Below are 282,831 nucleotides of genomic sequence, written 5' to 3'. Positions count from 1 at the left end.
GTACCCTGTTTATGCATCATTCCCCACCCTTCTCTGTGTTATGGGCCCATGGGTAAGGTTATGCTGAATGGTGCTAATGGCTGTCAACCAATGCATTTTTGATCCAAAGACAATTGTGGACCTCGTTAATATCAATGGCAGCTCATTCAGACTCATCAGAAGGAGAAACCAAGCCCCTTTATGTACAATGGAGGAACTGCCCAAGGGACATGGCAAGTCTGAGCTAGGTGCGGGCTCAAGGGTTTCCCAGATTGCAAATGCAAGGGCTAGACTGGAGATCAGTTTTGCAGCCTGATGTGTTGTTGGAACAGGAAGCCAGGAGAAGCAGTTCTGAGTGTGACCCTGGGAGGAAGCAGAGAGACAGAGCTACTTGGGAGCAGAGCTTGCTGGAGGGGTGGACGTGCGGGTTTCCGAGCTAGGAAGCTGCCAGCTGCTGTTTGTTTCCACTGCACTCCGGGGAACAGGACTTTGGGCGCATTTTTGTAAATGAACAAAAGCATCCCTGACTCATAGCGTTAATTTCTCCTCCTAACAGAAACAACCCTGCAAGGCCAGGGGCAGAGGCAAACCACTCAGGCCAAAGGAGCAACTGTAGCAAGGGGTTCTGCGCACCTTGAAGGAAGATGCCCCACTTCTTAGAAACAAGCCCCACCTGATGGCAGACATTTCCGTGGGAGCAAGAGACCACGTTAATTACCAGCAAAGAGCGAGCCCCCTTCAGAGCCATTAAACGGCAGAAAGAGGGACTGTTTTTAATGTGAAGTCATGTGAGATTTTTTTTATTCCCAAGGTCATTGGATTTAATGCCTGAACTTGCTTGTTACCAGGCACAACCAAAGAACAATGATAGATATTTCTGTTTGCTTTACAGCATCCTTCTACGGTTATTAAGGTCTCTTAAAATGTTTTCTTTGAACGAAAGAATGAAAGAAACATCAATAGGATCCTGGCAAATGACGGATTGCAGGAGATAATCCATCTTGTCAGCACAGGACTACATAACCTTGATTTCACTATATATTTTTCCATGCCAAAATTCGTGATTCACCAGACAGCAAGCTGGAGGTTCTGCAGGACCCCACGAGGGGCTGACTCTCTGCTGTCTGGACAAACAGTAAATCTGACCTTCTTTAAATGTGCTATAGTTCGGGATTTCTCGTTTCTCAGCTGAGATGTAAAAAACAAGGTCTTGTAAGAGAGGGAGAGTCTAATCCTGGAGTCCTGGCCAAATTCCAACTCAGAGAATGACATTCTGGGTAAAATTTTCAAAAGGATCTAAGTAATTTTGGACCCTAAATCCTCTTTGACTTGCAACAGGACTTGGGCTTGGTCGAGACCAGGGGTTCTCAAACTTCATTGTCCCGTGACTTCATTCTTACAACAAAAATTACTGACGGCTCCACGAGCGGGGACCGAAGGCTGAGCCTGCCCGAGCCCCACTGCTCTGGGTGGCGGGGCCAAAGTCAAAGCCCGAGGTGGGGGGACCAAAGCCTCAAGGGTTTCAGCCCCAGGCAGGGGGCCTGTAACCTGAGCCCTGCCACCCAGGGTTGAAGCCCTTAGGCTTCAGCTTTGGCCCTAGGTGGTGGGGCTCGGGTTTTGGCTTCAGCCCCAGGCCCCAGCAAGTCTACGCCAGCCCTGGCAATCCTTTAAAATGGGGTCACAACCCACTTTGGGGTCCCAAACCACAGTTTGAGAACCGCTGGTCTACACTGAAAGGTTATCTCAGCATAGCTACATGGGTCAGGGGTGTGAAACCACACCCCAGGCTGCTGCAGCAATACCAAAAAAACCCTCAGGGTAGACACAGCTTTGCCAAGGGAAGCTGGCGTTTGTTGACGTCGCTCATGGAGATAGTGTTCCTGCCCTGACAGAAACATTTGTTCTGTTTGGTGAGGGCTGCATCACTAGGTCAGTATTGGTTCCAGCATGTAGACACTGCCTGAAGCCAGCTCTCCACTAAAAATCTCAGTCAACTCAGCTACATTGCGCGGGGTGTGAAAAATCCACCACCCTGAGCAACCTCGTTGCTGTCATGAGTGTCTACACTGGAGCGGTTTAAGAGTAGACGGAGTCTAAGTCACCAACGTACTGCTGAAAATTTTAACCTCTGCCTCCCTAAAATCTCCCTGCAGATTCAACGTTCTTCTTCGCTTCCTATCCTGATGGACTGGGCACCATTAAGCAGCTGCCACATCCCACCCCAAAAGTGGCTGCATTGCAGTTATGGTGAATTGATCACCATACATATAGGACCATAGCATATCCCTGCTAGTCATGCTGGGGGAAGGGGTATGAAAGAAGATGGGATCCCTTCCTGCTGGCTCTAAACCTGTCAGAGGAGGACGTTATGCAGCCAACATGACATCAGCCCCCCCGCCCTTTACTCCCAGCCCATGAAGCCTCCTGGAATTGGGATGTCCCCCTGGGGTGAAGGGAGGTATGGCATGGGAGGTCACAGCATCACCCCCTGTGGGAGATAATACTGACCCGTTCAACTCCTGCAGTGACAGGACTCAAGTGGACCCCACTGAGATTCCTTGACCTGCCAGTTAAAGGGACAGCGCCATCCTTCAATGGGTCCCGCCCTTCCCTTGCATGGCCAACCAGTTGAATCTCATGCCCTGAACAGCAGACTCCATGGATATGTCTGTGGGGCCGAGTCCCACGTGAGATTCCCTGAGATGGTGTCAGAGCAAATTCATCACAACACAAATGCCACACTATGCTGAGCTGGCAATACTGCTGGCCCAGGGGCTGGTGGGGCTCGGCCATGGAACCTCTAGCCCTAAACTCCCTGAAGCTTGAGATCAGGTCACCCAGCAGAGCTAAGACCAAAACCCAAACCTCATACTGCCCAGTCCTCAACCCACTAAACCACACTGCCTGTCAGGGTGCTACTGCTGTTTGGCTGTCATCAGAGGGCAGGGTAAGGACCCCCAGGGTTGTGGTGCAGGGATTTCTTCACCCGGAGCCAATGGGAGTTCCTTTTTGCTTGCTGGAGGGTGAGTCGTGCTTGGGTATAGGTACTGGAACTAGGGGTGCTGGAAGTAGGGGTGCTGCAGCACCTCCTGGCTTGAAGTGGTTCCATTATATACAGGGTTCATAGTTTGGTTGAATTGGCTCTCAGCACCCCCGCTATAAACATTGTTCCAGCCCCCCTGTGCTCAGCTCACAGGGGCAGCAGAGGGGAAAAAAAGCAAAACCTCCTCAAAACCATCTCTCTGTCAGTGGCCATTTGACAGGCCTTTCCCTTCCCTCCCTCATTCCCCTTTTACATCAACATTCAGTCGGGGGTTTTTTTGTCCTCCTGTGAGCTATTCTCTGCATCGCTTCCATTTTTGTCTAACACCGGCCGTGAAAATTGGTGTGAAATAAAAAGGCATCTCTGCCCACAGATGTAATCAATTGATCTGGCAGGTCGCCCATGGACACCAACAAGAAGGCAGTCCAATTTGCAGACGGGTCGTTTGCTGCATACATTTCTTTTCCCTTCCTTTCCATTCATTGCTTCCCTCCTCCCGTCTCCCTCTCCCCAGTTCTTCTTTCTTTCTTTCTTTGGGGGTGTCTTTTTTTTCCCAGCTTCACTTTGATGTTGTTATTTTCCGCTTTGCATTTAATGGAAATCAACCTGGGGTTTTTTTTGTGTTCTTTGATTCAAGGCCATTTGGATGCTTGAATGGGCTGCAAACACCTCGGATTGATGTGCTCCTGCTATCGGGGCTAATTTCTTTGTGTTCTGTTAACCCCATTGATGGTGGCATCAAGGAGCCTTTTAAATTCCTTGGTCTTGCTCTGAGCCCAGAAAGAGCATCGCTTTCAATGGAGACTTCTGCACAGAGGTGTTTATACTGGAACATAAAGCTAATAGTGGCAAGAGTTCTCCAGCTTCATGCTCCAGCACATGAATTGATCGCTAGCTGGGGGTCAGGAAGGAACTGCACCCTCCAGTATAGTACTGCCCCGTGAGCTGCATTATGCCCTCCTCTGAAACCTCCAGCAATGAGCACCATTGTCAGACAGAGGCAGTGGCAGCTTGCCTTGAATTGGTTTGGGGGTGTGCGCCAAGCAGCCCAGGGTGCAGACGGAGCTTCGGTTGTGCCCAGGACTCTGGCCGTGGTGGGGGTGGGCAGTGGGGCAAGCACTCACCTGGGCCTCAGAGACCCATAGCCAGCTGAGGAAGTGGTGTGGTCAGGAAGGCTGAGGTGGTGTGGTGTCCCACTCCCCTGCCCAGCTCCCTGCCCCGGCTGTTGCTTTTGCACAATTGGCAGTGACTCCTGCCCTGGAGGGGAACCAGCCCCATGCCCAAATGGACATGGCTTGCTGGCCACCACTTCCCTGCCCAACCTGGTTGCACCCCTCCACATCAATCAGCCCCCATCATATTTCCATTGAGGGGAGGGGAGGACCTAGCTCCACTGCCTCCAGGTTCTGCCCCCCCTGCTGTTGGAGCCAGGGTGTTTAATGGACTAAAGGAGCCCACAATGCGACCTGGTGCAGCCCAAGAGGTGGATACCAAACTGGATTGGCTGCTGAACTTGAGCAGGCAGGCAGGGAATGGGGACTCCAGACACTAATGTGACACTGTAACAAATAGTAATGGTTTTGCAGATCTGGCCTGTGTTATATAGACAGAGAATCCACATTTCACCTGCAAGCCCCGGCTCCCTTCTCCTTTCCCGCTCCGTGCCACGTCTATATTATAGAAACAAAGACGGAGAGAGGGGATCCTGAATTCTTGCCCAAGTAACTGCACTGGTAGCGTAAGCCCAAACCTCAAGTGGTCACCACAAAAGTAAAGCCAAGAGCAGCTTGTCAGGGGAAGGGATAGCTCCGTGGTCTGAGCATTGGCCTGCTAAACTAAACCCAGGGTTGTGAGTTTAATCCTTGAGGGGGCCATTTAGGGATCTGGGGCAAAAACTGGGGATTGGTCCTGCTTTGAGCAGGGGGTTGGACTAGATGACCTCCTGAGGTCCCTCCCAACCCTGATATTCTATGATTTCTATGAACCCTGAGACATGTGCCCGTGTGTGCCCGTAGCAGGAGTCCTAGCTATCCTGTGCTGGGATTTATCTGTCTGAAGCATCACAGCAGAGAAAGGAGTGGCCCAGAGATTAGAGCACTGGGCTGGGAGCCAGGAGATCTTTGTGCTAGTCCTGACTGTGCCACCGATTAGCTGTGTGACCTCACAACTTTTGTCTGTCTTGTCTATTTCGATTGCGAACTCTTCAAAATGGGGACTAGCTCTGGCTGGGTTTGGCCAATGCCTCGCACAATGGTGGACAGATCCACCAGTATGGCCTAGTGGACAGAGCACTGGATTGAGACTCAGGAGACTTGGTTTCTACTCTGGGCTCTGTCACTGATTTGCTGGGTGATCCTGGCCAAGTCACTTCACTGTTCCATGCCTCAGTTTCCCCACCTGTTAAATTGGGAAACAATACTAACCTCCTTTATAGATCTACTGATGAAAAGTCCCAGGCAATATCATTGTCCCAGCAAGAGCCTCTAGGTGCTACTGAATGCAAAGAATAATGATAATAACAAGAAGCAATTATTAATATATGGAAATCATACCCAGAATATCCCCATGCTCACAGCCCTCCTGACAACTCACTTTCCCTTTGCACGGCAGGACCAGTAATAATAATTATGGGGAGAGAAAACATGTACGTTATTATTCCAACCTATGATTCCAAACCACTTCATTAGAAACTGTTCATTGGTTGGCCAGTGACTTAACGATATCTGAAGTAACTCCACCGAGGATTGCAAGGTTGATTTGAGTCATTTGCATACTGCCATCCGCTTGGTTACGATGCTGTGAAAGAGGCCTCAGGTCCCCCTCCCCACCACCACACTGCTAGGATGTCACAGGCCCGAAAATGCTGCCCCTGGTGGTAATACAGCTATGAGCTATGGCTGCTGGTGACAGAGCTGTGCCATGCCTCTCCACTTCATAATTATATAATGTTCGTTTTCATTCAGAGGGCACGGAAAGCTCACTCCAGGCATCTCCTGGGCTCTTGCTGCTTCCTAAAGAGGTGAGTTGCTGCAGCAATGGATATGGTTTTCATTTTCCAGTGGGACTGCAAAACAGATAGATTAGCTAGAGAGATTAGAGCGAGAGATCAGAGCGAGAGATGCTGGAGAATAAGAAACACAAAAGTAAGATGGGTGTAACCCTGCACCCTTGCACTGGGGGGAACAGACTTTTCAAAAGACCATTTGACAAGGACTCCAACAGGCCTGTTTGATTTACTGCACACACAGAACCTGTGGACAAATCTGCAACCATCCATCACTGAGAATGACAGCCCTGCCTCCAATTCCCAGCACCCAAAAGAGAAGGCTGGAGAGGACTACGTGCTATGAGAGGGAGTGGGAATGTGTGTGACTTTTTTACAGATAAAAATCTTTGTGTTACTGTATCCCAGTTGGAAGGGTGATTGCTGCTCCAGGGATGCAATTCCAACAAAGGAGTTCAGAAGCTGCTCCCCCTAGGCACTGCCACAGACATAGGTCCAGATTTTGCACAGCCCAGCATTTGAGGGTGTGGGATTTTGCCCATTGCAAAAAAAACACCAAGGCTGCGGTGCAGTCAGCAGCCTCTTTCCACACCTGCTACATCGAGACCAGGGTTTAGGAGACCCTATGTGGTTATACGCTATGTTTGCATTGTTATTGCAACCCTGTTGGTCCCATGATAAGAGGGAGATAAGGTGGGGAAGATAACGGCTTTTACCAGACCAACTTCTGTTGGTGGAAGCACCAAGCTTTGAAGCTTCACAGAGCTCTACCTCAGGCCAGGTGGTGCCAGGAACCAGAGTGTCTGATACTCCAGATCTGAAGCAGAGCTCTGTGCTGGCTCCTTCGAATGCTTGTCGCTTTCACCTGAGCCCTCAACGCTTTTTGTGAAGCAGAATTCTTATTTTTCCAGCCAGCCCTAGTTACTGGCCCCTCGTCCAACAGTGTGGAAGATTCACGGTGGCTGCCTGGGTTGGTCCAAGTCCCTTCCAACAGGATTCATTCCTCTTGTGCAAAGGACCTACAGAGGTTTATAACATCAGTGAGAGGCAACAAAACACGCAGGCAGGAGTGTCAACGTTTTCAAACCCCCTTTTCTTGCTCCACTCCCTAATTGGCATCAGGTGAGAGCCACAAAACACAACACAGACAACGAAGCACTGAGCAAGTGGAGTGGAAACAGCTTCTAGCTCATGTCAGTAAAGAGGAGTTTTTAAAGGCTTTGCAGAATGTGCCATGATCAGTCACACACAGCTCCAAGCATTTATTGCCTCCTGAAAAGAAGACCCTTATTATTTGCAACTTCAGATAGACTTGGGGGACTGAGATCCAGAGGTGAAAAGCACTTTCTAAAACCCAGGTATTATTATTATTGTTATTTACTGAGCGACGTGTCTATTATTTCTTCCAAATGGCCTCAGTTCCACAAACCATCCTGATTCAACGCAGTGCAGCGCACAGAACCTGTTGCCATTAATAGGACGGTAAGCATGTATTTAAGTGCTGTGTCGAATCAAAGCCCTAGAGAGAGGCTCCAAGACCTGGGTCTTGGGACAAAGGCCAGCTCTACAATAGAAAGTTGTATGGGTAAAGCTTGCCTTCGGTCAGCACAGCTTTGCTCCATTTGGAGTCCTGCTGAGAAAACCCTGGATGTCGGCCAGTCAAGTTAAACCACCTCTGAGAGTGGCATGAGCCCTCTGCCAGCTGTACAGTGCCTGCGGGCATGCTGCATTACCTGTCCCAGTAGAAAGAGTCCTCCAGCATCAATCCCACCATGCCTCTGTCTCCACATCAGGGGCCACATTGGTTGAATTTTTAAACTCGGCTGTCACAATGATTGGTAGCCTGCCTGCCCTCACCCCCTTTAATAGCTCCAGCCTCTTCCTGCAATACCGCCTTTGCAATCCCACCGGTATGGCTCCCCACAATGCTGCAGCAACACCTCTAGCTACTGCCTGGTCCAGGGATGAAGCCCTGGATTCCTACTCTTGTGGTGGGAAGGGGCAGAGCAAGCCCCACTGTGGAATTGCCCCAGGAATAAAGATGTTAATTGGACATTGCAAAGGAGAGGTAGGCCCTGAGGTATGGCTGGGATGAGCAGCAATGCCAGGTGAAGAGGAAGAAGCTATGGCAGTCCTACCAGAAGGTAAAGGAGCCTAATGATGCTACATCCGGTGCTGACGCCCCTCCCCCCGCCCCAACTGAGCTGCTGCTACTATATGGAGCTGGATGCTGTATTGAGCAGGGACTCCAGCACCACCCCACGAGTGACAATGCAGAGGAGGGGACCTCAGAACGGCAGTGAGGAAGTTCTCATTAAGCTGGGGAGGGTGGAGGATGCAGAGCCCACTGACAGCCAAGACCTCTTCAAGACCCAGCCAAACCCAAAGAGATCCCACTAGGTGTATTCAGGCATATTCTCAGTTCTCTGTTTGTATTTTGTGTTTTATCTTTCTGGAAGGCTGCAGTGTAACACTACTTTATTTCTTCAAATCCGGAACCTTAACACACAAGAAACCAAAAACAGGGAGAGAGAGAAAACAGGCTGCTTCATAAGGCAGAGAACTCATCCCACCTTGCTCTACACTGGCTCTTTGCTGATGGACTGCTGAAGACTCAGATCACATCCTTGATGCTTCCGTACAGAGACCCCTAGCCTGTAAGCAGGATCAGGAAAACCCCAGAGAATTTAAAGTGATGGCTTATAACTGTAACAATTTTCAATACACTACACCACAAAGAAAAGGGAAAAGGGGCTCAGGTAGGTGTAATTTCATCCCCTCACTAACACACACTTTTTTTAAAAAAACCTTTCTTTGTGGTCTCCAACACTGACCCTTTTCGCTCCATGTCCCCTTCCCCACAATGGTGGCTGACCATGTGCAAGCAAGGAACAAAGTAATTCTCTTTTAAAGTACTTCGGTTATTTTAAGAGCCTGCACTGGCAGTAATAGGCAAAAAAAAACCAACAGAAAGAATACTATAAACAACCCCAAAGCATTCCCAAATCCATACGTTAGCAGAAACCTTTGATAAATTCAAAGTAAAAACTTTTGCAGGCAGAAAAAAAATCTACTCAGATAAAACCAATACTAATATAATCCAATATATTCAAAACTGAAAACAAAATACACACAAAGCAATAACTGAGCAGTCAAATTAAATACATCAGAATACAGAAGAATGCTTGCAAGCAATCAGTATCTGGGAATTCAGATGACATGATTTTGCAGAAATACTATGGTAAACGGATTGGCTGCAAGATTTCTAGTCCAAAACACAATATTTTGGTTTTCAAGTCCCAGCGTCCAAGTCTAAAGCGAGTTACTTTCCTGCTGTGCATAGATTCAGGAACGAGGTAGAAGTTGTTGCTGGCTCCAGTGCTGGGCTTGAACTAGCTCACAGAACTAGCTGGTGATCACAGACTCTTCTCTGCTCATGGAATTTCTGGTCTGTCTTGGTCCGGACACCCGTTTTGTCCTCTGGCACAATTCCACTGACACTTTCAAGCAAATATCGTTTGATCTTTGCCTGCACATTTCTAGGCAGAGTGGCCTCATTTCTCCCACCGTGATACAACCTCTCCCCACACCATGCTGCCAGGTTCCATTGCTGTGAAGAGGTCAGCAGCATATGACCCATTTCAAGTAGCTTCCTTCTGTGGACCTTTGGCACCCTCCTGAGAGTTATATCTGCCAGGATCCCCCCTGCCTGCAAAATGCTGAGCAGTGTACCAAACTCTCCCTGCACTTACCCAGAACACCCATCCCGGCCCTACTCCTTGTGTCTAGAGGGTTTGAAATGCACCCCTGTGTACTCATCATCGCGTGTGCTGTCACATGGTCCTGAAACCAGCAGGTGTGAGTGTGCCCCATTCATATATTTATGCAGATCTATATGGGAAACGTTTTAGTCACTTATCTTTTGCTGTCTGGTATCCTCTTAAATCTAACAATGGCTGGTTGGGTGGATGTTTATCTGTGACCTAGGATGGGGTACCCTGGACACCCCCACTCCTCTTCCATGCCTGCTGAAAGCCTGACAGGAAGAAGGAGGAAAAAGAAACACACAAGGGAGGACATGTCGTCTGAGCCACTCAGCAATTCTGAGTCTGGAACCTGTGAGCTCAGGGAATACTTGGTGGAGGACAGGCAGAAGAACCAAGAAAACCAAGGTTCATCAAGAAGCTCCTCAAGACATCATCCAGCTCCTCAGACAGATTTAGACACCCCCCCCCAAAGTATTATGGCACAAAGGCCTATGCTTAGGGCCCTGCCAAATTCAGGGTCCATTTTGATCAATTTCATGGCCAGAGGGTTTTTTAATTGGTCAATTTCACATTTTCAGCTCTTTACATCTGAAATTTCAGAGTGTTGTAACCATGGGGGTCCCAACCCAAAAGGTACCCGGAAGTAGGTCTGACCTCCCCGCCTCCCTCCCCCAGAGCTGCCATGCAAGGAAAGGGCAAGTCCTATCTCTCTTCAGCCCAGCAGGGACTCACAGTTAGGAGCTCCCTGGCTAGGCGCTTCCAGGAGCAGGGGGATATCCAACCCACCTCCACAAGTCTCCTCCAGCTGCAGAACTGCCCCCCTTCCCCGCCCTTGGCCGCACAGATCTTATCTAAAACACAACATAAAGCAGTGACAGCAAGGAGCATTGGGCTCACTTGGATCCAGCCTTGTCCTGAGACATCTCCATTGGCCCTTTAATCCACCAAAGACACTCCACTCACTCGGGCAATTGTTAACTCTTTCCCTGCTGCTGTCCCTGGCTTCAAAACCCAGGGAAACAAAGGGGAGGCTGGACCATTTCAACCAGTGTGAATGTGCCCAGCTGGGAAGAATGTCCCTGCTTGCACCTTGTCACAAAAGTCCTGGATTCCTAAAGATGTGAGCATTGTGCCCCTTCCCCAGCCGTCCAACGTCAGCGTCACATCCAGGATGAGTCACCAATTGCTGCATAACCATGGAGAAGTTCCCCTGTTCTGCTTATGCCTTTGGAGGCAAGGGGGACAGGCTTGGGATATGTCCCAGCCATCTCCCCATACAGTTAGGGAAGCCTGTTGCATCCAATCCAGCTTTTATTTCCTGTGCAGCGGGACACATTGAATGTCCTTGGATGACAACAACCCCCACCAACCAACAGCCATCTGGGGTGGCGAACTTCCCGAGCACGATTGCCACCCATTTCTCCACAGCCAAAGCAGCTCTCCTTCTAGGGTATCTGCACTGGAGGGCTGTGGTGACTTGGCGTGCAGATCCAGGAATGTGGCAGCCTGCATGTGAAATTTGTGCAGTCACTGTGGGGCATCCCAGCTCTGCATTATCATCTGATGCCACCACTCAGAGCTCGTTTCACACCGTGCCAGTCCATGATGTGCAGCTGGTCAATGAACGCCTGCAGCAGCTGGTGACTTTCATTCACGGTCTGCATCATCCACTCGTTGCCTCCTCAGTTCTCTCATGCCCACTGCTGTGCGCCCAGCCACTGGGGGAGTTGTGGTTCCGCAAACACAGAAGAATCAGTCGCCCTAAACAGACCAGACAGCGCTTCTGATCTGGTTAGCCTCCATGCTTCTGGCAGCGAGACAATGGAGAGATTGAAAACCAGCATAAGGAAGGGCAAATTGTGGGATGGAACAGAGGGAAGTGTGGGAACTTGATCTCAAACTCCAGAGAAGAGCTCTGGTATCCTGCAATGCACTGCAAAAAACCCCAAAAGGCAATGCACCAGACGGTGGTATGCAGGCCATGCAGCCAGCTGTAAACTGGACAGTCCCACTTTTGTAATGTTTGTCCCTGTCCGGTATTGAGACAAAACTGGATGTGATTTTGTCATGCTGGGACGGGGGAATGCCATAATGAAAAGCGCACTGCTCCATTCAGTTAGCATGACTTTGCACGCCAGCAAGGTCACGCTGGCAGGAGTGGGACCATGGCACTCCTGGGAGCATCAGAATGTCCGGTATTCTGGGAACGTGTGAGTGACACCCCCCTCTCGCTCCCCGATGCCCAGCCAGGGTGCAGACTGTCTTAGACTGATCTCACCTGTCACAGTGAGGATGTGCTAACTGGCAAAGGCAGGGACCCTGTGATGTCAGCAGCAGAAAGTCATTGTAGGAATAGGCCAAACCACTTATGAGTCACTGCAAACTTTGGGGATTGGGCAAATGGAAGCCCTGGTTTCGCCCATTTATAATTCCCTATAATACTATAATCCAGCAGGGGCAGAGAATCATCCTCTTATCTTTTTAGCAACATGTTAATTAAATAAACAGCTCCCCAGCAGTGGGCACTTTTCTGTGAAAAGTGTCATATAACGGATTATTACATAACATTGCTCAGAGTGGTGTATGATCCTCGGACAGGAGGACCAACAAAAACAGATGCGCCTCTCTCTCGTTTCATCCCAATGTGATCTGAAATGCCTAGGGCAGTAGAAACCATCTTCCAGAGACACAGGTCAGAAGCCCCCAGATCTCATCTATCTTCTTTATTCTTTTCTGTCATGCAGCCTTTGAGATTCTTGAGAACTTATGTGGTTTGCTCTTGCTTTTAGGTTATTTCTCAGTGCTGTTTTTATTTAAACAGAATTCCAGGATCCCAGGGCATATGAGCTACCCTACAACAACCCAGCTGGAGCAGTCTGGAGCTTGCAAGCTACCCTATAACAACAAACCAGCTGGAGCAGACCAGAGCTCACGAGCAACCCTGCAAATAAACACAGCTAGTGTTCAATATAAGCAGCAATGCAGGGGGGAAATAATGAGAGTGACCCGTGCCATGCAACACTGTAGGCAGTGTGCTGCCTTCTTGGCATCCATTTAATACAGACCAATTATTCCATAGAAGTTGAATATTATAAAATTTCACTTCATTAGCGCCTCAAGGCAGATGTGACGTTAATCACAAAAACCTTGATATTCTGCAGGAGGCTTAAGCCCTGGAAGGAAAAACACTTTCTTTCAAATGCTTTCATTTTACTTTGAGGTTAATAGAAGGCTAATTTGAAAGCATTTGGTTAATGAGAAAGCTAAAAATACTCCTCCCATACAAACCCTTCCTCCATAGTAATGCCTGTCTCAACAGCGCCAGCTGCGAGCATCTGTAGCAGCTGATGGTCCTCAGAGGGGAGAGCAGTTATAAATCATTCCTGGTCAGGAGATGATCCCGATGTAGCTGTCCCCCCATGCGTGGCGAGGGCTGGGGGACAGTGCACCGAGAACAAGGAGGGGTAATTATATATTTTATTTCAGGGATCTCCAGGGTGCCCAGAGGCCTGGGAACTGCTCTGCGACACAGCTTTGCCACTCATGTGCTCTGTGACCTTGGGCAAGTCACCGCCACTCTCTCTACCTCAGCTTCCCCTCCTGCCTTTTGTCTATCTGATCTAGTGAGACTGGAAGCTCTTTTGGGGTGGGGCTGTCTCACTCTATGTGTCTAGAACAAAGGGGTCTGGATCTCAGCTGGGACCTCCAGGTACCTCCATAAAACAAACAGACGAGATGCCAGCTCATACCAAAGCTCCCCGTGCCTCCACTGGATCCTGACAAACATGCTGCTGCAATCAGTCCGGCTCACCTGGGTGTTCGTAGAGTTGGAATGATAAGACTGTGTTTAGTGTTTCGATTTTATTGAATGTTTGTGAGCTGCTGCCGGCATTAATCTCACTTATAGGGTCCGTATCCCACATTGGAAGGTAATATTTGAGCAGTTGCGTTGTAAGCCTTTGTAACTGTGTAAATCACCAGGCAGGAGAGAGACAGTAACAGCTGGTTGAAATGCTGGTCTACAACAAACGCCCCCCCTCCAAGGCCCATGGACACCAGATGACTAGAGTGGAACAATACAGAGGACAAAAGACTTTATTGCCCCCCCCCCGCAAGATGAGTCATGCAAGTGAATTCCTCCCATCTGCTGATTTTGCAGCTCAAAGCAGAAATGGGGAAGGAAATCAAAACCCCTAGCAAGGAGGAACTGTATCTTTCTGCCGCTTGGACTGGAGGGGGGACGACGACAAAGATCCCCAGTACTTAGCCTGGGTTAGCCCTAAAGGACAGAGAGAGCTTGCTTATCCTAGAAGCATCTATTACTTTTTGAAATTTAAGATTGGAACTCATGTGTGTGTACCCGTGTTTACCTGCTTTCACCTTGTAAATAATTCTCTGGTTTCTTTTGCCTACTTTATAAATCTTTAAATAGTTAATTATAGCTCTGGCTACAAGCGATGACTGTAGTGTGAGATCTAAGGCACAACTGACCTGGGGTAAGTGACTGCTCCTTTGGGACTGGGAGGAACCTGAATATTGCTGTGATCCTTGGTGTAAGGAACCATCTTTTTGGCAGGCTCACCTGGATGGTGAGACAGATCGTGTATCCCAGGGGACTGTCTGCAACTCCATGTTACGGCTGTTATAGTGCCTGAAGAGTTTGCACTTGGTAATTGGTTGGTGAACTCACAGCCAATCTGGGGTGTGCACCCTTGTTAATAACAGTCGGCCCTGATTGTGGTATGTTTGGTTGCCCCCAAGGATATGTCACTGACGTTGGTACCCAGTCCCATGCTCTTGAGCTGCCGCAGAACAGCTTGACAGTCATGATACCCTCTTGCTTTCGTGAGCACCAACAGGCTAGATCCCAGGGAGGTGTTTCAGTGACCAGGGATGCCTTTGTCCCAAGATCTGCCCCTGCTCTTCCTGCACAACTCCAGCTCAGGACTGTGAGCTGGGTGAGGTTAGAGGGATCCCGGGGACAATCTGGGATGAAATGGCACATGTGTTCAGGTGGAGAACGGTCCATCTTTAGCTTGAGGTCTTTTTATAAGGGTTTTATGGGGTTTTTCATAGATCCACAGGTTCAGTTCCAGAAGGGACCATTGTGATCACCTAGTCAGACCTCCTGCCTATAATGGGCTAGAGACCCTTCCTCAATAACTCCTGCCGCCAGCCCAACACTACCCTGTTCTTCATGCCCCTCCCCACTTTTACAGCACCCCATAGCTGTTTGCGATTTTCCCAGCGGCACAGCTGACATTTCCCCATCAGATTGAGCACAGCCGTCACCTGTCAGCCCGAATGACACGGAAGGTGCCTTTCGTCTCGTCTCTCGCTGCTGTCAGCGACATGCATATTTCACGTCATGCCAGTCGTTGCCTGTTTGCAGGAATGCCATTAGCAGCGGCTTTGAGTGTCAGAAACACATGCATGGAATCAAGCTCATTTTTCCCCTTCTCACAGCAACCGAGGCAAGACAGAAGAGGAGATGCATTGCAGGCGTCCGTGGAGAGAGCAGCGGAATGTGAATGAGCTGGCACATGGTCTGGGGGAGGGGGAGAGCTGGAAGGGGGGTGGCACTCCACCTTTCCCCTCCGGAGACCTGGACTGGGTCCCAAGTGAGAATGACTTTGATTCTCTCCCAGCTTCAGTTCCCAGTGGATGGCACAAAAACCACACCACAATTTGGCATAATGGGTCATCTGTACTCAGCCAGAGGGGCCAAGGCCCAGTTTGAGGGGTACCAGCAGAGCTATGTCAGGGGAGCCCAGGGCTAGAATAGCAAGGGGGCTGTGGGTCAGGGTTGAGGGGCATTGGCAGAGCTGTAGGGGTAGGGCATGCTGCACGAAACGGGGTCTCTTTCTCCTTTCTCAGCCAAGCAGGACTGTGTAATACCAGACTTCCCAGCACCCCCGCCCCCAATTCCCCACTTTGTCACCTGCTCCTGATCTTTCTGTCTTCAGGGCCAAATCCCCCAAGTGCCACCGGGTCCAGAGTATATAACCATGTACATTCCTCAATGAGCCCTAGGAATATGGCTCGCCGCCTGGCTAGGATCTGAGTCCATCACAACCATTAATGAAGCACTCTTATCAGCTTGGTGATGCAGATTGGGAACAGAGACAGATTCAGTGACTGGCCCAAGACACCCAGGGCTCTGGTAGCACTGAGAACTGAACCTAGTTCCCCCTCCTAGCCACCCACACCTTAACCGTAAGGCCAGCCTTCCTCATCAGATCTAGTGCCAGCTAGTTCCTGAGGCTTCAGACCTCTGCTGGAACTACTCGCATCTTTATTTGTTTGCCAGATGCCATGTGCCCTGGACAGTGCCATGTGGATAGTGATGAATTATGTGGGGGAGATTGTGAGGCTTGCTGTGGGGGAGATTGTGAGGCTTAATGAACGTCCATAAAGCGCTTTGTGATCCTTGGATTTCAGGAGCTAAGACAAGGGCAAACCACTGGCTGAGAAACAAGCCTCCTGCGCCCCATCCAGTGAGAAGAGAAGATAATCACCCTGAGGAGAAGTGTCTTGCTAGGGAGGCGTCTTTCTGCTAGGAAGGTGTCACTTGTTTGTGGGACAGAAGCTGGAACCGCCAGGCTTCTCTTTCCCAGCCCACGCTGCTCACAACTAGACACACAGGCACTAACTCCCCCCTCCCCCAATCTCCGACATGCATGTCATTTATAAAATACTGTCGTCAAGGGAATGCATTGTTTTATGGTACATAACTTTGTAATGTGGAGCTAATGTTCTGTGGCCAGTTACACTGCCGCTTTGGAGACTCCAGGATAAGGGGAGGAACTAGGACTTCTTCCGTGCACTTCTCCAGCCTCCTGCTATATCCCCTACTGGGCGCCACTGGACCCCAAGCCTTGTTATTAACCCTTTGTAACCCTGGGGCCAAGAAATCAACAGCCAGCCCCTTTCCAGCAGTCTTAGGTGTCTCCTCTTTATCACATGGCTTTGGAAGAAGATGGAATCTTTGGCCAGACGGAAGTGAAGGAAGCTGCCTGGAAAGGAAGCTGGCACAGAAGCGGAGGAGGGGGGTTGCAAATTTCTAGATTTTCCCAGAAGCAGGTGGTTTTGCAGAGAAATCGGTGAGGGTGAAGATCCTCTACGCAGCTGCATGTTGCAGAGGCCTTGGGAATCCACAGTATGCTCCCGCGGGAGGGTGAAGGGGCCTGCAAGCTCAGCTGCCAGCCAGTCATCCTGAATTGTTGAAACCGGCGTGATTCACACAAGAATGTAACTTCAGAAAGACACATTTTCTTTACAAGGAAGCAGCTGCCAGGTGAGCCCATTGACCACTCAGTGACAGATTTACACAATGACACCAAGTGACAAGCATCTGAACAGCCAGCAGACGGACTAATTGGAAACCGGGTTATTTGTGATAGAACTGAGAAGCAGGCTGAAGTCAGGTTCTTGCAAGACATGGATCTGACTTTGCAGAGAACTGTGGACACATGCAAGCTAGCAAAAACTGGCCGGGGAAAGAGAGCCCTGCAGCAATTTCCATCTGAGTCTGTGTTGCCCTCACAAGCTGAGCTAGCCTGCTGGCTTAGTTCCAAGGAGACACCAGGTCCTGGCTGGAAAGAGGGGAGCGGGAAACTGCAAATGGCCTGGATTAAGGAGGCTCAGAGAGTCAGTTCTGGATTGCCCTCCCATCTCCTCAACCAATTCACTGCAAGACTTTGGGAGATTCTCTCCCACGTGCCATGCCTCAGTTTTCCCCGTAGAACATCACTGACAGTCCTTCCCCAACTCACCTGATGGGTGGCTTGGACCAGGCTTACCCCTCTGGGTGCTTTCAGATCCTTGCTGTGGCTGTGCAGCTTATTGCTGCAGTTATTTTGATGCCACGTCCTCCTGAGAGACCATTTGCCAACTGCTCCTTAGAAGCGTGATGAAGAAAGACATAATGAGCCTATAAAACGTGGGCCCCAGGGCTCGTCACACTCAGGCTGGTTCGTTTTTACTTATTGGTCCAAATATATTTGTAGCAAAGCCGGTTAGAATCCAGGTGTTCTGAAAGCAGTGGAGGAATAGCCAGCTGCCGTCCAATTTCCCCTTTTTATTCGGTGGAGGCAGTGATCTGCTAGCCACAGGACTTCCCCCTTCTGAAGTCCAAGCTCCTGCTGGCCTTCTTTGGCCAGGGCAAATAGGAGGGGTTTGCGCAAGGGCAGCCTGTGCCACTCCTGCCCCGTCACCTGCTGCTGCCTTAGTCTCATCCCTGTTTGGGCTGCCTCCCCCTTCTTCCTCACCCTAAATGGCTGTGCCTTCCGAAGGCCCCATCTAGCAGCACAGGGATGGCATATAGTGCACAGTATGGCACGTGCTGCCCCCATTCTGTCTGTCTGATGCTTCAGAGACAAGGAACCGCGGGTCAGCTCCCTGCTGGAGACAGCGGCGTCTCCGAGAGGGTGTCGTTGCTTTTGGCTGGCACTAACAAAGAAATGGCATATTTATGAACAGAGCTAGCCACCTGTGTGCAGCATCCATCCCCGGGAGGTGCTGCAGCTCAGCACTGGGCATAGAGAAGGTCCCCAACACCTGGGTGGGACACAGCCCACTTCCTCCCGGTGCGAAGCAGCCCCTGCTCCTCCAACATCATGCCCCAAGCACTGCTGCCAGGTGCCTTCCCCAAATACCAGGCTTCCTCCCCTCACCACTCCTTTAATTATATGTGCCACGCCCCCTGGCATGCTGGCCACACCCATGGCCATGCTGCTGACCCCTTCCTTCCCCCATGCATACCACCCTGATGCATGGGAGCAGCCTAAAATGCAACCTTGGTCTCTCTCTCCTCCCCTTTTCCATTATCTCATTCCATATAGGCTCCTCCTCCGTGCCCTCCGCGCCTAATGCTGTGTCCCATGACTGCAGCATTAGAAATCTCTTGTCCTCACACCCGTTTCCCTGCATGCATCTGTCACCCAGTCCCACATGCCCAGATGCCCAGGAGGCCGTCTCAGCAAGGGACGGCGCTGCAGGAAGGGAACTGAGACTTCACTGCCGGAGCCAAGGAGGGATGGAGGGAGCCGGCACAGAGGGGCTGAATCATATTGTGCTTTATGGACCTGGCAGGAGCTTTATGAGTCACCGGCTCTCTCTCCTGCCTGCCCTTGAAGGCCGCCCTGTGCTGTCAGCTGGCACTCACTGTCAATTAGGCCCGTCGCTGTTTTATGGTTCTGGGAAAGAGGGGCCAGCTGCTGCGTGGGCCAGAAAGGATCTGAGGGACCCTTGTAGGAGCTCTGAGCCCCTGCCTTTGAGACGGGGCTCAAGAGACTCTCCCTTGCTCTGCCCGAGCCAGCCTGCATGGATGCACTGCAACGCAGCAGACCTGGGTTTACTTCCCAGAGGCAGGGGAGTGTGACAGGGGCAAGCAGCCCTTGAGTGGGAGGGCACGGCCTCCTGTGTGTCCTTCAGCAGACATTCCTCTGGCTGACAGTGGGCTATTGGCAAAGGCTCCTGTCTGGCAGGTCCCTTCCTTGGCTGGATGTCAGGGGAGTGCTGCACAGAGCCTCATCCAGGGAGGGTGCAGCAGGGAACATTGCAGAGCAGTGGGAGCTGCTGCAGTCAGTCCTGAAGACATATCAAGGGAATGCAGCATCAAAGGCCTAATGGATAGGGCACTGACCTGGACTCAGGAGACCTGCCACGGACCTGCTGTGTGACCCTGAGCAAGTCTCTTCCCCTCACTGTGACTCAGTTTCTCTCCCCACCCTTTGTCCAGTGAGACTGCAAACTCTCTGGGACAGGGACGAGCTCTCACTGCAGTGCCTAGCACAACAGGGGCCCGACCTTGGTGGAGGTGTGTGGGTGATACAGACAATGAGGAGGTCAAAGGGAGGGCTCAAACAAAACTCAGCGTATTCATCACAAAATAGGACCCGGGCAACAGAAGGTTAAAGCAGCACAGGTCATGCCAATCAACATGCGTGTGTGGGAAATCGTTCTTGCCAGAGCAAGCTGATAGTTTTGGATGAGATGACAAGTTTGATTAAGAAAGGGAACGGTGTTGACAAGGGCTAACTTAGACTCCGTTGGGCATAGGACCTAGTTCTGCGTGCATCAAAACCAGAGATCTGCTCTTGGCCTGACGCTATTCAGTGCCCTGGAAGAAAACATAAAATTGCTGCTGATAAAGTCGGTGGATGACACAAAAATTGGTGGAGTGGTAAATAATGATGGGGACAGGTCTGTTCCACAGGCCGGTCAAGATTGGTGGGCTCATGTGAAGAACGTGTTTTAATAGAGCCAAATGCAAATCTCTTGGAACGAAGACTGTTGGTCACACACACAAGGCAGGGGTGTGTGTTCTGGAAGAGGATAACGTTGAGAAAGACTTTGGGGTCAGAGCAGGTGCCTGTAAACATGAATGCTCAGTGGGGTGCTGTCTCTAAGCGGGGGGATGCTCTTAGCTGGGAGCAGCATGTGTCAGCAGTGGACTCATAGGCGGCGGGGACTCCCATATTTGGGGAGGCTGGGCATGAGTGCTGGAAGCTCCCTAGATGTCGGGGGGGTCACCAGCACCCGGACCGTGGCCCTGCCCCCGCTTTGCCCCGAGGCCCTCCCCTGCTCAGCCTCCTCCCTGACACCCTGCCCATGCTCTGCCCCCACTCCCATGCCATGGCTCCCCACTTTTAGACAGCTTCTGTCACTCCTGGCAAGTCCTCTCACTTTCCCCATCTGTGAAATGACATTACCTGCCTCACCGGTGTGTTTGTAAAGACTGATATATGTTTGTGGGGGTCTCGGCATTATTATATTATGATACAAGTTGCCTCCTGCATGAATAACAATTCCTCAATAGCAGGACCCTTCTGGGGCTATTATATCACACGCCACACAGCCGAAAAGAAATGGCCACAGATAATGGGCACTTGAAACCAGCTGTATTGCTTGGGTTTAGTTTATTAATCCTTTGCACGGAATGGGCTCAGGCTAGAGTATAGAACCAGCGGGCCGTGATTGTTAGCTGGAAAAGGTTTTTCTAACTTCATTGTATCATCAGAGCTTGGGAGGAGACGCATCTCGTGAGGAGAATTCACCTTCCCTTCTGTATGGTCCGGGGATTTATTAAACTGACAAACGGGAAGGTGGTCCATGATTTCCCATCACATGTCCTGCATCTCTTCCAGATTTCATATGGAGATTTCGAGAAGCCATGCTGGGTGGGTGTTAAGACACAGACCACTGGACTGATAGCAAACCCTAGGATTTTGCATTTTTCTGGCTCCTCTTCTCAGGTCTTGCACATATTTTCTTCCATTCTGTTTTGCACCCCCCAAAAATAGCATGTTTGCAAAATACACCGACCAAAAAATACCCCATCAATTTGGCCCCAGAGTCTGTATGCACCACAGGGACATTACTTATCAATAATTTCACTGGGAAATGGTCTTTCTGCAAAGTTTTCATTAAAGTGTCTTGAAAAAAGACTGATTTTTTTTAATATGCAACAAAAAGGGAACATGCCTACATTTGGGACGCTGAAAATTCCTTGGGAGTCTTTCTGATTTGCTTGCAGAGCCCGGCAACTTAAAGAATGGGACGCTGGCCATTCGGTCCATCATGTACCGTTCTCTGAGAAGAGTCTAAGGGCTAGGCTGTAATTCTCATATTCCAGTTGACTGTACCCTACCCAGTGGATAGACCAACTGAAAGCACTGAATTCTGTGACAAAAAACAGGATTGGACTCTTATAGGGAAACATCTGTAAGACCTGTCCTGGATGTTATATAAGTTTGGAGCAATCTGGCCATTCCATGTAGGGAACCAGAAATTAACCGCAGCATTTACTGGCGCTGCATATTGCTCGATTGTCACGTGATCATGGCGTGTGTCAGACTCTGCCCAAGGTAATTAGGGATTTTAGTCTATTTTAGCAATGGAAGGAAGAGGCTTTCTGGGAGCTTTAGATGCCGATGTGGTGGATTCCTTGCACCAGCATCCCATGCTCGGTGTCCTTTGCTCAGATCTGGTTTCAGTCCAAAGTGAAGACATGGTGGTTGGTTTCAGCCCAAACCCCAGTGGACAGATCCACATCACGCAACCTGCCCTTATTTCGCTCTGGCTGGCACTCTCTTGGGAAAGTCTGGAAGAACAAGGGGAGGGAGCTGGTCGGGTTGGGATTGAGGTACGCAGGTCAGATTTGTGCAGGGTCCCATGCTGGGAAGAAGGGAGGCCCTGCCGGGCAAGATCAAGGGGCAGGGCTCATGAGCGGAGGGCAGCTAGCACACTTCCTGCTTGCATTACACCTGAATCTTGTCTGTGTTAATAGTGCTTCCCTTTCAAAGGTGCCACACAGACCCCAAAACACTCAGAACCAAGCGGAAACAGTTATTTTCTAAGCCTTCATGGAGGCCAAAGCTAAATTGCTTCCTTGGAGTAAGAGAAAGAGAGTTCTTTAATTCCCTTTACACAACAGGTTAAATAGCTCTTTTGTTGTTGATTAAGAAATGCAGCTCCTTAAACCCCCCACCACACGCACACACCCCCGTTCCCTCTGTTCCACCTGTCTCTAATGACAGCTTTACAAGTGTTTCTCTAATGCACTTTTCAGAGGGGTTTTCAATGCCCTTAACCTCCATTTTTCCAAACAATTAAGATGCTTTATTTCAGGTGATGATGTAACAAGCAAAATAAAGGGCTGAGGAGATGAGGGAAACACTTCATTGATGGGGGAAAACATGTACACAAATGCCTGGATTGTTGCTAATGCTACATTCATCCCATCTCGGTGCACAGCTCCTGTGGATGGCTTAAATTTTCTGGGGGGGAAAAATAAAGCACAAAAGTGGTAGATAATGTAGTGGAATGGAATGATAAGTTATGTTTGGTATCTTTTTTACAACCATTCCCTGGGGGCCCATTATGGTAATTTTTCTTCTATAACTGGCAAATTGTATAACGAGTCAGATGATAAACTAGCAAGCAAGGCAGAAATTTGCATTTTAATACAACTGTCTAAATCATTTTTCCACATCAGGGCTGGACGGGACACTTCGGCAGCTCTCGCCACATTCAGAGTTTCTGAGGGGTCAGGGCACAGTGTTGATGAGCTTCTGTGCGCCGCGCAGTGTCTGTACTTTTGGCTGGCTTTTCCCCACTCCGTGGGGCTAGCCTCCTGAAACGCTGAGCAGCTGGTGGACGGGAGCTGAAGAGGAGTCTGGGGGGCTGTTTCAAAGCCACAAATTCATTTAATGGGTGTTTTATTCCTACTTCTCTCTGGCTCCAGGGCACGAATGCTACATGAATATTACTTAATGCAGTATAGCCAGGTTCTCTCTGCTCACATGGGAGCACTGAAACACCCCAGGCCAAATCCTGCTGTGGTTACATACTAATCCCACATATTACATGATCATTACACATAATGGGTCAGGCAGTGATTGCCCTGGGACCTGGATTCTGTTTAAAGGAAGCAGAAATAACCGTGTGTTTGCTCTTTAGTTGCAGAGGGCCTCGGTAGCCAGAGACAGCAAGTACCCGCCAATTCCCCCAGCGAGGATGTGTTTGTACAGCCTTAATCACACTTGCTCACCCAAGTAGTAGCAACTGGCTTCCCATTGATGTCTGGCCACTGCCTGCTGCCCATTCTCAGCTTTTGCAAGGAACTAAACTCCCCTCGTTCTCAACCGGTGCATGGTACGGGGCATGCAGCTAAGCACCGTGCATCAACTTGCTAGCTCTGCGCTAGGTAATCAGCAGCTGCTCTCCTCTCTCTTGTGGCATTTTATTGTCCGAGCCTGCTCCTTGTTGACCTTCCGTTAGTTTCAATTGTATGAAGCATGAAGCTCATCCAGATGGGACCTTATCACTGGGGCAGCGTAAAAGAATCACACATACGTTATACCAAAAAAAAAGCAATTTATTTTGCCAGTCGCCCGCTCTCTTCCCCTTTCTCGATTGTTGTGCAGTTATTATAACCATGTGCAGCAGAAGATGAGTTTTCTCCTTCTCAATCCAGGTTTCCCTCCCGTCTCTCTGATGCTGCATTTAAGGCAGAATTCTAAGGCCATGACATCAAACGTCATCATGATCAATTTAGGTCAGAGGAGGAGACCAGTCTAGTGGCTCAGCCCAGGAATGGGAGTCAGGACACCTGGGTTCTATCCCCACCTCTGCAACTAATTTGACCACAGCAAGTCACTTAGCTTCTCTGGGCCTCAGGTTCCTTAATATAGGGTCAATATCCTGGGATTTTACAACCATAGAAAGGTTGTATGGCTTTATTCATTCCTCGTCCTGGGGCACAGAGTTCTCAGAGGGCAAGTGCTAATATAGGATTATGTCAGACTCGTTATTGTTGTGACGGGTTGTGGGAAGGGGAGGAATCATTTGGTTTAAGCTACCACAACAGACCATTTGCTGAGGTCACAGGTGGGAGAACTCAGGGCAGGAAACTGGGATCCCTTAAAATAATACCAATATGTTAATCACACTAATAAGAGCTCAGACTTTCTTGCTGAGATTACAGCATCACACACATGGTCTTTCTTGCTGCAGCTCAGCAACAGGGCAACGAACAGCTCGTGTAATATTAAAATCAAGTATAAAATTCGTCAAAGATCCATGGTGTGGGACTGGTTTCAGAGTAGCAGCCGTGTTAGTCTGTATTCGCGTATTCATCGTATGCATCCGATGAAGTGAGCTGTAGCTCACGAAAGCTTATGCTCTAATAAATTTGTTAGTCTCTAAGGTGCCACAAGTACTCCTTTTCTTCTTGGTGTGGGACTGGAAGGCAGTGCCTGGGGGTGGGCTGAGAAATGCCAGTGGCTTCTGTTAACAGGCTGGGATGCTAACGAGCCAGAACTGGAACTGTGCAAACTGTTCCCATGCAAAGCTCAGAGCCATGAAGAATTTCACAGGGGTTTGAGTCTCTTTACAAACCAGAACTAACCCCGGGTTCCTTTCCAGCAAAACTGAGCCAACTTGCAAAAAACTCTTCTCACTCTCCAGGGCTCCTGGGGCGGGCTCATGGCTCAGCTCCAACACCCCGCAGCACTTAGTGGGCGCGGCTGTTTTGAGTGTCAGGTCACAGCACACTGGGCATGAATCCCACACAAAGTAGAACCAAGAGGAAAGGGAGCAGAGCAGAGAGAACCATGCAGGGATGGACAAACCAAACAATGGCTTCCCTGAAGGGTCAGGACCGTTATCGTATCAGATCTCGTTTGTCCATCCTGCCCCCAAAATAACTGTTTCATCCCACCTCTACCACCTGTAAGTTTCACTGGCACTGTCTGAGGACCTCCTGGAATTTAGGAGGAACATTTGTAGAGACACTTGGTGAACACCTAAGGTGATGCCATCAACCCATCCTCTGACTGTGTTTTCATGACTTGTGAAGAGGACGGATAGGGACTCTGAAAATCAAAGGCCTTAGCTTCATGAGAAAGTTTTTCCAACATAACCTAAGGTGTGAATTTAAACCGATCTAGCTGTATCAATATAACCCCCAGGTGGCTCCCCTTGTTCCAGTGTAAAGGTGGCCTTCTGCCCCCCACCAATTTAGCTTCGGTCACTTGAGAAGGGATCTAACTTTAAGAGTTAAGGTTGTCTGGCATTTCCAGACCATAGCATATTTGGATTTCTTTTAAAATTACAGTTAATTCTGACTCTCCAAGGTTTATAATGCTGGGTTTGGGGATCATTGCAACATCACTGTAATGGTACGTGCTAAAGTACTGATATGTACACTCAACATTAACTCCAGCTGAACATGGCTTTTGCTCAGCCTATAGTGTCTTTTCCGCTGTACAGCCACTGAGCAGCCTAGAGCTGAGTTCTCAGTTATCCAACGCACAAGCTTGTATTGGGATTACAAACCTAGGTGGGGCTACCCTTTGCCATCGCTCCATTTTAAGCGGGACTTGCAAACAGTTTGTGCAAAGCTGGGGGGAGCTGGAAGTTGAGGCTTTAGGGAGCAGACAGGCCCCATGCTTTATTCCAGGCACAAAGGGGCTTTGCTGGGTTCCCCATTGCATTGCTCGTGGGATAAAACTCGTCAGTTCTCCCAGCTGCCCAGACAATTTGGGAAGCAAACCTGTAAGGAGAACCAGCCTACACGCAGTTAGCCCCCCGCTAGCCTTTCAGAACAGGAGCAAACTGCCTGTGGTGGAGGTGTAAGGAGACAGGGATGCTCCCAGGGTGCAGTTAATAGTTTATTGAGCGAGGTATTTTCTCTTGTCGGCCATTCAGGCAGAAGCTGCGTGCAAGCTGCCCAACCCCCTTGGGGAGATGGAGGTACCAGCTCGTGGCAGTTGTGCGCTTGGCTATTTCAGACCAGCTGCTGTTTAATTTTGGTCTCCGAAATCCACTCACCCAGTAGATTGTTTGTCTTAAAGGCTGCAGGAGCTATCATTTCACCTGCTGGCGGCTGGGGCAAGCTCGTTCAAATGATGGTGCCCCAAATGTGGTGGGAATGGGATCTACCGGTCAGAGATGCGTGCAGGGGAATGCTCCTCCATGGCCATCAAAGGCCACTTTCAGCATTCATGTGTCCTGCTGGCTTTGCCCCTCACTTTGCTGGGGAGACACAAGGCTGATGGAGTGGAGTCGGAAACGGGTGGCATCGATCTGCTGCTGATTTCCTTTTTCAAACAGAAGAGAATCTCAGCCCCTTCTGTCTCCCACCTGGAGGCTGCTGGGAGCTACTGGTCTATAGAGCCTACCCTGGGGAGGGTTAGGATCAGGGCCTGCGTCATAGACCAGGGACTCCTTGTGTGGGGAGCAGTCCACACACATAATGGAAAGATGCTCCCTGACCCAAAGAGCTTATGAACAAAGTCTAAAACAAAAGACACCACACAGATGGGAGAAGCACATGGAGACAATGCAATGACTGGCTCTTCCCCCAGGGTCTCTGCTCATGGGCAGGCTCCTGACTTCTTAACAACTCTGTCTTCAGACCCATCCTCAGTGCTATAGCCACTCCCCCCCCCACCCCAAGCCTTAGCGCCTCTTGAGGGTCACTGTAGCACCAGGCCAGGGATGAACTGTCTGAGGTGCGAAGCTTGTCTCTGTAGGATCTCAGGGCATAATGCTGCAAGGCAGCTGAAGAGTTAAGGGGTGCTTTGAGCTGGGACCCTTGCAGGGGAGGGCTAGCGCTGGGCCAACTGTCCCTCCTGAGCCACGTCGAGGGCAAATTGGCTTCACCTCCAGCTTTCAGCCTGAGACTTGCCATTCTGAGGAGTTTTGCCTCCAAACTCTCAGGGCGCATGCTGGTGCCCCCAGGTGAGCTTTGCAGCCACCACCACCACAGCTACCTCAGCCCTGGAGCAGGACATCCCATAGAATAAATGGGCTTTGCCCAGAAAGGCCACCAAGAAAGCTGCCCCTGAGTTCCCGATTCACCAACGGGGGCAACACACCCAGGTGATTCCCCTACATAGATGACAGTTGTGCCAAATCCTTGCAAATGGTGGAGAGAGAAACCCAACCGCTCCCTTCCGCTGGGTCAAGGAGTAGGCCATGCAACAGGCCTTCAAGGTCAGCAGACCAGGGGCTCTGGAGGACCCAATGGGGGGATGTGACTTATTGAGCACGGCCTGCCTCGAAAGTGTGATCCAGAGGCCCCCTAACGGCTCAGACACCAGAAGGCAAATGGAAAGAAGCAGAATTTATTTTTACTTTTTTAAAATCTCACTATTTTTAAACCAAATCTCGTGATTTCCAGGAGAAGGGGAGATGCCTTCCTGACATTTGAACGTATGGAGTGGGCTGTACTGTGTTTTACTTGTCAGTTACTGATACACTCAACCATTGTTCCTTCTTCATGGGTTTTCCTCTGGGAGCACATGTAAGGCTGGGATTCCCAAAGGAACCCAGTTAGGTACCAGATTCATTGGGATTCAGGTGCTCAGCTCCATTAGGAGTCTTTGGGGGGGGGGAAAGCAGCCTTAAATTTCACCCAGCAGCATCACAAGCAACTCTTGGTGGGTGGGGAGAGCCCTCTCTGACTGCCACACACCATCTTGTCCCTGGGGGAACCTCCTGGCTACCACCCCCACCTAGCTCCCTTTTCTATGCCCCTACTTACCTGCCACAGTACAAGGATGTTAGAAATTCATTCAATAGAAATTTGATAGTGAAATGCCAGCTTCTCCTGACAGGTTATAAATAGCTGCTTTGAGTCCAATTTGAGGTTTAGATTAAAAAAAAAATAAATGACAGCCCGAAAGCTATCAGCCATCCATCTGTGACTGAAACAGAGCTCTCCCCACTCCGCTCTCCACCCCATCCCCATACCATCTTGTGCACGGGGGCCTCAACAGCCTAGGGGACAGCAGTCCATTAAGGCAAAGGCTTATATCAGTCTCCCTTCCAAATGTGAAACCTAATTAAGATTTTATAAACACTCGCCCAGGAAACCGCTCCCAAATCAGCATGGCCAATACAGCCCAAATTAAGTTATTTTCTTGCCTTGTTGTAGTCCGGTTTCTAATTAGGCAGCCCCGTCACTCCATGTATCTGTGTCACGGTGATTCATTAGGGCTTTTGGCTGCAGTTATTGTTCGGCTGCCTTCAATCTTTTCGTTTTCTCCATCTTCCACCAGCGACCTCACCAACTTTCTCTTTAAAGTCATTACAGTTAACGGCATGCATTATTTATCTAATGGGGAGGGGCAGGAGGGAGAAGTCGGTTTCCCCAGGTGGGGTTTATGGTCCAAGAGATGGTACTTTAAAAAAAACAAACAAACAAAAAAAAACATTCTTTCATCAGAACCAACCCCAGGGTAGGGCTTCTGCAGATGGACAGGAGACCTTGGGGGACTGATGATAGGGGTTGAACCCTTTCTTCAACAGTTCAATTCCAACCTCCATCAGCAGTAAGGTGCTTCTTGCCAGCTGAAGCAAACTGCTCTTGGTTCAATCCCCAGCAGACAGGCCCACTGATAAATCGCAGCCACTGGCAACTTGGTGGTGGTCCCCGCAGAGAATCCAGGGCTGCCCGCAGAGAATCCACGGCTGTAGATGAAGAGCAGCTGGCTAGAGCTAGACCCAGGCAAGAGTAAGGTAAAGGGGGTAGGAGGAAGAGTCACCTCAGAGATCCTGCCTCCTCCAGGACAGCTCCCAGCCCTCACATTGTTAAACTGCTCCACTTCCTTGGTGCCATTTTGGGCCATCAGTCAGTCCAAAGCTCTGGTGACAGGAAGTGACGGGGCAGACAGCTGAGCCCGTCCTGTCAGATACTAACCTGACCAGTGATCTCCCAGCTAGATTGCAGCAGCTCCTCTGGGACTAAAGCTGCACACCCTGGAAAAGCTCCAGAGGGTACAGATCGCTATGAATACATCCCAGCACCCACAGAGTCCAGATTAGGGTCTCAGCCTGATATTCAACACCCTGCATGGGACTGGCCAGAGCCACCACGATCTCCTCACAACAACTATATGCCACTGGATCAACGAAACTATGAACCCCGAGGGGTGCTCATGAACACAAGAGAGCCCTTCCCTGAGCTGGCTGCAGCTCCTCGTTCCTGCAGGAGGGAAGAATGACTCATATGACATCCCACATTCCCACAGTGAGTTCTTCCTCTCCCCCCCCGCAACCCACCTATTCCTCCTACAGCCTGGAAATGGAGAGCCACCACTGGTATGTCTCAGGAGCTGCTCAGACCCATGGTGGTGGGTGCTCTATAAATAGCCAGAAGGGAGGCAGGCTGGCTGGGCCAGGTGGAAGATGAGCCAGGGGACAAGTCCCTTCCAAAGAGGGCTGGGACACATAGGGCAACCTTCCCCTGTGCGCCATTCTGCCTATGCTCTAGGGATACACAGACAGACAATTTCCCTCTTCAGGGGTCTGTGTCCACCGCCTTTCACCAGTTGGAAAATACCCTGCAGGTGGCCCTGTCTGGTAACACCACACTGCTGTACCAGGGAACAGCAGCCATCTCCTAAATATGCGCAGCACACATGGTCATCCTGGGCATTACTGGGATTTGAACTGGGCACCCCACTGTCCAGAGGCAGTAGCACGACCTGCTGAGCCAAAGGGACCTTCTCCACTCTACCTGAGCCCCTGGCAGCTGCTCCTCGCAGTGCCATTTACCAATTCAGCTTCAGTGGCTCTTTCTGTCCCCTAGGGCAGATCCTCTGAGCCACCAAGATTTTTTTTTCACGCCTGCTCCCACCACCCCTCCAGCTGCTCCCTTCTTCCCCCATCACCTCCCTCCCAAAGGGGCTGAGAGAATCTTTACCTGCTGCATACACCTCACAGGGTGCCCCTCTGCCATCTGGGGCACGAAGGATGGAGAGTAAGACTGCCCCCTCAGCCCAGCCCACCTGTGACAGCTGCCTTTCATATCAGCCCTCGGAGGAAGGAATAATCCAGACACTGGGTTCTTTGTAGGTAGTGGGAATTTAATTGTGGTTTTGTGGTTCTGTCTCTCTCCCTCCCTCCCTAGGGAAAACATCAATTTTTGAGGCTTTGTTCAAAACCCTTTTCATTGTTAAGAGTTGAGATACAGACTCTATTCAGTTCCTTGTGGGGTTTTTGGGGTTTTTTTACGGGTATTTTTTTTAATCACTATTCTTACTCTATGGTAGCAAACACCATGCTGCTGAAATGCGCTAGGAGGACAATCCTGGGGACTGAACATCCCTGTCCATCTACCGAGCTCATTCAGGGTGGGCAGCAACTGGGCAAGACCCAGCTTGCCACTCCACCAGCATGCCCATGACCTACAAGTGCCAGCGTTTCCAGGGAGGATCATCTCCCTATGACGCATTCAGCCCTTGCTCTCTCTGGGTAGCAATGAACACTTATTGAATCCATTGCAGGGGAGGCTTTTGTAACATGGACACTTGCCCATTGGGAACTGGGCTGAGACCCTCAAAACTCATTTAACACAGGCCTCCAAACAGCCATTAGACAGCAACACCTTTGGGGCTGGAATTGAACTGGTGACCTTGAGTGTAAAGGCTCTGTAGCATATTACCAATGCACGCTTCCCCTCCCTTCTTTGTATCTGTAGACACATGATTGCTGTGTGAGGCTGTCTTGTCTCCCCCCATTGTTTCCTGGTCCATTGGAGGGGGGCAGGGGGAAGAAACCCTCTTTATGGGGGTGAGGGGTCCCAATGCTGCCAGCCCACTCTGGTGGGTGAAGGGATTTTATGGAATCACTTCAAGGGGCATATAATTAGCTGCCACCATTTCCCTGAATTAGCATAAGTGACACTCACTTTGTATCCACATGTTTACAATCAGGAGCAGATGGCCAGGCTATGGATCCATTTCAGCACCACTCCGCTGCATTTAACTGAGCCAGGGATTGAACAAGGCACAACAACAACAAGAAGCCGTATTCCCCCTTGATCTGCAGGGATATTTATTAGCTCTCAGTTAAAAGGCAGAAGGGGCTTTGCCAGCTGTCAGCATTTTTATCAAATCTCCTGAATTCTACACAAAATACCTACCAGCACTTAGATATCTCATGGGCTGGTTTTGTTTTTTTAAGGTTTATGGAATACCCAGATAATTAACAATGACAATATTTATGTTGCCAAATTCTTTATAACAGAGGAAGGGAAATATCCCCCTGAACGCTGATCAAATGGAGGGATATTTACCAAACCATTAAGACATCTTTATATAACAAACTGGAGCATAACTGACAGGGAGCCAGGTTTAAAATAAAAAAACAACCAGGCAACGCTTGTGCATGTTTTTAAATAAGTCCCTTCTTTGTAAATCCACAGCATGGAAATGAGATCAGCTGGCCAGAGATGTGGGTTGGAAAGTCAGGAGTGCTTGGACTAAAACGCAGTGACTCTTTGTCACCATGATGTATATTCTGTTTAGTCTCCAAAGGGAAACAGAGATTGTGTGTGTGTAGAAGTAACATATGAAGAGGATGAGAAAAAGCCAGTGGAATGGATCCAGCAACAGCAAAAATCTTTGAGCCAGCAGGTTTTGCTCCCCAATGGTTTTTACTTTGAGGTCTAAAAGAGGCCAGCTTACACTAAATGGAACCCAAAGCGTTTATCTATAAACAGGAAAGCAAATAGCAAGAACTCGGCCAAGGCTCCAATCCAGCCCTCTAACAGTGCTCTGCCGTCTCTGAGATCTCTCTCCTTCTGCCTCTTGAGAAACATTCCCTGGCTTGTCCCTGAGTGCCTCATGGCCCTTCTGTCTAACTAGCCAGGCTCTCCTATGGCCCCCATTCCTGTAGTATCTATGGGACCTTCAATCCCCAGCCCCACTATACTACCCCACCAGGAACACCTGTGGGAGACCGAAGCCAGGTGCTGACTCCCTGTCTGTGGCTGATCACAGAGAAGGCTGGACATGCCCACCGAGCAGCACACAAGTGTTCAGTCTCCAAACATGTCACCTTCAGACAGAAACTTGTGCATGCCACTTTGGAACATAGGAACTGTCGGGCTTGATCTCCGGGGCCCATGGTCCTAACGCAGTGTCCCGTCTCCAGCAGTGGCCAGCAGCACCAGACGCAGCAGAGAAGGGCTGGTGACTTGATTGATTGTACATGCACAAACTGCACCCGGCCAACTGGGCAGGAGCTGGCCTCCTGCCAGGATAATGAACTCCAGCTAGGAAGGCAGAGGGTGAGAGCAGCTATTAGGGACATTATCAAGGTGTGGCGGGGTGCCCAAGGGAAGGGTCTGCTGCTGCAAGCACTGGGCAGTTGAAGGCTGCAAAGTCAGTCTATAGGTACAGGTGCCAGAAGATCATGCCAAGAAGCAGGGCAAGGCTGGATTATGGGGGTCTTTCCATTCAAATATCTTCTCTGCCCCACACACTGCCTCCCAAGGGGCAATGCAGCTATTAACATGATCATGATCTAGACCCACCTACATGCTTCCATGCAATGCTACCTTAGCCTAACCGCAGTCAGTGCCCACCCCAAAGCCTGTCATGGAGTTACCTTTATCTTAGGCTGCATAACGACAAAGGTTACTTATTGTTACAGTGCAATACACAGACAGCATTTAACTGAAAAGGAAACACTTGCCCTCAGATGAGCCAACCTGTTAGCCACAATGGTTAACACAATTGCCTCCTGCAGCAGTGAGTTCCAGAAGTTGACTTCACACTATATAACAGTATATTCTTTTATTTGCTCAGTATATTTCATTGCATCAAAGTACAGAAAATGATTTTCTCATACTTCAGGACAGGGTAGGAAGGATGCCATAAAGGATATGGAGGCTTCTGGTCTCTCAAGTCCTTTTAGAAGGATTGCTGGGGCAGTTCCACATAAGTATATAAAACATGCAGGTGCTCTAGAAAGCTGGGATAAAGAGGAGAAAACCCTGGCTGCAGCTCAGCTAAACTCTGTTTAATCTGGGAGTTCACACACTGCAAGGCTTTAGTTTTCTGTGTAGTGAGAGGGATAAACACGGTTCTAACACTGTGCACTGTAGTCTCTCAGCTCCTGGGTGAAGTGCGATGTAGTTAGTGCTGGAAATAAGGAATGAGTCTGCAGCTGTCAATGTATTTATTTCCTAGCACCAGAGCGACTTCACTAGAGAAGGTGAAGCCTGAGGATATTGGAACTGCCTGCCTCTCTCTTGAAGAATAATAGCTTGTGTCAGTCATTCCCCTTCACTAAGGAAAGGCTGGGAGACAGGTGAGAGTCATCTCACTCTAACTCCTTCTACGCAGAAGGTTACCAGGTTCTCATGTTATGCTGTTTTGAGTGCAGAAGCCTATTACTTGGTTCTTCCTAACACAGAACTACTCCTCTCCCCCTCAGAGCAGAGGCTCCTTTCATTGAGAAGAGTCAGACACAGGAAAGCCCTTTATCCCCCAAGCTGAAAGGTTGGGGGCGGGGTGGGGAAGACAAGTCTAAGCTTTCAATCTCCTACCCACCCCCTTACAGCTTACTGGCAGGCCTGGTAAAATAGAGCTACCCCCTAGCCACGTCTTCCTACAAGCCTTTCCAACATTCCCCCTACGCTGAAGCACCTACTCAGTGAGGGAGGGCATGTAGGGGGAGACCAGAGGGCTCTGCAGCTGGCCTTTTATCCTCCACTCCAGGAAGAGGCGGGGTTTAGGTGTGCATGGGCGGAGCTCTGCCTAGGCAACTCCCTATGTAAGGGACCTTCTTTTGCCAAGTTCCTGTTTATAGACAGGGAGTTGCTCAGGGTTCTTTGAGTCAGTTGTGGGGCTACCTGCCAAAGAGACTGTTTCCAATTGCTCTCTGTTAGGTCTGACTCTCATCTTACCCTCCAGTAAAACATCAGTAACTCAGTAACGGTTAGAAGAATGACAATAGTGTGACACTGGTGTGAGAAGCTCAGAGTTAACCCTTTATGGAACAGTGTGAGCATGAGCTTTCTCTGCTCCTTTGAGTCTCCCAGGCATGACAGCTGTAGTTTTCATTCTCAAGGAAGTGAAGTGAGTTGCTCTTGAGGAACGTCCTCTGATAATTGAATTCCCTTTCTCCTACTCCCTTGTCTCTCCATCTGTCTGAGCCATTATTATTTAGGGCAGTTCCTAGAACCACTATTCTTGTGTATTTCAGAGTCTGGGCTTATTTCATTTCCTTGCATTCTCCTGCACTTTGCTTTCCTCCTTTGTCTTTTTTAAATAGCAGCAGAGAGAGTAAATAGGGACGTGGGGAGGGAGAGTGTTAAGACTCCTCCCTCCCCCATGTGTAATCACTCCTGTAAGAAATTCACCTTCACATTTATTAAATGAGGTCCACTGGAAAAACCCATTGACCTGCAGAAAGATGACTTACTTGCCTTTCTCTAATCCCTCTATCTGGGTTAACCCTTTTGGCCTCTGGAGCATTGGCAGCACCTGCACTATGCAGATTGCTGCTGAGTTAAAAAGTCCTGCGTCCATCTCAGGAGAAGCAGCCCTGCTCCAGCTGTCACCTTACCTTTATTTATATAGAACCACAACTGTGCTTGGCACCTAAGATCAAGAACTGCTCTCTGTAAATCTGGAGTCACTCCTCTGAAATCAGTACGGGGGAGGGTGATGGGGGCACCCGGCACCTTTTGACTCATGTGGGTGAGCCGTTAGTTTGATCTGCTCTCCTTTGCCTAGTGGGAACAGCCAGCAAGCACCCCCTGACCTGCCATGGGGAGTGGAGGCTGAATTACTGTAGGGAGCATATTGCAGCATGTTCGGCCTGATGTCTGTTCACAAAGTCCTTTCTGCCTGCACCGTGCTGCCCGCTCTAACTCTATCAGCAAGTTACAAAGCACTCGTCAGACGCTTTTGTGCCAGAATCAATCGCTAGCAATGGGGTCCACCCGCGCTGCCTGCAGCATATCAAATGCCAGTGGGAATGAAGTGTCCTCACTTAATAAAGTTACAGCTGCCCCACGGCGCTCTGGTCATCTTCCTTGGGGCCGTCATCAAGGTGCCATGTGCAGGCCTGCCACTGCTGCCCTCCCAGGAACTTTGGGCTATTGCAAACACTCCCTGCCCACTAGAGGTCAGCGTTGTGAATGCAAATGCAAATGCAAAGCCATCTACAGGAGTTTTAACATTCAGCCCCCAATCTCTCTCATTGCTTGGGGGGTGCCTGCCCCACTGGGAGACCTTCCCTAGGGGCCATTGTCTTTGGTTTTCTGGTCTGTCAGGACTTCTCTTTAAAGAGCATAAGGGAGTGTCTCAGATGGGCAGAGTTAGATGCCCAATCCCATGTACTCAAAGGCAAGGGCATCCCATAATCTTCCCTGCCTACCTCATCACCAGACACATTTGTATGGAAGATAAGGAGACACCCAGTTCATCTCCTCTACATTATCTGAACCCTGCCCCAAAAGAAATTCAGTGATTTCGCCAGTAAGCACAAAACATAAACCCAACACGAAACCCTTTGGAAAAAGAAAGGTGCCAATTGCGTAGGTTCAAATGAATGACACGCACTGCCACGAGTCAACAGGTTTTGGTGTGAAAGTTTTACTGGTCTGGCAGGTGTTCCTGAGTACATGGATAAGAAATAGCTCTCAAGTCAAGAAAATCGTTGAACTAGAAGAAATATTTGAATGCCTCAAATGCAAGTCCCTATGCATATACAATTTAACCAGTGGTTGATATAATGTTATAATACTTTCCTATTAAATTACATGTGCCCCATTATTCTCAAGAAAGAGCCATTTAAAGTACTTTACCCTCCCAAAAAATCTGTCAATTAAATATACTCGCAAACGATACTCCCCATTCAGTGATAACCCTTCTAAGAAAATATTTAGAAACTGAAATCAAGATAAATACAATACATTAAAAAAACAGCCACCATGCACAGGTCAGAATTAAGGTGATTCTGATGAACTACACATTTTTGATAAAACCAGTGGGCTATGTAGGCAGCACAAGATTTATGATGTCCTTAAGCTATACAATTCCTTGCTTTCTTAAGTGCTGGGGTTTTGTAAACGATACAATGAATTACTGCAGTGTTGCCACTTAGCAACCAGAGTCAGTTTTCTTAGTGGAAGGTGGTTTTCTTTTTCCCCTTTGGAATGTAATAAAATTGATGGTGGGGAAAATAATCAGTCCTTAGCAGAGCAAACCAGCAGCCCCATTGAGCTCAGTAAATTTCATCTTGACTACCTGGGACAGATCCTCCAGTCCACCAAGTTCACACAGAGTCACTTGCAGGGTGATGTAAAGTCATAGAATCATAGAATATCAGGGTTGGAAGGGACCTCAGGAGGTATCTAGTCCAACCCCCTGCTCAAAGCAGGACCAATCCCCAACTAACTCATCCCAGCCAGGGCTTGTAAAAACCTCTAAGGAAGGAGATTCCACCACCTCCCTAGGTAACCCATTCCAGTGCTTCACCACCCTCCTAGTGAAAATGTTTTTCCTAATACCCAATCTAAACCTCCCCCACTGCAACTTGAGACCATTACTCCTCATTCTGTCATCTGCTACCACTGAGAACAGTCTAGAGAACAAATCCATCCTCTTTGGAACCCCCTTTCAGGTAGTTGAAAGCAGCTATCAAATCCCCCCTTATTCTTCTCTTCCGCAGACTAAATAATCCCAGTTCCCTCAGCCTCTCCTCATAAATCATGTGCTCCAGCCCTTAATAATTTTTGTTGCCCTCTGCTGGACTCTTTCCAATTTTTCCACATCCTTCTTGTAGTGGGTGGCCCAATACTCCAGATGAGGCCTTACCAGTGCCGAATAGAGGGGAATAATCACATCCCTTGATCTGCTGTCAATGTTCCTACTTTTATACAGCCCAAAATGCCGCTTGCCTTCTTGGCAACAAAGGCACATTGTTGACTCATATCCAGCTTCTTGTCCACTGTAACCCCTAGTCCTTTTCTGCAGAACTGCTGCCTAGCTGCTCGGTCCCTAGTCTGTAGCAGTGCATGGGATTCTTCCGTCCTAAATGCAGGACTCTGCACTTGTCCTTGTTGAACCTCATCAGATTTCTTTTGGCCCAATCCTCTAATTTGTCTAGGTCCCTCTGTATCCTATCCCTACCCTCCAGCGTATCTACCTCTCCTCCCAGTTTAGTGTCATCTGCAAACTTGCTGAGGGTGCAATCCACACCATCCTCCAGATCATTAATGAAGACATTGAACAAAACCGGCCCCAGGACCGACCCTTGGGGCACTCCACTTGATACCGGCTACCAACTAGACATGGAGCCATTGATCACTACCCTTTGAGCTCGACGATCTAGACAGCTTTCTATCCACCTTATAGTCCAATTTAAAGTGGCTGGAAATTTACACTGGAGTAATGCTGCTTCATAGGGGAAACTTCCGCTAGCATAAAGGTAGCAAACACAGCATCGCCATCTTCTGTGCTGGAAATCCCTGCTCCGGGAATGGCCCAGCACAGGGGTGCAATGCCCCAGCCACTGGTCGCTCAAATGAGAGTCTTTTCATTGATTCCAGTGGGCTTTGAATCAGGCCTTCTGTCCTTTGGGCTGCAGCACATTCTGCTTCCACTCCTTGGCCCACCCATGACAAGGACTCTCCCCACTAGAGGCCCGACACCATCTCTGAGCTGCATTCGCCCCATGAGGCTGCTGCATGCCCCGAGCGACGTGCAGCTTTGGTACGGTTCACGCTGTGAATAAAACCGCCGGAGCGTGGACGAAGGTCTCTCCGCATCTCAGAATGTGCAGTCCCCGCAGTCCTAAATGCCACTTGGTTGGAGGCAGGTTTGAGCAGCGTAAAGGTTATAGCACCATGTGCTTCCTAATAAACAGTCCCCATTAACTCAGCAATGATTCTGTAACAAACTGCTTCCCATGGCCGCAGGCAAACAGGGAGACCCATGAAACACGGCACTAAAAGAGCCAGAAACAGCTAGGACATCACCCGTGAATGCGCTTGCCTTCTGCATGAGCTGTTCCTGCTCGATGGGAGACTCAGGAGGCTGCAGGCCACAGTGGGCATCACAGAGAAATGGCCAGGGAAAGAACATTTGTTTATAGCCCTCAAAGTGTCCTGCATTGCTGGCAGGTCCCAGTCACTGGCGAGTTTCTCCCCTCCTGTCCCACCATCCACCTCCCTCAAATCCGACATGCCCCTCAATCACCTGCTTTCTCCGCCTAACCCGGTGCCTCTTCAGTGCTCCAGGACAGGTTTAGCTGGCAACTCAATGGGGTTACGCTGCTGCCCATACCCACGCCTCTGGCTGGATGTCTGCAGACTCAGTAAGACAGCAGGGCCCGGCAGCATGCTCGCGAGTTTTCTTCCCCTCCAAGAAGGACACAAACTATTCTTTGGGTTGTTAATGAAACTTGAATTCTCCAGGGCCAGCAAGAAGGATGCCCAATGCATCGACCTATCATAGACGAACTGGCCCCTCGTTCCACCCAATCCAATTCCTGGTCGTTACCCAGAATGCTCTGCAGCCGATGTAGGTTTCAGAGCAGTACAGGGGGGCATGGGAGCATACAGGGAATCACACAGTGGTTTGTTTCTGGAGACACTCCCCTAAATAAAAAATCCTCCCGCATGCAGTAATTATGCAAAGCACAGCAGCTGGCCACAACGTTCCTGCTGCACGCTAAGCCATCCCTGCAGGATATTTAGACCGCTACAGAGTGGAAACATGCACCCTCCAACTTAGATGGAATTAGCCTGCTTCACTTCCGAGTGGAACGAGGGCGTGTGAGAATGGAAACATCCATGTCTTTGAGAGTCAGTGAAAAGAGGCCGGTTCTGCCAGCTTGTAATTAACATAATCAATCCCGAATCTTGCCTGCTGCTCTGTGACTTTATTTCTATTGTTGGACTAACTTTTTGATCATTCCCTGCGCTGCTTTGAAATGGAGATAAACCAAGATGGCCCTAGGGTCTCCTTTGAAAGATGACAACGAAGGAACTTGCAATAAGCAGTGTCCCTGACATGCCGAGACTGTAAAATTAAGCTAGTTCCAGGCTTGAAGAGGAGTTAGATCCGTGGCAAGATTTTTTGTTTTTTATTTCCATGTCTATTGTTGGTAACTGCACAAAACAAACACACTTGAAAGGATGGATTTTTCTCTCCCTGCTGTGGTTAAACTTGCCCTTTTTTCTCCTTTCTGGTTATTTGTTTTGAAGCTCAGAAGAGGAACAAAGCCTCAGCTGGAGGAGTAGACACAGTAGCACAGCGGCAAAGCAGGACTGGGCAAAGCTTGTGAGCTCTGCAGAAAGAGGCTCCTAACTGCGATGCTGTGCTGGCTCATCTCGGGGGAGGCTCATCAGAGAGACATTGCACATGAGTTACAAGGATTCTGGTTTGAGTCTGTTACAGGACAAGGATGATCTTGTGAACAGGGACTTTGGAGATCTAGATTCACTCCTTGACCCTGCCATAAGCCTTCCTGGGGGAGTCACATAAACTCTGTGTGGGGCCAATGCCTCACTAGGAGAAATTTGCTAATGTCACTACTGGAGATCAGAGAAGTACATGGAGAGACAGGATGTCCCATCGGATGAGGCTGATTGGGTACATCTCCTTGATAGACACCCTCAAACAACGTGTGACTATTGCCAGCTCTACAATTATCAGTCGGTACATGGGAGCCCACTGATCACCGCATCAGTCTATGGGGTGGAGGGAACAGCCTGTTCTCAGCAGCAGGACCCCAGCTAGGAGAAGAATTAAACTGACCATGCTCAGATGGTTCCTCCCCTCAGGACTGGTGCCAAGGGCACTCAACCTTACTCCACCCCAGCCCCTGTTACCAGTGAAACACTTGCATTTGGGATGGACTCTGACATCTCTTAATTACACTTGATACTTGTACAAGGGAAAGTGGAACAGGAGAAAGAAGGTCAGCTTTCAGGAGGGACCCATTTTGGTGAAGGAAGAACCCTTCGTTCCAGAAATACCTCTGGTATGGCACATCCTTGCCTCCTCCTGGATAAAATGTACTCCAGCTTCTATAGCCTGAGCAGGGAGACCGACCGGGGTCTCCATAGCCCCTGTCACACTCAAGGTACATGTGGTTAGACAGACCCCAGTGCTGCAGCCATTGTGTGACTCTGGAGGTCCCCAAACAAGTCTGGAGCACTTGGGACTGGGTGCTCTGCAAAGAGCTGGCTGCTCACCTGATGCTCTTTCTTTATTCCCGACTGCTGAAAAGAGGCTGAAAGGACACTGAGCCCTTGCCCGGCGTTTCTGATCGGTACAAGCAATTGGTATCATTCATGGAGTCATAGATTGCAAGGTCAGAAGGACCATTATGAACATCTAGTCTGACTTCCTGCATAACGCAGGGCAGAGAACCTCACCCAGTGATTCCTGATCAAGCCCATAACTTCTGTGTGAGCTCTAGCGTATCTGAGAGAAAGACATTCAGTCTTCACTTGAAGACCCCAAACGATGGAAAAACCAGTGATCACCACACCCCTCCCTAGGCTTGTCCAATTGGTAATTAGTCTCACCGTTAAAAATGTGCACCTTATTTCCAGTCTGAATTTGCCTAACTTCAGCCTTCACCCACTGGATCTTGTTAGGTCATTTTTGGTTAGATTAAAGAACCTTCGACTATCAGAAGGTGCTTGTAGATTGTGATTAAGTCACCTCGTAACTTTCTTCAGACTGAATGAAATAGAATGAGCTTTGTTAGTCTCTCAATATGAGGCAGGTTTTCCAGACTGCAGATCATTTTTGTGTCATGACCACAGGTATGTTATGGGACAGTGTAGGGCCAGGAAAGGGAACGCTGGGTCACCTATGGGAGAAGAGCCTTCATGAGACAATCTCTGTATTAAAATGTGGTCTGAGCCTTGAAGAAGTTTTGAGGACTACTGGTGTGGGGCAAAAAGCAGCAGGCAGCCTGCACTTGGCAATGGGTTCCTGGCCACCTGGAGCTTTAGAGCCTGTTCTAGTATCAGAGGAAGCTGGGGATATCTCTGAATCAGTTCAAAACAGGCCTCAGGATGTGGGTGGAACTAGAAAAGAGCTTGAATTTAACTTCCCACCAAGGGTATACAGCAGCTCTGACCTCACAGCCCTTGTCCTGCTGCATTGCAGCGTCTCATCTGAAACCCCTTCCTGTCATGGGACTTGAACCTCTGGCCTTCCACTTCAGCAACTAGACTGCCACCCATTGCGCCATAACAATGGGGGTGAACATCTCCTCCATGTGTAATGCCGGAGACTCCAGTGCTATTACACTGGGGATGAGTTCAGTCCCAGATGCTTGATCTCTTTATAGCAAACCAGCCTAGAGACAGAGCACCTACAAGACAAGAAAGCAATATCATGGCAGCGGGGGTGGGGGGGGCAAAAGTAATGAAAGTCGAATCCATAAGTAATTACTTTTTAATTAATTAGGAATGATGACTGGAGACAACAGCGTGTCTCCATGAGAGTCACACCAGCTTTCGAGGCCTTGTTCCGACAATGTTCAAAGTGATTTGCAGAAGGGGAAAAAACACAGAACCATGGAGAGGAAAAGTCACAGCTGGGCTGGAGCTGGTTGACAGATGAGTGTCAAGCGGCCCACCCCACCACAGATGGCTTGGTTTGGGGGCCAGGGAGTGGTGCTGATTTTAAAGCTGTCTCAGGCATTACTGCTAGCGTGGCCCAGGCGTGCACAGTGCGTGGTGAGAGTAAACCACAGTTCGGTGCGTGTCACGTGTCCTGATCCACAGAGAAGGTGAGTGGGCTAGAGAACCCCACTGAGTCCGTTAACCAGGCTTCCCTCCCCTAACCCCCACGTTGGCAGCCACTGCACAATTACAGGGTGAGCCATGGGGGCCAGAAGGGAGTTGTGTGGCTGATTCCCCTTCAGAGGCAGGGGGCCCTCTGTTCATTTGCAGGCTCTCATTCTTCTAATGATCTAGATCTGAAATGGCGCCGTTTCAAGACCACAGCATCCTGGCTTGCCATTCAGCCTGACAGCCAGAACTCTTACAAGGGCTCTTCGGTGAGCTGGTGCTGCAATTAATTAGCATTCTGTCTTATTAGCACCTTTCTCTGCTCAGCCTCACACAATGCAAGTGGGAGACAGCTCCCAAGCCAAGTTCTACGTGACTGAATTTGGCAACACAGCCAAGCCGAGTGCTTTCTCTGGCTCGCACTGAGAACCCATGGAGCTGCATCACGAAGAGCCATGGAGGAGCAGCTCATCATAACGTGCCTGATGCTGCCATGCAGAGGGCACAGGGCTCCCTCCCCGTCACTCCAGTATCTCCGTGGGAGTAGCAGGGAGGGGGGAAGATGCTAGTCGGCACACCCTGTGGAATCCTGGGCTAAGGAAAAGGCAGACGTTTCTGGCCGCAGGGCTCGGTTTTTGCTGGTGCCTAGCCGGGCTGCTTGTCAGACTCCCTTGAAGAGTCCTGTCTGGCACAGGAAATTTCTAGTGCAAATATAACTAGACACCATAGAAAGGGTCTGGGGGCACATGCTAACAGGCACAAAGGAAGAATGACTTCTGTTTATCCCTGGGCACTTACCACAGCCCTATGGCTCTCTTGGGTGAATGGACACTGTTGGTTTCCAGCAGCGTGGTACATGCCACCAGAAACCTTGAGCTATCTCCTAAGTGTGCCGGGGATGGTGGTGCTCAGTGCAGCTGGCTGCTTTGCTGCTCCTCTTAGCTCTTCACGTCTATTTGTACCCAAACCCAGGACAGCTCTGGAGGCTAAACGTGGCCCTGGACGCATGCCAAGCCTGGATGGACCCTGCCCTTTGCCACACACACAGCTTCTGACATCAGCTGGGATCTGACACTTTCCTGTCTGCACACCCCTGCTCAGAGAGCCTTTGCCTCTTTATGGTTTCCAAACATGGCCAGAGACTGAACTGTGGGATCAGAGAGGTCAGGGCCCGGCTTGAGAACATGTTGCATTCTTCCCCCTACATCTCATCCCAAATGGGTGCTGAGGTCTCCTCTCTCTGGCAACAAGAGTATCTCATCCTGGCTCTGCAGTTATTTTTTTTCAAATCCCTATGGATGGGCTACCAATCCCCCACCTTGCCCTCTCTAGCATGTCCACCCTAAAGGAGCCACAGCTGCAACTCTGGTCCTCCTCTCCCTCCAGTCCTGCTCTCTAATGCCAACAAAGTTGCACCCGTTTACAGAAAGGGGTGAAACTGGCACTCTCTGATCAGGAAGCCAGTGCCCACCTGGTGTCTCCAAGAGTGTGTGCCTCTAGCATGTGCCTTTTTTTTTCCACCAAATGCATCTGATGAAGTGAGCTGTAGCTCACAAAAGCTTATGCTCTAATAAATTTGTTAGTCTCTAAGGTGCCACAAGTACTCCTTTTCTTTTTGCGAATACAGATTAACACGGCTGCTACTCTGAAATGTGCCTCTAGAGTGACACTTCTACCTCCTGCACCTGCTTTGACTCCTTTTCAAAGTCTTCCTTGCAGTGTGTTTTAGAGCTGCTCCACTTGCCAGGAATCAGTGATGCCTACATGCCTTTCCTTGTGAAGTGGGCTTTTGTTATATTACCTTGGAGACTAATTAAAGCTGCATATGAGAGCTGGAACACCTTGACACTGAGAAGGTTAATGGCCCAAGCCTATCCGCCGCTCAGCGAGAGGAGTTAGGTACTGAAGTCAACTTTGTGACATTAATTGCAATATTGAACAGCCTGGAGTGAATGGTTCTGGGATCCTTCCTTGCCATTACATTAATGGTGTTGCCGTGACTATATTCTTTAAGTAATTGGCAGCTTTTGCTAGGTCTCGTCCTCCATTTACTTTCACAGGAGATTAGAAGCCATTGTGTACACTATCTTTGCAAACTCTTATTCATCTATTAAGTAGACTCATATAGAAAAACCTAATATAATGAGATGCCAGTACAAAAGGAGGGGACCGCAATGGTAGTGAATGTCGTGGAATCTGCTTCTTCTCCCTTTGGCTTCCGGGTGGGCAATAGCTCAACGAGAGCCAGGCCTGACAGCTGATTTTCGTTGTCTGTGGAGCAATTGACACAATTCACCAAAAGTGTTTGTTTTTCAACTAAATCTAGCTTGTTTCATGCACAAGGTAGCGGAAGCTCAGTGCTGGATTCATGGTTTGTATTCTTATTGCTGTTGTTGAAGCTACTTGGATTTTGTTCACAAAGCCCGGGCCCCCCTCCACTGGCACATGAACTGGTCCTTTGGACTTTTTCTGACTGGCACCCTGTTGTCTCCTCTCATGAGGAGACATGAACATCTGTGTGCCCAGTAAACCGGCTGGGCACAGCCTACTCTGGGATGGCGTTTATGCTGTTCCAAGCCTATCCTGTGTGGAGAATCCCACTCTGTATGGCAGGTTCAGGCTTACACCACTGAATGGGAGGTGGTGAGGGCTATGTGGGTGGTTTAGCGAAAATCTTAGCCTGGTAAAAACCGACACCAACCCAGTAACTGGCCTGAATGGTTTTGGATCAACTGGGTTACAGGATAAATATTATCACAGCTGGCAGAAGCCAGGCAGGTCAGGTCTGTGGAGAGGGAAAGAATATTGTGTAGAGACCAATAAGGAGGCACACTTAGTATCATAGAGACCAGCGGCTGAAAAGCTCTATTAGGTAACCTCGTTCCACATCCTTCCCTCTCCTGCCACTGAATTCTCTACTGTATATAGTAATAGTACTGTAGTGCCTGGATGGAATCAGGACTCCGTCGTGCTAGGAGCTATACATACATATAGGAGGAGACAGTCCCTGCCATGAAGAGCTCAGTCTGAATAGACCAGACAGACAAAGGGTGGGAGGGGAAACTGAGGTACAGGGAGGGGGGATGACTTGCCCAAGTTTACACAGCAGGTCAGTGTTTGTCCAGTCTATGAACAGCCCACCCATGCGTTCCAGTCCCATGAGGCTGTATCTTTCATGGAGGATGATCTGTGCATGCTTGCTTACAGCCTGCAGCCACGTCTCTCATGGGAGGAGAGCGGCTCAGATTTTCTCTCCTCCTTGGATTTGTCTCATAGCCGTTGTAACTACGTGGTGGATTTGTTTTCCCCGCTTCTTGGGTCTCTGGAAACTTCACACTCCAAGGAATTGTTGAAACCACACACTGAGGTCATTAGTAATTACAGGGGAGCTGCCAGGAGACGTATCAGTACATTAAAAGAGTGGAAAAGGGAAAACATCCCGTGGCACCATGCGCCATATTCTTCATAGAGATATGCTTATGACATGAATACGGCATAACTAAGATGTGTTTTATGCCAGATGGGTCATGTGAGGTATCATTGGAAAGGTTATGATTTGATGAAAATGATTATCATATTTATATGAATGTATCATTTCTGTACCTAAACTTAGGAACATGCACTATGTATCAATTGCAAAAGTGTTTGCACCTGGGGAACGCCCACCAGACAGCAGGCAATCAGCCTGGATGGGCCATTAGGAAGGACAACAAGATTTTGAAGATGCTAATTGCCTACCTTCCTGAGAAGCTTCCTAGGATGCAGCTGGACCCCATCTTGGCCCGCTAGTATTTTCCACAAAAGGGATGGAGACCAAATTGGGAAACAAAGAATTCCCACCATATGTAAATCCTATTTAAGGCTGGGGAATGAGTTAATCAGGGTTGGTTCTTCACTGAATCCCTGCCCAAGATGACTGCTAAAATACCTAAGACTGAACTGGGGAAGAGCTGGACCCAGGCTAGAAGGTGTCTGGCCTGTGAAGGGAATATCTGGAATTCTAAGCTGAATGCAGAAGAAGTTTGTCTTCAAGAATCTCTGCAGCCTGTTTAAAACAACATTGAGGGTCAGAAATTACTACTTGTAGCCAGTTTCTTTAGTGTAGTAAGCTTAGTCTGCGTGTGTGCTTTATTTGCTCAGTAATCTACCTTGATCTGTTTGCTATCCTTTATAATCACTTAAAATCTGTCCTTTGTAGTTAATAAACTTGTTTTTGTTTTCTATAAACTAGTTTGTGGAATTCGTGACTGGGGGGGGGCAAAAAGTTGTGCATATCTTTCTCCACATTGAGGGAGAGGGCGATTTTCATGAGCTTACACTGTACAGATTTCTGTGCAGCACAAGACAATACAATTTTGGGTTTACACTCCAGAGGGGATGTGCACTTGAGAACTGGGCAATCCCTGAGCTGAGTCTTCTCACACAGAGCTGATCTCAGTGTCTGTGTCCTTTTGCAGCTAGGTGTGGCCTTACCTGTGTGTGTACTGGAGGAGGCTTGAGGGCCTGGCATTGCAGGTCAGGGTGAGGGAGCCCAGGCTGGTGGAAGAACAGGTGGGTTCAGTGGGACCCCAGTATGTCAGGTGGCACCCTGGAGTGGGGGGGAACCCGTCACACATCCAATCTGAGCCCCTACATCGCTCTTGAATATTTATGACTGTTATTGTTTATTAGTAGCATTAGGGCAGTGCCTAATGATGCTGATTATCTGAGTAGGAGACCATCCCTGCCCCAAAGAATTCAGAGTGTAAATTGACTATCTGCAGTAGAGGGTTTTCCTCCAGCTCCTGTGATTCCATCTCACAATCTCTCCTGCTCATAGAAACTTTTTTCTTAACCTCCAGTTGACATTTTCCTACACTGGCCGTGACTCCTCATCCTCCCACATCCTGGGGCTATGACTCATTCCATTTCTGTGAAGGCATTGATAGACCCAATTGCACATGTAAGCATGGCACCTGTGCACCCAAAGAGATGTACATGCACATTTTGGACACACTTGAAAAGGAGATTCTCTGAGAAGTGGTGCCTACCCTACACAGACATGGAAAGGGTTAGCTGTGCTCTGTCCCGGAAGGAGAAGGGAAGGCAAGTCCTCCGAGTGGCCCAGAGAGGCTGCATGGGAAGCAACCAATCAGGGAGAGGCCACAAGGAGCAGCCCGTCAGGGCCCAGGGGGCTCACATAAAAAGAGCTGCAGGGCCAGAGTGGGTCAGTTGCTGCTGAGAGCTCAGGGATAAGGAATGTGGCCCTGGAGGGCTGAGAGAACGATGAACCTTGGACAGAGCAACTGCTGGCAGGCACTAGGGGAGTAAGAGGGAGCTCCTGGCTGGCTGTGGGACTGAGCAGCTGAGTGTCCGGAGGTGAGGGTGAAGAAGGTGCTGGGGCCCTGGGGAAGTGGCCTAGGGAAATAGAGCAGTATCAAAAGAAGTTAAATAGATGCTGCAGTACAGGAGGCTGCTATTTACAGCATCCCTGGGCTAATCCCCAGAGCGACCAGGAGGAGGCGCCAGTCCACCAGTGAGCCCCATGACAGTCCTATAAATTCATCAGTCTCATGCTCCAATCCTGCTCTCAGGCCTTTCATGGGATTTTTGGTTTGTTTTTCTGTGGCCTTTTTATACTGCAGGACATCCCTAAGGCTATCCCTTAGCACAGAATTCCAGGTGTGGTCACACCTGGGCTACCAGCACTATCACCCATGTAGCATGAAATGCTGGCGTGTGAATAAAAGGAACTGTAATTAAGTGGAAAGGATAATATGCCATATATCAGTTGAAGCCACTGGCTAATTACAGCATTCACAGGCACTAAACAAGATCGGCAAAACCTGTAGGCATGAAAGCACATTTTAAATTTTTCTCTAATCAGCATTTTACCTCTCGGTTTGTTGGTTGAATAATGCAGTTAGTCAAATATGGGCTCTCAGCACGGTCCCAGCCCTCGTTTACAATGGAAATAGGGAGAGTGGCAAAAGGCAGCAATCTGGAATCGGTTTAAAAGAAGGAGACAATTGAATTAGATTTGGCAGCTCTGATACTCAACACCAGGAGGAGACAATCCATCCGTGATTTCAACATGTATAATGAAGAGCAAAGCTTTCAGAATGGTTCCCTTTGGCGGCCGCTGGCCTCAGGACTCAGGTTGGCATACAAAGCAATTTGGTTCTGAAACGTGCAGAATTTATGCACGCAGTCGCTTTTCAAATTCAATGGCTCTGGGTCGCCAAGCAAGAAACCGGCACTGAACAGCAATCCACTTAGGGCTGGACAAACTAGTGCAGAGGGAATACAACACAAAGGTTTGTCAAGATTTTCCAAAGGGACTAGTGATTTTGTGTGTCTCGATTCTGGGGTGTCCAACCTAAGACACTGTGAAGGGGCCTGATTTGCAGAGAGCAGGTGTTTGGCACTTTAAGGCCCCTCTGAGGTGTCAGATTGTACAGCCAAGACCAGAGGCTGTGTTGGAAAAGGCAGTTAAAAGGCTCCAGATGAGATGGAAACATTTACTGGAGGGATTTTGTTTTGTTTTCTTTGTTCGGGTGGCAGGTTTTTACATTGATTTGCCGTGTGGATTCCCAACTCTTCAGGGCAGGGACTGTGTCTGGCAGCACCTTGCACAATGGGTCCTGGAGCTTCGTTGGAGCCCTAGGTGCTACTGAGATAGAAGTAATTTATTCATTGGTGTGTCGTGCAAGCTGCATTGCTTAGTTGTAGCTGGTCACATGACTCACATGGTGCCTTTTCTGTTCTCAGACTGGATGAGGGTCTGTCATATTAGAGACCCGGCTTCTATTCCCAGCTCTATTTGAACTGACCCAGGGGTCACCCGATGACATTAATAGGCAGAAGGTTTAAAACAAACTAAAGGAAGTATTTCTTCACACAATGCACAGTCAACCTGTGGAACTCCTTGCCAAGGGATGCCTGTGAAGGCCAAAACAATAACAGCATTCAAAAAAGAACTAGATAAGTTAGTGGAGGATAGGTTCATCAATGGCTATTAGCTAGAATGGGCAGGGACACAACCTCATGCTCTGAGTGTCCCTTGCCTCTGTTTGCCAGAAGCTGGGATTGGACGGCAGGGGATGGATCACTTGATTGTCCATTCTGTTCATTCCCTCTGACGCATCTGGCATGGGCCACTGTCGGAAGACAGGACACTGGGCTAGATGGACCCTTGGTCTGACTGAGTATGACCATTCTAATAACCTTGCACTAGCTCTCAGTTCACAGGTTTCTGTTAGGCATAGTCGCAGGCAGCCAATCCAAATTTGTTCATCACAAGTCTGCACTCACAAGCCTGGATTTCTCACAAGCATTTGTACTAGTACAACACCATTGGTAGGTGCTAGGGCTGTGTGTGTCCTGATCACAAATGGATGTCGCTGGGGTTGGAAGATACATGCCTGGAAATCCTTTGGAGCCCTTTGCATGTGGCGAGTCATTCGCATTGCTGTCCATCGCTGTGGAGGGTGGTGATGTCTGGGTGCTTGAAGATGACGTGTAAAAGTGCAATCAGCAGAACCAATGTACAGCAGCAGTGTAGTGGGGTGGCTGCCCCACTCCTATCCTAGATGGGGCTTTAGCAGGCCAGGGAGGTGGTACTGGTGGGCGGCCAATCAGAGAAGGCCTGCTAGGGAGCCAATCAGAGGCTGCGTTAGAGACAACCAATCAGAGCCAGACTTAGCCATATATAAAGGCTGTCCAGAAAGGGAGTGGACAGTCTCTCCCTGGTGGTTAAGGGAGGAGGACTGGTTCCTGGGCTGGAAGGTAGCACCTTGGACAGAGCTGTGCTGGGGAAGGCCAGAAGGAGCTGGGGAGCTCCAGCCAAGGAAAACCCCAGGCTGCCAGGCAGGTGCATAGGGCCGAAGGGGAAGTGGCCCAGGGACAATAGCAGGGCAAGGGGAGAGAAGGAGGGCAGAGAGGCTGCCACTAGAGGGTCCCTGGGTTGGGACCCAGAGTAGTGGGTGGCCTGGGTCACTCCCCTACCCCTTGTGCTATACTGGGCTGAAGAGGAGCGTGGCCCGATCCAGGCTGTGGCTGGGCCCTGCGATAAGGGGCTAGACTTAGAGGCTGCAGCCAGCCACTACAACAGGTGCAGATTGTGGACTGCTAATAACACCAAACCCCTGGAAGGGGATGAGACTGGAGCAGTGGGCATGCTGGAGGGCAGCGTCCTGAAGAGGATGCTGCCAAGCGGGGAGCAACAAGGGTCCCTGAAGCAGCAGAGCAGATGAAGGGCAAGGCACCATGTGAAAAAGGAGCTCCATGACTGGACAGAGCTAATTCCTGGAGCAACCAGCGGGAGGCGCCAGCAGTGGTGAGTCCTAACCCCATCACAAGCAGGTACAGAGGGCAACAGAGCTGATTCCAGACAGGGTGTTATCCAGTCTGCTCAGAGGGGCATGTGCTGGTCAGCAAGAACCCAGAGCCTTTGTTTTCCCTATAAAGCAGAGCTGGGGTCGGAGAAACCAGGCAATGGTTCAGAATGTGGAAAGTCTTATAGTCAGTGTGAATTGCATCTGAGAAGGGAATGATGGTCCTGGGGGAGTAGATGAGGAGGGTGCAGAGGAGAAGTGGAAAGGGAGCTGAGGTGGACAAGAGGAGAAAGGGAGGGAGAAAAGCAGGAGAGTGCGCCACTGATAATGATAAACAGCAATCTCCAAGGCTCATCCCCCACACTCTCAAATTGTTTCCATGCCTAAGCACCTCCTCTACTTCATTTCCAGCCCTGGATTTCAATAATAAGATAATGATGAGTCATTTAACTGTGAATTTTGAGAGCAGAGCAAATTACCTGTGTATGCATTGGTTAATGGCAGAGATGCTAACAAGACCTTTTGCTGCTTGCATGAACTGGAATTGACCTATTGGAAGATGTAATACCACATTCCCAAACTTGGAATTTGACTGAATAATCAGACACTTAATTCCCCAGCAGATGAAGACTAAGTGGGCAAAATGTCAGTGTCCACATGGACACAGCACGCTACAAGCTCTGGCTTTGTCATTCCAGCTTTCTACCATCTGGATCCCTATGGGTCAGGTGGATTTTTTTTGTGCTCCATGGGTGTAGAAGGGAGGAAACCGGACCAGCAGTGGGTTATGAATTAGGAGAAGATGTGGGAATTACCAGGATCAAATCGGAGTTAACTAAGCAGTGTCTGAAGCCTGAGCAGGGCTGTTTGTGGGTATGGGAAGGGAGTGAATATTAGTCCAGGAGTGGTCTGAACACTGAGGGTGGGTTGCCCAGGTGAGCAAACAGGAAGTCCTCTGCTTTGATCCAGTTCTGCCCAGTACTTGGCTTGTTCCTGGGTTTCTTTGCCTCTCCTCCGAAGCTCTCAAATAACAAGGTGTGGAAGAATGACTCACCCCTGGAGCGTCCCCTCCTGCCTGAGAGTGGCACAGCCAGCTTTCCTCTCTAATGTCCCATGCTGTTGGTTGCTCCAGGCCCTGCAGTGGGCAGCCTCTTCTCCAGACTCAGCCAAGTCGCTTTTAAGTCTCTCCCCTTCCGGGGTAACAAAAGTGCAAAAACATCCCAACATGCAAGATCCGTCTGCTTCCTGTTGGGCTATTCCTTGGCCCATCCTCCAGGGTCAGTCTACATGACTCATGACTACATGCCCGGGCCCACCCTCAGCTCTGGGCTGCAGCCCAGGGTCCCTGGATTGAGCAGCAAGGCTTGCTCCCTCAGACGCTGCTGTTTCCTTGGGCTGCTTCTTAGCCCCGTATCTCCTGTGCTACTCCCCCGCAGCCTGTGCTTACCACAGCCTGTGCTCTGGTCCCCAGACATCTGGCTTCTCCTGGGGTCCTCCCAGCTCCTCCTTTCTCTGCTGGGACGCTGACCCCTCAGGGCAGCCTCTCTGTGCACCACCCCCTATCCAGGGCTGACACGTTTCTGTACGTCAGACATCCCCTTACTAACTCCCACCCTGAAGAAGCCTTTGATGGCTTGGCTTTTAGGCAGATGCAGAAGCGTGGGCATCAAATCCATAAACTTGGGACAAAATCTCTGTTCAGGGTTGTGGTTTGGTTTGTTAAATCCCAATTAACATAAGTGATTGCCTTTAAATGTTGGTTTGCGTGCTGTCTCGCTCGTGTTCTCGCTCACACACAGCATCTGAGTCCATTGCGCACAAGAGACGCTTCGTCGCAATGGGAGTCATCGCTCTGGTTAGCAGCACACGGAGCAAACGAAGCTGAATGATTGGACACTAGCAAGACCATACCGCAGATGCACTGGTCTCAGCACCGAATCTCTGGACACCAGCATGTCAGCATCCCAGCCAGAGATGAGTGTACAGCAGGGGGCAAAATAGCAGTGACTCTTCCTTCTCTGGCATTGTATGATAACCGCAGCTTGGCTGTGCAGCTCCCAAGAAGGCCTCATGCCCTCAGCCGACGTGCATGTCAGTCAGGCAGCATGGAGGAGACCTGATTTCGTTCAATCTGTCATCTAGGAAAGGCTGGGGTTCCTTCCTGAGCTATCAGGGCTGGTCCCCAGAGGGCCCTGGCATCAGTCCAACACTGATGTCAGTACAAATTAGTTGCTGGAGGGCTGATTGTCCAGGAAAGTCAGAACAATTATCCTGATGGCCTCTGAAAAAGTTGGGGGGAGGGGCAGAATGGGGAGAGAAGAGTGTGATGTGGGGGACCCCCCAACCAGTTCTGGAGGAAGGTCACTCCATGGGGAGGGATGTCCTCTGTTGTTTAGCAGTCGATGCTTGGTACTATCTATCTCTGCTGTATGTGGAAGGATGTGATGGAGCCGACTGTCCCTATCCCAGAGAGATGGCCACGCTGTTCTCCCAATAAGCACAGCAAGTAATTACTGCCAGATTACAATTGTAAGAAAAGGTGATCCTTCTTCCACACCACCCTGGGCATAGACGTGTGACCTGTCACTTAACCGGGATTAGGGCACCAAAGTTCTCTTTAGCATTAGCTGCCGTGAGAGAGGCACAATGGGTGCCCTTCAAAGATCCATGTTTTTTAGGGCTAGAAGGGAACACTATCATCTAGTCTGACCTCCTGCGTAACACAGGCCAGACCATTTCACCAAGCAGTTCTTGCATCAAGCCCAAAACTTCTGTCTGAATTACAGAAACTCTTTGAGAAAGACACCGAGTCTTGACTTAGACTTCAGGTGACAGAGAACCCACCATGTCCCTTGGTAAATTGCTCCTCGGTTAGTTGCCCTTGCTGTAAAAAACAATGTTTCTTGTTCCTGGTCTGAATTTGTCTAGCTCCAGCTTCCACTTGTAGCCCTGTGTTCTGCGATTGAGAAACTTGCTGCCTGCCTTCCGGTGGTCATTAGCCACACCTTTTGTCCTGTATTCTGTTCTGTGTAGTTAGCATGGGAGATGTTGACGTGGGTGTATCTACTGTGAAGAGTGAATGCCAAGTTCCTGATGGTGCCCAATGCAAATGGCCTTTAACGGTTTGTTCACTGTAGGGTTTGCAAGAGATGTGTATTGTAGACAACAGACACAGTTGCTAAATAAATCATGTACCCAGGGGACTAGAACCCACATCTTCCAGCTGAAAGAGAGCTCTAAATTACTAATAGCTGAAGGTGCCCTGCCCTTTCTATGAGGAACCATAGATACTTACATTCCAACAGATAATTCTCAAGGATGTTCCATGATAGCTTAGCCCAAACTTTGAACATCTATCTGGTGGTCTCCCTGTTAGGTCAAACTCGACCCAAAATTTCAACTACTTAAAAGCAAGTTCTTATACCCACAAAGATGTTTCCTTCACTTTTTGTTTAATCCCAGAGGCAACAGTTCCACCCTCCCATAAAAATAACCATTCCCCTAAAGTGGTTGTGACCGAAGCATAGCAACCTGGACTAGTGCAGGAGACCTTGAAAGTGAAATTGACTTGACAATGACCATAACCAAAAGCGAAACAGACTAGACAGCTTTCATGATCTGAGCTTAGAGAAATGCAAAAAGCGAATGAATTTTTGTCACTTCCTAGCCTCTGTTTTATTTTTATTTTCTCTATTTAAGGCCCAGTGCTGCTCCCTTTTCTCGTGTGAGTATTCCTTATGCATGCGACTAAACCCATTGAAATAGATAGCAGTAATATTATTATTACTAATTATATGTATCACGGAAGCACCTAAAAGCCAAACCCCATTGTGCTAGGCGCTGGACAGCAGCCATTTGAGAATAACGTGAAAGCACGAAAAAATTGTGAGCTCTTTGGGGCAGGGAGCAATCCAAGTAAACTTCATGAGTACTCGGAGTAAGGATTGCTAGATAAGGCTGTTAGATTATAACTTCTTTGAGGCTGAGATCTTGTTTGCAAATCTGTCTCTAAAGCATTTAGCGTGCTCCAGAATGTATCCAAATAAATGAGAATAGTAGCACATATAGTATGTTTGATGTTCATTCACTTTTAATAATCTAAGGTGCTATTAGCAACATAGGGAAGATTTGTTCTTTAAAAGAACTGTTTTTTTTAACTGACAGCATCCCTTTAATTAAGCAATAAGATGAGTTAGAGCATGAATAACAGTGCGCTAATTCATCCCCAAGAAGTTAAGCACAATGCCAAGAAGAAACTCTTGCTGCAATTATAAAATTTCATTACAAAATGTTTAACTTTTTTTTTTTTGCTCATTAATTTAGTGAAGTGGCTAATAAGTTACGAGCAGGAAAACTACTGTTCTATTACTCTCCCAGCTTGGTGATCTGGCGCACCAGTCAAAGGGCTTTGTTTCTTCTTTCTGCTAGGCGATAATTCATTATGCCATTAGTTAGACAAAGGAGAAAGGGATTAAAATGGCAGCCCAGGGTGGTTTGGTTTGAGAGGCCAGGGAAAACAACCCCAAACATTTGATCCATGACTTCACTTTGCCATTTCTATATTTTAATCCGAAATTATCGCCCTCAGGGAAAAAAAAGAGCCTAAGTAGCCATTTATTAACAGTGGTAAGTATCATTAAGCAGAGAAATGTGGTAAAATATAGATTACTTAGGGAAGAGCCGAGTATCAAAATGTCATTACATGTTCCATGGTGGCATATTACCGAGATGATTAGTGGCATCAAATGACTTCTGAAAAATGATTATGTGCCATTAAAACCATTAGTCTGTCTGAAGCCAGCCCAAACACATTGCTGTGCTTCGGATGAGTCATTAGTTTTAGAGGCTGGGTGGTGTGATAGGAGTCGCGGGGAATATCCAGCAAATTAGCACATAGAACACGTTGGGGGATGCGATGAGAGGCCATTTGCAGGCGGATGCGGAAGCTTGTTTCACTCTCTGAACTCCTTAGGTGCAAATGAGGGGAGAGGCAAATCACGGAAATCGTTACAGCCGTGGCAGGTTTCCCGGCAGGGAGAATATGGCCGTGCTCGCAGATCTCGAGAGCAGTGCGTGTGCAGCAGGGAACGAGGAGCTCAGTGGCCTAGCAGCAGGAGAACTCTCAGGACGGGATCTGGGCCTGGAAAGTGACACTGGATCTGGGACATGGTTGTGCCGAAGCAGAAGGAGGTGAAAGGGGATGATCTTGGATTACTGCCGTCCCAAAACCCAGTGCAGCTCTGGGATTTTTTTTGCGGCTGTCACGCCGATGGTTTGGAGCTTCCCCCAACTGTTGGGGAAACATTTTCTTTCAACAGTTAAATACAAATCTGTTTCCAAAGCACTGAGTGCTTCCCAAGCAACATACAGCCAGCATCAATGGCTCCCAGGTTTCAATGCAATGAAAGGCCTGCGCTGCCCTCCAGGGTATGCTGCCCTCAGCTGAGCCATTCTGAGTTCCACCTGCAGTCTCGCTTGCAGGGGCCTGGAAGCTGAAGCTGGGAGCGAGTGGAAGAGGGAGCAGGCACCAGGACCAACCTGCAGCGCCACTATGGGTTGGGAGAGGAACGGTCGGCCAAGGATCCTGGGAGACACAATCTCCTCTGACAGAATTGCCATGAGCTCCTTCGTTCCCCAGCAGAGTAATAGGATCTTGCTTTGTATAAGGGCTAGTACCCAGGCCCTCTGGAGAGTCAACTGCTGGGCACCTCCGCGATCTACTTCCAAAGGATTCTGGTGAGATTAAAACCTGCGTGTATCCAGCAGCCCGACCGGCTGGGTCTTATTCACTGCAGTTCAGGAGTATAAAAGGATTGACAGGTTTCAGAGTAGCAGCCGTGTTAGTCTGTATTCGCAAAAAGAAAAGGGGTACTTGTGGCACCTTAGAGACTAACCAATTTATTTGAGCATAAGCTTTCGTGAGCTACAGCTCACTTCATCGGATGATCTAGGCTGCAGTATATGAGGGGTTGACTTTGCAGCTTCCAACCTTAGCCCTCATCCAGGGTGGATCACAGGAAAGGGTGTTCACAGCAGGCAGAATGTTTACTTGGCCCCAGAGTCTGTCATCACCAGCAGGTTACTCGCCTGCCAGCTGCTCCTGGCAGAGGTGTGTTGCTGTACTCCAGTTTACTTTTTTCTTCTTTTCCAAACAAACCTCCTTTGGGTCACCAGGCAGTGGGAGGGGTGGAATTTGGGTGGCAGATGGAGCAGCAGGTGCAGCTAGCTGAGTGGCAGCTAAGATCTGATTTGACATTTATTCAGCTACTCGATCTGTCTGTCTAGGGAGTATATCCTGCTTGGTGCATGGTGTTTTTTTGTTTTTCTTTTTCTTCTTTAAGATACCATAGCAGGACTGGACTGTATGTGGCCTCCAAGCCACTGCCAAGTATGCTTTTTTTGCCTCTGTTTTCACTAACAAGGTCAGCTCCCAGACTGCTGTGCTGGGCAACACAAAACGGGGAAGAGATGGCCAGCCCTCTGTAGAGATAGAGGTGGTTAGGGACTATTTAGAAAAGCTGGACGTGCACAAGTCCATGGGGCCGGACGAATTGCATCCGAGAGTGCTGAAGGAATTGGCGGCTGTGATTGCAGAGCCCTTGGCCATTATCTTTGAAAACTCGTGGCGAACGGGGGAAGTCCCGGATGACTGGAAAAAGGCTAATGTAGTGCCCATCTTTAAAAAAGGGAAGAAGGAGGATCCTGGGAACTACAGGCCGGTCAGCCTCACCTCAGTCCCTGGAAAAATCATGGAGCAGGTCCTCAAAGAATCAATCCTGAAGCACTTAGAGGAGAGGAAAGTGATCAGGAACAGTCAGCATGGATTCACCAAGGGAAGGTCATGCCTGACTAATCTAATCGCCTTTTATGATGAGATTACTGGTTCTGTGGATGAAGGGAAAGCAGTGGATGTATTGTTTCTTGACTGTAGCAAAGCTTTTGACACGGTCTCCCACAGCATTCTTGTCAGCAAGTTAAGGAAGTATGGGCTGGATGAATGCACTATAAGGTGGGTAGAAAGCTGGCTAGATTGTCGGGCTCAACGGGTAGTGATCAATGGCTCCATGTCTAGTTGGCAGCCGGTGTCAAGTGGAGTGCCCCAGGGGTCGGTCCTGGGGCCCGTTTTGTTCAATATCTTCATAAATGATCTGGAGGATGGTGTGGATTGCACTCTCAGCAAATTTGCGGATGATACTAAACTGGGAGGAGTGGTAGATACGCTGGAGGGGAGGGATAGGATACAGAAGGACCTAGACAAATTGGAAGATTGGGCCAAAAGAAATCTAATGAGGTTCAGTAAGGATAAGTGCAGGGTCCTGCACTTAGGATGGAAGAATCCAATGCACCGCTACAGACTAGGGACCGAATGGCTCGGCAGCAGTTCTGCGGAAAAGGACCTAGGGGTGACAGTGGACAAGAAGCTGGATATGAGTCAGCAGTGTGCCCTTGTTGCCAAGAAGGCCAATGGCATTTTGGGATGTATAAGTAGGGGCATAGCGAGCAGATCGAGGGACGTGATCGTTCCCCTCTATTCGACACTGGTGAGGCCTCATCTGGAGTACTGTGTCCAGTTTTGGGCCCCACACTACAAGAAGGATGTGGATAAATTGGAAAGAGTACAGCGAAGGGCAACAAAAATGATTAGGGGTCTAGAGCACATGACTTATGAGGAGAGGCTGAGGGAGCTGGGATTGTTTAGTCTGCAGAAGAGAAGAATGAGGGGGGATTTGATAGCTGCTTTCAACTACCTGAAAGGGGGTTTCAAAGAGGATGGCTCTAGACTGTTCTCAATGGTAGCAGATGACAGAACGAGGAGTAATGGTCTCAAGTTGCAATGGGGGAGGTTTAGATTGGATATTAGGAAAAACTTTTTCACTAAGAGGGTGGTGAAACACTGGAATGCGTTACCTAGGGAGGTGGTAGAATCTCCTTCCTTAGAGGTTTTTAAGGTCAGGCTTGACAAAGCCCTGGCTGGGATGATTTAACTGGGACTTGGTCCTGCTTTGAGCAGGGGGTTGGACTAGATGACCTTCTGGGGTCCCTTCCAACCCTGATATTCTATGATTCTAAGTAAAAGGATGCTCAGGAATTTAAGTGTCCTTCTGGATAAGGACCTAAAAGGGTGCCTAGAAAGAGCACAATTAGAAAAAACATCGTCACTTTCTTGCAATTTTTAGTTTGACTGCAAAGAGTTTTCTCTTTGTTCTTTATTAGCAACGCCTGCACCAAAGCTTTCCTTGTTGATTGGGTCCTTTAGCATTTGATAAAGGTTGGTTTCTTGTTAACCCTTTGACTCCACTGGCGCCCAAGCCAAATCCATGGCTTGCTTTGGTTGGCTTTGTTGTTCATGTACCAACCTCAGCCATGTTGGGCCTCATCCTTCCCAGTTCAGACACAGCACCTGGAGGTGCTGAGTGCACTCAGTTCCCACTGATGTCCACTCCCAGAGTCGCTCAGAGCCCAGCAAGATCAAGCCCCATGCACTCAGCTCTGTAAGCAGTGCCTGCCAGTTAACAACTGGAGAGAAAGGAGGTGGGAATATAATGGTCAAAAGCAAAATAGCATTTGTGTAGCTCCTCCAAGAAGATTGATGTTGTTACCAGAGAGAGGGTTTAAAATTAAGAGTCATTTAAAAGGCTGAGGTGTTCTTGACCTTGCCAACCCTGAGCATTCAAAAACCAGTAGTTGGACCCCAAAATCATGAGACTAGCTTAAAATGTGTGTGTGTGGGGGGGGGGGGGGGGGGTTCTTTGCCATCCCAGTGCTGAACTGGGGGGGCTGCCCTCAGGCCACATTTTCAAGCTTTCCTCTGAAAACACGCAGGTAGGAACTTTGTTAGTTTGTTTTCCAAGCAGGGCACTGGAGAAAGATGCCACAGCATGGCATTCTTGAGGAAGCAGGCTCAGATGCAATGCTATTCCATCAGCAACATCACAGTTGGGCATAGATGGGGTATCTTGCTCAGAGAATCCCTAAATCATGCCCCAGTCCTTGCTACTCCCTCCTGCCTCTGTGCTCCCTGGCGCTGTGCCATTGTAGCTTTACCAGCCCCTCGAGGCTCACGCACTGGGCTGCCAGGTCCAGGCAGCTACTGGAGTCCAGGTTTGGTCTTGCATGTAATTACCTCTCTCTCTCTCCCTTTCACATAGAAATAGGAAGAGCCCCCCCTGAACTCACTGAACTGCTTTCTGCCAGCTAACCCCCCCCCCCACTCTTCTTTATGATCCTAATTGATGGAAATGGCCCAAGGAGCTAATCACAGCTCTGTTCTTTGCTCTGCCATGGGAACAGGCTGCATGCACAGACACTAGCTAGAGAACTAAGAGCCGGGGAGGATGATAGTGGTCATGAGGGAGACATGCCCAACCCCCAGGCTAAAGGTTGAGACATTTACCTCTCCCTACCCAACCCAGAAATCTTAAGCAGGGTCCAAAGCCACTAGCTTGGACAACCACTATGTGCCAGGAAAAGGTTAATCTCTTTGTGGGACTGGCCTCGCCTGCCAGCCCCATGCAAGAGCCAGATGGCTCTGCCCGCACTGAGCACTCGAGCTGTGGTTAATCTGACTTTGACCCTCCTGGGGAATGAGTGATGGGAAGGGATGGCAGGCCAGGTTCTCTGCCTGCCCGCTTGGATGTAATGAAGTTGTGAATGCCTGCTGCCCCTCCCCTCACACGCTGCTCCTAGCCCAAAAGAAGCAGCTACTCTGCATGTTTTCCGGTCTGTCTCCTCCCTGGTTGGCAGGAACCCCCACGAAATCCTGCTCCAGCAGCCAGGAGATGACTTTGCTGGTACAACCCACAACTCTGAGATACGGCCTTCACTGTGGTTGTCCCATTGTCACCCTGCCCTCCTGCCATTTGCGGTGTTGTGCCTGCCTGCTGCCTCCATCTTATCCTGAGCCGGCAAGTTCTCCGGGGCAGGGATTGTCACGGAACACACTTATGCTCCCATCAGACTCGAGTTCCAGGAGTTGTTCTGGGAACATGCTCAACCTAGTGGCCGAGGAGCCAGGCAGCTGTTCTGAGGAGCAGACAGACAGGCACTCACCGAGTTCTTCTGTAGACAGCATGGGTGACCAGTGGGGGCAAGCTATCCTAATTTCGGTTAAAAGTAGGGCTGCATGGGTTCTTTACAGGGCCCCTCTTTTCATGCTGGGTGTGCGGCACCTAGAGCAACGGGCCCCGATCCCTGCTTGGGCCTCGAGGTGTAACTACATCACCAGCGATGGTAATACAGCATCCACACACTGTGTGCCGTTCCTCCAAATGCCCCACCCCTCCAACCAGGCAGACCCAGAGACAGTGCAATAAGCTGCCTTCTCTTTGGCTTGGTCTTTTCAAAAGCAACCTCTCGCTCCCCCAGCCTCACTGGACAACCAGATCTGCCTGAGGTTCGTATCTCTCCCCTTGAGCTCCTTGCTATCGTCACTGTGTCTTTGCCCTCTCCATGAGGATGATACCCTGTCCCCTCTCTGCCTGAGATATCAAGGAACTGAGATGGGGACTGTAGTGAAGTCCAGGCCAGGATTGAAGTAGATCCTGAATGGTTTTACCAGACAGCACAGCTCGTGATAGCCACTTTGGGAGCTAGGGAGAACCACAGGGCCTGTCTGTGTCTAGCAGCCTCAACAATAAAGAATCACTTAATGATGCATGTAGGTCTTTCATGTTTGACCAGCTAGCTGTATCTTTTCCAGGGGATGGTGCCAAATTGTCTCGCTCTTTAAGCCCGTCATCCTATGAGGGAGAAGAATCCTGTTTCCATCCTCTTAGAATCACCCTTTTGGTCATTAGAACAGAGGTTGCGAGCCTTTTCTTGCTGCAACTCGGGCACCTCACTCAGCTCCCCACCGAGGTGTGTGCAAACACTGGGGACCTGCTCTGGTCACGTTGCCTCCATAATGGTGCAGCTTCCGCCCAGTGTCCAGAGCAGTAGAGAGGCTGGCACATCTGACATTTGCTAGGTTTGAAAAGAGCAGCCTGCCATAGGCATCCTCGGGGGAACTAGTACAGGGCGAGAGTCTGAGATTTTACTGTGATCATGTTGTCTGCCTTTCTGCTGAGTGACCCTCACCCAGTGATTCCTGCAGCCAGCCATAACTTCTGTGTGCACTACCCCTGGACATCCAGTCCCAATTTAAAGCCTTCAGGTGGGAGAGAAGCCCCCTTGTTCCTTGGTTAGCTAGTCCAGTGGTTAATTCCCTTCCCTGTGAAAAGCATACACCTCCTTTCCAGTCCAAATTTCTCTAGCTTCCTGTCCTGTCCTCTCCCACCTCAACCTGTGCTGGTGCTCTCTGGAGATTTCCAGAGCAATGGGCTTTTGGATCAGAGCCTGATCTGAAGGGAACCCAACTGTACAATCTTTTCAGCTGTGCCCCACACTCGTGGTGTGTACAGGGTGGTGTGTGTGTGTGTGTGTGTGTGTGTGTGTGGGGACTGTATTTGCACAACATCCCGAACAAAGGGAACCTGATCCTGATTGGGGGCCCCTCTGCATGTCTGTCTTCAAATAATTAATCGTTCTAATTACAGGCAAAATCCAAATCCCAGTGTGCCTGAGTTCATCACTAATCTGTGCTTCCTGCTGGACCAAATAACTGGGTCAGATCCTCAGCTGGTACAGGTCCATGGAAGCCAATGGAGTTACGCTGATTTACAACAGCCAGGGGTCTGGCCCAATATTCTCAGGTACGTGGAGGAGAGCTCCAGCAAAGTCACCGCACTGGAGTGCGTCACTTGTGTAAGCGACAGCAGAATTTGGCCCTTTAGCCTCACTTGCTTCTGCTACAAAAGAAACCCCCCCCCCCCCTTGCCATCAGTGCTTCCCAAGGGGTTATCCTGGACTCCGATGCCACTTTGAGCCCATAATCTCAAAACTGTCTCCCTCTCCTGCTCTGCTCTCACAGATGAGTGGGCTTCCTCCTGGCTGCCTCAGCAACAGGGCTGCCCCATGGATATGTAGATGGGGGGTTGGATTCATCAACCAGTTAACATGTACATGCATTTCCACTTTGTCTGCCCTGTACCGTTGTTCAGAATGGCTTCACATGGGCCAGTTGGTGTCTCTCCCAATCCCTGCTGTTTCCACTTTAAGAAGGCATAAATCCAGTTAATAGGTCCAAAGAAGAAAAATCAAAATGTCACATCTGTAGAGACGGTTCAGTTGAAGGGATATTGATTGTCACAGAGAATATTCTCACTTTATTCACCTACTTAGTCTCTTCCCCTAGGCACATATGAATTCATCAAATATTGTCACACCACATCATGATGCTTGTTCCCAGGTGGTGTTGCAATGGTTCAGCCTTTGTCCCGGTTCCCTGGGCGTGTGTGGATTTAGGGAAGTAAGGAGATCCTGGTGGAATGAATGCATTAGAGGCAGATTCCTGCAGAGTCCCAAATTAACCCCTCCATTACTGTCCAGTTTGGGTTTGCTGGGCTGTGCCCATTTCCAGTTCAACAGCAACCAAGAGTTAAATGTTTAGATTTGTTTCCAAGGGAAAGGCTTGTTTTTTGGATGGAAAATAGCTTTTTGAATGGAATAAAAATGTTTGCATGAAAAATTGTTTCATTCCAAATATGTCCAGGTTGTCAGTGAACAATTGAAAAGCAAATTCTTTGCTTTCCCCCCTTATTAATTATTATTGTACTGTACGAATGCCTAGGAGCCCCCATCCTGGACCCACCATGCAAAGTGCTGTACAAACACAGATCAAAGAGATGTCCCTGCCCCAACAAGCTTGCAGTGTTTCGTTTTGCCCTGACCCCCTTTTCCAGTGGAGGAAAAACAAAACATGAAAAATGTATGCAGGAATTTAAAACAAAAAAAATTGCAAACTTTCCTATGGGAACAAAATGACCTTGTTTGACCTGCCCCTCCCCTCATTGGATATAGCTGTAAGTGTCTTATATCAGGTACTGTCGCAGCGCCAAGTTAGACAGAACAGCATGGTAACAGGTGGTGAAAGGCAATGGATGCTGAATCACCCAATAATACGGCACCACTGGGATTACACTCGCCCTTCAGTATCGACTCACCAGTCTGAACTTGCACCAACCGGCTGCTCAGGACAGCTTTAAAGGGCTCTGCTTTTCAGACACACCAGCCTGAGAGTGTGAAGTGAGGAATTCAGTTCAGGTCTCCTGGGGGACTTTTAGCAGGACATGTTCCCAATGGAACCTCAAAGCCCTGCGGTTACTTACTGCGTCCGTCTATCGCCGGGAGCTGTGTAGCGAAATCATATTCGGGTGTCATAGCTAAGGGGTGATTAATTCCACTTAGGCAAAATGTTACTAGTAATTAAATTGACTAAGTGAGAAAAATGGGACCAAACAATGCAATCTACACTTACAGCAGCTTATGGAAGCGATCTCATATCGCCAATTAGAACAGCGCCCAGCTGAGATGAACTCTGCACAGACTCCGGCTGGCTCAGACAGCAGGCAGGAGCTCGGGTTTTCGCTGCAGAAACCCCTGGGATACAAAAGGCCGACCTGGGGAAACCGGGCAGTTGTTGCTGCAGGTCCCCTTTGGCTCCCATAAGGAATCGCAACTGCAGATGGGCCTGTGAGGGAACAGGACGGCCCAGTGGTTAAGGCACACGAGGCTAGGAATTTGGAGACCCCGCTTCACATCTCAATTCCATCCACTGTCACTTGGATTTTGGCTCCTAACTCCCTTTTGCAACAAGAATTCAGGATCCTAAATCAGTTGTGTTGATACACTGAGTACCTACCTACCTCTGAAAATGTGGGCCCCAGTCGCTCTGGGCCTTATTCCCCATCTGTACACGGGGGCTAGCAGCCTTGCTCTGCCTCGGGGTATAAGGAGGGTAAATATATTCGAGGTGGTGAGGTGCTCAGACCCTGTGCCAACAGTGGTCAGATAAGCCCGATAGATGGTAGCACCTAGGCATCCACCCATCTCTGTGTTAGCAGAGATGTTTGCCTATGAGTTAGCGAATTGCCCGTGCAAACAGGTAGGCTGAGCTAGCGCCTCGAAGAGAGGCATGAGTTCTAATCCTGCCACCATCTCACTGTGTGGCCTTGCCCAAGTCCCTTCACTCTCTCCATGGGGACAATCAGGCCTGCCTCTCAGGGAATCATGAGGCCACCCTAGCTGCTGTCTGTAAAGCATGGGTAAGTGCTTCCTCTGGGCAGCATGGGCTGGGGGAAGGGCTAGCTGTTTCTTTGGTGAAAAAAAGTAAATTGAAAGCACAAGAGCTGGGGCCTCTGAGAAGCATTAGTTTCACATTTTTCTGCATTAATCTGATGCCCTGTAATGTTTTAATCTGTTAATGGCCCCTGAGTCAATCTGCTCCTCTCTGATTTAATCTTCCTTTGTCATTTGCAACTGATTTGCCGATTTATCTGACTGCGTTTTGTCAGCTACTTGACTGGTTCCTGGTTCTGGCGACACCATCCTTCAGCACAGACATCCGGAATCTCCCCATCGTGTCCTATAACTCGAACGCTTCCAGCCCGTTCTGGGTCAGGAGAGGACACGCTGTACCCAGAGGGGCTTTGCTGTCTCTTATTGCCTGTGGGCTGTCTTGAAACCAATGGGAGTGGCAGGTGCTCAGCACCTCTTTGGATCTGGTCCTGGGAGTCTGTGGATGTTTGTCTCATTCGGATGTGAGAAGGAAGAATGGAGCATTTGCAGTGTGCAGGTGGGAAGGGTACACACACAGGTAATGCTGCACGCCACCCATGCTGCAACTCACGTGTGAACATGTTAGAACTACAACGTTCCTCTACTGGCCTTTTTCCAGTATCCCATCCCAGGAGACCAAAACTACCCCAGACCTTTGGGTTGGCATCAAAGGAGCTGAAGGAAGAGAGCTCAATGCAACAAGGCTAAGATCTGGTACCTGAAGAGGTCTCAAGACACCATAATTTTTATTAGAAACAGGGTTCTTCTCTTGGGGAAGGTTTGGAGGCCCTACAATACAGAGCAGCCGCTTTTGGTTTGTAAACTCTAAATTTTCTCCATGAGTGCTCCAGCCCCAGAGCACCCACCCCGGAGTCTGCCCTATGACTGGGACAGCAGGTAAGAGCAGGTCGGCTCCCGCACACCCAACAAGTTCTACAGTCTCCTTACTAGGCAGAAGGCAAGGGCCATATTCACAGAGCTGAATGCACTAGCATAGGTGCACCAGTTGCGCCAGCATAGAGCCCCATAAATCCTAAGGATGGCCCTGACAACAGCTTTTCCCGTTGCGGGGAAATGAGTTTTCGGTGGCTGTTCCAAGGCGGGTGGCAGCTGGAGAGGTTGAGCCTGTGGAAGGCTGATGCCAGTCGGCCTGTGTGGTGCAGCTCGGGCGTAGACTTATTGAATTTGTGCAGGTGCTTTGCATCGTGCCTGATTTACAATTCATAACCTGGATTATACCATGAGTGCAGCCTGCTGGGGTCGGTGTAATTTAGATCAAGGAAATATCTGCAGTGCTTTCAATTCCCTTGACATCTGAGGGCGTGAAAATGGATTCATTCCCTGAAGCATGCACCAACCTCACAAACTAGACCGGGGAGTGAGGGAACCGGGCTGGGGGGCATAGCAGAGAGCGCAAAACATAGTGTCAGGAGGTGACCTTGATATACACAGGGGCAAGAAACCCCGGCCGGTGTCCTGCCCAGTTCACACTGGCCGTTTTCTAGATACCCGACTAATACATGCATAGTCTGGCCAGTGGAGGTGAGGAGCTAGAGATAGCCGCAGAGAGGCAATGGAACGTTGGCAAGGTATCATGCAGACAGACAGAGACAAGGGACGGACCGGCCACCCATGCTCCCCGGGCAGACTCAAACCTGGAGCGTTGGGCGTTTTCCTCACAAACAATCCGGATTATGGCAATCAGGACCCAAGAGGAACTGCAACATCCCCTCCACATCCCCACCCATGGCCTGGCTCAGCCCCTGTGGTGTGGCCCTGATCCCCACCACCTGAACTAAGAGGGCCACCGCTTCCTCTCCCAGAGATGCCAGGGCCCTTCTTCCTCCTGGAAAGGCAGGAATAGCAGCAGGGGGTGGGGCACCTTTATACCTCCCCCAGCAGCATGAGGGGACCTGCTTGGGGTGGGGCTTCTGGCCTGCTGAGTTCTTGCCCACCTGCCATGCCCAGCCCCCTGCTGGGGTGGTGTGCAGGCACCCCGCAGAGCCGTCGCTCTTGGCATGAACCTGTGCGATAGGGTGCCAGCTGCAGCTCCCTGGTCACTGAGGTTGCTGCCTCAGTGGGAAGATTGCAGGCTTAATTGATGCGAATTAGCCACTTCCTGTCCGAGATGAGTGACACTTGGGTGGCAGTTGCAGGACTAATGAGGCAGCTGGCTCAGTAATTGGGAGGATGTATCTGTGGGAGGAAGAAGGAGTAAAGGGGAGCTCAGCAGATGAGTCCGGGAGAGGTGAGTTAGTTGTGTGGATGCCTCCACCTGCTGTAAACCTGTGTGACAGCCTGTGACACTTTGAAACGGAAGCTTAAAAGCACAAGAGGTGACAAAGAAGCAGCCTGCGGATGTTTGTGGCTGGGACACCCCAAGGTCCGCCTGCGCAGCGGGAGTCATGGGGTAGGTGAAGGGGTGCCCTGTGACAAACTCCCCGTTGAGATGCTCTGAGCAGTTCCCCCCGCGAAGCTATTGCTTCAGGCTCTCGGCACACTCAGGCAGATGTCACTGCGCCACGGTCACTCTGCCCACATTTTCATGCTTTTCTTCACAACCATAAGGGCTAGAATTGTACTTTTTTTTTTTTTTGTAGAAAAATGGGTGCTGAGATTCTCTGTAATCACATGACCCTAGGAGCTAGGGTCCAAGCACATATCATTGCCTTAATCCAGTCCTCTCCACCAAGGTGAATTCTCTTTAGGGGGCAGGAGCTTGTCTCAGGAGTCAATTTAAAACAAAAGTCCAGGGAAAGGTGTTGGGGTGACAATCCCTGGGGGATGGACTCTTCTTTCAGTCCTTCAGGACACGTGTCTGTCTAGTTATGACCCATTTCATAGTGGAGCCCATCATGGCAGAACCCAGTACCGTATTGACAAGGCATCATAGAGACAGATGGAGACAAGCCCCATACACACTGTTCTCTGCCTTGACTGTCCTCACCACCACTGGGCTGCGACACTGCTCCCCAGTCTTTGAGACACTGTGGGTGCTTTTACCCACCATTTAGTGCAGCCAAGGAGGACTGGACCTGTCTGCGAATGCACCCCTGACACCCTGCTAGGAAGACCTGGTTATGACTGTACCTGAGAGCACCATCTGGCCATTGTCTTGGGAGAACCTTGCTGAGGGACATTGTGGAGAGGCAGGAAGTGGGCAGTGGTGATGCCCTGGGAAAACTGTTACGGCATTTTGCTGGTTGATGAAATCACAGAGGACTGGAGTCAGAGAGACCAGCCTGGAATGACATGCCAGGTCTGGGGGTCTCACATGGCAGCTTTGCTTACTAAGCCATACCCTTCATACATTGCGGCCCTGAACACACAAAGACCAGCCAAACCTTTCAACACCAAAGAAAGAAGGGGGAGGAAACTGCCCTGTCCTAGTACAAGAGCCATAGGAACGTAGAACTGCCCGATGGGATCAGACCAGCAGCCCATCTAGCCTAGTATCTTGGACAGTGGCCAGCACAAGTTGCTTCAGAGTAAGGTGCGAGAAACTGCACTAGGCAGATGTGGGATAATCAGCCCCCTAAGGAAGTCTCCTAGGTTTTATATCCCTTCCAAAACGTGTGGATGTCCCTGGGGGATAAACCAGACCAAGGGAATGAGGTGTTGCTCTTCTCACTCCCACTCAGGGAGCATTTGGCCCTGGAAGTGTATTAAGTATTTGGAGAGATCCTATTGCAATAGCATGGACCATCCCAAAATGGTCCCTGTTGCCTTGTTGGCGGCCATCTTGGGACTGACCATGCAACGGTTCCTTGGTCGCACAGGGTTCCCCTTCCATCTTGTGTCTCCCTGAAATAGATCTCAGCTGCTTAGGACTTCCAAAAGGAGTGTTTTAACGATGGTCATGCTAATGGCAGAGCCAGAGGGATACCCGCCAGTTCTGTCTGTCTGTAACCAAGGCTAGTTTGGAGGTCTGTATGTTGTTTCCGTCCCCTCCTGACTCCTTGCTCCGTGACGGGAGCATGGCTCTCCACATGCTGCCCATCTTATTTCTTACTGCGACCAGTAATAGACACGTTCAGAACCTGCACGGTACAAGCTGATTGGCTGGACAGCCATGGTCTAGCCTCATAGAAAAAGGGATGATGGTATAGAAATTTGCATAATGCAAGCTGATTGGTTGGACAGCTGTCTTACAACTGCATCAAAAAGGGGTTGGAATCCTTTTTTTTAATGTCTCCCTCCCAAGCCCCTCCCTGCTGGTTGCATAACAAACACTTCGCTGTGATGGAAAATGTCCCATTTCCTTAGAGTTTGGGCAAATCTCCCTCTAAACGAGTCACAACATTGCCATTAAACGGAAGTGGCAGTTACCTGAGCCGCTGGGTTCTGCAGCTGCACTTTTGCTTAAAAGCTTTATTTCAGCTTTAATATTCTTGGCACCTTTAACAGGGGAAACCAGATAAGACCAGTAGAGGGGGCAGTGGTGGATTAGCCACTATGCCAACAGGCCCCATGCCCAGAGGCCTGGCCAATTGGGGGCCCCCAGAGAAATGGGCACCCCTTTTCCTGCCTGGCACTCCTGCCAGGGAACAGGCTTGGGTAGCGGGCGCTTCCCCCACTACTCAGCACCAGGCAAGTGGAGCAGGACTAGCCCCCACTCCCCAACCCCACTCCCTGGCAGGAGCACCAGGTGGGTGGGGGGAAGCCCCTGCGCCCCAACTACATTTCCCCAGCAGGAGTGCTGGGTGGGAAGGGGCCCCCACTTGCTCTGATCCAGAGCCTGACAAAACCATAATCCACCTCTGAGAGTGGGACAGAGCATTGGGATTGGGGAGAAAACAAATTAAAAAAGCTGTCAGCTGGCAAAAGTCTTTGTGTCCAATGAGCACCACCTCCAGATAAAACAATGCATTGCCTCCGGGCTGCAACGAGGAGACCCCCACGCTCCACAGGGCATCTCTCCAAGAAAGCCACGCTGCCATTCATGAGTGGCTGCACCCCTTGCTCTGACACCCCTGGAGATGAGCTGAGTGCAAACCTCTCTCCAGAGAGTGCAAACCTCTCTCATGAAAGCTGCTTGCAGGGATGGGGATTCCCAGGACCTGCAGGTCCAGGGCATAAAGCTGCTCTGCTTAGAGTTAGCATGGCCTAGTGGCTCACACACTGGTCTGGGATTCAGGAAACCTAGGTTCTAGTCCAAGGTGACATTGGGGTGTGATGTCCTGCCTCAGTTTTCCCATTTGCAAAATGGGAGTAATGCTGCTGACCTCCTTTGTAAAGAGCTTTGAGTGCTGTTGATGAAAAGTATTGTATGCAGAGGTTGTAAATATTATTCTTTGGCTTTGAATGTTACTTTGATTCCCATCTATTGTAACCCAGTGATCTAAAACTGTGTGAAAAGGAAATCAAGCCCCTTGACTCCATGGCTTAATTCTTCCATTGAATTTCTGGACCTGGGAGCCTGGCAGTGCGTGAGAACTGTGACCTCACCTATATTCTGCCTCTGACCCAAGCTGGAAGCGGGGGGTGACAGGAGCTTTGGGACACTTTTAGGCCATGTGATTTCTCAGTGCCTCCAAAATCTCCAACAGATGGAAATCTATGAGCCCCGGCTTGTGCTAAGGCAGTGGAACTTCAGTGCGGGGAGAATGCGATGCACTTCTTCCCACCAAGGAGTGGTGTCTGGAGAGAGCTTCTGAGGACACTCAGAACGACACATAATTAATGGTGAAATGACAAATGTCAAGCCCTCGCAGACAGAGTTTATTCATCTTATTAAAGCAATGCCAGATATATCCATGGGGAAGACAGAGGATGGGGGTAGATGGGCAGCAGGCTGCGCTCTCTTGCAAAACAGCAGAGTGGAATCATCCCAGTATTTATGCATGACCCCTAGATTTGTTTCACCTCAATGGATCAGGAACATTTCCAAGGTTCGTCATGCTCCACAAAGAGACTCAAGTGGACAAAGTCCATTTTCCTCTGGTATAGACCACACAATAGTTCCAGACAAACAAATGAAGCACAGAAACCCTCAGGGCAGCCTGCTCTAACAGTGCTGGCACTCACTTCCAAAAAGAAACACCTTTAAATGAGAGAATGGGAACCCTTTTCTCACCCAGTGCACCAGTGGACTGTGGAACTCATTGCCACAAGAGTGCATCAAGGCCAAGAACTTAACAGGATTCCAAAAAGATGTGGACTTTGATGTGGATGGGGAGACTATACAGAGCTATTATTGTAACTACAAAAAAGCTAACCAACAGTTTGGGAGGGGGAATAAACCCTCATGTCAAGGCATGAGCCATACTCTAACGAGTGGAGATAAGCACAAAACTTTCTCTAGGGGCAATTTACCCACAACTCCCTAGTCCTGCCCACTGTCCAAGAGGAGATCCAGGTCTGATTTAGTCTGGCAATGTCGATGTTCCCAGCTGAGCTACACAGCTGTATAACTATAGCTGTATTCAAAGTCCTGTCCTTGGTGGTGCCCCGGTGCCTGGGAGTGACCCAGCCATCCTCGCTGGGCAGGTCTGAGGTGCCACCCAGCAGAGGGCGGTCGCACTCACACACACGGTAGGTATCACTAATACAGACTAGAATGCTCCTTCCTCCAGCAGCGACATCCATGTCGATTTCATCTCCCCAGCTCCTTCTCATGCAGCAGTGCGGATGAAAAACAAACAGCCCCTCCCCAAACACACACACACACACACCAACCTAATATAAGAGCGCCGAGACAATCACAGCAAATAATCGGATTTGTCACCAGTTTCTGAAACCCCCCCGTTTCCATTCCCCTCCCAAACAGCTCCAGGCGACCTGCATTTACCAGCCTTGATCCTAAGCCTCCGAGCATGGAATCATAATTACCAGGTTTCATTTGGTCTCTCTTCTCGCTCCTGACTTGAAATGATTTTTGGAGGCAGTTGGCAGCAAGGGAGTACAGCTGCTGCTAAGTTATCCAAATGATTTATCTTAAGATTCATACAGAATTCATTGTGTGGGGAGCCTGGGCAATGCGGCCTTTTAATATTCATGCAGATTTGGAAGCCGTGTTAATCACAGGTTTCGATAATTTGAACTTCGCTTAATTGTCCTTACAGAAGGTTCCGTTTGGCCTCTCCCCACCCCCAGCCCCACCCTCTGTGATTGTTCCGCCACATGGGAGATTTGCAGCTCAATAGATTGGCAAGCTCCCTTTGCTTTGTTTGGATTTTTTTTTTAATTGATGCATATTCATCGGATCGATGGCAGGAGCCAGGCACCAGCCAAACCAGCCCCTTTGATGGTTGAGGTAATGAGAAGTGAGTGACGGGGGGTGCAGGGGCTACAGCAAGACGAGTTCAAAGTCATGTTAACAAAGTGCTGATCACTGGAACATGGGTCCTGATCCTGCCTCTCGAACTCAAGCCAAACTCCCTATGCCTGCATCTACACCAGACTATTCCTTAAAATTGTCCATCAGGCGAGCACTAGGCCGTACAGCAGAAGATCAGCTGTGAACAGGACCTCAGTTTCCTGGTCTACTTCCTCAGCCATTAGGCCATACTGTCTCTCTTGTGTAGAACAGGAAAGAAGGGTCCTTCACAGCCCCAAACCTCCACCCTGTACAGCCCTTCCCTTCTCCAAAATTGTTGTGGAGGGGCTAATGTGCCTACAGTCAGAGCATACATGCTTCCAGCCTTGTCTTTATTAGCAGCATCTTCCTGCTTGCCAGGATGGCAAATCCGTAAGCCCTGGAACGCCATGAGTGGAAGCTCCTTGCAGAGTGTATTTACAGATATGTTTTGTTCATGCATAGAGACAACAGCACTGCGATCCACTGCACGGCTGATCCGGTATCTCTCCACTCAGCTAGCATGCTCCAGGAAAGAACACACTGCCATTCCCCAGTTGCCCTGGAGCCAGGGAACCCATGCGGTGTCTTGACAGCAGCCTGCAACCCTTTTGGCCAGCAAACCACTAGCCTGCTGTGTCCCTGTTCATGCCACTCATCACAGCGAAGAGCCGACAGGTGCCCGTGCTAGAAAGCTGCTCTTGGTATCCCAGGCCAGGGCTTTGGACAAATGCAGCAGCAAGCTCCGGGTCTGACACAAAGCTCAGTGCATGCGGGGACAGATAACTTTGGGAGTTTAGTTTTGTGCAGACAAGCAGCTATACCAGCTGTAGCCAATAAAACTGCATGTTCTTTTGCTTCAGTGAGGCGGAGTGACACAGGCATTAATTAAAGGCTCCCACTGAGTGGTCAGGGACGCAGCAATAATATTCATGGAGTCATAGCAGGCACACCCCCCCCTCCCGAAATTGAAAGGAATTCTGCTACCGCCGCCAGAGGTGCCTCTCGGAGCTCTTCCAGCCCTCTCTCTTCAGTTGGGTTGCACCAGCTCTGTGCTTCCCCTCTCCCCTTGCAATCCCAGTTCTGTCCTCGCTGTAATTTACTCATGTTCAAAGCACAGAGAACACTCTCTTTGTATGATCAGCACAGCCTGTCTTAGAAGCAGTCAGTTCTGAGCATGGGACCATCAGGAAACGCACATGGCTGTGAGGCATTCCTAAGGACAAGCATGTTTTACTCCTTACTTCGGAGGGCCTCGGAGTCTGGCAAGCCTTCATTAATTACCTCTCGTTTAACCCCCTCGTGAGGCGGGTGTCATCTCAAATTTACAAATCTAGAAACTGGGGCACAGAGAGCTTGTGACTTGCCCAAAGACCAGAGTCAATGGCAGAGACGTGACTAGAACCCAGGAATCCCAATGCACAACTCTCCTCCTCTAACCACTAGTCATTCCTTCCCTTGAGCTCATAACTTGAGCAGTACAAATTGGCATGTCCTGGGCCCGCTTCTTCAAACAGGGCCGTGATGGGACTCAGCAGGTTGCTGTCACAGAGTCAGCTTCTTACGCTCTGATTGGAGTGTGGGAGTCCAGCTCTTTAGCTCACCCGCTGCTTCTCAGATTGCAGCAAAGCCCTACAGCAAGGTTTGGTGTTTGCTGTCTCCCCAGGGGAGCTTGGAAACTTCTGCTCTCACAGTATCACTAAATCTTTGCAAATGGTGCAAGGCTCTTGCCAGAGACCGGCTGCAAAAAAGGTTCCAGCTGCAGCAGCCTGTTGGCTCTCAGGAAATGTTATCTTTGCCAGTTGCAAAGCAAAGAGCACCAGTTTTGCATTTCACCCTCCCGACAAGGCTCCCTGTCCCCGTGCTAATTCTGATCATACCCCTACAGCTACGGTCCTTCGGAACTACCCTGAGGATGGAAACGGCACAGGGGACTGCTGAGTGTTGGCAGAGCTGTGTGTTTGCAGTGCTCCAAACCGGAATAGCGGGGGCGGGGGAAAGCGACTGGGGGGCACTGGCAGAGCTTGGCCAGCACCTGCCTGCACTATGCCAGGCTTGCCCCGGTACCACTGCCCCTCCCATCCAGAAAAGCCAGTAGCCAAGCCCTTGGGGCAGGCCCCGTGTCTGCAGGCCTGTCCCTATGGCACCAGCATACCCTGGGCACCCTAGCCAATCGATGAGACGTGGGATGCTGGCAGCAGGCAGTTCTGCCCCATGCCCTGCCTAAGAGCCCTGGGTCTGATGAATTGTTGTTGTCATCTGCACGGCCGAGCCAGAGTCCATGGGGGCAGCCCACAGCCAAAACCACAGGAGAGGCGGCTGCTGGGCCTGGGGCCCCGATGGCTAACCCCACCCAGGCCACGGGCCGAGTAGAAGCGGGCAGATGCCCTGCCCTCCCTGGAGCACGTCCAACTGTCCCACTGCGGAGCCTATGCAGCTTGGCCTGAGGGAGCCCATGCCAGGGGTGGGAGAGAGAGAAACCAGCACAGATTGCAGCCTCGATTCTCCCTCGCCTGGGTGCTGGCCTCCTGCTGGGAGTCACTCTGCTGACGGGTGTTACCTGCCGCCAGCCCCCTCCTCCACGAGCCAGCTGCCGCTCTGCAGGGGTAGAAAAGCGGGGGTAGGCGCTTGGAGACACCGGCAGAGATAGACACTTCTGTGGGGCAGCAAGCGGCACCTCCCTCCCTCACGGGCTCCTCGACGGCTGCTCGCTGAATCTCCAGTGAGACAGGCTAGCTGTGTGTCTCTGCTCCGTTTCCCCCATCGCTGGCCACGTTCCAGCCAGAGGGAGCCTGCGGCGGGTTTGCCCAGTGCCACTGAACGACCCGCAGACACTGGCCCAGCCTTCTCCTGCTCTGTGGATAGACAGCTGTCAATCCAGCGACTCGTGACAAAGCCAAATTCCCTTCCCCACTGAGAGCAACCCCTCCGGCCGCTGCCCGCCTGCGCGGCATGGCCGTACAGCCAGCTCTGTAGCGGAGGGTGGGTTCAGGCCAGTCCCACTATGCAGTTTAGAGCTGCTCCTTCCCGCTGGCCCAGCTGCAAATATGCCTCTGTGCTGGTTCTTCGCCTCCCCACCCTGGGGTAGGATGTTTCCCCATGTTAGAGGAAGGGCTGTAGTCCACAGCTCTTTACATGGCTTCTTGACATCTCCCAGCTTCCCTTTGGCCATGGGACTTCCTGGATTTGGTAATCGCGGGCTGGGGCCAGGGACGTGGGGAAGACTGGCTGTGCCCCCCCACACTGACAGAATCCCTTCCCTTCCCAAATCCCTGTGATACTGAGCTCCTGGACATTATCCTATGTACTATTGGAATGCCTCGAGTTCCCCAGGAGCACTATGTGCGGGTATAAGACAGTCTGAATTTATAGGACAAACGGTGGGAGGGGAATCTGAAGCACGGTGAATAAGAGATGTGTCCAAGGTAGTGGGCAGAACTGGGATGACTTAGGCTCAACTAGACTTCATGGCCACGAGGCCACCTTGAAAGCTCAGGAGGGCTGCTGAGGATTGAACCAGGACCCTCCGTCGTGCAATGCACCAAGCTACATTCCCCCCCCCAACATTCACTCAGAGCCCCACCCAAAGCAACGCAGGCTGCGGATGGGGCGGTGCATTGTCATTCTGTTGTTCCTTACCCTCCAGGTCTGCTGCTGCATGGGCGTCTTCTGTCGGTGTGGCACTCTCCCCACGGTCTCGGTGTGCACTCACTGTTCTAGCGAGCAGCCCAATTGGAAGCAAACCAAACCAAAAGCCCCCATCCGCCTATTTCAGAGCATTGGGTTTCTTTGTGGGTTTTCTGCCCCTGCCCTGTAATTGTCCTAGTGAGAGGTACATATTTTGATGATGGTTTTCAAAAAAATAAAGAAATCAAAAGGATAATCAAATCATACGAGACATGCCCAGCCCCCAATTTCTCATTGCAGAAACTCTGCTGCCACTGAGTAGGATAATTGCGCATTGGAGAAGGGGCGGGGGGGGGGAAATTACCATAATCTTTCTCTGCAGGCTGACCCCAGATTTGAGTGGAGCTGCAACTGGGGGCTCGGAGCCAGATGGCGCGGTAGACATGTCCTGCCTGCCTAGGTGCTGATGTGGCCCCCGTTGCTGTTGGAACTGAGTGCCATGGGGCCGGGCTGTGTTGTTATCTCCCGTCCAGAGATGGGAACAATGGCACAGAGCGACTTGCTCAAGATCCCAGAGGATATCTGTGGCAGAGGTGGAAGTCTCCTGAGTCCCAGTCCCATGCTTTACTGTCCCCTTGCTGGTCTCTGAATGCACCCAGCTCGGGGGTAAGGCCTCTTGCCCTTGCACGTCTCACAATGGAATCACCTGATTCGTCCACCTTTAGAGGACCGGCTGCAGTAACCTGGGCACCACCTGCTTCCAGCCTGTGGGTCCAAATAGGTTTCAGCACCTGTGGTTCCTCCTCTGAGGGAGCCTGCACCCAGCCCTCTCACAACCCCTGCCCTTCCGAACACCAAGGCGGGTTCTGGGCAATTGGAACAAAGCATGAGAGAGAGAAGGTTTTATAACAACAAACAGCCTGCAGGCATGTCAATCTCTCCGACTGTCCTGCCGTCCCGTAACAGCAGCCTGGGCAGGCCTGGCTTCTCCAGTCCCCCTCACAGACTCCCGGGTCAGAGCCCGTCAGCCTGGTTCCCCCGCAGCGAATGTCCTTTAAACCTTCCGAGTGTTTGTTGTTCTTCAGGGAGCTTCTTTGAGCCCTTGCATGCTCTAGCCCCTTCTGCTCCCGTCAGTCCGTAGGCTGGTCGGTGACCGAGCTGGTGCCATCAGAGCTAGAGGTTCTGGCATTGTGGCTTTAGTAAGTGGAAGCCGATCCAGGGGACATCTTGAGCCATCTCCTCCTTCCTGCCAGGACCAGTCCAGACCGTCATCCATTGGGAAGCACTGAAACAAAGACACTCATCCAGCCGACGCCGTGTTTTAACCAGGACGTGCCAGCCTTGTGCTGGGAGTCCTCTTAGCCATGGAGATAGCCCTACTGCTCCACACTGAGGAAGCCTGGTTAGGTTTTCTCATGGGGGATCTGCTGTTTAGTTGCATGGGGAGTTTCTGCTGATCAGCGTCCCGACGGTTTCCACCTTGGGGCACGTGGCCTGCGGGAGGAAACGTTTGTGTGTCATTGCTGCTGTGCGATGTGGCTGCAGTTGTGTCTTTGGGCCGCCCCCTTATTCTGTGCCCTGCGACACTGCAGCAAGGCTACAGCAATACCCTGGGCCAATACATGGCAAAGCTGCACATGGATTCTGAGCCCCTGTGTGCCTGGCCAGCAGGGTTCAGGGGTGTCCTGATGATCCCAGGACAGGCAACGCACCCCACGCCCAGGAGCGCCCTCTGAGCAAGGGAGGGCTGTCCTACCCTGGAGGGAGACTGGTCATTCTAGATGGCCACATCCGTCAGCCCAAAGCGTGTCCTCCCCTCCGCTCCAAAGTACCCACAACCGGGCTGATAAGGAAATGGGATCAAGCTGGGGACTGGTGCCATGGGGAGCAGATGGCAGGACCAGGGCGGGGGGAACATTTTCAGGGGAAACTCAGCACTTGGCTTCCATGTTAATGGGTCTCTTGGGTCAAATGCTCTGCATCCTGTACACATCCAACCAGGGCCCTTCACAAGAACCACACCACAAATTCCCTGCAGCTGGGGGAGTGGGTGGATCAGAGGTTGATACCAGTGCACGATGCCCATCACATTGATTTGAACCCAGCTTGGCTCACTAGAAACCACTTATTACCCTCTGCTGGCTGTCTGATGCCCCATGTGCAATGGATCTAAGGGGCCTCAGACCAGCTCCTCAGGGGCAGGTGGCTGCATCACAGAAAACGCCTGCATCCTTTCCTCCTGGCTTTGGGAATATTGTCAGGTGCCCAGTTTGGGGATAAACGCATTAGAGATACGAAGGCAGATGGGACAAGAGGCAGACAGCTGGTGCTAACTGACCTCCTTCGTGGCATCTCAGCAGAGAGGCCAAGGAACTAAATGGCTCCTGGAGAATGAGCTCAGATCTGCCCCTTTGATGCAGTCGTTGATGCAGGCTGGGCAGCGGGGAAACGGGCACCACTGCTGCATGTACTGTTTGTTCTGCGACTAGGCAGCGGTCTGCCGGGGCTCATCAGACTGGCATTGCATTGACGTGCACGCCACAAAGCAGGCGCAACAAGACATCCGTCTCCTTCTCACGAAGGCCACTTGTTTTGTTGGACTTGTGTTTAGGCAGGCAATAAATATAAAGGTGGGTACCTCCGAAGATAAATAACCCCAGACAAGGCAATCCATCCACTCTGCCCTGAGCCCGGCCTGCATGATTAGTCGAAAGGTAAATGTAGTGGTGAAGCGAAGGAAGGAATTGGCAACGCGTATGGGGCTGGAACACAGTGTGCCGATGCCAAAGGACAATAGAGTGTGCTATTGGCCGGCGCACTGTAACAATGAGCAGTGAAAGCACAACACAGAGCTTTTCGACCCTATCTTAGCCCATCATCATCTAACGAAGACAAAGCTTTTCAATTCTCTCGCCCTCCCTCAGGCAGCGGGGAGAGCGTGAGACGGAGCGAGCATCACTGGGAGGCTTTATTGGGTATGTTCACCTCTAGAGGACGGAATCCAGGCAGCCTGGGCCGGGTTAGAAAGAAAGGGAACTTATTCGGAGGTTGGAAGGAGGTTGCTGGTTGCAATGTTCTTTCGTGTGCTTTGGAGATGAGAGCTGCACACGCAGTGGTACCAATCAGATCTTAGTGCAGGAGCAGCCTAGCCTTCGCCTTCCATGCTGTTGCCTGTGGCCTTGCTGTTCCACAAAGCTCCTTCCGGCCATGGGGCACAGTTCCCCATCTTTGGAGCTCTGCTGGTGCAAGAGCAGCAGAAACAGAGCTTCCAGCTCTGCCTTCTGCAGCTCCCGGCAGGGGAGGGTTAACCTTACAGCCCTGCCTGCCGGTTTCCCTGGCACTGCAGTGGGCCTCAATCTTGCAGCTGCATCCCGGCTTCAAGGCGGTGGCCAGCAACGCCTGGCTTCAGAAAAGCGGCCACACCCCATCTCTCGTGGCACGGAGGACAGGCCTCTCTTGTTAAGGGTATCGCTTCCAAATAGGCCAGGCTTGGATACAGGGAAAGGCAATGCCCTTTGTGCTCCGGGACTTTGGAAAATTCCATCTTGTGCTGGATTTTAAGAGATCTCAGCCCGCACCAGCCCCCATTGGTCTCAGGCAGGATGCGGGGGAGGGCAGGGGATTTTCCATTGCTCTCAGCTGGGCCTGCTGGGGGCTCAGGTTTTTTGAGAATCGGGCTCTTACCATGCACTGCAGTGTCGGCAGAGGGAACACTCGATGCTGCGGTCAAGGGGAATGCATCCTGTCTCTAATGGTGGCTGCTGGACCTATGCCCCAGATCACCCCAGTCACCCCTAATGCACCAGGCAGGCTGAATGGAAGCTGCAGCCCAACCATGGAGCTTGCAGCCTGATAGATTCCCCAAGCCACGCTGATACGGTTATTTGAGAGCCCTGGTGCCTGTCCACACACGCAGCCATCCATCATTGCAAAGCCTCGCTCAGCTGGCTGCATGGGGGGGCTGCTCAGCAAGAATACGATCAGCAGCCATTGAGCGGCCAGTGGCTGTCTATCATTCCTGGAGTCTGTATTCAGGGAGATGGCAGGTGCAATCCAGGCTGTCTCCAGCAGGGCACTTCCACCCCCACAAATTACAGCCATGGCTTTGGGAACATTAAAAGTACCAGATCTTTAAAAAACCCCTCTCTTCTCTGGCCCTGCAAGGGCCCATTGAATCACACTGAGTTCCTGTTAAAAAAGAGATCCTGCCTTCCTGCAAGACACATGAGTTTTTTTCAGATCCACACTCCCTGCCACACCTTGTTTTGGTACATCAGGGGGAGGGCACAACTATGCTACAGGTCCCTGTGTCGCAGGGCAGCTCTGTGCCTGCCGTGGTATAAGGTTAGAGCAGTCTAGAGGCTGCTCCATCCTATCCCAGCTGATAGTGGTCCATAGGCATACTGGGGATAGCCAGTCAGGGCATGCGCTGGACTCGCTCTTAAATTCAAGGTGGGGTGGTACAGGAACCAGAGAAACCATCTCTGCAAGTGCAAAGTGCTTCCTTACTTAGCCGGCTTGTGTGCTGCTGGAATGGAGTTAATGGGGCTGGAACGCACCCGAGAAGCCGGCCCTAAAACATGACATGGGAGCTGGTGGGACACACTGCTAGCTGCCTAGCAAATTCCTCTCCTGCTCTATGGCGAAAGGAACCCCAGCTTTCTTCTGGCCCTGGTTCCTACTCCTGCACTGGTTAAATACTTGAGGCCCAGAATAACGCAACAAGTAGCCAGGGGGCTCGGGACTCGGGAAGAAGCTCCAAGCAGTGCCTCTGGGGGCCAGCGAGTCGCCCACCCTGAGATGTCTTTACAAGTCGAGTGTGCCGGGATGGAATGCAATGAAGTTGGAGTCCTTTAATCTCCCTCCCCTCCATCTCTCCCCCCGAACGGACCAAGAGCCTCTTTGGAGACCTCGTTTTGTTTCAGTGCCTTTGCGGCTCAAGCGCTTGCAGAGCGCTTGCCTCGTGGTTCCCCCTCCGCAAGACACCTGCGCATGCGCACGCTCGCGCACACCCCTCTTCCACCTCCAGGCTTTGCATTCCAGCTTCGTTTGTTCATCACACTTCATGTGCAGCCCAGTGTCTGTGGCTCAGCAGATGGCTGGAGAGAGCTTTTATTCAGGGGAAGTGCCTGGCCAATGGCTTTACAGTTCGACCTTTTACAGTCTCCATCTCCCATTGCCGGGTGCAGGTGGAGTTTTATTTAGATCTTTGTTTTTGTATCTGCTGGTTTGATTGGGGTCTGACATCCATCAGTCAGAGCAGCCCATCTGGCCTGTAGCACAACTTAGCCAAGGGCCAATGGTTACTGACAGTAACAAGTCTTGCTGCAGCTTTCCAAAAGGGGCAGGAGCTGTCAGGGAAAAGCTCCCAGGAAGTGCCAGGATTAAGCAAACCTCCAGGACCAAACACACCCAGTGAGAGCGATCCAACAGCCAAGGGCCAGGCTCAGATGATCTCAGGTGGCCACGCGCTCCTGCTCCAGCCCGATTCTTGAGCAGGCTCCTCCTGCAAAGTGCTGGGTGCCCTCAGCGCCAAAGCCAGCCCCTCTCTGCCCTGTCCCAGAGGAAACCACCCGTAGGCACCAGGGGACTTCAGCCACCGTGTTCTGTTGAACCCTGGCCCCTCTAACAATCGCAGTTCCTCTGACGCAGACGCCCACCCACTGACGGCTGGAGTGAGACAATTCCATCCTCACGGGCCTCTGAATCGGCAACTGGTTGGGAACAAAATCTGGGCCCCTCCCAGCCTGGCCTGGGTTGAGACCAGTGACCTTTGGACTGAATGGCTCCATCCTCTCATTTCCAGCCCCCCACGTCAGGTGGATGCAACAAATAGGGGGCGGGGGGGAGGCACAGGGAAGCCACAAGACTAAACCGGCTGGCATGAAAGGCAGCAATCACAGCTGCTGCTGGGGCATTTTGTAGAGTTTTAAGACAGGTGAGGTGATTTTGTGGGTATTTACAAAGAGCTCCTTCCTTGCATAACAGACACCTGGGAAAAGGCACAAAGAAAATGTTTATAACGGCCAGGATAGGCTGGGATCATTTGACTCTCCTGATGGTTCCTATTCAGTGGCTGTCATGGAATCAGAGAATCATAGGACTGGAAGGGGCCTCGATAGGTGTCCTAGTCCCATCCTCTGCACTCAAGGCAGGACTAAGTATTATCTTGTCCCCTGGAATGTAATTCAGTTGCATAGTCCATTGGGTTCAAGAAGACTTTCGGGGCAAGATGTTACCAAGAATCCTATTTTACATTTCTCCTAAAGGGTTCCCTACCTGTATTCAACTGCCAGGGCTTTTCTGACCAGGACAGAAGTTGCTCACACCGGCCGCTCTCCTGCTGTGCTTTGTTAAAGAGGGCTGGCCATATCCAGCAAGGCGGATTTGCTGAGCAGACGTGCATGGCAGACGCCGGAACCGTGAAGCAGACGTGTGAAATTAATCTGTTTTTGTGACTGGCCAGCGATGTTAGCCCGGGTGAGTGAGCTTGGAGATAAGTTTCTCCTCTCTTATTTCTTGATGTGAACTCCAGCCAGTGAGACCCAGCCCTGGAAATGGAGATGAGCTTCAGCTGGAATTCAGATTTCTCCAAGCTGTTTCTCTCCCCATGCCCTCCACATCAGTAACAAGGGTTTTACAGCAGTAACTTCTCTGTCCTTTGTTATAGCCTCAGGCATTCGGCTTGCATCCTGGCTATTCAATGAGACTCCACCTTGTCGCCCCTTACAGTAGCTTCGGTGAACTCCATGCCTTGGATAAAAGGCACATTGAGGGCATTTATAGATTCATAGATACTAAGGTCAGAAGGGACCATTCTGATCATCTAGTCCGACCTCCTGCACAGCGCAGGCCACAGAATCTCACCCACCCACTCATCCACAAATGGATGCCTGATGCTGGCTGCTGCCTGCTGACAGCTGGGTCAAGGCATTCCCAGCTATCAGCCTCCTACTTTGTACCCTCTTTGGTCAGTTCGGGTTATGCCCTGCACCCGTTGCATCTGCTCAGCAGGCCCGAGTCCGGCTCTTTGAATGGTCTGAGGCTTCACCCATTGCTTATTTTAAAAGTCATTCCCGCAAGAAAATCCTCTCCATCCTAGCACTCTGCCATCTTCTGTGACTAAGCTTAACAGGCCCGATTCTCTATCTGCCCCAGCCAACAGAGAGGAGTCCATTGTATCTACCTTGGCCTTTAGAGAAAACCTGAGCACTCAGATCAGTGATCCCCTTGGAGGTAGGTCAGAATCATGTTCCCCATTTTACAACTGGGGAGCCAAGCCACAGATTCAGTGATGTGCTCAAGGTCACACAGAGCCAAGCTCAGAACTCAGAGGCCATGGCTTCTACCTTCTAGTCCAGCATCTTAGCCGCAAGCCCAGCCTTTCCTTGTGGTAGCCAAAACCCCTGGAGCTGCCCAGCTGGTGAAGGAGAATGGAGCACAAGGTGAGTGAACTGAGCAGCCAGCCAGGAGATGCTGTTGTCAATTTCGTTCCAAAATAAGAAAATGGTCAAGGAAAATGAGACTCGGCAACAGAAAGCAGAAAGCTAGAGCCCCTAATAGCAGACATTTAAATAGACCGCTGCTGTTGTCCTACTGTTTCCTGTTTTTGTGTGTGTGTGTGTGACAGTGATTTGCTAGCAATAACTGAAACATTACAGCAAACACCATTCTCCCCCCTCCTGACACACACACATACAAAATGACTTCCCCATTCTCTGGTGAGCATTGGGCTTTGTTCCTGCTTTAACTGCCTGCCTCACCCTTATGCTTAAAGGGACACCGCTCTATTGATTTATGGCTGGAAGTGGGCAGTGTGTGGATCACAGCGTATTTAATGCCATGCTGGAGTCACGGCATTAACGCCTCTGTGATCTCCGGCAATTTAACCTTTTGAAAAATTCATAAACATCAGGAGGAAGAGAGATGGTAGGTGGGTGTCTTCTTCCTTCTCTTAATCTCCAAGAAGCAACAGGCCCTTTAAAGTTTAACTTTGCCAGGCTCCCTGTGGCTCTGGCATGTTCAGAGCAAAGCTAACCTCTACATGCACAAGCAAGAACAAAGAGAACTGCAAGGGGAAAGTCAGCAACAAGCCCACCATCTGAAGGAGATAAAGAACGCCTGGTTCTCACCAGGGGCAGAAGAAATGAGTACGCTCACCAATTATTATTGGTCAGGGGCCAGATTCTCGGATGGTGTAAAACGGTGTAACTCCATGGACTTGAGCTGATATTATCCTAGCAACCTGACTCTGATAGGGCGGTGCCAATTTTACCAGCCGAGGATGTGGCCCTATGATTACGGGTATTTTGGTGTGTAACCGCCACTGTGATCTCTGGCTACATTATCCATGTGCTCGAACTGCACCAGTCATAAGGTACTTCTAGACTCCCCACAACAACCTACCAAGTCCCCGAGAGGACCAGAGATGGTGTCTACTAGCCAATGGGACAGTAAATGGTGGGCCGGTCTCACTAGTGCAGGTATTTCCCTTGTCCCTAATGAAAGACAAAAGCGGTGTCTCTGAAAATTTCCTGGTTCCTGGAGAAGAAGCTAATTCCCTGGCTCTCCCACCTATCTTTCCCTCCAGGGGTTCTCACCAGACAGTCTGGAGTTAGCTGCATCTCTGGTGTGACTGCAGATTTCCCTTTCTCATGGCCCCCCACAATCCCACCCCAGTTCCTTGCAGCCTGCTGAGACCGGCACAATTCATCACACTTGGTGCCCCACCTGCACTCCGCTGGGAAAGCTGCTTTCAGCGAGGACTGATTGAGATCCCGGTGCCAAGAAAGCAGCAGAGGAAGGATGAGGTTTTTCCCAAACACCGGCTCTGATTTTCTTTTTTTTTTTTTCACATGCCAGCTGTGACTACCCTAGTGGAAAATGGGGCCTGATATGTTTCATGTCCATGATGATAGTGAGAGAGAAACCACTTAGGGTGAACATGGCCTGATAATGGAGTATCCGGGTATTAAATGGCTTATCTGGTAGAGTGACACTTCAGATTAAACCCTCGGCATCCAAGCCTCTCTGAGCTCCTCCAAATGGTTAAAAAAGCCACTTCAGGGCCAGATTCTGATCTCAGCTAAGATAGAGCCACTCCGCTGACTCCAATGAAGTTTCTCCAGATTTACGCAGCTCAGAATCCCACCCTGAGCCTGGCCCTATTTCAAAATTATATTCAAGTTCTTCAAACAGCTTCTGATGCCTCAGGGAAAACTTTGAACAGTGTTTATTCGCCTTTTATCGTGTAAAGGGCTGGCTCGTGGTCCCCGTGCGACACTTGTGTTTGCACAGGAGAATGGAATTGAGCCCATTTCTCTATATTCCTCTTCCCCCCTCCCTAATTCATTCTCACTTTCAGAACATTTGCTTGAAAACAGGATCTTTGTTTCTTTGGATTTCATCGGCTCCTGCTGCCTGTTCCCCACTTAGAGACAGAAAATAGGGGAAAAGGCAGGGGAATGATCTAGTCCCGGAATGGTGTAGGGTGGGATTTTTGTTCCAAAGTCCTCTGCGAAGCATCAGCTGCTCTTTAAGATTCTCACTGATGGAATGATAGGGCATCTGCCTTGACATTAAGAATGAATTGATCGGCTGTTCACCAGCCTTGCTTAGTAGGACAGTTTTCTCTTTAAGAAAAGAAAAGAAAAGAAAAGAAAAGAAAAGAAAAGAAAATACGAAGTGATTGTGAATAGTTTTCAGTCCCTGATAATAATAAATGCATTCAGCAAATTGCACTCACTTTGGAGCAGCTAATCTTGCTGCAAAGCCTTTCTTCTCTGCACCAGAGGGGGGAAACAACATAGAAAACAGGGGGGGAAATCAATTTCTAATGCACTTTGTTCATTGAATAGGGGAATCTCAATCCAAACCTGTCCTTTCATGTCTTCTATTAACTCTGTCAATTTCCCACCTCACCCGCCTCCTGTTAGTTTCCAGCATCAACACAGTTAGGCAGTAAAGAAGGGCCCCCAATTTTGTAAGGACATAACAAGGACAGCATGGAAATAACTATGCCTTGATGTATTCTGCTGGAGTGGTAGCAAGTGTCTGAATATGGCAGCTTCCTAGCTGTGCCCAAGGGAAGGCCATGATTTTTAAAAGCCATTAGCGATCAGGGAAGTCTCCATTTGTGTACTGTGCACCCATCCTCTGAAAATCAGGGACCTTAGAAGTGTTTCAGGTTGGACACCCGAAAATTAAGGCATTCAAAATCACTAGCCACTTTTGAAAATCTTACGCCAGAATGGTTAGTCATATGGGCCCAAAATTATGAGATGGTGGGGATTTTCGATCCTATTTTAGCCCATCGTCATCTAATGTTTTTGAAAATCACTGTGTTTCTAGGATTTACACAAACACAACGGTTAGTTCTCCTGGGCCACCCTGCTGGCTGACAGCAGTCAAACACCGTTCCCAGGTGTCATGGATTCCCGGGGCGATGCTCTGGAACTGCTCCCTACGAAGCCAGGCAGGACTCTGGTGAGGTCTCCTCTCTGTGAGCAGCCTGTCTGGAGGGCAAACAGCTCACACGGCTTCCACCTTCCTTGATCTGACCTCGGAGCATTCAGCATCCTCTGCCCCTCCGTGTGCTTCCCACAGCGAGTCCACACAGGCAGGGTCCTGGGGAAGCCAGAGGGTCCTGCCCCCCAACTTCACAGTCAGACGTGACTCTCAGCCAGCCAGTAAAACAGAAGGTTTATTAGATGACAGGAACACGGTTCAAACAAGAGCTTGTAGGTGTAGAGAACAGGACCCCTCAGCCGGGTCCATTTTGCGGGGCAGTGAACCAGACAACCACATCTTCACTTCACTCCACGTCCCCAGCCAGCCCCAAACTGACTCACTCTCCACCCCCTCCGCCTATGGGCTTTGTCCCTTTCCTGGGCCAGGAGGTCACCTGATTCCTTTAAAAGCCGCAAAGAGTCCTGTGGCACCTTATAGACTAACAGACATATTGGAGCATGAGCTTTCACAACCCTTTAGCTCTCACCTTGCAGGGGGGAAGGGCCCAGGCCCTCAGTTGCCAGGAGACAGCGTGTTGGCCATTTATCTACACTGGCCCTTTGCTCTGCAACAACTACACCCCCTTATCCCACCACCTAGAGACTTAAGAAATGTATAGGGAAAACTGAGACACCCCTACAGTATTCAGAGGAAACATTAAGAGCAGTCCCACTTCGTCACACCAGAGTGGTGCTAATATGTGGACCCTCTAATGTGGAAGTAAACTGCATGGAGCCATGTTAGTTTGAAATTGCACTAATGAGCAAAACTGTCAGTGTTTGGCTCATGGGGGGGAAAGACCAAATCTTTTGGGACAGGACCCCATTGCACCAGGTGCTGTACAAACACAGAACACAAAGATGGTCCCTTCTCCAAAGAGCTGTCAATCTAAGTCAGTGATTCTCAACCTATTTATGGGCCCACATAATCAGCTCCCTATATGTTATGTGGGCCACTTTCACACAGTGTATATATACTATCTGTACGGCCCTGAGGATGTCACATGGACCGCAGTTGGGTGCTGATTGGGCCGCAACTGGCCCATGGGCTGCAAGTTGGGAACCACTGATCTATGTAACTCTTAAGGTTGTTTGGGCTAAAAGTGACCTTGACTTGGCTCTGTAGCCATTGTTAGGTGAAGGCCACTCGCCTTCTGAGGCATTTCCTGTCCCTTTAAGAGAGGGAAGTGCCAGGATCCCTCTAGTCCACCATGTCCCCCTGTCCCTTCATGCCCATGCCCTGTGCCATTCTGCGCAGCCACCACCAGGTTCTCACTGAGTGACAGAAGCTAGCTCTTCCCCAATTCAAGTTGCAAGCTTCACTCTATGCATGGCCCCTCTCTCCCATCAGAGTAAGAATCCTCAGGTCCCACCCCCCACCCCCAACACTGTTTTGGACCTGATCCTGCTGTCCTTCCTCAAGCAAACCCTGGCAGTGAGCCCAAGCAAGGTCTGCAGTAGTGACTGGCAGGATAGACAGCCAAGGCACAAGTGGCATGTGATGGCAGAACAGAATTTGGCCCTCAGTGTTTATATTCTAGTTTAAGAGGATTCTAATGATACTAGATTCCACTGATGGAAAGATAGCTTTACGCATATAGCAAGACATTGAGTTAGCAGCATTGTATGGGTGTGAGTCATATATATATATATGTATATCTATAAAATAATATGGAAGAATGTTCCATAGCCTCAAGGTAATATTAATGCGAAGATAAGCAACAATTTCCCCCTTCTGCGCAATGGCTCTCTCCCTCCACCAGAAAGAAATGGTTTGCAACTACATTAAGGAGAGTATAATTATGCATAATAAAAATACGTCTGCCCTTGTGTATGTAAACACAGATTTGACTGAGTACCCTTCTGCAAACAGCCCTTCTGGCTTGCACAGCTCTACAATAAACCATGTTAAACATATGGCTGGTTTCCAAGGAGTGAGGGTGACTCTTAACTCAGGATGGCGGGAAGCAGAAGGGCTGGGAGGTTGGAACGAATCTCACGAATGGGACCTGGAGCAGATTATCTTTGGCTGCTATTTAACATTTACTCAAACCTATGAAAAGGGAGGAGGGGGAACACTGATTTGGTTTATTTCCCCTCTTTTTAAAAATGCTCTCGGTGCTGCTGCCTCCGATAAGATGATATTATCTAATCACCGGGATAACACCCGCACGGCTCGCTTGCTGTTCATGCCACTCTTTAAACTGGCTGGTGCAAATAAAGTCTCATGAGGCGGCAGGAGCTCTGATCTCTTGTGGATTTACCACACACACACACACAATCTCTCTCTCTCTCTCTCTCTCTTTCTCTGACTGGCCATCTGATGGTTAGGGTTAGGCCCTGCTTTAAGGAATACACTCCTGGCCGGGTTTTCCTGTCGGCTCAGTGCCCAAGACTCGTTGAATTTCACTCCTTTCAGCTCCTTTCAGCATGGCCCTGTTTTGAAGACATGGAGACAAAATAGCAACTTAGCTCAGCTTTGTACCAGTGGTTCTCGGCTGGCAGGTGAGCCGAGTAGAGCCGACTGGTCATACGGGGTGATGCCTCCTCCCTGGTTCCAGCTGCCATTGCAAGAAGCTGAATGTGCATTAAATGCTTTGCTAATATTTCATTCCCATACCCAGGCTGTCTTTGTATTCCACGTACAACACCTAGCACAATGGGGTCCTGGCCGACGGCTGCGGTCCCAGGCGGTACAGTAATGCAAATTATTATTATTATTATTATAACCAATTGCTGGGGATGTTATGTCACAGTGAATGGGTGGGAGGCAGGGCCTATGCCATCGTGAATGGAAGGGGTTGGGGGGCCTGCGCCATCGTGAATGGGAGAGGAGGCAGGCCCTGCACTATAATGAATGGGAGGGAAGGCGGGGCCTGTGCCATCATGAATGGGAGAAGAGGCATGGGAGAGGACCTACGCCATTGTGAATTGGAGAGGAGGCGGGGCCTGCACTATGATGAATGAGAGGGGAGGCAGTACCTGTGCCACCGTGAATGAGAGGGAAGGTGGGGCCTGCGCCATCGTGAATGGGAGAGCAGGGGAGTTGCCCAGGAGGAGGTGCCAACTCTATGAGAACACTTGTGACCCCTGCCCTGCTTCCTGTCTGATAGTTAATTATTCATTTCCTAATGAGATGTAAGGCCTGCTTGCATGTTTTTGCTGTCGATTTCCCCTCCCTGGTAATTAGAATCTCTCTTTCTGTTATGCTGGAGTTTGTTCCTTTAAGGTACCTGCAGGTTGTGCTTAAACCTAATCAAGGAGGTGAATCTCCAGAGTGGATGTCAAGCCCTTGTTTTCATTTCTGCTCTGCTTTCCAGTCACCTAGGGATGCTCATGCATCAAGCCACAGAGAAGGCTCTTAATATTCCACAGCAACCCTGCCACTCACTTCACAGGCGCTGCCCACTGTGATACCTGAAATCCTAGCTCTGCATGTAAAGCTGGGAGTGGGACAAATCCACAGAGCACTCACTCACAGGGGTAGGAGCTGGGGCTGCTCTGCTGGGACATGTCATGGCCCCACAGTCACTGAGCTATCTGCAGGGGTAATAGGTGGCCTCCAATGCCCCATGTAATTTTGTATGCCTAGTATGAAAGTGCTAGAATGGACTAGCTCATGTGGCTGTGCGTCCGCTGCCATCTACTGGTTGGATCAGAACTGTTCCCACGTGTGTCATGAGCTCTATACTGCTAACAGCTAAGAGAGTTTTAGAGCTTCTCAGCTTGAACCCAACACCCTTGTATTTCAGCCCCAAGAACAGCACATGGCAACCACCCAGCCTGGAAGGGACAATGGACAAAAAGTCACACTCTTCCAGCCAAGGGCAAATGGACAAAAAACACAGTTTTGGCCGCAGCTAGCGTCTGGGCTGCAGTGCCCGCCACTTCCCATTCCCTGAGTCAGGCTTTCAGGAGCTCCAGCCAAGATTCACCGTGTTATTACCAAACCGCCTCCTGCTTTCACTGGCAGGACCTTGCTGAGCAAATTGAGATTCTGCGACTTGCTACATATTTATCATCATCATCATGAAAGACATTCAGGGGTGACCAGGAGCTCTGGAAGGCGTCCAGAAAGTGACTAACAAACTTAAAGCTACGTTGAGAGCAGCAAGTTAGAATGACAGCCGCTTTCCCTGTGCGGCCCTATGGCGATCAGCCCCCGAGGACACCAGCTCTACTCAGAGCAGCACTTGGTGTTCCCGGGAAAGTGCAGCGTTCTGCACATGCAGCTTCCCTTGAAACCATATGCACCCCGGGCCCCAGCCTACGAGTTGCCAAGCATCCTCTGCTCCCATTGACTCTAGGGGCGTGGAGAGCGCTCAGCACCGCACCGGACAAGCCCCCATATGCGGCAGATACTTCCCAGACTGCCTAGGGCAGCAGAATAATAACAACCCTTAGCGCACAAGCAGAGCTTTACAAATGTTAATTTCCCCTCCCAGCCTCTTGTGAGTTGGGTAAAGTTTTGCAACAAATGTGAAGCCATCGAGGACTTTGCAACAGTTGCTGTGCAGCCCACTGTGGCCGCTAGGCACGTTGCCGGGTTAGAACACAGAGCCTCCTGCTCCTAAAGCACAGGTGCCTGCCTTGAGTGATAGCAGACTCTCCACTAGTTTTGAGCAGTATAGGGCCTGTGACACACAGATGAGCAGTTCAGAGTCCAGCCACCTGAGCGAAGTGGCACTTTTACCCACCTGCATTCTCAGCATGATTATGCTGAGAGGTACCAATGACTGCTTGGATCACAAACCTCTTGAACCTAGGTGTGAATGCAGCCTGCAATTAACATGCCTGTCACCATAAGTTTATCACAAGCCCCCGTCTAAGGAAAAAAGGGGTTGGGAACCCACCCCGGAGCTTCTGGACTGTGTCAGCAGAGGGGTTTTGCTGAGTAGTGGTGAGGGGGTGTATGTGTAGGCAGAACACGCAGAGCAGAGGACAAGAGTCAGAGAGCCGAGCAGCAGCCTGAAGCAGAGCATGGCCCTCAGAGAAGCATGAAGCGGGGTCCTGGGCCGAGGGGTGCGGGCTGAAGGGAGCATTGGGCTGTAAGCTACGAAATTGCCCCTTTGGTTCTTGATTCCACCTGCACTTGGAGAAACAGGGCTTTTTACATTCCTTGTACATAAACAAGACAGCCCTGAACTTTGACTATTCACTCCAGTCGAAAAGGAGCGACCTTACTTTGGTCCCTGTTCATAGGGGACAGATCTGCTGGGCAGAGAAGAGATTGCACTCAGGTGAGGTTCAAGATGCCCCAAGTCATATTTGGTGAAATTCACCCCTATGTTCAAGAGCAAGTCACCACTTCAGCCCTCAAATTAAAATTTCAGAGGGGCAAATTTCATTTCCCGGCCCCACCAAAGGTCACATTGGGTGCCTAAGGTCACAGAACAGGTCAGAGGTGGAACAGTAAACCAGGCATCCTGACTCCCAGTCCCCTTCTCTAACCACTTACACAGTTGTCTCCTGAACCAGGCTGCTTCTGAGCCCACTCTTCTATCTGCCTCTAGAGAGGGGCCCAAGTCAAATCGCGGAGGGATTTTGGGAGGTTCTCGAAACTTGGGTGCACTGAATGGCTTGAGCCCATCTCTAGTCCCCATACCGAACTTGCAGGTGTGTGGGGAAGCCATTGGCAACATCTCCCACCCACCCTTTTGCCATTCCCAGGAATGAGTTCCCTTCAGATGTGTCTACACTACAATAAAAGACCCATGGCAAGGCTGCGATCAGCCTGGGTCAGCTGACTCGGGGTTGGGTCTGCGGGGCTAAAATTGGCAGTGTAGATATTCAGCATTGGGCTGGAGCCCAGGCTGTGAGACCCATCCCCTCATGGGGGCCCAAGGCCCAGCCTCCAGCCTGAGTCCGAATGGCTACACTGCAGTTCTTACACCCGCAAGCCCAAGTCAGTTGGCCCAGGCTCGGAGACTCGGTGCTGTGGGGGTTTTATTGCAGAGTAGACATGCTCTTGGGCACATTGCAAAGAAGCTAGCTGCAGCCGGTCGCTGATTCCCCAAGAGGTCTTGGCAACCCCTAGTCGGTTCCTTTTCCCCAGCCACCCCCATTAGGATTATTCCCATGTGGCTGCCCTATGCGTAGGATCCACAAAGGATCAGCCATGATGTGAAAGGCCAGCAGCTGGGGAGAGGAAGAGGGGGCTTAGGAAGGAGGAAGGAATTCTCCCACGGCCCTGGCTCTCTCGGAGAGACGTTCATTACCGGGGATGGGGAGAGCAGCCAGCCAGCCAAACCCTTCCAGGACCATGGGAGCGGCTGCTGCGGCAACTTGAAAGCGCATCTGGAGGAGAGCGGGCGTCCCAGCATGCAGCGAGGTTAAACGCTCTGTGATTCTGGCATCTCCTTTCTCAAGCAGAACCAAATAGACTTTTCATATCAAACCGGTAGCCCGAGGGTGAATTAAAGATGCTAATTTAATTTCATTAGCTAGAAGGCGCCGTGGAGGAGGGGAGGCAGGGAGGAAACACATTTGATGTGTTTTAAACACTTCAGTTTCAGGCTTTTTTTTAATTTTTTTTAATTTAATGCCAGTCATAAAAGAGCCCGTCTTGGAGGAGCTAAAGCCACATGAATTATTTGTGTTGATTTATACACCCACTCTGACTTGAAATAATATTAATAAAGAGAAAGCAACTTCTTCCTGGGGGAGAACAGGGAACGTGCGACCAAGCCTGTCTTTCTTGTACCCTCAGGCCCCCATCAAGGGGCTGTGAACTGGATGTATTTACATTTGTACCCATTTCAAAGACTCTTTACGCTGCCAGAAAGCTGGAAAGGAGCATCTGTAAAGATGAGAGTCAGGCCTCTTTCTAGAAATAGCTATTTTAACTTCCCAGCCAGGGTTCTCTGTGGGCCCCGTCTCACTGGTTTGAAAGAATTTACCCTCCCAACGCCCCCTGCAAGGGAAGGATGCCTTAGTCCCATTTTACACATAGGGAAACTGAGGCAGGGGGTAGCTGAAGGAACCCTGCCACCCTTGCCACTATGGCTCTGCTTCGGTGTGGGGCATCACCTCCAGGAGCTACAGGGGAGCTCAATCTCTGAGGCCCTGTGGTCCTTGGCCTCTGTGCCCAGAGTGCCAGCAAAGAAGACATCTGTCACACAAGGGGGATTTGCACCAGCTAAGCATCAGGGCTGGGAAGGAGACTGAGAACCATCACCCATAGCACAGGGCCACCCAGTGGGAATGCTTCCAGTGCCTGGCCAAACCCTTCACCCACCCACCCAGATTGGCCCTGCCTTGTAATCGGGATCCAGATTTCCCAGCTCTGCTCAGATGCGACATGGACTGGCTCTTGTCTGCTCAGACTTGCTGCAGAACAATATTGTCAATGAGCTAGCAAAGCCTGCTGACACCATTCATCTCTGCCATCCCAGCTCGGATACAGTGGGAAGCATCACCGCCTCCCCTTGCTGCCCTCCCCTCTCCCGAGGGACATGCAGCAAGAGCGCTAAGCCCTGAAAAGTTTCTCTCTGTCATTTGTCATCGCGAGTTCGCATCCACATTACAGGCCCCCCAGAGGGACTTCTCAGCCGTGGTTGTTTGGAAATAAGTGCCATGCAGCCGAGAGAAGCTTTCCTCTGCCTTGTTACTCAGCCTAACTGCATGGATCAGCATGCGACCTGGAGGACACACCTTAGCTCGGTGGGCTGGGCTGGGCTGTGGGGGCAGCCCACTGCAGGCACCTGAGGGGTAATCTACAGGAGGCAGCAAGCCAGGGAAGAGAGAGAGGAGACTGGCAGGAGGGGCTGCTGAAATGAAGAAGCAGCTGCTCAGCTGGCAGCTGGGTCTAATAGTAGCAATCCCTTCCCTGGCTGCAATTCTGAAATGACAGGGTTGATTTCCATTTGGTGGCCAGGGTTATAGCACAGGGCCCTCTCGCTGCGTTCGCTGCTGAACAGCCTGCCTGCGAGCCTAGCAGCCTCGGATGGGGGTGGTTATTTTTCACGTCCAAGGGCCTGAAAATCACTCCGGCTGACATTTTAACAAAGGGCCACAATCGCCTGAGCAGGGGTGCGTACTGTGAGCTTTCAGTGCCTCTTGGTGCTTGCTCTCCACAGTAACCCCTTAATGGCTTAAAAGCTCAGCTGTCTTCAGCAATTGTGACCAGGCAGAAATCAGCACCTTCCCCGCCACATCATCAGGGACTGATGCCAGTAGCTACCATTACAGTAAGGCATAGATCGGTTGTGGCACCTTGGGCCCATTAGCAAGGCCAAGAACTATGACCTTTAGGTGTATTATAGCAACATGCATGGAACTTGGAGGGAGGAGCATAGGCTGGAGAAGGGAAGAGTGTGGAGGAGGCATTTGGAAGTCAGTCTGTGTGCACATGGCTGGAATGCTCGCTGCAGTTAGAGCACCTCTGTAAATAGTTCTCTTAGTAAAGAGCCAGTTTGGTTTAGTTTCACAAGCATGGCCTCCTTTCGAGTTATTACCCAACGTGTGATATGTGAAACCTGTATGGCTGAGCCATGCTGTCCACAGTGAGGATAAGGGACCTACTACTGCTATAGGAGATTCTCCTTGAATCCAAGTGACAGAAGGCTGAGTTTCTAGAACTGAAGGACAGAAGTTCTAACCCTGCTCCTTCTTTCTGTGGTTTAGATGCCAGTTGTGCCTGTTGTCTGGATTTATTCACACAAACCACAGAGCTGGAGTCTGGCTCTGAAGTTTGGATAGTTCAGATCCAGGATTCCAGTTTGGACTCCGGTCTAGTAATAACTGTGCTGATGGGTCATCTCCCCGCTCAGCCAGCGGCCTCCTCACGCCCCTTTGGAATGTGGCAAGAGAAGACAGGACCCTCTCTGTATTCTAGAACATAATTGCCCTCCTGGTGAGAACAGATGAAAAATGATATGACTCCGCTTTATTTTAAATATTTATTAAAATGCCCTAGGAGGAATTCCCATCCCAGGGCTTAAGATGGAGAAGTCTTACTCTGTAACTACAGACCAGGACCTCTGCAGTAAATTCCCAACAGAGCTTATTCCTCCTTGTAATGGGAAAGCCCTTTCTTAGGATGGTGAAAATTACCCGCTGGTTCCCTGATTAATTCGCCCTTCTCTACCCAGCAACCACTGATGCCTACCTCTCCCGCCTTCACTAATAACCGTACTTAACACTTCACATCTTCAGAGCTCCACACAAACCTGAATTAATCCCTCAACTTCTCCTCCGCCCCCCACGAGGCAGGTGGATAAATAACATCAGACCCATTTTGCACAGGGAGAAACTCAGACACAGAGAAGTTAAGTGAACAACCTGAAATTGCACAAACATGGGGCCAGTCTTTCCAAAGAGCTCAAGGTCACATTCTCCAGCGTGAAGCACCAAGAATTGTTGTGGGGGGGCTGGGTGTTTCTCGCTCCCAGTTGAGTGCTCATCCCACTAGCTCAGTGCCTCTTAACCTTTCCAGACGACTGTTCCCCTTTCCGGAGTCTGATTTGTCTTGCATACCCCTAAGTTCCACCTCACTTAAAAACTACTTGCTTACAAAATCAGACATAAACCACACAAGAGTGACACAGCAATGCTGTTACTGAAAAATTGCTTACTTTCTCATTTTTACCATATCCTTATAAATAGGGCTGTCAAGCTATTAAAAAATTAATCTTGATTAATTGCACGATTAATCGTACTGTTAAACAATAATAAAATACCATTTATTTAATATTTTGGGTGTTTTCTACATTTTCAAATATATTGATTTCAATTACAACACAGAATACAAAGTGTACAGTGCTCACTTTCTATTTATTTTTGATTACAAGTATATGTACTGTAAAAAACAAAAGAAATAGTATTTTTCAATTCACCTAATACAAGTACTGTAGTGCAATCTCTTTATCGTGAAAGTTGAACTTACAAATGTAGAATTATGTACAAAAAAAATAACTGCATTCAAAAATAAAACAATGTAAAACTTTTGAGCTTTCAAGTCCACTCAGTCCTACTTCAGCGAATCAAGCTCAGACAAACAAGTCTGGTAGCAATTTGTAGGAGATAATGCTGCCTGCTTCTTGCTTACAATGTCACCTGAAAGTGAGAACAGGCATTCTCATGGCACGGTTGTAGCCAGCATCGCAAGATGTGCTAAAGATTCATATGTCCCTTCATGCTTCAACCACCCTGATGACGGATTCTGCTGGATAACGATCCAAAGCAGAGCAGACTGACGCATGTTCATTTTTATCATTTGAGTCAGATGCCACCAGCAGAAGGTTGATTTTCTTTTTTGATGGTTCAGGTTCTGTAGTTTCTGCATCTGAGTGTTGCTCTTTTAAGATTTCTGAAGGCATGCTCCACATCTCATCCTTCTCAGATTTTGTACGGCACTTCAGATTCTTAAACCTTGGGTGGAGCGCTGTAGCTATCTTTAGAAATCTCCCATTGGTGCCTTCTTTGCGTTTTGTTAAATCTGCAGTGAAAGTGTTCTTAAAATGAACAACATATGCTGGGTCATCATCCGAGACTGCTGTAACATGAAATATATGACAGAATGCAGGTAAAACAGAGCAGGAGATGTACAATTCTCCCCCAAGGAGTTCAGTCACAAATTTAATTAATGCATTATTTTTTTAACAAGCATCAGCAGCAGGGAAGCACGCTCTCTGGAATGGTGGCCAAAGCATGAAAGGGCATATGAATGTTTAGCGTATCTGGCACATAAATACCTTACAATGCCGGCTATAAAAGTGCCATGCAGACGCCAGTTCTCACTTTCAGGTGACATTGTAAATAAGAAGCCAGCAGCAGTATCTCCCATAAATGTAAACAAACTTGTTTGTCTTAGCAAGTGGCTGAACAAGAAGTAGGACTGAGTGGACTTGTGGGCTCTAAAGTTTTATATTGTTTTGTTTTTGAGTGCAGTTATGTAACAAAAAAAATCTATATTTGTAACTTACACTTTCACAATAAAGAGATTGCACTAAGTACTTGTTTGAGGTGAACTGAAAAATACCATTTCTTTTGTTTATCACATTTACATTGCAAATATTTGTAATAAAAATAATATAAAGTGAGCACTGTACACTTCTATGTTGTAATAGAAATCATATATTGAAAATGTAGAAAAACATCCAAAAATATTTAATAAATTTCAATTGGTATTCTATTGTTTAACGGTGCAATTAATTGCAATTAATTTTTTTGAGTTAATCGTGTGAGTTAACTGTGATTAATCAACAGCCCTAATTGTTTGGTTTTTTGAGTGCAGTTATGTAACACAAATGTAGAATTTTTTTTAAGTTGCACTTTCACAACAAAGAGATTGCACTTCAGTACTTGTATGAGGTGAACTGAAAAATACTATTTCTTTTGTTTATCATTTTTACAGTGCAAATATTTAGAATTAAAAATAATATACACTTTGATTTCAATTACAACACAGAATGCAACATATACGAAAATGTAGAAAAACATCCAAAATATTTCATAAATTTCAATTGGTATTCTATTGTTTAACAGTACGATTAAAATTGCGATTAATCGTTATTTGTTTTTTATCGCAATTTTTTTTAATCGCGCAAGTTAACTGCAATTAATCAACAGCCCTAAGTATAAAATAAATAGATTGGAATATACATATAGTACTTACATTTCAGTGTATAGTACATAGAGCAGTATAAACAAGTCATTGTATGAAATTTTAGTTTGTACTGACTGAGATAGTGCTTTTCATGTAGCCTGTTGTAAAACTAGGCAAATATCTAGATGAGTTGATGTACCCCTGGAAGACCTCTGCGTACCCCGCAAGGGGTTGGGTACCCTTGGTTGAGAACCCCTGCTCTAGACCAAGTTCCCTTCCCCTGGAGCTGAACTTCATTGTAGGTCTGTATTTTTCTTCACTTCCTAATTTGAGGACCAGCCTCGCCAACGACATCGCCGCAGCTCCACCTCCACCAATCACTTTTGTTGGTTCACTGTGGCTGCGCAGCCAAGAGGGAAAGTGCCTGCAAAGCTAGCAGATGCCTGGTGTATTTCTGTAGGCCCCCTGCGACATTGTGGAGCGTTGCCCATTAGTTCTGCCCATAGCAAGGGAACACAGCAAGTCTGGACATCCTCCAGGCCACGTGGCCAGACTCCCTACGCTCCAGCCAAGTACACACGCTTGGTAATCAATGGTTATTTCTTTGCATACGTGCGTAGGCTCGCTCATTCTCCCTGTGCCTCCATTGGGGTAGTCTCTTTCGGCAATCAATACCAGTTATCTCAGCCTGGGCCAAGGACAGATGGCACTCTGAAGGAACTGCATCGAAAACCCATCTCCACTAGCCTGGGCGCCGTGACTTACTACTTCTTAACAACATAAATGTGCAAACATGATAAAGTCTTTATTGATCCTCAATAAGCGAACCATCCATCACCGGGCGCAGTAATAGGGTGTTATAAATATGCAAAATAATAGTGCATTAGCACATCAGTATGCTGCAAAGCCTGGCATCACATTGCAAATCCCAGGTGGGGTGTGGCTCGTGGCAGCCCGCAGGATGCAAGCACCACTCGCGCATATTCGCTGGGATTGTGGGTAAGGAAAAGGAGGGGTGTGTGGGACTCTTGGGCGCCCCCTCTGGTGAAGTGCTGCTTATTATGTCCCCCCAAAACAAGGTGGTGTGCTGAATACACTGAGTGGCAGTGATGTGTGGAGAGGGAAGGGACATCGAGGGACAGGGATCCAAGCATGGGAGCATGATGTGAAACCCAAGGGGGCCCTGTGGACTGAGCTACCCTGCAGAACAAGCAGGGGCCTCGGGAGGGGGCACCCAACCCCTTGGAACAAGAGAGGAAAGGGGGCAGGAAGGCTCCCCCTCAGCTAGAGAAAGACTGAGTCCCTAGGGTCCTGCATCAGCCCCTGAGGAGAGAGGGAGCTGAGCTGACTAGCTAAGAGAGCCACCTCTTACAGGGCCTGTGTCCTTTCCAGGGGCCCGAGGACAGGGGAGAGGGCTAGGACCCCTGACAGCAGCTGATGCCAGAGGAGGGCATCCCATGTCATTACAGGTTCTGGTCCCAAGTAGGCCGAGAGGTTCCAACCAGCCCCTAAACCCTGAGGGTTCAACCCTCTCATAAGCTTCTGTCTGCACCCTGCAGTACCTGCCCTTCACGTTTGTCAGGTTAATATTGGCAAAGCACTCTCACAAGCAGGTGCTATGGAAGCACTAAGTATGGCTGTTATTTAACAGCTGCTATAATAGCTCACAGATACGGCCTTTCTGTGGGCTGTCCCCACGGCACTGAGATGCTCCTAGACTTGGCCATCCTGAGGCTGGTGGCCAGACATGGAGAGGACCCTCTGCTGTGGGCCTGGCAAGTCCAATAGCACTCAAATATGTTAACCTTCCAGGCGTGCTGTGCTCAGCCACTCCCAGAGCTCCCTTCCTGCCATGGCTACGGGACTCCTGAGTTTCGCTGCTCCCATGACAGCTGACTGCACTCTGGGGGAGAGGGACCCAAGGATGGGGAGCTGCTCTAACGAGGCAGGAAGCCTGCCTGCGTGGTCCTGCAAAGCACAATGTAAAGTGGGAAGGAGGAGTTGGCAGCCAACGCCACCCCAATCCAATTTGCTGCAGCATCTGGGCCCCAGCTTGCCAAGGACAATTCCACCAATGAAAGAAAACTCTAATTAAAAGCAATTTCTATGTCCCATCCTGTTTGCGACCATATGCTTGAGCCACTTGCTGACTCTCACACGAATTATCTTCTTCTGCTCAACTCTGCAGCACCCGCCAGCCGTTCACTCCCTTGCTGTGCTGGTGGGGAGGGGGTCTCCAAGAACTCCTCTCCCCCCCGCCCCCCACAGACCACCAAACTCCAGAGAATTAGTTTTCAGCATTGATTCCATAATAGACCCTCTTCATGCCAGTTTGGTTTTATTATGATGCTGAGAAGCCTGCTTAATTCTCTGCTGTCTTTCTTCAGCATTGTTGATTTACACCATTAGTGTTTTAATTATACAATTCAGCACTCCTTAAAACATGAAACACGGCACAACTTTCCAAGCAATTAAAAGGCAGCCGAGTAGATCGGCCAATCTGAGTCGAGATAAGTAAATCAAGCAATTACAAAAACTCATTTGGGGAGAAAGGATCGTCCCACCCAGAAAATCTCTGTTGGAACAAGCGGTTTGACGCCAAAGCTTTCTCCAAGCTAGACTCTCTTTGCTCATTCACACACTCTAACCATGCAACACACAAACACACTGTGAACTCACACTGGTGCTCACACATGCTTATACACACATACAGGCACACAAGTTCATGGACTCACACACATCATACACTCTCATTCAGTCTCATACACACATTCATGTCTAGCCCTACACAGTCACACTCATTCGCACATACACTCAGAGCCGTGGGCACTCATTCAGGAGGCACATTCACACACACTCACATTCATCTCGATGTCATTCTTGTGCACACACCCATTCTCACACACTCACGTGCACACATGCACAGTTACCGCTATGTACACCCCCACTGGCACCAACATTCATCCTTATTCATACCCAATCACAGTTGCATTCCTTTCATGCTCATCTTTCTGCATTCCCCAGCAGCTGTCTTCGTGCACATACTCATTCTCACCCCCACATGCAATCACGCAGGCACACGACCTCATTCACATACTCATGGTCAGTTGTACACAGGCACCATCACCATCACGCCCAACCATTCTTGTGCACACACTCACTTTCACACTCACATTCTCACACGTGATCATATCCCTACAGTCGTGCGAAGCCATGGGTCCAAAATAACCACCAAGCTTCTTCAGAGAAACCCATCTCCGTGCAATTTGCCATTTCAGCCTCCTACCTTCTCTCAGGCCACTGGATTTTGGGCTGCTCACTGGATTTCCCCCCAAACACTCCACCCCGTGCACTTTTGCTGATTGGCTCAGAGGCTGAGAGCGGCCATCCATCACTCCCCCGGCGCGAAAGGTCAGCCGGGCCACGCACATCTCCTGGCAGGGTGCTTGGGAACAGAGGCTCGAGCTGCAGAATGAAGATGAAGCACTTAGCACTGACTAGAAGGAGAACAGACAGGGCGAGCCGGTGACTCGCAGCAAAGCCAGGCCTGCGCTCCTCCCAGCTGACAGGGTGGTTCCACGGGCCCAGGTGGCTCTGGGAGGCAGCAGCTTGGCCTGAGGGCTGGGGAAGGTGTCTCTGGAGCAGGGAACGGAGCGGTCGTAGGACACTCACTCACTGTCGCTAGGGCAAGAAATCAAACCCAGTTGGGAGTCACAAGTTTGCTGGGTCTCACTTCAACCCACTCCCACTGGACAAGGACCCCCATCCCAGCAGCCAGTGCAGAGAAGAAGCCCTGGTAGCAGCAGGAAGGTCCTGTACCTGAGCTGGGAACGGGCACAGCCACACTTAGTACTTAGCCTGGCAAATCAATAAAGGGACATGCCCATGATTGGGCAGCAATTCACTCTCCTCTGGGAGGCGGGTTTGCTACAGACACAGGGTGCAATTCTGGCCCCAGTGGAGTCAATGGGAGTTTTGCCTCTGACGTCCATGAGGCCAGGTCATCAGCCCGATTTCAGCAGCCGGCTGTTGTGCTGGGCTGTTCTATGACATTGGATGAGGCTTCGCTGCTCCTGTATTGATTGACTGTGCTTTCAACAATTGTCTGAGGTGCCAGAGCTCCCCAGAGGCCCCACTTGTCGCTTTGCTTATTAATCTCAATAGATCAATGAAATGTTTCTGCTCTGTGCTGTCAGGACCAAGGCAGGGGAGAAATAATCAGGATTTTGCTTTCTACTCCCTGCAGTATCCCCCAGGGTCTGACTGTGGTGTATTCCCCCTCACTTGAGCTCTTTAATTGGCTGTCTTCAGCTACAAAACATCTCTAGCTCAACCTTCAGATATGGGCTGGATGCAGGAATTGCTGGGTGAGGTTCTTTGGCCTGTGGTATGGGATGTCAGACTAGATAATCACAATGGTTCCTTCTAGTTTTCAAATATCTGGCTCCCTGAATATTCAGGGGATCCTTCTTCAGGATCACAGCTTCGAAGGACAGCAGCCACATAGAAATGCCACCTGCCCCTGTAAAACAAAACGCCAGCTCCACACAGCCCCCCAGCCCTCTGTCCTTGTTGTTACGTCTGCTTTAACTAATGCAGACAGTGTCCTCATCTGCAAACTAATTTGGACATCACGGGAGCTATATTTAATGTAAATGGAATGAGCAAAACTGGAAGGATTTATGGTAATAATAACCGGCATGCAATAATACCGAGTAGGTCACATACCCGAGGAACAATGGATTGAGGAGAAGAGAATTTAGCTCCTCAGCAAAAGCCACATCCCTGGGAAATCTTATTACACATAATAGATCTTATTAGTATTGTGATTGCTGTTTGGTCTTTGTGAGAATGTCCCTTTCCCAATGGCTGCTGAGAGGGGAAGGGAACCAAGGGAGGCTCTGAGACCCCCAGGCATGGGGGAAGCTGAAGGAGGTGGGGGTGTTGCTGGCTGCTCAGCACAGGTGAAAGAAAAGGGGTGACCAAGGCCCGCAATGCAGTGCATACACCCTCCTGCTAAGCAGTTCTGAGCGATCCCTTTCCTCTCTGTCCTTCTTTCCCAGTAAGCTGTTCCTTAGCCCTGATATGTTACTGATCCCAGCTGCCCCCCACCCCAGGGGAAAACATGGCCCAGCCCACAGAGTTCATCTTTCCTAGCCTTGATTGCTGGTGCTGTGAGCCGGGCGTTTGGTTCAGTCCATCATAGGGAGGGGCCAGCTGCGGTGTTAGGATCCAGAACCAAATTGCCCCCACATTTGGGGGCTCGGGGCCCATTTCCAATTTCAAAACAAATGGAAATCGTAAATGGGGGGGGCTTCTGCTGCCAAAACACCCCCAGTTCCCCGGCACCCAGAGCGGTGTTCTCCGAAGCAGTACAGGGCCCAGGAAGGCCAGTGCACTAAGAATTCCTGGCCCTGGCAGCATGAGTGAGAGGCCAGGCACGGCGAGCGGGAAGGGGCACAGAGGGGACGGCATACCCCCACCTCTTGGTGAAGCTGCCACTCTGCTATGCGCTACCGGGACACTGTCAGGGGGACTTCTGGGTGCTGTAGACACAAACCCTCAGGGTGCAGCACCCTCCCACCAGCACCTGGACTGAATGCCCGTGGCACAGTGCTTCCCAGCCGATCCCTGTGAAGCATCAACAAGCCGTGCTCCTTGGGCATCGCCCCCATGACTGCAGAGAGTTTGTGTGAAGGCCAGGCATGGCCGGTGAGAGCACTGCACTCCTTGGGAGCTCTGCCTTGCCCTCGCTGCCCAGGCACTGAACGCTGCAGGGGCAGTGCCCCCCTTAGGCCGGGACTGAGTTGGTCCACCAGGTTTGGGATTGGGGTCTACCCTTACTGCTTGGAGCGGTTCCATAACACAGATCTCAGGCCTCCAGCTGATGCAGAGCTGGGAATCCTAGCACCATTCATTTCCAGCTCTCTCCCCGGTTAACCTCCCATCCGGCCCTCCATCAATTCCCTGCCCTGCAGCGATGCAGAGTGGGCAGTGGGATGGATTCCCCTCCCACTCGCTCCCCGCCCCAGACGATTGGTAATCAGACAGTGATCACTGGAGCAGAGAGCAGGAATATTACACAAGGGATGATGGGGACTCGTCCTATCTGCATCAGACCTTGGGGAATGTGTTCACATGAAGTGTCCTCGTTAGGCTCGTGTGGGGAAGTGGGGGGAGGAGGATGGGTTCCATGGGCAAGATGAGGATTTGCAGGAGCACCTGAGAGGCTGATCCATCCTAGAGTGGAAAGCATATTGACCCATTGCTGAGTGTCAGAGTTGGACCCGAGCCCCAAACTTCATACGTGGGTCAGGGCCTGGATTTCAGAACCAGCATATCCCCATTGGAGCTGGGTTCTGCTCTGAACTGGGATGGACTTGGGATAAAACCCCAGTGTGTGTTATGTGTCCTCCTGGTGGCTGGTCCATGAAAGAGAATAACAGCCTACTACTGCTAGCAGCTAGCAGGGTGACTAAGAATCAGCAACTGAACCAGCACTCTGGTCACTCTTTGAGCAGTTAACTCCCTGGCCCCAGTCTGATCTGATCATCAGAAACTGCTCTCCTTAATCGGCCTCTCCCCAGGGAACTAAGTATCCCATTAACAAGGCAAGTAGATAAAAAAGCACAGGAAGGAAAGGTGGGATAGAAGCAGGAGAGAGAAAGAAGCTACCATGGCCTGCCAAAAGGGAGTTCTCTGGGAGGAGACACCTTTGCAGGCGGGTCAGGAATACCGGAGGACACTAAACACTGGGGCTGCCCTAGTACTTGGCAGGTAGCAGAGTGAGCCACTGTAAATCAACTGCCCGGTGATATCTGCACCAGGGAAGATCTCTGACTGGTCTGTACAAAGCAAAGAGGATGGCAGGAGTGGGGGGCCCTGGCCATGGTTCATCCTGGGGGCTGATTACCGTGAAAGTTCTCCAGACCCACAGGGAGGTTTGGGTCCCAGTCTTTCATTCGTGGCTAAGGCCCGGCCTGTCACTTCTCTGGGAAGAATCTGAAATGGGTTAAAGGCAATGCTCAGGCACCCTGCAAACACCCTGCTGTCTTGGCAGAACCAGGACATCGGGGCTGCGCTTCCCTCCTGTCGGGAACGGAGCCCCCAGCTCCATGGAGAGCTCTCCGAGTTGCCATGCCTGGTATCCTCGCCCCATGCGGAGCCATGGGACGAGCGTTGAGTGGGACCAGGTGCGGCCCGTACCCCTCACTCCTGGGCTCTGCTGCCAATGCTGGCCCTGGACCCTTGCTTTCTCGTCTCCTGTGTTTGGGGGGTTGGGAGAATCACCCTGCTGCTGCCAGTCAGGAAGGGGCGGGCAGGACCGGCACATTTATGAACCAGCATGTGCTGGACTGTGGCCCTCCTGCCATCACTGGGGTCCAGCGGCTGGAATTGGAGCCCTTCTGTTTACTCTGGCCTCCCATCCTGAGAGGTACCGACCCAGGACTCTTCCTTGACTGATCGGCGCTCGGCCCTGGCCCGGTGCCATGTCTCCTCCAGCCCCGGAGAAGCAGAGATAGGCAACATTTAAGTCCCCTCTGAACAGGGATGCAGCCAGGAGCCCTGGTCAGTGCAACCATTTCATCTCCGCCAGCCCAGTGCCGTGATCTGGAGCCATGTGCTGGAGTAGGCAGGATGGGCTGGGCCACGGGCATTGACATCATTACCATGGCGGTCGTGCCTAGAGGTGCCAGGTAGATGTGAGGCCCCACTGCGCCTGGTGCGGCACTGCACAGCCCAGCATAGAGATGCATCAGTAAGTGGGAGGGGAGCACAGGGTACCAGCCTGGAGACCCACTCTGGGGGCCTGCTCCACTGGTGGGGAACCCCTGGACTCGAGGGACTAGCGGCTCTTCCCACCCTACATGCTGCCTACATGGGGGTTATTCAGGCCTCTCCAGCAGCAACACCTTGCTTTCCTGTGACACCTCCTGATTGCCCTGCAAGGCGTTACTTTCTTGGAAGAAATATGCTCCAGTGGATCCTCCCCCACCCCAGGCTTCCCGAAGTGGGAGCGGAGCAAGGACAGCACGGAACGTGGCCTAGGGTCCATGAGGAATAGCCGCGATAGAAATCCGGGTGGCCACAGTGACTCCGGGATCTGCCACAACAGCCGGCAGGAGTAACGGGGCGGGGGGGAAGGTGTGGTCCTGAGGGGGAAAGACCACCTTGCGCCTCCTCCATCCAGCCGCAGCTGGGAGCAGCAGGCGCCCTGACGAAAATTCCACCTTTTCATCCCCATGAAACGCGTGTTGCTGCTGGGCACGGAGACGTGGCTATATATAGCGAGCGAGCATGTGTGCTGCAGCAGGGAAGGAGCCTTCAGTCACAGGACTGGCTTGGGGTGGGGGGGGTCTAAGCAATCTCTCTCTTTTTTTAAATTCAGTTTTCCCAATGTGTGTGGGAGCTGCACATTAAACAGTACAAAACACACATTCCCCAGCAGCCAGCGAGAAAGGAGGGGCCATTGATTTTATTTAGATCCCTGGGCTCGCTTACCTGCAGTCTGGCTTGGGGTTTTTTCCCCCCCTTTGTTTCTTTTTCAAGTTAATTTCACACTGGGGGCAGCTGTTGGAAGTGCAGCCGAAGAGTCAGAAGCCCAAGCAGGTGAAATGCAGAACTGGCATGGGGTGCAGGCATGTGGACCTGGTAAACAACCGGGGGTGGGTGGGAGAGGAAATAACACAACAGAGTCCAGAGCCCAGTGCCACGGAACTGGCTGGCCAGCACCATGTCATGGCAGGGAAGGAAAGAACAGCAATTGGCCCTGTTAGCATCTGGCACATGCAAGGTGTCCCACAATGACTTGCACACCAGGAAGGTGATGGCTGCGCTTGCTACTCTGTATCCAGCCCAGTGGGCTGCGAGCTGCTGCGTCAACGGGAGGCATGCTGGCCCAGGCAGCAGGGTTACGACTCTGCTCCTTTCAAATTGTGAGCAGCTACCAGTTAGCCAAAGCAGAGCAGTGCCCAGAGCAGTACCCCTAGCTGAGACCCGAACCCATTACCTTCTAGCCTAGCAGCAAGATTGCTCCCCTGTCCCAAGTGAGCCATCCTGCCTGCTTTAATTAAAGCAGCAGATAATTCAATGGGAGCGCTGAAACCAGCAGGTAATTAATCTTTGAAAGTCTTGGTGCCATCAAGCATCATCACCCAGCAATGCACAGAAACGGGGCAGTACATTAACACCCTGCCACCAGATGGCAGTGCTGTGACATGCGAAGCCAGGCTGCACCTGGCCAGTCCCGGGTGGGAGACCAAACCCACAGCACTGAAGGAAGCTGGTTTGTTGAATGGCTAGTATGCTCTTCCCTCTGAGTCGATGGCCAGCATGGCCCTGGAACTAAGGTGGGGCATGCAGCCGGGCCGGTGTGAGAGGCGTGCAGTGTGAGCATTTACAGGGGTAAATGGCTCTTTCCTTTATAATGGCTCTAATTCTAACCAACTGGAGGGAACACCATGTCCGGGGTATTGAGGTGCTCACATCTGCAGCAGAGAGTCTGGGACAGCCCCCCTGAGCCCAACAAGCATGTGGAATCGGGGGTTGGGGGGGACCATTTTCCAGCCAGCCTGTTGAGCAGACACTTTGCAGGTGTTGGCTAGAAAAGTGGATCATTATCATGAAGCTTGATGCTAAAACTAGGCATGATAAGAAATAATCAGGCGCTCTCTATTTTAGTGCAGGAACTAATTCCATTCACAACCCCTGCCTGCTGCCAACCCCCACTGCAATGAAATGCCATTGACTCAGTGTGTATCGCTGTGACTCAGTTTCCACACCTGAGTGGGGTTGGTGACACTACGCCCCATATTCTTCACAGAGATGTTGTTATGATGTGAATGTGGCATAACTAAGATGTGTTCGATGCAAGATGAGTCTTATGAGACTTATGAGAAAGGTTTGATTTGAAATGTGATTATCCTATTTGTGTGCATGGATCATTTCTGTATCGGAAGTTAGGAATATTGACGATGTATCAATTACAAGTGGGTTCACACCTGGGGAACGCCCACCAGACAGAATGCAATCAGTCTGGATGGGCCATTAGGGAGAACAATAGGTCTCTGAAGATGCTAATCTCCCACCTTCCTGGGATGCTACAACTGGCCTTTGATTCATGGTTGCTTTGACACTGCAGGGTCATGTGATCACGTCACCTGATACTGGACCCCATGATATAATACCAGCATTTTTCCACTGTGGGGGCAAGGGCAGAACCACACTGGAAAACAAAGGGTTCCCACCATATGTAAAACCTATCTAAGGCGGGGGAGTGACTTAGTCAGTGTCCATTCTTCGCTGAACCCCCTCCCAGAATGACTGTTGGAAACACAGAAACAAGGACAAAGGCAGGGAGAAGGACTGAGCCCAGGCTGGAAAGAGTGTCTGGCCTGTGAAAGAAATACCTGGAGTTTTAAGCTGCAAGCAAGAGCAGCCTGTCTTCAAGAACCACTGCAATCTGCCAAAAACAACATTTAGGGTGAGAAATTACTATTTGTAGCCAGTTTCTATAGTGTATTAAACTTAGTTTGCATGTTTGTTTTATTTGCTCAGTAATCTGCTTTGATCTGTTTACTATCTCTTATAATCATTTAAAATCTCTCTTTTGTAGTTAATAAACTTGTTTTAGTTTTCTCTAACACCAGTTTGTGGAATTCATAACTGGGGGCAAAGAGCTGTGCAGATCTTCCTCTGCATTGAGGGAGGGGGTAAATTTCATGAGCTTACTTTGTAGAATTTTGAGTTTGCACCCCAAAGGGGGTGTGCACTCGAGGGCTGAGCAATTCCTTAAGATGACTGTTCCCATGCAGAGCTGACTTCAGTGTCTGTCTTTCTGCAGCTGTGTGTGTCCCTGCCTGTGTGTGTGCTGGAGGAGGCTTGAGGGCTTGGCCTGTGGGCATGCTTCCGGCTGACAAGAAAACTCCTGCATGGAGCCTAGGCTGGGACAGGGAGCCCAGGGCTTGCAGGCCAGGGTAGGGAGCCCAGGGCTAGCAGGCGGGTCCAGAGAGCACAGGGCTAGCAGGAGGGCACAGGGAACCCAGGCTAGCAGGCCAGAGCAGGGAGCCCAGGGCTAGCAGGCTGATGTAGGGAGCCCAGGCTAGGACAGGGAGCCCAGGGCTAGCAGCAGCACGGACACTCCTCCCAAGTCTTGTTGTGGAATCCAGATGCAGCAATGCACTGGAAACATAGCAGCATTGGATGCAGGGATGGCGATGGGGACAGCTCCTCCTACTGGTGCAGCGCTGGCGTAACCTGCACTCACATTCCTCACCCTTCTGCTCTCACTGATTCAGGGCTGTTCCTCCCTTGAGCCCACTCCTCTCCACTCCAGCTTCGCCCCAGTCCCACTGGTGTGACACCATCACTGGGGTGCAGGGATATGGCATGAAAAGCCTGTCCCTTAGCAAAGACTCAAGGGGACGAGCAAAGACACCCTGATCTGCGGGCAGCACCATGTGGCTTAAAACACTCGACTTTGGATCGAACTGCCCTTGGAGAAGGACACCGACCCAGAGCTCAGATCTGGGTCCCTCTGACCAGCCTCGGACCGCCCTGCTCTCTGCGTCAGGACTTTCCCTTCCATTCATAGCCCGCTAGCTCCCCACCCTGAGCAGAGCTTTCAGGGGCCTGAAACATTCAACAACACAGGCGCCCCCCAAGGGATCTTGCTATCATGGTACATGGAAAGCTCCCAGAGGCTATGGTGACGGGCAGCAGGAGAAAACTCTTACACTCTCTAGGCTGGTGAAGAGACAGCACTATCGCAGCAAAGGGAGCTCTGTGAGCATATGGCTCAAGCAGTTCAATATGGATCCTTGCTACGGTTCTTCCTGGCTCTCCTCCTTCACTCCCCCCACCATCTCCCTTCCCCATGTTCCACTAACCCCTCCCCACTTCCGGGCCCTTTCCCCCACAGCTTCTCTCAGGCTTACTTGGCTCTCTATTTTCATTCCCAGCCCCGGGTGTGTGCATTCGTCACCCCAGCCCCATCCATCTTCCCAGGATCCAGATCATTCTGGCCGCTGCTTTTCTCATGGTTCTTATTAACTTGTTCCTGTCGGCCCCTCCAGCCCGGCAAACGTCCCCCGTGCTGCGGCTCATTGCAGCCGGCACCGTTCCTTTTCCATTTCCAGGCTCTGCTCTATTTACCTGGGGGCCTTCTTTCCTGCCACGCAGCGCACCTCCGTAATCAATTGGAACCGAGCGTCGTGCTGCGGAGCTGCTGCTGGCTGGCTGCAAGGGCCCTGCCTTCTATTTTTGCCCATCTAGCTAGCAGCATGCCAGGATACACCCCTCTGTGCTAGTCACCAAGGAGAGCGGGAGGCAGCCAACGCTTATCAATACGCTAACTTGGAGACGGTGGGGAAAGTGGGTCAGTTGGGTGCTGATTCATACCACGCTGGCACTTTCTGAGTCCTCTCCCTTCTCCCTGATGAGAGCCGCCCACGGACTGCTCTGAAGGAGAGGACAAAGTTGGTGGGGAAGCTCCCTGTGCTTTTCTGGTCCTTTCCTTGAAGTGGCAGGGGCAGCGGGGAGCGGGTCTCTGAACCCAGGGAAGCTGGTTCAGCCTGAAGTTTGTAAACTTGGGGAGACATTCTGAGATCTGTCGCTGTAGGTGTGAGCCATGATCTCTGCCCAGAATCCCTCACGCTGAAACCCTGCAGGACTCACCATGGTGTTAGCTTCTTTCAAAGGCTTTCTGGGCATTCTCTGGCCCTGGAGAGAGGCGAGTCAGTGTTATTGACCCTGTCATGCAAATGAAGAAATCAAGGCACAGAGGTGGTTCCAATGGTTCCAAATGCTGGGCGCCCCCCTTCACCCAGCTGAGGATGCCCAGGGCCTGATTTTTAGAGATGCCAAGTGCTTGCAGTCCGAGCTTGCCTCATGGGGTGGGACACCTCTGAGAAATCAGGCCCTGGGGTTCTCAAGCCGGGCATGCAAGAGCAACAGCTGCTTTTGAAAACTCTGGCCTAAGTGATGTGCCCAAGACCCCAGGCAAGTGTCAGTGTCAGGAAAAGGATTTGAATGCAGGAGGTCCTGGCTCCCAGTCGTACGCTCAGGCCAATCCATGCAATCAGCTCCAATGCAAGCAGAGATCAGAAGATCTTTGGGCCAGGGGCTGATGTTTTTATTCTACAGCTGTGTGCTGCACCTGACACAATGGGGCCCCAATCTATTAGTAGCTAGTGGGCGTGGCTATTGCTTTATTTAATAATCTCCATTCATCTGCGTCCAGCAATTTCCTTTTCAGTTTGCATTCAGGTGGGTTCCCGTCGCTAGAGTTTCCCTTGGAGTTTTTAGCTTTGTCTGAACAGCTGAAAGCCACAAAGCTTTTCGTGCCTCTAGCCCTAAGTCATAATCCCTCCCCAGAGACATTGGGGAGAGCAATGCCACGGTTACTTGCAGCATGTCATTCAATCACTAGATGTGGCTGTGGGTGGTACAGCATTCCAGGCAGGGTGTAGTCCATGGCAAATAAGGCAGGCAAGGCTGGAACTCAAGCTGGGTGGAAGGCTGGGGGGTTTATGCCTGTAGTGTGCAGTAGGGGTTGGTTAGGGTCAGGATTTCGGATGGACTATGATTCCAGACGCCAGGGCAGAGACAGTCTGCCTGCAATGCAAGGAAACCTCAATCACCTCCCCATGAAACCGAGCCCAGAACCAGTCCGATAATGGAACAAGCCTGGAGTGTACAGGGAAGGCCTTGCACAGATCCCTCTGGTATGGGGGCACCGTGGTGTTTTCTCCACTCAGGGATGGCTGGAGCAGGGTTGGAACGCCTCCAGGACCGAGCCCTCAGTTCACTCTGTCTTCCACTAAACCCCTTGGGTGGTTAGACTCACAGCCCTGCGCAAGCAGAGAACAGGGGGTTTTCAAATGTAGGTGCCCAAATCCCCTCAGGCTTCCTTGACCCTGTTCCTCCCTGTGCAGCCCCAGGTGCTGCTTGGAAACAGAAATACTCCTGGGGGAGTGTGGAAACATAAACCAACTGCACGGGGTCTTCTCCCCAGGAAACTTCCCTCGCTGTATCCTCCTGTCCTGGATCTGTCGCATGAACCTCTCAGCCAGCATGCAGCTGGCCCACTCGCTGCTGCTCTTCCAGCTTGGCCCTGTTCTGTCCGCCCCTCTCTCTGTTTCCTTTCTCCCTCAGTCACTTTCCCTGTCTTTCTCTCTCTCTCGGGTCCTGGCTCACTCCCTCGCTGGGTGGCTGTTTGCTCTAGGACGGTCATGCTCAGGCCCTCTGCCCCTTACTGGCATGTGCCCCGCTGCCCTGTGTTTGCTGACAACCACCAGGGAGCCTGCAAGGACACAGGTGCCCAACTCCTGGGGCCCCAGGTGCCCAGCACACTCATTTCCAGCCACGAGTGGGGCTCCCTCTGGGGCTGCCCCAAGGATCTGGGGGCTGCCAGAGTTGCTATTGCTGCTGTAAGCCAGAGCTTGTCCACAGCCTGCAGGGAGCTCTCACTCTGAAGACGGCTTCTGTGCCAAAGCCTTCGGCCCAGGTGATCACCCCCCACAAGCTCCAGGAGTAACTCTTGCTGACAGACCCCGTCACTAGTTCAGCCACGGGAGTGGGGCTTTCTGCATGGAAACCTGTCAAACCACTTCTTAAGACAGGAAACACTTATTTCTATATTTATTTTTTTTAAAGCAGGAAAGGGCCAGCCAGGTGCTAGCCCTTTCCTCGCTACCAGCCGCGCGTTCCCTGTGGATTCGCTCACCTTCTGGCTACTTGGTTCTATCGATGGTGCCCCTCATCCTGGTACCTTCACTGACGCAAATGGAGATGCCTCTGGGGAGACCATCTTGCCCCTGGGAAGCAGGCGATGCGAAAGCACAGCAGCGGAGGGAGCTGCCTGTGGGAGACCTGAAGCCTGGCGTGGGTTTGCTAAGTGAGCCAAGCAGAGATGCCTGGCACAGGGAGGACACCATCCGCAGCTGGTTCCTTATACGAGAGCTGATGCCGGCCTTGAGGGGAGCTGATGCTGGGAAGTGTGCAAGGGAGGCAGCTCTGAGCAGGGCAGCGGCTGGCCAACCCCGTGAGTGGGTCATATGGGGACTGATAGAAGGACTCTGCAAAGGGACCTGTTCATTCACCCAGGCTCAGAGGTTAGACCCAGGCCCTGGGACAGATTTCAGGGTACCACCGGCACTGTAGGGCGTTAGGTTGGGTGGGGCAGTGCATGGTATGCCCTGGCCTTACACCACCAGTGACCTGGGTTCAAATTCCAATTCGGGACAGGAGTTAGCTGGGTCTCAGCCTTTTCCCCCTTGTATCCACAGCCTCAAACGTGCTTTACAGGTGGCAGGTAAATCTGGGCACAGGCTCCCTGCCAGAGCTGTGTGTCGCATCTGCCACGGGTAGAGAGCTGGCAGGCTGTGCCCGGCTCAGAGTCAGAGTCCAAAGACTCCAGCTTCACGGAAAGAGAAAAGGAGTACTTGTGGCACCTTAGAGACTAACAAATTTATTAGAGCATAAGCTTTCGTGAGCTACAGCTCACTTCACGGAGTTTTCCTCTGCAACTGTTCCTGGCCCTGGAAAGTGAATGGGGTATTTTCTCCCTTCTGGAGGGGTGGGGAGAACACTTCGGATTTGCAGGTCAGAGGAATGGATCTGGACACTTCTGTGTGTGCTAGTGTCCTCAGACATTGCTGATCAATGCGCGCGCGCACACACACACACACACACACACACACACACACTGAGGAATCAGCTCCCATCTATTAACACACACTGACACCTACTGGCCAATTTGGCACCCTCATCGGCGTGTCTGTTGATCTGACTTGTCTGTATTTCCCCCGCTGTAAGGGAGAGGGTGCTGATCCCGGCACCCTCTCCTGCCACCCCTCACCCCAGCCCTTCTCCTAGGGCCTGCAATGACCCCCCACACACACCCCTTCGCTGGTTATAAGAACTGGCGTCAGACCGCTGTGGGGAGGCCGGAGATTGTAAGAGGCTCCAAACCAAGTTCAGTTTGGGATTGAGTTGACCTCATAAATCCCATGTGTCACTCAGCCTTTGGGTTCTCTGCAGCTCTGCTCAGACATGCATGGAGGGGAATGGGACTGGGAGCGAAAGGAAGGGGAATCACACAAGTTAGGCTACATCTACTCTGTCCATTCAAAGCAGGATTGGCCATAATGGGCCTCCACCAGCATCTCAAAGGCCCTTCCAACGCTAAGCCAGTATCATTCTTCTCGTGTGACAGGTGTGGAAACTGAGGCACAGTGAGGGGACAGGAGTCACCCAGTTTGTCACCAACTACACTAATGTCTAAGGACAATGAGTCAGTAGCAGAACCTGGGGCATCCTGGGTCTAACCATTCATATTCTAGGAGTCCTGTCTCTATCCCTCAGAACCCAGGAGTCCGGGCTCCGCCCACCTGACCCCACACGTCCTACAAGCAATCCTCAATAATCCCCTTTTGCGCCGTGCACTACATGAGCTCTTTGATTACCCCCACTCCCAACCCCCAATCCCAACTGGCACCGCAAAACTTCCCTGCTGTTTTCCTTCCCTTGCATCTTCATTTCAAACGTATTCTGATGGGTGCCTAGGTCATGATCATAATCCTGGAAATCCCCCAGCCAGGCAGAGATATCCATGTGCCTCAGGGCCATAGGGAAGGCTTTGCAGATGAATGGCCCAGGGATTTGGCTTGACTCTCACAGCTGAAGAAAACCCACCACCTGCCCTACCTGTGAGGAAAGAGAGAGAGAAAAAAATGTATCACAGGCCTGCAAACTGGCATGTGAGGCAATTAGCTGCATTCCCAGCCCCTCCCTCCCCGCCCCGGGGTTTTAACCATTTCAGTGCCACAGCCTGGCACATGTTCTGTTTCTCTTCTTGCACGTTGACCTCAGTTCCTCCTCCCCAACGCACCAGGCAGGGAATTGTTTTGAAGCAAGGAGCTCTAAGATGTCGAAGTTGCAGCCACTCAAAGCAGTTTGCCCTGGGACAGGAGTGGAGCGTTGTGATCTCCAAAGTTGTATTAGCCCCACTGTCTGTTACGGGACGTGGGGCTCCGAGCTTTCACGCGTAGCTAGCTCGGCTCAAAGGGGCCTGCTCTGCTTTGTGGGTTTGGCTCCAAAATCATCGTGCTTTGAAATGTGTCTGAAAAGCAAGCATAGACATCTGCACACGGGCATCCACAGCAGCCCGGCCACAATAGCAAACCCGTGTGTGCAGCCCTAGTGCTCAGGAGTGACCCTACAATAACAAACCAGTGCATGCACTTTACTGCTCCAGAGAGACCTACAGTAACAAACCAGTGTACACAGCCCAAGGCATCATGTCAGCTTCAAGCTTCCACAGGGTTACTGTCAAGAGCAGCAACTGGGGCAAGCAACATGAGGGGCAGGACTCTAGCAAAGGGGCTGCAGCGCCATGGGCCCACAGGACAAGATCCAGGGAAGTCGGGGCCCATCCTGGGCAAGGAGAGGGTGGCAGGCAGCCTTCCTTCTCCACCTCCTCAGGAGTCATCAGCCTCTGTCTCAGAGGCCAGGTCTTTCCCCAGACACCCTTACACAGTGCCCCCCAGGCCTGCTGGCCACCTCGCCAGCTTTGCTTCAGGACACTGACACCCAGCTTGTGGCTGGGCTCTGCCAAGGAGGGGGAGGAGAGCTCCCCTTACTGGCTTCCTCATCTCAGCAGCCTCTGGCCCCCTGCTTCCCCATTCCTCGCTGGCGCTCTGATTAATGGAGCTTTGTCCAGCTCCCTTATCCCAAAGCTTCCCCATTAGCAAGTTAATTTAGAGCCAGCCTCAGTGCTGGGGACACACTGAGACTCAGCAGCTGGGAGGGGATGAGGGAGACGGGGATTCTCCCCCTCCCCAATCCTATCTAGCTCTTTTTGTGTAACAAGGTGGCTCGGTGGGGCCGAGCCCACCACATGGGGACATGGGGCCCGCGGGAGGGCGGTTTGCCCCTTTCCCATCTCACAGGCTCCCCCCAGCCCTGTGATGGGAGTGGCGCCTTCAAATCTCATCAAGATATTTCAAGCCATTAAAATACAATAAAAGAGAAATTAAAGATAATCGCTCCATAAATTATAACTAATTGAAACATCAATTGTGATTTTTATGATTCACAATTGACGTGAGTGATACCCGGCGCAGGACGACAGTTGCATTAGAGAGGGAGGGAGCAGGGAGAGTAGCTGGACACACACACACACACACACACACACTGATAGGCCCTCTGTGCCACTCGCTGTGCATGTGCACACATATGCAAACACATACACACAAACCCCACCCATGACGATATGCACACTCATGTACACAGATCCATGTGCAAATGCACAGAAACACATGCACACAGAGCCACAAGGACTCCACACACACACACACACACACCATGCACACAGAGCTATAAGGACCACACACACACACACACACACACGTGTGCACACGCTCCCATCCAGCAGAACATGGGTGCAGAGAAAAGAGGAATTCGAGATCCAAAGATTTTCTTCCCAGACAATGCAATGGCAGTGTCTCTGCAGAGCAGTTATCCCTCATTCTCTGTTAAACATGGTTGTTTAATAGGTTTGCAATGAAAAGCTGGTCTTTAGGGAGTTGTGCATGTCTCCCCGAGGTACACAGCAGTAATTACTGCAGCTCCAGCAATCTCGCTTTAGTGGCGCCATTCCACAGGGGCAGGGAAGGTTTGTACATATGGATCTGGATGTGAACTTCAGCACACTAGCTTGTGCATGGCATTGTTCATGGTGGTTAGGGTGTGTTTGTGGGTGTTCACTCACACGTGGGTTGGGTGGGTGCATCTGCCTCTTGTGTCTCAGGATCAGCGGCTCCCTCCCAGCTCTGGGTCACCCATGGGGGGAGAACTTCACCAAGACAGATGTGGGATTAACCCTTTAGCACCTGGAGACATTCCCATCCTGGGCTGAGGGTTCACTGGTGAAGGAAAAGGGAGGGCAAGATACGTTTGTGGTGTTCCTTTCCCTTTCTAGGGCTCCCCCTCACCAGCTCCACTTGTGAGGGATCCAGGGAGGAGCTAGATTGAATTGCAGGGAGCCCCTTACACGAACTCTCTGAGGGTAAGAGGGGCAAGCTTAGCCTCCATGGACCCACTCAGCCAAGACTGCCAGCAAGGGCCAATCTGTGCCAGAGAGGCCATGCTGGTTATTGGGATGTGGACGGCTGTCCTCCAGGGGCTGGGCTAAAAGACGTACCAGACTTGTTCCACACAGGTCATCAAAGAGCTAAGAATGGCAATGATTTTTGGCCACCAGCAAGCTTGGCCAGAAAGCCCCTTGCAACAGCTCAGAGCCATTCAGCCCCTGCAGCTAATGCTCTTCAGAGCTGGCTTGATTCCGGACGGCAAATCAAATGGCCTTGCTTAAGGAAAGATCAGCTCAGTCCAGCCCAGCCCAGCCCTCCCTGCTTCCTCTTGCCTGGAATAGAATTTCAGTTACAATTATTGCCGGGTTTATTTAGAGCCTTGCTGTTGCCTGATCTATTACAATGTTATTTGGAGGTTCTGGCTTTTCTTCTTCTTCTTCTGCAAGGGGAAGCTATTTTGGTCCAATTGAAAAAGTGCTTCTGTAATTAGACGATTGGGAAGTAGCCACAGAGGTAATCGATACAAGGAAAGCAAAGCATCACTGGTTGCAGAAATTACCTTTGAAAAATCATTTCCCATCCTTTTTGACCTTCCTCTGGAACCCATGCTGGGATCTGGGCTCGCAAACTCAGCAGGGACAGGCCTGGTCGGTACTTGGGGGGGAGACCTTAATGGAAAACCTCCCTCTGCAGTGGTACTGGTCGCGCCATAGGTGGCGCTCTTCTGTTTCCCTGTCCTGGGGCTAGGGGGCGCTGTGCTACCAGAGGAGCTCAGTTTCAGAGGAGACAGAAAACCGAAGTTCTAACCACTTGTAGCCATTAAAGACACCGTAGTGTTTTGTATAAGTCCATTATCAGCCTTACTGTGCTGGCTGGATTCCAGCTCACGTCAGGACATTCTGCCTCCCTACATTTCACCTTGGCCACAGCCATGGGTGTCTCCTTCTTGCGTTGTGCTAGGAAACAGCTAGTGGCTTCCGCCTCTCGGGGCAGCTGCGTTTCAGCGGTGGAAGAGGTGGTTTTTATACCCGTGATTTTTGCTAAGTGCTTTGAGTCCCTCTTTCGATGACAGACTCTATCTGTCACAGGAGAAGGTCAATATATTAAAACCCTGTGTTCTAACCATGCTAGCATGAGAGTCAGGACTCCTGGGTTCTAGTCCCAGCCCTGGGAAGGGAGTATGGTCTAACAGGTGGAGCAGGGAACTGGCAGTCAGGGATCCTGGATTCCAGTCCCAGCTCTGCCACTGTGTGGCCCTGGTATGTCACTGCCTTTGGTGTATCTCAGTTTTCCCATCCGTCGAATGGGTCTAATAGTACTGCCCTGGTTCAGTTTGCTAGTGTTTTCAAAGTCTTTTGAGGTCATCCCATGACAGGCTGCATGTGCAGACCGGGAAAGCTCCTGCCAAATATGACGCTCAGCACAGCCGAGCCAGGCAACCTGCTGCAGTGACCGGGCCAGAGGCAGGGGCTGCCCCTGGCCTTGTCCAGCAGCGGCTCAGCAACCCCTTTGGCATGGGTCAGGGAAGGAAGCCACTGCCTGGCACTGCTCCCTGCCCAGGCTGGCCGCAGATCGGCACACTCACTCCTTATAGCGTTGACCTTCCGGGTCCCCACTGCGGCTGCTCTTGTCAGTCTGAGACTATAAAATTCCTCATTAGCAAACGAGGCTCATATCAGTCTCATTAAGACAAGGGATGGCCGCACCTTTGTGTCTCTCTTCTCCTGGAGGCATGGGTCCGTGGGCCTCTCTGGCCCCCTGGAGATGCCCACGTCGTCCTCTGCTCTGGCCCAGGTGATGTCCGAGCTGCCTGGGCAGAATGTCAGCGCTGGAGCTGAGCTGGGGGTCAGGCTAGGCGGGGCTTAGGGTCTCCCCCATATTCTCCCCCATGGTGACTCAGAGCATTGACTATGTCAAGGTTCCTTCCCCACTCTGAACTCCAGGATACAGATGTGGGGACCTTGACATGGTGGCAGAGGTGGGAACATTTTGAACCAGAAGCAGAGCAGGATTTTAAAAGGATTTGTAAAAGGCGATTGCTGCTGTAGATTCTGTCTCTCTGCCTGGGGGACAGAGCAGCAGGCATAACAAAAGGATGTTTCTGTCGGTTGAGAACAGCTATCAGAGGAAACAGGTATCAGGTTACAGCACAGCAAAATTTTACAACCCAGGTTTTTTGTTTTTTTTCTTTCTAACTCTTGGGTATAGCTTGGTTAAAAACAGAGAGGTTAGAATGACAGAAAACAATACCCAACAGAAACTGGAATTAGCCAGATGTGAGGCTGAGGAAAGACAAAAGGAACATGAAAGACGGATAGAACTCAGACAGATGGAGATTGAGGCACAAGTGGCCAAAGAAAAAGAAATGGAGGCTGCTCACAGGAAAGCTATGGAGGCAAAGGAAAAAGAAATGGAGGAGAGGGAAAAAGAGAGGAAGCATGAATTGGAGATGGAGAAGGCAAGGGCTGAGTGGAATCTACTGGATAACCCTAACAATCCTTCCCCAACAATCCACAAATGGGAGTGACTATGTCCACAGTATGATGAATCCAGTGATATTGCTGAATATTTTCTCACCTTTGAGAGATGGTGCACTCTCCATAAAATTCCTAAAGCTCACAAGATGACCACACTGGTCACAAAATTGACTGGAAGAGCTCTGGACATATTCAATAAGATGCCTATTGATGAGGCTTCTGACTATAATAAATTCAAGGATTTGGTTTTAAAGCAATTTCAAGTTACACTTGGAACTTACAAAGTAAAATTTTGAACCCTTAAGAGAGGGCCTGGACTAAGTAATGTGGCTCATGTAAACCAGATGACAGATCTGTTTGGTAAATGGCTCAACAGACTGACTGAACGGGCATACCACTCCATTGACACAGGTAATGCTAACCCAATTAGAGCCCAACCTTACCGGGTGTCTCCTCAAGCTAAAACTGCTATAGAATGGGAGATCCAGGATATGCTACAGATGGGTGTAATCCACCCCTCTGGCAGTGCATGGGCATCTCCAGTAGTTCTAGTTCCCAAACCAGATGGAGAGATACATTTTTGCGTGGACTACCGTAAGCTAAATGCTGTAACTCGCCCAGACAACTATCCAATGCCACGCACAGATGAACTATTAGAGAAACTGGGATGGGCCCAGTTCATCTCTACCTTGGACTTAACCAAGGGGTACTGGCAGGTACCGCTAGATGAATCCGCCAGGGAAAGGTCAGCCTTCACCACACAATTCGGGCTGTATGAATTTAATGTACTCCCTTTCGGGCTGCAGAATGCACTCGCCACCTTCCAAAAACTTGTAGATGGTCTCCTAGCTGGATTGGGAGAATATGCAGTCGCCTACCTTGACGATGTGGCCATATTTTCAGATTCCTGGGCAGAACACCTGGAACATCTACAAAAAGTCTTCGAGCGCATAAGGGAGGCAGAACTAACTGTTAAGGCTGAGAAGTTTCAAATAGGCCTAAACAGAGTGACTTACCTTGGACACCAGGTGGGTCAAGGAACTATCAACCCCCTACAGGTCAAAGTGGCTGGTATCCAATAGTGGCCAGTCCCAAAGTCAAAGAAACAGGTCCAATCCTTCTTAGGCTTGGCCGGATATTACAGGCAATTTGTACCGCAATACAGCCAAATCGCCGCCCGACAGACCTAACCAAAAAGAAACAGCCAAATGCAGTTCAGTGGACTGAAGAGTGTCAGAAGGCCTTTAACCAGCTTAAAATCCCTCTAGCCAGGGAGTGGGGGTCAGGGGCTTGGAAACCCACATGCCCCCCACCTCGCTCCCCAGCACAAGCACCAGAGCTGGACACGCCCCCCGACCCCACTCCCCAGCTGGAACATCGGCTGGGTGGAGGGGACGCAGAACCAAGACTGCGGGATGGACCTGGATATTAAGTGGGTGGGCTGCGGGCCACCCATGGCTATACATATCTGTCGCTCATCAATAGGGCAACGTGTTCCAATTCACGTTGGTCCCGATCTGTATATCTGTCCTTTGCAACTTACAGTACAGTACTGAAAACGACTGATATGTGGCTCGGGACCGATATGAATCAGAACATGTTGCCCTATTGATGTGCAATGGATATACGAAACAACAGATAAGGGGGAAGACGTATACCAGGGACCTCCTGTATTCATAAATGATCTGGAAAAAGGGGTAAACAGTGAGATAGCAAAGTTTGCAAATGTTACAAAATTACTCAAGGTACTTAGATCCAAAGCTGACTGTGAAGAGTTACAAAAGGATCTCACAAAACTGGGTGACTGGGCAACAAAAGGGCAGATGAAATTTAGTGTTAATAAATAGGGCCCTACCAAATTCATGGCTGTGAAAAATGCATCACGGACCGTGAAATCTGGTCTCTCCCATGAAATCTGGTCTTTTGTGAACTTTTACCCTACTATACAGATTTCATGGAGGAGACCAGCGTTTCTCAAACTGGGGGTCCTCACCCAAAAGAGGGTCATGGTGAGGGGGTCACAAGGTTACTGTAGAGGGATTGCAGTATTGCCACCCTGACTTCTGCGCTGCCTTCAGAGCTGGGTGGCCAGAGAGCAGCGGGTGGCTCTGAAGGCAGCGAGCGCCCTGCCAGTGGCAGAGTGGCAGCCGCTGGCTGAGGTTCCAGTTCTGCGTGCACCAGCACAATCCTGCTACAAAAATAAGAACAGGAGGACTTGTGGCACCTTAGAAACTAACATGTGTATTTGAGCATAAGCTTTCGTGGGCTAAAACCCACTTCATCAGATGCATGCAGTGGAAAATACAGTAGGAAGATTATATATATATATATATATATACACACACACACACACACACAAGAAACAATGTTATCATACACACTGTAACGAGAGTGATCAGTTAAGGTGAGCTATTACCGGCAGGAGAAGGACAAAAATTGCTCACCTTAACTTAGCCCACGAAAGCTTATGCTCAAATAAATGTGTTGGTCTCTAAGGTGCCACAAGTCCTCCTGTTCTTTTTGCGGATACAGACTAACAAGGCTGCTACTCTGAATCCCCCTACAATAACCTTGCAAAACGCCCCCCCCCCAAAAAAAACCTCCCTTTTGGGTCAGGACCCACAGTTACAACATGGTGAAATGTCAGATTTAAATATCCGAAATCATTAAATTTACTATTTTAGAAATCCTATGACCAAAATGGACCATGAATTTGGTAGGGCCCTATTGATAAATGCAAAGTAATGCACATTGGAAAACAATCTCAACTACACAGACAAAAATGATGGGGGTCTAAATTAGCTGTTACCACTCAAGAAAAAGATCTTGGAGACATTGTGCATAATTATCTGAAAACATCTGCTCAATGTAGAGTGGCAGTCAAAAACGCAAACAGAATGTTGGGAATCATTAAGAAAGGGATAGAAAATATCATTATGCCACTATATATCTATGGTACACCCACACCTTGAATACGGCCTGCAGTTCTGGTCACCCCATCTCAAAAATGATATATTGGAAAGGGTACAGAGAAGGGCAACAAAAGTGATTAGGGAGATGGAACAGCTTCCATACGAGGAGAGATTTAAAAGACTTAGAAAAGAGCTTGACTAAGGGGGGGGGAATAGGATAGGAGTGTTTATAAAGCTCCCCCAGGCTATGGTTTTTCCCTGCCATGCTACAGCTAGGAGCAGGTGCTGTGAAACAGGGCTTTATGCTTACAGGGACAGACCACGCTCAAGCCCGAGCTGCAACAGCCAGTGACCCTGTGGTGCTAATGCAATTTTTTTTTTAATTTAAAGGGACTGTCCTATAAATAACATGTCCTGGACTTTGGGCAGGTTCTAATGATTTATGGCCTTTAATTTCCCCCAATACTTAGTCCTGTTCCCACTTCCCCTTTGGCATGGCAGGTGTTTATCTTCCCTTTTTTTTAAAAAAAAAAAAATTTGAAACATCCATCTGGTGATTCCAGTGATCGCAGAGTTTGCAATGCTGAATGCATTAAAGCCCTGACAACTCTATTGATTTCCTTTCTCCTGCTGCATAACATAAGATATATACAAGCAGATAGGCTGGCCCCCTGCCCCTTAGTCGAAAGGGTCTGTCCCTTTCTGTAGATCTAATGTCTCCCACGCACATTTTGATAGATAGGAAAAAATTTGTCCCTTAAGGTGAAGATGAATTCTCCTTCACTCCAGCATAATTTTGCTAGATCTGTAAAAATGTCCATTTAATTTATCTTCTATCCCAGCAGTAGATATTTTACTGGGATTTGTAGGGAAGAACCCAGAGGGGGAAAGCCCAGATGCTCTGGTGATGGGTATGGTAGAAAAACCGATGTGGAGATAAAAGTTGTGATCGAGATCCAAACTTCTCTAAAGCTGATAGGTTGGACTGATTGATTGCGGGCAGGAGTTGGCTCCAGAGCTTCACAAAGACTGTAGAGAAGGGCTGGAGCAAAGCTCACGTCTAGATGCTGATCAGGGTCCAAAGTTCCTCAAAGCGGTACCTTGCTGGTGTCTTGGTTCCGGTCTGTCTCTGTCATACCATGGTCCAGTTTCCCAGCCCAAGGGGCTGTTCCTGCTCCCGTGCAGCTCACGGGGAGTCTTGGCACTGTCTTGAGGGGGAGCTTGTGCTCTAGGGCTGGGGGAAACTATGCCGCCAGTGTCCTAAGTCACCTGACCCTTCTGCCCAGACTTCCAGCATGACCCCCCCACACACAGAGCTGTGTGTGTTTCATGATAAATACAAGCCTGTCTCTCTCCTTCCTAGGGCTGGCTGGGAGCAGAAAGGAGAAATCATGCCAGCAAAGCCCAAACTTTCAGCCTTCTCCCCTCATTTGTTTCAGGCTGGTTCAGTTGTCTGACTGAAGAGCTGCGGTTTCACAGCCCCACATGGTTCGATTCCCGGCACCGACCTGCTCTATGGGCCTCAGTTTCCTCACCTGAAATCTGGGGGGAGATGAGACCTGCCTTTCTTTGTAAAGTGCTTTAAGATCAAAGGATGGAAACTGATGCAGAACTGAAGTATTAGCAAAGTCACCCTCCCCTTCCCATAGTGATCAGGGGGAGGGGAGATTGGGGGTTTGGACGGAGCAGGTTACAGGGTCTCTCCAGATGCATTAGAAGAAATACAGGTACAGCCGGAAGGGAAAGGAACAGTGGGTGAAGCCTCTGGACATATATTTTGGATACATACCCCTCCAAGCCCCCCTGCAGTTCCTACTTATTCATGACTCATTTGCTGGTAGTGACTGAATCTGCCCATCCTGGGAGGGCTGGTCTCAGTAATGCGTCCCACAGAGGAGTGAAGAAGCAGCTTTTCAACAACGCAGCCCCGCAGACATCGGACACTGTCAGTGAAGTGTCTGTTCCTTCCCCTTGTCCATCGCCATTCCCCTCACAGCCAGCTGGACACGCGTCTGCCCAGGACCTGGGCTCCTAGCATTTCTAAATCTCAGCAAGCGGAATCAGGGCAAGGGTGCTTAGAGAGAAACTCACACCCAGGAGAAATCCCTGACACGATCCCCTTGTTGGAGGATGTCACTTTCACAACCAGGCACCTGCTGTGTGCGTCAAACAGCCCCCTGGCCCTGTCGGCTTGTTACCGCCCCATTCCCCTAAACGCCCAGCAAAGCACTAAACCCAACAAATAAATCAACACTGAATTGCTGCCCTTAGCAAATGATCCAGTTTCCCTACAAGGCCTGGTACACCCCAGTCCACGGCTGCTTGTAGGATGGCAGTAGAACAACCGAAGGATTGAGGATGCCATGTAGAAGGAACAACATTACTGTTCAGGACAAAACAAGCCACACAAAACCGTGGCTGTTGGGGAGGGCTAACTTTTCCCAGGGTCATCACCCAATGCAATACCTGAGACCAGGCTGCTTTGCTCTTTACATTGACTTTGTGCAAGGGTGCTAAAGCGTTGCTAAAGCTCCCTCCCGTGGATGAACTGTTCCATTACATCCCTAGCCCTGACATGCGGCTCTTTGAAGGGGGCCCTGAACAGGACAGCTTGGGGGACACGTTGGGGGGAGGGAACTAGGCTTGTGCCCATCCTAATGGATAAAGGAGGCCTGAAATATTTTTCTGTTTTGAAAACTCTGGTGGTTCTCTGCCTTAGAAGCCAAAAGGAGACAATGGCACAACGTAAAAATTGCAGACCTAATTTGCCACCAGCTCGGTCCTATAATCTGTATTGCAGTAGCACCTAAGAGTGGCAGTCATGGACCAGGCCCCCATTGTGCTAGGCACTGTACAAACCCAGATAGGCTCCACTTCTGTGTTCTAAGCTTTTCCCCGACCCTTTGCTCTATTCAGATTGTAAACTCTTTGGGGGCAGGGATTGTCTCTGATTCTATCTGTCCAGTGCCTAGCATAATGGCACCCCATTCTCAGGTGGCTGCCTGCCAGGCGCTGCCATAATTAACCTGATAAATAATGATAGCCCTAACCACACCCTGCTTTCTTCTTCTCTAGAAGCTTCCCCCTGATGACTTCAGATTAGTGAATTGAGCCTCCCAGCCACCATATAAAGTAGGTCTCATTACCCCCATTTTATAGATGGGGAAACTGAGGCACAACACAGGGGATTTGACATGTCCCAAATCACACAGCAAAATTGGAGTTAAGCTGAGAACAGAACCCAGTCTCCTTCTGTGGTTGCCTTAACACAAAAAAGCATACTCTCTCCTCTTGTATCATAGAAACATAGGGCTGGAAGGGACTTCGAGAAGACATCAAGTCCAGTCCTCTGAGCTGCGGCAGGACCAAGAACACCTAAACCATCCCTGACGGGTGTTTGTCCAACTTGTTTTTAAATGCTTCCAATGATGGGGACTCCAAGAGTTCCTTTGGGAAGCCTATTCCAGAGCCTAACTACCCTTAGAGTTAGAAAATTTTTCCTAACATAAATCTGCCTTGTTGCAGATTAAGTCCATTGCTTCTTCTCCTCCCATCAGTGGACATGGAAAACAATTGATCCCCATGCTCTTTATACAGCCGGTAACATGCTGGAAGACCCGGATCATAGCACTAAGCAAACAGAGATTTTTGCATCCGATGAAGTGAGCTGTAGCTCACGAAAGCTTATGCTCTAATAAATTTGTTAGTCTCTAAGGTGCCACAAGTACTCCTTTTCTTTTTGAGAATACAGACTAACACGGCTGCTATTATGAAACTGGCTATACTTCAACAAAAAAGCTTCAAAAACAGACTCCAACGAGAGACTGCTGAATTGGAATTAATTTGCAAACTGGATACAATTAACTTAGGCTTGAATAGAGACTGGGAATGGATGAGTCATTACACAAAGTAAAACTATTTCCCCATGGTATTTCTCCCTCCCACCCCACCCCCCACTGTTCCTCTGATATTCTTGTTAACTGCTGGAATTAGCCTACCTGCTTGTCACCAAGAAAGGTTTTCCTCCTTTCCCCCCCTGCTGTTGGTGATGGCTTATCTTAAGTGATCACTCTCCTTACAGTGTGTATGATAAACCCATTGTTTCATGTTCTCTGTGTGTGTGTATATAAATCTCTCCTCTGTTTTTTCCACCAAATGCATCCGATGAAGTGAGCTGTAGCTCATGAAAGCTTATGCTCTAATAAATTTGTTAGTCTCTAAGGTGCCACAAGTACTCCTTTTCTTATTATGAAACCAGAGATTGTAACAGTCAGCCAAGGAACTGCAATGGATGGCATTCAACTCTATCCTAACAAAAATGTGGTCGCGTCTACAATGACCCCCAGCTGGGAGTATTGTAATATTAGTAGATCCGGACTAACCGGCAAAGGAAAAATATTATAAGGAAAACACACACCCCAACCGTGAGTTGTGAATTAATTATCATTAATTAAAATCTTAATACAATTAGTATAATTGTAATAAAAATCGATAGCACTATCCTCAGCTATTCATATCAATGAAGACAATAGCAGACACGCCACCAATACCCCCCTCACAACCACACACTGTAACCCCTGTCTAAACCTAAAAAGAAAAGGAGTACTTGTGGCACCTTAGAGACTAACAAATTTATTAGAGCATAAGCTTTCGTGAGCTACAGCTCACTTCATCGGATGCATCGGAAAGCTTATGCTCTAATAAATGTGTTAGTCTCTAAGGTGCCACAAGTACTCCTTTTCTTTTTGCGAATACAGACTAACACGGCTGCTCCTCTGAAACCTGTCTAAACCTAGGGTCCCAAATAAACCAGCACGTCTCCGACTAGCCACCCCTCCTCCCTTCTGTTGCTGTGCGCGCCCCCCGGCGTCTTTTGTCTGCTCTCGGCACCAGTAGCCGCCTGGGTCTGGTTTAAGTGCCCGGATGCGGAAGTATTTGTTCCTTTTCATCACCGCGTCTGTGGCTGCCTGAGTGAGTGTCCGGGGGGTGCGGGGCTGGATCCGCCGGCATCCTCGGCGGGGCCGGGGGGGGGGGGTCCGAGGAGGGGATGGGGGACATGGGGGAGCGGGTGTAGGGCCAGGCGGGCGGACCCGTGGGCGGGGTGGGGGCGAGGAGGGGCGAGCTTGGGGGTTCTCAGCTCCCCCCCCCCCCCGCGCTGACGCCATCTTGGATTTTCTCTCCCGCAGGTCCTCGGAGCCCGGCCCGTCGCCATGGTGAGCCAGCACGTGGGGGTGATGGGCGCGTGGGTCACGGGTGGGAAGGGACGGCGGGCCGGGCCCTGGGGGGCCCTGCGGCGTGGCGAGGGCGGGCCGGGCCCTGGGGGGGGGGTCTGTCCCTATCTGCTCCGGGGACCTGGGCTCACGCCCTGCTCCCCCAATGCCCAGGAGGATGGTGAGAGGGGGCTGGCAGAATATTTCCCTGGTGTGAGCCCCCTGTTGGGCAGCTGGCTGGCTCGGGGACGCATCTCTCCCACTGCTCTCCAAGCCGAGTGGCCCTCAAGATAGGGAGTCTTCATAATAATAATTTACAAAAAAATTATTTGTTTCCAGCCTCGCAAAATCGAAGAGATCAAAGACTTCTTGCTTACAGCCAGGAGAAAGGATGCCAAATGTGAGTAGTACTGGTTGCCCAGGTGCTTGGTTGAAGCCCTGCATGTGGTCTGCTTGGCTTCTGTCTGTCTTTTATAAAAAAAAAAAATTATCTCCTGTTGAAGCGCAAAAGAGGGCTTTCCTCTGTAGAAGTTGAAGGGAGGGAATCTTTTTACCCTAGTGCAGACGCAGTGTGCGGGCCCCACAGCATGTCTGCTTACTTATATGTCTAGCTATGGCCACCTGGTTGTCAGAGAGGAATGTTGGGACTTAAATTCCTGGAGCCTATGACTACACGTTAGACAATTTGTCAGGGGCTTGCCCACATGCTACAACTTCGTGTCCAAGGGCAACTGTATAGAGTCTAAACTAGTTGCCACAGGACTGACCATGAATGATTGCTCAGTGTAGATCCTGTTCACCATCATTAAGGCTACTATTCTGTCCTGGATTCTGTGACTTTCCAGTGCCTCTGGAACTACTACTGGGGCACAGCTGGAGCAGATGTCAGCCCCCTGGGATGCTGGAGCAGCTGGCAGGTGTCCGGTCCCCTTGGGCTTCAGCAAGGGTCAGCCCCAACCTCAGGAACAGTGGTGGGCATGCTCTCTCTCACCCCCACCCCCCCAAGTATTTTTAGTAAAAGTCAGGGGCAGGTCATGGGCTTCTGTGAATTTTTGTTTATTACCCACAACCTGTCTGTGACTTTTACTAAAAATAACTGACAAAATCTTGTCATGTCTGCTACTAATGGGTAAATCCTGTGCCTAGCAGGGGACACAAACCTGACTCTGGTCTAGACCCACACACTTCAGCTTGTAACAAGAGTGAGGGCTGTTCTTCCCAACACAAATGAATATGTTAGTGACTTACTCAATGGTTTAAGGTTAATTTATAGTAGTATTAGTATGTGTATCAAGTAAAGGTGCACTTCCTGCGCTGAAGAGCTCTGTCTAAAAGTAGTGGTTTCTCAAGGTCACCATCTAACATGGTGACCTTGATTACATGGTGTAAAATGGGGAGTGGAGCAAATTCTGGGATTACAATAGTTTTCTCATACCTTGTGTTAAATGCTACAAAAATAATCCAGGAATTGGCAATCACTAAATAAATATAGCAGTATGTGAGCTTAAATAAAGCACCTAGAGGCTAATTGAAATGCCTGTTAAATAGAGAGCCTGACTGTGTGGTTATACCAATGTTAGTTTGTTTTTTCTTATAAACTGCATTTGTGTTTGTTTTGTCATGACCCAAGTACAGGACTACGTTTCTCCTGCAAGAATTGATGCTATTGGGGCACCTCAAGTAGTATAAGGAGTGTGGCTCCTTCCCTTCATGGGAATGTGGTGAACAGGGACACATAACCTTGCACTTGGGCTTTGGCAAATAAATGATGTTGGAAACTATTTGCAGCTATGGTACGATCACGTGTCTTGTCAGTTTCAGTCTAGCCTTTCAGCCACAGATCTAATATCAAAAGCTTTTCATATTCTTTTGAAACAGACACCGTTAAATCACTCTTCTGCCTGTAATTGTTGTACCTGCTATTGTTTCAGGTGGCACCTAAGATGACTATAATTGCAAAATGAGAAATGTCTCTTCGGTTTGCTTTTAGCATTTGACAGTATTTCGTGTGTGGTTTCCCTGTGGTTCTCAAACCTTTGTATTGGTGACCCCTTTCACACAGCAAGCCTCTGAGTGCAACCCCTCTTATAAATTAAAAACATTTTTTTATATATATATATTTAACACAATTATAAATGCTGGATGCAAAGCAAGTTTCAGGGTTGGGCTGACTGCTCGCAAGCCACACGTAATGTCACGACCCAGTTTGAGAGCCCCATTTACACTGTTCCATTCTTTGTGTGGGTCTTGCAATGCAACAAAGAGGAAAAATACTTGAAAATGGGCTTTGTAAAGCCCATTATGTGAGCAAGGGGTGAGGGCATGGTGTAATAGTATCATTTTTAAAAAGCATTTCAACCCGTTCTGGGTTCTGTAAACCTCCAGTAGCTTCTTTTCCATACTCTGCTTCAAGAAAGGAGGCTAAGAAGCACAGCTTCATATATTTGAAGGAACTGTGTAATTAAATTGCTCGTAAAAGACACAGATGAAAAACTGGATTTAAAGCATCTTCTGCAGCCTTGGATAACTTGAATTGTATGTAAAACATGGTGGTGGAACTTGAAATCTTTATGTGCAAAAAGACCATAATGGTAAATACAACCTCATAACACTTAAACTGTCTCACTCTGTTGGAATTTGTGGCAATATACATTTCAGTTCATTAAAGTAAGTTTTGGGGGGTTTTTTGTGTTGGAGGGAAATCCTCATGTGGTCTAGCCTCTCTGCTGGCTGGAGTGAGTTAAATCCAGTGAAAATACTTCAGCTGCAGCTGACACTAACAAACTGATGAGGTTTTTGAGCTGGATTTTCACTGTGCCCCTTTGTGATGGCAGTAAGGTGGCCGGGGTTAGTTAGTGTTGAATTCTGCTCTGCACTTAAATATTTGAGGCAGAATAACTGGTGTGCAAGGCCTTATACTGGGAGGGCTACTTTTTTCACTGGATTCCTGAGACTTTCCTTGGCTGGCTGGAGTGGCTTGCAAAAGTTATTTTGTGTGCAAGGCACTAATGATGCTGTGCTAACTCCAGCTTCTTTCTATTGCAGCTGTCAAGATCAAGAAGAATAAAGACAATGTGAAATTTAAAGTGCGTTGCAGCCGATATCTCTACACTCTGGTCATCACAGACAAGGAAAAGGCTGAGAAATTGAAGCAGTCCCTGCCACCAGGTAACTGACTGTGGGGGAGGGTGTCCTGGATTTTATATAGCACTCTTTCAGATCTCAAAGTACTTATAACCAGCCTCTTGTGTTATCTAGAGTTACTGGAGAGCTGGCACCCCTCTTTCATTGTGCCGTGAAGTGGAACAGGAAAGGGGGGCTTTGGGACCCCCTTTGTTTACTCTACTTTTGAGAGCCTCGCACTGCTAGACTGAGGAGGGGATGTGTGAAATGGCTCTTTCTGCGCATACAAGAGCTACCAAAGAATACACACACGTTTCATGAAGGCTAGCGCTACATTATGGAGCACAGACCTCGTTCTGGCTCACAGTTCATTCCCTCAGCTTGATCGGATCTGTAAGCTGTGGGTATTCGCAGTATTCTACAGTATATGAAATAGGGGAGCAGCAAACGCACTGATTTGGTCAACTTACTGTACTCTCTACCCAAGAGGTGGGCAAACTAGGCCCGTGGGCCACATCTGGCCCATGGGACTCTCCTGCCCGGCCCCTGAGCTCCTGGCCTGGGAGGCTAGTCCCCGGCCCCTCCCCTGATGTTTCCCCTCTCCCGCAGCCTCACCGTGCCACCGGTGCAACGCTCTGGGCAGTCGGCAGCGCAGTTGCAGAGCTGCAGCCTGACCAAGTGCTCTGGGTAGCACGGCTGTAGCACTGCCAGCCACTGGTGTTCCAGGCAGGGGGCAGGAGGGGTTGGATAGAGAGCAGGGGAGTTTCGGGGTGTGGATAGGGGTCGGGGCAGTCAAAGGGCTGGGAACAGGGGGGTTAGATGGGGCTGGGGGCGGTCAGGAATGAGCGGGGCGGGGGTTGGATGGGGTGACAGGGCAGTCGGGGAGCAGGGGGTGGTCGGGGAGCAGAGGGTGGTGGATGGGGCAAGAGTCCTGGGGGGGAGTCAGGGACAGGGAACGGGGGGGTTGGATGGGGCAGGAGTCCCGGGGGGAGGCGTCGGGGGCAAGAAGCAGGGGGGGGTCAGATAGGAGGCGGGGGCTGGGCCATACCTGGCTGTTTTGGGAGACACAGCCTCCCCTAACCTGCCCTCCATACAATTTTGGAAACCTAATGTGGCCCTCAGGCGAAAAAGTTTGCCTGCCTCTGCTGTACGCACCTACACACATCCCATACGTCATTTGAGAGCTTATTATGTCTCCTTTAAAATGAGGAGCATGTGGAGCTGTCAAGTGCTGCCATTACCATAGAAATGGATAAATGATGACACCATCAATATGTTTAAATGACAGTTTTGAGGTCACAAAGAAACTCAAATTTGTCTTGAAATAATCATTAAACTAACAGAAACAAATGCAAATACTTCAAAGTGTTACAACAACGATCTAAAGGGTAAAATTTGGTACAGGTAATATTGAAATGTAATAGCACTGGTGACATTTCTAGTCAACATCATTATCTCATTCATCATCGTGATCTCTGTCAAGAGTGTGTAGGTTACAACAGTGTGTGCAGGGAAAATTGTGGCACATACACAGTTGCATGCAGGGAAAATTGTCCTGACTGCAACAGAGTTGATTGTCTGGCAACTGTTACTGGTTTAGGCACAAATAAGGTCTTGTTGAAGATCAGATGTCATTGGGGCCTTGAAGAATACAGGAAATAGTTCATCCACATTTTTTCCATCCATGTTGCAGTGGTGGTCCAATATCTGTGCAGAGGCATCCCAATCTTTGTTTGCCAAGAGCGTGTTTTGATGTGGTCTTCAAAACTACTGACATGGTGGAGTTTGGCCAGTGACACTTCCTTTTTGATGGCTAGTTTGAGTCACAAGCAACTGAGGTCTTTATGGGTCTCCATTTCTTTCTTGCTCTGGTCATGCACTGCTACTAACTTCTTTGCTGTAGAAATTGCACCTTGTCCATCTCTCTCCCAGTTTGGCACGGTCTCTGAAGCAGTAAGCTCCGTTTGCTTTGACAACGTTAAACAGATTCTCTCCCCCCCCCCCCCCCCATACAAAATATGGATGACTCAGGGTCGCATCCTGTTAATGTGTGTACTGCAGAAGTCAGGAGTGAGTGTGTGAAACATTGCATGCACAGGTATGAGGTAATGCTAGTCAGTTATGCTGGTAACAGTGACTGTTTCAATCCACATGTTATCTCTGTGTTCCATTTTTGGAAATTCACAAACAGCAAAGACCAAAATATCTGAATCAGGGGACCTCCTTGGACACAGAGACACACACGTCATATTGGAACGTACATAATGCAGAAGCTTCCTTGTGAATACTGTACAAGCCTTAGGCTTCTTTAGCCCTCTGTAGGTGATGGACTTCACTGCTTCACCATTGGAAAAGCTTCCAGCAAGAGGGAGCGGGTGTGCTCCTGCACTCTCAGCTGCATATTCACAAAGGAATTTTACCAGGTGCCTGCTTGTTGCCTGTCATGTTTCTAAACTTTTTCCATGGAGGCGCAGGGTGTCCACTCGTTCTCTGGTAACTCTTGCATCCAACCTTGCGTCCTGTCTGGCACTGTCTTTCTGCAGTTTTCACAGAGTTACTGTTGTCACATCTGTCAAAAACTTTGAATTTGTTAGTCTCTAAGGTGCCACAAGTACTCCTTTTCTTTTTGCGAATACAGACTAACACGGCTGCTACTCTGAAACCTTTGATTATAGGATTAGTTTTGTCAAATCCTTTTAGCACCTGCCTCAAGTACTTAGCAGCCAATTCACTGATTGTATGTAATTTTCTGTAGCCATGACTTGTGTGACAGCCACAGCATCTCTGATGTACACTGTGGTTTCTTTGTTGCATGCTCTTAACTCATGGATTCTTTCAGCTTGATGCCCTAATTCAACTTTGTCAGTTCTCATTGTTCCATCAGTGTGGAAGAGGGACATAGGCACGGATTCTATTGGGCAACTAAGAACAGCTGCCATTGAAACATCATCCCTGCATTTGCTAAGGACAGGGCTCTGTGGAAAGAAATTTGTGGACTGACAGCTGCAATGATTGTCCCTCCCTTGCTAGACTAAATTTCTGATTTTTTTTTTTGGCTGAACTAAAGAAGGTAAAGATCCCATCAGAAATCAAATGCACTGCTCTCAAATCTCTCTCCTTTTGTTTTCAGTAGACTCTTGACTGATGCAACATCCAATGTACCAGTAGATATGATAAGCATGTCTGGATGTGATTCAGGGTTATGTGGGTTTGTCATTGTTATTGACAGTGGTTAGTAAGAGCTGTTGCATGATCTTTATCCTTCTTCAGTGCAGGGGCAAGGACTTGTTTGTGGACTTAATTACTAGTTCTTAGGCCATTTTTCTCTCATAACTTTTGCGTATTCATAATTTGAATGTTATCTTTAACACTAATGCTGACGTGTGCATAAGTGTCACTGAATTAAAAATCTAGTTTCTAGACCAGTGATTCTCAACCTATTTAACATTGTGGGCTGCATATGCAGCTGACAATGTATTTCCTGGGCCTCAGGTTGAGAACCACAGTGTCTCTTCTCTCTCTCCTCCTCACCCCCCCCCCCCCCATCCCCAGCACTTCCTGCCCAGGGACCCCCTCCACAGAGTGGGGCCAGGAGCAGAGCCCTGGGTGGAGAGCCGGGTGGCAGGGCAGCTGTGCAGCAGCCCGGACCCAGACCCCGTGGGGCCCACCAGCCTGTAGCACGCATCTGGGTTGCAACTATATGCTAATTGGGTTGAGAACCACTGTTCTCGATTATTTCAAAGGCTAGGACTACATGCATAGGCATTACAGATTAGACGCTATGTTGTATGTGCAAAAGCTTACAAATGGAGAAGCATTATGTTAAGAATTCATGTACATTGTATCTCTCCACTCTGCGAGACAAACTATGGACATATGCAGTCAACTGCTACTGCTGCACAACCTTCAATGTAAGGCTGATCTGGTCAGCAAATTCTAAGTGAAAATATCAGACTATTACAGTCACTTGCGAGTTACTTGGACAATTGAGAGTATGCGATATGAAACCAATTCATGGTAATACATGGCAAAATGTTGATAGTTGCCATTTTTTGTCACATGCCAAACAGCATTATTTGTAGGGTGGAAAATTGCCCTTGCAAAACCCATGACCATCTTTATCCGGGAAACACCACATTACGGTGTGTAACTTAAACAGTAAAACCTATACTCGGTCATTGCAGCGTTTCTGGAACAGCAAAGGAAATGGCCATACGTCCTCATTTTGGATACCACTGTTTTACTGTGCCTACAGGGTTATGGCCCCACTTGATAGCCTCACATCGCACCTCATCTCCACATACATTAAAGAAGCTTCAAATGATATACTGCATGGGTGAGTGTAGGGTGGGTGCATTCAACTCCAAATATATGGCCTTTTTTTTTTTTTTTTTTGAGAGGTGCCTTATGTTTAAACATCACCTCATAGGGAAAACCTACTAGAAGTGCCCTGTCTGTTGGGGTTGCCCTGTCTGTCTAATTTTGGTTCACTTAATATCACTTGAATGCTGTGCGTGTCCCATTGTCTTAGGAGCTTGCTGCTTCTGGCTATGTATCCCCTATTCCTGGTAGTTCCCTTTGTGCTTTGCCGGAGTCCAGTATTGGAGAAGTGTCTAGCCCTACAGTCACTGGTTTCATGTGTCAGCGTAATGAAAATGATGCTTTTTAAAGAGAGCAGCAAGAGAGATGCTAAAATATGGGAGACACTTATGAGGCTGACCACAGGGGTCATTGCAGAAAGTAATGGTCTTCAATTAAAAGAGTGAATGAGACTATACATATGGGGTAACATGGACCAACAAACCGAGAGGTGGTTGAGGCACCAGCAACAGAGATCAGATAACACCCAAAGGACTCTTATAAAGCACTGATGCTCTGGCAGTGATCCTCACATTCACTCGTGGGCAGAGTGTTGAACTGCAAGTCCTGTCCTGAAGGGAATGATGGAGGGACCATCCCATTCCCATAGTGGGGAGGGAGATAATTCCCTCTTGCCACAGCCGTCTGCTACTAGGAGAGGCTCTGTTGTTGCCATAAGAACGGCCATACTGGGTCAGACCAAAGGTCCATCTAGCCCAGTATCCTGTCTTCCAACAGTGGCCAATACCAGGTGCCCCAGAGAGAATGAGCAGAAAGGGGATGGATCACTTGATGATTCCCTAATCACCCATTCCCAGCTTCTGGCAAAGAGAGGCTAAGGACACCATCCCTGCCCATCCCATGGAGTTGCAGAGATCAGCAAAACCATTGTTGATGTGTCGGCCCAATTCAAGTGGCTTTTTGGTGCTGAATTCCAGGTGTGGGGGCTAAGTGCCCTGCATTGGGGCAGCAATGGGGTTTGCTGCCCTGCCTACTGTATGAAAATCGTGGACTCTCTCCCAGTATTAATTCTGAAACAGAATATCTGGCCTTAACGTTGCAGCATCTGAGCAATTGCTCTTGCTATGAAAGCTATGGGAGTGAGGCCTCAAGTCTGGAGGCTCTAGGCAGGCAGAGAAATCCACTCCTGATCTGTCATTGGGGACCGCAGTCATTTCAGCAGCTTGTCTCCAGGATGCAGTGCACCTGTTATAGGGTTTCACAGCCAGGCAAAGCAGAAATGATGAGTATGACCGGTCTCTCTTTAGCTACTCGACTTTTTTTTTTTTTTTCCCCTCCCTCCTCTTTAGGTTTGGCTGTGAAGGAGCTGAAATGAACCAGTGGTGCCCAGAGCTTTTCATATGTGAGATAATAAAAGAGGGAACTGTTCTTGCATGTCTGGCTTCTCTTTTCTGAAGGATGACTTGACCAACCTACTGCTGCTTATGTAACTGCTCCAGAAGGAATGTCATCGAATGAGCAGGCTCTGTACCAGCTGAGCATGGCCAGAGTCCTCGTGCTACCCCAGCTGGCAGTTTGGAATAGCTGCAGGAGCCACACCTGTACCACCGTACTCCACTGAAAGAGGTGGTAGCCCAGGGCTTGCTGGCCAAAGATACATGGGTCACTTGCTGGGTCGGCCTCTCAGTCTATTCAAATGAAGTTATCATCAGCTGCCATATGGTCTGCTTTTCATTTATCAACAGCATCCAAATGTGCTGGGTCTCTTTAGCCCTGTGCAGCCGGCGCTTCTAGAAGTGAATAGCAATGGAGGCGCTAACACCTGCGTGGGAAATTGCTGCTTGACATCAATCTCAAACCTTGCCTCTAGTAGAAAGTTGGCAGCAGCTATCCTGTCACGCCCTTCTAGTAGAGACCCACCTATACCAGCTACAGAACTTGAGCCAGTATAACTGCTCCTGCACCGGGGCTTGTCCTAGCAGAGCTGTCAGTTGGTGGGGGTTCCCCCCATGCTCCTAACTGACATGTATGCACTGAAAAAACTGAGGGTAGGCCAGGCCTAGCTCTTCAGACTGCAGTGTGTCCACGCTTGTGCTAACATGCAGGGAAAGCGCTCGTGGCTTGCATCCCACAGGTCCGCTGGCTCTAATGCCATGATTTCCTTCCCGTGGGCTGGGACTGCAGTTGGCCCCGTTAGTTCGGGTTCTCCTGTCTAGTGTTCAGTTAAGCAAAAAAGGCTGCATTCCCACCCTGACCTGCAAAATGCTTGGATGCCTTCGAACGAACTGGGAAACGGGCACTGCGGCCACTCCCACCTCCCACAGGGTCTGGCTGGCGCTGCTGCACCAATCATTACCTCAAACTGAGGAAAGAAGATGGCAAACTTGATTTTAGAGGGATAGAACCCCTTTAGTCGCCAAGCTTTCCATCCCCATGCTGAGAAGGCAATGGTGCTGGTCGTTGGCCCTAAGCCTTGAGTTCTTAAGAGCCATTACGCATAGGGGTGTTGCTTCCAATGTTTGTTTAGTCTTGTAACCTTTGTTCTAAGAAGTTTACACACCCAGGGCTCTGTGCGCTGAACTTTCTGACAGTTCAGTGCTGGGGTTTGTGGTTTTCTGTAGTACAAACTGAACCCAGATTAGCAAGTGTCTATGGGTTCATATGCAGGTTTGCAATCGCATAGCATCCCTGCACACCCGAGAGGGAGCGGTTGGATAGGGCAGAGGTTCGTGGGGGGGGACACACTCAGGATGTGGAGTGGGGGGAGGTAGATGGGGGTGGAGTCCTGGGGGGCGGTTAAGGGTGGGGTCCTGGAAATGGGTTGGATGGGTTCTGAGCTGGGCGGGGGCCAGGCTGTTTGGGGAGGCACAGCCTTCCTTACCTAGCCCTCCATACAGTTTTGCACCCTAGTGTGTCCCTCAGGCCAAAAAGTTTGCCCACCCCGGCTTGGCTTAGCTAGAGAACTTGGAGGTGCCAGCACCATATGACTAGCAGTCTCTCCACAACCAGCTTGGAAGCCCTGGTTTTGCGACCTTTCAGTGCTAATGCTTTTCAGAGTGGCTTGATTTTACTAAGCTTAGTCTAGCAGAGCAAAGGGGTAGATGAGTGATGGTTAAAGTGCTAGCAGAGCCTTTAACTGGCAGTAGATTCCGTCAGCACTGATACCAGCTCTGGGCTAAGTGTCCCGCGTCTCACGGAGAAGGGCACACACGTGGGTGCCTCATAGCTTCTCCCCAGTTCTGAAGTCTCGCTAGCCAAATGTGGGTTGGTGAGATGGGTTGAGCTGAATAACTTAACTGCCCAGGATAAAGAGTTCTCTGCAGCAGGCAGAGTGGATCTACCTGTTGTCAGTGTGCTGGATTTGTGGAAATTTCTGGGTGGATTAAGCTGAGATGCCTCAACCTCACACCATGTGAGATTCAGGTCAGTGCTTTAGGTTAAGTTCCTCTTCTCTTCCCCACATGCTGCATTTCATCAAGAAGGCTTCCAAAGGACTCTTCTTCGTGCCAGCTGTTCTGTGCTGCTGCCAGGATTCAGGGATCTTCAAAGAATTGATCATTTCTGACTAATATTGTTGGGCAACTCCTATGTAGTACCAGGTGCCACTAGGTGGCACCATACAATAAGTACAAATTAAAACATTTGCAGTGTTGTAGCCTTGTTAGTCCCAAGAGATGAAAGAAAGAAGGTGGGTGAGGTAATATCTTTTATTGGACCAGCTGCCACTGATGCAAAAGACAAGCTATCAAGTGCCCCAGAAAGGCAAGAAAGCTTGTCTTTTTCACCAACAGAAGGTTATCCAATACAAGAAAATACCTCACCAACCTTGTCTCTTGCAAATTTTACATGCATCTTGAGAAGGGAGCTGAGAGAGAGCTCAGAAAGACCACTTGCCAGATGAGTGAATATATAATTTTGTCCCTAGGAGAAATTGACCGTTCTGCTGCTGTGAAATGGAGAATCAGCATGGGCTAGTAGAAAATTACAGGAGGAAAAAGAACCAGTGACAATCTTCCTCATTTATTTTATTTATATATAGCTTGATTTTAACGTGTCTGCATCCCACGATTCATTTTTGTCCTTCCCATTCTATGGTCCCCAGCTGCCTGGCATGTTCTCATTAAAACAGCATAAAAGCTCCAAAGAGCAGCTGGTTAGTCTGTGCTCCCTGGTAGATCACTTAAATCGTCTCAGGAGAAGTCGCACAGTTGGTGTCTCATTTCTTGACAGCATTTTTCTGCTGTATTTGAACTCTGAATGGGCTTGCGTGAGTGTTTCTGTTCAAGTATCTCATTAAAATTGCCTGCCTTTTACTGTGGACAGAGCTTAAATTGTCCTTAATCACGCATGATCTGTGCTTCCTGGGAACTGGCCTTATGTTGTGAACATTGCTTTTGCAACAGAACGGGATGGGATCTTAAAATTAATGTTACAATTTTTGGTGAAAAATCATAACCCTAAAATCACAGAATTGTGATTTTTTTTTTCATGTGCAGTCATACTTCTAATCGCAGACACGGTAAATTGGCTCTAAATCAGGAACTAGGACGGGGAGAAAAAAAAGAGAGCTATAAAGAATAAACCCTGACAAAGGACAGTATTTTATCAAGGATGTGTGGTGACAACATAAACCACATGAGAAACTAGATGCATTCATCAGAACCACAGATATGATATATAGAATATCTTCTATGCTGCTGTAATTTACGTTTATAATATCCCAGCATGAGCGAGATGTTGTGGTGTTTATTAAAACAATTGATTAGAAGGTGTGTAGGAGCAAGTGGGGGTAAGCAGGGGTAAGGGCCATCTGGCTAGTCAAGCAACTGCCATTCCTCAGAAAGCAGGCCAGTGTCTGAAGAACGCTGTTATTACAGCGAATTCATTACATCAGCCTGGAGATTATGACATCCTGCTGCAGAGTCTTCAAATTGACACACACTGTTAAGCATGGGTGTAGGAAGCAATAAAAGTGGAGTGAAGCAACTGTGTCCCATGTGACTCTCAGAGGCTGGGGGTGAAGAAGACTTATGGGGTCGGCGGGTTAATTTCCTGGCACCCATGATGGGATGGTTTCTGGCAATGGAGTCTCAAGATTTCTGCAGTCTGGTTTTAGAAGCAAAACCACTTTGAGCCAAGGTAGCTGCGCTGCAGATTTGCCCCCTTCCAGTGCAAGCTGTAACAAGTATGCAAGTCCTCTAGCACCCCACCTACTCCACTCATCAATCCTTTCCGATATCTACTATCTCCCTGAACAACCAGTGGACACCCTTGAACTCCATCCTCTGTGGATTGGTATTAATGTGTTTCAAGTGTGGAATCGGGGGGTGGGGGGGACAGCAAGTGAGGGATGGGGTAAGATTGCAAATAGCAGCTGCTAGATGTGTGTTCTGTAATCTTTAGGAAAAGGTGATCAAATGAGTGTAGGTAAGATGCTGAATGACTTAACTGCTTACTTCCTAGCCTCTCACAGCTTGCAGAGGTGGGCTCTGGTCCAGCAACCTTTTTAAATCCAATGGTAATAAAGTTTCTTGTTTGGGCATTTCCCTGGCTTAATATATATATGACCGTTCTTATTCACGTGGGATGCAAGCTGGGTGGAGACATGTTTTTAACCATATTCAGCAGAGCCAGGCCTCCCGCATTCACCTATCAGAGCCCCCCTCCACGTGCATTCACGGTCCGGGTTGCACTTTGGGATGCGTACTACAGCCTCCAATTGTCCGACTTTTTTTTCAGCTTTTGTTCCAGAGCCGGTGTCGTCTGCACACCGGATGCCGAGTTTGGGGGAGCCTGTCTTTGATTCTGACAGTTTCCTTTTAAAAGGCACACAGAACTGGAAATGAGTGGAGGCCGTAGGCGGGTCCAGGAACTTTGCTGAGGCCTGGAGTGGTGGCACTATATGTGCAGCTGAATTGTTGTGTTTCCCAGCCCAGCTGAATCGCTCCTACCCCTGCAGGAAGCCTCAGAAAATTCGTAGCTGTCCCTGGTGTTCTTTTCAACTGTGACTTCAGGATGTGGCAAGTGCCAGTTCAAAGGTGATCATGGGATGGTGAAAACAGGACTTAGAATGGGCCCTTTGTGTTCTCTGCTCTTCCCAGCTCCAGGGCTCAGTGAGAGTGGATGCTTCTGGCTTGGAACAGCCTGTGACCTACCCCAAACTCCCCCTGCAAAGCAGTTCCCAAAGGCGGTTTCCTTCCGTCTGTGTCTGAGATTTAATTTGTTGCTGTGCTTTGAAATCTACAGATGGAATCATAGAATCATAGAATATCAGGGTTGGAAGGGACCCCAGAAGGTCATCTAGTCCAACCCCCTGCTCAAAGCAGGACCAAGTCCCAGTTAAATCATCCCAGCCAGGGCTTTGTCAAGCCTGACCTTAAAAACCTCTAAGGAAGGAGATTCTACCACCTCCCTAGGTAACGCATTCCAGTGTTTCACCACCCTCTTAGTGAAAAAGTTTTTCCTAATATCCAATCTAAACCTCCCCCATTGCAACTTGAGACCATTACTCCTCGTTCTGTCATCTGCTACCATTGAGAACAGTCTAGAGCCATCCTCTTTGAAACCCCCTTTCAGGTAGTTGAAAGCAGCTATCAAATCCCCCCTCATTCTTCTCTTCTGCAGACTAAACAATCCCAGCTCCCTCAGCCTCTCCTCATAAGTCATGTGCTCTAGACCCCTAATCATTTTTGTTGCCCTTCGCTGTACTCTTTCCAATTTATCCACATCCTTCTTGTAGTGTGGGGCCCAAAACTGGACACAGTACTCCAGATGAGGCCTCACCAGTGTCGAATAGAGGGGAACGATCACGTCCCTCGATCTGCTCGCTATGCCCCTACTTATACATCCCAAAATGCCATTGGCCTTCTTGGCAACAAGGGCACACTGCTGACTCATATCCAGCTTCTCGTCCACTGTCACCCCTAGGTCCTTTTCCGCAGAACTGCTGCCGAGCCATTCGGTCCCTAGTCTGTAGCGGTGCATTGGATTCTTCCATCCTAAGTGCAGGACCCTGCACTTATCCTTACTGAACCTCATTAGATTTCTTTTGGCCCAATCTTCCAATTTGTCTAGGTCCTTCTGTATCCTATCCCTCCCCTCCAGCGTATCTACCACTCCTCCCAGTTTAGTATCATCCGCAAATTTGCTGAGAGTGCAATCCACACCATCCTCCAGATCATTTATGAAGATATTGAACAAAACGGGCCCCAGGACCGACCCCTGGGGCACTCCACTTGACACCGGCTGCCAACTAGACATGGAGCCATTGATCACTACCCGTTGAGCCCGACAATCTAGCCAGCTTTCTACCCACCTTATAGTGCATTCATCCAGCCCATACTTCCTTAACTTGCTGACAAGAATGCTGTGGGAGACCGTGTCAAAAGCTTTGCTAAAGTCAAGAAACAATACATCCACTGCTTTCCCTTCATCCACAGAACCAGTAATCTCATCATAAAAGGCGATTAGATTAGTCAGGCATGACCTTCCCTTGGTGAATCCATGCTGACTGTTCCTGATCACTTTCCTCTCCTCTAAGTGCTTCAGGATTGATTCTTTGAGGACCTGCTCCATGATTTTTCCAGGGACTGAGGTGAGGCTGACCGGCCTGTAGTTCCCAGGATCCTCCTTCTTCCCTTTTTTAAAGATGGGCACTACATTAGCCTTTTTCCAGTCATCCGGGACTTCCCCCGTTCGCCACGAGTTTTCAAAGATAATGGCCAAGGGCTCTGCAATCACAGCCGCCAATTCCCTCAGCACTCTCGGATGCAATTCGTCTGGCCCCATGGACTTGTGCACGTCCAGCTTTTCTAAATAGTCCCTAACCACCTCTATCTCTACAGAGGGCTGGCCATCTCTTCCCCATTTTGTGATGCCCAGCACAGCAGTCTGGGAGCTGACCTTGTTAGTGAAAACAGAGGCAAAAAAAGCATTGAGTACATTAGCTTTTTCCACATCCTCTGTCACTAGCTTGCCTCCCTCATTCAGTAAGGGGCCCACACTTTCCTTGGCTTTCTTCTTGTTGCCAACATACCTGAAGAAACCCTTCTTGTTACTCTTGACATCTCTTGCTAGCTGCAGCTCCAGGTGCGATTTGGCCCTCCTGATATCTTTCCTACATGCCCGAGCAATATTTTTATACTCTTCCCTGGTCATATGTCCAACCTTCCACTTCTTGTAAGCTTCTTTTTTATGTTTAAGATCCGCTAGGATTTCACCATTAAGCCAAGCTGGTCGCCTGCCATATTTACTATTCTTTCGACTCATCGGGATGGTTTGTCCCTGTAACCTCAACAGGGATTCCTTGAAATACAGCCAGCTCTCCTGGACTCCCTTCCCTTTCATGTTAGTCCCCCAGGGGATCCTGGCCATCTGTTCCCTGAGGGAGTCAAAGTCTGCTTTCCTGAAGTCCAGGGTCCGTATCCTGCTGCTTACCTTTCTTCCCTGCGTCAGGATCCTGAACTCAACCAACTCATGGTCACTGCCTCCCATATTCCCATCCACTTTTGCTTCCCCCACTAATTCTACCCGGTTTGTGAGCAGCAGGTCAAGAAAAGCGCTCCCCCTAGTTGGCTCCCCTAGCACTTGCACCAGGAAATTGTCCCCTACGCTTTCCAAAAACTTCCTGGATTGTCTATGCACCGCTGTATTGCTCTCCCAGCAGATATCAGGAAAATTAAAGTCACCCATGAGAATCAGGGCATGCGATCTAGTAGCTTCCGTGAGTTGCCGGAAGAAAGCCTCATCCACCTCATCCCCCTGGTCCGGTGGTCTATAGCAGACTCCCACCATGACATCACTCTTGTTGCACACACTTCTAAACTTAATCCAGAGACACTCAGGTTTTTCCACAGTTTCGTACCGGAGCTCTGAGCAGTCATACTGCTCCCTTACATACAGTGCTACTCCCCCACCTTTTCTGCCCTGCCTGTCCTTCCTGAACAGTTTATAACCATCCATGACTGTACTCCAGTCATGTGAGTTATCCCACCAAGTCTCTGTTATTCCAATCACGTCATAATTCCTTGACATCACCAGGACCTCCAGTTCTCCCTGCTTGTTTCCAAGGCTTTGTGCATTTGTATATAAGCACTTGAGATAACCTGTTGATCGCCCCTCATTCCCAGTATGAGGCAGGAGCCCTCCCCTCACAGACATTCCTGCCTGTGCTTCCTCCCGGTATCCCGCTTTCCCACTTACCTCAGGGCTTTGGTCTCCTTCCCCCGGTGAACCTAGTTTAAAGCCCTCCTCACTAGGTTAGCCAGCCTGCTGGCAAAGATGTTCTTCCCTCTCTTCGTAAGATGGAGCCCGTCTCTGCCCAGCACTCCTCCTTCATGGAACACCATCCCATGGTCAAAGAATCCAAAGCCTTGGGTAAAATGTGATCATGATTGGTACAGTGTAAGGCACTCTTAACCTCTCCTTCCTGTGGGGGGACCCCCCCCGACACGCATCTGACCAGTCAGGCTGATCCTGCAACTCCATTTCTGTTATGGATCCTTTACAAAAGTAAGGTTATTGGTTTTGAGAGCATCTCCACTCTCCAAGCCTCCATAGGGGAAGGTCTCACTGCATGGCTGGGCTAATAATGCATTTGGTCCCTGCCAGTGTCTGGGCTTTCATTTCACTCATTGTCCTGGAAAAGGACAAGTCCTTTGTTTAATCAGCTGCCTAAAATGTGACATTCAGATTCTGCAATCTCAGACCTCTCCCGGGGGGAAGGCACTGCCAAGCTGAACTCATTAGGTAAGCAAGTGCAAGCAAAAGACGGCAAGATGGCAGGTAAAGCTCATTTGTATCCACTGTGGTGTTTGCTTCCACGCGGCCTAGAAACGGCTTTCACCCCCACATCAGAGAGCCGCCTTATCTATTAGCATTCAGGGAGGAAGTTAACCCCTTCTCTTCCCTCCCCCCCACCGCGTGCGCGCACACACACACTCTTCTCTAAAAGAAAAGGAGTACTTGTGGCACCTTAGAGACTAACAAATTTATTAGAGCATAAGCTTTCGTGAGCTACAGCTCACTTCATCGGATGCATTAGTCTGCTAGTGAGTGCATGTGACTAACTGGGAACTACCGGCCCTTGCAGTGTCGCCCAGAGGATTCAGGGGGCCTGAGGCAACGCAATTTTGGGGGCCCCTTCCATTTAAAAAAAAGTTGCAATACTGTAGTATTCTGTGGGGGCCTGGGGCAAATTGCCCCACTTGCCCTTCCCCTCTGGGCAGCCCTGGGCCCTCGCCCTTATGAAACGGGGGTGACTTGGACAGGAAACTCTGCACACATTTCCCCCTCCCCATCTGCAAAGCACCATCAGTCTGATTCTCCGATTTCAAAAGCTAAACCTCCCTCCTCTGGCGCTGGGCCTGTCAGTCCTACCAGGCCTGGAACCACGATTCTCATGCAACTCTGCCCAGCCTTCCACTTTCTAAACAGCAGGGCAATGAGGAAACACTAGCAAGAGGAAGCTGCTTTTTGTTTCAGGCCAGTTTCTGTGTGTTAGTATGTAAGTCATCCGTGTAGTTAGCAGGCCAAATTCTACTAGGGTGCAACTCCAGCCAGGCCAGAGGCTGCATGGGATCTGCAGCGTGCTTTGGCTGTCTGGTTCTCTGTGTGTGGCTCTTATGCTAACACAGTGCCTGTGGAAAACTATAGCTTCTCCTCTTTTCAAGGTGACCTCCCCCAGCTTTTGCTAAGCAGTTGGGTCTCTGCCTGCCCTTGCTGCTGTATGGTGGCAAAAGATGGGTCCAGGGTAGCGTTCGCACAGGAAAAAGCCCTTTTCTCTGCTTCATTTGTACGGTAGTGTCTGGTCTAAGTTTAGGAGCAGGATGTCGAGGACTCAGGCCATTTCTATGATAGCTCTCAACACCCCCCACCGTGGGGGAGGTCAGAGTGTGTATCGTTAACAAAGCTGTCCTTTCTCCACATCTTCATAAGTTATGGGTGTTAAAAACAAGCTCTAAACACTCAGACTAAAAATCTTTTCCCTGATGTCTGGTCTCTCGACACGTAGGACATGACTAGATCTCTATCTGAGGCAGGATAGATAAGTTTCCTCCCCCTTACCATAATAGATGAAAATCTCACAACCTTTACTGTCTTTATCCTTCCAACCCACCCCTCCCCCCGGGTGGCAGGGCTATTATCACTTTCACAGATGGGGAAACTGAGGCACAGAGTGGCTAAGTGGCTCACACAAGGAGCCTATAGCAGAGCAGGGTCTTATGTCCACTGGACCATCCTTCCTCCCAAGTTTTCACTGGCTCTGGACTCTTCCATCCCAGCCGCAGCCTGAGTTTCAAGGGAAAGAAAAGATTATTTATTTAGATAAAACCTTCCAAGCCTCCTTCGTCCATTAGAAAGAAGCAAACTCTAGCCTGAGCCTACTCTGTGTTCCTTGCGTGCCCTTCCTGCCCTTTGTTTCCTGCAGAATCTAAAACACTTTTCCCTTTTTTTTTTTTAAATGCAGTTTCTCACTCTCTCCTTTTGGAGGTGTCCCCAGCATCCTGCCAGGCCTGGCTAGCCCGTTAATGGGCATCCCGCTCACCTCCACAAGATGCTAACACCAGGGCCTCATTCTGTTGACTTCACTGTGGGGTGACCAGACGTCCGATATTAGGGGCTTTGTCTTCTATAGGCAACATATTACCCTTCCCCCCCATCCTGATTTTTCACCCTTGCTGCTGGTCACCCTACTTCACTGCCATGGAAGGGCACAAACGTTCAGCAAGAGTCTGAGCTCTTTGGGGAAACACCTCGTCGCACCTCCCTTTCCTTCAAAAATAGGCTCTTGGCTTGGTCCCCTGCTGCCTCCCAACCCAGGATTTCTTTACCCATGGACCCTAACACCTCTCCTTCCTTGCTAGTCTCTCATTTCCTGGGTCGTTCCCTTTGGAAGAGGGGCCCGGGCTGCTTTGTTTAAAAAATAACAGGTTTCAGAGTAGCAGCCGTGTTAGTCTGTATTCGCAAAAAGAAAAGGAGTACTTATGGCACCTTAGAGACAAGTTGTGTATCACAGCAGGGAGCTCTCCAGTAGAGTCAGTCAGCACTTAATTGGATCTGCACCTTTAGATCTGAACGCTTCCTTTTGAAAAACAACACGCCTCCTACCCCTTACTCCGCTTGGCTTTCCTAGATTTAAGGCCTGAAGAGCCTATTATGATCTCTAGTCTGAACTCTGTCCACAGGCCAGAGAATGTCACCCAGTGGTTCCTGTATCAAGCCCATGACTTCTAGCTGAGCCCCTTCTGCTGGTATCTCTGGACAATCCAATGCCAGATAATTAATTGCTATTGGTTAATTTCCAGCATACCGCTCAGCACTGCATCAAATACAAACATCAGCAACAGCACTGAGACCATTTCAGATGCAATTACCTTAGCTACTCCCACCTCGTTGTCGCACAGGGGCAAGGGTGGTGGGTATCGTAGGCCAGGACAGACTAAACCTCCCCAACCCAGGCTGTGGTCCTGCCCATGCTGTGCCCCAAGGATCTGCCCTTGCTCCCCCTCTCCCCTAAAGCCAGCTGGAGTTCAGGTTGGGGAGGGCTGGCTGGTGGCTTGGGGCAGGGGGGATGGGGCTCCTCTAGCCACAGGGGGTGTGTGGGGCTCAGGCCTCAAGCTGTGGGTGGGTGGGGGAGGCACTCCAGCCATGGGGGCGGGGCCTTGGGCAGAAGGGGCAGGGCTGGGGGGCTAGCCTCCCCTACAGGGGGTAGAGGGGTTCAACTGCTGCCCATGCACAGAGGTTGATATTCCGAATGAGAAAGAGGGAAGAAAAGCCAGAGAAAGGACAAGAAAAAATGTAAATGTGTGCTCCTTGAAACACTGCTCCTACTGGTAGAAGCAGAGCCAAGTGCTGCGCACTACAGATGGGGAGGCAGAGGGCTAGGAAGGGTGTGACGCTCCCCTCTGGTGTTGTCTGGACCAGTGATCTCCTAGGCCACTCCAATCCTCGACTCTGGGAGCCAGCCTTACCCTGCTCTGCTGTGAGAGCCCCCACTCCTGGGCTGTTCACGCACAGCCTCTTGCATGTCAGCTGCTCCCAGCTACTTGCAACCAAATGACACTAGCCAATCTCTCTGGTCCCAGACACGACCCTGGGAATCTCTGTCTTGCAGTGTCCAGTTATGCCCGCTGGATGCTGCAAGCTTATATAAGTTCATCAATTTAACAAAGAAATTGATATGTCCCAGGCTTGTTCTCCCAAGGGGAGCCTCTGACACACTTCAAATCAAATGCACTGCTTCAGGTAGAATAAACAAACAGATGTATTAACTATAAAGATAGATTTTAAGTGATTATAAGTCAAAGCGTAACAAGACAGATCTGGTCAAATTAAATAAAAGCAAAACGCATTCTAAGCTGATCTTAAACTTTCATAGAATCAGAGAAGATTAGGGTTGGAGGAGACCTCAGGAGGTCATCTAGTCCAACCCCCTGCTTTCAATGTCTTTAAAAATTTAGATGCTTCTGACCACAGGCTGGCTGGTTACTTTTCAGTCAGGCTCTCCCCTTTGATCAGCTTTTCAGTCGCTTGGCGGTGGTGGTGTCTGTAGATGTAGGCAGAAGAGAGCGAGCAGGGCAACATGTCTCTCCCTTTTATCAGGTCCTTTCTTTCCTCCTGGCTTTGCCCCCCACCCCTTCAGGGCCAGGTGAGCATTACCTCATCGCACGCCCAAACTGCCCAAAGGAAGGGGGTGACTCTCTCCAGGGTCGAACAGATTCTTTTGTTGCTGCCTAAGCCAGTGTCCGTTGTTCCTCTGAGGCTGGGCTGGGTTTGTCCCCTCCATGCCCTGAGGAGGTGTGAACTGCCCCTCTGTTCCTGGAGAGTTTTTGCAGGGGCTTGCTTTAAGCCATGAGGATACATTTTCAGCCTCATAGTAGCAGCCGTGTTAGTCTGTATTTGCAAAAAGAAAAGGAGGACTTGTGGCACCTTAGAGACTAACAAATTTATTAGAGCATAAGCTTTGGTGAATTACAGCTCACTTGAAATGCATCCCATGAAGTGAGCTGTAACTCACGAAAGCTTATGCTCTAATAAATTTGTTAGTCTCTAAGGTGCCACAAGTCCTCCTTTTCTATTTTCAGCCTCGTAACTATATACATGAAATTATAACCTATAACCTCACTCGAAGACCCCTAGACCAGCCGTGCCCAGTGCAGTGTCAGCCTTCCGAAGACGCCCACCCATGGCAAACTTCGCGCTGGATGCCACACGATCATTTTATAAGGGTGAACGTGGGGGTGTAGGGTGTCCCCCCAGGGCCAGAGCCTCACAAAGGGATCTTAGAGGGAGAAGGGGCAGGCTCTGAGCTCCGTTTTCTTGCTTCAGAAACCATTTGGAAGCAGCCAGCACCAGGAAAACTAGAGTTCAGTCCACTTGGGGTTTCGGGCGGGAGGGGCAGGGGACCGGGCGGCGGGGGGCGGGGCCTGGCCCTGGAGGCGGGGCTTGGCGGGGGGCGGGGCCGTGGCCGGGCGCCGGAGCCGAGCGCGGCGGGCGCAGGAGCCGGTCCCGGAGCCATGGCTCTGCTGGCCGCGCGCGCCGACTACCTGGCGCCCTGGTGGGCCGCCTGGCTGCACCGCTTCCCGCACGTGAACCTGCGGCTGCAGCCCGTGCCCAGCGCCTTCCGCCCGCAGCAGCCCGACTACCAGCAGGTGGGTCCGGCCCCGTGCCCCCGGCCCCCCCCCAGACTCCTCCCTCTGTCCTCCCGGCCCCCTCCCCCCCGCCGCCCTCCGTGCCCCCGGTTCGTCCCCCCTCGTCCTCCCTCCGTGCCCCTCGCCCCGTCCTCCCTCCGTGATCCCAGCCCCCTCCCCCCAGTGCACCGGACCCTCCCCCCATCCCTCCCCTTGGTGCCCCCTCCCCCCGTCCTCCCGCAGTGCCCACAGCCCCCTCCCCGCGATGCCCCCGGACTCTCCTCCCGTCCTCCCTCCGTGCCCCCGGTGCACCCGGACCCTCCTCCCTCCGTGCCCCCGGCCCCCTCCCCCCAGTGCCCCCGGACCCTCCCCCCGGACTTCTCCCTCTGTCCTCCCGGTCCCCTCCCCCCGGTTCGTCCCGCCTCGTCCTCCCTCCGTGCCCCTCGCCCCCTCCTCCCTCCGTGATCCCAGCCCCCTCCCCCCAGTGCACCGGACCCTCCCCCCATCCCTCCCCTTGGTGCCCCCTCCCCCCCGTCCTCCCGCAGTGCCCCCAGCCCCCTCCCCGCGATGCCCCCGGACTCTCCTCCCGTCCTCCCTCCGTGCCCCCGGTGCACCCGGACCCTCCTCCCTCCGTGCCCCCGGCCCCCTCCCCCCAGTGCCCCCGGACCCTCCCCCCGGACTTCTCCCTCTGTCCTCCCGGTCCCCTCCCCCCGGTTCGTCCCGCCTCGTCCTCCCTCCGTGCCCCTCGCCCCGTCCTCCCTCCGTGATCCCAGCCCCCTCCCCCCAGTGCACCGGACCCTCCCCCCATCCCTCCCCTTGGTGCCCCCTCCCCCCCGTCCTCCCGCAGTGCCCCCAGCCCCCTCCCCGCGATGCCCCCGGACTCTCCTCCCGTCCTCCCTCCGTGCCCCCGGTGCACCCGGACCCTCCTCCCTCCGTGCCCCCGGCCCCCTCCCCCCGGTGCCCCCGGACCCTCCTCTTGTCCTCCCTCCGTGCCCCCGGCCCCCTCCCCCCGGTGCCCCCGGACCCTCCTCTTGTCCTCCCTCCGTGCCCCCGGCCCCCTCCCCCCGGTGCACCCGGACTCTCTCTTCCCCCCCATCTCCCTCTGTGCACCCGTCTCCCCAGACTCTTCTCCGTCCCCCCCTGACAACCCCGGTGCACCCAGTCTCCCTCCTCCCTGCTGGCAGCCCCTGTACACTGGGTCTCCCTCCGTCAACCCGTCCCCTCCCCACCTGGCATCCCCGGTTGGGGCATCCCCCAGGCATCTGAGCCCCAGCTCCGTTCACCAGCCCCTCAGTCCTTGTCCCAGTGCACCCTGTCAATCCTCCCACCCTTAGTGCCTTCCCCGGACACCACTCTCCAGCCCCGTGCATTGCAAGCCCCAGTGCAGTCAAGTCCCACCTGCCATCTCAGGGCCATTCTTCCTGTGTAACCCCCCCAGCCACAGTGCAACCCTCTGCACACTGTGAACCTGGGGGGCAGCTTCAGGGTCACCCCAGTGCACCCTTGTGTGCTGCCAACTTCCCTGGGGCAGCCCCCCCTCCGCCCCCATATGCCAATTCCCTGGCGCGCTAACCCCATGCCCAGGGCATTCTTGTGCGCCCTACCCTCCGCCTCGCCAGCATATCTGCGAGCTCGTCAGCTCCTAGGGTGACCAGACAGCAAGTGTGAAAAATCAGGAAGCCTCGTTACCACCAATAAGAACCTGAACAGAATTAATGCATCCCAGGCCTTCCCCCAAATCTGTCCTCTGCACCCATCCTGGCCCTGGCTCTGAACCTTTCCCATCCCAGCTGGGCTTTGCCTGTGGGGCTGTGTGGTGGGGGGGATGGGGAATCACCTTTGAAAAGTTTCAGTCTGGTTGCAAAATGGATTTGCTGAGAATCAGAGGGAGTTCTGGTTAGGGGAGGTGGGACCCACCCCAGCTTCCCATGGGAAAATTTCCAATTCCCAGGTAGCTTTTCCCTTCGCACTCATGCTGCTTGTGGATCTTTTGTTTGCTCTTTTAAAAAAAAAAAGAGAGAGAGAGAGAGGTCAGAGCAGGTATTTATCTCTGGGGAGGGGGGTCCTTCTGGGGAGGAACCTGTAGGGTAGGCAGAGAATACTTATTTCTAGGCCACGGATAGCATGGCACCCTGTATGTTCCCCCCACCTCACTCCCCGAGTCCTGCAGATTATGCTGTAGCCTGAAATGGTATTTACAAAGGTAATGGCTCTTTCCTCCTAACCACACTTTCCTGTGTGCAAGTATCAGAGATTGACTCAGTTGTGTTAATGTTGGTACCCTTTCTGTTTGTTTTCACTGGGTGTCTGAGTGCGGCCGGCTGCAGGGAGTCATTAGCTGGGGCCGGCGTTTTAGGGGTTGTGTGCGCATTAAAGATTTGGCCGAACTTAGTTATTAAGAAAGGAAAATCTGCAAACTGTTTCTTAAAATGCCAAGTTCTTCTCTTTCCAGTGAAACATCCCCTTGCAGGGTTTGCAACCCAAGCCTTCCACCAGTCTGGGAAGAAAAGCAGAAATGGCAACTGTCTAGTCAGTCTCTCTTCCGTGAATGAATAGGCAGAAGCAAACAAAGGGGCGTTAAATCACTGCTTCTCTTCTGCTCTCCTTGGGCCTCTAAAGCATTGGATTCCATTAGTGCCACCCAGAAACCAGCGCACTCTTGTGCTAGCGGGGCTTTTGTCGCACTCCTCTGAACACAACCCACAATAGGGGAGTGGCCAGTCTTTGTAACGTTAGGTCTTGGCTGGAACAAGTGTTGTGGCCAGTGGGAAGCTGGCCAGGTGTTCTCCTGCCCTCTGGTGTTTTCAGACCGTTTGTAGGTGCAAGGAGCGATCGGGTGGAGTAGTCGTTTATACGCCATCTGCCCTCCGACATGCTCCTAGCCAAGGTTATGAGATGTGCCGTATGAGGGGTACTTGAGTTCGTCATCTTCTGGAGCCCCCTTCACAGGGCTCTCAGGGCAGGTACTGTGCTGTACACCCACTTTCCCCTGTCCCGTCCCCCCCATACTCTTCCAGTGCGGCAAGATGCTTGGGGGGGAGGCTTCTTTCCTGTCAAAACAAAGCAGAGGATGCAGCTGGTGACAGGGATACTGGAAAGCGGGGAATGTGGGCAGTGGTGCACCTCTTCTTCCAGCCATCTGTCCTGCTGCTAACTCTGCCCCTCTGACTCTGACCCCTTCACATCCTCCCACTGCCAATCCTACCTGTCCCTCCTCTCTGCATCGGTAGCTCTCCTGGGCCCTGCACTGCCGAACGGTGTTACAGCCCTGTCCTTGTGGATGCGCTACAGAGAGAGTCTTGAGTTTTGTGGTTTGTTGGCAGGGGACAGCTCGGTCACCGCCAGTAGAAAACCCCAGGTTGAAACCCAGCAGAGCTGACTCCAGTTCTCCCAAGGCCTTCAGACAGTGCCATGCTGTTTATTGGGGGGTTGGCCCTTGGAGGAGACAGTAAAAGTTACTGCATTGTCATTATCCCCCCTCCTGTGATGCTGTTGTACTCTTTGCTGGGTGACTGCCACCCTCCACCCCAGAGGTGGCTGAATTTCAGGGGTGCTGTCTCGATATAATTCCCAAAGTACTTTGGGTTGCAAGTCATTATAGAAACGCAAAATATTATACACAGTCGATGACTGACAGCGAGCGGCCAAAGGTTTCCAATTACACTGGAAGACATGCTGATTCCAACCCGTGCTAATTGAATCCAGGGCTTTAAGCACAAGCCCATGGGCTTAGATGCGTCCTTGTCTGACTACCTGTCTGTGAGATGAAGGCAGTTCGCTCAACAGACAGCTGGAGTGGCTGCTGTTGGCAAAACGGGGGAAATCTAGGAGAGGATGAATTGCAGGACAAGCAACTGAATTTCACTTGCAGCCTAGCTCAGAGGTTCTCAAACTGGGGGTCGGGACCCCTTAGGGGGTTGCGAGGGTATTACATGGGGGGGTTGCGAGCTGTCAGCCTCCACCCCAAACCCTGCTTTGGCTCCAGCATATATAATGGTGTTAAATGTATAAAAAAAAGTGTTTTTAATTGGGGGGGGGTGTCGCACTCAGAGGCTTCCTGTGTGAAAGAGGTCACCAGGACAAAAGTTTGAGAACTGCTGGCCTAGCTCTTGAGTGGCATGGCTGTGCGGCGAGGGGATAGAGGAACTAATTGAGAACATTGTTTTTTTAATTTGTGCCTGAAACTTCCCCTGCAACCCAAGTATCTCTGCTTTGAGCTCGAGCAGTGACTGTCACGCTGGGACCCCGTCTGTCCGTTCGGCAGTAGGGGAATGTCAGGGGGGTCGCTATGTCAGAATTGGTGAGTCAGAGCACGACTACCAGGATGTGAGCGGTCCACTCCACCAGCCAGGCTGGGCAAACTGCAGAGAGCAAATCCCTCTGCGAGGAAAAGCCACTTGGAGTTCTTGCCCCCTCCTTTGTTGAATTCCCCTGCTGGGTTGCTCACAAGCGCCTGCAGAGGTGGCTCTTTGTGAGCAACCTGAGTCACCTGACGTGTCCCTTTAAGCCCGGTTGGGGTGTTTGGAGGGCAAACGCCCGGCCGTTGGTGCTGGGAAGTTCCCCATGCTCTCCTCATGCCCACCCTAGCTTGGTTTGTGGCTCTGAGGGCCTGTTTCACAAAAGGTACACGGCACTTTGGAGCCTGACTGGTGCATTGGGGTGGCGGTCCTGCCTCCCAGGAGCGTCTCCATCAGGGAAAAGTAGCACGGCATGAGGAAGCTAATGGGGGCTTGTAAGCGGCGAGAGGTCACTGGCAGCACAGTGGGTGGTGGGGTGCCTGTGACTGGAATCACTTGTTCTGATCAGTGCTAGACAGGCCCCGGGGGGTGGTGCATGGGGTGCTGCTGATGGAGGGAGGTGCTGGCGGTGCTAGGCTTACAGAGCTAGAACCAGAAGGTGACTGATGTGGATGAGGTGCTGGTCAGTTGGAGCATGGACCCAGGCGATGGCTAGCTCCCCGTCCGGTGCATGGAGCTCCGTCCCCGCATGCGGCGTGTCGGCCAGGTCTCCATCGTGTGGGCCCCGGTTCTCCTTCCTGGGATGCAGGTCTGCTCAAGATGTGCCACCTGGACATGGGACATGGCAGGTGGTTTCGAGACCTGGCTCTGCAGATCTGGATGATCGGAGCACAGGGGCTCTGAGATCCATTGGGAGCCAAGGGCCGCCCTTAGGAGAGTGTTACAGGGTCTGTGGACACTGAATGCAGCACTGTGTGGGGCACGCACCTCAAGGAAACCAAGGTAAGCTCCGGAGGGCCTGATCCACCAAGCTGGGTAGAGCCAGCCTCGGCATTACCAGCTCCTCTGCCAGAGCAGCCGTGCTGTTCTCCCCCTCCCTGCAGCTTAGTTCCTGTCTGAAGGGCCCCACCTGCTCCCACTCCAGCCTGCAGCAGAGCTTAAAGCAGGGCCTGTTCCACTCAGGAGTAATTGTGGCACCACCAAAATGGAGCTCTGCCCCCACCCCCCCCCTCCAAGCGGCTGTCTGTTGCCTGTGGACGGCAGTCCCCATGAGCTAGGGGCCTGTCCCACTGTCCTCTGCTAAAAACAAACCACTCACACCCCTATTCAGTGCGCTCCTCCCCAGGGGGAGCTGCACTTCCCTGGCACTACCTGTATGTAGTCTGCAAAGCACTCATGGCTGACAGACGCCCTACAGACATGTACGGCTATTATTTTTCCTCTTTAATCCTCCCCACCATGAACCCACAGCTCCCCAGGAGAAGCGCTCTTCATCACCAACAGACGCGCCCCTCATGGCTCCATTCGGCACTCCAGAGCCTTTTCGGAAGGGCTGCTCAGTGGGGTTGAGTTGGCTGCAATGTGATCAGAACTGCAAAGCGCCTTGGCCCTTACTTAACTCTCAGTCCCATGTGGCTCTCTCCAGGGAGCGCTGTGGAGGCTGTCCGTTATCTGCCATTGATGATTTGAGGGGAGCGGTTCTGCTTGGTCTCATGCCATCGGGAGCCAGAGGCGCACTCGATTCCCGCTGCCTCGATAAGATCGTATCTGCTCACTAATAAGCACAGCTCTGCCAAACCAGGCTGGGGAGGAAGGAAACCTTCAAACAATACAGCCTAGCACAGGAAGCCCTTCGCAGCCCAGTCACCTTCCGTGCAAAGGTGTCGGGCAGGTTTTCTGCTGCTCGGAGCCTAGAGGCTGCTGCTGAGTGGGTGCACGGTGCTGCTCGCTTTGGGATGGAGATTGACACTTGGGTGCTGGGGATGTAGGTCGTGGCTGACATTTTCATAGAACCTCCGGTCCCATAGCTTACAGGCAGTGTGTGGAAATGCGGCCACCTCTGGGGTAGCGGGCAGTGGAGGGAGGGGGCAATGGGAGCCAGCGATAGTGGGGATGAGCCAGCATGCAACGCTGTTACCTGGGTGGGAGGGGAAGTGCTGCAGGGTTGTGGCAAGGTCTCCGTTGAAAGGAGCACTCCTTGTCCACCTGGCTGGGAATCGAGGGCTTGGCGCTGGGACTGGAAAGCCATCCACTTGTCTCAGGCTGACTACGCTGGCGGTGGCAGCACTGTCCACTCACGTCAGGCAGAAGCTGCTGGGGACACACGACACCTGTGCTCTTGGGGGGGCTTTCTCAGACGCCCTGAGGATCTGGTTTCTCTTCTACGCAACCTGTTCAAACACAGGCATAAAGATGGGAGTTTGCCGTCTCTGACCTAGCTCGAGTCTGAGCCTGGCTCTCTGGGAGCCGAGCCTGAGCCATGCAGACTGTCAGGAAAGTAACTGCCCTGAATGGAGACCCGGCTCCTGGGCAGAGACGTGGCAGTACCCAGGGCAGTGCCTGTGGCAGGAGGCAGGCAGGGCATTGCCTGAGAGCCCTCCTGTCCTGCACGGCCAGGACCTTTCTGCCCACACTGTACTGCTTCGCTGCCATGTTCCTGGTCAGCCCCCCATGGCCAGCATGCCCCCACAAACCCAGCGTTGGCTCCCCCTTCGTCCCCTCCGAGGGGGGCGGGGTGGCCTTGGGTTGCTGTAGAGTGAGAAGTGGGAGTGTAAGATGGCAGAGACCCTGCTGGGCATCCCGCGGGGACCAGAAAGCACCCAGGGCGTATCTCTGCACCCACCTCTCTGGCAGCCACTGGGTCGGTCCACGGGAACTGGGAGATGTGTACAGGAGCCGGGGGCAGACCGGTCCTGTGGTGCCCAGGCTTGGCAGCGTGGCCTCGGAGAATGTGCATTGAAAGGGGAAGTGTCAGGCCTGGCTCCTGTCTCCTAAACCCAGCGCTGGGGCACTGAAAGCTCTGCCAGGTTCCCCGCTGCACAGCGAGACCTGCCTTTCTCCTGGAGGGGTGTGAGGATTGGCCCGGGCCTGTGCCACGCTTTGGTGCCAACGCAGTGCTGTGTAGTCTGACAGGCGCCACTTATCCCATGGGGACAGGCATGATTTAAGCAACGATCGGAGCTGGAGGGTCTAGGCCCTGGCCCCTGATGTACCAGGTTTCTGTCTCCATCCCTTCGGGGGTTGTGTGTCATGGGGGGCGCAGTCTGTATGGAGCACGTGGGGAAAACCCAGGGCTCCAGAGAAGAACGACCAATCTCTGCTCTATGGCAGAACCACATCTTCTTTGCAGGGTGACCCCGATGCCTTGTTTATCCGCCCTATCTCCCTCCAGAGGAGCAGGTGCGAGAAGACGTGGCTGGAAGAGTTTTCTTGTGCAACCCTGGCGTCCCGCAGCTCTGCTCTGAGCTAACTGCTGGGACCAGGCCCAGTGAGCACTGGCTGCCCCTTGCACCACGAGGGAGGGGATCTGTGGGGGCCAATCTCTCGGCAAGTGCTCCCACGGCTGCCCCCTGGGATGTCCACTGCTGCTTGTCACTTCCTGTGCAAACCAGGCCGCTCGGTCCACACCCCCTTGGAGCTGCAGGGAAAGTGCTGGAAAACTCTTCCCCCTGGGTGGGCGGGGGGCACTGGCTTAGTCTGGGGGGACCCTGCGGAGACCAGGACAGTGAGGTCAGTGGCTCAGGTGATTGTAACGATCATTGCTCTATTCAGAGTGGCTCTCTTGAGCCAAGTCCTTGCAGAAAAACTTTCTGACCAACACAATCCCAAGGCTGCAGTGGATTGATTGGAATGTGGCCCCCACACACCTGCTTTTCCAGCCCCAGGCTGCCCCACAGCTCTGCGGATGTCCCTCAAATCCTGACCTCCAACCTCCTGTTCTTTCAGCCCTGGGCTCTGTTTTTCCTGATTGAGGTCTCCAGAGGTGAAAGCACCAGGTGCAAGGCGGGGCCCTCGCTTTGTCCTCTCTCTAAAAGGATTTCAGCACAGTTCAAGGGTGTAGCCTCGCAGAGAGATCCCAGCACCAGCCTCTGGACTCTGCCCCGGTGCTCGCTGAAAGCTCTGTTTTAACAGAGGGATGGACCTGACACCTCAGTCTCCCGCTGGTCAGCGAGTGTGTTGCAAGTTCCAGCCTGGGTGCTAGCCTGGGTGGGGTCTTAGATTCCCTCTGTAAAGAACTGACCATGGACGCCTCCAGAACAAGCCGGGTCCCTCTGCTCTGTCACCTTGGGTTAATCATTGTCCTTGCCTCCAAGTGACACCCTTTCACGCTCCTCCTGCGTCTCTTCCCGCTGGGATCCGGCTCAGTCCAGTCAGTGGCTTTGGGCTGCTCCAAGCTCCTTTCCTGCCTGTGACTTTGTCGGCTTCCTCCCCTCTTTCTGGCCCACTGTGTGATGCATGGCACGGTTTTGCTTTCATGCTTTGTAGGGTTGGGTTGGTCCTAACCAGCAGTGGCATCGCTGTTCCCCCACTTCTAACACACCTCCTGCCACGGCACTGGCTCCACCCAGCCCAGGGCCGGCACTGATCTAACCCACTCTCACCAAGTGCCCCTCTATCTCCTGCTGCACAGAGCCTCTCATCAGCCACCCACAAAGCAAGTCCAAAATGACATGCTCCCTCGGCCGGACTGGGGTCCTGGCCTGCACGCTGAGCATTCTGGGGCTTGGGAGCTGGGTCCGTAGCATGGGGCTTTCGATGAGCTGAAAGCCCCAGGTCCTTGCCATTTCTGGGCTGGTAACAGCTCCTCCGCTGATGCAAAACAGCAATGCAATAGCAGGTGGGGAGAATGGTGCATGAAAGCCGACAGGACAAATGGGGGTTTATTGAAACCGGGGCTGGGGGCATCTCCCCTTCAGAGAGCCGCTATTGGGAAGCGAGATGGAAGAGCGGAAATTCGGGCTGATGGAAGCTGCATGTTTGGTGCCAAACTTGCTGTCGCTGTGTGTGAGCTGGGTGATCAGAGCTGTTTTCCCCTTCTTTGTCTCTGGGATTACTCTGTTCTTATCTAGTTGCCCCTGGAGCATTGCAGAGCTGTTGTTGCCCTCGCTGTTGCTCCCTGTCCCTAGGAGCGGGTGAATGGCTGAAATATGCAGTGACGAGTACACCGGAAAAAAAAGTCAGGTCAAGCAAGACGTGGGCCTGCATCTGGCTGAGGAAGGGAATGGGAGAAGTTCCCTGCAGGAGGGGGTCAGCATGAGGAGTTTGTCTGAGTCACCGTCATAAGCCAGTCATGCTCTGAGGTTTCCCGATCCGGGAAGGGAGCCATTAAATAAAAGGGAACAGGAAGCTAAAGGAAGGTGGCGTCTGCCTGAGCTGTTGTGTGTCAGGATTTGTGTTGCACCAGTGTAATGCCTTAGAGGGGCCGGCTGAGATCGGGGGCTTACTGTGTGTGTGGTGAGAGTCCCTGCCCCAGAGAGCTTGCAGACCTGACAGAGCAGGGAAGTGAGTGCCCATGGTCATGCCAAGCCAGGGGTAGAACCCAGGGTTCCTGAGTCTCCATCCAGTGCTGTACCCATGGGACCATCCTGCAGTGAGCTCCTTTGCCGGTGCTCCCATCAGCGCATCCCTGGGAGAGGGTCACGTTCTGCGGGGTGATTGATGTCTGCCTCTGTGGCAGGGGCCATGCACTGCTGCTGAGGAAAGCCTTGTCCAGTCCCGGCTGAGGACACAAGACTTCCAGGGATGCCCGCTGTGTGTCACAAGAATGGCCCACCTAGCCCAGTGTCCTGTCTTCTGACAGTGGCTGGTGCCAGGTCCTTCAGAGGGAACAAACAGAACAGGGCAATTATCGAGCAATCCATCCCACATCATCCAGCCCCTACTTCTGTCAGTCAGAGGCTTCCAGACACCCTGAGCATGGCCTGGTGACACTCTTGGCTAATAGCCATTGATGGACCTATTCTCCAGGATCAGATCTAATTCTTTGTTGAACCCAGTTATACCTTTGGCCTTCGCGGCATCCCCTGGCAATGAGTTCCGCAGGTTGACTGAGTGTTGTGTGAAGCAGTGCATTCCACAGTGTGGATTGCATGCCATGCGCTCCTCTCCCTTTTCTTCAATAGGTTTTTGTCACTGGGCAATGCCAAGTCCTTGCCTGGTGGAGGGCAGGGAGCCTGTGTTGGTAACATGCCAGGAGCCCGGGGCCTGGCTCAATTGGCCTTGCATGGGAGTGAATCGCAGCTGCCCACATCTGGAACATGGAGGTATGGCCCTGGCAGATATAGCATGCAACTCTCAATCCGCTGCTGTGCTCAAGCTGGAGCGTTGCATGCTGGGACCCGTTGTCTCTCTGTGACCCACACCTGGTAAAGATGGCCCCGATCAATCAGGGGGCTGTGCTTGAATCACCATGTTGAGGCCCTCATGTAAGCTGGAATGTCTGTGATGGCTGTCATGGGCCAGCCCATCTATAGGGGAATTACAGCTCTGGAAATGGAGAGCCCTGGGCGGGGAGGCGCTGGCACCGTTCGTTAGGACTGCAGGAGCAATTGCCCGTTACGGAGAGAAATGATCCTGCTGGTGCATTCTCCCATCCCCTCAGGTGGAGAACTCCTTAACAAAGAGCCCTGCAGCGTGGCTTTCCCCAGCAGCCACCTCCCGCGATCTGGCCTGCATTAGCTGGAGTAATCGAAGCCAGCCTCTTAGATTCGATCGGGCTTGGCAAGCAAGCGGGGCCGCTAACGATCCTGGAGCCCTCGGTGCTGGGAAATGGCTGGGAAGGCGGAGGGGGTGCAGTAGCAGGGTCTGCAACTTGTTAGTGTGTGTGTTTAGTTCCCAGAGAACCGCAGGGAGGGGGTGTCCGTGCAGCTGACTCCGCGAGGTTCAGCTCTGTGGAACCCACCCCATCTGGGCTTAGAAGCTCAGTCCACAATTCTCCCCTTAAGATGCTTTTCAGTCAACTGATGGTTTAAAGAGAGATGAGGCAGCTGTGGTAACATCTCTCATATCCAGGAACCAAGACTGCCCCAAGGCTGCACACCTCACTGGGAGATGTTTTGGGGCCCTTTTTCCTTTCAGCCACTTAACGACTGTTTCATGAAAGGCTCCATGGCTGCGAAGCCAGAGCCCCCTGGAACTGGCGCCATGTTTGGGTCCCGGGAAACACAGCGGTGGAATACGAGTGATGAGCTAACAGTGCTCTGGGTCCGTATCTCCTTCCTGCCTGGCCCCACGCTGGGTGGGTAGGGTGAGCTCCACAGGACCCAGTTAGGAAGCTGGCTAGGCACCTAAAATCTGGGGTGGGAAGTCTCTGGTAGAAAGGGACAGCAAGAGTCACATCCGCCTCGCTTTTGCAGCCCTGCTTCACCAACCCAACACACCCCCTGCAGGGCAGGGAATGGACTGTCCCTGCTTCATCGGTGGGGAAATTGAGGCAGAGCTGCGCAGCGTCGCTGTTGGGTCTGGAGCAGTCTTCCCCTTCCCCTCGATCCAGGCTGGGGTTCAGTGTGTGTGTGTTTCTCTCTCTCTCTTTCATGGGGAAAGATGGATGCATGGCGCTGGGTCTACGTTCCTTTCACTAGAAACCCCATTCTTGCTCTGTCCAGCCCTGTAATGAATGAGGCCTCTATTGTTAACGTGTCATGTGCTCCCTGAATTATGGGACCGCTTTGCCCTTCTTCGAATTCAGTGCCTGCTCCCTGCTTTATGGCCCCAGCAACCTGCACAGAGGGGCCTGAGATGCCACTTAATCAAAATGTGGAATATTGAAAAGGTCATGGCAGGCCACTGCGCTTCAGGGGAATATACAGGCCATTAAGATGTCAATCAATCTCTTTAATGACAGCCAGGAAGCAGCCCCATGCTCTAACTGACTTGTAGCACAAATGAGAGGTAGTTCAAACAGATACGTGCCCTCCAGGCGTCCCTCGGGAAATCTGGTGCCCCATTCTTGGAGCACTCTAGCTAGCAGATTGCAGGGACTGTGCCACTGTCCGTCTTGCAAGGTGATTAGTGTGCTGGAGGCGCTTAATACATGCTTGCCGTTTTGGAGAATGGTGGGAACGGTCCTGCCTTGGGTCACGTTGGGGGAGCGGGGTGTGGCGGGAAGATGGGGGAGCAGAAGCCAGTGGATGTGCTGTTGTCTCCCAGTGACTGTTTTTCCCTGCTGTCTGGTCTGTCCCATACAGGCTGCTGCCCCCCCCCCAACAAACCCACCCCCTGCCCTGGCAAATGTTGCTCTAGAACCAGCCCCAACCATCTGAGAGCAGAACCTCGATTTTGTGAGCCCCACTTTTACAGGTGCCCATCTCTCCCAATTGTTTTTCCTGAGAGGGACGGGGGGGGAGAATCACGTAACCGTGATGTTGATGGAGAACAGGGCGTCGTCCCTTCACGGTCCGTGCACTGGCCGTGGTCGGAGGGCAGCGACGCAGCGCACCGGCTGGAGCTTGGGGATGTTCCGTTTTCTGACTTGGTCGATTTTTATGAACTTCTCAATCTCCCATTAGTTTGTAAAATTGGAGTTCTGCCATACGTGCAAATCTGGATGGGAGTGTGACCCAGCAAGGACACCTTCTGCCGGATGGTCCAGTAATGTGTCCTGCTGGCCTCCATGTAGATCATGTGGTCAGCAGGATAGGTCTTGGTTAGGTCCCGTGATGGTGACCTGCCCTAAGGATTTGGTAAATGGACACGGCTTGATGGGAAGCCAGCGGATGCCCTGGCTGGGGGCAGTTATGCTCATGGTATTATCTGGTCACATCTCAGCTTTCACTTGCGGGAACTCCAGCTCTCATCGGATTCACTCATTCCCTGCTGTTGCTTGTGGTATTAATGCAGCCGCTAATGGGGATGGAGCAGGGAGAGGCCGGGGGGGAGGGGCGAGGAACAAGCAACAGGAACAGCGGAGCCGGAGAGCATGGGACGGGAGATGCAGGTGGCGTTGCTCTGGGATCGGGGAGACCTCATGCATCTGGCGCTACCTTCTCCAATGTCGACTGGTGGGGTCATCAGCTCGTGCGTCTCACTCAATACCTAATGGAGAGAGATGAGGGCAGAGACTGGTCTGAGGCGCTCGTGCCTCCAACGTGGCAGGCCTTAGATCAGAACCAGGCGCCCTGAACTGACAGCTCGCAAAGCAGGGGAGCCAGAGGCTCCATGTGCGAAACAGACGTGTCTTGCCAGGCACATCCTGTGTTGGCTGAAGATGGAGCAATGCGCCAAGCCCGTCGCAGCAGCCCGGGCTGCAGGGTGTGTGTAGGGAGCGGGGGCTGTGGCTGCAGGGGGGGCTCGTTCCTACTCAGCAGGGGAAGGAGAGGTGAGATACGTTGCATGCAGGACCTGAGCAGGGTGCTGTGCTCGGTACTGTCTTCCTCGCTCTCAGGCAGAGATGCTTGTGGGGAGGGCCCTTCCCCATCTTCTCTGCTGCATCTAATGCTGGCTGCGGTGCCCCCATGTAACGGAGGGATGGGTAAATCGACCGCCAGGTGTGGGTATGCACATTGGGGTGCATTCCTGGCTTTGTGCCTGGGCTCGTCAGTGTCTGCCTCTGGCTGAACCTTTCCACCTCCCCGGCCCGGCTTGGGAGCCGTTATTCTTGACTCCATGGTGAGTACCTGGAAACGGAGCAGGGGACTGGAGGGAAGGGCGGCTGTTTGCGTGACGTGCTCGGGACGGCTGGTAACCATTCCTGCCGGGAAGGCAGTTGGGCTGCAGTGCTCAGCTGGGCCACCAGCTGGTCTGGGACGCGGGGAGCAAGACTGCGGCACGTCCACTGAGCAAGGGAAAGAACTGCTTCATGGACAACCGGACAGCTTCATTGTGGGGGTGGCACTGCCGGGTGACAGCCAGCGCTTGTGTACCTGGAGCTTCAGCGCAAGCTGTAGCCGTTTAGGGTATGTCTGTGCTGCAGACGGGGGGGTTGTGAACTTGGGTTCAAATAGCAGCAAAGACACCACAAAGGCTCCACCTCCAGCTGCCTTACACGTTCGAACTCGAGCCGCTAACTTGAGTCAAGAGCACACCTTTTTTCACAGTTACTCCTGGGGAATTCTGCACTGCTGTGCATGCGCAGAATTTATGTCCCCCACAGATATCTTTGCTTCCCTGCAGAAAAATGACTTTCTGACGTGGAAGCAAAGGGAAGCCCCAAAAGCAGTGATGCGACCCTCCCCAGCAGCATGTTTCAGGTGCCCAGGGCAGCCAGCGGAGAGGTAAATCACTTTGGGGCAGGGGGTGAGACTGGAGAAGACCCGGCTGGTGGCTCCTACCCTGTGCTGGGCTCAGCTGCTAGTCCCGGCTAGGCTGGGGAGGACTGGACTTCCTCTTCCCCTGCACGGCATCTGGGGCCGGGTCAGACACACCCCAAGATTTCTCCCCCAGCTGCAGGAATCTCTGCAAACTCCCCACGCTGCTTCCTGCAGCCATCACTCCTCAGCTACAGGGGGAGGGTTCCCTGTACAGGGAGTTGTTCCCCCATCTGCCCAACCCCCGTGCATCCAGATCCTCATACCCAGTCCCTCCCACCGAGCCTTACCCCCCCGCAGTGAGTCCCACTGCCCCTGCATCGCCCTGACGAGCAACCTGCACCCAGATCCCTGCTGCACCTGGATCCCCACCTGACTGAGCCCCACTCCCCCAGCATCTAGACCCCCCCCCACTGAGTCCCCCCACACCCAGACCCCCTGTCGAGCTCTATCCTCCCACACCCAGACCCCCGTCCGCTGAGCCCCAGCCACCTTCACCTTGAACCCCTGCAGAGCCCCATTACCATTGCACCCAGAACCCCCCAACAAGCCCCTGTGCATTCAGATCCTCCCCACTGAGCCACCCACACACAGATTGTCCCACACAGAACCCTCTCAACCCAGACCTGGATTCCCCCACACTTAGATGCTGCCTGGCTGAGCCTGCTTGCCCACATCTGCTGCTCTTGGCACGGAGGGACAGGGCCCTGGGGAGTTTCTGGGGCAGACCCGGTCCTTATGCTGTGTCAAGGTTGGGTGTAGCCTCACCATTGAGTCCGTGTCCTGGGAGGGGAATGGGGGAGCTGCACAGTGATCTCCCACCTCTGCACAGCCAGTGGCCTGTGCTCCCCAGTGCCAAGCTGGAGCCTCCACGTTTATTTGACAAATAAAATTTGTAGAATTTTAAAATATTGTGCGCAGAATTTTTTATTTTTTGGGACAGAATGGCCTCAGGAATATGCAGTGTAACTGTATCCATACGCTGTGAGAAGAGACCAGGAGAAGCAGATGGGAAAGGACAAGTTAAAAATTACTTAGACAACTTAGAGGTCTTCAAGTCGGCAAGACCTGATGAAATCCATCCTAGAATACTTAAGGAGCTGACTGAGGAGATATCTGAGCCATTAGTGATTATCTTCTCAAACTCATGGAAGACGGGAGAGATTCCAGAGGACTGGAAGAAGACAAATAGTGCCAATCTATAAGAAGGGGAATAAAGAAAACCCGGGGAATTAGACAGGTCAGCTTAACTTCAGTACCTGGAAAAATAATGGAGTAAATAATCAAGCAATCAGTTTGCAAACACCGAGAAGATAAGGTGATAAGTAACAGCATGTATTTATCAAGAACAAATCCATGTCAAACCAACCTAATCGCTTTCTTTGACAGAGTAACAAGCTTTGTGAATAGGGGGGTAGCATAGAGGTGGTATATCTTGACTTTAGTATGGCTTTGGATACTGTCTTGCATGATCTTCTCATAAACTAGAGAAATACAGCCTAGATGGAGCTACTGTAAGGTAGGTGCATAACTGATTGAAAAACCGTTCCCTGAGAGTAATCATCAGTGGTTCATAGTCAAGCTGGAAGGGCATAATGAGTGGGATCCTGCAGGGATCAGTTCTGGGTCTGGTTCAATATCTTCATCAGTGATTTAGATAATGGCATAGAGAGTACACTTATAAAGTTTGCGGATGATACCAAACTGGGAGGGGTTGCAAGTGCTCTGGAGGAGAGGATTAAAATTCAAAATGATCTGCCAAACTGGAGAAATGGTCTGAAGTAAATAGGATGAAATTCAGTTAGGACAAAAAGTGTCACTTAGGAAGGAACAATCAGTTGCACACATACAAACTGGGAAATGACTGCCTAGGAAGGAATACTGTGGAAAGGAATCTGGGGATCAAAGTGGATCACAAGCTAAATATGAGTCAACAGTGTCACGCTGTTGCAAAAAAAGCAAACATCATTCTGGGCTGTATTAGCAGGAATGTTGTAAGACCGACACAAGAAGTCATTTTTCCATTCTACTCTGCGCTGATTAGGCCTCAGCTGGAGTATTGGGTCCTGTCCTGGGTTCCACATGTCAGGAAAGACGTGGACAAATTGGAGAAAGTCCAGAGAAGAGCAACAAAAATGATGAAAGGTCTAGAAAACACGAGGAAAGATTGGAAAAAATTGGATTTGTTTAGCCTGGAGAAGAGAAGACTGTGGGGGACATAAGTTCTCAAGTACATAACAATTCTTCTCCCTCCTCCTTGTAAGCACTTTTTATTTTTTACCCTCTGAGGCCAGGACAAGAAGCAATGGGCTTCAATTGCAGCAAGGGAGGTTTAGGTTGGACATTAGGAAAAACTTCCTGACTCTCAGGATGGCTAAGCACTGGAATAAATTGCCTGGGGGGGTTGTGGAATCTCCATCATTGGGGATTTTTAAGAGCAGGTTGGACAAACACCTGTCAGGGATGGTCTAGATAATACGTAGTCCTGCCATGAGTGCAGGGGACTGGACTAGACGACTTCTCGAGGTCCCTTCCAGTCCTATGATGCTGTTAGCATTTGAATGCTGGTGGAGAGTAAATGTGAAGAACAGGGTGGTGGGGGGGGTGATTGGTGCCAGTCGGCAGGGCTGTGTGAGTCAGGTGTCTGCGTGTTGGTGTCTGGGGGAGGAGTGCACCCGCAGAAATCGCCCTGAGGATCCACAGCTGTAACCCTGGTTGGGGTGAGATGGCAGCAGCAGGACACTTGTGACCTGTGCACCAAGTGAATTCCCTGAAGCAAACAGCCTGACACCCAGCACACCCCTTCCAGCACCAGCTAAGGGACGGGCGCATTTGCTGACTGGTAGCAAATGCTTTAAATACAGCTGAGGCGGAGGCCCTGGCTGGCTCAGTGCAGTGGGATTAGGGGCCTTTCACGTCTAGGCTACTCGGCTGGGTCTGGCCCAGTTGGCAGGGCCTGAGAGCTGCTCCCATCTGTCTGCTGCGCTCGGCCCAGCTCCCCTCACGGGTTTCCTGTCACATCGGCCCTGATGGGCCACGGATTGAACCTGACGTTGCTCCCTGGACCCGAGGCTGTTCCTGCCGGGCAAGGTGAGGTGCGCTAGCAGGGTGAATGGTCTGCCGGCAGCTTGCATGGGGGCTGCCTGGGCTGGCCTTGCTCCATGGATGGAGAGAGCTTTAGTCTCCAGCGCTTGTGTCATGCACACATCTGCTTCCGTCTCTCAGCCGGAGTACCCCCTTGGGGAGGGCAAGCTCCCATCATCGGCCAGGATCACTCAGTCTAGAGATGCCCACTGGCTGGGGGAGGTCTCACTAAAGGGGATGGATCAGGAGCTTTCTACAGCCTCTTAGGCTGGGGCAGCTCTGGCCAGAGACCTCCCTGCTCCGACCCCCTTGCTGCCCTGTTAGGATCTGACGGGGCGCTTGTCTGGGCTGTGTGTGAACAGGCACCTTCTCCAGGCTGGGCACACCAGGACCAGAAGTGGTTCGCTGAGGGCTGGGAGATGCTTTGTGCTTTGGAGCTCTGGGGCCAGGGGAGTGTTTCATCAAATGCTGCTTTTTGTAGCAGTGGGAGGGGGCTGCAGATTTTCCCAGCATTGCGTTTCAGCTGGTCACCGCTGGAGCCCAGCGGATGGTGGTGAGCAGCCCCCTGCCACATTGGCCCTTTCTAGGGAGCCTGCAAACTGAGGGCCTTGGGCGCCTTAGCTTTGCTCTCGCGCCCCGGGCCATGGTGCCGTGCAGCCTGCATGGAGCATGCACTGACTCTGGTGTCTCTCCCTTGCCTAGTCCCTGCTGCTCCTGGGCCTGGTGGCTGCCGTCTGCTTTGGCCTCAACCTGCTCTTCCTCGCCATCTACCTGATCTGTCTGTGCAGCTGCAAACGAGACGAAGCGTCGGGGACCAAGCGGCCCAGCTCCTGCTGCATCACCTGGGCGGCTGCCGTGGCTGGCCTCATCTGCTGGTGAGTGTCCCACGGGGTGGCCTAGGGTCCGTGTGACTGCTGCCTTCGCAGCCCAGCTGGCAGGGCTGGGGGGAGACCTCGCAGCCACTGGCCACAGGAAGCATGGCCCAGTGGTCAGGCTAGGACTCCTGGGTTCTATTCCGGACTCCGCTACTGACTTGCTGTGTGCCCTTGGGTAGTCCCCCATTTCTGTGTCCCCACTTCCCAGGGGATTACGACTGAAGGGCAGGGGACCAGACGAAGCAGACAGCTGCCGGGCAGAGGTTCCTGGCCATTCTCAGAATCACTTGGTGGGAAGGCGTTTCCAGTGGGTCGCCTGGTGAAAAAGACGCTCGTCACTGAGCGCTTCGCGAGCAGTTGACATTCACAACCCCCCTGCGCGCCCGGATGCCAGGGTGACGGGTGGAACACGGACGGTCTTGCAGCTGGGGAGGCGACTGCCCAGAGAGGGGAAGGAGCATGCCTGTGAGAGCCAGGGGCGGGGGCTCTGCTTTCATCTCCCCAGCCCAGCTGCTTTCAGAGAGGTTCTCAGGGCTGCTAGTCCCCAAGCCTGAGTCGCTGCGGGTGGAGGAAGAGGCAAGTGGCATTTTTTCCCTGTTGTCCCTGTTGCGTGCCCAGGATCCTCCTCTTCTCCCCGCTTAGCTGCCTCCTGACCCAGGCTTCATCTCGCACCCGTCGCTGGATTTGTGGGCCAGCTGTGCACATGAATCGCTTTGATTAGATCCAGCTCTCAGAGGCTTAAATACTGATTGCTCCTCTCTGGGCATAGGCTCCTCCATCCGGGGCTGGAGCCCGAGGCTGCATCTTTGCCTTGGCAGCCTCTCCCCTCCCTGCTGTAACTGGTGGCTCTGGGCCCCATGTGCATGTGGCCTCCTGGAAGTGCTGGCTAATCCCAGGGGGTGGGGGGGGGGTAGCCGTGTGGGTAGTGGGGAGTTGGGGTCAGTAATCCCAGTCCTGGAGCAGATGGCAGCCTGACACAGCTGGCAGCCTTTGGTCACATGAGGCTCATGGTTAATTACAGATGGAGGCTGGGTCAATTGGCGGGGGGTGGGGCAGGGAGTGGGCCCCAGAGGGGTCCCAGGTGGCTGGGACAGGCTCTGCTGTCCTGCGGGGGCAGTGCCACTCTGGGGTGCTGGCAGAGAGCATCCTTCTGACTGGCATGGCCTGGTGCTCTCGGCCTCTCCTTGGCACTGCAGGCCTGAGGGGCCAGGAGTGGCCTGACTAATGAAAACTGTACTCTGAGGCCAGGGCAGCAGTGGGTGACTGGGGGACTCTAGGGGAGTCAGTGGCTCATCTGGTTCTGGGTCCCAGGTCTGTATCAAAACCTCCCTGGGGCAGGGTGAGGCCCAGGAGCTCCCCCAGCCACTGTCCTGGCCTGTGTGGCGCAGGCTTGGCTCTGCAGTGCTAAGCCCGCGGGGCACTTCTGCTTGCCTCTGGTGCTTGACCCCGTTGCGGTGGGTGGGCAGCTGATGCCCATCTCCTGCTGCCTGGTAGTTGCATGTCCTCATCAGAGGCGTTTTTGAGCCCTCTCCTGGTTTCAGAAACTTGTAACAAAATTTGCCAGCAGCCCAGGCCGGCCGATACAAAATCCTGACCATTCCTCGGCCCGTCCTCACCCTGCCACGCAGGTTGTGTCCTGGGGTTATGGGCTGCTGTGTTGTTCTCTGCTTTGCATTGCCAGGAATCCCCTTCTCGGCCCATCCAGGCAGGGCTCCTGCCCCAGGCTCTTGATTGCTTCGGCGTGATCCGCTCCCCATGGGAAGGGAATAAAGAGATTGTTCTTCTCTCGCTTTAGACCAGACAGAGATTTCAGTGTATGGCAATAGACACGCTCTAAAGAGGAAGCAAATGCCACTGATTCGCTCAGCATGCCCTTCCCGTGACTGCCTGCTCCCCCCACTCTCCGGGCCCATTCCACCACCGCTCCATGTGACTTTCAGGGATGGGGCTCTGATTGCCAGCTGCTTGGAGAGGAATCCGTGTTTCCTCTTCTCCAGTGACAAGCAAATGCTGCCCCACATCCTCGCTCCCCTGGGGCTTTCCAAGAGGCTCACAAGTGCCACGGATAGCAGCTGTGCACTGCTGAGCGCGCGTCTGGGCTCTGGTGTTGTAGTTTGGCTCCACCACAGCTGTTCCACTGGGCCCCAGTCCCCTACCATGGCAGCGCCGGGCTTCTGCTGAGCACAGAATACCAGCTGCGCCAAAGCCGCGATGCCAGGTTCCCGCTAAGGACTAGGGCAGGACTCAGACTCATTTCACTGGTGAGCGAAGGCAGGATTTGAACCCAGCTCCCAGGGGCGTGTTAACCCTCTGTCACCCCGGGGGAACGAAAGGCTGGGAACATGGTGAGAAAAGTGGTGCTGTCAGAGCACTCCCTTTGCTAGAGTGCCCTGGCACCCTGCGGTGCCCGGAGAGGTCTCGTAGGTGGCGGTTGTGAGCTCCTCCCTCCTTGTTAGAAGTGCCGGGGCGGCTGGCGCTGCTCTGAGCTGTGGGGTCCCATGAAGTGCTGTGGCTTGGGGAGGAGACTGAGCTGGGGCTTTATAGCCCTTCAGAGGTGCCCAAACCCACATCGATATCTAAGTGGAATCTCTTTGAGGCAGAGTGCAGCCATTAACAGGCTAATGGGGAGAGCTGGCTGCTCTCCATCTGTTCATTGACAGCTGCACCCGGAAGTGCGGGAGCAGCAAGCGCCTGCTCTTCGGGAGCTGTGCCGAGCATGCACTGTTCCTCCCTTCCAGGGACCCCCGGGCTCTCGGTCCCAGCAGCTGAGCCGGAGCCAACCCTATGCACAGAGGGCGCAGGAGCCGCCAGGCGTGGTGTTATCGGGGGGCCCTGTCCTTGGTGCGCGTGCTCCTGGCTGGGAGCTGCATCAGAACTTCACCTGGCTGCGGGGTTCACCCCATGTGGTGGGCCGTGCCCCTGCAAGACAGGTCCGTATGCCACAATACCGCTCTGCACTCCCTCTGGGAGGCCCTCAGAACCCTGCAACGTCCAAGCAGAAACTCCCTTCACCTCTTTGGGGTGGGCAAGGCAGCGGACCTGGGGCTAGAACCCAGGTCTCTGGCTACCCGGTGCTATGAGACATCCCTGCCTGCCCTCGCAGGACCTTGGGGGAGGCACGATGGATCTTTTAGGGGCAGGGAGAAGTGTGCCAATGATCCAGTTGAGCACCTGGGGCACAAGCAAAGCCCGTAGAACCCTTCGTCATCCCGGCTCGGCTCAGCAGTTGACACTTAGCCCCCCAGATGTCCCAGCTGTGGAGCAAACACCAAATGCCCCTGCTCTCCATCGGGAAGCAGGGACCTGGCTGGATGTGGAGGGGACGCTGCTGGGGGTACCTGTGGGGCATGCAGCAGCACTGACGAGCTGGAGCCTGTGGCATGGCTCCTGGGCTCTGCACTGGGTCCCTGAGGCCAGCTGGCTCGCAGGGCCGAGGAGGGGCGAGCGGGAGACCCAGCTTTCACTCCTTGTCCCCTCCTGGGGGACTAACCAAGGAGCAGGTTTAATTGGAGGCAGCGATTCTTTTCTGACAGATTCTCTTAATCTGCTTTGCCAGGCTTTGCGGCCTAAATCTTGCAGCATTCGCTGGGGCTGGCTTCAGATCCAGCCTGTGTGTCTGGCTTTGAGCTTTGCTAAGCCCCAGCATGAGCAGAGAATCTCCTCTCACCCACAGCCAGCCTCGTGCCCCGGAGGGGCACCTCTGCCTTCCCTGGGACCCAAATCGGGGCTGTTGGCGCTTCTGCCTTTAAGCACCTGGATGCTTGTGCTGAGTCCAGTCTCGGGTATTTCTGTGGCTGCTGCTGCTGCAGTGTCTGAGCACCTCCAATGAATTTATCCTCACAACACCCCGGTGCAGCGTGGCTGGGCTGGTACAGATGGGAAACTGAGGCACGGAGACCTAGTGAGCAGGGAAAAGCAAAGTCACACAGCAGGGAATTGAACCCAGGTCTCCCAGGGTCTAGGCTGGTGCCCGAACCACTGGGCCGGGGTGCGCAGGGCAGCACTGGCAGTTCTGCAGGTGCCCGGTGTCTCATACCCTGCTTCTGCCCGGCCTGTGGCCTGAATGGGGCCCTCTCACTTTGTACAGCTGAGCAAAAGATCTCCTGGTGGCTGTGGAAGGGCGTGAGAGAGGCAGGGAAAGGGGATGAGATCGCTGGCCGGGCTGCAGGCGCCGGGCGGCTCCAGGCTGCACTAAAAGCTATTGATGGCTTTGTATCGAGGATTGAGTTTGTTTCAAGCCTTGACCCCCTCCAGTTCTCCCCCGCTCTTCCATTCTTGTAAATGACACTCTCTCAGGAGTCCCAGCTGTGGGGCAAAGGGGAGCTCGGCGGGGAAGGGATCTCAGCCAGGGCCTGCCCAGGTCTGCAGTGGGGGATGCTCCAGCAGGGTGTGGAGGACTCTGATGACGTGCGGCACCCTACCTTTGCAGAGCAGGTACGGCCTGAGCAGAGACAGGGCAAACTTTCCCTCCCCCATCTCAGCGTCTTCTAGGGCCAAGGGCAATTCAGTCCTGATGCCTCTGAACCACCATCCCCCCCGCCGCGCTGCCACGGGTGGGTAGGGAGAAGTGATGGTATAGCTGCTTGGGAGGAGCATCCCTGTACCTAGCCTCGCCCCGTCCCCTTAACGAGCCCTGAGCCACCTTCCTCCTGGTGACTCCTGGTACTGGAGGAGGGCAGTGGCTGGATACAGCCCCATGGCACCCTCCGAGACCCTGCTGCCCTGGCGAGCGGTTGGGGGATTATCACGTCCAGGACTGTGCAAGGCCCTGGTGTGAGAGGAGTTCGGGAGCTTTGTTCCAGTTCCTAGGGGGCTGGTGTTGCTGTCACAGCTGGCATTAGCTGCCCGTGTTGGAGGTCCAGGACTGGCTGCTCCCTCCAGGAGGCCCATCCAGCTGGGGTGAGTCACATCTCGTGCACACACTAAACATGCTGTAACGTTGCTCAGAGGGCTGCCTTTCGTTTGCCTTCCTCTGGCCAGAGCCAGTGGCCCAGGGCTACAGCAGTGCCAGGCCAGCAGTGGGTAATGTGCCCCTGGCACCTAGAGCCAGCTGTGCCATTTCCCTCTTCTCTAATCTGTGTTTTCTCTCGTCCGTAGTGCTGCAGTTGGCATTGGGTTCTATGGGAACAGCGAGACCAACGACGGGGTGTACCAGCTGATCTATGCCCTCAACAACGCCAACCACACCCTCTCCGGGATTGACACACTGGTAAGGGCCTGCTGGGGGTAAGCTGCACAGGTGCATTGTGGGATATTCCGCCCGCATCCGAAGCATCTGCCATTGGCCGTTCTCCCTGGCAAGTGCTAGAGCTGGTGGGTGAGTCGTCATGGCCTCGGGATAGCCCAGGACTTCCCCTTGTGGGGCAAGATGTTTCTTCTGAGTTCCTTAGCTTGGGTGGCTGGGAGGCAGTTATGTGGGGCTTTGGCAGGACGCCAGGCACGAGTCTCTAATGTAGAAGAAACCATCGCTGGCTCTCGGTCCCCGGCCCTCCGTCTGTTATAGAGCTGGTGGGTATCCTTAACCAAGGCACAGAGCAGGAAAGTGATTTGACCTGGGCCATGCAACTGAGCCAAAAACAGAACCCAGGAGTCCTGGCTTCCAGCTCCCCCTTCCCTCCAACTCAAACTAGTGAACTATGCCCGCTCCTTGTTCTAGCCACAGCATTACTTTACAAGCTGACACGCTGGCTTTCGCCTGCCTGTGCTTGGCCTGGCCATGTTTTCCCACCAGCCATGGCCTTGCTGCATTCACCTTGCCTGCTGGAGTTTTGGGCTCCTGTCACGGAGTCCCCGGGCGACTCTCTGGAACTGCTCCCTACAAAGCCAGTCAGGACTCAGGGGAAGTCTCCTTTCTGGGAGAAGACTGTCTCCAGGGCAAACAGCTCACACAGCTTCCACCTTCTGGGTCTGACCTCGGAGCATTCAGCATCCTCTGCCCCTCCGTGCCTTCCCACAGCGAGTCCACCCAGGTGGGGTCCTGGGGAAGCCAGAGGGTCCTGCCTCCCAACTCCACAGTCAGATGTGACTCTCAGCCAGCCAGTAACACAGAAGGTTTATTAGATGACAGGAAAATGGTCTAAACCAGAGCTTGTAGGTGCAGAGAACAGGACCCCTCAGCCGGGTCCATTTTGGGGGGCAGTGAGCCAGACAACCATGTCTGCACTTCGCTCCATGTCCCCAGCTAGCCCCAAACTGCCTCCTCCAGCCCCTCCTCCTCTGGGCTTTGTCCCTTTCCCGGGCCAGGAGGGCACCGGATCCCTTTGTTCTCCAACCCTTTAGCTCTCACCTTGCAGGGGGGAAGGGCCAGGCCATCAGCTGCCAGGAAACAGGGTGTCGGCCATTCTCTGTGTCCAGACCCCTACACACACCTGCCCTCTAGGGCTCTGCAACAATCACACACCCTTATCCCACCCCTTAGATACTTAAGAACTGCCTAGGGGAAACTGAGGCACCCCCACAATATTCAGAGGAAACATTAAGAACAGTCCCGCTTTGTCACAACTCCCGGGATACAATAGGCCAAGGAAATTGGGCCAGAAGCTATTGGCCTTCCTGGGAAACTGGCTGTTTTTCCATCCTCGCTCCTCTTGTAAGCTGCTCGGGTGATATAACCGGTGGATCTCTTGGATGGGCCTTGTCTTAAAGAGACAGCTGTGTTCCTCCAGAGATTACGGAGATCAGCTGGCATCTCCGCTGCGGGGGCTGCGCTGGCAGCTCCCTCCTGCAGCTGCTAAGCTGGCTGGGAAATTAAACCTCTGAAAAACCAAGAGTTTATCCCAGCAAGACAGACTAGGCCAAGGCTGCGCTGCCCGGCGTTGGACATGTCCAGCCTCGGTGCTGCCTTCTGGAGAGCGCCAGGCGTGGCAGAGGGGGTAACTCAGAGAATCCTCGTCATCCTCTGTCCGGCGGCCTGGCGGGTTCCTCGGGGCCTGTCTTGCATCCCTGTCTCTCCTCCCTCTGCACCTTGGTGATCTCATCTGCAAACCTCTATTCAGCTGCCATCTCTATGCTGACGATGCACAGATCTGTCTCTGCTCCAGCCTGTCTCCTGGCCAAACAAAGATCTAGCCCTGTCTTTCTCACAGCTCCCCAGGGGTGTTTGGCCACCCACTCGAGCTCAGCATGGCTCTTCACCATCTTCTCCCCGCTACCTCCTGTGTCAATCGATCCTGTCTCACTCAGGCCCGCACCAGGGTGTCCTCTTCACCTTAGACCCGTTGCCAGCAGCTCCCATCCAGCCTGTGTCTAAATCTCGCCAGTTCTCCCTGCCTGACTGATGTCCCTGAGCTGCAGCCTTGCCTTTCCTGTCCATCCACACAGTGAAACCTCTCACTCAGGCGCTCGCCAACTTGCATCTCAATCACTGTCCTCGGCAAATGGTGTCTCGGCTCAGTTCCGAATGCTGCTGCCACGATCCTTTTCCTAGCCTGGCGCTTGGACCGTGGCATCCCTCTCTGTGCATCCCTCCACCTGCCTCCTCTTCTCCGGCACATCACACGGAACTACTTGTCTCCACATTCAGAGCCCTTCCCTGCCTATCTCCACCTTCCCTCTCAGTCGCTATCAGCCCATGAGCCCAACCTCCGGTGCCCCTTTGTGCTTTCTCCCACGTTGCCCCGGGTGCTTCGGAGGAGCTCCCTGTGACCATCCACAAAGCTCCCTCTTCATCCTCCTTCCCCGCCTTCCTCGGAAGGCCACCTTGCTCTGAGGCCAGCGGGAAAACTTGGCAACGGCTCCGCAGCTGGTGGGCTGAGCGCACTGTGCATCGTACCGGCCAGTATTGGTTCCCTGTGCTCCCCGCTGATGTGTCTGGATCCACCTGTTGTCTCTTGTCTCATACTCAATCACCGCCCCAGACAACTTTCGCTCAGTCTCTTGGATCTGTTTGTGCAGCTCCTGGCGCTATGGCCGTACCTGTAATAGTCTGTCCTGATGCCCTGAGAGGCCGGGAAGGGTCTGCACACCTGCCCGGCAGAGTCACCACTCATGAGGAGCACAGCAGTGGGGATCATGGGGCATCGGTAGAGCTGGGGGGTGAGGAAGGCAGGAGAGACCAGCAGGAGGCAGGGTGAAGGAGCAGGGCCAGGACTGGAGTAACGGGAGCTGCTGGCTAGGGCTGAGAAGCTTTGGGCAAACAGTTTGGCTTAGCTGCAGCGCCGCTGACGGCTAAGTCAGTGCGTTGGCACAGTCTCGTTCCCACGGTAATGTACCTGGGGGCCATGGGGCTCTCGGGAACATGGCTGGGAATCCCCTAGGGTCTCTTGTGCCTGCCTCCCCTCGTGCATATTCTGCCATCCTTATCCCCAGCAGTGGGGCAAAGGGCACCTAGATTGCACCTGGGAGATTCTTGTTGGCGGGCTCTGGACCATTGGCCACGGAACTGGGAGAGGGGAGGGCAGCCTGCCTGCCAGCTGGGTGGCATGCCCTGCCCCGGCTGCTGCAGAGCAGTATGGTACTTACCTTCCCTACAGGCTGTCGGGACTGGCCTTGGGCCCAGGAGGGCTGAGCTTGGTGCCCGAGGTGGTGGTTGCTGTTTCTGTGCTTAGCAGGCCTGGGCCCCCTTAGCTGGGGCACCTGGACTGCCTTGGGCAGCGGCAGCATGGGGCTGATTGCAGGGCACCAGCCAGATAAAGCAAGAAATAACAGGGCATTAGTGCCCCCTCTGGTGTCTGTCTCCCCTTTGTGGGGTGAGCCGAGATGGGGATGCAGGACTCCTGGGTTCTGTGCCTTGCATCTTCCCCGACACACCATGTGACCTGCACGAGTGGCCTAAGCCAAAGCTCCCAAGTGTTCTCAGCCCCTGAGCGGGTTGGGTTTGCCAAGGGTCCAACTCGGGGAGCTGGGGCTGGAATCAGCAGGAGCTCTGGAAACCAGGTCAACCAAAATCAGGGGCTGCTTCTGTTAACTGGGCACAACAGCCCTGGAGATGCTGTGCATGCATGAACACAAGCACTCTGCAGTGCCCTGAGCAGTGATGCCATCCCATCTGGTCTCCCTCTGTTTGGGGAGCACCCGGTCCCGGAGCGTCTAGCGCATCTGCAAAGTGTCACAGCCTTTGGTCCTGCCTCCTTGTGCTGGGCCTGCCGTCCGGGGAGCACAGAGCGATGCCTTTGTGCAGGCCGCATGGAGGTGGGAGCCAGCCCCGCTGAGGCGGCGTGTTTCTTTCAGAGCCGGAAGCAGCGTGGCAGTCAGCTGAGTGACATATCTAGGTCAGGCCCCAGCTGCAGAACCGCTCCTCCGCGGCATCGTGTTGCTCGATCTCCAGCTGGGAGGTTTCCCTGCAGAGGGGGCTGCTCCCTAGAGGGGGAATCCCCCAAGGCACAGCTGCTCCGCCCCCAGGAGCTGGTGTGGCATCTGCCCTGGCTTGGGGGAGCCCCATGAAGCGACCCAGCCAGGCCTTTCCTCTCCTGCCCATGCCGAGCTGTCTGTAAAAATCTCCCTCCATCGTGGTGACCTGGGCACCGGCAGTTTTGCCACTGGGGTGACTCGACCTGCCGTGGGTTGGGTTGGTCAGTGTGGGGGAAATGTCTGTATGAGGAGCCCCTTTGTTTCCAGGGTGCACGGAGCTGCACGAGCACTCACCTAGCACTGGGGAGCGCAGAGCTCCAGCCCTGCTGCCCCCCCCCCCGCCCCTGGGCTGCACTGATCCATCCGCTGCTGCTTGGGGAGGCCTTTACAGAGCTAGTGCAGGGGCTGGATTTAAACCTGCAAATGCTCCCACTTTGGGGGCTGAAGGGGCCCCTACAAACAGACCCACCGGGGCCCCTGAAGTGCCATTGGCTGGAAACAAGGGTCCCCCTGCCCTTTATAGAGACCGGGCTGAGTCGCTCGCTAGCATGGGGCAGCCCCTAGTGCTGCCAGGCTGGTTCTGTTGGCAGCCCTGCCCCCGCTCCCTGTGCCCCTGCACAGCACTCTCCCCGTTGCTGCCAGATTACTCCATGCCGGGGCGGGAGCTGCCTCCATGAGGCGCTGCAGTTTGCTGGCTGCGGCGCTGGCCTAGCCAGGGCAGGTGGGGCGGCCTGGTCGTGTGCAGGGCGGGCTGGGCGCCAGGGCTGGGGAGGCAGAGAAGCAGATGCTCTGGCACAAGCACTGAGTCATGCCCAGAGCCCGTTCCCAAGGACTTGCCGGGCGGGTCCCTGGGGCTCTGTGACCCCCTATGTCGATCAGGGAGAACCCGCCCCATTGGGAAGAGCTCTGCTCTGGTTGCTCCTCAGCTGCCTGTTGATTCTCCGTTGCTGCAGAGCTATCGGCGCACAGCCCGCCGAGGTCGGCACTGCACCCGCGGGGTCTGTCTTGGGGTTACCTTGGGCCAGCGCTGGATGGGAGGGGGCAGCGCACAGGCTTTTTCCGTGGCAGGCTGACTGTTCCTGCTCCTCTCCCCGGGGCAGGTCTCGGGCACCACGGTGCAGATGAAGGTGGGGCTGGAGCAGCACCTGGCTCGGCTGAATGAGATCTTCGCCACGCGGGGCGACTACGTGCAGACCCTGAAGTTTCTGCAGCAAATGGCTGGCAACATCATCCGGCAGCTCTCAGGGCTGCCGGTCTGGCAGGACGTGAGCATTGACCTGACTGCTGTGGCCGGCCAGGTGGGCTACGTGGAGTATTACAGGTGAGCGGGGGGGGATCGGGGTCTGCACTGCACCGTCTGGACCAGGCCAGCATGGCACTGTGGGGCTGGGTAGGAGAGGAGCCTAGGGCCGCGCCAGGGTAAATTCCTGTCCAATGCCCTGGCTGGTTGCTGCGGTGATGACGCTACTGAATTGGGGGCTCTGCCAATTGGATTTCACCGTCTTGTTCCGAACACATCAGGGAAAGAGACTGGGGGTGTGTGGGGAGGGAGTATTGGGGGGGATGGGCAGGAACTCCTGAGCCATCCCAGCTGTGAAATGGAGCAGATCCCAGAGCCGTGCGCGCAGCTCTCTGCAGCGTGTGCCCCGTGGCGCTGGAGTCGAGGAATTTAATTGGCTCCTTTGGCTGTGGCCAGTGATTCTAACGAGTGGAAACGAGCTGATTTTTCCCTCCCCTGCAGGGTTGACGAACCAGAATGAAACCACAGCACAACCGTTGGGCTCCGGCGCCTCAGGGGAGAGCAAGCCAGAGACACGGCATGCTCCCCACGCGCCAGCGCTCCCGCTAACTCCCCACAGACCCAGCCTGCAGCACTGCATGCGCCCCACGAGGGCTGCTGCAACCATATCTGCCAGCCCCACTTTGGGGGGGGCTCAGAGGAGGCATTGCCTTGTGTCGGGACCTGGCTACGCCCAGGGGCTGTAATTGGCGTGTGTGCACCACGTCCCATGTAGCTCAGCCCTGTCACTGCCCAGTGCGCTTGGGTCGTATTCAGCGATGTAGCGTCTGACCCAGGGAACAGAGAGTTTAGGCTGAACCTCGAGGGGGAGGTGCCTCCGCTCTGAGCTAGTCTGCCCCCCCCCAAGGGAGAGCAGAGGAAACTCCATCCCCTGGGGGTCGAACGTAGGGCTGACCTGGCCTGATTCTGGGGTGCTGGACTTGACGGGACCAAATGCACCTCTATCCCCACCCATGTGGGCAGCCCGTACACCCGTCCTGCCCGAGCCAGCGCCGTTCCATCTGCCTCTGCGCGGGGCGGGGGTTGTGCATTGGAGGGCGCTGGGGAAGCCCTCGCTCGGAAACCAGCCACAATGGCAGAGGCGTGAAGGGTGCGACAGGCACAACGGAAGAGCGGCTGGGTCAGGGCTGCGGGTGCATGTCTGCTGCCATCGAGGGGAGAGGCTGAGATCCAGCTGAGCAACTAGAGACCACGGGGCTCCAGCCGTCCCCAACCTGAGCGTATGAACGGCCAGACTGGGTCAGGCCAGGGTCCATCTCACCCCATCTCCTGGCTTCCTGGCGGAGATGCAATGCTGCAGGCTCCCATCTGTGGCTGCAGCTCATGTGCTGGCTTCTCCGGGGGAGTGCGGCTGGCTCTGAGGTAGATGGCCCTCCAGGGGCATGGCTGGCTGCAGGACTCTGACAGCCTTTCCCCTTCCTCCCCTGGGCCCAGGTGGCTCTCCTACCTCCTGCTCTTCATCCTGGACTTGATCATCTGCCTCATCGCCTGCTTGGGGCTGGCCAAGCGTTCCAGGTGCCTCCTCACTATGTGAGTACCCACCTCTGCCCCACTGTCTGGCGGGGGTGGGCACTGCCTATCAAGCCCTACCCTCCTGCGCTGCACCAAGGCTGCTGCTATCTTTGGGAAGGGAGATGGGGACCTGCCCTTCCCCAGGCCTGGAACTGGCCCTACACCTGCCTCCCTTGGGTTGGCCCGGGGACCTTGATGCACCTGCGGGATGGGCTTTCGGTGCTGCAGCACTGTCCCACTCTGCCCAGGGCTCAGCGCCTCCCCATCCCCCCCCCGCCACCACTCCTTAGCTGCTCATGTAAGCATGCAAGGCCACTGTGCAGCTTGGTGCGGTGGGAAATCGGAGCAGTGACTCTCCCAAGGTCATTGGTGAGTCAGTGGCAGAGTCCCAGATCATGTTCTATCCAATTGACACCGCAGCCCCTGCCCTCGCAAGGTCCCCTGGCCTGGGCAGTGGGAGATCTCGGGTCCCCGTAACTTAGTTGTCTCCCTTTCTCGTGTAGGATGTTGTGCTGTGGGCTGGTGACACTCATCCTCAGCTGGGCCTCCCTTGCTGTGGACACCTCTGCGGCTGTGGTGAGTGAGAAGGAACAGAGCGGCTAGCTGGCTGGCTGGCTGCTGAAGTCCGGCTGTCTGTCCGTCCACACCCTGTGTGGACAGACAAAGTGGGTGTGAGCAGGAGTAGTTCAAGGCCTGGAACCCATTAGGACACCAAGCAGCTGCTCGGTGCTTGTAGCCCACTCCCTGGGGAGGTGAGCAGCTCTTGCTAATAGCTGGGCCCTGTGCGCCAGGCGCTGACGGGCATGCAGCCGCCAAATCCCCGTCTCTCTCCTGTGCTTCAAGCAGGTGCAGCAATGAGCCATGGAGGTGCAGGGATGCGGCGTCTGTTGCGTCGGTTTCTGCCCCCTCGGGAACTTGCCCCCTGCTCGGGGCGGAGGTGTCTAGTCCTGTAGTGCCTGGGGCTAAATGCAAGGTCCCGAGGGTGGTCGTGGCAGTAAGGGGCACGCCCCCCACACTGGGCACGGGGCCCTGTGTGCACAAGCTGGCTGCGCCGTGCGGGAGGGGCCGCCCAAGGCGGTGCCGGAGCACGTGTGCAAAGAGCACCCAGCTCTTGGTGGTTCAGAGAGGCCTTAGGAATCGCCTGGTGTCCGCTGTGTGGGGCATGGGGAGCCCTGCTTAGGGACAGAAGCTGTAAAATGGGTCCTCCACCATCTATTAAAATGGGCCCAGTTTTGTGTGTGGTGGAGCTAATGGGTCGGGGGCAGCTCCTAGCTACGTGCTCTCCCCTCCCCACCTCAGCTGTTGTTTTGCCCCCTGGCCTGGGTTCTTTCCGAGAGACCGGGCGGTGCTGTCAACGTGTGTTCTCTGCTTGTTGCAGGGCACCAGTGACTTCTGCGTCGCCCCGGACAAGTTCATCATGAACCTAACTCGGGGCGATCTCCGTGCAGGTGACGGAATCGCCTTTCTTTGTGCGTAGCGCTTCGGCACGGGCCCAGTGTGCCTGGCGCGGTGCGGCTTTGGAGCCTGCGGGGACGCCAGTGGGTGGACAAATGGGGTAAGAGGCGGGGCTGTGTAACTTGCAGGGCTCGCCTCAGCCCTGATGCAGGCAGAGGCAGCTCTGTCCAGGTACGCCCTCACCTGGAGTGGAACTGAAACCCGGGAGCACATTGCGGCATGACCTGGCCCAGTGCCATCCATGGCAGACAGCCACCAGCAGAGCCGCCCGTCCCCATCTCATCCAGGCCGCTCGGGAGAGGCGAATGGTTCCCTTGGCAAAGGCTCCTGTGCAGAGACGCTGCTTTCCCTGTTCCGGGGCCGCGGGGCCTGGGACCCTGTTGGTGCTGGGGAGGGTTGTTGCATCCTCTCTGGCTTGGGTGAGAGGTGCCCACGAGGGGCGGGCTGCATGTCACCCTGGTTTCCAACATCTCCCCTTGTGCTTGCATTGCAGAAGTGGTTCACTACTACCTGTACTGCAGCCAGAACCTGAGCAACCCCTTTCAGCAGGTATGCAGCCCCCCTTCCCCTCCTGCAGTGCGGCCTAGTGCCTTCTCACCAGAGGCCGGCACTGGAAAGCCCATGCCTGGGTGTTCCCTCTTGCAGTGCTTGCGGGGGGGTGGGAGGAGAGGGGCTGACTCTGTCTAGGATGGGGGACCAGATTGGAGAAGGGGTTGGTGCGGAGCCTAGCGTCTCCTTCGGGTGTTGGGGCAAGAATGTGGCTCCCGATACCCTGTATCCCAGCGCTCCATGCATTGCCAGCACCAACCACAGCCACAAAACATGTCCATCTAGGCACCTTGGGCTGGAAAAATCAAGGCATCAAGCTCTCTTCCCTGGCTTGTTCTGAGCCTGGGATCTGCAGAGCAGGTGTAGCTGGCACTGGCTGGATTTGACTCCCCAGGGTTACAATACCCAGCTTGCCCTTTGGGTCTTGACGAGGCGGGGGGGGGGGGGGGGGTTTCTCTTCCTGCCCTCCTACAGGTGGCATGAACAGCTCCCTAAGCTAGGTCTTGTTTTCTGCCATGCAGGCCCTGACCATCTACCAGCGCTCGCTCACCACCATGCAGATTCAGATCCAGGGCCTGATGCAGTTTGCGGTGCCCCTCTTCCCCACAGCCGAGGTAAGGCGGGGCCAGCACTGAGCAGTCAGATCCGGGGCAGTAGTGCCTCACTGGAGAGGAGAGGCTGCTCCTGCTTTCTCATACCTGGAACTGAAACCCATCCCATGCCACCCGCCTTCTGTGCTCAGCGTTGAGCCCACAGCGTGCCTGGCTGCCCTCTCCCCAGCCGCTCTGCAGAACGGGCACGGCTCCTCCTGGGCTGAGAGCTGGGGTGGGGGAAGGGACGAGGACGAGGGAGGCGTTCTAGCCCCACCTGAAATCCTGCAGCAGAGGCCAGAACGGTTCAGAGGTGTCTGGAACACACAAGATGTTGGGGGTGAAAGTTCAGCTGTGGCCAGGGCAGGGTTATCTCCCAAAGCTCCATACATACCACGTCCTCAGCTGCCACATTTAGGGGAGATGCAGGGCTCCCCCGGGCCGAGGTGTGGCATGCACCTGCCCCGGCCCCCCGCCACCCACCATGCCCCCCAACCTGTGCTGCCAGCTCCTCCAGCTGCCCTGTTTGCCCAGCTGGCCTCAGTGCCTTGCCTTGCCCCTCCTCTCTCCGCCGCAGAAAGACCTGCTTGGAATCCAGCAGCTGCTGAACTCCTCCGAGACCAGCCTGCACCAGCTGACGGCCATGCTGGACTGCCGGGGCCTGCACAAGGTGGGTGGGGCGTCTCTGCCAGGGCATCGGGGAAGGGGGGTGCTTTCCCTCCCGTGGCTCACCCTGGGGCTGGCACCGTACTGCCTACCAGCCCAGCGGGAGCACGGGGGGAAGGAGCAAGACTGCGTGGTCTGTCTCCACTGCAGGATTACCTGGACGGGCTGATGGGCATCTGCTACGACGGGGTGGAGGGCTTGCTCTATCTGGCGTTGTTCTCCCTGCTGGCCGCCACGTCCTTCTCCACGCTCATCTGTGCCACACCGCGGGCCTGGAAGCACTTCGCCGACAGGTGAGTCCAATCCTGGGATCGCGCCACTGGTGCTCGCTCGAGGCAGACGGTGGGAGTCGTTGAGCTCCCCACCAGTCTGGGGAGCCGGGCTGTAATGCTGCATGTGGCTGGCCAGGCACCACCCGGGAGTATGTAATCCACAGAGGGTGGGTGATCTGGCTCAGTGCCATGGATGGCCGCCTGCCTCCTTGCCCTAGGAGCTGGCTTTCTGAGCCACCCTTCCCTGGCACACTGGCTGCCTCTGGCTCCTCGTGAATTCCGGGGAGTGTCGCTGCCATGCCCAGGGCCTGGGCCCTGAACACTTCAGGCAGTGGCAGTCTACCAGGTCATGTCTCTTGGCTTGTTCCTTCCTCCAAAGCGATGGCATCCAGTTGCCGTGGGTTTGCCCTGTGCCAGCTCTCTGAGCCCTGGGGCCCTGCCTTCCCCCGGTGAGGTGTGGGGGTGGCGGGAGGAGGGCGGGTTTGAGGGTCCTGTTCTCCACAGATCGGGCACGAGGCTGGGCGAACTCAGCCCGGGTTCAGACTCCACAGCTGTGCTCTCGTCACGGCACCTGTGCTGAGACTGCCCAGAGAGAGGCCCCTTTCCCGTCCCCGGGGGCTGCCCCTCTGGGCCGGGCCATGGTCTTGGCGTCGTCAGAGGGTGACTAAAGGGCTGCGCTGCCCCTCCTTCCTTCCAGGGATCGGGATTACGACGACATTGACGAGGAAGATCCCTTCAACCCGCAGGCCCGTCGCATCGCCACCCACAACCCCCCCCGCGCGCAGCTCCGCAGCTTCTGCAGCTACAGCAGCAGTCTGGGCAGCCAGACCAGCCTGCACCCGCCGGCACAAACCATCTCCAATGCCCCAGTGTCTGAGTACATGTAAGGCTGCTCCATCCTCAACACCCCATCCCCACCTCGCCCACTGGGGAACCCCTCCAGGGTGCTGGGGCGGCTCGTGCCATTGCAGGCTTGGTGCTCATGGACTGGCCTGCAGCTCCCTGAGCAATGGGAACTGGGCATGGAGACGGCACACTCGGTCTCCAGTCCTTCCCCGGCAGGACAGCTAGCGGCACTGGGGCTGCTGCTTGGAGGGGCTTCAGGGGGCTATGGGGAGTCTTAGAGCAGATCCTTAAGGCATCAACAGACAGAAGCACCCTTTCCCCCGGGGCGGGGAATATACAGCTTTCCAGCTCAGAAGGGTGAGAGCCTTGTGCTCGGATCTGGCTTGAAGAGGTAGAAGGCTTATGGGAAAGTTTGGTGCTGCCCCCTTGTCTCTCCACCCCTCCTTCACTGTGTCTTGCTTCATTGCTTGCTTCTCCCTGGGGGAAGGCTCAGCACTTGGGGGGTTGTCCTGGGGCAGGGAACTGCTGCTTAGGAGAGGTGGGTGCTGTGCCCCACTTGGCTGTTGAGTCCCCATCCTCAGGAAAATCACTTTTCCTTGTTGTCCCAGTTGTCCCCTCAGTAGAAGAGAGAGGACTGGTAGGAGGTGGGGTGTCAGTGTGTAAAGTGCTCTCTGACCATGGGGTGCACAGTGCTAGAAAACCGCAAACTATTAATACTCCCCACAACCATCCATGAGTGCTGAAGGCGTTCTCGACCCCACTGTTTGTCTGATTTACAGCCCCCTGCCTCCCTCCTCCGAGTCCCAGAACCTCTGGGCCAGTCTGGTGTTTGTAGAGGGCTCTGGAGTGTCCCATATCCCCTTTGCATGGAGGTGTGGTCTCCTACTCCATGACTGATCTCCGACTCACCAGAGGGGGAATTGGCACATCCTCCCCCTGGTGCTGCTAATGATGGGAGTCCTGGGAGATCTGGTCCATTCAGCGGACTTGTCCTTCTGGGGTGGTGCTTGGTCAACTTGTAGTCTCCGTCGCTGAAGGGCTTTTGCTCCATCTCCCTGCAGGAACCAAGCTGCGCTCTTCGGTGGAAACCCGCGCTATGAAAATGTCCCGTTGATTGGAAGAGGCTCTCCTCCCCCTACGGTACGGTGGGCATCTGAAGACAAGTCATTTTTATAATAGGGTCTCTTGGCGTTCTCAGTTTTTATTATTTTAATCGTGTTGCTAAGTGATGGGGAATCCCTCCACTTCTTCAGAAGCCAAAGAGCTTCGTTTGCTGAGCTAGTGACAATGGCTCGTGATCACTTCCTCTTCCAACCCCTCTTGCCCTTGGGCATTAATGGACATACCCTGTCCTTTGAACACGGCACCTCTGGCAATGATGATCCCAAGCCAGGAATCAGCACTGTCGGAAATGTAATGCCGTGACAGGAAGTCCCACCCTTTAGACTCGGAGGTGGAACTTCTTGATACGCCACTTGAGCAAGAGGGAGAAAATGGCTCATGAAAAAGCAGATGACTCATTACCCACAGCACTCCAGCTACATCACCGATACGTCATATGGCTTCATTTTATTGTATCTTGTCATGACTTTGTGCTTGGTGCCATATTTAAAAACAAATGCATCCATATCTAACTTGTTAACAGATTTCTTCTCTAATCTGTGCTGGCTTTTGTGGGAAAAGAGCCAGGCGTTCTATACATCTCAGAAGACAAACTAAAGTTTTGCTTCATTTGCTTTGGTTCTGATCTTTTTATTTATTTTTTTTGTTGGTTTCTCCCAAGATGTTTTTAAAATGTATTCACTGTAACCAAAACCTGTCTGCATTTTCCTGGAGTGTTTGGCTTAATGTTCTTTAAAAACTTCTTGCCTGCTAATGTTTGCTTTGTTTTTGCATCAACTATTTTGGAGCTATGTTGCCCATCAATAGTAAGTTTTGGGGGTTTTTTCTTTTCTGTTTTCGGATGGTCATTTTGTTCCCCTCATAACGTCCATCATTTTAGCTGTCCTGTCTTCCATTTTGTATACATATTTTCTTTGTATGTGTTTTGCTTTCATTGGAACAGAAATGGGAAACTATTGACAGTAGGCGCTCTGGAGCCAGACCCAGGGGTTCTGTGTATCTCAACTCTAGTCCAAAGCCTGAATCCACCTGGATTGTGTGGAGGGCTCCCAGATTCTCTCAACTCTCTGGAGTTCTTCAATACACCCTCCTTGTGCTCCTAGGTCAGGGAGGGAAACTAACTAGAACCAGAGACTGAAACAGATCAGGGAGCTGTTTGGAAAATCTCCATCAAAATGCCCTTCCCACAGAAAAGTGGGATGCTTTTTTCCCCCCTACTACTACCTCCACCTCTCTCTGCCTTAATAGTCTACTTCCTCCCTGGTCTCAGTGAAATACAACCAGAAGCCAGGATGAGCATTGACCCCAGCTGGAGGAAATCTAGCTGGAAGAGGTGGCAATAACAGCAATAATAGGAATTTCTATTTTTAGAAAATAACTAAGTATCTGATCCTCTTTGCCCGGCCAATATTCCTCAGAGCTGCTCCCCACTGGCTTCTTCTGGGAGTGAACTGCTATGCCAGGGAGATGCCCCTTGGAGTGAGCTACAGCCTCCATCGTTGGAACAGCTCAGACCTGGTTGCTATTTACCTAATGCCCTAGATGACTAGGGAGATCTGATGCTTGCCCAGGGCAGCTTGCGATTAGCCTGCGAGAGCACTTTGTACTAAGCAGTGTCAGTTAGGTGTAAGGGCTACCTGTTAATGGCTGAAATGCCGGTCTGTCATTCAGCCCTGCCCAGTTAGATGGCTCTTGCGTAATGGCCACCGCTGCCCCCAGGAGGGGTGTGGCGACAGCATGCCCTTGGACAGGTGGGACCCGGGCCGCAGAATGCCCTCACCTGACCCTGTTGCAGAGGCTGCTGTGCAGTGGTTTATTGGGGGGTTGCAAATGGGGACTAGGCTGAGACCTGCTGAACTCATCTGCCCCTCAGAGCCTGACTCCAGGATTTGAACCCAGACCTCCAGAGCGCATGTGCCTTTCAATGGTTGCTAGAAATCATTAAACTCCAGCCTCGATAGCATCATCATTCATTAACTCTTCTGTGCATTGGTTGCTTTCTCTCCCTCCCCACTCCCCTTTCAAGACGATGGGCATTGTCCATGAAATCCCATTAGACATCTCCATCTCTGGCTGTAATGCCCCTGGGCGGGTGTCTTCTAGTAGCCTATGGCTAGGCGCTAGGCTGTTGTGGCCAGCTCATGCCTCTCCCAGCTCTTTGCCATCCTCGCACCAAACAGTCTAATTAAAATCCCTGAGGAAGGGCTTTTGAATTCCAAAATAACAAACTCTGAATAATCTTCCTTAATGACTGGGCTTGGTGGGGCCTTTTTTCCCTCCCCTCCCCCCACCTTTTAAACTAAATGGCTAGAGAGAATTTCCTTTTGCATTGTTGTTGGGATGGGAATTTCTTGAGGCTCTGTCTGCTCTAGCCTCTCCCTTCAAATCTCCCACCTGCCCCAGAGCAGCCAGCTCCAGTCCCCCTGGTTCTGTGAGCACTGCTCATGTCCTACTGCAGAGTCAGCTCGAGCGAGCGACACCCAGGTTGGCCTAGCCCGGGTGTGAGCAGCCACACGGCGAAGCCCTGCCCGAGTTACCGTGTGCGTCTTTAGGACCTCTGGGGTATCGCATGGTTCTTTGTGCTGCAGTGAGCTAAGACGTTCTGATTCATTCACAGTGAATGGTGGGAGAACTTGTCTGTCCTGGGCAAATGGGGGGAACTGTGGGAAGGCTACTGGAGTGACTTGAATGACTTGGCCTGTGTCCATACTGCAAAGTCGGCAGGTGACCAGTACAGATTTTAGTTTGTAGCTCCAGACGAGCCAGCTAGCCCGGGTTGGAAGCCCCACTGAACTTGTGGTCAGTGAGTTTTGTGTGTGGATGGGAGAGGGGCAACACCTGAGTAAGAGCCTGTTAATTCTGCAGTGAAGACAGACCTAGGCTATGTCTAGGTCTGTTCAGAGCAGGGTTAGCTGTCCAGTGCTCCCACTGATGGAGCTGTCGGTGCTAGTCTGGTGGTGAATGTGACGCAGACTAGTGCAGATGCAGCTTTCCATTACCTCTTCCCACTGTCTGTCTCATCCTATGGGAACTAGAAATGGGACCGTTAATCTCCAAGTACTAATAATTCAACAGAAGGTCAAATGGCAAACTTGTGTCCTATAGAGGGAGTCCTGTGAGCCACAGCACCCGCACACCATCTCTGATGTGTCTGTCTGTGCATTCCTCTTCCTCCATCCTCTCCCTCAGTGCCTCACTCGGTGAATGGTGCGCACGCTCTGTGCCGCTGGGCACCTCTGTGCGTCGCATTTGTGCCTTTTCCCTCTTGTGTGGACATACTGTCCAACTGCACGTGCAGTGTGTTCTGCTCTGGGGGGCAGCCCGGCAGGGCAAAGTTCTTTGCAAGGAAGAGTAATCCCCACCGGTGTACCCCTTTGTCCTCCAACTTGCCACTGTCCAAATCGAACTTGGTAGACATGGAAACCAAGCATGGAAACTGATATGTTTCCATATCCATGAAACTGATGTGTTGCCATAGTCAGGGTAAAATTACTGTAATGAGTGACGATCCCTCAATTTTCCAATCAAAAGGCTTTTTGATCTCCTCCTTAACATTAACTAACACCTCAGCGCAATTAGTATGTGAATCTAAAAGGAACGTTTGGATACACTGGAGCTGCTTCGTGCTACCATAATAAAATAACAGTAAAACAAAATACTTTAAAATCAATTCCTCCTCCATTTACCATGATCTGTGAGCCACCTAAATCAGCTTCTCCTTGTCTCTCCTAGGTGGTCAAAATACCAAATGATGCAGGGGAATAGACCCATTGATTACTAAGAGACTGCTTGGTGGCTTAGACCTCCACACCCAGCTGCTGTTGGGTCTGTTAGGGTTTCTTATGGCTTAAAGAACTGAAGGGAAAGTGTTGGAGTTTTTTAATTAGGGTTTAGAATTTCCCCTGCTGTATTTACAGTTCAGTTTCTGAGCTAGGGCCTGAAAATCAGAAAACAAATGTGACTAATCTCATTACGCTGTCCCAGCAGAGTGAAAAAATGAATTCAAACTGGAGCAGGTACAGAGAAGGGCTACTAGGATGATCCGAGGAATGGAAAACTTGTCTTATGAAAGGAGACTCAAGGAGCTTGGCTTGTTTAGCCTAACTAAAAGAAGGTTGAGGGAAGATATGATTGCTCTCTATAAATATATCAGAGGGATAAATACAGGAGAGGGAGAGGAATTATTTCAGCTCAGCACCAATGTGGACACAAGAACAAATGGGTATAAACTGGCCACCAGGAAGTTTAGACTTGAAATTAGATGAAGGTTTCTAACCATCAGAGGAGTGAAGTTTTGCAATAGCCTTCCAAGGGAAGCAGTGGGGGGCAAAAGATCTATCTGGTTTTAAGATTCTACTCGATAAGTTTATGGAGATGGTATGATGGGATAATGGGATTTTGGTAAGTAATTGATCTTTAAATATTCAGGGTAAATAGGACTAATCCCCTGAGATGGGATATTAGATGGATGGGATCTGAGTTACCCAGGAAAGAATTTTCTGTAGTATCTGGCTGGTGAATCTTGCCCATATGCTCAGGGTTTAGCTGATCGCCATATTTGGGGTCGGGAAGGAATTTTTCCTCCAGGGCAGATTGGAGAGGCCCTGGAGGTTTTTCACCTTCCTCTGTAGCATGGGGCATGGTTGACTTGAGGGAGGCTTCTCTGCTCCTTGAAGTCTTTAAACCATGATTTAAGGACTTCAATAGCTCAGACATGGGTGAGGTTTTTCACAGGAGTGGATGGGTGAGATTCTGTGGCCTGCGCTGTGCAGGAGGTCGGACTAGATGATCAGAATGGTCCCTTCTGACCTTAGTATCTATGAATCTATCTATGAATCTATGAAAAAGAAATGCTAGAATTGGTGTAAAATCAGATATTTAAGACATAAATAAAATCTCGTTTTACAGATAACACTTTAGATTTCACTTCATCCAGGGGAGGGAAACTTGCCCATAAATAGGATCAAATTCCTCTTAATCACGGGAACCTGACAGATAAATAAAGGACTAACTCAAAAATTAAAACGTAGAGACTCCCCCATATCCACTTGGGACTTCACTGTTGCTATTGATTTTATGTGGAAGTTGCCCAGATATTATGGTGATGGGTGGCAGAATAAAACCCTCGGATAGATAGGTTTGCAACTGAAACCTACTCTTTTACTGACTTGAGGTCTTAAACAGACCTTTCCAAGTTCAGCAGCACAGCTTCTACTACCAAGCAGCTCATTACGGATTGTAGGCTGATTACAGATTGTAGGCAGAACATATTGCTTAATCTCTCTCTTCTCCTCCACAGTACTCTCCCAGCATGCGAGCCACATACCTTTCTGTCAACGATGAGCATATAAGACATTACGGCAACGAATTCCCAGCCTAATGCGTGCTCTCCCTGAGCAACTTACAAGAGATGAAAACATGAACAGCGTTTCTGCAATGGAAACCAAAGGCAACTGGAAAGCGCATGAAACAAAAAGGCCTCTTGCTGGAGAAGAGAAGGGACAGGAGCCAACAGGAGAGATCTGGAGCTGGTTCTGGCTGAAGGACAAATTGCAGGTCAAAAGCTGATGATTGCTGGAAGCCCAGAGCATGTTCCATGTGCTCTGCAGATCCCTCCTGTATCATCTGACAGCTTTTGCTCACAGTTAGTCTTCCTCTCTGAAGTGCACGTGAGACGGTGCCCACAGCCTCTATTCTCCAAACTAACTTCCCTCATGCCCTTTGCTTGAAACATGGTTTCCCTCTCTCCATCCATCCCCAGCATGGAGCAGGGATTCCAGCTGGCTTGTGATACAACAGGCTAGGTGCTGCCACCTCTCTGCCTCCCCCGCCTGGGGGGCTGGATGCGGCTCGCTGCCATTTCCAGCATGACAGCCAATGCCAATTTGAAGACGGAAGCAGCTTTGTGCATGGGGTGGGTTCCTCTTTGCTTCCTATTTGCACCAACTTGGGGTTATTTTAAGTCACTGGAGGGCTTCCTTTTATAACTAGTTAAGGGTGAATAATGTGACCAGTACACTGTCCAAATACACAGTTCAGTATTGTGCACAACCACCTTGCAAAGTGGGGAGATGCTCCTCCTGCAGCAATGAAATACCAACCACTAGTGATTCCAGCTTTCTTTTGAGGGTCCCAGCAGGTGGGCTTTTCACCCTGGCGTCCTGTGACGGCATCCTCCCCACACTGTCTGTGGCACCTGTTTCATATGTAGGGTACCAGACCTACACTCTTCCCCTCACCTGTCTTGCAGTCCCTTTGTTACTGGAATAAGCCAGGATGGTCTCAGGTATTAGAGAGTTCACAATAAGTAGAATAATTATTTGTCCTTGTATTATTTTTTGCTGTTATCTTCTTTCCACCAGTGGTTTTATCGACTATCCAAAGAACAGACATACGCAGCATGCTTTTTGCCTTTTTTAGAAGGGTTTTTTGGTTTTGCATGGTTTTTATATAAAAATCTTTTGCAGGTCTTGTAACTTTTTTTGGCACTGATTTTTGTTCCTGGAGCTAGCTAAGAAAAAACAATTATTTTTTAGAAAATATTTTAATCCAACCCCGAAATAATTTTAAGAATCGTGTGAGAGGCTGCATCTCCTTTTCTCCTGCCACTCAGCGTGGAGGATGGCAGCCACTTTTGTCCCATCGTACAGTGGGAAGTGGCAGCTCTGCGATTCTGTCCCCACAGCTGTTGAAATGGTGTTAACAGCAAGCAGTAGGTGGCACTTCTTTTAATTCTGAGCAGTGTGGACGTTGCTGAGCTAAACAGTGCTATAGACTAAACCCAACAGAGGGTTCTCAAGGAAACTCCCCTGTTCACACTGATCAGGAAACCCTGTTAGCTACAATAGTCTTGTAACACAGCTATTGCCAACACTATTTTCGCTCATCGTGTAGACAGGATCTCAGTTACCTCCTCTCCTTTCCATAATCAAAGGAAATACAGGTTCACCCTTTGCCATCTCCTCCTGTCTCCTTTGGGACAGGAGAGAATACCTAGTCAGCAGAGGTGGGTGAGAACTGATTTCTGGATTCAGAGGATTAAAAGACCCAGATGGAAAGAGAGAGATTTTCTACCCACTTGATCCTTCTGGGTCCGTCCTCTTACTATGGTTAAATACAGCTCTAGCATAAGCATTTTAGCATTTGAAATCAATGAGGTTGCATCTGCTTGCACCAGAACTGAATTTGGACCATGGTTCCTCCTAAGTTGTGGAGCTGCACCCCCTACAAGACTATGCTCAAACAGGGAGAAAAGCCAGCCTGCAGCCACCACCTCAGAACAGAGCAACTGGTCCAGGGTTCATTCTACCCAAGCACAAAAAAACAGAGAAACTCAACCCTGGATCATGCTGGGTTGGTCGGATGGCATTGGCCCAGCCTGCTCTGCTGATGCTGAGCTATCCTTCCACGCTCATTTTTGCTCTTCTTAGCCTAATGCTGTGGTTGCGATGCTAAAACTGAACAGGCTCCTCCTTCTCCTCACTGTGCGGAGTGGCCCTCCCAGGCATGCAGACACCTCATGGAGGTTGTATTGCCTGTGTCTTTTAATGATAACTGTACATATCACACACCATAACATTGTTTGTACATCCATGTTACATGTGACTAGCACAAGGGTATGGTTGAAAATCTTCATTTTTGCTTTTAATGTTTCAGTTTAACAGTACTGGTAGAAGAGCTGTTTTTAAACGCATGTGAATTAACCTCATTCTGGGCTCCTTGAAGGAACTCAGAGTCCTGCTTGATTTGTATACCCTCCAGGAAGGAGACAATAAAAACTTGGACTAAACATTCATCTCCTTTTGATCCTTATGAGGGCAAGATGGTATCTGCCAACGTCTTCCTTGGCTTACATAAATGAGGCTTCAGTCCATCCCAGCCTGGTCTCCAGAGCTGGGCACACGCTTTGTAGCCAACAGTGAGCTGCAGGAACAGTTTGCTACAAATACTGAATTGAGTATTTTATGTCTGCAGTCCAAGATGTCTCTTGATGGGCACAGGTCACGTGATATTGCTTCCATTCCCTGACTGAATGAGTGTAATTTATAATCAGGTTTCTGCTGCAAATGCTCACAGTTGTGTGTGGATTATTTAAATGTCGAGGTGCCCTAGTCCTACAATGCTATTCAAACCTACATAGATCTGTGGATTTGAACTTGACTTTCTGCCAATACCCTACAATATTCACTTCATAGTTTGCCTTTGCTGCAAATATTCACAACAGCAAACAGATTTGCTAGAGTGTTTACAAGGAGCATAAATGCAGTTAAACAAAAGTTGTTTAAAAAGTCTCTGGAATGCGGGTGTTTTTCCCCCCCTCCCCCCCCCCAGTACTTGCCTAGCTTTAATTGTTTAATTTCAGAGCATGAGAAAGTTCTTCCAGCTATAAGGATGCTAGGGTCCAGCTACTTGATATAGAGAGCAGTGCCACCTTATGGTATACCTTGTTTGTGCAATACAGTAGAACCCCAGAGTTATGAACACCTCGGGAATGGAGATTGCTCGTAACTCTGAAATGTTCGTAACTGAACAAAAAGTTGTAGTTCTTTCAAAAGTTTACAAATGAACGTTGACTAATACAGCTTTGAAACTTTACTATGCAGAAGAAAAAATGCTGCTTTCCCTTTCTTTTTTAATACAGTTTAACACAGTACTGTACTGTATGATTTGTTTTTCCTCTTTGCTGCTGCCTGATTGTGTACTTCTGGTTCATGAGAGGTGTGTGAGTGATTGGTCAGTTCGTAACACTGGTGTTCATAACTCTGAGGTTCTTCTGTAGATGGATACCGCACAATGTATTTAATTTGCATTAAATTAAAAACGCCCAGGTCGCACTCCATCTCGCCTGCAGTTAGTGTCCTCTAACTCATGTTCAGAACTCACTTGAGCACTGCAAATGTTTAGTTTTTAAATTGTATTAGACAAATGCCAGCAACTGAGGATATTAATCTAAGTTTTTTAGACTGAAATGGCACTACGTGTGTCACGATTATTACCAACACTGGTTTTTACAGCCAGGATATCAAATTTGGTTTTATTGCTGCTAACAAGGATGGCTGTAAAAGCTCCAGAATGTGGGATCCAGGGAGTAGTTTACAGCACAGGTAGGTGCGGTGCCTCGACTATGATCTAGGTGTCTGAAGACAGCTTAGTCGCTCTGGCCTATTTTATTCTTGACCTATCTGCTGGACATGCCAGCAGGCCTGGCTATCACAATGGCTGGTTTTCTGAGGTAATGTTAAATGGGCAGTTCTAAACAGAGGCTACCAGGGCCCTGCCTTTCATAGGAATTCCCATACTGTGTCAAACCCACAGTCAATTGGCCTCGTTATCTTCTCTGACAGTGGCCAGCACCAGATGCTTTAGAGGAAGGTGCAAGAAACCCCATAAGATGCAGTGGAGATAATCTTCTCATTAAGGAAGTCTCCTCCTCTCATCTTACCAATATTGGCCTAAGTTCGGAAGCATAAACATTCTTATTCCATCGAAAACTTTTTATTATTGGAACTCTGGATACTTGTTATCGATATAAATGTCCAGTTCCTCCATGAATTTTGCTAAATTGTTGGCTTCCATGCCCTATGCCAGGGAGTTCCATTATTTGCATTATTTATTGCTTTTCTTCATAAGGGGCATCTTGGCAATCAGATGTTAACATCTGATCGTTGCTGACTTGCGGCAGCTCTGTATAGGTGGTCACCTGTGGGAAGGTTCTATAGCTCGCTAATATAGTACAATTTTGAATATCAGGATTAAAAAATGTTGACATTGAATATTCAGGGGTGGAGGAATTTCTGCTCTTTCCCATGCACCCCAAAAAAGGGGAGCATGGCAACTTGTGGAACTACGGGAAAGATGTTTTGTCTGAATTCTTGTGGGCAATGCCCATTCCTCCTTTAGCTGTTAATAGCTATTTTAACCACAGCCATGGTGTCAGGTGCATTGGCTGTCCTGTCTTATTAAGGGTAGCAGTAGAGTTCAGCATTCTCCATCTTCCTCTGCTGGTATCCCAGGATTCTCTAAGTGACTCTTGACTCATGCTTTTACTGAATGGTTTCCAATGCCATCTTGTTTTCACACCGAGCTCTCCTTATTACGTATTCTGCTCCATCTCTCCCCGGCTCCTTGCAGTAGTGTCTGGAAATAAGCTGCTGCTAGATAATGGCTGTTTTGATAGTGAATGGGGCTGCTTATAACTGTTGGTAGCACAGGGTTGGTGGGTCATTCAGTGCTGTAATAAATCATGAATATCATGTTAAAAAAAAAAAAAAAGTTTCAGAGTAGCAGCCGTGTTAGTCTGTATTCGCAAAAAGAAAAGGGTTACTTGTGGCACCTTAGAGACTAACAAATTTATTTGAGCATAAGCTTTCGTGAGCTACAGCTCACTTCATCGGATGCATTCGGTGGAAAATAGAGGGGGGAGATTTATATAGACACACAGAGAACATGAAACGATGGGTTTATCGTACACACTGTAAGGAGAGGTTTCAGGGTAGCAGCTGTGTTAGTCTGTATTCGCAAAAAGAAAAGGAGTACTTGTGGCACCTTAGAGACTAACAAATTTATTAGAGCATCAGCTTTCGTGAGCTACAGCTCACTTCATCGGATGCATTTTAATGCAATTTAATTTTAAAATGCATCCGATGAAGTGAGCTGTAGCTCACGAAAGCTGATGCTCTAATAAATTTGTTAGTCTCTAAGGTGCCCCAAGTCCTCCTTTTCTTTTTACTGTAAGGAGAGTGATCACTTAAGATGAGCCATCACCAGCAGCAGCGGGGGGGGGAGGAGGAAAAGCTTTCAAGGTGACGAGCAAGGTAGGCTATTGCCAGCAGTTAACAAGAACATCTGAGGAACGGTGGGGGGGGAGAAATAACCCGGGGGAATAGTTTCACTTTGGGTAATGACCCATCCGCTCCCAGTCTCTATTCAAGCCGAAGTTAATTGTATCCAGTTTGCAAATTAATTCCAATTCCGCAGGCTCTCCTGGGAGTCTGGTTTTGAAGTTTTTTGTTGAAGGAGAGCCGCCCTCCGCTCTGTAAGCGAGTGTCAAAGAAAAGTAGCTGCTTGTCTCTGCCTTTTTGGACAGCCCCCTCCTGCGTGCCTGACGCGCTGGCTGGGGTGAGAGCTGTTCGCCGGGAGCTTTCCGAGGAGCAGCCGGCTTGGGCGGCATCCGCAGCAAGAACAGGAGGCCTCGTGGCACGCGAGACACGGACCGATTCAGCCGGGGCCGCAGCTCCCCGCAGGGGGGGAAGCTGGTCACCGCCAGCAAAGCGGCTCGGGGTCCCCCGAGGATGCGGGCGCCAAAGGGGGAACCAGGCTCTGGAGAAAGGGGGAGCCGCCTTGGGGCCAGTCCCCCGCGAGCGCCTCCGGGCCCCGCTTTCCTGCCCGGGGCAGGGCGGCGTGTCGCCGGGGCGCGAGGACAGAGCGGGGGGGGGCCCCCGGCCACGCATGGAACAGCCCCGCCCCGTCACGTGACTGCTCCGCCTCCCGGGCCCCCCCCCCCCCGCGGGCGTTGCTGGGCAACGGGGACACGCCGCCCGCGGCTGCAGAGAGCCGGGCCCGGAGCGGATCTGCCCCCCCCCTCCCCCCGCCGGGTAAGGGCGGCTCGGGCCCCCCCTTGGCGGTACCTTGGCAGCCCGGCCCCCCGCCAGGGGGCGCCCCACGTGCAGCGCCTGGCACAGCCGGCACCCGCAGGCACTGGGGCGGCGTGTGGGGCCCGGGGCGCGGAGCGGGGCCGCGGCCAGGACTCCTGGGTTCGCGCTGCTCGGAGCCGCGTGTGGGGCCCAGGGCGGAGAGGTTCATACTGTTTTAACTGTATTGGTTTGACCTTGTATTGTTAAAGAGGTCTGAGCCTCTAGCATGGACACGGTCCTTCCGGTGTAAAGGTGCTTGCCTCAGTTTATCCCTGTCCTAACAATTAGAGGAATAAGCTGTACCAGCATAAGGCACCTTTATACTCCTATAACTGCATCCATGCGAGGGGTGAATAGTTTTAACTATTTCAATAAAAAAAAACCCCACTCACTCCCAACTGAAATAGTTAAAGGGGTACAAAACCTGTGTAGACCAGGGGTTGCTCTTTAAAGGCCAAGGCCCCCATCTCCTGAATGTGCAATCATAGGTCAAAGGAAATGGTAGGAAAGCCTGTTGCATGCTAGATCCATGTAAGAAAGTAGGGCTACGCTTACAAAACAGAGTGATAGAAATCAGAGAGGAAAGGCCCACTGGATCATCCAGTCCAGGATTGTTCCCTAATTTAAACTCTCATTTCTAAACACAAAGTGTAATCCCTTGGGGCAACACAGCAGTGAAACGGTAAGTTTGAAGCAGTGCAAAGGTGCAATGTTTTCTTCTCCCTCGCCTCAGCAGGCACTATGGAAATCGTCTATGTGTATGTGAAGAAGCGCAGCGAGTTTGGCCGACAATGCAACTTTTCTGACCGGCTGGGCGAGACCAGCGTGGACATCCAGCCAGACCCGAGCCAAGCTTCAAACTTCATAGAGAGGGATCCCATTGATGCTGCAATACAATGTGCCAGTGATATGTCAGAGCACGAGGTAGAGTGGGAGCAAACAGAGCTCTCTTTTAATGAATACTTGCTTGCAAGGCTCCCTCTGACAGGATAAGAGGGATGTGTCACTTAATGGGGTTGCAGAGTTGGGTATGCTCAACAATGCAAGGTAGCCTTAGTCAATGATAAACTGGAGATCTTCTGGGACCCCATTTGTAGGAGGAGGATATAGATATCAAGCTCTCCTCTGGAAGAAATATGGTGATGCTGCTGGTGTAATAATTGGGCGGTATTCAGAGAAGTTTACAATGATGTTATCTGAGGGTTCTCACCCATCCCAAAATTCACAAGATGGAGCCAATATTTTCATTTCTGTCTCCTGCAGGACAGTTAAGAGTTCTGAGTTTGTCTAGTGGTTAAAGCAGGAGACAGGGTTCTGTTGGTTCTGATGCACTGTATGGCCTTGGCAACTCTAAGATGTGGATTTGATCTTAGTTACCTCACAGGAAACAAGTTGTGAGGCTCCATGGATGTTTGTAGCGTGGCTTGAGATCCTCCGAGGAGAACCTCCACCATAGCAGGAAAGAGACTAGTGTGTTGCAAACCTGGAATTCCATGAAAAAAGGGGGTGGTTGGGGGGTTCTCGCTTCTCTGCAGTCAGTGATGGTTAATAAAGAAAACGATTCAAGAATGATTTCTTAAGAGCTCCCAGAGTCGGACTGATCCTTTGCAAAGCCAATCTGCTCCGCTTGGGTGAGATATGAGAAGCTACTTTGGGTTTGAACTGAGGAGAAGTAGCCAATAATTCTTCATTCCAGTGCGGGCCCCTATTTGCAATCACATTGTTGGAAACCCCTCTTTTCCAGTGTGGGGAGTAGTAAAAGTAACAACTTTGTTAGTCCAATTTATTAACATTCCCAGATGAGCTCTCTGCCTTCCTTGTAATTTGCCCAGTATAAACAATAAGGGATTCCTCAGTTACAAGGTGTAATGCTACATAAGCCCACTGCACTCCAGTAGATGGAAGTTGATTGGGGTGCTACGGACTTTTGGTGAAGTGATTGTCCATAATTCCATTGTTAGCCTCAGAGGGGACTACAAGCTCAACACTTGGTTATGGCCAGAAAAGTGACTGTAATGCTGGCAGCTTCTCACCATCTATGCAAGTGTGTGTTCAGGTCAGAGCTGCTGATGGCACTGACGAAAATAGTGTTTACTCCCCTTTGCCCTGCAGGAGCAGTGCAGCCGGAGAGGAGTGTGCAAGGTTCTAATCTGCCTTGTGCATTAGCAGCTGAACAGCCTGTTCTATTCTGACTGCTGGCTGTTTAGTCTTGGTGATGACGTAGGAGCCAGAGAGAAGAGGGCTGAGTTTTGAAAACCCAGGTGGAGTTTGCAGCACTGACAAAGCCAGGGAAATTGGTAGTCTGAGCACTGGAATCAGTTCTGGATCTGGAATCAGTGAGGGAGTAAATGCTAGACCCCACAAAGTCAGCTCATGGAACAGCTTTAAAAACCAAGCCCATCAGCTTTGTATCTTGCTTCCCTCTCGCTTCGTGTAACACTTCAGGTCAACACGGAGAGATTTGAGATGGAAAATCAGGGGGTTAATCACTTGGAAGGAGGGTGGCCAAAAGACGTCAACCCCCTGGAGATGGAGCAGACCATTCGCTTCCGGAAGAAAGTGGAGAAAGATGAGAACTATGTCTACACCATCATGCAGCTTGGCAGTGTAAGGCCACTGTCCCATCCCTTTACCCTCTCCTCTCCTTTACTGCCCCTCTGCCTGTCTGCGTGTCTTACAGCTCCCTTTCCCATCATGCTCTGTTTGCTGCCTGCCCTCCCAAGCCAGTAGGTTCCCCAAATGTCACATCACAGCTTATTTGCATGACTTGTTTCACAGATGATGGAACATTGCATCAAACAGAACAATGCGATTAATATCTACGAGGAGTACTTTGAAGATGAGGAGACAGCAGATGTAGCAGATGAGCCTCCGTCTGCAAAAACCATCAATGTCTTCAGGTATATGGCAGCCAGGAGGTGCTGCGCTGTGTTCTAAGTATTCACTGTTCTGTTCCAGTCCATACTGACCATTGGGCCAGCTGAGACGGCTACTTCAGTTAAGCCTGCTCTGTTAAGCTGCATCTGCTGACAGGAGCAGGCATAATTGAAGCAGCCATCACAGCAGATCCTAGCAGCAGTCCATCTCAACCAGAATTAACTGCAGGACATCCCAGCTATTTGAATGGAAGGCGGTAGCTATAGCCTTTCCTCTGGTAGAGACAGTCTCTCTCTGCACTCGGACCAACCCTGTCAATTTCATCCTTGGCTCAGAAGGATAATCCTTGGAGATGTTTCCTAGTAGCAGCCATGTTAGTCTGTATCTGCAAAAAGAACAGGAGGACTTGTGGCATATTAGAGACTAACAAATTTATTTGAGCATAAGCTTTCAAGAGTAATATATAAATATAGATGCTCCTTTAGGTATTTCCAAATAATTCTTCTGGGGGGAGATTACTATAAGAGTTTAATCCCCCACCTCACTGATTATTTGTTCCGATCTCTGAAAGCAGACTGTTTTTCCTTCACTGTGTTTTGAGCAGTAATTAACATGTCCTTCAAAAAACAGTCAAATAATGTTCATATGGGGAGAATCTAATGGACTTGGGGTATTATGGGGCTCTTTTTAGTTAGTGCACTTCAGTGAGTACCCCAGGTTTTAATATCTTTTGTACCACACAGTGTCAAAGGAATCTTCCTTCTTTGGTTTCTCAAAGATTTTTTTCAGTGTTGGGGCCTGTGTAGTAACTTTTAAAAGTTAGATCCTGGAATGTAATTGAATTTCTATAAATTTCTAACGGGAAAGGTTTATTAGCTCATCTAGGTCTTCCTTTCACAACCCAATGCAGGATTGTTTCCTGTAATCAATACTCAAGGGTTTTAATCTTTCTAATTGAGATTCCAGCCACTTCCCTTGGGAGACTATTGTATAGTCTGAAGCATGACAAAATAGTTAGTAAGTTAATGCCATTGTTTTATTATCAAAAAGGGATCCAAATTTAATCAAAAGGACAGCCACGCATCTCTCCTGGCACCCAGATGGAAGCAAGAAGTTGGCAGTAGCTTATTCCAGCCTGGAGTTCCAGCGAAGTTCTAAAGATATGAGCTATGAGTCATACATATGGGATCTTGGTAAGAAGGAAAAATGCTAGAGTTAGTAATGCTTGGTCCTTAACTAACTTGGTCCTTAATGTCTATTAAGGGTTCTGAAGGTATTAACTAACTAATCCTCACAATACCCCCCGGGAGAGTAGAAAGAGGAGGTAGACTCCCGTTTTACACATGGGGAAATGAGAAGAGGGGTTTAAGGTATCTGAAACCTGACCAAAATATGGAAAACAGCCTGTAAAGACTCTCTCTCTGCAGGGCCAGATTTACACCTTACGTGTCACTAGGCACAGCATCTTCAGCGCCGCCACTGCCTACAGCTGATCTTTGGTTTTTCGTAAAAAAATTGAAATGAAAAGAAATATAAACACAGCCTCCTTGGGAAGGCATGAGACCCTCCACCATGCATGGTGATCCCAGCCTGAGCCGGGGAGCAGACCACCTGCCCCAGGCAAGGCACAAAGGGTGGGGGGACTGTACCGCTCCCCACAGTGAGCAGTCCCTGGGTGTCTTCCGTGCCTCCCGCAGCCTGGCGCGGCAGCCATGCTCCGGCTCTGCCTGTGAAAATAAATGGGGCATTGGCCACGCCCCTCCCTCTCCCTCACCGGCATGGGGTGGAGGCAGCAGGGTGGCCGAAATTGGGAAGGGGCTGGGACGCTCCCAGTCAGCACTTCAGCAGCCACCCAGCCCTGGCCGCAGCTCATAGCATCCCCAGGCGGGCTGACTTGGACGTTTACCCTGCTCCAGTCCCACATGCTGGGCAGCCACCAACCCGCGCCAGGAGCCCGGTTCCCCTCAGGGGAGCTGGGTGTGTTAACTTTTAACCCACTTTTAACTTTTAGGCACCCCTGGCACGGGCCTACTGCGCCTAATTGGAAATCCGACCCTGACTCTCTGGCTTCCCAAAATAGAGCCCTTCTAGCTTTTTCCAACGAGCTCAGTTACATTTTCCAGACACAATGCATTGTTGAAGTAGCTTAATTGCCCATTCTTTTAAAAAGCAAGAAGCAACACACCCTGGGTTGGGAAAATCATCTTGCTGAGAAACTTCCCAGGTGTATAGAATTTCAGTGCAGTGGGTGAGAGGGAGGGGTTTGTGAGAGAGATGTGGACATTAGAAGCAGGACTGAATCCACCATTGAAAAACAAAAGGATGACAAGCAAAGGGGGCAGTGGAGTGTGAGGAACAAACACCTCTTCCTCCCCCCATCATTTCAGATGCCCACCCAAAGTGAAGAGACCTTTCACAGCCACAGGGGGCTGCAACCACAATCTGACAGATGTGGGAGCTGGAGACGTTCCTCCTTCTCCCAGCTCTCTGTCTAGTGGCTTTCATTCCCAGCAGCTCGGAGCCCTTCAGTAATGGTCCCATCTGCTTTTCCCCCCTTTAGAATCAAGGTGCTAAATGGGAAAAGAGTCATGCAGAATGGAGGCAGAAAGCGAGCACCCAACGCACCATGCCTTGTCTTTCTATCCCAAGACATGGCATGGCTAATATTTTGTTTTGGACGGAGACGATGAGGTGCATTTTTATCTGAGGCAGAGAGAGAGGAATTGCTGGTCTATTTCAGGCACAGAACTGGAAGTCAGGATTCCTGGGTTCTCTTCCTGGCTGTTGTGATACCCTGGGCAAGTCATTTCCTCTCTCCACCTCCACCTGTAAAATGGAGAAAATACTTGTAAAGTGATTTCGGGTGAAGAGTGCTACATAGGTGCTAGAGATTACTCCGGATTAGTACATTGTAGTAACGGTTTGTACCCTGCCTCTCGCTAGCACTGAGTTCCTAACCCAGCATTGATGCTGGGATGTGTATTCATCCCAGCATCTGTCAAAAACAGACCATTGGGCTAGATGCTGGAAAGACATGGGTTCTGGAGGTCACTGCTTAGTGTCCAGCATTCCTGAGCTGAATTAGTTGGAAATGTTGTTTTCCTTTTGGGCTTCACTCAAACTTTACTTGTCTGTTTTGTCCCTTCCTGGTAGAAAATCCCAACAAACCAGACCTGGTTCTCAGGCCATCATCCCCGCTCGTGAGTCTGGAATACAACCCCAAGGACTCTCACATTCTGGTTGGAGGATGCTACAATGGACAGATTGGTAAGGGACATGTAAAGCATGTAAAGCAATGCTACCAGGGGAACTGCTTAATTTTAATTCTGCACTAGCCTTGCTCCAGTGCTCATCTGCACAAATAATGAGGAGTCCTTGTGGCACCTTAGAGACTAACACACTTATTTGGGCATATGCTTTCGTGGGTTAGAACCCACTTCATCAGATGCATGGAGTGAAAATACAGGAGCAGGTATAAATACATGAAGGGATGGGGGTTTCTTTACCAAGTATGAGGTCAGTCTAACAAGATAAATCAATTAACAGCAGGATACCAAGGGAGGATACAGACTAACACGGCTACCACTCTGAAATCTGCACAAAGACTCTTTAGTGTCATTAGCTCCAAGGCCTGGAATACCGAATTGGAATCGGAGCCCTGGGGCTGCCATGACTGATGAGATAAGAACACGCTCACCTGATTAGGCAGCAGGTGGTGGCCATGCAGGCTATGTGGCTAGATAATTCACCGTGACGTGATAGTGTTCCGGGGGAAGCCCATTCTGTCAGTGGCAGAGGTGGGTCATCCTGGACAAGGAGGCTGTGTTATTTCCTAGAAGAAAGGTGGTCATTTCATTTGTTTAGCCCTCAAAATGTGTCAGGCCCTTTCCAGATGGGAAACAGACATGGAAGTAGATGGTGGAATGCTTTGAATTACTAAGTAACTTGAGTGCTAGTGAAATCAGCAGTCCCTGGAGACCGGAGGCTCGTGCTTATCCATAAAACAGGTACAGCCCAAACAGTGGCAGTAAGAGCTTCCTGTGCCTTCTACACGCACTGCCTGGCACCAGTGACACTCAGCTCCGCTCTGTAGAATGGTCAGGTGGGTCTCTGTGTCCACCCAGTCTGCGCGTGTGCGCTTGTCCCTTCCTGCCTGTCACCTGCGGGAGTCAGTGCAGCGGGGACTGCGGGGGGAGAGATGTGGACATTAGAAGCAGGACTGAGTCCACCAACATCCATCACCATTTTATTTATTGTCAGCAGTAGCCCAGATACGGCCCATTCACCTCACAGGGGGACCTGCCCCCTGCCCTGGGGTGACTCTGATCTGCTGTGTTCAACTAGCTGCCATCGCCAACACAAATGTTCTCTCTGGAGATGCCCTGGGAATGTCCTTGCTCACCAGAGCATCCTTCCCATGGCATGGCTGTAGATGCACCATGTCATCAAGCAGGCTAGAGCTGAGGGACAGGAGGCTGCTGTTGTAGATCCCGCGCACTGTACAGAACACTGTGTAGCGGGTAGCTGCTGGTGGTAGTATTACCTGCTATTGCTCACTTCCCCTCTAATGTGCCTCGGGAAGTGAGCAGTGGCATTAGAAAAGCTCGGAATAATTGCCTTCATTTCATTTGTAGAATAATTTTTGTTCCCTTGTTTTAAACATTAAAAGAGGCCCCCGTCTTTGCCAGATCCGTGTAAGATTCTATTATTTATTCAGCCACGCAAGCCTTTCAATTTAATTATGCTCATTTTTATGTTTTCGCTGCCCTTTGCAGCAGCAATCTGATCTGGCAGGGCATACATTAGAAGGACATTATCACGCGCTCCTTAGGTGATGGAAGAGAGAATCGATTTCACCTCATCCTTCACAGGGCTCCCCAGGCGTGCAGCTGATGGCCCAGCAGAGCACAGGACTGTCACATTCAATTGTTTAATTATAACCGAGCAAGAGCAAGCAAGTGCCACTCTGCCACGTCTGCAGAGAATCAACCCAATCTACCTAACCCTGGCAAAAGCAGGGCCGGGCAAGTCATTTACACCCAGAATGGGAGCTACCTTTATGCTGTGCTAGGGATTCTCCTCAGCAGCATCTGTGCCTGTCTGATGCAGAGATATGCATATATAATACCTGCTGTTTTTGTAGGACCTCCGCTGATTTGTGCTCCTGCAGAGCCATTAGAAGGTGCATGAGTTACAGGCTGTGGAGTGGTTTGACGCCAGCCTGCTATACGACCTTGGGGCCTGGATTTCAGAAGCGCCAAGCACCCAGACCACCAGCTGGAGTAGATGGGAACTGGGGTATTGCTCAGCACCACTGCATACATCTCTGCTAGGGATAGTGGACATCCCTTGCCTCTCCAAGGGCAGTTGGGACACTTGGACATTCCTACACTGGAGTTTTTGACTGCTGGTGTAGCTGCATCAGTGACTTGCGTAAGCCAGCTTCAGGCTGCCCTGGGGAACCCACAGTTTAGCCTTTGTTCAGCCCATCTACACTAGGGGTTGCAACAGTTTTGCTAGGTCAGTGTTACTATATTGGCAGCTAAAAACCCCAGTGTAGGTGAGGCCCAAATCGGTGGATGGTTTGATGGCTCTTTTGCGATGAAATGCACAACATAAGTGCCAGGTAGTCGCAAACCCTGCTCCTTATTCCTGGCATCACTGGGGCGCTGCTGAAGTGATAGCCAAAGGAAGACAAACTCCATGTTCGCTTCATCCAGTTAGAAAGCACCGAGAGGGGAAACAACCCATGGGAGCCAGGTGGAGCAGAGCCAAAACACTGGGGCAGGGAATGGTTATTCACCAGGTCCTCTTTGAGAGCTGCAACCAAAAGAGCAGGTCAGGGGATATGACGCTGCTGACAGTCTCCTCCCCCTTCACAGCTTACTGGGACACCAGGAAAGGAGGACAACCGGTGGAGCTTTCCACTGTAGAATTCAGCCATAGGGACCCCGTGTATGGAACGATCTGGCTTCAATCCAAAACTGGCACAGACTGTTTCTCCGCCTCTACTGATGGGCAGGTAAAGGCCAAGAGAAAAGGTGGTCTGTGGTCTCCTCACGGCCAGCACCTGGCATCACCAAACAGCTTGGTAGCACTGACAGTCTCTGCTCAGAGGAGAGTTAGTTTGCCCTGGGACACTCCACTGCCTCCCACCCACAGAGAGGAAGCATGCATGTACGTGTGTCCTGCCATTGCATGTCCAGTCATTCATGTGTTTGATTCAAGAGCTACCTGATGATACTAGTAAAAGTGCCAGCATCTCTATACGAGAAAGAAACTCTGGGGATTATGAGAGCGAGCCACTCTGATGTCTCCCATCCCCTCTGCCAGGTCCTGTGGTGGGATATCCGAAAGCTGACTGAGCCCACTGAGACACTGGTGATGGACATCAGCAGGAAAGGAGTCTTGGAGAATGCTTTAGGAGCCATCGCACTGGAGTTTGAACCAACCATGGTGAGTGCTGCTAGCTGTGCTTCACACCAGAGCTCACATTGGAGGCTTTGTCCTGTGGTAGCCATTGTTCCAAAGACCCTGGGTGTCCCAGGTTACTTCCTGCTCAGGCTGGGGGTGCTGAGCGGGGCTTAGCAGGCTTGTGCAGAGCTTCTAGGCCAGATGTATGGTGGCCAGGATGCAACACTTCAGAGAAGTATCCAGTGGTGGAATCCTTAGGCACAGGCTTGGGTTATGGTCAAGGGGATGGGGAGGAGGGAACGTAAATGTCTGTTGTATTAATTTAGATTAAATAAATGGGCCAAAGTTACTGTCTGACATTAACCAGTGTTAAATGAGGTCCGGGGTTTGGTATACAGAGGCATTCACTTGCTTAGTACTCTGTTAAACACATGGTTAGGAATCCTTTTAACCTTTTATTAAAGATACAGAAAAGGGCAAACAGTGAAAGCCTTTGAAATGTAAAGTGTTATGTGAGGCTTTCATTTTAAAACAGCCCTTGTTCCCTTTCCCTTAGCTGGAGAGAGTCTTTAAAGGGAAAACCCCTTGTTTGACAGGCTCTTGGATGGTATAAAAGGTGGTAATAACTGTCCCTGTGCGGGGAAAGAGAATAAGTGAGTTGAGCTGGGCTGGAGCTGGCGTTGTCGCTGTTGTTAAAATTCAGTCCTATTTTCTTTAGAAAACAAAACATGACAGACATCCAGAAAAGGGGGTGAGAAAAGAACAGCAGAGATAGAAAATGCGGCTTCTGTCTCTGATGCTGACTCTCACTTCCAGTCTCGCACAGAACATGGTCTTATCAGCCACTCCAAGTTCTGGAAAACTTTTACCAACATGGGGCTGTTTAGGGCATTTTGTTTAGCTGCCTTTTTGGTCACAGGTTGTCAGCAGTATTGTAAAATGTACAGTCTTGGGCTGGCTACGCCAGATTCTTGTTACACAGAAGGAAAGAGGAGAGAGAAAAGAGAAGAAATCAGGCAGGGAAGGAAAAGGACACCTGGAGTTGGGGGCAGAGAGAGACACGCGCACCCCAGATGGTGTTTGGGATTCAGCCGGGGAGGTGGTGGCATCAGCTGGGTCCCTCTCTCTGCCCCGCTCTGGCCAGGACATTTCTCAGGATTAGGATTAAGGTTGTCCAGGGTCCCAAGAGGCGGTGGGGATGGTAGCCATGTTGGTAAAGCTCACTCCAGCAGACAGTCTTTCTCCCAAAATGACAGGTTTCAGAGTAGCAGCCGTGTTAGTCTGTATTCGCAAAAAGAAAAGGAGGACTTGTGGCACCTTAGAGATTAACAAATTTATTTGAGCATAAGCTTTCGTGAGCTGTAGCTCACGAAAGCTTATGCTCAAATAAATTTGTTAATCTCTAAGGTGCCACAAGCACTCCTTTTCTTTCTTCCAAAGTCTTTCTTCAAGGACCCCAAAAGGCTGTGATGGGCAGAATAGCCTGTCCTCTCATTATTTCAGCCACCAATTAGGCCTCGTTTCCGATGCACCAGCTGTGGTTCACTGATTTCTGGTTCCACGCTTTTCTTGTTTACCCAGCATGATCTTAACACAGTCCCTGAGCTATATCAGGAGGTCTTTGTGTTTGGACTAATTCAGTCTGCCTGCCTCTGCACCTTTCCCCATCAACACTTGTTATTACAGGTTATTGGGACATCTTATGAACTTTCACACGCTTCCAACAGCTGAGCTCACAGCTAGGGTATAACGTATCTGCAGGGGCTGAAGAGCATGAGTAACAATTTCAGGGCAAACTATTACAAACCAGGGCACAAACCCCAAATTGGCTAAAAGAAAAGGAATACTTGTGGCACCTTAGAGACTCTAAGTACTCCTTTTCTTTTTGCGAATACAGACTAACACGACTGCTACTCTGAAACCCAAATTGGCTGTGAGTTCTACGCTTACTGTTCACCAACCAATCACCAAGTGCAAATTCCTCAGGCTCTATAACAGCCGTAACATGGAGTCACAGACAGTCCTCTTGGGTACGCTGATCTGTCTCACCAGCCAAGTCAGCCTGCCTTTGTGATAGATGGTCCCTTACACCAAGAATCACAGCAATATTCAGGCTACTTCCAACCCCAAAGGACCAATCATTTACCCCAGGTCAGTTGCACCTTAGATCTCACACCAAAGACAACACCTCTAGCCAATCCTTTAATACACTATCTAAAGATTTATTAAATCAGAAAAGGAAACCAGAGAGTGATTTACAAGGTGAAGGTAGGTAAACATAGAAACATAAATGAATTACAATCTGACATTTCAAAAGATAATAGAAGCTTCCATAATGAGCAAGCTCTACGCGTTGTTTAGGGCTAAGTCAGTCTACACAGCTGGGGATCTGTGGGTTATGCCTAGAAAAACTTGCCTCCCCAGAGTTCAAGCAGCACAGGGATAATCAGTTCATCTTCGATAGGGGTTTTATTCTCTTCTTCACCCACTCTTCTGGTTGCAAAGCTCAGCTGATGAATGGAGTCCGAGGCCTGGCTCATCTTCACAAGGAGAAGGCAGAATAACAGCAAAAGTCGTTTGTCCTTTTCTTGACAGTATGCAGGGAAATTCCAGCTGCAGCATCCCACAATAGTCTGTCTGCTATTGATGGACTTTTCCTGCTGGGAAGGGCGTAACACCTTCTGTTGAAGATCAACCTGTCACACTAATTAATGTCTCTCTTCTGTCTGGTGATTTACACAGTCACAGAGGTTCACAATACAATTGCTCAAATATTACTTTACAGTATGGGATCGGCTGCTATAAGTGAGATTAATGCTGGCTGCAAGTCGCAAGCATTCAATAAAGTCTAAACACATTTGTAAAACTCTCATGCCTATTTTAACAATACTAATCCCGTTGAGCCAGACAGATGCCTGCTAAGTATTTGTCAGTGTTCAACTGAGACATGGGGACCTTGGCATGAGCTCGCACCTGGCCTGCCAGTGTCACACAGGGTACATTTGTAGGCCCAGTTAGTATGACATCTCATACGGTCCTGGCGTTGTGTAGGATTCAGCACGTAAACCAGGTTCTCTACACCCTGGTTTATATTTCTCAAACATGTTGATTTCCTGAGCTTCCACACCATTCACATGCTTCATTACCATACACCACATCTGTCTGCATTCAGAGTAACTCCACTGACTTCCATGGGGTTACTCTGGATTTACATTAGTGGTGCTGAGAGCAGGACGTGGGTCCATATGGGTTGTGTACAAATCTGCTTGAATTTCAGAGAGAGGCTGGCCAGTGCCATAAAGCATCTCGAATGCTGCAGGTGGTAATCTCTGCGCACAGCATGGATTTCCTTCATGGAACCAGCACTTAACAAGCCCAGAATTTATTTATTTTCTCCTGATCTTGGCATACAACTAAAGGTCTCTGTTAGAAGACTGGGGTGATAATGGCCTGAGATTGTTGCTTGTTGCTAAAGTAGAGTATTTGCAGCATACACAGGGCTCTTCCTTGGGCAGCCTGCTGGGTTCTACATTAGTAAGTGTAAATTATCCAGTGTTGTGTTTTGGCTTCCCTTTCCCCGCTATCCCTGCAGTTGGTTGCTGCCGAGACAGGAAAAATCGGATGTAGACTCTAAGGGATCTCTAATCTCCAGAGCCAGCAGGAGCCTAGCCATGATAAGCATCTTTATCTCTGCGTTGCACAGCCAAGCAGTGCTGTAATCGCTGAGAATGCAGGGTTGCGTAGAGCCAGTGGGGGGCTGCAGTTGATCAGTATCCTGCTCTGTGTGCGCAGAAATTGGGATGTTTACAAAGTGATGAGGCCAACAGTGACTGAGAGCTGGGGAGCTGCTTTGACACTGGCTCTGCAGAGCAAACCTCAACCGCATGGAAGTGACTTTGGTTTAAGCGTAGCCCTGAAAACAAAGGAACCAAGCTGTATATGACAATGTAGGGATGGGGAAGGCCTGTTGGATGAGACTCCATCTCTCCAGCAAAGCATCAAGAAATGTAACCTCAGTTTATATACACAGGACATGAAGCTTAGGCAAAAAATACAACTAATGCATGTCCAGGGAAAGGCCAGAATTCTAGGCAGTCACTTGATCTTCAGCGGATTCCACACTATTTTCGCCAGCTTCGGGAAGCTGGAGTTGGGCTTGTTCCTAGAATGGTGGATCTTGCCAACAGCGCTTTAGTTACTAGTACACCTGCCAGTTTTCAATGCCAGGTTCAGTTCTCCTCTTGATGCACGTTGGAAGAAAGTTTGCCTGCATAACTCCTACAGGCATTACTTGGATCCAGCTACACCCTCGCCTTCCACTCATCTAGAGGAGAACAGACCCCCTTTCTGAGACCTGCCCTTCATGTGGGAGATTCTCTCCCGCTGGAAGAGCATCCCCATACCCAGTGACTGTTGCGTTCAACTGTGTTTCCGACCACAGCCGACCAAGTTCATGGTGGGGACGGAACAAGGCATGGTAATCACCTGTAACCGCAAGGCCAAGACACCTGCTGAGAAGATAGTTGGCACATACAGTGGGCACCATGGCCCCATCTACGCCCTGGCAAGGAATCCTTTCTTCCCCAAGAACTTCCTGACAGTCGGGGACTGGACTGCTCGGATCTGGTCTGAGGACTGCAAGGAATCATCCATCATGTGGACAAAGTAGGCAAGGGTTTTTATTTTGCACGTACAGTTTCTGTCCCTGATTTATAGGCACAGGATGGGGTTTCAGAAGCATCTCAGTGATGGAGGAGCACAATTCTCAGTCTATTTTAATGGCACTTCAGTGCCTGAATCACTGGGCTTTGGAAATCCCACCTGCGGCCCCAGCGAATGGTGGTGGCAGGAAATTGTTCCTCCCCCCACAATTAGGTTTCTTTAGAATTCCCCTTGCAGAGCCACAGAGCTCGAGCCATCGTGAAGACAGAAGCAGAATAAGAGTGAAGGGACCTGGATTCACTCTTGGTCCAGTTGCATATCCCAGCCCCAGTATATGTGTGAGGCAGCTGCCTAGCGTGTCTAGCTCAGCAATGCATGGCGTGTTAAAGCTACACACTCAGGGAATTGGGCAGTTACTCCAATGTAGCATAGCTCTTTAACGTGAATTCTTCAGCACCAAATGGTGTGAATGAGTTGTTCTAAGAGCTGCTGGATTTGTTGGCAGGTACCACATGGCTTACCTAACAGATGGGTGCTGGAGCACCATCCGGCCAGCTGTCTTCTTCACAACCAAAATGGATGGGACCCTTGACATCTGGGATTTCCTCTTCAAACAGAACAACCCCTCCCTCAGCGTGAAGGTTGGGTCAGAAACATGTCGTCTTTTACCTTTGTGTCTCCTTTTTGCCCACTGGGTGGGAGCAGAGACCAAGCCGTTGCAGGGATTTGAACCATTGCAGGGATGTGCCAGGTGCTTTGCAGACCAAGGCCAGTGGAAGGCTGCACCCAGGCAATGATTTGAGTTGCCTGTGTTGAGTTCTGCAGCAGGAGTGAGCTAGCGAACACATCCTGACCAGCCCAGCCGTGGAGGAAATAAAGTGGCCAGCATAAGCTCTGGTGCACACATAGGCACTCACCAATGTCTCACTGTTTGGGCAACCCAAACCTGTAGGAAAGAAATGTTCCCGCCAAGTTTTTGCTATGTCCGTGTTTCCAATGTGCCCATCCTTGTAGTATCTGGGTGCAGGAGCCAGGCCTCCCACCTCCCCCGTTTAGGCCATGTCACACACAAATGAAAACATCTTTTAAAAATCAGTTGCACCGAGTATTAATGACTAGTGCCTGAGGCGCGTGTGTCAGTCAGTCCTGACATGCTGAGCCGTGTGGCCAGCCTGCCCTGAGACACGTGCCCTGACACTCTGGTGATGGGCAGCACCTAAGCAGTAAACTCCCCAACTGGTCCTTCCTCCCCAGGTCTGTGACGAGCCTCTCTTCAGCCTGCGTCTGCAGGACAACGGGCGTTTCATTGGCTGCGGCTCTAAGCTGGGCACAGTGACCCTGCTGGAGGTCTCTTCCGGGCTCTGTACCTTGCAGAGGAACGAGAAGAACCTGGCCACGGCGGTGAGTGTCTCGTGCAGCAAGTGGCCGCGTGGGCCTGGCTATGCTAGCTGTCACAGGTGAGCTCAGGGTCTGCTTTGAACCCGGATGCTTCCAATCTCCCTTGTAACGTTTGTCAGTAGAAACTTGCGTGATGCAAGCGGTTGGCATGGATTGTCGTTAACAGTCTGGGAGTACCCAGATCGGGGGTTGCTCTGGGGTACCCAGGTTGTCTATACACAGAAGCTACACCTGTTTAATTTCAATTGGATTAAAACCAGATTTAGTTAAACCAGTGCAAAGCCCTGTGTGGATACACTTATATCTGTTTAAGTCTGGTTCCGTGGATTTCACTTTGCCCCCAGGTGTAGCTAACCTAGGTTTGAGCGGCCACACACAACATTGCACCAGTTTAACTAAAATGGGTTTCAAATCAAACCTGCCGTTAAACCAGTGCAGCGTTGGATGTAGTCCAGGCTTTCCACGGGGTCTCTCTGGCAATAGGATGGTGCAGTGTTAGGAGGGGTTCAGAGGTAGGCAATCCTGGGCCCATGCTGCAAAAAGGGAGGCATTCTGGTGGCATTCCAGGTCTCACCAACATCAGGGACATGGACCCCTGTGTTCTCCAGCCTTCCTCCTCTGCGCTGTGCGGGGCTGGCTCTCTCTATTCCCCTGGTGTGTGGAGGAGTTTTAAGGCAAGGACTCACCCCTTCACCCCTGGTGGCGGGCACGAGGGGAAACACTTGGGTTCCTAAGTAAGTGACCTGATTTCTCCAGGGTGCTGAGGACCCCAGCCAGTGTGGCAGCTCCTCGTCACGGCCCATGGAGTAGGGTTAGGTGCCTAGCTTTAAGCCCCGGAGCTTATCCTGAGGCACCCTAATCCGATAGGGATGCACTCGATCTATGTAACTGCTTCACAGCAGGGGCCAAAGCGCCAGAGACTCCACTTGTGGGGACTCTGCTGTGTGAAGGAGACCTGTGGCTGATTCCTGGATGGACAGGGATTGCAGGAATGCCGAGGGCATGGCTAATGTGTGCACTGAGCACCGGGGCCTGCTGTGGGGCAGGAGGGGAGCAGCCAGGCACGCTGTAGGGCCTAACCGCATGGGTTCCTAGGGGCTCTGCTTCAGTTCAGGGGCCAGGATTCCTCCCCACAGCCCTCTCGCTGGCGACCCAGGTCCCCAAGCCCTAGCTCTCTCCTGCCCCCTTTGCCTCTCAGATGTTTGAGCGAGAAGCAAAGCGAGAGAAGATCCTGGAGGCCCGGCACCGGGAGATGCGTCTGAAGGAGCGCACCAAAGCCGAGGGCAAGGAGGAGGACATGAAGGTGGAGACGGAGGAGGAGAAGCCTGAGGAGCTGCTGGCCAGAGTCCAGCAGGAGTTCTTCGACATCATCGAAGCAGAGATCAGGAGGAAGGAGCGGGCAGCCAGGCTGTCGAAAGCTCAGGTAGCACAGAGACGAGGTCTGCCAAAGGGTTGGGGGGGTGGCTCTCTGACCATGGTGCTGCAGCCTGGAACTGGCGTCTAGGAGGCAGGTCGATGAGCTCGGGGTGGGTGGCACATCACGTGCTGTGAGGAGACCAAATGGAAGTGCAGCTCTGCTCTACAAGGGCCCTGCGATGAAGGACTTGCTGATTCCAAATCAGGTGGACTCAGTTAAAAATCAGAGGTGATTTCCCTACCTACCAGTCCTGCCACATGTCTTAGACCTGTGACATTTATATCAGTCGTCAAGCTGTAGGATTCCTGTGTGAGCATTCACCCAGCAGGGCGGGAGAGCCCAAGGAACAGACTGCTGTTTCAGGCTAATGGTCTGTTTGCCTTTGCTTTCATTTCATTGCAGGGGACCCCAATCCTCGGACTATCACTTAGCTGTCCCCCATAGGTTTGATGGATGCGAGCCTGGCCCTGCGTGGTTCACACCATTGTCACTGAACTTCTGCAGTTATTCACTTAATCCTCCAGTACCGGCTTCCCCCCATGAAAGTACAGTCTGTTTGACAGTATCAACTGCACCCCTATGGAGAAGCTGATTTCTGACTGACTGCACTTTTGTCCCGTTTACCAGTGTGCTGCCTGTTGTGGGGAACTCTGCCGGGCTGGCACAGATTCCACAAGAGCCGGGGCCTGATGTTTATAGAGGTTCTAAGTATTCACTGATAAAAGGCCAAAGCAGAAGAGCTGGGCAGGGAGCTGTTTCAGAGAGAAAGAGGGTCCGTAAGAGGAGGTTTTCCATGCCTGGGGACTTGGAACACAACGATCTCCCTATTCCTTTCAGGAGAAGGAAGTTACAGATGAAAACGAGGACGAGGACCCTTACAAGGTCAGGATACACCCCAGGCTAACCCCCTTTCCCTGCTGTAGACTCATTCCCCCATTTCTACCCCCCCAGACTCCTGAAAAGTTATAGACTCATAAATTATCAGGGTCAGAAGGGACCTCAGGAGGACATCTAGTCCAACCCCCTGCTCAAAGCAGGATCAATCCCCAGTTTTTGCCCCAGATCCCTAAATGGCCCCCTCAAGGATTGAACTCACAACCCTGGGTTTAGCAGGCCAATGCTCAAACCACTGAGCCATCCCTCCCCCTACACTGTGGCTTTTTTCAATGTCCCCCCTTCTCTGAGTACCCCAGCTTGCCAGTCACACACCGATCCCCATGTGAAATTCACACAGGAGCCAAAGTTAGGGGCATCCATGTCCCAGCCGTCTCACCTGCACTGCAAGAGGGAACCGTGTAACTGGGTCCCCCGTGTGGCAGTACCCAGAGTGTAGATGGAGCTCTGGGTGTCTTTGGAAAAGGAGGGGTTTGAAAGGTGTGTATTCTCAGGGGGAGGAGCCCAGCTTTCCTCCTTCCTAGCAGCCCCACTCAGGATATGCTGTGGGGCCAGTCCCCTTCCTAAAGACACCAGGCGGGTTTGGCTTGGGAGCTTGCGCCTAACCCTTTATTCTCAGCTGCTGCTTCTTTCCCTATGAACTTTCCCTCTCCCCTTGTACATGAGCAGCTAACCCTACCTCTCCGTGCAGCCAGCCTTCTTGGGCGGCCCCTTCTAAGGCAGCCATTCCATCCCTTTGGTCAGCTGCCGTGGGGCTGGCGTGGGGAGGGGGCTTCCTGTCAGCCTCCATCCAGTGCAGTGCTCGGACCCAGGCATCCTGTGTGATGACACGCAGCACAGCCAGTGGAGCCAGAAAGAGGAGGCGTGGATTCTGCCCCACTGTCTTGTGAGCCTGCCGAGGTTCAGGAGGGCCAGCTAGTGTAGCTCACTGCACCTGTAATGGATCTGGAACTCCCCTCCCCTGGCTGGCAGGGCATTGGGATGCTGTCTATGGGAAGAGACTCTGGGCCCCAGGAGACCCTCCTTGGCCTAATCCCTGTTCTCTCTCTGCAGGAGGAGTGAGCCTGGTGTGTGGATCACAGTTGCACTTAATTTATTCTCGTACCAGTGCAGGTCGTTTCCCGTTATGATCTTTTCTACAAGATAGACTGGATTAATAAACAGCAGCACTTTTAAGCCATGTCTGGTTGGATCCAACAGATGTCAGGGTGGCGGGATCTGTATGTTACAATCCGCTTTGCATCCTAGATCGATGGAAGAGGCGGGCAGCCATTCCCCGGGCACTGCTCTCTGCTTAGAGACCGTGCCGTCTCCCTTATGCAGACCCACAGGCTGAGCAGCAGCAGCTGCTGGAGGTCTGTGCCTTGTTCTGTTCCGCCTGCTTTCCTTCACCCACCTGCCCACAGGAGCATGGGACGTTCCCCTTCCGCTCAGAAAGCAGGGGTTTTATGACATGACAAAAGGCCAAAAAGTCCTGGCCAAACACTTGGCTCCTCTCTGTCCCACCATGCATCCTGCAGCCACTGCACCAGCTTGTCTGGCCTCGCAATCCCAGCTGGGGCAACCTGTCTAGTCTGTTGAGGTTCCCCTGTGACACTCATCCACGTGCGATCTGCTTGGGTCATGGAACTGATTGGCCTGTTCCAAAGCCACAGGCACACTTGCGAATCTCCTGCTGACAGCAAAGGGGCCAGGTGCTGGAATACTCCCCGAGGAGGGGGTACGAGGATGCACCGTGTGTGTATGTGTTTGGCTGCAGGCATGCACTTGGCCCAGAGAAGCAGGGACTGAGTGGCTGTGTAGCAGCAGCAGGAAGATGATCATGGCAGAAGCAAAACCCCCTTGGATAAATGCATGTGCACTGCTTCGGTAATTTACAGACATGGCTAGAAACATCAGCCGGGGAGGGGGGAGACTGCTGCACATTCATGGCTGTAACATCAATCTGATCCGGGCAGGATCTGCTGCTCGGTGGGGAGAGCTCAGAGCTGCGGAGCGCCCACGTGCATTGCCCTGCAGAACGGCCTTTCCAGTGTCTTGCAGCTGGGAAAGTGAAAGCAGCTCTCCGAGCCGCTCACCCAGCCCGGGAGCTGCATGAGAAAGCAGGAGAGGCTTGCTCAGCAAGCTGGGGCTTTTCCGCTGCCTGCACTGCACGTTTTTGTACAAAGCCCCTTCTCCATGTGGCCTCTCAGGCAGGTCAGTATAATCATCCCCTTTGTACAGATGGGGAAACTGAGGCACTGGGTGAGGGAGTGACTCACCCAGAGCCAGGAATAGAATCCAGGAGTCCTGACTGCATCTGGTAGAGCAGGCTCTGTCCCTCAGTAGCCCTGACCCCTAGCTCCTTCCCCAGAGAGTGGAAATCCCTCCTGCCCCACACCTGTTCCCGTCTGCGTGTTGTTTTTGCTATTTCAGTATTTATTCTCTCTGTCACCGTAGCCCCCAGATAGTCCAGTCGTGGAGCAGGACCCAGTGCACTAGGTGCTGAACAAACACAGAACAAAGTCAATCCCTGCCCCAAGGAGCAGACGAGAGGCACCCGATGGAGAAAGACTAACAGGGAACACAAGGAAACAGTGAGACAGTATGTCGGTCAGCATGAGAGGCTGTGGTCTCCACACACCAGCTCCCCAGCTGTTACCCACTGTTCGTTCTAGGCATCATGGCAAAGGAGAGTTTTAAGGAGGCAGCTGAAGGCAGATAATGAGGTCAGTCTTGCAGGTGTTCGCAGGAAGCGTCTCCCAAGCACGAGGTGCAGCAGAGGAGAAAGCACAAAGGGGCTTGTTTGAAAACATATCAAGTGGCAACAGAGGCTAGCCTCAGGAGGCAATCAGAGATGGAGATCGACCTTGCGATGCTGAATGAGAGCTGCTCGGTCGGTGGGAATGGGCTGGGAAGAGCCTTGAAAGTGAAGACTTGTAGTTTATATTTGATGCGCTAGAGCAGTGGTTCCCAACCAGGGATACGCATACCCTGGATGTACACAGAGGTCTGCCGGGGGTACATCATCTCCTCTAGATAGTTGCCTAGTTTTACAACAGGCTACATAAAAAGCACCAATGCAGTCAGTTCAAACTTAAATTTCATACAGACAATGACTTGTTTATACTGTTCTATATACTATACACTGAAATGAAAGTACAGTGTTTGTATTCCACTGGATTTATTTTATAATTCTCTGGTAGAAAGGAGAAAGTCAGTGATTTGTCAGTAACAGTGAGGCGGTGACACTTTTGTATTTTTGTGTCTGATTTAGTAAGCACGCAGTTTTGAAGTGAGGTAAAACTTGGCATCTGCTAGACAAATCAGACTCCTGAAAGGGAGACGAGAGTCCGGAAAGGTTGAGAGCCGCTGTGCTAGAGAAGGGCGAGCTGGTGGAGGGGCTCCATGGTCCAAGCGCCAGGCTAGGGACGGGATCGCTGCAGCAGCCTTGTGAAGGGAGACGAGCAGGGAGATGGCACTTGTTGAGGCCAGAGGAAAGGAGGCTGTGGAGCTTGAGAGGCTACGAGCCTGGCGAGGGCTCGAGTGCGCGGATGGACAGGGAAAGCTGTATCTCTGCAGAAAGAATCTGCAAGGTCTAGAGGGAGACCATCCCTCCACCAGTTTCTCAGCCGTTAGCCCAATCTCCCCAGTGTGGATTCTCCCTACCCTCACCCACCCATGACGAACCCCTCCCCCTGCTTGCCGCTAGCCTGAGGGGAAGGGTCTGGCCCCACAGCTGGGAAAGGAGACAAGGCTAAGAAGGGAGAAGGGAGGGTCCTCAACCCTCCCCAGCAAAGCTGTGCACCCCTAGGGAATATGCTAGTTCCCAGCCCCCGGGCCTTTGCTAGTGTCATAGGTAGTGCGGTGCAGGGTAGGTGGCAGCCAGGACTCCTGGGTTCTACACTGAGCTCTGTCTCTCTCTCTCTCTCTCTGGCCTTGGACATGTCATTTCCCCTCCTTTTGCCTCACTTTCTCGCTCTGTAAAGGGGGGATGATGCTGAGGTTGTGAGGTCAAATTCCCGCTCCAATGCCAGGCGCCCTAGAAACCCAACGGCACTTTGGGGTGACTGAGCAGAGATGAGAGTGTGCTGCTGGGTGCATGGAACACCCCTGCGATGCAGCCAGCTCTGGGGTGGAATGAGGCACACAGCAACCCAATCCAACAGTCAGAAGGCAGGAAGTGAAGAGTCCTTTTCCGATGGAGGGTGCCGGGGAAGTTAGGTTAGTAGCATGTAATGTCCAGAGAGAGATTTGGACAGGATCCCTCCTTTTGATAGATGTGCTCGGGGATCTTTGATTCCTTCAAGAGCCAGGGCTCAATTTTCCATCAAATCCAGATACTGCGTGTATTTGCTGCTTGGGAAACCAACCAAGTGATTTTATAGGTCGCCTGCTGTCCCACAAACGCCGATCTAAGCCCCACAGCCCTGCCCACATCCGTCTGAGCCTGACAACCAGCTTCACAAGAGGCCACCGTTTTCTGCTAAAATAGACACCTTTAACAAAGCTGCACATTAATCCTCAGTCACTACCACAGGACACTCTGGTGCCACTCAAATCCCCCAGCGCCTCCTACCGTCTTGTCCAACTGGGGCTCTGCATAGGAACAGCTGCTGCCTCCTTCCGAGTCTGAAACTGCCTGGTACATCTGGATTCCGGCTGGGCTGTGTTCTTCCAAGCTATTGATTAAATCCTGGTGATTATTTATAGCATCTTTCCGTTCTGTTTCCCCACGTTGCACGGACGCTGGCTGGTGGGGCTCAAAGAAAGGGTGTTAAGTGGTGAATGTGACTTGCACAACGCTCACGTTTACATCTCACGATAAAAGTCTGTCACGGTGCTGGGCCAAGAACTGGGAATGAAACTTAAGAGGAGAGTCCTCCGAGAGAGAGAGAGAGAGAGAGAGAGAGGAATGCTGTCCCCATTACCCACACATGCTGTCCCCCTACTCTCACTCTCTCGAGATGTGTCTACACTGTAAGCTTACTCCATACTCTTACTCCTTTTTTCAGCCCTAAGTTGTGTCTACACTGGAAGCTGCTTTGTGACTTTTACACATTTTTTTAGCCCAACCCCCTGTTCATCCCCGACAGTCCCCACACATAAACCTTCCCTAGCGGTCTTAACCTAGAAGGACCTCAGCTGGGCGAGCAAGCACAGGTTCAAAGCACGCCAAACAACAGGTGTCTCTCTTTAAAGGTGCGTCTACACTGCACCAATCTTGCCGCAGCGTGGGGCATGCACACGCTGCACCTTCCCCAGCACGGACATCAATAGCTGTGCAGATGGTGAGGCATGGCGTAGGCCAGTGAAGACACGCCTGAACCCTGCGCATGTGTCCCCTACACGGCCAAGCGGTGCCTCCCCTATGGACACTGCTGAACCAGCATAGTCTCCCTCTGCCTGCCCACAGCCGGAGCCTTCACTGGGGCGAGTTGCTCCCCACTGCAGCGTGGACCCAGCCTGCTGTGCACGCCTCTTACACGCCGTCACCAGCAGACACGGCCTGGGTTGCAGCGAGAGTGTAGACACCACACCCAGGCACTTCCCACAAAGCCACGCTTCGTGCCCCGCGCCACGCTTGCTGGGTAGATGCAGTTCACATGCCCAGCTCCCCATGGCAGAGCTGCATGGCGCGCACACACACGCATGCACACGCACGCACACACACCCCTATACCTGCCGCCAGAGGGCGACTGAGCGAAGCAGAGCCCAGCCCAGCTGCTTGTGTGCTACTGTGTCAACAGGAGCCTGCTGCGCGGTGGTTGTTGTGTACAGTTTAAAGATCTCCAGGGGACCCGGCGAGATCCCGCAGGCAGCAAAAGCAGCTGGGCAGAGTTGGGCTGGCCCTCCTGAGCACAGCCTGGTCAGCTGGAGTGAGAGGCAGCCAGGGCCAGAGCTCCCCAAAGGGAGCAGGAATGCTGCACCCCAGCCCTTTGTGGCTCTGTAGCCTTCCGGGGGGCCAAGAGGACAAAAGGCCCTAAGCCCGTGGATGGGAAAAGGGCAGGCAGGGCTGGTGTCGTCCCTGCAACCCGCCTCCCCCTTTTGTCTCTGGGAGGATTAGCCTAAGTCTCAGGTTGTTTAGGAAACAGCGGATGCAAGTGACAGGTCTGTGGAGGGGGGAGTGGCGTGTGCAGGGTCCTGAGAGCCATGCCTGTGGCAGCTGCTGCTGGCCCTCCCCTCTAGACCCTCTGTGCACCTGCCAGGATCATGAAGGAGGTGAAGGAGTCCAGAGACCAGCAACTCACGGTAAGTTGTTCTTTTCTGTCACTTGATTCGTGCTCAGCGTGGGAGGGGGGACTGGCTGCCAACTGTGCCCAGTGATGCCCGGCGGGCACACATCGGGAACCCAGGGAGAGTGGGGAATTCCCCTTCGCGCTGCTAGCTAGTATGTGCTGGTTAATGATGCTCATGTCCTGTCTGGCAGGGTGAAAAGGGCTGGGTGGCTGGTCAGAACGGGAGCAAAAGCTGGAGTTTGGATGTTGGCCTCAGCGCCTGGGAGGCTGGGCGCTAGTCACTTGTCTTCCCTTGCCCCCTGCTCAGTCCAGAAATGCCCTGGATCCATTGGGTCAAGTCACTGTAAGTGTCTCTAGCTGCATTTGTATGTAAGGACGGGGCTGCAGCCAGCCCTCTGTCCCCACGCTCGTTCCTAGCTGGGCAGGTTCTCTGGGAACCTGTAGTAAAAGTGCCTTTGTTGATTGAAACAATACCGGTGTTGTGCACAGTGACTACCTGAATGTGAGCTGGGGAAAGAGTGTGTGTACACCTGGGTAACACCTGTGTGTGTGTGTGTGTGTGTGTGTGTGTGTGTGTAACCCTCTGGAGCTCTTACACACCTGGAATAAAGCCACACAGTGTAGTCAGGAGGTGCTACAGACCTCCACTGTGTAAGTGTGGTGGTGTGCACGTATATGCAAAATAATGTGTGTATGTGGCTAATATAGTTTGTGTGCATACTATACTAATATATATTAGTTTGTGAGTGTATTAAAGTACTTGTTATAGCCTCCTAAGGACTGGATTTTGCAGCCTTTGTCCTCCTACAGTTTGCTGTCATGAATTGCAGCAGCATTACACACACACAAATCAAATGATGATGCCAATATTTTTAAAGGAACTGTTTACTGGAGAGCAGTAAAACTGTCTTCTAAAAAATCTCAGCGCCTCTCCAGATTTCCTGTTTTACTGTCAGAACAGAAGGAGAAAGATACTGCAGATCCAAGAATGTAAGAGGAACAATAAGAGCCCAATCCCAGATGATACAAGGTGTCCTCAACTTCCTTTGGGGGCAACTTGTGGGATCTGTGGCTAAGCAGTGCACATTGTAAAGTGTGCTTTGGATGCTGTATCGTGTGTGTGTGTGTGTGTGTGTGTGTGTGTGTGTGTGTGTGTGTGAGAAAGAGTAGCAAATGCTGGGTGTGCAGTGTGTAGGCACGTGTGTGTGTGTGAGTGAAGAGCAAATGCTGGCTGTGCGGTGTGGGTGTGGGTGTGTGTGGGTGTGCAGTGTGTAAGCGCTCATGCCCCGGAGTGTAATCTCCCATAGTGCATAATGATATGGCTGGACTTTTATCTCAGTGCTCTTATGACCAGCCCCAGCCCCGTCTTGGTTTATATGTAGCCACCAGCCCCTCTGTGGGGATAGGCAATGTCCATTGTAAGGTTAAGTTGGAGTGTCTCTGAGTAAGCCTGTCAGTGTCAATAACCCACAGGTCCATTTGAACTGCGGGGTTGTGATGCTGCCTAATAGCAGGGCTCAGGTGACGCTCCCCACACAATTCCCACATGTGCCGATGTGCGTTAGTGCCTGGAAAGATGCTATTTATTGATCTGTTCATGCAAGAGATTCTGGTCAGCGACGCGGCCCACCAATCGTGCTCTCACACTGATGCTTCATTAACAATAGACAATTTTGAAGTGCCCAACTCAACTTGGCCTTTGCTAGGAAGCCAGGCCTGGTGTGGGGGGTGACACTCACGTCTGCAGTATTTGCTACAAATGAGTCCAAAGACCTCGGTTTTTGGCTCTAGCTACTCAAGCTTCCGCTGCGGGTTGGGTTCTGCCAGTTTTACAGTGGGGAGCCTATCGGGTGGTTTGGGATAAGAGAGAAGTAGAAGTTAGGGTTGGAGACTGCCAAATTGCAGAGGAGTCTGGGAAATTGTAGTTGCTCGTGCGAGAGAGTTCAAGGTAAGTTGGAAGCAGAGCATTCTGGGAAGGTATAAGTTAGTAAGGCCGTGCCCCAGGGTTGGGTTCCTGGTTTGTGAGTTGTTCAAGCAGGGTTTCTAAAGAGGGTTGTTGAGAATCATGAATGTTTTATTGAAATGCTTCGGTGCTGGCAGTATGGGAAGGATGCTGGTACAGATGTTCACATAAATAAAGTGCAGTGGAAAGAGACAATGCAGCAGTGGTGGAGACAGAATGAGGGTAAAGGACAGATTCATATTAATTGGTAGTATCATGAAGTAGAAAAGGAGCAGTTTTGCTAAATTGCAAGTGAGCGCCAATTAACATCCAAAGGATCCGGTGAGGCTCTGGGATTATAAGACTGTACTTCACACTGTTGTCAGTGGACTGACCCCATTGATAGACTATTTCATCGCTGAGAGGACGTATAACTGTAGAATTATGTACATGGAAATTGCATGCCTGTTTGCTTCGTGGATCATTTTTTAAAATAAATTTGGTTGGCTCATTCCTGGTGGTTCTCTATGACCTAAATGTTCTGTGATCGCCCTAGAGGCTCAGATTTGAAAGCTAAATTGGGTTTTATTGCATCTTTAGCTTTAAAAACCTAATATTAATTGGGAACGTTTCAATGTGAAGGATACAAAAGGTTACAAATCCGGGTGTGTTGCCACTGGGTGATGAAGATCTTGGCGCGGTGTCCTGGCATACAGACAGCACCTGGCAGATTGCGGGCATTTCCAGGGCTCACATACCCACTAGTACTTGAATTGACCCCTTCCGAAATATAGGGCTTCTCTCCTTAGTGCCCATGCCTCACCCCCATTAGCACCAGTGATGAGTGGGGGCCCAGAACTGAGCCCTATGTCTCATGGCACTTGGCTTTGGACTTTCTGGGTGGGACTCAGCCTCTTCCCAAGCTCCTGGTCCCTTTGTAGGGAATGTGACCATTATAGAGACTCTCCCCCAGACAGGCAGTGGACCCACTCAGCTGTGAAACACACACTGGGTAAATGAAGCGAAGTAGGGAATCGATGCCACAGTGTCTGGGGAGCTGGTCTGGACATGGCTGCACCAGGAATCACTAACCGTCAGCAGCTTTGCTCTCACAGACCAAACCTTTTTGCAAATCCCAAGCACACCTTGGGCTGATGGATCAAACAGCTAGCTGGGAGCTTCGCTAATTGATGGATTTGATAAGCTTTTTGCAACCCAGACCTTCCAGCGGCTGGCCAGGCAGTGAAGAGCTCAGGGTTAGAGGGAGGGAAAAGCCCCTCTGTGGACAGACTGGCTGAAGCTATCCCTTTAAACTTGGCAACAGGGCTGGTGTGTGCAGCCGGAGTCACCGATCTGCTCCCAGCGGTGTTTTCTTTCTTCCAGGAAAAAGCTGTAATTGCTGGGTGCGTGGCCATCAGGGAGGGCACGCCGGGGCCTCTGCACTGCCTCGTTAGAAAGGTGATGCCTCAGGTGAGGCGTGGGGTGGGGAATGGACATCGGCAGCAAAGTCGCTGTGCCAGGTGGGCGGCTCGCACTCAGCCAGCTTCCTAAGTGCTAGGAACTTTTGGAGACACTCTGTGCCAGGCTGGCACCATGGCTCACGTGCAGGTGCCGATTCCCCGTCTCTTCTGCCTTCCCTCCACCGGCTCCGTTCGCCGCCCATGTCTCTCACCCTCTCTTCACTCTCTTCCAGGTGGCCCTTCGGATCCGGCCGATCAGCATGGTGGAGCTGGAGGAAGGAGCTACTCTCATAGCTCATAAAGTGGATGAACAGGTATGGCAGGAGCATTCTGGGCAGGTGGGCGAGCGGGGGGCTTGCTGGCATCGTGTGTCGGGGACATCGCTCTGGCAGATCCAAGTTCAAATCCTGCCTCAGGTCTGAGTAAGTGGCTGTGATTTTGGTGCATTTTGTCAAAGCCCCCGGTGTCCAGTCTAAAGAGAAATGAATCTAGAAGATGGTCTCGCTGGGGGGCTGCAGGTCAGGATTCAGGGGCATTGGCAGAGCTGTGTGTGGAGAGCACAGGGCTGGGCTAGCAAGGAGGGGCCTGCAAGCTAAGAATGAGGTGCATTGGCAGAGCAGCATACAGAGGAAGCTCGCGCTGGCCTTTCCTGCATTAGGTGTGACTGGAAGATATGTGGCAGTGTCTCTCTTGAAATCCTCTTGCTAAGGATTGTGATGGGAGACGGGAATGCAACAAGCAAAATCTTCCAGGAGCTCTTTCTCTCAATGCCCTTTAAAAAGCAAAGAGCAAGGTGTTTTCATGCCGTTACACTTGGTTTCCTTTGTTCCTAGTTTTGCATTGAATCACCTGCTTCCCAAGGTGCTAGGGAAGTGCAGGTAGAATTGTACCTGCTAGGCCCATGTGCCCACAAAGAATGCTCCTGCTGGGAATCTGAATTTGGCTGGCCTGCCCAGCACTCCAGCAGCCCCCCACCCTCTAAGGGGCCATTGGCCTTAATTAGGGGACATTCTGGCTTTCCTTTAAATCCAAACCAAACGGTAAAACCTCCTCCCTTGGGACTGCCCAAGAAGAAGCGTTTTTAAATGCACACTGGGGACCCTCGCCCCCGGATGTGGCAAATGGCCTTGGAGCGCTACAGTTCCCGCTCCCGGTTGTCAGTTGCAGCCTGTCTCAATTCCCGCTCGTGCTCTCCGCAGCTCGCTGAGCTGGAGCGTGGATGGAAGGGCGGCCGTGTGGATGAGGCACTGGGCTGGGATTCTGGAGATGGGGGCCTGATTCACTACATCTCTCTAGGCCCCAATTCCCAATCTGCAAAAGTGGGGCCGTTATCTTTCCTTGGGCGCACCGTCGTCTGGTTAGTGCATGAGCTCTTCAGGGCCTGGCCTGTCTCTCACTGTGTGTTCGTGCCACGCCCAGCACCGCAGGTTGTGGGGGTCCCACCGTGTGGGAATGCAGGATGCAAAAGATAAAGGAAAATGTCCCGTGCTAGGTTCAGTGAGGATTCTTTCAAACCTGGCCAATCACTCACCCGGATCAGTCACACTTCAGATCAGCCTCCTGCCCCCAGAAGCTACTGAGCCAAAAACTAAGCACTGAAAGGGAGGGAAAACAAAACCCAACCCCAGAATCAATCTCTACCTTCCCTGGGTGACGGGAGTGGTGGGGAGCCAGCTGAGAAAAGGTTAACAGCTGCATCATCCTTTTCCCCCTTCTTAAGCCTTGCGTGTCCTTAGGAGATAGCTCGGGTAGCCCACCCGTTGCTCTCAGGAGACCAGGTATTCTCTGGTTTGTTGTTGTAGGGTTCATCATAAACACCAGGTTGCCCCTGCTGGTTTGTTGTTGTAGGTCGCGTGTGAGCCCCAGGCCTGCCCGTGCTGGTTTGTTAATGGAGGGTTGCTCATGGCACTGAAGCTGCTCTTTAGTGTAAGAAACTCTTGGAACAAACTCCCTGGATCTGGCCCTTGGCTGAGGGTCTGGGTCTATCAACCTGTCCCCCGGCGCTGTCTGATCCTGGCTGCCTTTGGCTTCTCCTCGCCCCATTCCATTATCGATCCAGCTCTATTAACAGCTGCTAAGCACTGGGGCCGGGTTACCGCTCGCCAGCCCCAGTACGGCCTCACATCAAGAGCAAATTAAGCTGTGTTTATTAGCAGGATATTTTTACTCCCCTCGAGCAATTATGGGAAGAGCAGGCGGCCGTGAGCTCAGGGCTGTCTCTGCCATCTGTGTTTACCTGGGCTGAACGCGGTATTAGGAGTCTCTCCAGGAGGGTGGTAACTGGCTGGGCTGGAAGCAGAGCTGCTTCTGGGCAGCTGGGCCCAAGGCCACCAGGTGGGGAGCAGGGCAGACCAGGCCCCCCTTCGAGATGCAGCCGGATTGCAGGGGAGGGGAGAGCTGTCTGTCAGAGCCAGGAGGGGACAATGGAAGTTCTGTTTCACAAAGGATTTGGGGTTTCAACATCTGCCTTCGCTCTGTATTGGAGCAAAGCCCCGAAAAGTCCCAAAGCCTCTGTGAAGGGAAATTCACTTGGGGGCAATTGAAACGTTTGGGTTTGACAAAATAGCAGCGGTTTGTCTGGCTTTTAGCTTCGCTTCAAAAGCACACCGTTGTATTCTCTTCTGCAACCCATTTCTGAAGGAAATGGGTTGCAGAAGGGAATACAACGGTGTGAAATGCTTTGTTCCAAAAAGGCTGCAATGGGACATTTCAGAACTCCACCCACCCACCCTCCCATCTGACGCAAAATGAAATTCCAGCAAAATCAACCTGATGTCCCAAGTGCGGTGGAACATGGCTCCATTGGCATTTCCACTCCAGCTCTGTGGTCTGGATGTGTTACCAGTGCCTGAGTGAGGGCCTGGCTGATGCCCAGACTATGGGGACAGGGAAGGGGTGGTTACACAGCTTGCAGGGTAGGTTGGCAGGCTCCAGACGAACAGGTTTTAGAGGTAATGCCCCACTGAGATGCAAGGGCCGTCCCCGCTCTAAGCGACTGCCTTAGACTCCCTGCAGACGTCACTGCATCAGTTACACCCTGCTCATGTTTTCACAGGGCAAGACACTTCCTGTGGTCCCGCTGTATCTGGCAGCCGGTGCCCTCAGCCTTACCCAGGCCCTGGGTGTCAGATGAGAATGGGGCGGAAGGCGGGTGCCTTGGGGCTGTGCTGGGAGAGGCGTGTTCCCTGTCGCACTCTCATGCCATCCCCAGGCCCATCTTCCCCTCTAAGCTTCCTGCCTTTCTTTCCCCTTCCTTCGTTCCCTTCTTCGCAGCAATGGGAGGTAGGAATGTCCCCCAAGGCTTCTTCTCCCCCAGCTCCCAGAGCAAAACAGGATGACTCCGTATTGAACAAGCACTCCGGTTCTCATGTATGGAGTCCTCTGGACAGTGTCTGGTCTGTTCACACACACATGGTGCACCAGGCAGGCAGGGGTGGGGTCTGTCCTAGACAGCCCCAGAGCTGGAGGAGTGGCGAGTTGTCCAGGGCTGGAACAGCAGGGGCTGCTGCAAGTGAGAAGAGAGGTGACCTGGCATGTTAGGGCCCCACATCCCAGGGTGATGGCAGAGCTAAGCTGGGGGAGCCCAGGCCTGGGATAGGAGGAGATGCGGCGGGTCTGGGATCAAGGTGCCAGTATAACTGAGTTCACTAGCGAGGAGGAAAAAGTGCCCCGCACTGACCTCCAAGGAGTGCCCGCCCCTTGCTTCGCTGGGATGCCAAATCCACAGCCTCCCCTTCTGGGCCTCTTTGGCTGATTTTCTTCCCCTGGTAAAACCGAGAACAAAGTCCAGGCCAAGGGAAGCAGCCATCCTGTGCCCGTGGCTCTGCCCGCGCCATGCGGGGCATCAGGGTGGGGGGTGTTGGCCACTCCTGTGTGTATGTATGGGGCTGGGAGGTCAGACACAAGCCGCTTCTCTGGGTTGCCTTGGATAGCAGGTGCACCCTCCCCCAGGTGCACAGGGGCTGGCGTGGGCCCCGCTTCAGCCAGGGGACAATGCTATCTCAGACGTGCACTAGCATGGTTTATCGGAGCACCTAGTCGCCGTGGCAACGAGTGTGCGCAGGCGGGGGGGGCGGGGGTCAACGCTGGCTCCAAGCAATAGAACTTCTGGAGACAAATGCAGCTGCCACGTCAGGGCCTGGGGGCAGAGTGGGGGGGGGGGTGGAAACAAGGATGCCAGGGACTGGGGGTGTGGACAGGATCTCTCCTGATCCCAGCACCTGGGCACGGGGGCTACGGGGGCTTCCTTGCAGCCTGTCTGATCCTGCCTCCGCCGTCCCCATGGTGTCAGGAATCTCTCCTGGCCAGCCCTGCCCTTGCTAGTTTCTGCGTGAGCCCATTCTGTTGGGGAGCCAGTGTGCGGGGCCCTGTCGCTGCCCTGTGCTGGAGGACAGGGGGCGGGTAGCAGGACTTCTTTCTGATCTTCGTATTTATAATGCAAACATGGATTTTATCTAACAAAAACCAGTGCCAGCCGCCCTGGGAGACCCTACAATAACAAACCAGCATGTGTAGCCCTGCCCTTATGGGAGACCCTTCAATAACAAACCAGCGTGCATAGCTTTTCCCTTAGGGGAGAACCTACAATAACAAACCTGTGTGTGTGTAGCTCGGCCCTTATGGGAGACCCTACAATACCAAAACAGCGTGTGTAGCCCTACCTTTATGGGAGACCCTACAATACCAAAACAGCGTGTGTAGCCCTACCTTTATGGGAGACCCTACAATACCAAAGCAGAGCGGGATGCTACGGGTGCCCTAGAAGCACTTGCAATAGAAGGAATGCCAGGGGGTGGGGTGGGGTGGGGTGGGGAGTGATGTTAACCCCTGTCTGGTGACCTGGCACCCAGTAAGTGGCTCTGGCACAGGGGATGCCCATAGCCCGGGGTGGGGGGGGGCACTCTGTTTCTCACCTAGGAGATGCTGGTGAGGATGGAAGTAGGACAGGTGCGGTGGAATGACGCACCCCGCTCCCGCCGGGGTAGGGTTACACACAGACACCAGCCTGCCAGCCCGGCACTTGGGAAAGGTCAAAATCTGCATTGAAATGGGAGACGGGGAGAAGGCAGTGGGAGGGGGGGAGGGGGTAGCGCTGCGGTGGCTGTGTCCCCCCCCATATCCTCGCTGGGGGGAAGGGGCTGGAAGAAGTGTCTGGGGAAGGGCCGAGGACTGGTGGGGAGGGAGCAGCTATTGGCCAGGAGGTCTGGTGGATCCAGCCCTTCCCTCCCTGGTGTGCCATGGCCAAGGGGGAGAGTCGGGGAGAGCACCCCCCGCCAGGGTGAACAGCCCCCCACCCCGACTCCCTGTTGGGGGCAGCGAGAGTGTGTGGGGAGCCCCCACTGGCCCCCGTGGGGCAGCGCTCCCTGCTTGTCCCCCCTGTGGAGGGCACCTTGCTGGCGCTGCCCCACCCTCGGCCTGAGTGGCACAGAGCCGCTTTTGTGTGTCGCTGGCCCACAGAGGACTGCGATCAAAGGCCCGGATTGGCGCAGGGGAGGATAGTTGGATTCTCTTGGCACCGCGCACAAAGCGCTCGTTAAGGGCCGGCCCTGGCCCCGGGAACAATGCCCCGATTCAGGAGGCACAACGGGAGAGCAGCCTCTCCCTGCAGCTCATCCCTCCTGTGCCACTGTCCCTCGGCTGGCCTGCAAAACCGCCGGGGCAGTACTGGCTCACCCAGGCCTGGCAGCCAGCACAGGGCGAACGTCCTGACTGCAGCCCGTCCACCGCACGCTCTGCCCTGTCCCTCAGCCTCCTGCATTTCCCACCGCTGTCCCCGCAGGAGTCAGTCTGCAGGGAACAGAGCCTCAGTGGGTATCAGTCGGGGCAGCTCCATCGGCCTGCTGGAGACCCCAGCTGGGAATCTGGCCCAAAGTGTTTTATCCTGGGTTGTACTGGTCACCCACGCCCCCAACCCCAAGCACATGTACTGTCTCCCCGCAGCTTGTGAGCTTGATGGGCCATCCCCCACACCTGAGGGGGAACGTACTCGCAAGACCCCTGTATCTTCTGCTGCCATCTCTTGGTTGCCTTGGCAATGGTCTTAGCACGGATACAGCAAGCCCTTTGTAAGAATGAGCTGGGGCTTGTTAGTACCTGGGACTCCCCGAACGTGCTGTATGTATGCGCTTACTTTAGGGTTGTTAACCTCTGGACCTTGCTGCAGCAGGATATCCTGGAAGCTGAGGGAGGCCCTAGTGGCTAGAGCACTGAACTGGGTTCTAATCCCATTTTGACACCTCTCCTCCCGCTGGGTGACCTTGGGCACGTCACTGCATCTCTTTGTGCCCCAGATTCCATCTGTAAAATGGCCTGAAATATCGGCCTCCTTTGTAAGGTGCCCTGAGATTAACTGATGACAAGCGCCAGAGAAGAGCTAGGGGTTGTGCTTTTCTGTGACTAGCCCTGGCATATGCCAGGATGCTGGTGAGGATGCTAGTGACAGCTTAAGGGCACCATCAGATCAGCTGCTGGGGTTCCAGAGCTGTCCCCATCCCCTGTGCAGCACTGCAGAGCTGGGTGTGTTTTCTGGGGGCTTAGGGCTTCCTCTGAAATATCCTGCACCAACACTGGGGAGATCGGCCCACTGCCTGGGATGGCCAGGGGGTGGGATGCCAGGCTGGTGGTCCATTGGCCAGGCTCCTTCCCTGCTGTGCACATGTGCCTTGCCTGGCTGGGTTGGTGGCTGCTGATCATATTACACTGAGCCCTGGCCAAGAGGCTCTGAGGATGGTTTTGTTCTCTCCTTGCTCTGAAACCCAACCTGAGCCTTGTTCCCACCAGTTCAAAGAGGAACCTGATGCCAGGCAGCAGCACACGGGGCCAGGGGGCTGTTTGGGCCAAACACGGCAGCACTGGGGGGTGCGGCTGCAATTCCAGTGGAACTAGGGTGACCAGACGTCCCGATTTTATAGGGACAGTCCTGATATTCAGGGCTTTTTCTTATATAGGCACCTATTACTCCCCACCCCCGTCCCGATTAATCACATATGCTGTCTGGTTACCCTAAGCAGAACCACCCCCTGAGCTGGACCTGGGGTGATAGCCACTGAGCTTGCAGGGCTTCCCTGGCCCTTGGCCTCCAGCATTTCCCAGATGCCACTGTGGTGGTGCATGCAAGTGGAGTGGATTCCTAGAACCATCCTACTCCAGGGATCCCTGGATCCCCCCATCCCCTTTCATTTCCTCCTTATTTCAGTGCTCTGGCTGGTCTGCCTCGCTGGGCTCCCCACAGTGGACCCAGGCACAGCTGGGTCCCCGAGGCCACCCCCTCCAGAGCCAGCCTCCGCCTTCCCAGCCTGGCTGAAGAGCAGCTTATCTTGTCCTGTGGGGCCTCAACAAACAGCCAGGTGCCTTGTGAATGGGGAGGGATGTCCCAGCAGCAAGTGTGGGCCTGTCCTCTCCACCGCAGCGCTGGGCCGCGCCCAGGAGCAAGAGCAGGGGCCAGCAGTGCTCACAGAGGACAAAGGAAGATAAATGTTTCCCTGGCGGGGGCCTGGGGCTGAGTGGGTGAAGAACACTGGGTAACGCACAGAGCCTGCAGCCCCTGGCACTCGCTTCGGGGAGCAGCTGCCCTGGTCTCTCTGGATTCTCGTGCTGGACCAGAGATCCCAGCTCTGCCACCTCTCACCCCTCACCCCTCCGGCTCACACACCTTGCTGGTGTCCCTCAGTCCTGACCTTGCACCCTCCAGCCCCAGCTCTGTTGGGGACCCACAGCCCCCCGCAATCCCCGCCCTTGTTCTCCTCTGCATGCTGCCATCTGGAAAGCGGAACTGCTGCTCCGGGGCCCTGACTTGGTTCCACCACCCAGCTGTAGCCGTGTCTCCCCAGCTGACACCTGAGACCCAGCTAGTCTTTAAATAAAGGCCACTCTGGCAAACCTAATCTCCTGAGCTCCCCTGAGAGAGCAGCTGTGACATTAGTCTGTGGGCCTAGTTCCCGAGTGACCCCAGCTTTCAAAAGGGCCATTCGGGAGCAGGGAGGTCACTGGCTAGTGTTCCCTGGGGCATGTGGAAACGGTCTCCTTTTGGATCTACCTTCTCCATTTGTCCCTGCCCAGGGGAGAGGCCAAAGCAGAGGTCGGTCCCTGCTAGACAATCTGTGCCCCGTACAAGCCGGCAGAGATCTCCCTGCCCCATCTCGCTGCTCATTGCTCCCTGGAGTGCAGCTGAGCTCCAGTTTAGCACTGTCTAATTGCCAGCCGAGCCCCCAGGGGCCAGCCTGTCTCACATCTCGGAATCAGGTCAGTTATTAAAAGGCTGCAAACCCTGAGCCCCCAGGGGAGGATAGCAGCAAACAAGGAGACTGAGAGAGAGAAGGGCCGGAGCCATGCCAGGGTCGGGGGCAAGACAGAGCCAGGAGCTGTACCAGCATGGGGGGCATGATGGAGCTGGGAGTTGTGCTAGGTTGGGGGGGTGATGGAGCAGTGAACCATGCCAGGGCAGAGGGGGCATGATGGAGCTTGAAGCCATGCCTGGGGGTGGGGAGGGGGAGTAATGTAGCCATGCCAGGGCAGGGGACATGGCAGGCCTGGGAGCTGAACCAGGGCAGGGGGTAATGGAGCCATGCCAGGGCAGGACGGGGCGTGATGGAGCTGGAAGCCATGCCTGGGGGGCTGTGTGTGTGGAGGGGGGGTGATGGAGCCATGCCAGGGCAGGGGGTGATGGAGCCATGCCAGGGCAGGGGGCATGGCAGAGCTGGGAGCTGAACCAGGGCAGGGGGTGATGGAGCCATGCCAGGGCACAGGGCGTGATGGAGCTGGCTGTCACCTGGCGCTCCCCTGATGTCAGCAGTGATGCTGGCTGGGGAATGTTCAGCAGAACAGATCCCTCTCGGAAAACACCTTCTTGACTAAACCAATTTTTTTTTTTTTTTTTTTTGCAAACTCGTGTCTGTTTTGACAAAAAATACATTTTGGAAAATGGTGGGGAGAAGCTGTGACCAAAGCAGCCCATCCTGCTTTGCCAGGGCTGGAACCAGAGCTTCCATGGTTTGTTTTCAAAAGGACGTTTCATTTAGAAAGTGGCTGTGTTTTATATATAAACCAATTTTAACATTAAAACATGGCCAATATGGAAACAAACCATTTGGACTGACCCCAAATTGGGGCAGTGCCACTTCCCAGGCCACGCAGCTGCCAGCTGGCACCGAGTGTCTGTGCCCCCAGCACCCTTCGATTGGGTTTTGGAGCTGCCCAGCTGGCCCCTCCTGGCTCCGTCCCTCGGTGTGCGGCCTCGGGGTGTCTCAGCCTGTTGGGGAGCCTCTTGGTTCAGGGACTCTCCAGGAGGTGCAATCCCGGCACCACAGGGAGCTGCTTACCCCCCAGAGAGCGGAATGGCCCCCTGCCCTCACCGGTCTCCCTGAGAGATGGCCTGTCTCTACCCAGCCTGGTCAGTGGGGCAGGCTGGGGGGGCTGTCCTCAGAGTCCTAATGGAGGTTCATTTTGCTGCCACCCTGTTGCAGAAGGTGTATGGCAGCCCAGTGCATGCTGCAGCCCAGGTGCCAGCTATGCCATCCCTCATCCCCCCGATTGCTGCACCGGGACACATGGCTTCCCAAGGAGAGTGGGGGTCGCAGCGTGTGGGGCAAGTGGGCCTGATCCTAGGGCTGCCCAGGAAAGAAGGCTGGCACATGGCCACGCCCTGCTGACCTCTGGCACTTGGTGTCCTGACAGATAGTGGTGCTCATGGATCCCATGGAGGACCCCGAGGACATCCTGCGAGCCAACCGCTCCCGCGAGAAATCCTACGTCTTCGACGTGGCCTTCGACTTCACGGCAACTCAGGTGAGGAGCTGGGCCCCTGGAATCCTGCCAGGCTCCAAACCCTTTGTATGGGCCACCCAGCCCTGAGCCTGGAGGATTGGGGGGTCCTCGGTGGGGGGTCTTGCTATCCCAGCATCCTCGGCCCCCACCCTGCCCCCTCCCCATCTGCACGACACAGTGGCTATGGCAGCAGGTGCTCAATGGTGGCCAGGCAGCGGGGCTGGGCCAGGCCGGGCCCTGGGTCTGGTTTCAGCAGCTCCATTTCATGCTAATGTCCACAATACGCTGACACTGGGGAGGCTGCCCCCATCAAATGCCCCCTGCTTCCTTCTAACAACCAAGACAAGCGGGGGCAGGGAGAGCGTGGGGAGGTACTGTGCATCCCCTTTCCTCCAGTGCCCGGAGACCCGCCCTTCAGCAGGTTTCTGAGCCCCTCGTTGGCCCCGGGTGGCAGGGAAGGAAATTGAAACTCATCTAGTGGATGGAATCAGAGCTGTCCAGCTGTGTGTCAGCAGCCCTATACTGCTCCCTGTTAGTGGTGATTCTCCTGCACCTTGGGTGTCAGGAGCCAGGGCATGGAGCACAGGAGGGTCTGAGCTCTGTCCTTGCGCGCTGGGTGAGCACAGATCTGTCCCAGCACACCAGGCCGTGTGGGATCGAGGGGGATGCCGGGAGGGTTAGGGTGGTGGCTGCATGCGGGTGGGTGAGTGGAGCAGAGGAAAGGTCAGTAACGGTGGCTGGACAGCTGGGGAGGGGCCTGGGACCCGGGGGGAGGCTGGTTGGTACATGCGTGCCCCACATTTTCAGTTGAGGGGGGTTGGTCCAAAGGTAATTGCCTTGGTGTTGTGGACGGGGGAGATGACAGGACACGGGGGGGTGGGGAGAGAATCCTGACATGTCTGTCTGCGCCGCCTCCCCACCCGGGGCCTGTCACCCTCCCGTGCTCTCCGGCTGCAGGAGATGGTCTATCGCGCTACCACCAAAGGCCTGATCGAAGGTGTCATCTCCGGGTACAACGCAACCGTCTTTGCCTATGGCCCCACCGGTAAGGGCCACCCCACGCTGGGAATGCTTGCCCGCAGGGGCCAGGGCAGGGAGCCAAACGGGGCAGGGAGATACCCGCACCTCTGGCCAAGAAGATAATGTTTCGGCCTCGCCACCAGGGTAGCGGGAGGGCAGGGTCTGGGAGGGACCCAGGGCCTGCAAACCCCCAGCCCTGGCACTAAGGAGTCGGCTCAGAGCCACAAAGGGGAGGGTGCAGCATGAAGCAGGTGTCCGCGGGGGATGCCTGCGAGCCACTGGTGGCCGGGTCCCCATCCCCACCCCACCCAGCACAGACCCACAGGGGATGCCCTGTCCCCTCCCCGCCTAGCACAGACCCATGGGGTCCCCTGCCCCGCAGAGAGCCTTGACTGCCTTCCTGCTGCCCCCAGGCTGCGGGAAGACGTACACCATGCTGGGCACAGACCACGAGCCCGGCATCTACGCACGCACCCTCCATGATCTGTTCAGAGCCATTGAGGAGACCAGCGATGACATGGAGTATGAGGTGTCTATGTCCTACCTTGAGGTAAGGCCCAAGTGTGTAAGGACAGGCAGGTTGTGTGTTTGGTGCTCATACAGGTTGTGTCTGTATAGTGAGTGTGTATGGACAGATTGGTTCTGTGTTTGGTGCTCTTGCAGGGTATGTCTGTGTAGTGTGTGTGTGTGTGTGTGTGTGTGTATGGCTAGGTAGGTTGTGTGTGTATGGTGTGTGTGGTGCTCATACAGGGTGTATCTGTAGTGTGTGTGTGTGTGTGTGTGTGCGTGCGTGCGTGTGTATGGACAAGTGGGTTGTGTGTGTATGGTGTCTGTGGTGCTGATACAGGGTGTGTTGTATAGTGTGTGTGGACAGGCGGGTTGGGTCTGTGTGGTGCTCATAGTGTGTGTTGTATAGTATGTGTGTGCACACGTGTGTACAGACAGGCAGGTGGGGTGTGTAACGTGCATTCGTGTGTATGGTCTGGGAGGTGCCAGGGACTGCAGGGACTTGGCTTCCCCTTTCCCCAGCTCACGCGGAGTCCCCGGGGTCGCTCCACCGTCTCTGCCCGTCTCGGTCGCCGGCTTTGTGGTCCAGCGAGCACCCGCTCTGTGCCCAGCGGGCAGATAATCGCCCTGGTAACGCGCGGGGACTCTGCCGCCAGCTCGCTGCCTGTATGGGCTAGTACAATATTGACACACGCAGCCAGGCTGCCGGGGAGGAACCACCCACAAAGACTCCCTGGGAGCCAGGCAACGGGGCCGGGGTGGCCGAGAGGATAAATATCCGGGAGTGGGGCATGGGCAGGGACCGGGGGCGTCCAGCTCCCTCGTGCAGCCGGGACCCAGCCCAGTCCTGCCGCGGGCCTGGTCCAGAGGGACAGGGCTGAGGGCAGCGTGCCAGCTCCTGGAACCTCATGGCAGGGCTGCTAAGGGGTAGTGCTACGGGGCAGGGTGGGGAGCAGCTGCTGGGCCTGAGGGAGCTCACAGGTGCCAAGGAGCAGAGGACCCTCATGTTCCTTCTCTGAGCTCTTCAGCCCCTAGTGGTCTGGGGGGCTGGGAGCCAGATCCAGGCCTGGGGCCCTGGGGTCTCTAAACCATCAGCACTCGCCAGCCGCTGTCAGTGTCCAGACAAGACTCTGCCCAGAGTCAGGGCAGGAACCCGACAGCTGCCAACGCCCAGCGGAGGGGGATTGGCCCTTCCCTGCATATCGGCTGCATTTCCCTGCTGCCGCCTGGCACTCTGCCTGGCCCCCCAAAGGCGGGGGTGTCCTTGGCTTGGGGGAAGGTGAGGCCCCTCCTTGGCATGTTCCACGCTGGCCCCCATTGTGGGCACTGGCATGACGGGGCTTGATCCCTAGAGCCAGGCAGCCAGGGCTGATGGGGAGCGAAGCCAGGCTGACTGTGGAGGGTGCATTGGGCTCCCTGGTGATCTGCTGCAGGGAGTGGCCAGCCCAGATGGATGGGGTGGGGCAAAATGTCATGCCAGCCTCCTGCAGCTCACCCCTGCCCGTGGCCAAAGACATAGAGGGGGGTTGTTTGGCTGCCGCTTTCCCTCCCCCGTGCCAACCCCCTCCCGCTGCGACTAGATCTACAACGAGATGATCCGGGACCTGCTCAACCCATCGCTGGGCTTCCTGGAGCTGCGGGAGGACGCCAAGGGAGTGATCCAGGTGGCGGGGATCACGGAAGTCTCCACCATCAACGCCAAGGAGGTGAGCTTGGGGCACAGACCCCGGCACGACTTTCAATCCTGCAGCTCCCCTGTCTCCAGCCCCCCCTACACACAGCCTCTCCTGGCCCCGAGCATAGGAGCCTAGAGACTTGCCCCATGCCTGGATGCCAGGCCAACGGAGCTGGGTCTGGAGTAGCCGTGGTTTGGCTGTTGGCCATGAGTGCCCTGCCCGGCAGTCCCCTCCTCCGAGTCCTGTCAGCGTGCTGTCCCAGCGCGGCCCTACAGCCCTCCCCTCTCCTGGCACCGTGCTGAAGTGACATCCTGCGAAGGGGGGCCACAAAACCCAGGGACACTGTTAGGGCACTGGTGGGGCGTGTACTGACCCGGCGCGGCAGGCTGGGGGGTGAAGGGGAACGAACATCGAGGGACACAGGCTGTATGTGCTGCAGGGGTGCCCAGCGGAGATGCGAAGCTGCCATGTGCAGCGGGGTGCTGGAGGAAGTGGGTGGTGGAGGGACTGGCTGTGTCCCACTCTGCCCCCTCTCAACCCCGCTCCCATCACCCTCCTGCCCCCTTGCCGCCCCGCAGGTCATGCAGCTGCTGCTGAAGGGGAACAAGCAGAGGATGCAGGAGCCCACGGCCGCCAACCAGACGTCGTCGCGGTCCCATGCTGTGCTTCAGGTCACCGTCCGCCAGAAGCCCCGCATCAGGAACATCATGCAGGAGGTGCGGGTGGGGCGGCTCTTCATGATCGACCTGGCTGGCTCCGAGAGGGCATCTCAGGTACGGGGAGGGGGTTCCGGGGGGGCAGCCCAGCGGTGCCAGCAGCCGGTTGGTGCACAGGGGAAAACACTTCCATGCACCATGGGGTAGAGGGGCAACAGGAGGGTGAATGTACAGCAACGTGGGCACGTGCCGGGGGCAGGCTCTCAAGTGGGGTGGAGAGGCTCAGTCTGGGTGCTGCAGCAGGTTTTGTTGGAGACATGGCAGTAGCGTGATGCTTTGAGGGGACGTGGCCTCCTGATCTGGGCATGGGGCCGGGAGCCAGGACGGCGCGGTTCTAATCCCAGTGCCGCTGCAGCCTGGCTGTGGGGCTGCGGTCGAGCCATGTCCTCTTGCTGCGACTGTGAGACAGGGCCGGGGACCCTGCTTTGGGAGCTGGGGCTTTGCAGATCCCAGCGAGGGGGTCACTGAGGCCAGGAGACAGGCTCCGACATGATCAGTCTCTGAAGGCAGGGTTCAGGGGTTCCACTCAAGGGATGGCTCTCCCCCAAATTGCCAGAGCCCCCCAAGTCTGTGGGGTGGGGCTGGCCCCTCCATGTCCTGAATGGAGAGAGAGTGAACTTGCGAAAGGCAGGACAAAGAACCCACCCCAGTGCCCAGGAAGCTGGGCAGGCCAAATGCATCCACCTTGGTCTAGGTCGGACATCCCCTGTGTGGTGTGGTGTGCTGCTAGTACACCGTCGAGCCAGGGCTGGACTAGCAGGGGCAGTGGGTCGGAACTGAGGGGCACCAGTACAGGTGGGTGATGGACCAGGAGTAGGTCAGGCTGACGGGCATGATAACACACACGCTGCTTCCCACTCGGTGTGCCAGCAATGGATACCTTTGGCCCCTAGAGACTGTGGTGATTGGCGCTTCCAGGGGGCCGTGGGTCAGACTGTACATTTGATGGGCACCAGCAGAGCTGTGCGTGGGGTGCCCAGGGCTGGAGTCACCAGTTTTGGGGCTGGATCAGTCCTGCGGGTAGGTCCCTCACGTGCCATGGTCCCACGCGACTATGTGTGTCGGGTTCGGCCGCAGTCTGTGCTCCCTGGGGCTGCGTGGGGGACTGGAGCCCTTGCTCCCGGATCTGCTCTGCCCACGCAGTCCTGGTGCCAGGCAGAACAACGGACTTCACCAGCTGGTGCTGCCCGGGTTTAGTCAAGCTCACAGCGCCCCCTAGTGCCCCAGGCTTGGGATTGGCCCTCTTCTAGACCAATCCCCATTTCCACACTCCATTTACTGGGCACAGGGGGGCTCTGGCAGTTTCCTATAGGGGGGCAGGTCAGATGACCTCGGCTTTCCCTTTCCCAGCCTGGACTCCTGGCTGGTTCATGTTGTAGCTTCGCCTGCGGCTTGTGGAAAGGTGGCACCTGCGGGGGCAAGGCAAGCACTGGGTTAGGAGATGTTCTGTTAGGGAAGGGCTGCCCGCAAGCCGTGGGCTCGCACCGCGCACTGGGGTCTGCTGGAGGTCCCCGTGCGTATTGGGGATTGTTGTAGGGTCATTTGTGGGCACTGGGCTGTGCACACTGATTTGTTATCTAGGGTTGCTTGTGCGTTTGTTATTGTAGGGTTGCTTGTTTGCACTGGCTTGTTGGTGCTCAGCACTGGGCTGTTGCCTTTGATTTTCTCTCCTTTAAAAAGAAAAAGACCATTTAAGTGCGGGGAGAGTGGGGGGGATGTTTCCAAACAGCTGAACACCCCTAGCCACAAGCTCTTTGCCAGTGGAGGAGTGGGGCCCTTGGCCACGCCATAATGCGCCATGCCCTGCAGGGGGTGATGGCGAGGGCCCCAGTGGGAGCTATTGTATGGGTACCGAACTCGTGCCCTGAGCCGCGCCTTCCCCGATGCCCGCGCAGCCCCTGTTGCTCTGCCGGGCGTTGTCATGTCCAAGCCAACTCTTCCGTGTGCTGCTAGGCGCCTGCAAGCCGGGGGTGTGATCCGGGCTTGGGAGTGGCCATGCACAAAGTCCCGCGTGCCCCTCCCCCAGGGCTAGCCCCGAATCCCTGCCTCACACCCTTGCCCTGCCCCCACAGACCCAGAACCGTGGGCAGAGGATGAAGGAGGGAGCCCACATCAACCGCTCGCTGCTGGCGCTGGGGAACTGCATCAATGCCCTGAGTGACAAGGGGGCCCCCAAGTACGTCAACTACCGCGACAGCAAGCTCACTCGCCTCCTGAAGGTACAGCGGGATGAGCGCCCGCCGGACCCTGGGCCAGGGCAGGGTGATCAGCAGCACCTTGCAGTGGGCAGTTGGGGTGCAGGCCAGGGGAGGGGGCCCAGGGCTGGAGCACCCCAGGGTGAGGGGGACGGCACCAGCTCTGCACAGCTCGGCCTGGCCCACGTCAGCCCGGGTGCCGTACGTGCCAGGAGGTCGGGACCACTGTGGCGTGGCCAAGGGGATGGAACAGCGCAGGCCCCTAGCACCAGGCTGGGGGTGGGCAGACGGGCCTGGGCCCAGCTCGTTCCGGTTCCAGTGCCTGGGGCACAGGCCTGGGGATAGGGCTGCAGCCTCCGGCCCTGGCAAACACCCAGCCCCACGATCCTCTGTCGCCAGGACTCCCTCGGGGGCAACAGCCGCACAGTCATGATCGCGCACATCAGCCCCGCCAGCAGCGCCTTCGAGGAGTCCCGCAGCACCCTCACCTACGCCGACCGCGCCAAGAGCATCAAAACAACGGTACTGCTGGCACCCGGCCTGGGGCACCTGGTGCCCCGCCCTCCTTTCCCCCACCCGGCGCCCCGCCCTCTGTCCTCTCACCGGGCGCCCCACCCTCCCTTCCCCCACCTGGCATCCTGATCCTCCCCCTTGCCTGGGCACCCAGCACCCCGCCCTCCTGCCTTCTCGGAGAGACCCGCCCCCTTTCCACAGGAGCAGTCGGGGTGCGGTGCTGGCGGGAGTCGCCTCCCCGACACGCTGACCCTTCGCCCCGTCTCCGCAGGTGAAGCGGAACCTGCTCAATGTCTCGTACCACATTGCCCAGTACACCAGCATCATCTCAGACCTGCGCAGCGAGATCCAGCGCCTCAAGTGCAAGATCGATGCGCAGGGGCCACGCCTGGCCCGGGGCGAGCGGGGTGACATCCGCCACATCCAAGGTAACGCCCATGGGGCCGGCCCTCCCCGCTGCCAGGCCTGTCACTGCTCATGGGACATGGGCTGCACCTGCCCCGATCACACTGCCCCACACTGAGCTGGCACCACTCCCTGCTTCCGCCGGAGCCAGGTGCTGGGCTCCCGGCCACACCTCCTCCTCAGCAGAAGGCACCTGGGCGGCTTCATACCACCCCGGTGGAGGGCACCTGGGCAGCCATGCCCCCACCCCAGTGGAGGGCAGCTGTGCGGCCGTGCCCCATCCCGGTGGAAGGCGGTTCTGATGACCCAGGAGGGATCCCTGCAGGCCCCCATGCATGCGATGCCCTGGGGACGGCAGCTGCTCTGTACGTGCCCTATTCAGCAGGAGGCGCCCCCGCGGTGACCAAACCCACCCCTCGTGTGTTACAGCCGAGGTGCAGCTCCACAGCTCCCTCTGTGACCGGCAGGAGATGGACCAGCTGCGGGAACAGCTGATCGGCGCCTTCCAGGAGCAGATGGACCTGCGGCACCAGCTGATGGAGCTGGAGAACAGCTACATGGAGATCCAGATCGAGAGCACCCGGCACCTGCTGACCATTGCGGAGTAAGCACAGCCCTGCCCAGGCCCCACAGAGAGCCGGGGTGTCACAGGGGCTCTAGGAAACCTCCTCCCTCTCTGTATAACTGGCCTGGCGGGCTGGGCGTATTGGGAAGATCTCCCTGGCTCAGCAGCCGGCGGGGGCTGGTCAGTATAGCCAGGTAATCCCCAGCCAGGTTTACTGCCCTGTCAGTGGGCGAGGAGCGCCACGTGTCAGCAGTTGGGCATAGCCAAGGCCCGGGAGGTTGCAATCTGCCAGGGGCTGATGCTTGCACTCTCCCCTGGCGACTCCAGCTGGGACCAGGAGAAGAGGCACCGGGCCCAGAAGTGCAGGGAGGAGCTGAGGAAGGACGAGAGCGAGAAGGATTCGGACACCGGGGATGAGCAGCCGGACGCACCGGAGCCGCAGGAAGTGAGCTCGGCCAGGGAGAACATTGCCACCCTCATGGGGGAGCAGAAGAAGCTGCGCAAGCAAAAGGTTCCTGGGATGGGGGGGTGAGGGAGAGCTCGGGGGGAGGTGCTTTGGGACTGGGCTTTGGGGCCTAATGGGGGGAAATTAGTTTGAGGGGTCTCAGCCCAGGGCTGGGTGCCCCCACACACAGCCCAACCCCACCCCACCACTCAATTGGCATCAGCTATTGTGACTGCCAGGTTCTGGTCAGAATTGGTCGGGGCTGGGATAGCAAGGGGGCTGCAGGTTCAGACTGAGGGGCACCAGCAAAGCTGTGGGGTGGGGAGCCCAGGGCTGGGATAGTAGGGGCAGTGGGTTGGGATTGAGGGACACTGGCAGAGCTGGAGGGTGGGGTGCCCAGGGCTGGGGTAGCAGGGGCAGTGGGTTGGGATTATGGGGCACCGGGAGAGCTGTGGGGGCTACAGCGGGTCAGGACTGAGGGGCACCAGCAGAGCTGGATGTGGGGCACCCAGGGCTGGGCTAGCAGGGGGCAGTGGGTCGGGAGTGAGGGGCACCAGCAGAGCTGTCGGGGAGGGGGGCGCCCAGGGCTGGGAAAGCCGGGGTCCGTCTGGCCAGGGGTCCAGTCCATTCCATAGTGACCCCTTGGGACGGGCTGGTCATGCGGGCAGGCCCGTGACGGGGCCCTGGGCTGCTCTGCACCCGCAGGCGGAGCTGGAGAAGCGGTTCAAGGAGATCCGCCAGCGGGGGCGGCGGCTGGAGGAGGTCCTGCCTCGGCGCATCAGCTCGGAGGAGCAGCGCGAGGTGCTGAGCCTGCTCTCCAAGGTGCACGAGCTGGAGCTGGAGAACACGGAGATGCAGTCCAGCGCCCTGCTCAAGGACAGCGTCATCCGCCACAAGGGCTACGTGGTGCGGCGCTTCGAGCAGCACCGCAGCCTCTGCGACCGCATCATCCAGCAGCAGAGGCAGATCATCCACGGTGCGGGACCATGCCCCCACCCCCGGGCTGGGGGATCCTGGGGGGGCTCTGCGGGGCCCTGGCACCCCTGGTGCAGCCAGCGCCCTGGGGTCGCATCACAACGCAATGATGTCGTGATGGGGCGAGGCTGTGTTGCCATGCAGCGGGGCTGTGTCATGGTGATGCCACGTCCCGGCGTGATCACGTCAACTCAAGCTCCTCCATCTCCTCCTGGCCTGGCCCAAAACCCTCCCCCTCGCCCCAGGCTCACCTCTGGCCCAGGGACCTGTGTGTCAGAATTAATGCAGGGCTGGGTGCCCCTGGGTAGGTCTGGGGGGTGCTCCCCTAAGTCTATGACCCCCCACTTCCATCTACTCCTCTCCCTGGCAGAATATCACCTCTCGGTCCCGCACCACCTGGAGGAGCTGTATGAGATCTACCTGCGGGAGCTGGAGGAGGGCAGCCTGGACCGTGTGGCTGCCAAAGCCCTGAAGGTGCCTGTGGGGGAAGCTGGTCCCTCCCTCTTGGCTCACACCCCATGGGGTCAGGACATCACTCAGCCCTTTGGAAACAGAGCGGGTCCCTGGGTGCTCTCTGGGCCCTCACATATCCTGGCACAGGAGGGGGTGACCAGCTCCAACCCAGGCCAAGTGAGTGCTGCTTCCAGCCCCCAGATGTGGTCGCTGGGGGGTCAGCAGCACACACAGTGGGGAGCTGGGGGGGGCCTCGGTGTTGGGAAGGGGCAATCAGAGAGCAAGGTAATTTTCCAGGGGAGGGAGTTGGGGGGCTCAGTATGGAGGGGTTCCCTCTATCCCCAAAGGGCCAATCCACCGGTGAGTGAAGGGCAGAGAAACCGCAGCCGGCAGGCTGTGTCCTGCAGCACCCCCCAGGGGATCCCTAAACCGCAGGGCGGCTGGGCTGGGCGTAACAGCAGCTGCTTCCCTCGCAGGACACGTCTCTGCCCAAGATCCCCCACCTCCCGGCTGCTGAGAGCACCCTGGACTCCGACCAGGACAGCGTGAGGACACTGGGCTCGGAGCACCTGCCGCCCCTCGTGCTGGACGCAGACAGGTAGGGCCTCGCCTGGGGCCAGAAGGGGCCAAGCGCCACACGTCCGGCCCAGGGATTGTCCCGCACATGTGGGTGTCTGTGTTCCGGACCCAGCCCTGGGGCTCTGGCTGCCCGCAGATCCTGGGGGAGGCATTAGTGACGAGAGGCTGGATGCAGCAGATGGGCAGAAAGGAGGCTGTCAGCCCAAAGAGGAAGAGCCGGCGGGGGGGAGGAGGGGGCGTGTTCAGAGCAAAGGGAACCTCCTTGTTGCCCCCTCAGCCGCAGCCGTTCCCTGATGCGTGGGCCTGGGAGGAAAAATGGGCACTATATCTGCAATGTTTTTGTTCATTTACAAAAGTCCTCTTCCCCCGACAGCAGTAGAAACGAACAGCAGCTGGCAGCTTCCTAGCTCAGAAACCCCCACGGCCACCCCTCCTGCCACTCTGTGCCCAAGTCGCTCCATCTCTGCTTCCCATCCGTGTCATGCCACTGCTTCTCCTGGCTTCGTGCTGCCACGCCCGCGCTGCAACCCATGGCCTAGTCCCCGCATTTGCAGCTAGGGAAATGTCTGTCACGCAGCTCGGCTCTGACCTGCCAGCTCCAGTTTGCTGCAGCCTTTGCTAGATACACGGGCTCGACTGCTCCTCCTTGGGCCTGCATTAGGGCAGCCGGCAGAGCCACTGGCTTTCCTGAGGTCTGGGCTTGGCTTTGGATCCAAGACTCCACCAACAGGAGCCGTTGGCTGCTTTCAGCACAACACCCCGTGCGCGTGAATTCAGCACTCTCCCTCACTCTGTGCCGTGTCTCTGCTCTGGGTGTGACGGGCGTCTGTCCCTCTCCGGCAGCGACCCGGCCCAGGTGTTCAGGACCAGCCCTCGGGTGCGGCAGATCAAGAGTTCGGCTGTGCTGACCCCGCCCCCGATCCACGTGAACGGCATGGTGACCCAAGAGGTGCGTGGGGCAGCGTGGGAAAGGCCCCGGTGTGGAAGGTGCCAGGGGCCCAGGGCACGGATGCACCTATGTGAAAGGCAGCATTGACTAGTAGCTGGAGCGCTGCACAGAGCCAGGAGTCCTGGGGCTTCTCCTGGCTCCGCCACTGGCCTGCTGGGTGACCTTGGGCAAGTCACTGTGCCTCAGTTTCTGTCTTGTTAGCCTGGGCTCTTCAGCCCAGGGGCTCTTTGGGGCAGGGGCTGTTCTTCACTGTCTGTGCAGCACCCGGCTCCCCGTGGCTCTGGGCTCAACGGCGGTTACCGAGTGTGGGTGATTCATAACCGAAAAATCCAATGGAAACTCTGGGCCAGAGTCCGCTCACGCTGCCAGCGTCAGTCTGGGGTTGCTCTGGGTTTACTCGGGGCAGGGCTGGGCTCTGGGCTTTTTACCGCCGCCCTGCCCTCACCGGTCCTATCCCAGCCCGACGGGGCAGGCAGCGAGTGCAGAGCAGCGCAGGTATTTCTGCCAGGCAGCGGCCAGACGCCCTCACCTCCCGTCTCTCCCCCAGTACCTGCACCGGGGGAGCCTGGCCAGCCTGGAGAGCCACCCCAACTCCTCCCCGGACAGCAGTGAGAACTGCTCGGACGTCACCCTGATGCGCAGAGGTGAGGAGCTCTCGGCGTGGGGTGGGGCCGGGTTGTGCCGTCACCTCCTCATCTGGGGAAGGGGAGGCACAGATGGTGCCAGGACGGTGGCAAACAGCTCCTGCCAACCATGCTAGGGCCTCTTAGAGCCCCCCCGAGCCCTAAGAGTCAGGGGCTTCTGGGAAACACAGGGGTGGGGGGTCATGTCCTGAATGCTGCCCCCATCTGGGATGCTCATAGGTTCGGTTTGGGACCATCCAATCCCCAGGCCCCCAGACTGCGGGGAGATAGGGGGCTGGGCAGGGAGGGTCAGGCCCTCAGCTTGGTACGGACTATGACGTGTAGCGCTGTCTGCCCACGCGCACCAACTGCAGTGTCTGGCCCAGGCTTTAGCAATGGGCCATCTCCCCTCCCCTCCCCACCCTACCCCACCCCACCCCCGCCCATCTGATCACAGCCATGGAGCCAACGCAGGGTACAGGGTAGCCAGTGCTCGCCCACCAAAAATGCTGCAGCAGCTCACAGAGCCCTTGGGGGATGGATCTCTTTCCTGACATGCAAAAAGAAAAGGAGTACTTGTGGCACCTTAGAGACTAACAAATTTATTAGAGCATAAGCTTTCGTGAGCTACAGCTCACTTCATCGGATGCATCCGATGAAGTGAGCTGTAGCTCACGAAAGCTTATGCTCTAATAAATTTGTTAGTCTCTAAGGTGCCACAAGTACTCCTTTTCTTTTTGCGAATGCAGACTAGCACGGCTGCTACTCTGAAACCTGTTTCCTGACATGGGCTGTCTGCCCTCTGGGTGTTAGGGGCACCGCGGGCACAGTGAAGATGAGACTGAGGGCACGATGCTTCCAGTTTGCAGATCCAGGTGGGGGAGTGGGTGGGAGGCTCAGGGAGGGCCCCAACCCACCCAGACCGGGACCATGAGACTGGGGGGGGCCCCCGCTCTTACCCAGCCAGGTCCCCCCTCGGTCTCTCACGCCGGTGCCCGCTCTTCGCAGAGCGCAGGGAGATCCTGAGCAGCACCAAAAGCATCGCGGTGAAGGCTGCCCGGCGCCGCTCCAGGGTGCTGGAGTCTGACCGGCTGCACCTGCTGGAGCCCATGAAGGAGCGGAGCAGCCTGTCGCTGCACTCCCTGAGCGAGAGCGAAGACCCCCTCTCCCCGGAGACCCCCGCCTCCCGGCGCCCACCCTGCCCCGGCCTGCAGCATGCCGCCAGCGAGTCCAACCTGTCCAGCAGCACCGGGGAGACAGCCTCACGGGCTGAGGGCCCCTGCCCCAGCCACTCCCCCGGGCCCTGGCTCCGGGGGCACAAGAAGGCTGGCAAGAAGCTGGAGAAGAGGGAGGAGTCGCTGGACGGCAAAAGGCGGAAACGACGGTCCAGGTCCTTCGAGGTCACCGGCCACGGGGTACGTGCCATCCCCACGCCAGCTGACCCCCTAGGAGCTGCTCCCGGAGAGTCCCTTTGGGGCCAGCCTCCCAGCACCTGCACTAGCCATGGACTCCCCAAGGGAGGGGCTGGGGCTCCCACTGCAGGAGCCAGGCACAAGGCAGGCAGGGATGATCCTGCAGCTTATCCCCAGTGTACTGCATGATGGAGTGGATAGTTTCCCCCCTCGTCTCCCTTTGGCACAGGGCGGGGCGCGGGGGCAGGTGTAATCCTGGATCTGAGGTTCAGGGTTTGGGATCCAGGGCCCAGGCCTCTGTCAAGTCATCGAGCTGCCCCCTGGGCTGAGCTTTGCCCCCGAGCTGCTGTGACCATTTCTCCCCCTCCCCTCCCCTCCAGCTCTCAGGACTGAAGACCAACGTAACCCAGTGCCGCCCCCTCGAGAGCAACTCCGAGCACAGGATGCCAGCGGGGGGGCAGCCAGTGCCACACCCCCGGGCACCTGGCAAAGCCAAAGGGAGGCTCCCACAGAGCCAGCATGCAGGTGGGTGAGCCTCGGGTTGGCTGGGGCCATGGCACCTAGCCAGGGCTACCCACGCTGGCTCTTTGCCACACAGAGCGTGCCTGGGCCATCACGGTAACTCCTGCCAGGGCATCCCCCTCAGTGCCAGTGGCAGCGTGCTCCAGCCCTGATCGGGACCCTGTCTTGCTGGAACTGGGCCTGATGTCCCAGGCTGGCACGAGTGGCCCTCTCAGTCCCCTCCCCCGTCAGCCATTGGGGCGGAAGTGGGGGTGCCCCAGGCCGAGTCCTCTCTCTGCTCACACACTGGGCACTACCCTGACCACAGCAGGGCCAGCCGCTCCCACGCTGCCCTCCCAGCATCCCTCCACCCCACCTCGGGGGCAGCCTCCCGCTCCTTCTGCTGGCCCCGCTGTGCTCCCAGACTCGGTGCCCCCAGGCTGGCGGGTGGTGAAATCCCCAGTCCAGCCTGTCCAACCCCTCCCCCTGGATGAGCTGCCTCATGGGCCAGTTCTCTGCTCCTCCCACAACGAGCCTGTGGCACTGGAAGGAAAGGACGGAAGCCAGGGACCACTGGCACAGCAGAGCTGGGGGCAGCATCCAAGCACCAGGTTCCCCAGGGTGTGGGACCCGGATCGGGTCCGGGCTCCACTTTGCAAACTTCTTCTGTTTGTTTCCCTATCCCCCAGGTCTGGGGGACCCAGCATCTCTCCCGCTCCCCCTCCCTCATCCCGGCAACTTGAAGAAAGGCCCCCAGCCCAGCCAGCACCCCCGCCTGAGCTACATCACTCTGAACGGCACCAACGCTTATGCCAAGGACGGCAGGAGCCGGCGCTACTGACGGGCTGTGGGCAGACAGCCCTGGACTGGGAGGGCCCAGTCCTCAGTGCGGGGAGGGCAGGGGCTTGGGAAGCCTGGCAGGACTGTCCTGGAGGCCTGGCATGCCCAGCTGCTGCAGGGAGAGTAGGGTGCAAGGGGGCTTCTCTGAGTGGAGCCGGCACAGGGCCTGGGGCCTGCAGGAGGAAAAGGGTTTACCAACGTGGTTCTCATGGACGATGATTCTCTCCCTCCTCCTGGCTGCCCCGCAGCCCTGGCTGCTGAGGCCTGTCCCTTCCGCAGCCCTACGGACACATTCCCTCTACCCCTCCATCTGAAGCGCTTAGACCGCCGCGTCCCCCTTGCCAAGGGTTACGGGGAGCTCCCTCTGAAAAGTCGCTTGGCTGGCAGCCAGCCGCCTGTTCCCAGCTGGTCACTCTGTTCACAGCTCCATGCCCCAGCTGCCCTGGGACAGGTGGGGGCAATGGCACGCCGGGCATCCCGCTGACCCCATGTGGATGGACGCCAAGCACCCATGCAGCTCAAGCCCCACGGTTTGTTGCCCTGGTGCCTTCCCTCCAGACTGCTGGCCTCGCCCATTCCTCCCACTGGCCTCCGGGCATGGGCTGGGCTCAGGGTGCCACACTCCCTATGCACCCCAGAGCTTCCTGTGACCTCTGCCACCCATATACACCTGCCCGCTACCCCACCATGCCAGCTGCACTGCGCCCAGGGCTCTGCCCCCGCAGGTGCCCCGTACGGCAGGTCGGCAGGACTGGTGCTCTGTCTGCATCTCCGACCTCAGGTTTCCAGCCCCCCCGAATCACTCCCTTGCTCCCCAGGAGCTGCAGCTCCCAGTCCCTGGAGGGTCTCGCAGTGCTCAGCAGCACCCCCTGCTGGCAGACTAACAGCAGGACTGGCCTGCTGCAAAGGGAGTGTGGCTGGAAAGCTGGTGGCCATGAATCTGGCTGGGGGCACCCCTGGCCCTCCCTCATTAAACCCACAGTGCATGTGTACCATCAGTAGGGAGTTCAGGGCCTCCCAGCTCTGCTCCCCCGGGGCCAACTGTGGCTGAGGATTGTCTGCGAGTGTCTTGTGGGGAGGGCAAGAGGTGCCCCCAAAATGGTCTCCTGGCCTCCCAGCTCCTGGGGTGAGTGGAGGCAGGGAGGGGATCTCCCTGGCGTGGCCAGCAGGCAGGAGGCGTGTGGACCCGGGTGCTGGCTCAGTTACGCTGTAAATAAAATGTGTTGCCAAACTCTTCACCTGGTGGGGCCCAATCCTGACCTAGCATGGCCAATGGGACCTGCAGTGCTCAGGATCAGGCCCTTTTGTTGCGGCTAGGATGGCACAGGATTCCAGCCAGGCCTGGGAGCTCTGCAGCAACGGGGTTTGGGGCAGGGGGGGCTGCCTGCTGGGCCCAATCCAGGGGCTCTCAGTGCCTGCACAGCGCCCAGGTCTGGCCCATTGGCTGCAGGGCTGCCCTGGTCTCTGTGGGTATGTCCAGGGACTCTGAACCTGGGGTTTTTACCTGGCAATGTTGTTTTTTATTCCTCTTGTTAAGGCTAAATTAAAAGTGATTTGTTGAGATTCTACGGCCCAGTTCAGTTGTGCTTCTGCAGCCTTCGGTTGCTTGTTTTCCTTGTCTTTGGGGAGGCTGGCACGAGTACCCAGCTCGGGCCTGCTCTGAGGGCCAAGCCAGCTGGCAACAAGCCCTACTCTTGGCTCCAGCCTCTGCCACTGATTGTGTGACTTGGGCAAGTCATTTAATTCTGTTGTGTCTTGGCTGGTCACCTCTTCCTGTGTCTCGGGATGGGGTTTGCTGGCGGGTCGCTTGATACCAAGGTTCTGGGTATAAAGGGCTAGACACTAGCAGCCATGGCTAGCATGTGGCTCCGGAAACCCGGCGATAGGAGGCATTACACATGGTTATAAACAGCCTCTTGGATCCTGATGATTGATTTAACTGTTAACTGAACCATCTGTTCATCATTTATTACACCTCTGTAAATGAGCCTTCCCGCCAGGCAGGACCCCTTCCCAGCTGTGCAGTGCTAGGCGACCCTGCCCAGTGTTTGCCATGTTCACTGGGGCATGAGCTGGGCCAGGTTGACCCGAGTGTTTTGGAAGCAATTTGGGCTCAGCGAAGCTTCCCGCTGTTCAGAGCCCCCCACAACCGTGGGAACCGTTAGAACCAGAGAGAGGCGCCGGGCTCCAGACAGGAGTCCCTGAGCGAGGGGCTCTGGCCTGGGCTAGGCAGGTCAGACTGCAACATAATGGTCCCTTCTGGCTTTGGGGCCTGTGAGCCCCCGGGGCAAAAGGCCGGAGGTCACCCTGCAACCTGTTGTGAGCAGCGTTTCAGGGACATCCTGACAGAGGGAATGTCCGTGATGCTACAAGACAGCCCCCCTGAAAGCAGCACCACCCAGAGTCTCTTTTTCGGCTGTTTATTTGGAAGTTGGTGTAAGTGGCATTTGTCTCCCGGGCGATACCCAGGGCCTCCTGGACAAAGAGAAGCAGCTGGTGTCTGTCTGTCCATCAGGTCCCTGGAAGGAGGAGAGGCGAATGCAACGCATGCTGGGAATTCCCAGTGTCGGGCCATCCCGTGCTGCAGCATGGGAGACCGAGTGGCTCAGCTGGGTCAGAAGGTGCAGCAGAACCAGGGGAGCCGAGTGGGCGAATCCCTCCTGGGGAACGCTCTGAATTCCCTCGGCCAGGTCACTTACCCCCACCAGGGTGCCCTGCCCTAGCACTGCCAGGCTGGGACACCCACCCCGCCGCCTGCCTTGGCCAGGAGCCGGGATGACTGACCTGGAGGGACACCCAGAGAGCAGTGATGGGAGAACACGTGCGAGTGTCGGGTGGGGACCCTGCCAGTGCAGACAAGCCCTCCCTGCTCGAAGCCTGGAGTGACAGCGTGTGTCTATCCCTCTTGGGATCTGGAGGGCAGGTGCACACAGCGGACAACAGAACTAGCTTTAAAAACGGGGGGTGGAGGTTGAATTTTGAAAGGAGACACTCAGGGGCTTGGTTTTCAGTGTCCTCCCAAGGGGCGGGACCTCTTCCTTTGCCTGTATCCGCAGGCTCTGACCCTCCCAGCACCCCGAGAGCCCGGCCTGGGGGAGACGTGGCATCGTGGTCGTCCCCTGCCTAGTTCAGAGGGATCCTGAAGTCAGAAGGGGTGGAGCTGCCCTTGCAGGAACATCTCTGGAAACAATCTTGCTGCTTTAATTCACTTCTATCTAGGAGCCCCTCCACTCCCAGCTCTGTGAGTTCAGCGGTTCTCTGCGCGGGGCACAGGCTGGCCCCTCCAGGGTCTGGGCCCAGCGCACCAGGCTACGGGAGTCACCCTGAGCAACCAGTCCCCAGCACCTTTCCACCTGGCTACTTCCTGACCTTGATCAGCGAGTGGTAGACAGGCTTGACAATCAAGTGCAGGTGCAGGGAGTTGTCGATCAGGTACTCGGAGGTGCGCTTCTGCAGGTCAGCGTGTGCCAGGAAATCGGCCAGCTCGTCCGTGCTCTGGTGGAAGCTGTAGGCGTGTTTCACGAAGATTCGCCCCTGCTGCCGCACCCCCACCAGGACGGTCTTCTGGAAGCTGACGCCCGCGAAGTCAGAGCTGGTCATAGCCGGGGTGATCACCAGCCGGGGCCGCCCGTCCTCGATCCGGATGGACTGGATGGCTCCGGAGACAGAGTCCGAATAGACGGGGCGCAGGCTGACGGGCAGCCAGCGCGGGGAGAAGAGGACATTCCAAGTCACCCGCTTGCTGGCGTCATGGTTGCTGGGGCCCAGCTGCGTTTGGAAACTGGTGCTGCGGTCGTCACGGGCCGGGTTGTTGATGACCCACGGGGTGCCCCAGGAGCCGGAGAGGTAGTTGCGGGGCAGGAACATGCTGCAGTTGACATCGAAGTACTTGGCGAAGTGGATGGGGGAGGCGGAGTGGAACTGGAAGGCCTGGAAGAGCAGGTCCTGGATGGCGCCGTGGTGACGCACCATCACCGCCGACTGCTTCTGCAGGTGGAAGAGGTGGCCGGGGGGGATCATGGCGTAGCGGATGGAGCGCAGCAGCTGCACCGCCACGGGGGCTTCGGGCTGCTTGCGGCCCACCCACTCCTCGATAGCGGTGTACAGCTCCAGCTCGCTCTGCAGCACCAGGTCAGAGCGCTCCAGCAGCAGCCCCAGCAGCTCTGCGCTCGCCGTGGCCCACTCAGCGCCGCCCATGACAGCTGAGAGGTTCCAGGCCAGGAACTGCAGGCAACTCTCCTGCAAGCCCACATCCCCGATCTTCACCGCGTAGTGATACCAGCCGACCACGTGGCCCTGGCTGGACTCGCTGGCCAGGTGGCTCTTCATGTACTCAGCCACCCCACGCTGGAGCGTGGAGACGCGATATTTGCTAGCGAGCCGGTGCAGAGGGATGGCCTGGTGCAACAGGATGGAGATCTCCCCACAGTACAGATACCTGGGCGCAAAGAGTGACCCAACATTAGCTCTCCCCACACCTAACAGGGAAGGGCAGCTCTGCTGGTGCCCCTCGCTCCCAACCTGCAGCCCCTGCTATCCCAGCCCAGGGCTCCCCCCGACCTCCAGGTCTGCCGGTGCCCCTCACTCTCGACCTGCAGCCCGTGCTATCCCGGTCCTGGGCTCCCCCCACTCCAGCTCTGCCAGTGTCCCTCACTCCTGACCCACAGTCCCCTGCTAGCCCAGCCCTGGGTTCCCCCCCACCTCCAACTCTGCTGGTGCCCCTCACTCCCAATCCACAGCCCCCTGATATCCCAGCTCTGGGCTCTCCTCCGCCAGCGCTGACAGTGCCACACACTCCTGACCTACAGCCCCTGCTATCCCAGCCATGGTCCCACCCACCCCCGCTCTGCCGGTGCCCCTCACTCCCAACCCACTGCCCTCTGCTATCCCAGCCTTAGGTCTCTGGCATAATCTCCGATCTTTTAATAAACTGTTGGTGTGGTCTGGGGCAGACTCGGGCATCTCTACCCAGATCCCCTGTGAGGGGTTGACCCCAGCTCCCCAGCAACATGAGCCCTGTAGCCCTCCCTCTCTCTTCTCTCAGCCCCTCTGCCAGTATATTCCTGGCTCATTTTGTGGCTGGCATAGAGCTTGTCCGGCTCTCCCTGTGCCCAGCCTCTCTCCAGATGGGGGAGTGGTACCAGCGGCCTGGTCCCCTGGGAGAGGAGATTCCCCCCACCCCACCTGTCCAGGGGTGTCAGTGCCCCCCTCCCGCACCTGCCCAGGGCAGTCAGAGCCCCCCTACACATACACACACACACACCTGATGAACTTCTCGAAGATCGCGGCGCTGTCGGCCGGCTCGTACAGTGTCACCGCAGTCTGGTTGTGCAGGAGATGCTCGAAGGCTGAGCTCTGCAGGGTCAGGAGCAGCTGGTGGGTGTGAAAGACCTTGACCTCGTCGGAGCCGGCGGTGTGCACCCGCAGCGTGGTGTCGCTGGCATTGCCGTTCTGCAGCAGCTCCTGCAGCCGGTGGACCAGCGCCAGCGAGTGATTAATGGTGGCCCCGGCGGCCTCACCGCTGAGATCTGCTTTCTGGGCTGTGCGGGGGGACAGACACGCTGAACTGCGGATCCAGGGGCTGTGCAGGGGGCAGGGCACACGGGGGTGCTCTTGGAGAGCGTGTGCCAGGCCGGCCTGTGGCGATGGGTGCTGTGGCACGGGGGGGCGAGGGCTGGCGGGGGCGGGGAACGGCACAGGGGGCTGGGGGAGGAAGGGTGGGGGGAGGGAGGAGGATGGGCACAGGGAATGAGGAGGGGTTGTGGGCACAGTAGTGGAGGTGATGGGGGTGCTGCAGGCAGGCGTGGGAACCCCCAACACAAAGTGCTGTAACCCACAGCCTCTCTCCACAACTCGCAAAGGGTTCACGGCCCCCTGGCCCAGCCCCTCTGCGATTCTCGCAGGTGAGACACAAACACCCCCAAGTCAGGGCTGGAAGAGACCCGGGAGTTCATCCAGCCATTCCCCAGCCCTGAAGGACTCAGCCCGCACCCCCCTGGTGCCCTGAGAGGAACGACAGAGCCATCATGACCCGTTCCATTCCTGGGCTTGGTCTGGGTCCCAGCTGGCTCTGATCGCAGGCCCTGATGCGGGTGTCGATCAAGGGTCTCTCGGGGCTCAGTGGGAGGAGAAACCCGCCCTGGGACATTATCATCTTGCTGCGGATTCATTCTCCCCCTGACGGCTGAAGGGGCCCTTGCTTGGAACAGCGCCTAGAAGATCAGAGTAACGTGTGTGCAGGAGGGCAGGATCCAAGCCCTGGCCCAGGGACACGCTGCTCCCAACCCCCGCGGGGCTAGCTCAGGCCAGCTCAGGGCTGGCAGCTGGCTGGGAAATTGGCAGCTGGCCTCAGGTTCCAATTCCAGGCCCGGTAGCCAGAGGCTACTCGGCTCGGGGGCTTTGGTTCCGCTCTCTGCCCCACAGCTGAGCCCTTCCCCTGGGTAGCCCACTTGAGCCACTGGGAACCCCCTTGCAAGAAGAAACGGCTTAAGCAGCTGGCCTGTTCCCAGAGGACCCCAGGCTCTTGCGTTTGGCCACTGGCTCACTGGCCACTCACCCCGTGGAGCGAGTGGGAGCATGGCACACACTTCAGCTGCCCCCCAGCGTTGGCTGTCCAGGGTGCCGGGGCACCCCAGAAGCCCGCTCCCCCAGAGGCGATCCCAGCTAGTGGGGGAGGTTCCCCAGGCCCTGGCTACCAGAGCGGCTATTTGCTAAGCCCGAGGAGCTGGCTCCCAGCCACCCTGACTCTGATTCACAGCCCATCATTAACTCAATGAAAATGCTGCCACTTCGCTAAGGGGATGAATTAAACCCAGCTGCAGAGCCAAGTTTCACTTCACTGCTTTCCAGCAGCTTCCTGCTCCTGCTGCCCAGCCAGGAACGGAGGAAATGCTGGGCCGGGGGGAAGAATCGCTTCTTCACGGGACAGCGCCCGGAACTGCCACTTCTGGCAAACTCGCGCTGGTTGTGGCTCCATCCCAAAAAGCCAGTGGCGACTGGGTTTGTGGCTGTTATCCGGAGAGCAGGAAATGCCCCCAACTTGGGCATGGCCTCTGAGTGCCAGTGGCAGGGCCTGTCAGTTCTTTTGGATACGCTCCCTCTGCCTGGCACCCAGCCTCGTGGCACTGGCCTATGTGGCAGGCACGATTGCCTCAACTTCTCTGCAGCAGGAGCCGCTTGCACCTGCTGTGAATTTGGCCCACTATTATAGCTCTTAAATCCACATGGTGGGCGGTTATCCTGCGGATTACCCTTCCCCGCACAGATGAGCTCCCCACTAAACCCAGCAGGGCGGGGATTAGCAACTTGCTTGCAAGCCAGGCCGGAGGGGCAGGGGGCTGTTCCCGTCCAACCACAGCTCGGGGCCTGGCCGCTCCGTCCTGGCGTGGATTCGCCGCGCCAATGGGCCTGGCTGGGGCGCTAGCACCCAAGGGTGCAGTGGCGGCATGGTCTCAGCTGAGAGCTGAATGGCCCAAGTTGCAACTTCAAGGTCAAGGTGGATGCCCCAGGCTCTGGCTGTTCTGTGGACCCAGAGCAGGCTGCCAGTGCAGCCGCTTTCCCTGCACGGCCAGGAATTTTGTCTGGATCGCCATGCCCCTTCCCCAGAGCGATCTGCTTTGCCCCACCCTGGCCCCCCACCCCCCATCAGTCCCTGATGCTGCCCCCACTGCTCAGCGGCTCCCTTACCTGCTTGGACGGGGAGTAAAAGTAGCAGCAAGGTGGCCCAGCCACAGCCGCCTTGCTGAGGCACGGCCGGCCTGGCCCCCAGCAGCCCAGCCATGGCTCTGCCAGCACCCGGCAAAGGGAATCAGCCCTGCACTGAGCGGGTGATGTGCCTCCCTGACTCTTTATGTAGGACACTGACCCTCCCAGCCCCGCGCCATTGATTGGTGGAAACGGACAACAGCTGTTACCAAGGAAACCACTTCAGATGGTGAATTGATTCCTTCTCAGCACGGTGGCAAGCCCGCCCGCTGGCAGCTTGTCCCCGGGGTGTCTGGGGCGCCCGGGGTGCCCCACCCCCCGCCAGCGCCAGGCAGCCTGCGCTGAAGGAGCGCGGGCCATGAAATGCCCACGCGTGTTCCCACTTGATTCTACTCTCTGTGCTTGCCAGGCGTGGGCACGGCTTGCCCGGGCAGCCCCGCTGGCTTGGAGGGGCCAGTGTCCGTCTGCACCAGGGTCACGGGGAATCGGCCCCATCGGAGTGAGCCGAGTCGCTCCGCATTTACACCAGGGTCATGGGGAATTGGCCCCATCGGAGTCTGCAGAGTCGCTCTGGATTTACACAGGGGTCATGGAGCAGCATCCCCCTTGGAGTCAGTAGCCTCACTACCGAGTTACACTGGTGTCAGAGAAATTGGCCCCCATTGGATTCAGTAGCATTGCTCCTGATTTACACCATGGTCAGAAGGAATCAGCCCCATCAGAGTCAGCAGAGTCACTCCAGATTTACACCAGGGTCAGGAATTAGCCCCCCATGGCGGCTGAATGTTTGCACTGTGCCCAGCACACTGATGTCACTCTCCTCCGAGGGCCCGGATAGAAAAGGGCCCGGGACGTGCAGACGGGTCTCCTCACTGCACACCTGGGACGGGTGTGATGGATGCTATGGCGGCCTGATGCCAGCCTGCCCGGGTGATGGGCCATTAGCTGCTGACACAAGGTGCTTTGATGTTCCTGTGAGCGTGTCCTGCTGCAGCTGGAGCGGCTGGCAAAGCGCAGCTGGTCGATCACTTGGGCCCAGGCTGCAGGGACATGGATCCCGTGTCGGGGCTGGCGCCGGCAGCCACAATGGCACTGCTTTCTTCCTGGCATCAGGGGGCGTGTTGGTGGCTAATTTGAAAGTCCAACTCTCGCTCAGTCTGGCTCCTGCTCGCCAGATGTCTACAGAGCTCCGACAACGGCCAGCCCCACTCCCGTGCCCAGGAGACCCCACACCACTCAGCTCCCACCTCGCCCATAGCCCCCTTTGCTCCCTCCACCCCTCATGGCTAACTGTCTCTATCTGCTCCACCCTGGGAGACCTGCTGGCCAGGCACCTGGGTCTCCACCGTTTAACCCTCTCCCCACCATCTGGGGCAATGGGGCAGGCACCTTCTCGCTGTACCTTGTCTGCAAAGCAGCGAGTGCGCTGTGAGTGCCAGGTAACGAATAGGTATCAATTTACCTGCTGGGGCTGCAAGCTGAGCAGGGAGAGGGGCTTGGGGGCCACCTGCACCTTCTGATCCTACTTAGTTCTGTGTATTATGGGAGCAAACTGAGACCGAGGCCCCATTGTGCCAGACGCTGCACAGACACTGCCCCCAAAGAGCTCTCAGCCTGAACCAAGACGGGAGGTGAAGAGTCATCGATTCCGAGCCCAGACGGGACCATTGTGATCATCTCATCTGACCCCCTGCAGACCTGCCCCACAACAATCCCTAGGGCAGAGCTTTGAGAAACACATCCCATCTTCATTGCAAAATTGCCCGTAATGGTGAATCCACCAGGCTCCTTGGGGAATTGTTCCAGTGGTTAGTTACTCTCACCATTAAAAATGTCTGCCTTATTCCCAGGCTGACTGTGTCTAGCTTCAGCATCCAGTCGCTGGATGGGGTGAGACCTTCCTCTGCTAGACTGAAGAGCCTATTATCAAAGTTCCCCAGTTCGGTACTTCCAGATTGGGATCCAATCCCCCCGAACCGTCTCTTTGTTAAGCTAAATAGACTGAGCTCCTGGAGTCTGTCACTACAAAGCAGGTTTTCTAACCCTTTGATCATTCTCGTGGCTCTTCTCTGACCCGTCTCCGATTTATCCACATCCCTCTTGAATCAGGGCACCAGAACTGGACACAGGATCCCAGCAATGGTCAGACCAGTGCCCAGAACAGCAGTGAAATAACCTCTCTGCTCCTCCTCCAGACTCCCATTGTGCATCCCACGATCCCATCGGCACTTTTGGCCAGAGTTGCACCGGGAGTTCACATTCAGCTAATCCCCCCCCCCCCCGCAAAAAATCTTTTATAGAGTCACTGCTCCCCAAAACAGCCCCCCAGCCCGGCAGCATGGCCTGCTGTCTCTGTTCCCAGATGTGTACAGTTACATTTCTCCTTATTAAAACGCCCATTGTTTGCTTGTCCCCAGGTTACCAAGAGATGCTGATCGCTCTTTCAGTGACCTGGCCTCTTTGTTATTTTCCACTCCCCCAATTTCTGTGGTATCTGCAAATTTCATCAGTGATGAGTTTCTCTTTTCTCCCGGGTCATTGGTAAACCTGTTAAGTAGCAAAGAGCCAAGAACTGGTCCCTGCAGGACCCCACCAGAACCACGCCCGCTCCATGGCAATTCCCTGGTCCCAGTTACATTCTGAGCCCTGTCAGGTTTCCGGCTGTTAATCCAGTTCATAGGTGCCTTCATTCTAGTTGTTTAATACAAACGATTCTGCCCATTTTACAGATGAGAGACTGAGGCCCGGGGCAATGCAGTGATGTGGCCAAGGTCACACCGGGAGTCTATGGCAGAGAGCAGGTGCCTAGCCCAGTGCCTTATCCACAAGGACACCCGCCCTCCTGGCTCCAGGGGGCCCCTGTTTTGCCCCACCCAGTCCAGCAAGATCAGCAGAATGTGCCTTTGCTGGCAGTCACATTGCACTGGGGCTGGGGATGGGGACAGAAAGCAGCTTCAATGCTTCACACACATGCACCCCACTCCCCCAGGGCACTGCTCGAACAGCTGCTGTGACCTTCATCACTCATGAGCAGCCAGTTCAGGCCGGTGCCAGTGGGGAAGATTAGCCCGTTCCCATGTATCGAGTAGCTGTCGGGGCTGATGGGATTAGAGCTGGCATCTGCTTCAGTGCAGCTGCCAAGTGAAGTGAAAACCCTGCCCGGCTGGTGTGCGCTTCACGCCTGGCTCCGCTGCCCGCTCGCTCCCCCTTCCTGCCCCTCCCCACCCTGGCAACCGGCCAGTTGTTTCTCCAGATCAGTAACAGAAGACAATGGAGCCCTTAGCCAGCCTGTTATGACCCCCTCCCCTCCCGGCCTCTGTGCAGAGCACACACAATGGCTCTGCCAGGCCTGCCCAGATTTCACCACCCCAGTGCCAACCACTCGCTTTCACCCACCTCTGACTTTTGGAGGAGTCTCTGACCCTGCGTGGCCATTAAAGAGCCGGCGGTGTATGAACCCCCCGCGTTCCGGCCAGGCTCCATGCTTGCTCCCGCTGGCCAGACGTCACCCTGCAGCTCTGCTACTCTTCTCCAGGCCTGTTCAAAGTGACTGGATGCTGCCAAGGGTGCTGCGCTCCACCCCAGAGGCAGCTGAGCGTGCAGTGCGGGGGGGGAAAGCATCCTGGGATAAGCTGTAGGCACAAGTCCTTGTTGCATTTACGCTGAGAGGGGCGCCCTTTGAGGTCCTGGATGTAATGTACTCCCCAGACGGACGGTGAGTTAACTCCGCTGCCTTGGAGCTTTCCAGAAACTGCTCCCCAACAAGGGCTGGGGGCCCAGACTCACCTGGGAAATCCACCTGGACTCAGCTGAGTTGCATTGGAGCAGGGATCCCCTTGGTGTAAAAGGCAGGGACAATTGGGGGAGTCCTGGGCCAGGGCAGAGGGGCCTGACCCACTTTCTGCTGTGTGTAGCTGGTGCCGCTTGCGGGCGCAAGAGATATTCTGTAACTCAGCCCACGGCAGCCAGGCCCCGTCCACACACTCACACAGCACCTGTTGAGCCAACGCTGGGATCTGGAGCCCGGTTAGTGAAAGGGGGCAAAGTCCTGGCTGGCTGCTCTCGCTTTGGGGTCATGACCAGCTTCTTTCATTTTGCTTTAAACAGGTTGCTCGTTGGCTTGGCCCCCCTGAAATCCACCTGCTCACCCAGGCCCAGCCACTGGCATCTCTAACTTGGTTTCCGGTCACACCTTTAGGGCACTTGCAGCAGCTTTGTGATCTAGACCAGGCGGAAAGGAATCCGGGTTCTGCACCTGCAATCCCTGCTCTGAGCCTGCAGGGCCCTGGACGCTGGCTAGCGCCCAGTCCCGGACAGCAGTGCTTCATCCAGCCTCAACAAGGAGACCCGCTGGAACCCGTGAGCTGCTGCTGTGCTCAAACGTCTGCCAGGCAGGTGGAAGCTCGTCTTGGGGCGCTCAGAGAGTCTCGGCACCATCTGCAGGTCAGGGGGGACCCTCTGCTCCCGGCCTCCAATGTGCCAAAGGGTCTGTATGTACAGGGAACCCCGCAGGCCCTCAGCACTGGACAGCAGGGCTCAGCCTCTGGGCACAGGGTGAGGCTGCATAGAAAAGTGTGACCCCATGGCAGGAGATGGAGGGGGCCCTGGCAGCTGGAGTGGGCAGCTGGCCTCATCTTTCTGCTCTGGATGCCACAGCCCCTGGCCCCCCCAGCTGCCTCTGAGCACTCCATTGCAGAGAAGACAGCGTGAATTCCCCCATTAGCCCTGCTCTGTCCCCCCAGGCCTGTCAGTCCTGGGCATCCGTGGTGGCTTTAGATACAGGGCTGCCAGATGTTTGGCTAGTCCAGATGTTGACATAGTTCCTGAGTAGCTGACTGTCTGACGAGGGGCTCGGGAAGAGGACCCTGCTAAGCTGCAGTGGGAAGATGGTCTGTGAGCTCCTAGCCTGGGGCCTGTCACAGCTTCCTCTAGTGGCTGGTCCCCTGGGGGATAAGAGCCTACAACTGCTGCCAGCTAGCAGGGTCGCTCCTCTGGCTCTGGTGTGCGAGTCTCCTGCTGCTAGAGCGGAAGGCCCCAGGTTTAGTCTCCTTAGGCGTCTGGCGATGCACAGCTGGGAGGAAACGCAGCGACGTAATCAGTCCAAAGGCAGTGCCAGATCCGGCAGCCCTACTCACAGGAGTAAATCTGCTACAGCCAGGACCTGGTTCTGGACAGCTGGCTAGCAAGGTGACCCGGACCTACGGAACATTAGAATGCAGCGCATGCATCTGTCCACCAGAGGGCAGTGCGGCACCAGAGCTCATGCCCACCTGGGCTCAGCAGGTATGTGGCCAGGTGCTGCCGGGGCAGGTGTTGGGGGGACCGGCAGCCGCCACCACTACCTGTGCCAGCCAGAGGCTGGGGCTGTGGTCGCCAGGGACAGCGCAGGGAAGCCAGAGCTACAACTGCAGCCTTGAGCAAAACTGGAGTCCAGTCTGGGTCTGGCAGTCAGGCTAGGCCAGGGTCCCCAGGGGCATGGCAAAGTGCCCATGTGTGGCTCCCCGGGGCCAAAGCATGAGCAGGGCCACGTGGGGATCATGGGTAGGGCCAGGCTGTGTCTAACATTCCAGGCGTTGTCCTGCGCCCAGCACCATGGTACGTCAGGTGAGCTCTGGGCTCTCACTTGCCACGTGGCTATCACCATCTCAGTCGTGCTAAACAGCAGGTTCCAGCAACTGCCCCTCCAGCTGAGTGGAGAAAAGCACCCTGAGTCAACAAGCTGGAGGTGCTAATGCAGAGCAAAGGCTCCGGTGTGCTGCCTAGGGTCACTGTGCCTGGAGAGCGCTCCCTGGAGCCCTCCCCAGCACTGGTACAGCATCCTGCTTCCCTCCAGGTTCCTGAAAATCTTCAACCACTTCAGCAGGACTGTGGGAGAAACCCCCTTCCTGAAGTGGGTGCCAGCTGTGGAGTTAATTCACTGCTTGGTTTGGTGGGGGGGGAACATCAGAACGGCCACATTGGGTCAGACCAAAGGTCCATTTAGCCCAGTACCCTGTCTTCCAACAGTGGCCAAAGCCAGGTGCCCCAGAGGGAATGAACAGAACAGGGCAGTTATCAAGTGAGACATCCCCTGTCGTCTGGTCCCAGCGTCTGGCAGTCAGAGCTTTAGGGACACCCAGAGCATGGGCTTGTGTCTCTGAGCATCTTGGCTAATAGCCAGGGATGGACCTGTTCTCTAATTTGTTTTAACCCAGTTATACTTCTGGCCTTCACTACATCTCCTGGCAACGAGTTCCACAGGCTGAGTGTTGTGTGAAGAAATACTGCCTTTTGTTTGTTTAAAACCTGCTGCCTATTAATGTCATTGGGTGACCCCTGGTTTGTGTGTTATGTGAAGGGGTAAATAACACTTCCCTGGTCACGGTCTCCACCCCAGGCATGATGATATACCCCTCTAGTTCTAGCATACCTGGTTGTCTAGTTTCTAAGGGGAAGAGTCTGTCTGTTTTCTCTCTCCTTGTAGGGAAGCTGTTCCGTCCCTCTAGTCATTTTTCTTGCCCTTCTCTGTACTTTTTCCATTCTAATATACCTTTTTGAAGACGGGGCGACCAGAACTGCAGGCAGTATCCAAGATGTGGGTGTCCTATGGATTTATACAGTGACATTGTGATATTTTCTGTCTTATTAGCTACAGGGGGTCCCCATATATGTCAGGGTTGCATTCCTGAAAAAGGTGATGGATACTGAAACAATGAATACCGGAGAATTTTTCCCCATAAGAAATAATGGCCCACCCACCTCCTCCTGCTCCCCCATTGCCCCTCCCGCCCCACCTCTTCCTGCCCCCTCAATGATCCCCCACCCCGCCTCTTCCCACCCAGTTCCACCTGCTGCTCCCCCTCCCTCCAAGTGCCTCCTGAATGCCAGGGGAAGCACCCACAGAAAAGTCACACAAAAGGTGAAGTTCCTACCTACATGCCTCTAGCTTTCATCCAGATCATACCACTCGATCCATTGTCTACAGCCAAGCGCTACGATATAACCGCATTTGCTCCAACCCCTCAGACAGAGACAAACACCTACAAGATCTCTATCATGCATTCCTACAACTACAGTACCCACCTGCTGAAGTGAAGAAACAGATTGACAGAGCCAGAAGAGTACCCAGAAGTCACCTACTACAGGACAGGCCCAAGAAAGAAAACAACAGAACGCCACTAGCCATCACCTTCAGCCCCCAACTAAACCTCTCCAATGCATCATCAAGGATCTACAACCTATCCTGAAGGACGACCCATCACTCTCACAGATCTTGGGAGACAGACCAGTCCTTGCTTACAGACAGCCCCCCAATCTGAAGCAAATACTCACCAGCAACCACACACCACACAACAAAACCACTAACCCAGAAACCTATCCTTGCAACAAAGCCCGTTGCCAACTCTGTCCACATATCTATTCAGGGGATACCATCATAGGGCCTAATCACATCAGCCACACAATCAGAGGCTCGTTCACCTGCGCATCTACCAATGTGATATATGCCATCATGTGCCAGCAATGCCCCTCTGCCATGTACATTGGCCAAACTGGACAGTCTCTACGCAAAAGAATGAATGGACACAAATCAGACGTCAAGAATTATAACATTCAAAAACCAGTTGGAGAACACTTCAATCTCTCTGGTCACTCGATCACAGACCTAAGAGTGGCTATACTTCAACAAAAAAGCTTCAAAAACAGACTCCAAGGAGAGACTGCTGAATTGGAATTAATTTGCAAACTGGATACAATTAACTTAGGCTTGAATAGAGACTGGGAATGGATGAGTCATTACACAAAGTAAAACTATTTCCCCATGGTATTTCTCCCTCCCACCCCACCCCCCACTGTTCCTCTGATATTCTTGTTAACTGCTGGAATTAGCCTACCTTGCTTGTCACCATGAAAGGTTTTCCTCCTTCCCCCCCCTGCTGTTGGTGATGGCTTATCTTAAGTGATCACTCTCCTTACAGTGTGTATGATAAACCCATTGTTTCATGTTCTCTGTGTGTGTGTATATAAATCTCTCCTCTGTTTTTTTCCACCAAATGCATCCGATGAAGTGAGCTGTAGCTCACGAAAGCTTATGCTCTAATAAATTTGTTAGTCTCTAAGGTGCCACAAGTACTCCTTTTCTTTTTGAAAAGGTGAAGTGACGGATATGCAGATCAGGACTGATGTGAATCAGAACACGTTCCCCTGTTGATGAACGACGGATATGCAGAATGCCAGAGACGTATACCAGGGACCCCCTGGCTCCCTTTCCTAATGGTTCCTAAAGTTCTGTTCGCTTTTTTGACTGCCGCTGCACATTGAGTGGACGTTTTCCAAGAACTATCCACAATGACTCTAAGATCTCATTCTTGAGTGGTAACAGCTAATTTAGACCCCCATGTGTTTGTATGTATAGCTGGGATTATGCTTTCCGATGTTCTTTACTTTGCACCTATCAACTTTGAATTTCATCTGCCATTTTGTTGCCCAGTCACCCAGGTTTGTGAGATCCCTTGTAGCTCTTGACCCTGAGAAATTTTGTATCATCTGCAAACCTTGGCATCTCACTATTTATCCCCTTTTCCAAATCATTTACAAATATGTGGAACAGCGCAGGTCCCAGTACAGACCCCTGGGGGACTCTACTATTTACCTCTCTCCATTCTGAAAACTGACCTTTTATTCCTACCCTTTGTTTCTCATCTTTTAACCAGTTACTGATCCAGGAGAGGACCTTTCCTCTTATCCCATGACTGCTTACTTTGCTTAAAAAGCCTTTAGTGTGAGACCTTGTACAAGGTTTTCTGAAAGTCCAAGTACACTATATCCATTGGGTCACCCTTGTCCACATGCTTGTTGACACCCTCAGAGAATTCTAATAGACTGGTGAGGCATGATTTCCCTGTACAAAAGCTATGCTGACTGTTCCTCAAGGGAGACATGAGACCTCAGCTGGCCCTCACTTCTTCCTTCTGCTTCTTTGTGAAGAGCAGAATTGTGCTATAGTCTTTATGGACCCTGTAGGCGACAGGTTCGAATCCTGGCCAGAGCCATAGGGGCAAAGAGCCATTCCCCTTTAAACTGCTGGGTGGGGCCAGAGCAGCTCCGAGTAGACATATGCCCACACTGCAAGCCCAGCCTCACTCGGCATTACCAGCCCCCTTGCTGGCAGCCTGGGGATGAGGAGCTGATGGGGCATGGAAACTGAACTCCCCTTTCCTTTGAGGGCATCCTTGCAGGGGATGGAGGCATGGGGGAACGGGAGCTTACGCTGCTGCCACTTGGGCAGTACCTGCTCTCTGGGTGTATACCAACCCTAAATGAGCTGACAGCAGGGTCTGAAGGAGTAGCTCCACTAGCTGACAGCTATAGTAGATACTTATCCTCTTATATGGCCCAGCCACTAGCATGGGACGCTCCCCTCGCGTGGGTTCTGGGTTCCTAGAAGAGTCTTGGCCCTGGATTTCCAGCAGGACCCACCACTGTGAACAAGTAACCCCCCCGCCCTCCCAGCTCTGGCTGCAATATGTCCTAGGCCCTGTGGCATCACCCCCAGCACTGACCATTGGGGTTGATGGCTGAGCTGAGATGGGCTTGTGTAAATATCTCCTCATCTGACCTGCTGAGCTCAGAGCCCAGCCCCCTCGAGGGACGCAGGCCCAGAGAGATAGGGGACAAAAGGCTTGTGAAGTCTTTGCTGACCCTTGGCCTTCCAGATGGCCGGTATGCCGGCCCTCGCGCCCGTGCACGTGTGCTATTGCTGCTGAGCGTGTGAGGCTGGGGATGTGCATCTGAAGAGCAAACAGGGCCATGCTGGGATTCCTGCATTGCCTGGGAGCGCAGGGGGATGCTGGGGGGGCCGTGCTCCCTGCCTACTCTTTGCAGGTTAATGGCTCAGGCTGCATTTGCCAACGGCTCATTTAACAGCCTGCCTGGAAAACAACAGCTTGTGGGGCGGGGTCACAGCCTGGCTGGATCACTGCCAATATGGGTCTAATGAGCCGAGTGCCCACCACGGGGCTGGGCCCCTGGGGGTGCATCAGGCAGGTTACCCCAGCTGAGACCTCAGCAGTAGCCCCCGGGGACACCAGCAAAAGCCTGGGGAGAGGAGCCAAGCGGGGAGTCTCTGGGAACCATCTGAGATGGGAGTCGCCTCCCCCTGGCCAAGCTGGGCAGGGCCAGGCTGAGCAGAGCTTGGCTGGGCTGAGAGCCCCTCTGCATTTGGCATCCTTCTGAACAAGGCAGTCGCTGGTGGCTCATCCTGGGCTGTCCCATCTGGCTCTGCGGCAGTGTTGTGGGGCTGGAGCACACAGGGCTGTGGGGACGGAGAGGGGAGCCCCAGGACAGGAAAACTCAATAATAACGGGGGATTTCAACTATCCCCATACTGACTGGGTACATGTCACCTCAGGACAGGATACAGAGATAAAGTTTCTTGACACCTTAAATGACTGCTTCTTGGAGCAGCTAGTCCTGGAACCCACCAGAGGAGAGGCAATTCTTGATTTAGTCCTAAGTGGAGCACAGTATCTGGTCCAAGAGGTGAATATAGCTGGACTGCTTGGTAATAGTGTCCATAATATAATTCAATTTAACACCTCTGTGGTGGGGAAAACACCCCAGTGGCCCAACACTACCATTTAATTTCAGAAAGGGGGACTACACAAAAATGAGGAAGTTAGTTAAACAGAAATTAAAAGGTGCAACACAAAAAGTGAAATTCCTGCAAGCTGCATGGAAACTTTTTAAAGACACCATAATAGAGGCTCAACTTAAATGTATACCCCAAATTAAAAACCATAATAAGAGAACAAAAAAAAAGTGCCACCATGGCTAAACAACAAAGTAAAAGAAGCAGTGAGAGGCAAAAAGGCATCCTTTAAAAAAAGTGGAAGTTAAATCCTAGTGAGAAAAATAGAAAGGAGCATAAACACTGGCAAATGAAGTGTAACAATGTAATGAGGAAGGCCAAAAAAGAATTTGAAGAACAGCTAGCTAAAGACTCAAAAAGTAATAGCAAAAGTACATCTGAAGCAGGAAGCCTGCTAAACAACCAGTGGGACCACTGGACGATCGAGATGCTAAAGGAGCACTCAAGGACGATAAGGCCATAGCAGAGAAACTAAATGAATTCTTTGCATCGGTCTTCATGGCTGAGGATGTGAGGGAGATTCCCAAACCTGAGGCATTCTTTCTAGGTGACAGATGTGAGGAACTGTCCCAGATTGAGGTGTCATTAGAGGAGGGTTTGGAACAAATTGATAAATTAAACAGCAATAAGTCACCAAGAGCAGATGGTATTCACCCAAGAGTTGTGAAGGAACTCAAATGTGAAATTGCAGAACTACTAACTGTAGTCTGTAACCGATCATTTAAATCAGCTTCTATACCACATGGTATAGATACCCACATGGAGGATACCTAAAGTGACACCGATATTTTAAAAGGGCTCCAGAGGTGATCCCGGCAATTACAGGCCGGTAAGCCTGACTTCATTACCAGGCAAACTGGTTGAAACTATAGTCAAGAATCAAATTGTCAGACACAGAGATGAACATAATCTGTTGGAGAAGAGTCAACATGGTTTTTGTAAAGGGAAATCATGCCTCACCAATCTACTAGAATTCTTTGAGGGGGTCAATAAACATCCACTTAATGTGCAGCGGCAGTCAAAAAAGTGAACAGAAAGCTGGGAATAATTAAGAAAGGGATAGATAATAGGACAGAAAATATCATGTTGCCTCAATATAAATCCATGGTATGCCCATATCATAGAATCATAGAATCATAGAATATCAGGGTTGGAAGGGACCCCAGAAGGTCATCTAGTCCAACCCCCTGCTCAAAGCAGGACCAAGTCCCAGTTAAATCATCCCAGCCAGGGCTTTGTCAAGCCTGACCTTAAAAACCTCTAAGGAAGGAGATTCTACCACCTCCCTAGGTAACGCATTCCAGTGTTTCACCACCCTCTTAGTGAAAAAGTTTTTCCTAATATCCAATCTAAACCTCCCCCATTGCAACTTGAGACCATTACTCCTCGTTCTGTCATCTGCTACCATTGAGAACAGTCTAGAGCCATCCTCTTTGAAACCCCCTTTCAGGTAGTTGAAAGCAGCTATCAAATCCCCCCTCATTCTTCTCTTCTGCAGACTAAACAATCCCAGCTCCCTCAGCCTCTCCTCATAAGTCATGTGCTCTAGACCCCTAATCATTTTCGTTGCCCTTCGTTGTACTCTTTCCAATTTATCCACATCCTTCCTGTAGTGTGGGGCCCAAAACTGGACACAGTACTCCAGATGAGGCCTCACCAGTGTCGAATAGAGGGGAACGATCACGTCCCTCGATCTGCTCGCTATGCCCCTACTTATACATCCCAAAATGCCATTGGCCTTCTTGGCAACAAGGGCACACTGCTGACTCATATCCAGCTTCTCGTCCACTGTCACCCCTAGGTCCTTTTCCGCAGAACTGCTGCCGAGCCATTCGGTCCCTAGTCTGTAGCGGTGCATTGGATTCTTCCATCCTAAGTGCAGGACCCTGCACTTATCCTTATTGAACCTCATTAGATTTCTTTTGGCCCAATCCTCCAATTTGTCTAGGTCCTTCTGTATCCTATCCCTCCCCTCCAGCGTATCTACCACTCCTCCCAGTTTAGTATCATCCGCAAATTTGCTGAGAGTGCAATCCACACCATCCTCCAGATCATTTATGAAGATATTGAACAAAACGGGCCCCAGGACCGACCCCTGGGGCACTCCACTTGACACCGGCTGCCAACTAGACATGGAGCCATTGATCACTACCCGTTGAGCCCGACAATCTAGCCAGCTTTCTACCCACCTTATAGTGCATTCATCCAGCCCATACTTCCTTAACTTGCTGACAAGAATGCTGTGGGAGACCGTGTCAAAAGCTTTGCTAAAGTCAAGAAACAATACATCCACTGCTTTCCCTTCATCCACAGAACCAGTAATCTCATCATAAAAGGCGATTAGATTAGTCAGGCATGACCTTCCCTTGGTGAATCCATGCTGACTGTTCCTGATCACTTTCCTCTCCTCTAAGTGCTTCAGGATTGATTCTTTGAGGACCTGCTCCATGATTTTTCCAGGGACTGAGGTGAGGCTGACCGGCCTGTAGTTCCCAGGATCCTCCTTCTTCCCTTTTTTAAAGATGGGCACTACATTAGCCTTTTTCCAGTCATCCGGGACTTCCCCCGTTCGCCACGAGTTTTCAAAGATAATGGCCAAGGGCTCTGCAATCACAGCCGCCAATTCCTTCAGCACTCTCGGATGCAATTCGTCCGGCCCCATGGACTTGTGCACGTCCAGCTTTTCTAAATAGTCCCTAACCACCTCTATCTCTACAGAGGGCTGGCCATCTCTTCCCCATTTTGTGTTGCCCAGCACAGCAGTCTGGGAGCTGACCTTGTTAGTGAAAACAGAAGCAAAAAAAGCATTGAGTACATTAGCTTTTTCCACATCCTCTGTCACTAGCTTGCCTCCCTCATTCAGTAAGGGGCCCACACTTTCCTTGGCTTTCTTCTTGTTGCCAACATACCTGAAGAAACCCTTCTTGTTACTCTTGACATCTCTTGCTAGCTGCAGCTCCAGGTGCGATTTGGCCCTCCTGATATCTTTCCTACATGCCCGAGCAATATTTTTATACTCTTCCCTGGTCATATGTCCAACCTTCCACTTCTTGTAAGCTTCTTTTTTATGTTTAAGATCCGCTAGGATTTCACCATTAAGCCAAGCTGGTCGCCTGCCATATTTACTATTCTTTCGACTCATCGGGATGGTTTGTCCCTGTAACCTCAACAGGGATTCCTTGAAATACAGCCAGCACTCCTGGACTCCCTTCCCTTTCATGTTAGTCCCCCAGGGGATCCTGGCCATCTGTTCCCTGAGGGACTAACATGAACATGAACATACTAACAGTATATCTTGAATACTGTGTGCAGATGTGGTCACGCCATCTCAAAAAAGATATATTGGAATTGGAAAAGGTTCAGAAAAGAGCAACAAAAATGATTAAGGGTATGGAACGGCTGCTGTATGAGGAGAGATTAATAAGACTGGGATTTTTCAGCTTGGAAAAGAGACAACTAAGGGGGGATATGATAGAGGTCTATAAAATCATGACTGGTGTGGAGAAAGTAAATAAGGAAGTGTTATTTACTCCTCATAATACAAGAACCAGGGGCCACCAAATCAAATTAATAGGTGGCAGGTTTAAAACAAACAAAAGGAAATATTTCTTCACACAACGCACAGCCAACCTGTGGAACTCCTTGCCAGAGGATGTTGTGAAGGCCAAGACTATAACAGGGTTCAAAAAAGAACTAGATAAATTCATGGAGCATAGATCCATCAATGGCTATTAGCCAGGATGGGCAGGGATGGTGTCCCTAGCCTGTGTTTGCCAGAAGCTGGGAATGGGCAACAGGGGATGGATCACCTGATGATTACTTGTTCTGTTCATTCCCTCTGGGGCACCTGGCACTGGGCACTGTCGGAAGACAGGATGCTGGGCTGGATGGACCTTTGGTCTGACCCAGTGTGGCTGTTCTTATGAAACGCCAGAGGCCATGCCCTGGGAGTGGGCGGTCCTGGCCGATGTAGCACATGCTAACCTCTGCCCTGCCTGCCTTGTGCCCACCCTGTTGGGGACTGCCCACGCCCTCTCCCTCGTGCCATGGTGGGAGGCACAAGTCCTGCCCAGCCTGGAAGTGCTGTGAGAGGACGGGCTGGGGGATTGTTGGGTGACATTCGCGTCCCTCGACCCTACGATCTCTGAGAGCCCCTGGGCATGCTGCTACCTGCATCCAGGAAGCTTCAAGCATCTCCTTTCCTGTTGCTATGGTAACTGTCTCCTGGCTGGACCACCCCTGCAGCAGCCCATCCCCAGCAGCAGGCTGGACCGAGGTGGGGCCTGCTCGTTTCATTATGGGGCCCGTCCTAACAGCCTGAGACTGATCCCAGGGGTTCTGCAACAGGCGTGGGAACAGAAAGGCCCCTGGGAAATGACTGTGGGGAATGGGGAAGGGGCAGTGCGCGGGGTCGGGGGGGAGAATTGGAGGCTGGTGTTGCAAAGAATTTGTGTTTCCAGCTGGGATCTAAGGCACTTTCCCTGGGATAATGACCCAGGCTGTAGGAAAGGGACAGCATCACTACAGTGCTGCGTAATTAATTTTCTCTTATATAATTGCAAAGCAAGTTGCCAGCATGAATCCCCCTCCCAGCCCCTCTCCCCCGCTCCCGCTCTCAGGTATGGTAGGGACGTAGCGTTAGCCCCATTTTGCAGCTGGTGAAACCGAGGCACAGGGAGGGGAAGCAGCACACCCAAGGCCCCCCAGAGTCAGCAGTGGATTTGGAACCCAGGAGTCCTGATGCTCCATTTCCTTCTCTAACCATTACACCCAGCATCCTCCCCTATGCTTTGCAGCAATCGAGTCTCTGCTGCGCTGACCCCTTTTAGCTCTGGGCTTGCATTGTGAAGAGCCCAGCCAGGCCCTGCATTAGCTCCATGTACACCTCCAGGCCCCACACTCTGTACAAAACGCATGGACACCCCAGCAGCGGGCTAACCAGGCCCTTCCCACGTGCCCTGCCCTGCCCGAGCCAGCCAGGTAAGAGGCCGACCCATCAAGAAGTGCCACTAGATTGCAAAGCATTAACGCAGGCTTCCTCCCGCATCGCTGGCTCCGAGCACAGCCAGCGAGGCATGGACGTGCCGAGAAAGGAAAGGGCCTTTCAGTTGTAGGGCGCACTAGTGCCTGGAAGCGAGTCGGGCCAACCTCCCCAGCACGGTGCATCTAGACTGGGAAAGTTCAGCTCCCTGGGCTGCTCACACGCTGCTAGCAATGGTGTGAGTTCAAATCCCAGCCTGGAGAGAAAAGCAAGAGTGGGCTTTCTAGACCTTGTTTACAAGCACCATAAAATCACTGCACAATTGGCAATCTGCTCACAGGCGGCTCAAGGCTGGGCTAGCAGGGGGGCTGCGGGTCGGGATTGAGGGGCACCGACAGAGCTGGGGGAGGAAGGATCTTGGACACCCCTTGCCTGCAGTTTCCCCATTTGCCTGCAGCCTGTTAAGGGCAGGAGTGACACAAGCGTCGGGGTCTGGCTTGCCGAGATGAAATGCCCTCGGTGGTGCATTCATCAGCAGCGAGCTGCACTCCAGGTGCCTGGGCCAGCCTGGGGGGCTGCCCTGCCCCTTGCCAAAGGTCTGTGCAGCCAGGGACTGGCAGGCGGAGATTGATGAAGAGCGTGGCAATAAACCCCCGACTGATTAACCAGCCCATTTCCTCCTGGACCCAAGCAGCGCTAATGAGCTGGGAACGCTCGGCTCCGAACCTCCCCCCGCTCTCGCCGGCCTTGGCCCTGGTGCTGGGAGCCCAGCTAAACCTTGCTGCTGGGCTGCCAAGCCCAGAGTTGGCACTGCCTGTTGGCAGAGGCTAATCTCAGGGCTAGGGCTCCCAGGCTGGAGAGGGGCAACAGGCGCCAGGCGCGGTCCTTGGAACTCCACAGTCCAGCCGGGGCCGAGGGCGACGGGGCAGGCTGTGCCCAATACAGCTTCCTGGATGCCCTGCTCCACCTTGGCCGGAGCCGCTGGCTTGCACCAAGATGGAGCAATGCAGGCTGGCACCTGGTATCCCCGCAGCTTGCCACTGTGGGGGCCGGTGCATCGCATGGGGGAGGCGAGAGTGGATTGGAGCCCGAGCGCAGGGCGTGTTGATGCACAGCTGAGTCCCCTGGCCCAGGCATGGCTCTCAGTGGGGGATGGAAGCACGAGAGGGAGCCCCTGTGTGAGAGTAGGTCTAGGGAAGGTGGCTCTGCTGTCCCTCTCCCCGGGCTGGTGGGCAATGAGCATTTCACACCTCACCTGGCTGCCCGCTCGGGCCAGCTGATGCGGAGGGTGGCAGGGCCTGGCTCCTTTCTGAGCCGCTTATTACTGGCCACGAGTCAGGCGGGGCCGAGGACGTTTTGATCACCATGGTGCCATGCCCAAAACGGATGGGGTGAACACCCGGCAGCATGTCCCCTCTGCCCGATGCATCCCCCTGCCACCCCACTGTGGCTGGGAGCCGGCATGTGCCAGGCCCAGGCAGGGGGTCGCACTGCCAGCCCTGCTCTGTGGGGGGTGTCACTGCATTGCAGGGGGACACTGGTGCTGAGTGAACACCAGGGAAGCAGACCCAGCACAAGGCAGGGCTCCTGGAGTGATATCCCACGCAGGGCAGGGAGCTCAAGGCACTTCATGCCTCTCCCCGGGGAGCTGGCTTGGGACACTATCCGCTTCCACAGATGGGGAAACTGAGGCACGGAGTGGGAGCCATGACTTGCCTAAGGTTGCAGAGTCTGGAACAGAACCCAGGAGTCCTGACCCCCAGCGCCTCTTCTCCCCTGCCCCCCGATTTCTGAACACTAACCCCCCACACACACACACTATTAGCAGGGCCTCTTCATCAGCTCCAGGCTGGATCCTGAGCAGAATGTCAAGCCAAGAAAATGACAGAGAACCGCTGCTAACGCAATCGGTGGAGAGGCCTCAGGTCTGTGTTGATTAGCACCCGGGGGTGGGCAGGACCCTCTGGTTAGTCTCTCGGCCAGGGTTGCCATGGTGCAGGGAGGCTTTGGATCAATGGTTCCTCACCCCCTGTACAAGCCCTCTGGGAGCCCAGATTAATGAGGATTGTGGGACAGGGCTGGTGGGTGAGGCCCCATGTTGGGGGTTATGGAGCTAATGGTCTGAGCATTAGAGGCACTTGGTGCCTGGGAGCAGAGACGCTGGGCCCTGCTGCTGCTTTCAGAGGGGTCTGGACCCTGCAGTTACCATGTCCAGGAGGAAGTGCCTTCATCCCCAAGGCGGTTCTGGTGCACCTGGGGCACTGGCGAATCTCCAGCAAACCAAGGGGGGCTGACCTGAGCTTCAGCCCCACTCCCCAGCCCGCTGCGGGCACATCTTCCCCTCCCTCCTGACTTCAGGCAGTGGCCAAACAGAGGTTCCCGGATTGGGTGGCAGCTGCTTTCTCTCCTGGTGGTTTTACTGCCTGCCCCATCCCCTTTGCTGGGGTCAGAACTGGGGGAGCCTCAGAGGAAGGCCTGAAACCACTGGGAGAGAGTCCTGTCCTCAGGACTTGGGAGGCCCAACTGGGAATGGGGCTAAGCTCGTGGTTTGCTGACTCAGGGCTTGAGCCGCCAGGCTGTGAGGGCCACACGCTGCCAGGGATGAGACCCTGGCTCGAAGGCCAGAAGCAAAGAACAGACTTTTCATCCCTGGCCCAGGTGAACAGCGAGGGTCTGTGCCAGGTCCCACGTGGTTTAAGGCAATGAGTTGTACCGGGGCTGAGCAGTGCTGGGGCAGGAGTGCCGCTGACACCATCACTTGGGTCAATTTAGGGTTGGGGAGACTGTGGGGCAGAGGAGGGGGACCCGACCCAGCCACGGGATGGGCAGCACGGTAGCAGGTGAGAATAGTTGCTGGCAGGGTGATGCGCGCTGGAAGGCGAATGCTGGGCTCCGTCTCATGGCTGGGGAACTTGCCGGCACAGGACGAATTTTGGAGGGAAGAGCTTAGCAGGGCTCAGAGGAAGGATTGGCAATTTACATGGCTCCTGAGAACAGCTCCACAACCTGCCAGGTTTCCCGGCATCAGCCAGCCGCTAACTAGTGGGGCTCCGAAGACACCGCTGCTATGGGCAGGTTCCTCCATCCAACTGGCCACGGGGTGGGGAGCTTCTTGCATCTTATCATCAAGCATCTGGGACTGGCAACTTTCTGAGCCAGGATCCCCACCCAACTAGCTGACCCCCGCCAGGCTGAGCCAGCTTTGGGCTCATCACAGCAGTACAGCCCCAAACACAGGAAAGACTGGGTGCGGGAGAGGGTGTGACGAAGTGGGACTGTTCTTAATGTTTCCTCTGAATATTGTGGGGTGCCTCAGTTTCCCCTAGGCAGTTCTTAAGTATCTAGGTGGTGGGATAAGGGGGTATGATCATTGCAGAGCCCTAGTGGGCAGGTGTGTGCAGGGGTCTGGACACAGAGAATGGCCGACACCCTGTTTCCTGGCAACTGATGGCCTGGGCCCTTCCCCCGTGCAAGGTGAGAGCTAAAGGGTTGGAGAACAAAGGAATTAGGTGACCTCCTGGCCTGGGAAAGGGACAAAGCCCAGAGGAGGGGGGGCTGGAGAGAGTCAGTTTGGGGCTGGCTGGGGACATGGAGTGAAGTGCAGACAGGGTTGTCTGGTTCACTGCCCCCCAAAATGGGGGGTCCTGTTCTCTGCACCTACAAGCTCTGTGTTAGATCATGTTCCTATTGTCTAATAAACCTTCTGTTTTACTGGCTGGCTGAGAGTCCTGTCTGACTGTGAAGTTGGGGGGCAGGACCCTCTGGCTTCCCCAGGACCCCGCCTGGGCGGACTGGCTGTGGGAAGCGCACAGAGGGGCAGAGGATGCTGAATGCTCCGAGATCAGACCCAGGGAGGGGGAAGCCGGGTGAGCTGTGTGTCCTGCAGACAGGCTGCTCCCAGAGAGGAGACTTCCCCCGAGTCCTGCCTGGCTTCGTAGGGAGCAGTTCCAGAGCATCGCCAGGGGACTCCATGACAACTGGCAGCAGAGGTGGGATAGCGAGGAGAGTGGAAGATGAGTATCCCTGTACCTTACCTGTTAGCTGGGTGGAGAATTGGGACAGTGAAGGAAATGTGCCTGTGTCTGTCGGGGTATTGACTTGCCTATGGAGGGAGCTACCCTCATCTCCAAGCAGTTGTCTGTGAACAGCCCTGTGCGCTGGGAGAAGGGGAATGAGATCCCAAGCTGTGTCTCTGGGAAAGGAGAAAGTGTGTCCAGCTCTTCTTTGTCTGTGGAGCAGACAGAAGGGGCCTTTCAGCCTGTGATGGTTGAGAATAGTGCAGTTGTCTCAAGAGTTGGTTCTGGATTCAGCTAAAGCCCAGGAAGGGAATGGTCCTAAGTTTGCAAAAAGAAAAGGAGGACTTGTGGCACCTTAGAGACTAACAAATTTATTAGAGCATAAGCTTTCGTGAGCTACAGCTCACTTCATCGGATGCATTTGGTGGAAAAAAAAAGTTTTGTTTTGTTTTTTGTTTTTTTCCACCAAATGCATCCGATGAAGTGAGCTGTAGCTCACGAAAGCTTATGCTCTAATAAATTTGTTAGTCTCTAAGGTGCCACAAGTACTCCTTTTCTTTTTGCGAATACAGACTAACACGGCTGCTACTCTGAAACCTGTCCTAAGTTTGTGTCTGCTCGGGAGAATGGCCCTGTAACTAGGTCGCATCCAGTTAATGTCTATGCAAAATCCCAGAGACCAGACGATTCTGGTGCTTGTATTTTGCCTGTTGCTAGTGTGTTGTTGGGAAAGGGTGTAGCAACTCTGTCTAATCAGGGTGAGATCCTAGCCAGGGCACAAGGAGGACAGAAAGGTAATTTGATTGTGTTACCTACTGAGGGTGTGGAAACCTGTAGCAAGAAGGAAAAGATTCCTGAACTTGGGTGTGGCAAAGGGAAGGAGACGGCTTCTAACCTTTCCTCTAGGAAGTCTGTGAGTTTGCCTGAAAGGGGATTGTGTAGGAATCCGCCTGATGGGCCAGAGGTAATTCTGGATGTAAGTGAGACCCAGAAAGAGTCTGTTGTTGCTCAGGAAAGTGTTCCTCTAGAGCAAGCCCTAGGTGAAGAGGGTAAGGGCAGAATTTCTGTGAAGGGTGAATTGTTGCATAGAAAAGCCCTAGGGAAAGGAATCCTCATGGAGTCTTTGCAAGCAGTTTACTGCAACTGAAGGGTGTGAAAGTGATTTAATCAAGACAGTTTCAGTTCCTAACAGCCAGAAATTTTCTGTTGTGAATGGTTTCAGAGTAGCAGCCGTTAGTCTGTATTCGCAAAAAGAAAAGGAGTACTTGTGGCACCTTAGAGACTAACAAATTTATTAGAGCATAAGCTTTCGTGAGCTACAGCTCACTTCATGCATCCGATGAAGTGAGCTGTAGCTCACGAAAGCTTATGCTCTAATAAATTTGTTAGTCTCTAAGGTGCCACAAGTACTCCTTTTCTTTCTGTTGTGAATGAAGCCACTGACTTTCCTGTTGAAAGATCCAGTGTGGATAGTTTTGAGAAGGTCTCAGATGAAGTGAAAACTGTTAAGAAAGTTAAACAGTCCTCTAACCAAGTGGATGTGTTTGGCCAGTTTGTTGGGGAGACAAGGTTGTTGAGAAAGGGATGTCTCCATGCTGGTTCTGTAAGTGAACAGTGTGTGGCCCAGGTCAAGATGGGGGCTCTTAACCAAGAGAGCCCGAATTGCAGGCCTCCAGACTGGAGTGCTGGGAGAAGACCTGATCCCAGTTTGACCCCTGGGGTTTTTGGGGTGGCAAAAGGGCACGGGCCACATAAACCTTCCCACATGCGGCATGCGAGTGCTATCGACCACCCCCGACCTAAGGGAGGGCGTGAAACTGGAAGGGCCTGGTGTAACTTCCACCAAGGAACGGGAGAGATGCTGGGGCATCCATGGGAACGTTGGTGGCTTCGAACTTCCCCAGGTCACCAGCTAAAGTGACCCCGCTCAGTTCGGTCTCCAAGGGGGGAGAGATGTGACGAAGTGGGACTGTTCTTAATGTTTCCTCCGAATATTGTGGGGTGCCTCAGTTTCCCCTAGGCAGTTCTTAAGTATCTAGGGGGTGGAATAAGGGTGTATGATCGTTGCAGAGCCCTAGAGGGCAGGTGTGTGCAGGGGTCTGGACACAGAGAATGGCCGACACCCTGTTTCCTGGCAACTGATGGCCTGGGCCCTTCCCCCCTGCAAGGTGAGAGCTAAGGGGTTGGAGAACAAAGGGATCCGGTGCCCTCCTGGCCCGGGAAAGGGACAAAGCCCAGAGGAAGGGGGGCTGGAGAGAGTTTCAGTTTGGGGCTGGCTGGGGACATGGAGTGAAGTGCAGACGTGGTTGTCTGGCTCACTGCCCCCCAAAATGGAGCCAGCTGAGGGGTCCTGTTCTCTGCACCTACAAGCTCTGTGTTAGATCATGTTCCTGTCGTCTAATAAACCTTCTGTGTTACTGGCTGGCTGAGAGTCCTGTCTGACTGTGAAGTTGGGGGGCAGGGCCCTCTGGCTCCCCCAGGAGCCCCGCCTGGGTGGACTTGCTGTGGGAAGCGCATGGGGGGCAGAGGATGCTGAATGCTCCGAGGTCAGACCCAGGAAGGGGGGAGCCGGGTGAGCTGTGTGTCCTGCAGACAGGCTGCTCCCAGAAAGGAGACTTCCCCGAGTCCTGCCTGGCTTCGTAGGGAGCAGTTCAGAGCATGGCCCGGGGACTCCGTGACAGAGGGCAGATAGGTTGCATTGGGCAGGATGTTGTGACCACAAGGCCAGGGCACTGGCTGAGGGGGATGGAAAGTGTCAGGTGCTAAGTGCGGTGATATATCACTCCGAGTAGCCACAGTGACAGCTGCAGCTCTCCCAGGGACGGACAGACAGACTCACACAAACACACACTATGCAGGGCTCAGGACACACACCAATGTCCTTTGTGTAGTATACACCAGGTTCTTTTAGCCCTTGTTTTACCAAGAGGGCCTTGCCTGCACGGAGGCATATCTGAAGCGTGGGGGTGTTTGTTTACTGCCAGGTTGGGGTGTAGGGTTTGCAGTAACTGTTCTGATTGTTTTCTCTGTATTGCACCTTTAAATGCCCAGGCATGTGTCTGTCAGCAGGGGCAGCTGCAACATTTGGCAGGGCTCCCGCAGGGTGGTACCGTGTGAGTCACACACACTGCGCTCTCTTCTGGACATTCAGCTTCACTCCGGTTGTGCTTGCGTGGTTGGCTGGTTAATGACAAATCAAGGTTGGTCGAAACAAAGGGTGCAGGTTGTTCTTTGTATGTAGAACAACGTAACGCTTCTGTGCAATGTGGGGCTTGTGAGGCATTGGTGACGGGGCAGGAACTCGAGGGCTGCTTTCTATTCTGGGAGGAGCAGATGGTGGCTGCTGTTAGTTTTAAATCAGATCTGCTGGCCACAGAGGCTCCAGCTCCCGGTATACGCTGCAGCCTCTGGGTCGGCGCCGAGGTGGGATTGGTGTGTACGTGCCCGGTGCATGCGGGGAAGGAATACACCTTGCACCCAGGTTTCGATCTGGGGAGCCAACCTGGGAGCACCTGGTTTCAGACCTGAGCACTGAGCTTGCCAGCCTGAGCGCTCAGTGCAGGGTTGAGCGCCCTGCTTTGGGTGCCCCACACACCAGCTGAGCTCTCTGTAGTGTGAGCTGGCGAGTGGGCACGCACCCCACACGTCCAGTGAGCTCTCCCGCCGGGTTGCGCGTGCCCGGCAGATGGGTGTGATCTTGCACAATGCGCATGAGTGAGTTCGGGTGTGTGCCAGATCCCTGGCTGAGCTTCCCATGGGAGAAGGGGGCATGTAAGCGCCGAGAGGCCACTGCGCCCTTCCCAGTGGGGAAACGCTTGGTCCTGCCTCAGCGCAGGGGGGCTCCACTCCATGACCTCTCCAGTCCCTTCGGGGACTCTTGGGTTCAGGTGTCCCTGTCTCAGCCCCCCTTCGCCCCAACACCCCCCTCCAAACCCGGTGTGGTCATCCCGGGGTTCAGCGCCTGAGGAGAGCAGGGGAAGGAGGGCCATCCGGAGGGCTGGTGAACAGGGCCGCTGCTCTGTGCTGCCAAAGCTACAATCCTAACCTGCAGCCTGGTGATTCATTCCCCTGAGCACAGCCAGAATCACCCCCATGCTCTCCCCCCCCATATGGGAACTGCAGCCCCGGGGCGGGGGTCTGGGCACAAACCGGGCAGCCTGGCTGCCCTGGCATCGCTCCCTGGATATCTGCTGAGCTCTAGGCTTGACTTAGGGGATCCTGTTGCCCATCACCTGGCCAGTGCAGGGCTGATCCCTGGCATCTTCCAGGGCTTTGCCAGCTCTCCCCCTCCCACCCTTTGGAGACTTTCATCCCAGGCCCAAGCCTGCTTGCCCTGCCGCTGCCCAGGGGCTCCCTGCCCTGTCTCCATTAGCTCAGCCCACACACACGCACACACGCTCCCCCTCCCAGCAGGGCTCTAGCATCTCCTCCAGCCACTCTCCCTGGAGGCTGGCTGCCAGGAACCCGTGCACACACTTCCCTGGTGACGGTGCATGGGGTGAGATGCTTGGGCGCACCCTCAGGGGGCAGGGATCAGTGACTACAGCTGTTCGGGTAGCGTAAGGCTGGCAAGAGACCCCAGGACAGGCGCTGCTGAGGGGCACCAAGGTAAGAGCCCATGGGTCCCACGGGGCAGTCTGGGGAGTTTGTCTAGCGGTCGCTGGAGACTCTGCAGCCGAGGGCAGGCTGCTCTCAACGAGCCAAGGGCAAGATGGCAAGTGTGGGGCAGAGTGAGGGGGAGACGCGCCCCCTGGACACACGGCCAGGGCACATGACCAGAGCCCGCCTGCCAGAGCCCACAGTGGGAAGGGCTGGACCTAAAGACAGGCGAGAGGGTCCTATTTTACCTGCTTGTCAATAAAGGACTCCTTTGGGTGTGCGGCGGGGGGGTTAGGAGTTTGCCCAGTGGATTATACAGATATGATTTACCAATTTGATTGACATACCCTATCTATCTATCTCTCCCCACATCTACCCTGCAATCTGTCTATCCATCCATCCATCCCCACATACACCCTGCTATCTATCTATCCCCATACCCCCCTCTATCTATCTCTTTATCTCTCTACCTTCATTCTCCCTGCCCTGGGTTGGTGTCTGGGTTGCAATCCATGCGGTGTGGCATGTCAGGTGAATTCTCCAGGGCACATAGTTGTTGGGGAGTCCTTTCCGGCCGGGGGCCATGCTCCAATCTGGGGTTCAGCAGAAGCTTTTTGCTGATGTGTCAGGTTCTCCGCTGTAACACGCTAGCGACTTCTGGCTTGTTCATTTCCCGGCACTCTGGAGGCAGGACGAGACCCTGGAGTGTGAATCCCTGGCAGCTTCAGAGGCCAGATCCCCCCCCTCCCTGGGACAAAGCAGCCTGCAGACAGACAGACAGACAGACAGACAGAGTCCCAGGGAGGTGAGTGCAGACATGCTTCTTGCAGCTGACCCTGGGATCTGACGCTGGCAGCGTCTGCACAGTTAAATACCCGACTCCTAAGGGCCCCCTAGGCCAGAAGCAGGCTGAGTGGGGGCCACAGGCTGGCACCTGGGGACAAGCTGGGACTGGCAGCTGCTTCTCCGTTCTGTCCTGTTCATCTGGGTCCCTGCTGAGGGGCACACAGACCCCAAGGAAAGGACACGTCTGTCCAGGTGCAGCAGCAGCAGCACCGGTCAGCGGGCCAGGTGCACGACCAGAGGGGGTCACCCAGTACCCCAGTGCCAGGGACTGGTCCCCCGAGGGCTCAGCGGCCCAAGGGCAGCTCCTTGGTCAATGCTGGTGCAGCAGGCACAAGACATGCCAAAGAAGAGCTTAGAGCTCACTGGGAGGGACCTCAATGACCTTGAGTCGCCAGCGCTGGAACTGGATCCCCCCGTCCATCCTAGGGAGCCTGAGGGAAAAGGGGCTTTCACCAGACAGGCCCCATCTGAGCTGATTTGGCAGCTATTTCTCCACATCCGGTACTTAAACCCTGCCAGGGCCCTGAGGTCTGGGGCGGTAGCGTCTGTGCAGCAGGGAGGGGTCTGGCCTGAGGAGCTCGGACAAATGGTAGCGCAGCCGGTTTTGAGAATCCAGGAGGGGCGGCGGGGACACTTTTGCTCCTCACACGGTGTCTAATATACACGCAGGGCAGGGGCCGGGGGTCCTGGGTATACAGAGCCAGCTAATAGGGATAACGTCTGCCTCTGTGCCCATAAAGGAAGGGTGACCATGTGGTAAAGCATTCGGCTGGGACTCAGGAGATCTGGGTTAAATTCCTGGCCCTGCATAGGCTCCCTTGGACATGCAAGTGCACCTCCCTGGGCCTCGGTTTGCTACCTGTAAAATGGGCAGAATGACCCTCCCTTCACCCACCTGCTATCTGTTTAGACTGGGGAGCAACTTGGGGCAGGAACTGTCTCTTACTCTGTGGCTGTGCAGCGCCTGGCACAGTGGGGCCCTGCTCTCAGTTGGGGCCCACAGGGCGCTACAGTTATCCCAACAGGAACATGAGGCCACCACATGCTGGGACATGGGGCTGGATTCAATAAGTTTCACTGTGTTACAGTCACCCTGTGGTATCCCCCATCCTTCCAGCCTGCTCCATTCTGCAAAACCTCGGAAAACCAGGAGCCAGAGTGAAGAAACAACTCCAGCAATCTTCCCTCTGCCCCCTGCGAGCTAGCAGGAGCCGCTGGGACTTAGCTCATGCTCTCCTGTGGCAGGCACTGTGTGTGGGTAGCTGCCTTGAATGGTAGAGGACTTTGGTGGCGAAGCTTGGCAGAGCTGTGACTGTGATATCAGGCAATCTGGGGGGCCCTGCCCTGTGGCAGGGTGGGGGGGTCTGAGCACCTGCTCTGAATCCTGTGCATGTGATGGACGGAAACAAGTGCCCGGGGACTCTTCGGGATGCAGGTTGCCCCACTTCAGCAGAGTTGTCCAGCCTGGGTCAGTAGTGCGCCCAGGGGGCTGGCCAGCCGGGCATGCCAGTGGTGTGTGGGTGTTGTGCTGGGTAAGCCAAAGGCACTGTGACGGGGTTGTGAAATCCCCCAGGTGTGGGGTTATTTCTGGGGTGCAGGCTGCACAGAGATCCCCAGGCAGTGCAGTTCACCTGAACTTCGCAAAATGTGCAAAGAGAAGGTGCTAGGCTCCATCCCAGACTGGTCCTGCACCCTGCTCCCAGCACTATCAGCAAAGGCTGAGCGTGGGGTCATGCTGTGGGGATCTTGGGGCATCACTCGAAGAGGGCAGAGGGCGGATTGTCTGGGCACAGGCTTTGGCGCTGTGTGTTCTGGGGTGAGAGGACTGGGTTTTGCTGAACTCAGCCTTCTGGAAGGGCACCAGATCCCTCTGGGCACCCTTAA

General features: G+C 52.8%; 5 protein-coding genes across 7 annotated transcripts; 4 read left to right on the top strand and 1 right to left on the bottom strand.

Moving 5' to 3' along the window:
- Positions 1-126,701: 126,701 nt before the first annotated feature.
- Positions 126,702-135,878, top strand: RPL38 (ribosomal protein L38). The gene is made up of 5 exons (XM_038371998.2): positions 126,702-126,770; positions 126,986-127,012; positions 127,349-127,409; positions 130,055-130,177; positions 135,802-135,878. The coding sequence occupies exons 2-5, from the start codon at positions 127,010-127,012 to the stop codon at positions 135,825-135,827; spliced, it is 213 nt and encodes a 70-aa protein (XP_038227926.1). The 5' UTR covers positions 126,702-126,770; positions 126,986-127,009; the 3' UTR covers positions 135,828-135,878.
- Positions 135,879-148,908: 13,030 nt separating this feature from the next.
- Positions 148,909-192,912, top strand: TTYH2 (tweety family member 2). 2 transcript variants are annotated; one of them, XM_038372264.2, is made up of 14 exons: positions 148,909-149,103; positions 167,351-167,523; positions 172,621-172,732; positions 177,912-178,132; positions 179,546-179,641; positions 180,127-180,199; positions 181,002-181,071; positions 181,572-181,627; positions 182,149-182,241; positions 182,795-182,887; positions 183,034-183,176; positions 183,853-184,038; positions 185,063-185,141; positions 190,423-192,912. In XM_038372264.2, exons 1-14 carry the CDS (start codon positions 148,969-148,971, stop codon positions 190,501-190,503), a joined length of 1,611 nt encoding a protein of 536 aa, XP_038228192.1. In that variant the 5' UTR covers positions 148,909-148,968; the 3' UTR covers positions 190,504-192,912. The 2 variants fall into 2 exon arrangements, with proteins under 2 accessions (XP_038228192.1, XP_043352298.1); XM_043496363.1 differs by lacking the exons at positions 148,909-149,103; positions 167,351-167,523 and adding an exon at positions 169,766-169,784.
- Positions 192,913-196,292: 3,380 nt separating this feature from the next.
- Positions 196,293-215,594, top strand: DNAI2 (dynein axonemal intermediate chain 2). Of its 2 annotated transcripts, none has more exons than XM_038371815.2 (14): positions 196,293-196,717; positions 197,490-197,680; positions 199,202-199,363; positions 199,535-199,656; positions 200,684-200,826; positions 202,787-202,900; positions 205,516-205,655; positions 205,967-206,089; positions 210,489-210,712; positions 211,215-211,350; positions 211,964-212,110; positions 213,306-213,530; positions 214,362-214,406; positions 215,472-215,594. In XM_038371815.2, the coding sequence occupies exons 2-14, from the start codon at positions 197,498-197,500 to the stop codon at positions 215,478-215,480; spliced, it is 1,773 nt and encodes a 590-aa protein (XP_038227743.1). In that variant the 5' UTR covers positions 196,293-196,717; positions 197,490-197,497; the 3' UTR covers positions 215,481-215,594. The 2 variants fall into 2 exon arrangements, with proteins under 2 accessions (XP_038227743.1, XP_043353367.1); XM_043497432.1 differs by having other exon boundaries at positions 196,606-196,717; positions 197,493-197,680.
- A 4,496-nt stretch (positions 215,595-220,090) lies between these two features.
- Positions 220,091-249,742, top strand: KIF19 (kinesin family member 19). The gene is made up of 20 exons (XM_038372373.2): positions 220,091-220,649; positions 224,272-224,352; positions 233,711-233,821; positions 234,758-234,845; positions 235,234-235,370; positions 236,908-237,033; positions 237,582-237,776; positions 239,792-239,938; positions 240,314-240,436; positions 240,699-240,855; positions 241,262-241,436; positions 241,725-241,908; positions 242,548-242,818; positions 243,188-243,291; positions 243,747-243,868; positions 244,693-244,798; positions 245,346-245,442; positions 246,430-246,836; positions 247,214-247,358; positions 248,024-249,742. The coding sequence occupies exons 1-20, from the start codon at positions 220,611-220,613 to the stop codon at positions 248,173-248,175; spliced, it is 2,967 nt and encodes a 988-aa protein (XP_038228301.1). The 5' UTR covers positions 220,091-220,610; the 3' UTR covers positions 248,176-249,742.
- An 812-nt stretch (positions 249,743-250,554) lies between these two features.
- Positions 250,555-255,999, bottom strand: BTBD17 (BTB domain containing 17). The gene is made up of 3 exons (XM_038372369.2): positions 255,861-255,999; positions 253,438-253,714; positions 250,555-252,612 (listed from the first exon to the last, which is right to left on the bottom strand). Exons 1-3 carry the CDS (start codon positions 255,952-255,954, stop codon positions 251,532-251,534), a joined length of 1,452 nt encoding a protein of 483 aa, XP_038228297.1. The 5' UTR covers positions 255,955-255,999; the 3' UTR covers positions 250,555-251,531.
- Positions 256,000-282,831: the final 26,832 nt, after the last annotated feature.

The sequence above is a fragment of the Dermochelys coriacea genome, chromosome 14, assembly GCF_009764565.3.
Source record: "Dermochelys coriacea isolate rDerCor1 chromosome 14, rDerCor1.pri.v4, whole genome shotgun sequence".
NCBI classification, from domain to species: Eukaryota; Metazoa; Chordata; order Testudines; family Dermochelyidae; genus Dermochelys; species Dermochelys coriacea.
This window is presented reverse-complemented; position numbering and strand designations above follow the sequence as displayed.

Bases quoted from the DNA above. Each gene is read 5' to 3' on its own strand.
- RPL38 (XM_038371998.2), top strand. The intron at 127,410-130,054 runs GTGAGTAGTACT...TTTCTATTGCAG, and splicing joins CAGGAGAAAGGATGCCAAAT to CTGTCAAGATCAAGAAGAAT. The intron at 130,178-135,801 runs GTAACTGACTGT...CCTCCTCTTTAG, and splicing joins GAAGCAGTCCCTGCCACCAG to GTTTGGCTGTGAAGGAGCTG.
- TTYH2 (XM_038372264.2), top strand. From the start codon at position 148,969: ATGGCTCTGCTGGCCGCGCGCGCCGACTACCTGGCGCCCTGGTGGGCC. The intron at 178,133-179,545 runs GTGAGCGGGGGG...CCCTGGGCCCAG, and splicing joins GGCTACGTGGAGTATTACAG to GTGGCTCTCCTACCTCCTGC. The intron at 180,200-181,001 runs GTGAGTGAGAAG...TGCTTGTTGCAG, and splicing joins TGGACACCTCTGCGGCTGTG to GGCACCAGTGACTTCTGCGT.
- DNAI2 (XM_038371815.2), top strand. From the start codon at position 197,498: ATGGAAATCGTCTATGTGTATGTGAAGAAGCGCAGCGAGTTTGGCCGA. The intron at 197,681-199,201 runs GTAGAGTGGGAG...GTAACACTTCAG, and splicing joins GTGATATGTCAGAGCACGAG to GTCAACACGGAGAGATTTGA. The intron at 212,111-213,305 runs GTGAGTGTCTCG...TTTGCCTCTCAG, and splicing joins AGAAGAACCTGGCCACGGCG to ATGTTTGAGCGAGAAGCAAA.
- KIF19 (XM_038372373.2), top strand. From the start codon at position 220,611: ATGAAGGAGGTGAAGGAGTCCAGAGACCAGCAACTCACG. The intron at 237,777-239,791 runs GTACGGGGAGGG...CTGCCCCCACAG, and splicing joins GCTCCGAGAGGGCATCTCAG to ACCCAGAACCGTGGGCAGAG. The intron at 245,443-246,429 runs GTGAGGAGCTCT...CGCTCTTCGCAG, and splicing joins CGTCACCCTGATGCGCAGAG to AGCGCAGGGAGATCCTGAGC.
- BTBD17 (XM_038372369.2), bottom strand. From the start codon at position 255,954: ATGGCTGGGCTGCTGGGGGCCAGGCCGGCCGTGCCTCAGCAAGGCGGC. The intron at 253,715-255,860 runs GTAAGGGAGCCG...CCCCCCGCACAG, and splicing joins TTTACTCCCCGTCCAAGCAG to CCCAGAAAGCAGATCTCAGC. The intron at 252,613-253,437 runs GTGTGTGTGTGT...CTTTGCGCCCAG, and splicing joins ATCTTCGAGAAGTTCATCAG to GTATCTGTACTGTGGGGAGA.